Raw genomic sequence first — 262,755 nt, forward strand, 5'->3', positions numbered from 1 at the left:
CTCATTAAATATGCAAATCTTATCCAATCCTAGCCGTGGGCGTTTCCAGTGCAGCACGCCCACCAAAACCCAGCGTTTTGGAGAGAGCCTCAAAACCAGTGTAGAAAATAGCCTATTACTTATTAGTTATGATGTTTTTCAATGTAAAAACCATCATTAGTTGACCTCAGACAACAGTATATGTATATATTATATATATATATATTATGTATATATTGTGTGTGTGTATATTAAAAGCTGGTTCATGACACCTTTAGATCCCAGTGGATAAGCATATCCTTTTTGACTTTACTTATTTTTGGGGGGGCAAGTGTTTACACAATTTATTTATCTTCATTATATACATACATTTTCAGTTTGTTGCTGCACTGACAAAAGCTATGTTTAGCTACCAACACCATAGTCATCGTATAACCAGTCTCTGACTTTACTCAAAAGCATAAAATAACAGTTAGTTTCAGCACTGAGTCTTATGCATGCTGGAAACAAAAAATCCACCTATACAGCTAATACAACAAATATTATTAATGTAGCCCAAACACAAATGAATTAAATAAGCTTAAGGTTTACATATTCAAGTGAATTGAAATGAAAATAAAATATTTAGAAAATAAAATAAAATACAGTCCAAATTCAAAAGCAATACTAATGAGTAATGTGAACATTCATTTGAGTTCATGAAACAAAACAAAAAATATTTTTTATAAAATCTATTAGTGTTAAAAAAAAAATTGTTTTGTTTAATTTTTTGTTGTTGTTGTTGTTGTTGTTGTTGTTGTTGTTAACTGGTCCCGGTAGTACAGTTATCAACAATGAGACTGCCACTGGTCTGGAAAAGTTACTGCTCTTTGTATAAAGCAACATGCAGTGGAGTTTAGTTTTTTAGTTGTTGTTTTTTATCCATCCTTGACCTGCTGTAACCATGGGCTCTTCTCCTTAGATATGCCCCCGTTTTAAATCCCAACATAACTGCTTACAACACTTTTTTTTTTCCAACATGAACTAGAGATTTACTGTAACTCGTACAGTTTTGAGTTCTGTTTAACATGATCAGTTATTAAGTTCACTCAACTTAAGTGGAATAACCTTTTTATTTGTGTAAAATTAACTAGTTTCATTTAGTAGCTACATTTCACTGTTGGGTTTTACTGTGTTTCTTTACTGTGTTTCTATGGTGTGTTTGTTCTCAGTCATGACAATATTTTAATAAATGTCTTTTAAATCACACATTTTTACTGAAGCAAAAAATCGTCAAATGAAACATTTCCCATTCTTTGTGACAATAACAGTCATCACACAGACCTCAGACAAGAAAAAAGAAGAAAAAAACCTATTACATCTACAGAAAAGGATGTATGTGTGAGAGCACCTAATGTCTTTCTTGTGTCTGGATGACTTATTGTCATGCTTTCAGGTATAGCACTGATATAGGGCATGATTGTCTATAAGGCCATATATGTTTTGTCATTTTCTCCTTGCTTCTTCCCATTGCTGTTCCTCCTCTGTTTGTTTTCATCTGTCTTTCTCTCCAGAGAGCTTCACAATCAGCAGCGGATGATGGGATACGAGGCCCTGAAGCAACTAAAGCATTCCAAACACCTGCCACACACACACACACACACACACACACACAAACACACTGTCCAACTTCTTCCCCATTCTTCAGCACACTCTTGCAGAGGTAGCCCTGAATCCCCAATGCGCTTGTTTTGTATTTGTCAGCAGAAACAGGTCTGCCTCTGCCCTCTGTTCAGATCCAGCCGTACATGCTCAGCCTTTAAATATCTTATCCAAGGACCGAGGGTTGCTGCACACTTTGGATGCAAATTAACGAATTACAGTGACAGGATGGGATTGTGTAGGGCTGGCAACCTTGTGTCTCACCTTGTGGTGAGAGCAGGGACTGTATCTGTAACTGTCATCACCGCAGGACAGATCAATCTATATACCTCAGCATGTGCAGTTCTGGTGACAGGCCTGATGAACCCACGACCTTCCTTTAAGCAGAGAGGGGAGGAGGAGATGAATGAGAGGGTGGATGTGGGACTACATTGGAGGAGGGCTGTCTAGGCGTAAAGAGAAACGAATGCGACACCTGCTGTGAAATGTCATTTCCTGAGTTGTCAAAAACTGGAGTTTCAAAATTGCCCAAAAATACATTATCTCTCAATAGGATCTCAGTTCATCATTTAAGATTTGTCAGTTGGAACCCCCACCGGCAAAGACTGCCTTTTTTCTTCTGTCTAAAGTTGGCTCAAGCGCATAACTTCCAGTTGAGAAAGAAAGATCATTTATTTTGCTCTTATTTTCCACTCCAAATGATAGCTTCCTAAAAATAAAAGTTCTGTTTACTTGTGGTTCCAAACTTGACTTTTCAATTTCTTCTGTGAAACACATTTCAAAAATGATTTCAAAATATGTCTTAGTGTTATTTTGTCCATATCCGTACAAGGTCTGCGTGGTCCAGTGTTGCTTTGGACTTTCATTATATACTGCTTAAATGATGACAGAATTTTCATTTTTGGGTGAGCTGTCCCTTTAAATTCACAGAAGCTAAGGAGACTTGACAGCAGGTGTCAGTAAAAGCACTGTATGTTGACTTAAGATGCATTTGTGAATTTCGAGACACACAAAAAAACACCTTTTATCTTTTTAAATCAGTAAAATTAGTGACTGAACAAAATAGGGGTTTTGCCTGTGAAATTTTGAATGAAGTGTGACAGCATGATAATGTAGAACTGGAAATTTTGCATTCAAAATGTACTTTAAACTACATTTAACTGGGAGGTTTTGAAAACAAATATTACAACAAAGAATATGAAGGAAAGGGGGCAGCAAAATAGAAGCCTGAATGGTCTTGGACTTTATGATCTTTGCATAACACTGAAAACACCTGTAAAATGTTTGCTGCTTTGGGTTGCTGTCAGAGAATGTTCACAGACTGGACTGCATTTTCTGGAGATATCATTAATTCACACACTTGAACACTTTGTATATACTCTTATTATTCTGCAACACCTCCGTTCCACACACATCAACCATCTTACCCTTGTGAATTTACATCACTGTTGAAGGCAACTATTTCAATACTTGATTTTTCTCTTGCTGTCCAGTTGTCTCCCCATACTGTAGCCTTGTTAGTCCTCTATGACATTTGTCATAGACTGGTGTTATGAAAAGCTGAAATAACAAGCTAGTCATTCCTTTTTTTCTTTGACCTATTCAGTCCAGTGAATGTGCAGCTTCACTCCCAATAAGACTGTCAGTGTAGCTGTCAGCATACATTCTCTATAAGATTGTAAGATACAGTATATGCTGCTGTTTGACTATTTAATTCTGCAATGCAATTTCAATCAACCTTGGGGATACAAAGAGAAAGACAGTTAGTCAAACACAAGGCTGAGTAAATAAAAACATGCTAGTGATTTTATATTTATTATATTTAAATATATATTTATTTCATCAAGATGTGAGAATTTTTTTAGACCACATATGGGTGAAGTCACAAAAACTGCAGTATAGTTAGTCCGGTACATTTCTGCGTATGCAATTTCCAGTAATGGATTAATTTATAGCAATTTAATTAAATGAAAGATAATAAAATCTTTATTTGTAGATTTTTTATTTATTTATACATAATTTTAGATTCTGAAATGGTAAAATGCTGCACATTTAATATCAAAATACACTATATCAAAAAATTGCACAGCACATGGTCTCACTACAGACCTCCAAACTTTGTGTGGCCTTCAGATGAGCTCAAGAACAGTGTAGAGCTTCATGGATTGGGTTTCCATGGCCAAGCAGCTGCATCCAATAAGCCTTAAATCATCAAGTGCAGTGCAGTGTCGGATGCAGTGGTGTGAAGCACACTGCCACTGGACTTTACAACACTGGAGATGTGTTCTCTGGAGTGGCGAATAACGCTTCTCTGTCTGGAAAATCCGATGGACTAGTCTGGGTTTGGCAGTTGCCAGGAGAAGGGTGGATTGGGGGATTATGTGTGGGGTTGTTTTTCAGGGGTTGAGCTTGGCCCCTTATTTCCAGTGATATGAACTCTTAATGCTTCAGGATACCAAGAGATTTTGAATAATGTCATAATTCAAACTTTGTGAGAACAGTTCCAACATGACTGGGCACCAGTGCACAAAGCAAGGACATGGATGAGTGAGTTTGTGTGGAGAAACCTGACTGGCCTGCACAGAGTCCTGACCTCAACCCGATAGAACACTTTTGGGATGAATTAGAGCGGAGACTGTGAGCTAGAGCTTCACTTTCAACATCAGTTCCTGACCTCACAAATGCACTTCTAGGAGAATGGTCAAAAATTCCCATAAACACACTCCTAAACCTTGTGGAAAGCCTTCCCAGAAGAGTTAAAGTTGTTATAGCTGCAAAGGGCGGACCAACTATTAAACCCTACTGATTAAGAATGGGATGTCATTAAAGTTCATGTGCATGCAAATGCAGGCGTCCCGGGAACTTTTGACAATTTAAGTGCATGTACATTATTTTTAATTTATTGCATGGTGCATGGTGTGATCATGAAAAATATCACACAAAAATCTGCTAAATCCTTTCTAATTGAAATCTAACTCAATGTTCCAGACAACCTAATCAGTTCCCAAAAAGCAAAGAATAATTACGTTTGTGTCAGTCTCTTAAAAACTACTTTTTAGTCAGATTGTGTGTTGCACCTCTTATCAGGCCGTTTAGATAAAGAAATTCCTTTGGCCCATGTGTGCAGTTCAGATTTTCATTAAAGCTGCTTGACAGCGTTGTGTCAGAGATTAATAATAGAGCCAAAATTGTGACAGTTCTTAATTATTCAGACCTCATTTAGATGCAGGAAACAGACTAGCTGATAAATATAAATCACTGTTCTTCGAACTTTTAAAACGTTCTGGGAAATAAACAAAGGTTTGCTATATAATCTTAAAAGTAATGTGAAATCAGGCAGGAGGGCCTCTACAGCTCTCTCTGTCCTGAACCCCAACCCCAGATTATCCACATCTCTTAGAAAAGAGTAATGATCAACACTCTTAAATGGCTTCATTATTAGTTTCTGAAAGTGTTTAGTCTGGTATGGAGGGAAATAGTTTGCTTGAACCAACAATCAATCCACAATTCAAAAGCCATTCAGGTATATTGCAGTTATATTGATTACTTTAGAGCCCTTCAGTCTTCAGAGTAGAATTTGTTGTTTCAAAAGCTGAATTGCACTAATTGGCTGTATTGTGCCGAGAATATAAGTGTATCACCCCTTAATAGCTGTCATCAATATGTCAAGAAGAAGAACCTCTTGACATGAACTACCAAAACTCAGTTCTTTCTCAACTTTGGACTTATTGGGTCAGTAGTCTTCAAATCAATTTGTATATGCACTAATATGAATTTTTCAATACAATAGTGTATCAGCAGAGAAGTTTATCAAAGCAGTGTTTGCCACCCAGAAGTCTCAAAATACTTTTTGAATATTAGTAATCTGTGACCTGGTTTCACAGACAGATTAATCCAGAATTAGACTTTAGTTCAATTAGAACATTTAAAGGGATAGTTCACCCAAAAAATGAAAGTTACCCCATGATTTACTCACCCTCAAGCCATAGGTCTTCTTTCAGACGAATACAATCTGAGTTGTATTAAATAATGTCCTGGCTCTTTCAAGCTTTATAATAGCAGCCCAAAATCTGAAGCCCATAAAAGTATATCCATCCATTATAAAAGTGCTCCACATGGCTCCGGGGGTTACAGGGGGGTTCAATTAATCATGAAATAGCCCTGATATGTCACTAGACATTAAATCATGTTCATTTCAAATACTTATATCACTGACACCAGTAGTCCGGCCAGGATATTGTCATTTAAAAGTTGTTGTTGCAGCCCTTAACTGATGTTGATGTTGACATGATGTGTTTTGGCCAAGTGTCAGAATTAAAGACATATAGTGTTATTTGATGTGTGGAAAAGTACAGAAGGAGTGCAGAAATGCTGACCTTGGAAAGGGAATAAAAGGGAACTGAATTGTTTAGTCTGCAGGCCGGTACTCTGCAGGCATTGATGATGATGGATGTATGACTGTCTGGCTCTTCTTTTGCTAAAGAATAAACAATTTATTAAGATCACAAATATTTGTCTATTATTTAGTGATAATTTAAAATTTGCCATAACAATGGCTTGAGGGTGAGTAAATCGTGAGTAATTTTCATTAAACTGGTGAAGACAATGACAATGACATATTTTAAGGTTTGCCTGTGCAAGTTGTTTTCAGTCAAAACGGCTCAAACATGCAATTTATTCTGGGACTATTTTAAATCTGAAACGGGGATAATATTCTTTATTATAACTTTATTTATCCTTTTTATTTAAATAAATGTCACCTGGTTTGAAATTTTACTTTCTAATAAAGTGGCATTCATACAGTTTAATGTACAATACAATGGGATCATATTATATTCTGTATACAGGGAAGGTTGATGAACTGAAGAAAAAAAAAGTACCAAGTTAAGATGATTGTGATTGTCTCACATCAGTGTAATTCTTTAAGAAGCGATATTGTCACTCAGATATGAGCAGACCATCAATATACTTCATTTGGCCGTCAGTGCTGATGGCTGCAGACTGACGCAGTTGATGTGTGAGAAATGTACTTTTGCCTTTAACTCACAGTGATGAATTAGATTGTGTTTAATTGATTTTCTGGCTGGTCCAATTGCCTCTACAGTACATCACATTAGATGAAGAGTGAGACATTTTTTAAAATTACTGTACAGAAGCAATTTACTGAACATATGATACTTCATCCAATGTGTGTGTGTGTTTGTGTGTGTTTTATATAATCATTTATTTAAAATTAAATTAATTTTTTCTGCGCTATATGCAAAGCTGCTTTTAACCAAGCAATGTTCTCAAAGCTGACAGCATGTCAAATTATCAGTGTGCAAAGCTTTATATATATATATATATATATATATATATATATATATATATATATATATATATATATATATATATATATATATATATGATCTCATATAATCTCATATATATATGAAGAGTTCAGATGCAAAACCCTCTAAAAGCCACTTTGGTCAAAAATTAGATAATAATACTGAGTGAATGCTCTCCGCATATAGTATAAGTTCATAAAATACCTTCATTTCAAACCCACTAAATCCCAGCCGACCATTCAGAAGTACCAGTATTAGAATGGAAGCTTGAAAAAAAAAATGCTTATTTTAAAGAAAAACATCAGATGGACTCTTCATATATATATATATATAATATATATATGTATATATATATATATATATATATATATATATATATATATATATATATATATATATATATATATATATATATATAAAAAAATTTTTTTTAATGAAATAGTCTGATTAACCTCCCAAGTATTAAGACACCCCTAACTTGGTATTGATTGAATGTTTCATATATTTTATAAAAATGAAGGACGGAAAAAATGCATCGCATTTAGTGAGAAAAACACTTTAGGCCAAGTTTCAGTAAATGAGGACTAAAGGGAGACAAGCTGACAGGCCAATGGGTTTGGCACAAGCTCCTCTGTCAAGTGTCAAACCCCATGGCTGCTCTCTTTGTGGCCCGTGTCTTTTACAGATGAGTGATGGAGACTGATACTAACAGCACATCAGATCAGCTCACAGCAAACACACAGATGTCCTTATATACTTTGGCAAAACTTTGCAGAGTGTTAACTTATTTTAACAACTATATAACTATACTATGATCTTTTTTTCCCTTTTGTATTGTATTGTCTTCCAATTCAATACACTTATCAATATTCCATTTGCATTGCATTTCTTTCCATATAATTTTGTTTTCCTTTTTACTATTTTCCCTAATCACCTATGCTGTACATTAAATAAAAAAAGTAAAAAGACTTTTAATTTATTTTAATTTCCCCTTTTGCTGCCAAAACCGCCACGACCCGTTGAGGCATGTACTCCACTAGACCCCTGAAGGTGTGCTTTGGTATCTGGCACCAAGATGTTAGCAGCATATCCTTTATGTCCGTAAGTTGTGAGGTGGTGCCTCCGTGGATCAGACTTTTTAGTTCAGCACATCCCACAGATGCTCGATTGGATTGAGATCTGGGGAATTGGGAGGTCAAGTCAACACCTCAAGCTTCTTGTTGTGCTCCTCAAACCATTCCTGTACCATTTTGCTTTGTGGCAGAGGGCATTATCCTGCTGAAAGAGGCCACAGCCACCAGGGAATACCGTTTCCATGAAAGGGTTTACATCTGCAACAATGCTTAGGTAGGTGGTACGTGTCAAAGTAACATCCACATGGATGGCATGATCCAAGGTTTCCCTGCAGAACATTGCTCAAAGCATCACACTGCCTCTGCCATGTGTTCCCCAGGTAAGCAATGCACACGCAGCCGGCCATCCATGTGATTTAAAAGAAACCGTGATTCATCAGACCAGGCCACCTTCTTCCACTGCTCCATGGTCCAGTTCTGATGCTCACGTGCCCACTGTTGGCGCTTTCGGTGGTGGACAGGGGTCAGCATGGGCACCCTGACTGGTCTGCGGCTATGCAGCTCCATACGCAACACACTGTGATGCACTGTGTATTCTGACATCTTTCTATCAGAACCAGCATTAACTTATTGAGCAATTTGAGTTACAGTAGTTCATCTGTTTGATCAGACCACACGGGCCAACCTTCGCTCCCAACGTGCATCAATGAGCCTTGGTGCGGCTATGACCCTGTCACCGGTTTACTACTTTTGATAGATACAGACCACTGCAGACCGGGAACACCCTATACAAGCTGCAGTTTTAAAAATGCTCTGACACAGTCGTCTAGCCGTCCAACTTGCTCAAATCCTTACACTTGCCCATTTTTCCTGCTTCTAACACATCAATTTTGAAGACAAAATTTTCACTTGCTGCCTAATATATCCCACCTACTAACAGGTGCCATTATAAAGGGATAATCAGTGTTATTTGCTCCACCTGTCAGTGGTCATAATGTTGTGCTGACCGGTGTATATAACTGCATTGTAATAATATAAATCACCAATCAGAATAATCAAAACAAAAAACAAAACAAAAACTCTTTATCTGAACAATATACAATAAGCCATAACACACCAATAGAACAAACTTATTTTGTCCACCATAGATGTTTTAATGTTGAGCATCAGTCAGCATAACATTTATTTCAAAGTCAAAAAATGTATTTTGGGTCTCCTGTTTGCTGCACCCATAAATAAAGGCAAAAATTTCAGACACGCTCATTTCAGTTGTAAATTGTTTTAGTTGACATGCATGAAATTCAGCCATGAATATTCTTAGTAATATGACTGAAACGCATTTTCCATTATACAAACCTAATGCATTACAATCCTCAGCCGCTGGGCCGTCTGTGTGCGGGAATGCTTCATCAGCAACACATCAGTTCAAGTTTACCCCAATACATCTTCATTTCCTTTAAGGCAAAGAAGTCTTTCATCATCAACACATATTCAATTCTCTGCAAATACGGCCAAAAGCCTTGCATTCTCTATAGCACGCACAATCCTCCATTGTTGCTCTTTTTAGAAAGGAAAGACATTGAGAGTTTAGTCACAAGGGGAAATCTGTGCTCTCCTTGGCTCTGAAAGATTAACCATTAGAGGAATTTGAGAAAATGGGAAGTGGCTAGCAGAGAAGAAATGCCACAGGGTGCCATGGATCACTTTCCTTTTAATGGCCCAGCGCCGTTAAAAGCTTTTCTCCCCCTCCTGATCGTGACTCAAAACATAATTGACCTGTAAGGCCCTTAATGAACATCACATATCACAAGCCTCTGAAATTGTAGCATCGTATCAATGAGCCAAGCAGTCTGGCGGAACGAAATTAAGCTCAACAGATGCCTGTTTTGTTGAAGGTCATGTTCCACAAACCAAGCAAGCCCTCTTCATTTGATGCGTTGATGTCCTGTTGACGCAAACCATTAGGAATAACACGACTATTTGTACAGTACTTTTTATGTCTCAAGTACTCGGATAACGAAATGTGGAGACTGGTAAAGGACTTAATATAATTACTGCACTTTAAATAGTACACACAAAGATTTCTTTTCATTTTTATTATTGTATATGATGGCGCGGTTGAGAAAGGCTACACTGTTTTGACACACTGAGCTAAAACTGGAGCATGATAACCTTTCCACTTGCAGTTCTGCCAGGATTCTTACACTGGCGTGAACTGCGAGTTTGTATTGATTGAGTGTCCAGTGCGGCAGACATGGATGCCCTTTGTGCTCTAATTAGCAAAGCTGTGAAAAATGAGCACTGCTGCAGAGCTGATAAATGCATTTGTCAGGCTCGGACATGCACTGTGTTAACAGAGCTATTTCAGCACAAAATTCTTCCTAGTAGGGTGAGGTCATGATGCTACCTACAGGGGCCAGGAACAGGGTGAGAGGAAGCTAATAGGTAGCTTCCCGCTCTGCTGTTTGAGTGACAGGAGCTAATGCTGAATATGAGGTGTTTAAAAGAATTATTACACGGCTCTCTGGACTGCTTAATTCTGATCAATCACAGCATTTAGCAGACAGATTTCCTAATGTTTACTGTCCCCCATGCAACGCTGCATACACGTGTGTCTGTGTATCCCAGATTAAAAAAACATGTTAAAAACCCCTGTGGTGAATTGGTGGTCATTTAATATGCTGTTTAAGACAAACCATGTGCAAATTCATGTCAATGTGCGGATGGGCTTTAGCATATAACTAACTGCAATGAAGGAGGAGTCTCAAAAGCGCCAGGTTATCCTGGTATATTTTCCTGCTGATATGAAAAAAAAGACTCTAGGCTACATTTAGGTGAATTATGTATATGATGTATATTACAATGTTATGTTGAACTATATGCCTTTCTCCACTGATTTTCTGAGTTGTTTCTAAGGATACGGATTTTTAGAAGGCAGATGTCTGTGCTGTTTGATATCATAGTCAAGGCAAAAGGCTAACCATCTTATAAATTACTGTTATATGCCCGGCGTTGTAAGGAGCAATACATAAAGTGTATTATCATTCTGATACATAGATTTGTAGACGAGCCTGTATGAGAGAGTGAAGGCGGGGCTCATTTACATATTCATGAATCTGTGAGCAAGAGTGTTTAATAATTACATTCAAGCTGAGATGAATAAAAAAAATCACAGGAAAAAAAACTTTTAAATATATAATGTTGGTGATCAAACGTGTTTTAAAGGATAAAAGGATGGACTACAGAGGAAATTCGAAATAAAGTTTTGTTCAAGGTGCACTGTGTACATTTTAGAGGCATCTGTGAGGTTGTGAACTGCAACTGCTCACCCCTCCCTTTCGAAGCACAGATAAGTTACAGTGGCCGACACAGGACAAAGATGTCGTCTTCTGAGATGGCAAAGAGTGGCTACCGCTCTGTAGAGCAGTTTGTCCATTTAGGGCTACTGTTAGGGCTATGACGGCACAAAATGGCTATTTCACTGTAAGAGGACCTGCGGTGTGTACATAGAAATGGCTCATTCTAAGGTAATAAAAATATAAAGTCTTTATATACCACTAGGAACATATATAATATTGCACTTCTGTCAGTAGATAATCATAAATATTACACATTGTACCTTTAACGTTAGAACATAAAAAAAAATGTATCTTGGTTATGCGAATTTTAAAGGGTTAGTTCACCCCCCAAAAAAGTCACCCTAAAGTTGTTCCAAACCTGTATGAATTTCTTTGTTCTGCTGAACACAAAGGAAGATATTTGGAAGAATGTTTGTAACCAAGCAGATCCAAGCAACCATTGACTAACATGGAAAAAAAAATCAGTAATCAACGGTTGCTCAGATCTAGCCTAGAAATCTAGACGCACCCTAGTGGCAGCAAATCTAATCTGCCGCGAGAGTTGTCTAGCAACTCTCAATACACGTCTGAGCTGTAAACCCCAAACTCTGGTCGGGCCAACCACATCGTGTATAGAGTCGGTGGGCGGGGCTTAACATTATGACGGCCGAGTTGCGCTTGCGTGCTTCTAGTAAACACAGAAACTGGCGAACAGCGGTGTTTGGAATCAGCTTTGACTCTACTCTGGAAGACTTGGAGTTAAGCTTTTCTCTGAGAAAAGACCAAAGAACGGCACTGAAGTCATTCTTAGGAAGGGAAGATGTGTTCAGAGTTTTGCCGACCGGATACGGCGAATGTTTAAGGAGTTGTTGCTCTGATTGGTTGTAGCGCTATCCTATTGCTTGAAACAGGGCCGGCGTTTGCTATAGGCGAGCTAGGCGGTTGCCTAGGGCGACAATTGTGTTAGGGGCGCGAGCGCGCTCTAGTGCCGCCCATTACTTCCCATTAAGCATCGAATCGGAACAAGCGAAATACAACATAATGTTTATTAAACATGATCATCATATGGCGCCCCCTCAGCCACACGTTTAATTACTTATCAATCTGATTATTAGATTGAATTGATGGTGATTATTGATTATTAGTTCAGGCGTTAGGTCAGGCAAGTGTTTATCTTGCACGTTCATCAAAAATGAGGCGTCTAAACCCCGCGGATGCACAGGGACGGAAAAAGAGAAAAAAAAGAAAGGAAGAAAATCGAACTTATCTCAGCCAATAAGTTGACAAAATAAAATTACTTAGTAATATCAATCTTATCAACTAATATTTATTTTATAAATATTATTAATATTGTCACTAAGCTATCACTTGCTAGTTTTCTACATATTACCATACGTATTGCAAACATAACTTCACTGACAATAATCTACAATAACCTACATGGATGTCATTTACATATCAAAAGTCCAGTTCGTTATAAATATGGATAACGTATGCATGTTATTTATGAAAAGTAACCTACAAACGCTCTCTACGTGGGCGCGTCGGAAGGAAATAAATACGGCCTCTCGTTTTTTTTTTTTTTACTGGAGTAACGAAAGATGCCATATTATTTACATTAAACACAAATATGCTGTGTTCACCAAATTATTTACAGTGGCTGTGGTGTAGTGGTAGACGCATGGCATCAAGATTTGATGCAAATCGATCAGAGGTTCGATCCTGCCTTTTGCCACACTCGCTCTATTCCCTTTTCCCATCACAAAAACAAGGCATTTATTTTCAATAAAAAGTGAGAAAATGTTTGAAAAGTGGAAATAAAGCGTTGAACTTGTTTAATAATAAGTGCTTCTTGGGCACTTTAGGGGTAGGCCTAGGAAAACAGACATGTGCTGAATTATAGAGACGATAAAAGTGAGTGGGGTGGGGGGCGCAAAACTCCATCTCGCCTAGGGCAACCAAAGAGCTAGAGCCGGCCCTGGCTTGAAAGACAACCGTTTATCCCGTCCCTCGGATTGAGCCCCGTCAATGGTGAGTTTCCAGACCAAACATCTTGATGTGGGTCTGCGGCTTGTCAGGCTAGCTCAGATCTGCTTGGTTACAAACAATCTTCCAAATATCTTCCTTTATGTTCAGCAGAACAAAGAAATTTATACAGGTTTGGAACAACTTTAGGGTGATTAAATAATGACAGAATTTTTTTTTTGTTGTTGTTGGGTGAACTATCCCTTTAAGGAAACATTTCGCAAACATTATAAGGTTACTTTTGAATGCTTTCTAAACATTCTGAAACATTTTTTTTTATTAAAAAAGTTAGATTAAATTACAACGAAAAACGATGTATAACATTTTCGTGCTAATGTTTTGAGAACATTTAAAGACCAGATAACTTTTAACAAACATTCTGTTGATGTGGAGGAACATGTTCATAACCTTGAGAGAACCTATGGCCAAAGTTCTGAGAATGTTATCTGGGATCACCCCGGAAATTTAAGGGTGCCCTAGAATGAAAAATTGTATTAACCTTGCCTTGATGAAATAATAAGAGTTCAGTACATGGGCATCACATGCTGTGAGTCTCAAACATCATTGCCTCCTACTTCTTTTTTTTTTTATTTTTTTTTTATTTATTTTTTTTAATGCAAACAGACAAGTACAATATTTACAAAAGAGAAGTAAGATGCAAAATACAAATACAAGGGCCAACAAAACATAAACATGCCAGTACGATGTGTGCGTGTGTATGTATGTGTGTGTGTGTGTGTGTGTGTGTGTGTGTGTGTGTGTGTGTGTGTGTGTGTGTGTGTGTGTGTTTGTGCGTGTAACTGGTGTGGGAGTGTTAATGTATGAATAAAGAATCATGTAGGGAAGTACAACAGACATAACCAAAAAATATATGTGTATAAATAAGGTGACAACAGCAATAGTAATAGCAATATTAATAATAATAACAATAATAATGATAAATCCAATTAATTAGAAATGACAAATAGTATTAATAGTATTATCAGTAGTAGTAATGACAAACATATATACAAATATACTCTTTTCATCCGGAATGAGGGGAAGGTTAAAGGGGTCAGGAAGAGGACAAATAAAAACAATAGTAGTAATAGTAATAATAATATTAATAATGATAGATATTGATAAAGTCATTAATAGTGATAATAATAGTAGTGGTAACAATGATTTTAATAATAATAACAATAAAAATAATTATAATAATGGTAATATTGATCAGCTATTAATAACAAGGTATTATAAAGCTTTGATACCCCTCATGGCCATGGCATAGGATAGACCTCTGCCAGAGTTGTAATGCAATGGGCTATCAAGGTGAGGTGCTGCCAGGGTCCCGAGATCCATGCCCATCCCCCAGCTGTTCCATAGATGCCACGCTGACCCTATCTTTGTGTTTTTTGTTGTTTTTGTTGTCTGATGTGTTTGTCAACTAGTGTATAATGCATTAAAACAAACATGGCGTGTAGCATGGAACCTGCCCAGTGCAAAGCCCATGCAGGCCGCCATGTCCACGCCACATTTACCCTATATATGTGCCCTTTTTTTTTTTTTTTTTTTTTTTTTTTTTTTTTTTCCTGATTTAAACTAGTTTTATGCTCCAAATGAATGTGTGTGCACCTCACCTAATATGTAAAGCATTAAAACAGCGCGACAACTACCAGCTGGAGGGCGAAAGACCAAGGCCCCCGGCCCCACCTCACCCCCACCCACGACTAATCAGAACCGCACATGACAGGGATTAGTATGCCACAACCATCCAGGGTCCACAAGCGCAGAGAGAGATAGAGAGAGAGAGAGAGACAGAGAGAGAGAGAGAGAGATAGAGAGAGAATAGAAAGAGAGAGAATAGAAAGGGAGATAGAGATAGAGAGATAGAGAGAGAGAGATAGAGACAGAGAGAGATTCCAATATAATCTTATAAAATTGCCTCCTACTTCTAAACACCACGGAAAAATAAGTGCTTCTCAACATTAACCCAACCGTGATGCAAGCGTTGGGGATCATTTATATGAATGCCCCCAAAATTTGCATCTGTCCAAACATGTACATTGTCAGGCGGAACTGACGAATCATTGAGACTGCAGGTAAACAAACTTCTCTCAGGAACACATATTCCAGGCTGTGCAGGAGACTTTTCTACCCTTCCCACAGATAAAAAATGTCAACAGTCATGGTTGATGTTTATTATAATCGGATACCACAACAATTTAATTGTAGATGTTTGCTAGAAGGATCGAGTGAACCCTCGATCCTTCTAGCAAACTTCACATTTTCCACCACATAAGTTAAAACGATAGTCATTTGACAGCGCTATTCATTTTGTAAAAATATAAGTTATATATTTATATTTTTGAGAACTGAAGTAGGCCTATGATGTTTTTGCATGCTTTCAGAGTACATCACAGTCACTGCGTAACTTTAGCCTATTGTGACTATAGCGTTATATAAAAATGCAATGTCATTGACGGAAAAAAGATGAAAAAGTCTGAAATGTCGACTGGATGAAACTTTAAGCAGAACATCTCAAATGGAGATTGCTGAAATGCAGCTTACTTGTTTATTGGTGTTTTCAGATAGCACCATATCTTTAAAGGTGCTCTATAGCAAATAGATGCTATGTAGAACCCATAAGAGGTGCCATATCGCATTTTATTTCTTCCTCAATAATGGTGCTAAACGGCACCAAAAGTAGTTCTTTGGTGTGTAAAGAACCTTTAAAGGGGCTTGAAAGGTTCTTTGTTGGCAGTGGTGCTATATAGCACCTTTATCACCCCAAAGAACCACTGAAGAACCACTAAAGAACCATACAGGGGCTTAATAGGTTCTGTATATGGTACCGGTGCTATATAGCACTTCAGTCATCCCAAAGAACTGGTGAAGAACAGCTGAAGAACCACTGAATCACCAAGATTTGGTGCTATACAGCACTTAAAGTGGTTCCCCTTTGATTACAAGCCAAAGAACCACTTTTAGTACTATATAGCAGCTTTTTTTTTGTTTTTGTTTTTTAGAGTGTAGGGACAATTTATAGGATTGTAAATGGACCTGTAAAACTGTATCTGGACAAATTTTGCCCTTAAATAAGCCACATACCCTCTATGTAGGTATCAGAGAACAATTTAACATATTGTTTCAAATCATTCTAGGGCACCTTTAAACTCTTCTTTCAAATGCATGTTTAATATAATGTAATAGTATAATATTGCAGTGTTCTCTCAAATAATATATACCTAAACATTAGACAAAATGCCTTGGTATCACAATAGGTCACATAGAGCCCCTGGTGCAGGAAATGGGACCCTAGTCTAATCTTATGATACCAGAGGCAGAATCTGAACCAGACTTCATGTTACTTTGTAAAGATATCATGGCGTCAGGTTCTGAGGCTCAAATCATTTGGCACCACCCCAGCAAGTGTGGTTGACAGACTGAACTGCCAGATAAGAAGTGGACAATCATTTGTTAGTGCAGCTATCTGAATAAGAGCATGAGAAATGTGTTATACTCTCTCCCTCTCTCCTCGAACACCTAGGTCGCACTGTCCTCTCTGATAATGTGAAAATGATTCATGGAGGAACAAAATGTTTGTTTGTACATGCTGATTGTTTATTTATTATCTTTTATGAAGCAAGGGAAATAAAATGCCAGTAGTTCATATACTACGGCAAGTGTCAAAATGATTGATGGTGACCTTTGACCTACCACGCCCCCTTCGTTCCCCTCCCCCCACGGACCACCCAGGTTGTTCCCCTCCCCCACCGGCCACCCACGTTGTCGTCACCTTTGACCTTATGTATACTCTGGGGGTGCAATATGACCTTTGAGGTTAAATGTTTGAAATTCCGGTGATGACTTCTGACCTGTGATTGTTTTCGGTAGCGATCAAATGAAAGAATGGTGGTTTTGAACTTTGACTCTGCAATTTGAGCTGTGATTTCAGGGAGGTCCAGACCACGTGAGGTGCTTTTGCATTCCATGGCAAGTGACAATACGATTGTATCATTATAGGATGACAGGCTTTTCCTCTCTCTCTCTCTTCCTGACACACACACACACACACACACACACACACACACACACACACACACACACACACACACACACACACACACACACACACACACACACACACACACACACACGAAATTGGTTTTATAAAGGGAAATACATTTCTATTTTAAATGTAATGGAAACAAAATATATATTATTTATAATACCATTTATTTTACTAAAATATAAAACAACTTTCAGAGCGCGGACAAAAACTGGTCCTTTTACATTCATGTATATACATTAGATGTTTTACAAGAGAAAAACAAACATTATTTTACTAAAATGTGCTGAAACATTGTGAATCAAATATTGTTTCAGAGCGCAGACAAAAGTGGTACTTTTACATTCATGTACATTAAATGATTGTATTACAAAGAAAAAATACAGGTTGTACAGTTGAAAATCATTCTCTCCCTCTCACTGACCAAGACACCAACACTCACACCCAGGGAGGTGACACAGCCACAGCAGACGGGGGAGGTAGCATTCTATGGACAAGACAAAGTCTAAGACTTTTGCCAGAAAATGCTTGTTTCAGTCAAAGCATTCTATGGCCACAGTCTATGTAAGGCTTTAACTTTAAAATTCAACATATTTTCATAACAGTTTAAATATGTTCTTTTAAAATGAAACATTTTAAATAAATTCATATTTTTCATCTAACAGTTGTATTCATTTAGATGATTACATTCATTATGAATACAGACACCTGTATAAAGAAATACAACCCTTTATAAATGGTTTTATAAAGCTTAAACCTAAAGTCTATCGATTACACCGTTTGTTCCATTTTTACTTTAACATTTATACAAAACCTTCAAGCAAGATTTTAAATACATCTTTATATATGGTTTTAGATCAAATATCTTTGACAACAACATTGCTTTAGTCTAGGAAATCATCACACTCAATAACAATGATAAACCCATCACTAAAATTCACTGAAACATTGTGAATATTTATAAACATTACAAATATTGATTCTATATACATTTTGTGTACAAAAGTGGTCCTTTTACATACATGTATATTGAATGAATATATTACAAAGAAAAATACAGTTTAAAGTTGAAAATCATTCTCTCTCGTAGATGTAAAAACGCTGGTGAAATTGGAGCAAACTCTGGGGCACTTCCACATGTTTGGTTTCCTCCATGTTTTATGGAGGCTTTCCATGGACATGATGACTTTTGTACTGTAACTGTGCATCCCAGATCATCTAAACACTGGGCATTTTTGGCATTTTCAAAAATGTAATAATAAATGATTTCCTGTAATTTATAAGCTGTTTTGTACATGGGTCAAATTTTATTAGGGGAATACCTGAACCACACACACACGCACACACACGCACACACACACACACGGTAATTGGTTCTAAAAAAGGAACTTATCTCTATTTTAAATGAATTGTTTATAAATAAAATTAAATACACAATGAATAATAACAAATATGTTACTACAATTATTTGAACACTTTATAGTTCTAGTTTTAGCTAAATATAAAAATAAAAATACCTTACATTTTCAAAGAGTTGAAGAAGATAAAAAGCAAATAGTTTAAGTTGAAACCCCCTGAGATCCTCCAGGGTACTCCAGTATGAAATGAATGCTTCAGACCCTCTCTGGACGGGAGGGGTTACAGCTGAGACTCTGAGCATCATGTCGCAGCACATGTTAAGTTAGTCTGCCAATGCCTTTCCAGAGCCATTATTTTGTTCATACTCATTTTTTTTTTTCAAAGTATAATCTAAATAATCTAAATCAAATCTTAAAAGTTTGAATAAAGTCTTCTAAAGTAATCTTCTTAACCTTCCTATAAGACAACTGTGTAACATCTGATGCCACATTGTAGGGATGATTTCCTTACATTCCACCTAAAGTATATTCTTACTAAAATCGTCTGTTCTAAAACTTTAGCTCGTTTAAAATTTAAAATCTTAGATCTTATTTTTACAAATATTCAAGTATGTCTTGATTAATAACCATTAACAATGGATGAACCCGTGGAATGAAACATGTTTGTCACAAATCTGTTGTTTAAAGATAAAAATAAAGTAGAAATATGTCATTTGTTTTAAATAGATTCCTATTATGAAGGAATTTGAACGACACACAGTCATTAATGGCAGCTTCAGGCTGTAGGTGATGTGGTGATTTGAAGACCAGATGTTTCTCTTTGGTCAATGGAAACTTGAGTAAAGTCCGTCTTGAGTAAATATTTGACTCTAGTGCTTTTGGAGGGTGTTAAAGACTCTACAAGGTTTGTTTTGTTGTTGTTTTTTGTTTTCAACCAGAATGATTCAAAAAAATGTGAGGTCTTCAGAAGTCGTGACTTCCGGGGTCAATGGGTCTCCTGGGAATACTTATTTGACCTTAAAACCAAAGATTTAGCTGGTGGCTTCTGACACAGATATTCGGTACTTTTATAAATGTCATAGGTTCATGCTACTTTTATCAGCCTGATAAACCTGCAGTCAATACATTATGACTATCATGCTACCAAATACGTTTGACTCAATGATTTTAAGAAAAAGCGATGTTTTAAAAATACAACTAAACCAGATTATTTTCTCTTTCGACATTTTAGAAAATCAAGAATAAGATCTGTTAAGAAAAAAATATTTTCTCTGTGGTGTTGGAATAGGCCTAGGTATTTTTAACTATCATATCAGGCATGTTACAATCATGCAGTACAAGGATTCAGATGAAGCTTCTTATCAAACAAAGAAAAAAAATATTAATTTTTCACTTGTGAGTATGTTTCAACATGAGTTATACATTTGCACACTTGTCGTTTTAATAGTCTTTACTATAATTGCCTTATGCACCCCAATCCAGCTAAGTTATCAGTTGTTTCAGCTGTTTATCACCAATGTCTTTTTACTTAGTTTTCCTTTATTATTATCGTCTCAATTAAATAGATATCGATTAAAGCTCATTGGCATTGCTTCTTCCCTATACAGATACAATCCAAACATGTTCTTTGTAAGAATTATGTGGGCACACAACTCTGCGTAAATTCAAGGAAGAAAGCAGTGACATTGGATAAGAAAAAGTGTCCACTTTATTGTTATATGCATTTTCCTCCCATTGCCTATTCTTTGTAATATGATCAAGATTAATGTTTACATTTTATTCATCCGTCTGTATATTTTTTGAGGTAAAGAGTCCTATCTGGTTGTTGTCAGTGCATGTCTGTGCAAATCATTTTAAGCTTCTTTATTAAATGTAAGACCAAACTTATTCGATTTCTTTTGACAAACCTACATTTCAAACGATTCACCTCCAATGTTCCACAACCACAGGGAAAACACATTGTTTGTGTACTCATGAAGCCTAATCGTGGTGAATTTCTCTCACCTTGAAAACAAAACTTTGTGCTGCTGTTTTTCTACATTTTGACTATTTTTGTAAGTATCATGTAATTTTAAAGGATTTACTAAAATATAATACACAATGTTTGTAATTATGTTTTTACTACTCCAGATTGATCGTATTTAGTCCGATTTCAGATGACCATTCTGTTTGTTGGACTTTTGTTTGAGAACCATCAACATTATAGGAATAAATGAAACTTAAGAAATGACATGACAGTCTTTCTATTTGAGAGTGTTTGACTAAAGTAATATTTATTTTAGTGTCACTACAGTTTCGGTCTCATCTGCGATGAGGAATCACATGAACCATCAACATGAAAAGTAAGTCTTGCTGTTCTAGACTTACAAACACACTTGGGGACACTAAAATTATGATCCAAGTTATTTAACTAAATATACAAACAAAATTTATGAATTAGGGTATTCTTTAATTCTATAAACTATAATACTGATCTGCCAACATTGTCGCTATATAATAAATTAAAATAAGCTGATAACATCACTGTTTTCTCTAGAATGACTGTACAGCCAAATCTAATTTTGTTGCAATATTGTCCTGTTTGACACTGTGAAGCTGCTTTGACACAATCGTGATTGTAAAAGCGAAATAAATGAAGGTGATTGATTGATTGATTGATTGATTGATTGATTGATTGATTGATTGATTGATTGTTCTGCAGCTGAACCATATACGCTTGTTACTTTCATTAAAGTTTGCTCTTGTTAAACCAAGTTACACTCCTCTCATAAAGGTTATAAATACATTTTGAACATTAGCCTTATACTTAGCCTATTATCTAGGCAAAAAATCAAGAAGTACATTTACGAAAGTAGCATTTTATAATCAATTCAGGAAAAACATTCACAAGCAACTGTGAAAATATGTCAATTTTGGATTTGTAAATAATGATTTTTACTACTCCACTGGATAGTGAACAAATTTAGATGGTTTCAAATGTGTGACCAAACTCTTCTTTTGACAAACCAACATTTAACGAATCGTTTCTTTCAATACCCCACCTGACATTAAAGATTGCGACATGTTGTCAACTATCATCAATAACTGAGCCCGGCGTACCACACATCGGTTGTAATAAACAAGATGTGCTAAAAATTCTGTCCGATTTGTTAGTGGGATTGTACCACATCAACATAACCTGTTCCTTGTCTTAGGTTATAGGTACATTCAAGCATAATCTTTATGCAACAATTAGTACACGTGTACAAATTACAACAAATATTTACCACGGATAACATTTAGCTATAATGAAATCATAATACAGAAATCCTTTCTTCTGATCTATTGTAAAAGTTTGTAAAGTAGATTTTTTCCCTGCCAATAGATGACAGTTTTATATGTTGTTTCTTTGTACAGTTTTTAGATGAAGACTCTTTAGCACAGTCAAACAGAAATATGATGATCGCAAGACTCATAATGCGTCAACATGAAAAGCGAGTCTTGATGTTTTTCTGACATTTACACTTATTGCACTTAAATCATGTCCATCTATTACACTGTTACAACATGTTGTATTTGATAATGCGTCTCTAAATGCATTTCTGATAAAAAATAAACAATTTTAGTAGTTATTTTAAGTGAGTAGTTGGTTGATTCAGGCCGTTTTATTTTCCCCCGTGCCAGTCTTTTAGGCATCTGCCTTTTCGTTTGAATCCATGAAACAATGTGTCGTCATGTTTGTCTCAATAATTTGTTCTACATTTAGGAAACGGTTTTTGTCCTTCATCACCATCTCTTAATTTATGTTTTTTTTAACAATTTTAAATATTTGTTCAACTTAAATATTAGTCATTTACAAAGCTTTCAGGCAGGATATCTTATTATGATACTGGTACACGTCCTTGGTAGTCGGGTATCTGTAAAAACAGTAAATGAGCAACGTGATTAGATCGTTGTCTGTTAATAAAACATTTCATCGTCATTAGGACAAACTCAGTTTGTTTTCATACTGTCAAACAGACGTAGCCATGCAAAACTTTATGGTAATGAATAGGCTAAATAAACACAAATGATCATTCTAACTCTTTCAAACACCAGACTGATCCCAGGTTAGTAAACCTCAAATCGCACAATAGTTAACTTGACTTTAACGGCGCTACTGTTTTTGTTCTTGTGCACACATGCACCGCAAAAATTTCATCGCGGTAGACTGACCAAACCAATTTTATGCTTGATTTTGTTAAAAGTGTTTCACCATGGTTACAATTTTTTTTTTAAAACATCACCATTCTTTTTCGTCTGTAATTTTAATTATGTGCATGTTTGTTTTTCCTTTTGTTTTTCCACTTTGTCTGAACACCAAGGGAACGCTATGTGCTCACGACATCTCTTTGTTCGCATACAGCATTTGGTTGATTTAATAAAACAATGCATTATACCACATTATTCACTTGAATAATTTACAATGTATATTATCCTATTTTATACTACCATAATTATGTTTTTGGAGGGGGAAAGAATGCGCCTCAAGGTTATTTTAAACATTTTATTTTACACGTTTTACCATTAAGAATACTAAAAACTGTGACATGATTAATCTCATGTTTTTATGACTATTGAAGGCGTCACATTCAAGGGGGTAATCTAGCGCTCGGAAAGCGTTCCACCCCTAGGGGCGGCCATTGCTAACCAAGCCATCACCTGCTGTTAGCATCCCATTGACTCCCATTCATTTTTGAGTCACTTTGACAGTGAATAACTTTACATCTGAGACGTTTAAAGACTCCATTTGTCCATTGTTTATTTCTGAAGAAACACGACAATGCATAAAAGGCTCCGTTACCTTGTATCTTACACTATCGCCCCGCAGAAGCTGTTTTTGTAAAAATAGGCTAACGATTGCGTCATAACCAACGCGACTCTGTCGCACAGTTGAGAAATTACCGTATAGACAGGAGGAGACGCTCGCAGGCAATCTTTTACTGTCTATGAGACAGTCGGGGGGACGTGGAGACATAAAGTCTGATAAAGTCAAGGGGGAAGAATGGGGAGAAGCCCATAGTGAGCCAAAAGCAACGGGAGAAAATATTTAAACAACGTGATTCAGCTTTCACCTTCCACATCTACTAGAAGACCTACAGCTGTCAGACAGGAGGCTCACGTCACATCTACGTCCTCAAGCTCAGTCTGAGCCTGCGCAGTTCGCTCAGCCGTCAGGAAGTGAGTGCTCCTAGGTTGACTTCATTATTTCGCCGTTGACGTCAATGGGGTCGCTGTGTCCATTTCTTTTACTGTCTATGGTCACATTATCTTTAGTCACCTCAAAGCTACAGGCCCTACCTACTGAATTTGGTATTTAACCTTTTGCCGGTCACCCCAATTTTGGCAAGTTGGGCCCAAAAAATGCTGCTGCTCGCAAGTTATTCTGAATAGACGCATGTCCAAAATATTTCTAAAAAGCCATTAATGTGTTATAAACAACTTAAAAGCACAAATTTCAGAGCATGTCAAAGCTTATAAAGGGGCCCCAAAACAGCAGAGTTGAGTTTAATTAATTTTAAGTCGTGGTGATATGCCTCAATATGTTTTGAATAGGAACATAGCAAAAACTAACTCTATTTGCGTAATATCGTAATGAGCCCTTCTGTTTTCATCTTACTAGACATTATCATTATTTTGTTTAATACGAACTGCATCTGAAAACTAGAATCTGTATGTTACCGCCATTATTTTGATGGTAGAATATTGTTTGTATGTTTAGGAAAATCAGTATTAATGTGTTTTGTGCAATACATTGTGTTTTAATCATACATAAGATATTGACATCAACTTTATCTAAACATCTTAACATTATCTTAAGTATAGAAGTTACCTTTAAATCATTTTATTATCAAGAATTACAATAAAATAAAATCTACTCTCTATATATTATGGAACTTAAGAACAAATTCATTTCATTATGAACAATTCACCGGTATTTTTGTTTTTGATCTCGTAATCTTTAATGACAAAGTCATCAACTGGATTGAGTGATAATATATATTAAATAATAATAAATAATATGTATATAAAATAATAGTGTTGACATATGCAGACGTTTCCATGTAGCTTCTGGTTCATTGTGAGTATTAGTTATTTAGAGATTGGAAAAGGAGAGCAGTGTGCTTAACTTCATTCCACTTGTGAAGAGTGAGGCATAATTATTCTAAGGGTTAATGGTACAAGTCGTCGCTGACAGCATCGCAACGTGCTAAAGGCATGGGTAAAATGGTAGCAGACCGTGTAAAGAAGCGGACTCAAGAAAGAGGAAGCCCTGCAGGCATAGGTCATATCCCCTACAGGAGCCCGTCCTTGAACGTAAGGTCCAGGAGACATTGCGAACCTGCTCCACCTCAGATAGGGGTACCCTGACTTTAGAGAATCTACTATCATCATTTTATATATATATATATATATATATATATATATATATATATATATATATATATATATATATATATATATATATATATATTAATTCTTACACATGGTATTCTTATTTCTTATGCAGATGTTATTATTTTAATTGATTTCTATGTAAAGCACTTTGAATTAACATTGTGTATGAAATGTGCTATATAAATAAACTTGCTTTGCCTTGATTTTATTCCTTTCTGAAGAGTATCCCATACACCCACACAGCAGGGGGTGGGGGCGGTCCCCAATCGGTCGTCTTGATAAACTCTGTGCAGAGCTCAGTTATGGCAACAAACCTGGGTACCTAAACGAAGGGACCAAGAGCATCTCTCATATCAGGTTGGACGACTGTATCGGTGCGAGCGGTTGAGCTACTGCAATGTCAAAAGTTGAAGGAATACAATCTACTGACCTACAAAGTCAACGTTCCTGTTTGTCTGAGCCTGACGAATACTGTTCTTCTTCGATTTTACAGTTTGAGGAATCAGACCCAGAACCCAAACTTGAGAGCACTGAAGTGCAAGGCCTGGACAATTGTGGACAGAAGACTCAATCAGAGGAGATTCCAGGAACTATTAAAATCTTTCAGCATCAAATAGGGAACAAAGTTTATACCGTGCACAAAGTTGAATTCTGAAGAGGGCGTCTACAACACAGTGGATTTCTGAAATGGCTGCACAAAAGCTTTTGGACTGTAACCAAGACCCCAGTAATATGGGGACTGTATGCAGTCAAAAGAACTCCATTGATTCAATGTTTAAAGACCTTTACAGAGGCCAGATGGTCGGATTGATGCATAAGATTATCGAGGCCTTATGTGAACCGGATAATGACTGCTCAAGGTACACTAAACGTGTAAAAAAATCTCAAACATAAGAGACCTGACAAATTCATGGCCTGATATGACTCGTGTGTGTCATAATACTAAAGAGCCTCTCTGTGTATTCCTCAGAAAAGTTTTCGATGTGATGTTTGATTGTAGCGACGAGCTAGGAGTAACAGAAATACTCTGTATGTGTACATATGTATCAGATGTATGTATGTCACTGGTGTTAAAAAATGAGAAAACTGTCATTGATGAAATAGTTGAAATGATGGTCAACTACATACTAGACCAAAACATGATAGCATGCAGAGATTTTCTTTTCTGGTTGGACCACCTGTAATGGCATATTTATTGTTTTGCTTTATGGATGCTATGTCATTTTATCATTTTCTTCACTACTTCAATGTATATTTAACAACATATTGATGAAATAAAAGGCTGAATCACTTAACCTGATGTTGTTTTATTGTTGTGTCCGAGCTAGTTAAAAATAGTATTACTACCCAAAATAAAATGTTTAAAATAACCTTGAGGCGCATTCTTTCCCCCTCCAAAAACATAATTATGGTAGTATAAAATAGGATAATATAGATTGTAAATTATTCAAGTGAATAATGTGGTATAATGCATTGTTTTATTAAATCAACCAAATGCTGTATGCGAACAAAGAGATGTCGTGAGCACATAGCGTTCGCTTGGTGTTCAGACAAAGTGGAAAAACAAAAGGAAAAACAAACATGCACATAGTTAAAATTACAGACGAAAAAGAATGGCGATGTTTTAAAAAAAGAAAAATTTAACCATGGTGAAACACTTTTAACAAAATCAAGCATAAAATTGGTTTGGTCAGTCTACCGCGATGAAATTTTTGCGGTGCATGTGTGCACAAGAACAAAAACAGTAGCGCCGTTAAAGTCAAGTTAACTATTGTGCGATTTGAGGTTTACTAACCTGGGATCAGTCTGGTGTTTGAAAGAGTTAGAATGATCACTTGTGTTTATTTAGCCTATTCATTACCATAAAGTTTTGCATGGCTACGTCTGTTTGACAGTATGAAAACAAACTGAGTTTGTCCTAATGACGATGAAATGTTTTATTAACAGACAACGATCTAATCACGTTGCTCATTTACTGTTTTTACAGATACCCGACTACCAAGGACGTGTACCAGTATCATAATAAGATATCCTGCCTGAAAGCTTTGTAAATGACTAATATTTAAGTTGAACAAATATTTAAAATTGTTAAAAAAAACATAAATTAAGAGATGGTGATGAAGGACAAAAACCGTTTCCTAAATGTAGAACAAATTATTGAGACAAACATGACGACACATTGTTTCATGGATTCAAACGAAAAGGCAGATGCCTAAAAGACTGGCACGGGGGAAAATAAAACGGCCTGAATCAACCAACTACTCATTTAAAATAACTACTAAAATTGTTTATTTTTTATCAGAAATGCATTTAGAGACGCATTATCAAATACAACATGTTGTAACAGTGTAATAGATGGACATGATTTAAGTGCAATAAGTGTAAATGTCAGAAAAACATCAAGACTCGCTTTTCATGTTGACGCATTATGAGTCTTGCGATCATCATATTTCTGTTTGACTGTGCTAAAGAGTCTTCATCTAAAAACTGTACAAAGAAACAACATATAAAACTGTCATCTATTGGCAGGGAAAAAATCTACTTTACAAACTTTTACAATAGATCAGAAGAAAGGATTTCTGTATTATGATTTCATTATAGCTAAATGTTATCCGTGGTAAATATTTGTTGTAATTTGTACACGTGTACTAATTGTTGCATAAAGATTATGCTTGAATGTACCTATAACCTAAGACAAGGAACAGGTTATGTTGATGTGGTACAATCCCACTAACAAATCGGACAGAATTTTTAGCACATCTTGTTTATTACAACCGATGTGTGGTACGCCGGGCTCAGTTATTGATGATAGTTGACAACATGTCGCAATCTTTAATGTCAGGTGGGGTATTGAAAGAAACGATTCGTTAAATGTTGGTTTGTCAAAAGAAGAGTTTGGTCACACATTTGAAACCATCTAAATTTGTTCACTATCCAGTGGAGTAGTAAAAATCATTATTTACAAATCCAAAATTGACATATTTTCACAGTTGCTTGTGAATGTTTTTCCTGAATTGATTATAAAATGCTACTTTCGTAAATGTACTTCTTGATTTTTTGCCTAGATAATAGGCTAAGTATAAGGCTAATGTTCAAAATGTATTTATAACCTTTATGAGAGGAGTGTAACTTGGTTTAACAAGAGCAAACTTTAATGAAAGTAACAAGCGTATATGGTTCAGCTGCAGAACAATCAATCAATCAATCAATCAATCAATCAATCAATCAATCAATCAATCAATCACCTTCATTTATTTCGCTTTTACAATCACGATTGTGTCAAAGCAGCTTCACAGTGTCAAACAGGACAATATTGCAACAAAATTAGATTTGGCTGTACAGTCATTCTAGAGAAAACAGTGATGTTATCAGCTTATTTTAATTTATTATATAGCGACAATGTTGGCAGATCAGTATTATAGTTTATAGAATTAAAGAATACCCTAATTCATAAATTTTGTTTGTATATTTAGTTAAATAACTTGGATCATAATTTTAGTGTCCCCAAGTGTGTTTGTAAGTCTAGAACAGCAAGACTTACTTTTCATGTTGATGGTTCATGTGATTCCTCATCGCAGATGAGACCGAAACTGTAGTGACACTAAAATAAATATTACTTTAGTCAAACACTCTCAAATAGAAAGACTGTCATGTCATTTCTTAAGTTTCATTTATTCCTATAATGTTGATGGTTCTCAAACAAAAGTCCAACAAACAGAATGGTCATCTGAAATCGGACTAAATACGATCAATCTGGAGTAGTAAAAACATAATTACAAACATTGTGTATTATATTTTAGTAAATCCTTTAAAATTACATGATACTTACAAAAATAGTCAAAATGTAGAAAAACAGCAGCACAAAGTTTTGTTTTCAAGGTGAGAGAAATTCACCACGATTAGGCTTCATGAGTACACAAACAATGTGTTTTCCCTGTGGTTGTGGAACATTGGAGGTGAATCGTTTGAAATGTAGGTTTGTCAAAAGAAATCGAATAAGTTTGGTCTTACATTTAATAAAGAAGCTTAAAATGATTTGCACAGACATGCACTGACAACAACCAGATAGGACTCTTTACCTCAAAAAATATACAGACGGATGAATAAAATGTAAACATTAATCTTGATCATATTACAAAGAATAGGCAATGGGAGGAAAATGCATATAACAATAAAGTGGACACTTTTTCTTATCCAATGTCACTGCTTTCTTCCTTGAATTTACGCAGAGTTGTGTGCCCACATAATTCTTACAAAGAACATGTTTGGATTGTATCTGTATAGGGAAGAAGCAATGCCAATGAGCTTTAATCGATATCTATTTAATTGAGACGATAATAATAAAGGAAAACTAAGTAAAAAGACATTGGTGATAAACAGCTGAAACAACTGATAACTTAGCTGGATTGGGGTGCATAAGGCAATTATAGTAAAGACTATTAAAACGACAAGTGTGCAAATGTATAACTCATGTTGAAACATACTCACAAGTGAAAAATTAATATTTTTTTTCTTTGTTTGATAAGAAGCTTCATCTGAATCCTTGTACTGCATGATTGTAACATGCCTGATATGATAGTTAAAAATACCTAGGCCTATTCCAACACCACAGAGAAAATATTTTTTTCTTAACAGATCTTATTCTTGATTTTCTAAAATGTCGAAAGAGAAAATAATCTGGTTTAGTTGTATTTTTAAAACATCGCTTTTTCTTAAAATCATTGAGTCAAACGTATTTGGTAGCATGATAGTCATAATGTATTGACTGCAGGTTTATCAGGCTGATAAAAGTAGCATGAACCTATGACATTTATAAAAGTACCGAATATCTGTGTCAGAAGCCACCAGCTAAATCTTTGGTTTTAAGGTCAAATAAGTATTCCCAGGAGACCCATTGACCCCGGAAGTCACGACTTCTGAAGACCTCACATTTTTTTGAATCATTCTGGTTGAAAACAAAAAACAACAACAAAACAAACCTTGTAGAGTCTTTAACACCCTCCAAAAGCACTAGAGTCAAATATTTACTCAAGACGGACTTTACTCAAGTTTCCATTGACCAAAGAGAAACATCTGGTCTTCAAATCACCACATCACCTACAGCCTGAAGCTGCCATTAATGACTGTGTGTCGTTCAAATTCCTTCATAATAGGAATCTATTTAAAACAAATGACATATTTCTACTTTATTTTTATCTTTAAACAACAGATTTGTGACAAACATGTTTCATTCCACGGGTTCATCCATTGTTAATGGTTATTAATCAAGACATACTTGAATATTTGTAAAAATAAGATCTAAGATTTTAAATTTTAAACGAGCTAAAGTTTTAGAACAGACGATTTTAGTAAGAATATACTTTAGGTGGAATGTAAGGAAATCATCCCTACAATGTGGCATCAGATGTTACACAGTTGTCTTATAGGAAGGTTAAGAAGATTACTTTAGAAGACTTTATTCAAACTTTTAAGATTTGATTTAGATTATTTAGATTATACTTTGAAAAAAAAAAATGAGTATGAACAAAATAATGGCTCTGGAAAGGCATTGGCAGACTAACTTAACATGTGCTGCGACATGATGCTCAGAGTCTCAGCTGTAACCCCTCCCGTCCAGAGAGGGTCTGAAGCATTCATTTCATACTGGAGTACCCTGGAGGATCTCAGGGGGTTTCAACTTAAACTATTTGCTTTTTATCTTCTTCAACTCTTTGAAAATGTAAGGTATTTTTATTTTTATATTTAGCTAAAACTAGAACTATAAAGTGTTCAAATAATTGTAGTAACATATTTGTTATTATTCATTGTGTATTTAATTTTATTTATAAACAATTCATTTAAAATAGAGATAAGTTCCTTTTTTAGAACCAATTACCGTGTGTGTGTGTGTGCGTGTGTGTGCGTGTGTGTGTGGTTCAGGTATTCCCCTAATAAAATTTGACCCATGTACAAAACAGCTTATAAATTACAGGAAATCATTTATTATTACATTTTTGAAAATGCCAAAAATGCCCAGTGTTTAGATGATCTGGGATGCACAGTTACAGTACAAAAGTCATCATGTCCATGGAAAGCCTCCATAAAACATGGAGGAAACCAAACATGTGGAAGTGCCCCAGAGTTTGCTCCAATTTCACCAGCGTTTTTACATCTACGAGAGAGAATGATTTTCAACTTTAAACTGTATTTTTCTTTGTAATATATTCATTCAATATACATGTATGTAAAAGGACCACTTTTGTACACAAAATGTATATAGAATCAATATTTGTAATGTTTATAAATATTCACAATGTTTCAGTGAATTTTAGTGATGGGTTTATCATTGTTATTGAGTGTGATGATTTCCTAGACTAAAGCAATGTTGTTGTCAAAGATATTTGATCTAAAACCATATATAAAGATGTATTTAAAATCTTGCTTGAAGGTTTTGTATAAATGTTAAAGTAAAAATGGAACAAACGGTGTAATCGATAGACTTTAGGTTTAAGCTTTATAAAACCATTTATAAAGGGTTGTATTTCTTTATACAGGTGTCTGTATTCATAATGAATGTAATCATCTAAATGAATACAACTGTTAGATGAAAAATATGAATTTATTTAAAATGTTTCATTTTAAAAGAACATATTTAAACTGTTATGAAAATATGTTGAATTTTAAAGTTAAAGCCTTACATAGACTGTGGCCATAGAATGCTTTGACTGAAACAAGCATTTTCTGGCAAAAGTCTTAGACTTTGTCTTGTCCATAGAATGCTACCTCCCCCGTCTGCTGTGGCTGTGTCACCTCCCTGGGTGTGAGTGTTGGTGTCTTGGTCAGTGAGAGGGAGAGAATGATTTTCAACTGTACAACCTGTATTTTTTCTTTGTAATACAATCATTTAATGTACATGAATGTAAAAGTACCACTTTTGTCTGCGCTCTGAAACAATATTTGATTCACAATGTTTCAGCACATTTTAGTAAAATAATGTTTGTTTTTCTCTTGTAAAACATCTAATGTATATACATGAATGTAAAAGGACCAGTTTTTGTCCGCGCTCTGAAAGTTGTTTTATATTTTAGTAAAATAAATGGTATTATAAATAATATATATTTTGTTTCCATTACATTTAAAATAGAAATGTATTTCCCTTTATAAAACCAATTTCGTGTGTGTGTGTGTGTGTGTGTGTGTGTGTGTGTGTGTGTGTGTGTGTGTGTGTGTGTGTGTGTGTGTGTGTGTGTGTGTGTGTGTGTGTGTGTGTGTGTGTGTGTGTCAGGAAGAGAGAGAGAGAGGAAAAGCCTGTCATCCTATAATGATACAATCGTATTGTCACTTGCCATGGAATGCAAAAGCACCTCACGTGGTCTGGACCTCCCTGAAATCACAGCTCAAATTGCAGAGTCAAAGTTCAAAACCACCATTCTTTCATTTGATCGCTACCGAAAACAATCACAGGTCAGAAGTCATCACCGGAATTTCAAACATTTAACCTCAAAGGTCATATTGCACCCCCAGAGTATACATAAGGTCAAAGGTGACGACAACGTGGGTGGCCGGTGGGGGAGGGGAACAACCTGGGTGGTCCGTGGGGGGAGGGGAACGAAGGGGGCGTGGTAGGTCAAAGGTCACCATCAATCATTTTGACACTTGCCGTAGTATATGAACTACTAATGCCTCCATAAAAGCATTTCTTTAGATTTAGTTTAGATAGAGAATATACATTGCATAATTATGTGAAAATATGAAACAATGAAACACAGTGTGGTATTTTTTGTTTTGTTTTTTATTTACATATTATATGCTAGCAGTGTTTGCGTGCTCCAGGTAGACTCATTGCATTAGTATTGTGAGTTTATAGTCTATATTTTTGCAGGTTGCATCAATTCGCTAGGTGGCAACAAGTGAATGAATAAATTATGAGTAAGTCATTGATTAATTCACTCAACTAATATGTTCAACAAAATAGACTGATTCTTCTGGCACAATTAGGAGGGAGTCAGTGATTCATTTACTCAAATGATTCTTTCAAAAACACTGATTAATTCAATAACAAAACAAGTTATGATCATCGTGGATATGTTTGCTCAACTGATTCGTTTTAATACACTGATTAGTTCAGGAACAAAACAAATTACGTGTGAGTCATTGATTCATTCACTCAACCGATTCATTAAAATACACTGATTCAATCCAGAACGGCATTCTGCTCCGAGAAGCTTTGCTGTTGATTCTGCATTTGCTATATCCATCGGCAAACAGACAATAGATACTGCCAATATTAGGGCAAAATAGTGTGAGAGCGCAATTTTGACGGCGATATTTCAACAAATGCATATGCAATAAGGTCAGTCGCAAAAATAACTCCTGCCTGTCTTTAGTAAATCTTGACAGTCGTTTTTTAACGCCATAAGAGGCCCATTTAGTCTAAATTGTAAGTTACTCAATAGTAACTTCTTGTTTATTGAACTTTTGTATACAAGCAGTAATCCATATGCTGCTGGTATGAAAATCAGCACAGCTGTGATTCTGCCAGGTATCCAGGTAAAGTAGGGATTTTGAAACAACATTCATCTTACTTGCATGACAACCCAGTCCACCATCCACACTGATTTCAAATTAATTGTTAGTAGTCTGTTTGCTGGAAGAATCATTACAAATTGCTTCAGTGGGCAGTCTCAGAGGTTTGTGCCCACTCTCAATATTGTATTCCTATTTTCTATTTGACATTTTTTAGTTAAATCTAGTTTAGATGGCACTGTTTGTGCTTCTCGAGAAGACACAGTTGTTGGTTGTGGAGGTAAATAGTTTACCAATCAATAGGAAGGTCAATTAAGTACAAAAATAAGTGTAGTGAAGACTGGAATAGAAATATTGATTTCATTGCATATAGCTATGAGGCACGCTCAACTGTTATGTGGTGTGTCATGAAGTCAATTATGAGGCTCTTTTGCTTGGGTGTGGTGATATTGTCAATATCCTTCAGCATATTTCTGATCCAGTAAAATCACCTTCCTGTTCTCTAACCCATGGTGTTTCATTTCTCAGTGAAATGGTACAAAAACTTTCTCTTTCAAATGAAAAACACCAATAAGCAGCCAAACAACAATAAATGATTATTAAGGATTGGTTATCCTTAAGGGAACCTACTTAATTTGAATTGCTAACAGTTTGATAGACAACTCTGTGGTTTAGTGATTGCTTTGAGACAAATATCCCTCCCCAAATAAAACTTGAACTGAAACTGAATGACTCTCTCAGGAAATTTCAATAGTTGCAGAATGAGAGCTGATTAACTACAAGTTAGAAGTCTACACAATCTGATTTTAAAGTGGGGGTGAAATACTGTTTCATGCATACTGAGCTTTTTACACTGTTAAAGACTTGGATTCCCATCCTAAACATAGACAAAGTTTCAAAAACTAATGTTGGACGTTTGATAGGGTATTTCTGTGTCAAAAATACTGCTTCCGGTTTCTCACAAGTTTCGGAGAGTTTTTTTCGAGTATGGCTCGACTTGACGTGAACAGAACGGAAGGTCCTTGTATGGGCCGTACGGGCTCTTCTCCCGGTAGGGTGCGCACGCGCGTGACTAGAGCGAGAGAGGAAATGCACGCCCATAAACACTCCGTGCAGCGCTCCACTTTATTCCTATGGGTGACGTCGAGCGACTTCAACGCTTCAGCACAGCATTCTGGGAAGGCAGCGCTGCATTTGAACCGATTTGAACGCAGAAATGACGGGAAGCTTCACAACATCGCTTGAGTCGTTCCGCAAAGTGGATTTCCACAGTCACTGCTGTCAGGACTTGCTGTCAGGACACTGCTGACACCAAATCATACCAAAGAAGTGTGTTTTTGACGGAGCGGTCCCAGCGATAAAGGTTCGGTCCTGCTTTGGAAGCAGCCGGTGAGTAAAACGGCTTCAAATGTCTCTGCTGTTGGCTATCGTCGCGTGAGTAAACATCAGTAAACGCCACGATCGCGTGCTTCGTCATTCAAATGCGCTAACGGTTACTCCATTGTTGTTCTCTGTATAACGTTAGACTAGTCTGACGTGCAAAACCGTTTTGCTTGCTACTGCTAAGGTTTAGTCGCATACAATAGTCCATAAACCGAATCATGTCCTCATAAACTGCGAGTAAACACACACAAATGTTGACAGGCCCCTAAATACAGTACATACCACAGAGACAGACGTCCTGCTGTTGCTGTTTCTCCTGTTCAATTTATTTCAGATTTGATTCTGGATTATATATATCTATTAGCTGAGATCGATAGCGTTGGGCTTCTCCACGCTTGAGGACGTCACCGCTTTGTGCGATCGTCATTCTTTAGCTCCGCCCACACGATACGGCTCCAGGCGCTCGTTTTTTTTCCGGAAAGACTCGGTACAGCCTATATTTCTTTTATAAATATAATAAAACTAAAGACTTTTCGGAGATATGAAGGATGCAATACTACTCTATAGGTACTCAAGATTGACATGAGATTGACTGAAACTGAGTGTTTCACCCCCTCTTTAAGGCTTAAATTAGATCTGGGCTGTGATCATGCAATAACCTGCTTTGTGACATGCAGGTGTAACGGACAGTTGGGATGTAATATACATTTGTAATCATCAATTCTTTATAAAAAAATGGAAATATCCAGACAGATAATTGCTTCTGTACTGTATATATAATTTTGTACATTAATGTCGCATGAATCAATTAAGTTAAATATAATTTTTGTTCATGTAACTTCAACATCATGGATTATAAGTGACTCATGACTCATTTAAAGTGAATTTTATATGGCTCCCTGGCATGATTAAGGCATTTAATTTCATATATTCATACATTTCAATTTCGTATACTTTCATTTTACACAACTGAATTATAATACTGCACTAGCTGACAAACTTTTAGCTAGTAATAGCACACATTAGCATCTTAAATGCTAAGCATTAAAAGCTCCTTCAGCAAAGCCGCTATGACATTTTTTGTATTAGTCCACAGCCTAAGCAAATGCTCCACCCCACTGTAATTTATATTGCTCTAGTAATTCCAACATAATTGAATATTAAACACCATTAACACTAACCGCCACAAGGTAATGTTTACTCATGGCTGTTTTTTTTGTGTGTTTTTTTCCCAAATGTACATAACTGATTTTCAAATAAATATCTAAGACCCCCCAGTCATTGATTTTTACTAAAATAATGTTATTTACTGTGTATTGTTTGCTAGTTTGTTGCTATTTATTCAAGTCTGTCCGTTTCCTGAAAAAGAATATTTCTGAATAAAACAATTTTCATGATTACCACAAGTTTATTGTTTTTGTTCTCTTATTCAAATTAGGCTATAAATGATATAAATACAAAAATTATCAGATGAAACTTGAGTTTGTCGTTGTATCACATATGCAGTGCAGTGAACTATTATTGAACTATTATATTAACTATTACTATAATCTTTGTCCATTTAGGGTAATTTAATGACATGGGTTATCTTAATATGTGATTAATGACATTTTATTTAAATATTACACCAGCCAAATATGTATTTTTCTCGTCATTGGTCTTTGCAGGCTGATTTAGCCTATATTCACCAAAAAGTTATTAGTGTAGCAGCTTAAAATAGCATAAAACAACAGACAAAAACATAGTTGATGACTAAAAATAATAATATCATGACTCTAGACATTACTTTGTGAAGACAGTGGCATAATACAGTGACATATTACGTTTTTTAGCCGTATCAAAAAAAAAAAGTAATCATGTGCATGGGTAAATTTTACCCAATGGCGGTTTTAGGTACACCAACCCCTTCTATGTTAAACACAATCAAGTCTCCCTTTTCTCATCTTGCTCGAAAATACATAAAATAACACTTTTACATATAAAATAACAACATTTAGCCATATGCAAAGTATGCTGGGAACTAACAAGCCCCGCCCAGTTTCAGTTAATGCAACACAAATCGTTCATGTAATCTCAACACAAACAGATTAAGTAAACTTCAATTTGACTTATATTTAAATGGATTGAACACAATCAAATTAAGGGCCAAATGTATAGCAATTGTGTTGCTTTAGCTCATTTTAATTAAGTATTCTGAAAAAGCAGTACAAATCTTTTTTCCTTCAGTCTAATTTTTGGCCCATATGACAGATCATACAGGAGAAGAATGAGGAGGAGGAGAAGATCTTTCTGTCCAATCCAAACAATAAATAGAACAAGGCCAAAGAATGTTTTCTTTATGTGAGCTTCTTTAAAGACAAAGTCAAAGCGTCTATGAACTGAGAGCTCAGTGTATAATGGAGTGTGGGGAGGGTTGTATTGTAGAAGGAATATAATAAATACGTGACCTGAATGGGTCAGTGTTCTTTTGGTATTCTACAGGGAGGCTTGACATTTTCTTAGTGACTCTATGATAAAGTTGGTTTCAGAATAAAATTTACTCTGCAAAACAAGGTTGAACTATATCAGCACTTAACAAATGTGCTGAAACTGAGAACACAGGTGCCGAATGAAAAAATATATATCTAGGACATAACCCATTCTCCACCCCTGCTCAATATGGCCCACTTTAGCCACTGTTGATAAGAGGGACAAACAGACACATGACCAAAATACTAATGCATAATAGTATACACAATAACAACCAATTGTTTTCACATTTGGCTCCTGTGTCTAAAGTGACATTGATTCTGCTACTGCATGTCTGAATCTACATTTATGAAAACTCTCACAGATTCCCCACAAATGCAGGCAGAACTCAAAGTTTAGTGGGATCACAGTGGTTGAAAAGTACTGTTAAATGCCAGCCTGCCCCTTATTTTGACAGCCTGCCTCCACATTAATAATCTTATCAAAAAAACATAGTTTACAGCATAATAACCCTTAAAACCTGAGTCGAAGATTTGTTTAGTGCCTAACTGCAAAACCTTTCCCATCGATATTTTTCGAACCATTATTCCCCATTTGGACCATACCAATAGCTTGTTCTTCTTACAATACGCATCCACACAAAGCATTAGAAGCTATAAGAGATCGAATCAGCAGGCTTTAAACAGGCCGTTTTGGGCTGTCCACGAGTTATGATATGATAAACTGCTGAGGAGGCCTTCAGGTCTATCCAATTAAGAGGGGATACAGAATCATAACTTCAAGGACCAGAAGCAATTACAACTTCTGACAGTAGCCTATTTATTATTTGATCCACATCCATCCCCCTCAAGCTACTTTATCATATGTGATATATTTTATCTACCTTTATCTTTCTGTCGTAAGTTTGGAATTTATGCTGCTGTTTGGGGTCTGGTGGGTTTTGTTTCATGTTTTAGGCATCTTTGTTTTTGTATCATGTCTTCTTATTTTGAGGTCTAGTGTCAATTGTTCTTGTGATCACTTTGCCCTATTTCCCTTTTGCGTTTAGTCTTGTGCCTACAGTCCACATATCTTTATCTTTTTCCATATCAGCTGTTGGTGAGTAGTTCTCATGCTTTCTTTCAATTTGCTATCTGAGGGCTCATTACAGGGGGAAGTCGTGGCCTAATGGTTAGAGAGTCGGACTTGTAACCTAAAGGTTGCGGGTTTCATGTCCGGCAGGAATTGTCGGTGGGTCACCATACTTGACCACACGTCACTTCACATTTTTACTTTCATCATTGTAACTAATCACTGTTATATAGCTCAACACAGTTAGTCTTATTGATTAAATCCTGTTAACCATGAGTACCATGTTTTACCATGCCTATAATATTGATCTAGTCGGCATCAATCTTACTGCAGTGTGCAACAAATGTCTCATAGTAGCCACAGAGCGAACACACGCCTCATTCTGCTCCAATTGTTTTGATCCTCACCCTGCTTTATACAACAGTAACATTAATAAATCTTTAATACATTAGCTCTTCAATTAACATGATTTCTACCTGTGTCCCATCTGATTCTTTTCCACTGGCGGTAGAGGTGAAGACAAAATCTCCTATGATTCCACGAAAGTCAATGTGTCATCAAGCTATGCCATTGTTTTGAATAAGTGACATCTAGTGGAGTAATGTACACATATTGCGCCTTTATAATGTAAACCCAAGGCAAGGACAAAAAGGTAGTTTTCAGTTTTTGTTCTCTACATTAATCATGTTGTGTAGCCTATATGTATCTATGTATGTGTACATACATACAGACACAATATGTTTTACCTTACATTATTTTAACACTAAGAGCACGTCTTGAAAATGGTTGCATCTCTGTCCCTGTATAAAGGACATTATCTGTTTTATTTTGCAAATCTTATGCTTTGCACAATAATATGAATGTTCACAATATTGTAACAAATACGGATGAGAACATTTGATTGAATCTGTTGACAATATCCTTGCCTATGAATTGTGCCTCTTGAGAACCACCTTTTTGTTTTTCATTATAAACAGTCTGATGTATAAAGATGCATATCTTCTAAACCCCGTCCACAGGGATAATAATGGCATGTTTATTTCAAAAAGCACCAGGCAAAACAAAAAGAGACAAATCTCACAAAGGAGCCAGTGCCAGGCAGTATATCTTATACAAATCGCCTAGCTTCAAAGTCTATTCAAACACACAGAACGCTGATCAAAGAGATCATACTCCATGAAACTTCTTTTTTTGCATTCTTCTAATGTGCTGACATTCAGGGCTGTATAGAGGTGTATTTGAATACTGCTGGAAAGCCACATGTGGAATAAAGGGGGGCAAGTGCTACCCAGAGAACAGAGGGTATAAACAAATAAAGTCATAACCACATGAGTGACATTTAAGCTGGCCAGTATTGCTGAGATTCTCAATCTCTCGCTGTATCTCGATATGACAGTGCTTCCCACCATCTCTGCGGGAAATTTTATATTCAATTACATTCTGCATGTTTGAAAACCTTCCAGTAAATGTCAAAAAGTAAATAAGGTGAGATGCTGTGCACCGTGATTCCCTTGAAGATGGAGATTTGGAGTCACATGTACTTTGAAAGGAATATTGAAGCTTATGGTCTTAGCTCGCTTCCAGGTCACTGGAACATTGAGAATCAGGACAGAACAGCCCCACTGCCTCACCTTGAGCCTGAGCCTGAGCCTTTGTGGACACATCTGACTTTCATAGAGGTTAAAAAACATCTACAATGGTTAGCTTACTATCACAACAAGAAATTTTGCGTTTAAAGATATCTAATAGCCGTCCAAACACAGCTCTGACGTCTAGGCTAAAGCAAGACAAAATTTGGGCTGTCAGTGAAAATTTAATAGATGTCTAACCATAGCCCAAAAATAGATCTTTCATCTAAAACATGAAAACATGTCAAAGAAATGAAAACCAAACACCTAATCAATGTTGACTTTTATTACATGATGGAATATCATACATCTTGCAAGTTATTTTGGCAAAAATGACATGTAGCTTAACCAAAATTCAAGGTTATTTTGGCTAAAAGTGGGTTACTAGCCAGACTATATCGGGGCTATATTAACTGAGAGAATGAAATGACATCTATTGCTTGCTGTTGCGAGAGGTGTTATACTTTCTTCACCAGTTGAATACGGAAGGCAGTCTGGCAGAAGCCCAGATATTTTACTATATAAAGCTTTAAATATGTATATTTTCTTACATAATTAAGCACATCACTCCGCTCAGAGGGCCTTCATTAACCCACTGGAGCCGTGTGGAGCAATTTTATAATGGATGGATGCACCTTTTTGACTTCAAATTTTGGGCTGCCATTTTCTGCGGGAATATCATATACTCCCCTTGTGGAAAAAAAGTGCACTTTAGTGTACTTTTATAAAGTGTACTTATTACACAGATAATATACTTATACTAAATACACTTAATTATGAATTAAATGCAATGTTTTCGGAGTACTTAACACACATTATATGTAATTGATTTCAAATTTATCACATATTAAGTTGAAATAAAATACAATAAGTTGCAATTAAGAGTGATTTTTTGGAACAACTTAAGTGGTACTTAAATACAACTTTATATGTACTTTCATAATCACTTCTAGTGTATTAAAATTGTAATTAAAGTGCACTGCTCAATGTCCTAAAACGGCTTGAGGGTGAGTCATGGGTAATTTTCATTTTTGGGTGAACTATCCATTTAAAGCCGTTTTCTTATAGACACAAGACTGAACAAAAACTGTTGAACATTGCCATTATTGTCCACGAAAAAACTAAACAAAAAACAGAGAGAGATCAAGCAAAAAGTCACTTTCACATATTTTAAATCTCTTTCTTTCTCTCATAAGCGCAACAGATGTAGGTTATAGAACCACAATCCCTGTGACGTGCACGCCCATCAGGGTTTGGTGTTTCTACCTGGCCAGCCTGTCAGGACGAACAGGAAGTAGGAGATTAGCTACAGGTTACCTGAATAAGTGTTTTTAACTTAACAGCCAAAATGCACAGGGGAAAAATGTTGCAGAGCACTGTTAAATATAAAGTACTTGCAAGCGAAGTGCAAGATGAAAACTATAACGATTTTACCGACGAAGAAGGCGATGAAGAAATCACCATAGATTTCCATTCGTAAGTGACAAAATGAAAGTAAAATGCTTGATGTCTGTTGTCCTCGTTGATTTGAAAAGAACCTGCTTTATTGTGAAGTGCCTTTTCTCTTATGTCGTGGCTGCTTTCATTGATTTAAGTCCGACAACAGGTGCAACCCTGCTAAACACGACGCGACAGACGTCAACGCAGAACACCTGCAGTGTCTGTATCGGATCTTTCAAGGTTTGATCGCATCGTTATCAGAATGGTGTAGGCTACGAGTAAATGTTCTCAATATATGACGTGTATTGATATAATTTAACTTTAACTATTAATTTATTCAGTAATCATCTAAAATTCAAGATTTTTAAAATTTTTATAATTATATTTTTGTCTTTTTCCAAATTTGTCGATCATGCAGTGTCAATTTAAAAATCAACAACTACAAATGTCTTCAACCCGTTCACAAAATGGTCTTAAGATGCAAGTAATTTTTTGATCAAAATGCTAAATTTATGATAAATGTAGGCTATTGTAAATAAATAAAAGCAGCTCAGGCGTGCTATCACAAGCCTAAGTCATACAAATACTTAATGTGGAATTACTCAAATATGACCCACTGAAGTCGGATCATTTGCATCCACATTGAAACTGCAGCAATATGAACAACAAAAACATGACAGAATAAAGACAGATTTTTAATTTTCGTGTGAACTAGGCAGTGTCCAACTGTGCATTGTATTCCAGCTATCTATCAACCAGCATAGTTCAAAGTGATCAAAGTGATGGGCCATCAACTGACACTCTGATTCAGAGCAGCTTCACAAAAACGAAATCTGCTTTATATTTGTGATTTATGAATCCCTCCAGACTCCACATTTTTATTGTTCTTACACTCTACAGGCCCTTCATCAGTCAGCAAAGTGAGAGAAGGAAAAGAGACACCTGCATCAGGGTCATGGTGGCTGTGATTCTTCTGGCAATTGTTTTTGGATTTATGGTGTATGAATGGAATGGCTATTGGCCTGGAGCTGAAGAGCATCATGACCTGTCAGGTCATGAGTCCAACAGGACACACAAGACCTCTGAGGATGAAGACCACGAACACCACGATCACCACCATCAGCATGGAAACGACGATGATCACGACAATGACCACGACCACAAAGAAGATCATAATAATGGCAGTCACACTCATGAGCACAGTGAGCCACTGTACCACAACGCTGCTATCATCACAGACTCAGGCATGACTCCTTTCATTCACGATTATAATTGTGTCATGACAGAAAATTAATATGTATGTATCAAAGCATATCTAATGTATTCAGTGTGACTTTATGTTTATAGAAATCTGCTCCAGTATTGGTAAGAAGCTTCTTCAGGAGCAAGGAAATGTGGTAGATGCAGGGATTGCTGCTTTACTCTGCCTTGGAGTTGTTCATCCACACACTGCTGGAATAGGTCAGTACTGTGTGCTTATCACTTCACTTTTCTTCACAGATACTTCAGAACAAAAACTCAAATACTCATTTACATGGACCCTTATCCGATTTTAATCTGACTAGTAGCACGTTATCAGTTCAATCAAAAATGAATCGGACAGATCTGATTGAAATTCCATTCAGATTGTAAGGGCTTGTTTATGTCGGTTTTGTATCGAGGGGACATGTAAACTTTTTATCGGATAGAAAATGGAAGCTACGATTGTGCAATGACGTAGAAATAGCATGTTGAATAAAGTGTAATAAATGAGTGTCCTGTCATTCTGAAATTCTCTCTCAGCTTATCGTCTGTGAAGTGGAGCAGGACAATGTCCAACGAGTCCTTATTCCAGGACTCTCATCCACAAATGACTGATTTTGGTGCGGAAAGGGGCGTTTTTTTACTGCTTGATAAATACAAGCAGCATGGCACAATGGTTCATGTGCTCGTCGTCTCCTAATTCGACCCGTGGTCTATCTTCCCGAAATAGAAAAATATTAAGGCTACTTTTTAAAACAAAGAAAAGGAGGATGGTTAGTATGCAATAACAGCAGGAATCTTGTATAATTTTGCAGTGCGCGCATGTCAAAAGATCCGATCATAAGCTTGTGACATATAAATGTGCACTCGATCACTTTATTTAGCGTTCACGTGAACACTGTTCGGATTTATCAATCACAATGAAATTATTCACATTGGCTACATTTACATGAAACCAAATAATCAATAAGTAATCAGATTGGCAGCTCAATCGAAGCTGACTGAAAGGGGGGGTTTATTCCTTTTCTAATCCAATCGAGAGGACATGTAAACACTTGATCAGCTTGATGTACGACACTTAAATGAGCTGAGCTGTTCTTCTTGTTGAATAAAGTGTCTTAAATTATTGTCAAATCATTCTAAGTGAAATATTCAATTCTATTTACACAAAAAATAGCATATTTTCTTAGCGATAATTGCTATTTACACTAAGTGCAAATAACATATTTGCTTAGCGATATATGCTTTTTACACTAATACAAATAGCTGTAGATGCTATTTACTAAGTGAAATAGCATACCAAGTAAAAATAGTGATATATTCTATTTACACCATGTAAAAAGTGTTATTTGCAATATGTGTAAATAGTAATTAGATGTTATTTATACTTTATTTTGACAGATACATACTATTTGCACCTCAGTATTGTTGCACATTAACAGGATGCAATAACATCAAGTGTAAATGATTATATTAATTAAAATCATTAAATAGACGTTGTCTTAATGGGACAATAAAAGCCCTGCCTATCCCTAACCTAAAATACATTTTGATTGAAACAAAAGTTGTGCATGTAAACATAAATCAGTGTCCATGTAAATGTACCATAACCCATTAGTAATCAGATTTAGAGCTGAGAAGCCTTCGTGTAAACGCCTTAATCGATCTGACTGAGCTTGATCTGAATAAAATCTTAATCTGATATGGCCAATTCATTCCAAATGAGATGGTTACATGTGACCTTTTACAATCGGATTATTAAGGTCCATGTAAACGCAAGTCGAGACCAGCTCATTGGAGTTTGAGTACAGAAAAAGACCAATCTGAATCTGAATAAAAAATGAGTCAATCTGAATCTGAATAAAAAATGAGTCCATGTGATGCTCTTTTGGTTTCGGACTCAAATAAGAAAGTCTTGACCACTGCTCTGCATCATTGATTTTGAGATGTATGCGGGATTTTTCACTCTTTTCAAAGAGTGATGTAATTTCCTGAAATATGCAGTTTTAATGTTCAACTTCTAATATTTAGTGTAATTCTCAAAAAATACCATGAGCAAGTTTTGTTGAAATGTAATGCATTTCAAATGGTTTAAACAAGTAGTTTTAACTGTCTCTTTAGATATGAAATGTTTATGAAATGTTCTAGTAGAAATCAACACACACACACACATGAATATTTGAGCAGTTTAGACTCTCAAATGCACATTGTTGTTAATGTCTACAACTAATTACCACTGCATTTGCCTTTCACGAGGTTACTAAAAGCATAAACTCTTTTTTTGAGGCTGTTGAATGATTCATTTGTGCTTCCCTTTCCTTCCAGGTGGAGTGTTTTCGGCAATTTTGTACAATCACTCCACAAATTCATTTAAAGCAATACACAACACCTTTCAGAAGCTGCCTACATACAGGGCTCCCTCATTATTGCAGGGCCTTCGACTGCTGCACTCCAACTACGGGCATTTAGAATGGAGACGACTTTTCGAGGGCTCCACGAAACTCGCTAAAGATGGTTTCCTTATCGATGGAATCCTCTCCAAGGCTTTAGAAACCCACAAGGACAAAATACTCCAGCCAGGGCTGTCCGATCTGTTCTGTGATACGGCCGGCAGTGTGAAATCAGAGGGCGAGCGTGTTGCCAATGGGAATCTATCAGAACTTTTGCTGAGTGTCAGCCTAAATGGCTCCCATTTCCCAGAAAAGCTAGCCGTAAAATTGGCTCAAGACATTTCTGAAGCTGAGAGGCCCGCTTTCCTTGCTGCCGTTCAGGCCGGCAGCGGAGAAATCAATGAGCCCCTTATCGTGGAAAAGGAGAAATACAGGATTCTTTCACCCCCCTTAAAGCTCACAGGTGGAATGGTATCCAATATATTAGATAGAGTCCGAGAGCAAAACCTCACTTTTCCGAGCCACGGAGATCTCGGTAATGCCTCTGCCTCTTATAAAGCTCTCTTGAATTTGGTGAATGAATTCTTCAACACAAGTCAGAGAGAGATATACACATTAAATACCACAAGCAGTCATGTAGGTGCCCTTGATAGTCACGGCAATTTCATAGTAATCTCCACCTCGCTCAACAGCACATGGGGATCCGGGCAATATTTACCAAGCAGCGGAGTCATTCTCAATGACTTTACCTCAGACATCACTCAAGTGCCTTATTTTAGTTTCCCTCTAGTGCTCAAGATATATGAAAATGAAGAGGATCAAGACGACGAGACGGTGTTTGTTGCTGTGACCGGAGGGCTTTCTGCTCTGATTCATTCTGTGGTTATGCTGAGAAACCTGGTTGATGTTGGACTGTCTGTTCCTGAGACTGTGAGCAGTCCTCTGCTACATATAGAGGAGGGGGGTCCTGGGTCTCCGTCTGGCTGCATGTCTGTCGCCACAAACAACTCTGTTGTCTTCCGTATGCTTTCAGAGCGAGACGGGTGGGTACAGGAGGTGGGGGAATGTTCAGATGGCTTTCTGTCCATGCATCTGCAGCTGAAAGCAAATCATGTAGGAGCCTACGGAGCCACTAAGGTTTACACTGATGGATACTAAGGTGAAAAAAAACCTGGGCAGTAATGTAAAAATGATACGTTATGCACTTTAAGAGCACTGCACTCATACTCCCCAAGAGTTATGTTGTCCATCCTCACATTACTGGGAATGTTCTGTGTAAATATAATTTTTTGTTTACTGGTTTTTAAGAGACAAGAGACTTTCAGTGATTCTTTACAAAAAAAATTAATAGGTCCCCTGTTACATCCTAAATGTTCTCTCCTTTCAGCGTTTTCAAACGCCTCCCTGAGATATATATTGATTTTTGTTTTGTTTTTGTTTGATCATTTTGAATCATGCAGCGACTATGCAGTGCGCACAAACCCTGCCAGGTGAATCGATACGATGAACCTGATGAGTGAAGGACTGCTGCTTTCTGACATTGTTTTGATAAAGGTCAGTTACAGACAAACAGCTACAGATGTTTTTATGAAGTTTTATACCCTTTTTTTAGTGTTTGACTATAAGAGTAGGTGAAGTGAAGGTTATGTGCTTCTGGAGTTACTGATGTCAGAATTGTGTTTGTACAGATCGATTAATGCGAGATGTTTATGACAATATTTTAGTTCTGATACTCAATTGAGTTGTTGTTTTTTGTGTGTTCTTTTCTTAAGCAGATTGTAAAAAAAAGTATAAATGAGATTGTACAAATTCATATGAATTAGACACTAATTCAGTTATGAAATTCAAAATGGTTATGAATTGCCTTGAGAGAGTGTGTTCATTTTGATAGATTAAGTTTTGTACAGAGTAGGTTCACATTTTGTGCCAATGCAAAAAAAAAAGAAAAAAAAGAAAAGAAAAAAAGATGAAGATTATTTTGTGATTTTAAAAAAAAACGTGGTGGTCTATCTTCATTGTGCTGATTGGCTGCACTGTCAGTTTTGATTTTAGTTCTTTTGCTGTTCCTCTCATTGTCTTGGTTATGAAGCCAGGAATTATATGGACATATAAATCAAGACTATTCCATTTTTGTTTCAGTATCATTATTGCTTAAAGCTGAAGTGTGTAATTTTTGGATATTAAAATACTTTTTCCAAGAGGAGATTTTTATGCAGAGACAACTGTAAGACATTCATAAGTTGATCCCTGCCAAAAAAGTTTAAATGCTGACTTTGTGCTGCTTTTAAACTCTTTGTTTGAGCATCTAAACCAGCCCAACAACAGCAACACTGGCTTAACAAATGGCATGAGATCGGGGCAGGATCATCAGATTATTCAACCAATAGAAGACAAGGAGTGTTTTCAGGAAACCGATTGGAAACAATCATTATTTTTGCAATTCCGTTTGATGACAGTAGGGGAAATACAGGTATCAGATTTAAATGTCTTTAAATGTTCTTGAAGTCACACACGTGAAGATTTTAAGACCAATTTTGAGCAATTGGGGGACGTTGCCGATTCGAGGCTTGTTGCAAATGACTTCTTGTCCAAAAAAATCCTCAATTGTTTATTGTCATTGCGATTCATTTTGCTGCTCTTGATCGTGTCAGAGCCAACAAGATACATGTTTGATATTTACGACTCTTGATCGGGCTTCCTCTAACGGGATACCCTCGATACCCAAGGAGAGCAAGCAAGCTTCACCAACGGGATATTGCGTGCTTTCTCTTGTGGTCTGAACAAATCCTCTAGTGTGTGTATTCAAAGGATTGTGATGGTAAAAATTGGTTGAAATTGCCCTTATGTCTGTGATCTCCAACAGTTTTAAAATTGATTAAGATTTGAAAATCGTCTAATGTGTCCCAGGCCTAACACCACTACTTTCACTGCCTTTAATACTCAAATAACAACACAGGAACACACAAAAATATGACAGAAACTGCACGTTTTTATATTTTGTCTACATGCATTCTGTAAAATGCACTGATGCCACAGAACAAGACTTGAGAAACAATGTTTGCCTAATAAAATGTAAATTATGAATAAAAACATGATTTATTTAAACATGGAACATTGTATGCATGGCGAATGCTTAAAATGTCTTTGTTTCTGCTGCATATTAAAGCATAATGCAGATTTCCTGTTTTTCTGGAATGTTGGTCGTTTCCTGTTCAACCACTATAGTTCATAGTAGTAGGTGAGTAGGTGTCAGGCTTAAGTGTTGATCATTCTTTGGACTGTTATAATTAATGTGCTGTCACTCTGCTCTCAGTGGCTGCAAACGCATGCATATCTTAATTAAAACATGTTACGCCACTCCTCCCATTTGTGATGCTGCGGCCAAGCTGCTGTCAGTTCAGAGCTCAGACTCCTGCTGAGCCACTTCCTTTGCAATACAGATACCCAGACATTTACTAAAAGCGCATGGATTAAATCAAGATTATAACACCATGCCCTAATTACACTGCAAACTGAGGGACAGTAAAAGGACATTCTGTGTATTGAAAATGATTTAAATTAGTGAAATAAATGGCTTGCATTAGCCTAGAAGCCTACCTCGTTTACCTCACCATCTAGAAACCGGAGCCAATCTCACCGTGTCCCCAATCTCAGCGTGACACTTCTCATCCATTCCCATTTTGACTAGGAAAATTGCAAAAGATTGCTCAGACACATGACAGAGCCTTAGAGAATGTTGATTGAGGAGAAATGAGCGTAGTGCCTATAGATAAAAAGATGCATATCAGAAGTGCTACATCACAAGAAAATCTGGTTTAGGGAGGGATGGGTTTTTTTTTTAATGTGGGAGGACACGGTTCACCAAATTAAAAATCTTTTTGTATTATAAAATCACCAGTTGTACAGTTCAAAAGTTTGGGGTCAGTAAGATTTTTTTAATTAAATATGACAACGGGATTCACATTTTTCAATACATTTCTATTTATTGTCATTATTATAAAAGTAAAATTAATTTTTTACTTTCTACTAAATCATCATATTAGAATGATTTCTGAAGGATCATGTGACACTAAAGACTGGGGCAATGATGCTGAAAATTCAGCTTTGACATCACGGATATAAATTACATTTTAAGATAACATTTATTTTGATTTTTGTTATTATTTCACAATATTACCGTTTTATTGTATTTTTGATCAAATAAAGTCAGTCTTGTGAGAATAAGTCATCTTTTAAAAACATAAAAATATCTTAATAAAGACTTTTGATTGGTAGTGTACTTTCCCAAAACATTTATAGTTCTTGGTAGCAAGACCATGCCGTTAAATTCAACACTCATTCGTGGGACAGTTTGCAGCATTCTAAGGCTGACATTTTTACATATAAATGAAGATAAAATAGGCCTACTGAAATAAATTACTGGTAATAATAATAACATGGCATGATGTATGCCATAATGTTCATTCATATGCAGCGCAAGTAAAAATCATGCCTATGTTAATTATAAATAATAATAAATTGTTAAATTTAGTGCTTTTCTTGTTATTCAAAGCGCATTACATATAGAAGGGGGAATCTCCTCAACCAACACCAAAGTGCAGAATCCACCTGGATGATGCGATGGCAGCCATATTGCGCCAGAACGTCCACCACACACCAGCTGATTGGTGGAGAGGAGACCGAGTGATGAAGCCAATCAGGATATGGGGATTATTAGGAGGCCATGATGGACAGAGGCCAATGGGGAAATGTGGCCAGCAGGATGCTGGGGTTACACCCCTAAGAAAGACAACCTGGAATTTTTAATGACCACAAAGAGTCAGGATAATGTCTCATCTGAAGGACGCTGCGTGTTAAAGTACAGTGTCCCCATCACTATACTAGGGTGTTAGGGTGAGCGCCCCCTGCTGGCCTTACTAACACCCTTTCCAGCAGCAACCTAGTTTTCCTAGAATGGCTCAGCCCTGCTTAGCTTCAGTGGAAAACCAGTGTTGGGCTACAGGGTGATGTGGCTATTAAGACAATGATTGTGTTGCTTATAACAAAGTGGTTTCTTTTGTTTGGCAAGTTGCAGAAAGGTTCAGTTTGGAGTATGACGATAACAGTAACTAGCATTCCATATGATTCATCCCAAGTCAAAGGTAGTTATGGTAGGATATATTGTATCATTGTGTGACCTCAAGACCTGAAGCTCAGTGTAGTTTCAGATTGAAAGTGACATTGATGTGTGATATGAGAGCACAAAGGTAACTGTTCTCATAAGCATCATCCTAGCAACTGACTTACAGAGGATGATGTCATGATATGAATTTGGGAGGAAATTATTTATTTAAAAATGGGTTTTTGAATCCCAGAGGCCTCTGCTTGCTGTTTCTCATCTCTCTAGCATATTAGAGTTAGACGCCAATCTACGCACAGACATCAAAATACGGTGTGCCATTTTCAAGAAGTAACACATTACGCTTGCACAGGGCTAAATAAGAATCCGATTTGATACCGAAAAAATAAAACATTTATTTGTTTTATCATCTGCTTTTGCTTTAAAATGTCTCCCTCTGATCCTTACTAGGATAAATACAACAGGAAATTTGAGGTTATTTATCTGAGGTTTCGTATTAAAACCTGGTCTTGGCAATGGATACTTTCCTAAACCCACTATAAATCGACAATCAATTATGCTGCAAAGGCAATACAATGCAATCCAAAGTACAATCAGACATTCCACTGAAAACAACTATACTATACATGTACATGTACACATTGTGACTGGATCATAACTATACTTATATTTAAAAAATGTACAGTATCACATTTTTGTGTCTCAGTGCAAAAAGATGTTTAGAAAGAAAACTAAAAAAGCAGTGCCCTTGATACATCCACAAAATGTTCTTCCTTTGCATCATCTAAACACAATAAAACATTTGGTCATTTGAGTGCCAGAAAACAATGAATAAATTACATGACACATTTTTCAATTTTACAGTCACTGTCAAGTAGCAGCAGCAAAAATCAGCTCAGACGTTTTAAATAATGCACTAATAAAAGTGCATCGCTGTACTGACACGAACCATTCTTAGATACTCACAACGCAAACGATATTAACGATAATAGTAATCCAAATAACGATGACAAAAAACTTGTACGTGTATGCGCGTTTCTGTGTCTCGGTCAAAAGTTATTTACAGTGCATCAGTAAGTTCTCTGGCTTTGTTTTCCGTGTTTTTATATTCCAAAGGAAGGAGAGGAAAGGCAAATAAAAGTCCACGTTGCTAAACTGCATCAAACATCATCAGCTGGTGCATATGCTGTTGATGGTAATGATCGCTGGGTCCACCAGTCCCATCTCCTCGTGCTCGTTCACGCAGAGTTGGTAGCCGCAGCCTCGCCGCCGCTTCAGGGGAGTGACTTTCACGTCTGGTTTGGCACGAGGCGGCAGAAGGAAGCCAACGCTCCCGGCGATGAGCATGTGCCAGATGCTGTGGATGTAGAAGTAATTCTCCTCTGTCTCCACGAAGGCGTATAAGGCCACCGCTGATGTGGCAATGGTGGTGCCGGGGAACAGGAAAAAGACCCAGCGCTTCCAGGTCGGCGGGTAACAGCGGCGCCGGCGGATGGTGCGCACAGTCTGAAGAACACAGAGCAGGAGACACATTTTGTCATGAATAAATCAGCATGGTCTAAAACGCATGAATTAATAAGGCAGAAGGACCAACAAGGCAATGGGGCACCAGAGGTACCTCTATCATCAAGTTTACCAATTTTGCTCGTCTCGTAGACTGAGCTTAACCCTTTCCTTTCTTCCAGTACAGTTAACTCGTTGCAGCAGGAGCAACTCAGATTATAAAACAACGAACAAAAAACTATTCAAATAACTTGGATTACATGTAAAATTATTATTCCAGGCCAGTCACTGAACATAACTGTGGAAGTCCATTTCTGTCACTGCTTTGGTAAATCATAATTATGACCAACAAAAAGGTGTAAATTATCAGCTAAAAACTCACATTTGAAATTACATAACTCGAAATTGAAACAAATGAGACTAAATGCCAATATTTTTGTCATATCGGACTTCTCAATTTCAACTTGTCTTTTTTATATTAATTTAGTATCTCAATTTTGACAAGTATATTTCAGTTTCAACTATGTAATAAATTTGACCTTTTATTATGAGATATTAAGTGAAAAAGAAAAAATCAAAATGATTGAATATGAAGTCACAACTATGACATTATCTCATAATAATTTTAACTTGAGTATCTTTCAATTTTGACTTTTGTGAAAGTTGTGAACTAGGCTCTAAAATCTGAGCTGGGCCTAGTACATGTCCCGTCTGATTTAATGCTCATGATGCTTCTTCAGACCAATAAAGATCCGATGTCCTCGAGCAACTGCTATTAGTGTTGGATCCAAACGCACACACTTCTAAAGTTGGACATACAATTTACAGACTTCATTGAAATTCAATTCTCCAGCCTGTAGGGGTCCTGATATTTATGAACACCGTAAAGCAGGCTGTCCTCCCACACTGCGCACCACACACTCTTCACACCGCTCATGCTCCTACTAATGCAATTACATGGTCTTAATCTATCAGCCGAGCATAGAGAAACAGCTTAACAGATGTGTATAACATATGTAAACTCTACGGTTAGAACTGAAGAGGCACTTTTGGGCACCAAGCAGCATCTAGTCTTTGTCCATCAGACTTGTTCTACTATATATTTTTCTTAGTCATTATTGACCTCCCTTGCTGACAGTGCAGAGAGAATGAATTGCTGTCCTTTTCTCCCTGTCTGTCATGACATTTCAGTTATAATGTTGACAACATGTAGACTAGACTTTGCCCTAGGATACAATTTTATGGCCATGGCATGAATTTTAACTGTGAAAAACTGTCCTGTGCAGCTGAGAGAATATACAATGTGAGCTCTAGCACACACTCAAAGCTGAGGTTTAAGATCCTATGACAGTATAGCAAGGATTGAAAGCAAGGGGCTGAAATGGACGAGACACTTTAAATCTCATGATTCTACATTGTTACTGGTGTCAAGCATGTGCAGCAGTCAATCAAACACACACACACACACACACACACACACACACACACACACACACACACACACACACACACACACACACACACACACACACACACACACACACACACACACACACACACACACACACACACAGGTGACTGCTGACAACTCAATCACATTTGTGCTGCATGTACTCTAGGAAGGTGCAGGTCCTCTGACACATTTCATATTCCCTCTGATTACTGATTCAACTGCAGCATTCGTTGGCTTCCTGTGCCATTTCAAAACTGAAAAAGTTTGTGAAACTTTTTAACAGCTGAATAATTTATTTTCTTGTCCTCTGTCACATTACAGTCACATACCTCAAAAGAAGATCCTTATCTGAAAATGTACCGGAAAGGCTTCAAAACCATTATATTATGTACAGAAGCATACAATGAAAAGAATTCTCACCGAATCTTCTCTCACACAGATTGTGAAAGTTTATTAAATGAAGCAGCCTTGACGGTGGTTATTAAACATGCATTTCTCTGTCAATGCATTTTATGGATTGTTCTGATGTGATTCACCCAGTGTTTATGCCAATACCCATTTATTTTACTAAAGTTTTATCTTTAAAGACATTGAAGAGGTACAAACATTTTTCAGGTTCTCTACTTACCTGTGTTTTCCTTGAAATGAGAATATAATTTACCAGAATAAACATATAAACATATTTTTTTTAAAAGAAATTCAGATATATATTGCCAAAAGTATTACCAAAAGTAAATCCCTCTAAATCATTGATTTCAGGTACTCAAATCACTTCATGGCCAAATGTGTATAAAATCAAGCACTTAGCACTTATGTTGTAATCTTCTACAAACATTTGTGAAAGAATGGATCGCTCTCAGGAGTGAATTCAAGCGTTTTACCGTGATAGGTTGCTGCCTGTGCAATAATTCAATTCATGAAATGTCCTCACTACTAAGTATTCCTGTTAGTGGTATTATAACAAAGTGGAAGCAATTGGGAACAACAGCAACTCAGTCATGAAGTGGTAGGCCAAGTAAAATCCCAGAGCAGGGTCAGTGTATGTAGAAGTTGCCAGCTTTATGCACAGCCACTAGCTACAGAACTTCAAACTTCATGTAGCCTTCTGAACTTCATGTGTGTTCTGTGTTTCTTGAACAGAACAACCTCCTGGACAACAACCAATCCGGCTTTAAAAAAAAGCGGCCATTCGACTGAGACTGCCTTGCTCTCGGTAACTGAGGTACTGAGACTGGCAAAAGCAGCTTCCAAATCCTCAGTGCTCATCCTGCGGATCTGTCTGCTGCTTTTGACACAGTTAACCACCAGATCCTCCTGTCAACACTTAAGAGGACGGGGATCTCAGGAACTGCTCTCCAGTGGTTCAGGTCTTACCTCTCTGGTCTTCACCTCTACATGGTGTCATGGAGAGGTGAAGTGTCTAAGTCACATCATCTAGCTACTGGGGTTCCCCAGGGCTCAGTTCAGTTCAGACCACTTCTCTTCTCCATCTACATGTCATCATTAGGCTCTGTCATTCAGAAACATGGCTTCTCCTACCACTACTATGCTGATGACACTCAACTCTACTTCTCATTTCAACCAGATGATCCTACAGTCAGTGTTCGTATCGCTGCCAGTCTGACAGACATTTCTGACTGGATGAAGGATCATCACCTTCAACTCAATCTTGGAAAGACAGAATTACTTGTTGTTTCAACCAACCCAGCACTTCATCAAAACTTCTCCATTCAGCTTGGTTCATCAACCAAACTTCATCCAGGACAGCCAGGAACCTTGGAGTTGTGATTGATGACCAGTTAAACTTCACTGACCACATTACTGCAACAGCCCGGTCCTGCAGATTTGCTTTATACAACATTAGAAAGATTAGACCCTTCCTATCAGAACAGGCTGCACAACAACTGGTTCAAGCTCTTGTTCTCTCCAGACTGGACTATTGTAATGCTCTTCTGGCTGGGCTTCCAGCATGCATTATCAAACCCTTGCAGCTGACCCAGAATGCAGCGGCGAGAGTGGTCTTTAATGAGCCGAAGAGAGCGCATGTCACGCCTCTCTTCATCAGACTGCACTGGTTGCCAATGGCCGCTCGCATCAAATTCAAGGCACTAGTTCTCGCCTACAAAACAACCACTGGCTCTGCACCAATATATGTAAACTCGCTTGTTTAGACTTACACACCCTCCAGAAGCTTGCGTTCTGCGAGTGAGCGGTGCCTCGTGGTTCCATCCCAAAGAGGCATGAAATCGCTCTCACAGACATTTTCCTGGACCGTTCCCACCTGGTGGAATGACCTGCCGATCTCAATTCGGACTGCCAAGTCTGTTTTTAAAAAAACATCTTAAGACATATCTTTTCCAATTGCACCTGACCAATAAAGAATAGCACTTAACTATCCATTAATTTTTGTTTGTTTGTTTGTCTCAAAAAAAAACTGTACTGTGCTAATTAACTGAGACACTTCTTACAGCTCTTACAGGTTGTTGGCATTGTTTGTTTTGTTGCTTCTATTGCTCTCCCCTTTTTTGTAAGTCGCTTTAGATAAAAGCGTCTGCTAAATGATTAAATGTAAATGTAGCCTTCAGATTAGCAAAATAACAATGTGTAGAGAGCTTCATGGAATGGGTTTTCATGGCCGAGCAGCTGCATCCAAGCCTTACATCAACAAGTGCACTGCAAAGCATCAGATGCAGTGATGTAAAGCACGCCACCACTGGACTCTACAGCAGTGGAGACGTGTTCTCTTGAGTGATTAATCACGCTTCTCTATCTGGCAATCCAATGGATGAAGAGAACGGTACTCGTCTGAATGCATTGTGCTCTTAATGCTTCAGCATACAATACGTTTTAGACAATTTCATGTTCCCAGTTGTGGGAACAGTTTAGGGATGGCCACTTTCAGCTCCAACATGACTGCGCACCAGTGCACAAAGCAAGGTCCATAAAGACATGGATGAGCGAGTTTGTGTGGAGAAACCTGACTGGCCTGCACAGAGTCCTGACCTCAACCCGATAGAACACTTTTGGGATGAATTAGAGCGGAGACTGCGAGCTAGACCTTCACTTTCAACATCAGTTCCTGACCTCACATATGCGCTTCTAGGAGAATGATTAAAAATTCCCATAAACACACTCCTACACCTTGTGGAAAGCCTTCCCAGAAGAGTTAAAGCTGTTATAGCTGCAAAGGGTGGACCAACTCCATATTAAACCCTACTGATTAAGAATGGGATGTCATTAAAGTTTGTGTGCATATAAAAGCAGGCGTCCCAAAAGTTTTGGCAAAATAGTTAATGTTAGACATTTTTAGGTTAGATGACCTTTTTTTTTTTTACAGTGGACGTAAATTTCAGTATCATTTTGAGCTTATAATGAGTTCCCCAGTATAAACCATTATAGGAAAGAAACATCCTGCCCACTGTCAACAGTTCTTCACTCATTAATCACTCCGGCACATAACAGGTGCATGTTGCAAAAGGAGAGAAAGGAAAATGGACGAGCTTTAAATGTGACATTTAACCGATGGACCTAATCTGTACCAACCCAACCTAAACTATACCATTACAATGGAAAAAACACAACTTCATCACAGCAAACCACAGATGTCCATGCCTTCATGCCGTGCATATACGGTTTATAAATGCAGGATTACCCTCAAAATGTGCGTGACTACCATATGTTCTCTTTGACTTTCATTGAAATTGATTCTCATTTATATTTCACATTATAAGGCAGCTGTTTTGACAGAAGGGTTGGAATCCAACACCTACGATCCTGACCACATCCTCAAACACTACAGGCTGCTCCTGAGATGAATCACTCTATTTCGTCTAACCATCTCTGAGAGATATGCACTAAAATATTTCCAAGAATTCATCAGCCAAGCAGGATATGCCTTCAGATATTGATTGGCATGAATCAATGATGCCTGGACACAAGCGGAAACACGTATGCTTCACACCTCAAATCTAGTAACAAATCTGAGAGAAATGCTACAATTTATGAGTGCGAGATTAACTATTAGTCCACAAGCTACTCAACATAATTTTGTTTTTCAGCAGTTATTTATCATTCTGTCTTTGAGATGTTGCATCATGCACAAAACTCAGTGAATATATATTTACCTCACAATAGAAGCTTTGTTAAAGGGTTAGTTCACCCAAAAATTTAAATGATTTCATTAATTACTCACCCTCATGTCGTTCGACACCCGTAAAACCTTCATTCCTCTTCGGAACACAAATAAAGATATTTTTGTTGAAAGCTGATGGCTGAGAACGGCTCCAGAAAGGCCTCCATTGGCATTCAGTATATTTCCACTCACAAGACCTATAAAGGCACTAAACACATCAATACAAAGTCCATCTCACTACAGTAGCTGTATTATAATTTTACAATGCGACGAAAAAGAAAAAAAAAATCGAAATAACGACTCTATCCACCAAGTTATTGACGTGAACTCGACGCATGCGCGAGAATATGACTCAGATCCTCCGTTCAGATACATGACCCGGAAGAGGAGGAGGAGCGCCGCTATCGCTGAGTTCACGCCCGAGACCTCACGTCATCCCAAAGAAGCATGAAATCGCTCTCACGGACCTTTTCCTGGACCGTTCCCACCTGGTGGAATGAACTGCCGATCTCAATTCGTGCTGCTGAGTCTGTAGCCATTTTTAAGAAACATCTTAAGACATATCTTTTCTAATTGCACCTGACCAATAAAGAATAGCACTTAAATATCCATATATCAAAAAAAAAATGTTTGTGTACAGTGCTTGATTAACTGTGACTTCTTACAGCTCTTACAGGTTGTTGGCCTTGTTTGTTTCGTTGCTTCTATTGCTCTCCCCTTTTTTGTAAGTCGCTTTGGATAAAAGCGTCTGTTAAATGATTAAATGTAAATGTACACGGAAGACAATAACTTGGCGAATAAAGTCATTATTTAGATTTTTTTTGCACACAAAAACTATTCTCGTCGCTTCATCAAATTATTGTACTACTGTAGTGAGATGGACGTTGTATCGATGTGTTTAGTGCCTTTATAGGTCTTGTGAGTGGAAATATACTGAATGCCAATGGAGGCCTTTCTGGAGCCTTTCTCAGCCATCAGCTTTCAACAAAAATATCTTTATTTGTGTTCCGAAGATGAACGAAGGTCTTACGGGTGTCGAACGACATGAGGGTGAGTAATTAATGAAATCATTTTTGGGTGAACTAACCCTTTAAATAGAAATTGGTTAGCATGGCTCAGTTAGCCCCTGCTGGTAGATGCTATAATTACACCCTCTGGCCACAAAGAGTATGTTTCTCCAATGATGCCATTACAAATTTGCATGTATTCTGATGAAATACAATTTATACAATCAACAAATCACTGTTGATATTGTTAACTATATAATTAAACCTTTTATTTATTGTAATAAAGCTGAAATAAAATGAGTTGCCTTGTCAACTAACTGAAATGTAAGTAAATTAAAACTAAACAGTATAAAATATTAAACACTATAAAAGTATACAAATAGTACTACACAAAAATATTTAATATTTAAAAATAGATGTTTTACCGGTTTCTTTTTGAGGAATGTTTTTTTTTAAAGGATTAAATAGATTTAAAATATACCTTCATATCTGCTGCCTTTTACGTTCACGAGAAGTACTTAGTTTTCTCTCTGCAATTTTTTAAATAGTATTTGATACTTTAAATTTGATTTAAATTTACATCTTAGCATTCTGTTTAAAATTAGTTTTAAAAAAAATATAGAAATACTCAACAGAAATTCAATGAGTAAAATATATCATAGGATTCCAAACAGTATATATAGCATAGCATGTACTATTTCACAATATATGTCAGAGGAGCTATAAAGTAGAGTTGCTGAAGCTCAGAACAATAAACCACATGAGTCATGGATCACCGTTTATGGAACAGAGCCATACGAGCAAACCAGTGCTTTGGAAGCATTACTGCTGATGACCACAGAAAGTTTGCAAAGACCTCCTCCAAATTCCACAGCAACACTAAAACAATAAAATATTTTATATGTAAGGGGGGACATGTGAAGCATAGGAAAGTGGAATGAAATTAAATTGCTCAGCTTTACTGCATCAGGGCCTAATTGAATGTAAACCTGAACTAGTTGGCAAAAAAAAAAAAAAAAAAAAAAAAAAAAAATTATATATATATATATATATATATATATATATATATATATATATATATATATATATATATATATATATATATATATAAATATATATAAATATAAATATATATATATATATATATATGTGTGTGTGGAGGTAACCAGTTACATCAAAACGTTTAAGTTAAGAAATTCAAAGTTTAAGCAAAACTGGCAGATTTTTATTTTGTACTCATACATTTTGAAACTTGGCTAGCTTTAGCTAATTATGTAAATGGTAACTTGCTTATTGGTAACGCAATGCTTTGTTAGCATTAGCATAGCACAGCAATTGCTAAATGAGTACGGGAATATTGAACATTTAACATAAATCTGCTCCCAAACCACCCAAAACAATAAAACAATTCAGATGACCTAAAATGTGTTAGTTTTGTGAACTCAAAAGCAAAATTAATTTCTAAATACTCCTTAAGGTTAATTTGATTGGACTGATTTGTTTAATTAAAGTTTATCCTACTCAAACCAATTAATTTTGAGCGTTAAGGTCTTTGCACAAAGAGTCCGAACTTTTAGTATGCGTTTTAGTCATGCAATGGCTCTGAATGATCAAAACCCCTATCAAAATGCTTGCTATGGATGCGAAAAATGCAACAACAACAAAAAAAACCCGATCCAAATTTTTTTTATGACTGATAAAAGTTTTGGAGGCTGTCTGTAAACGTAATTGGTAGTTTTTTGGGGGTTTTTTACCTGTGAAAATTGTCTCGGGCTTTAGGGTTTATACATTCACACTGAAAGCCTTAATGCTCAATTGTACAAGGGAAACATTTTTCTTGCAATTTCTCAAGTTTTATTGCTAAAATACAATTATTTTATTTAAAAAAAAAAATGTTTCTTGTTACTTACTTTATTATGGCTTAGTTAAAATGTGGACCTCCAATAAACTGCTGTGCCATGATCTTAAGCAGGTCATTTTAGCAAGAACTATTTTAGCAATAACCAAAACCAGTCATATTATGAAGCGCTGTGAAGGACTGATCAGGCAAGACAATCACACTGACAATTCCAAAGGGTCCTCTCAAAACACTGTGTTTTAAACATCCGGTGCCTTTATTGGTTTGTAGGTGCTACTCAAGAATTATTCTACTGTTATGTAAAAATAATATGGGTATTCCTCTAGCAAGTGTAATTTGATTTAAAGTGTTAGAATTCAAATTGTGGTTGTTATTGGATATAAGAAATGAAACTCAAAACTTGCACGCTCAATGCACGCTCTAAGGGTGAGACTAGGAAATAATTATCTTTCTCGCTGTCTATGAATATTATTCTGGAAGAAAAAATCCCATTCCTTTTCCAAAGAAATTAATTTTAAGTAGCATAAACCTTTCAAAATGAATGGACTAACCATGAATTGTGATTTTTTTTTAATTATTTTTTTCCCCTTTTGATCTCCTTTTGAGATTTTATCTTTTTTTATCTTTAAAAATAATGAATAACTGATGAACAGCAAGTAAATAGTCTTTTTTTCTAATGCTATATGATATAATGTTGGTAGTTGGTGTAGTTCAGACTTCAAAACTCATCACTAAACATAAAAAAATATATAAAAAATTCAGGTCTAATCAACTGTGGTCATCACGACTGAACTAATTTGAGCTCATCTGTGTATATTCAGAATGCAGAGGCCAAAAACAAGAGGATCACTGAAGATAATAATAAACTGCACTAAAACAAATTATGTGGATGTAGAATATCACAAGCTTTATAAGTTATACCTTTTTTCTCAGTGAAAAAAAAGAAAAAAAAAAGAAACCAGTGGGACACTTTGTACTGTGTTTGCGTATGCTCGGGAGCATTGAAATGGAGGAGTCAATTGACATGTTTTAACTACAAAGAACAATTATGTGCCATGGAGATGACAGACGTGCGTATTTGACACTCATGTCACAATCAATGAATTTTAGACAGAATTAGAGTAATCTTTACACTGGTCTCTCAATCTTACATTCAGAAAGGCAAGAACATTTCAGACTATTCATGTGTTCCTAGCACGTAATGCTTAATGTTTAAAGTGTTTTTTATAGTGCTCTATTAATAATAAAGTTATTTAATTAATAAGATGGACTGAATTTTTTACACCATTCTTTTGCTGCCTTGCAAATCTAGTTATTCATGAATTTTTTAACCATCTTTTATGGTGAAATTTTGCAATTACTAATGGTTTAATTGTCAAAAAAGTGTTAACTTGTATCAAAAGCACAGGTTAATTCTGTCCCTATGTGTTTATTCTGTTCTTAGAAGCTTTATTAGTGCCTTCGGTGAGTTCAGAGTCGAAAGATTAAGTCATAGTTTTGTTGAACATTTGCTATTCTCTCTCATTATTTCTCTCTCACACAATATATCTTTGTAGCTGCAGAAGAAGTGAGGCTCCTCTTCGCTCTGCATGTACAGTATATCCACCAGCACATTCGACTCAAGGGAAGACGTGCTTCTCTCACTCAACTGTAAATTGCCAGAGGCTCTGGCAAAGATTTTTCCTTGTGCAACACCCTTTTTTTATCTTCTCACTTCAGAAAAAACAGTGCGGTCACTAGAGGAATTAGCATAAAGTACAAGCTGCCTGGTAATGGAACAGCGAGTGGGTCTCTAATACTGACAGAACAGAGAAAATTTGAATGCCACACCATGCTAATGCACAGATAAATGCAGCCCTGGGTAACTCCAAATGCCTTCATCAATTATAGATATTGAAAAGGTGCTTGTTGTCACTCAACATTCAAAGAAAAAAAAAGAAAAAACCTAGTGCTGGCATTTAACTGCAGGATCTGTTGAAAGACCATGGCTATTTTTGGACACACAGGCACATTGCCTTATAATATGATGTATTTAGTACAGTACATTTACAAATAAATATCCATTTAGAAAGCTGAAAATCTTTGTTTTCCCTGTTATTTATTCTGGTTAGCATTTTAGCTAAACAGACTGGAAGAACAGCTGGCTGTCCGGCTATCCCAGCTAAATAATAATTATTTAAAAAAATGTATAGCGGATTGCCAACACCCAAGGTCGCTTTGCAAATATAGTTTTAAAGAGCAGAACCAAAGAATCATCGATAACAAAGCACAATAAATTTACCAGGGGCTGAAAAGTAATATATAGAGGTTACAAAGTCAGGCCGGGAGATTAGCTGACCTGTTGAAGCTACACTGTGTGATATTTTCCCCCATCTAGCGGTGAAAAGGTATATGACCATCCAGTGAATAATAGTTTCTGTTCCTCTCAATTGTGATTTCGTTTTAACTCCTACGGAGGCCGATTTAGTCCAAGATTAACATGGCAATCCCCATCTTCACATTCGACACGGTGCCATCGAGTGTTAAAACGCGAAAGGCGAAGCTTGAATTTATGGGTATGTCCCTCTTTGGCTAATGTACTTTCAAGATGGAGGAGCAACATGGCGACCAGCATTCGAACCCCTCACCCGTATGTATTTTCAATGGCATATTATAAACTTACGAGAATACTTTATTACTTGAAAGAAGTAAATATACACTAATGAGCACATATATTTTTGAAAGAACTAAGTGTTTTTAGCTTAGAATAAACTAAAAAAGTTACACAGTGTAGCTTTAAAATCAGCTAAGACCAACTTAAAGGACAACTCCGGTGAGAAATGACCCTAGGGGTCATTAACAGATGGTTACCGAGTAGATCGTTCTCTGGGATGCGTTTTTATGAAAATCGAATGTAAAGAGTTTTATCTCTAAAAACAGATTAGCTTATAACGCCTGTATATGGGGCACAGGATAAGTGAAATTAGATCGCTAGTTAATACCACTAACAAGGCTAAAAATAGCCTCACACTAACACGGCAGCATAATGAGGGTCCCTACATGCAAACCGAAGCATTGAGAACTTTGTAAGTGTACAGACAGTTTAATAAGAAGATACTTTAGAACATTACGAGTTTACAAAAAGGAGTCATCTTGGAAAACTCGACCAGCCGAGCTACGAACGCTGTGCTAAGTGAGCTGGTCGATTGGAATTAAGTTTGTGAAATCTAATTACATGGAAATGCATCAATTATATCTGTTTATTAAAATTTATGGTTGACTAACTTTCTTCCGGAAACAACAGACCATATGAGGTTCCAAATCACAGTTCATCACTTAGCACAGCGTTCGTGGCTCGACTAGTCAAGACTGTTTTCCAAGATGGCGCCTGTCCGTGAACGTGTAATGCACTGTGTTTATAAAGTATCTTCTTATTAAACTGTCTGTACACTTACAAAGTTCTCAATGCTTCGGTTTGCATGTAGGGACCCTCATTATGCTGCCGTGTTAGTGTGAGGCTATTTTGAGCCTTGTTAGTGGTATTAACTAGCGATTTAATTTTATCCCATGCCCCATATACAGGCGTTATAGATAATCTGTTTTTAGAGATAAAACTCTTTACATTTGATTTTTATGAAAACGCATCCCAGAGAACGATCTAATTGGTTAACCATCTGTTACTATTACTCCTAGGTTCATTTTTCACCGGAGTTGTCCTTTAAACCGTACTTCTAAAGACCAGCTCATCACCATGTGCTGATTTAAGCAGGATGTTTCATCAGGTGGCATTTTATTAATTTATTACACATTTAACAGATGCTTTACAGTGAAACATGAAATCTATGAATGTGCACAACGCTACTTACCCAGGCGATGGCCATGATGCCTAAAGCGAAAAGGCTGGGCCCCAGCAGGTTCCACAGGCCATGACGGTCCAGCTGTAAGGCCATGGACAGAGCCATCGCCCCCAGCAAGTACAGCACCTGGTAGGAGAGCAGGAAAGAGGGAGAATGTTAGTTCAAACATCGACAACTCATCATGTCTAGAGGCGATAGTGAATCCCCAGTCTAATTAGGGCCAACTTGCTTTGGCCAGGCTTACTGCAAGTAAAGAGAGGTGCGGCTATAAATATCCTTCCCGTCGTCTTTCCTTCCTGCATGAAGTTCAGAACTGTTGTGACATTGGTGATTTGATTAGTGTCTGCAAACTGCAGCACTCAGCAAAACACATTCACAGGCGCGCACGCAATCACCTGTCATATACAAAAGCTATTTTAAAAGCTAAGGAGAGCTGCTTTTTCTTATTCTATCCATTAGATAGTCTCTTCACAAGAAGAAGCCCCCTCACTTCATGTCTTCATACATTCTAAGTAACTGAAACACACTGTTAATCACATTCTTACTATCTTTCCTTAAACCTTCCTCTTTCCCTCTGCAGTTGAGCAGCTGAGGAGTGAACTAAAGAGATTGTGCACATACATACACCTGAATGTGTCCACCTATATTTACTCTGTTCCACAGCGAAATGTCACCATCATTATGACAGCAGATGACAGACTGCTGACATTCGTTTATTTATACTCTGTGTAAGCTGTTTACTGAGGTGGACAAAATTTCTGCTCTCTTGCACATCTTGGAAAGCTCTTTTCTTGGCAATAAAGTCCATGAAAAACTACTGGCCTCTATGAATCACACGAAACGAATTTATAGAAATTGATGACACAAGAAATATCCTGCATTTCTGGGCCCCAGGGTCTTCATATGTAATTTTAACCATCAGATTGTGGTTATTATATACAGTGGCCGATTTTGAATACTTACACTATCTTTTAAAAGTTTGAAGTTGGTTAAAATTTGTATGTCTTTGAAAGGAGGCTCATCAAGGCTGCATTTATTTGATCACAATTACAGTACTATAGTGAAATATTATTACAATTTAAAATAACCGTTTCCTTTTTATATATATTTTAAAATGTCACATTCCTGTGATGTCAATGCTGAATTTTCAGTCTTCAGTGTCACGAGATGCTTCAGAAATCATTCTATGGTGATCTGCTGCTCAGCAATTTCTTGTTTTTATCAACGTTGAATAGAAAGTTTAAAAGAACAGCATTTATTTGAAATATAAATCTATTGTGATAGATAAAAAGTAATAATAAATGTATAATCTATTTAAAGCATCCTTGCAGAGGATGCAAAAGTATTAAACAAATTTATTAAAGAACAACTCTGGTGAGAAATTACCCTAGGGGTCATTAACAGATGGTTACTGAGTAGATCGTTCTCTGGGATGCGTTTTCATGAAAATCGAATGTAAAGAGTTTTATCTTTAAAAACAGATTATCTATAACGCCTGTATATGGGGCAATGGGTAAGTGAAATTAAATCGCTAGTTAATACCACTAACAAGGCTAAAATAGCCTCACACTAACACGGTAGCATAATGAGGGTCCCTACATGCAAACCGAAGCATTGAGAACTTTGTAAGTGTACAGACAGTTTAATAAGAAGATACTTTATAAACACAGTCCATTACACGTTTACGGACAGGCGCCATCTTGGAAAACTTGACGAGTCAAACCATGAACGCTGTGCTAAGTGATGAACTGGGACTTGGAATCTCATATGGTCCGTTGTTTCCGGAAGAAAGCACTGAACACAAAAGAGAAAATAAATAAATAAAAATAAAAATGCCCATGTTATGAGCCTTGTTAGTGGTATTAACTAACGATTTAATTTTATTTAATCTGTGCCTCATAGACTAGTGTTATAGATAATCTGTTTTTAGAGATAAAACTCTTTACATTCGATTTTCATGAAAACGCATCCCAGAGAATGATCTACTCTGTAACCATCTGTTAATTACCCCTAGGTTCATTTCTCACCGGAGTTGTCCTTTAAAAAATGCAGTATAGTCTTTTTAATAGTCTTTTTTTAAAATAAATTTGTTTAATACTTTTGCATCCTCTGCAAGGATGCTTTAAATAGATTATACATTTATTATTACTTTTTATCTATCACAATAGATTTATATTTCAAATAAATGCTGTTCTTTTAAACTTTCTATTCAACGTTGATAAAAACAAGAAATTGCTGAGCAGCAGATCACCATAGAATGATTTCTGAAGCATCTCGTGACACTGAAGACTGAAAATTCAGCATTGACATCACAGGAATGTAAAGAATTTTATCTTAAAAACAGATTATCTATAACGCTTATCTATGGGGCACAGATTAAATAAAATTAAATCGCTAGTTAATACCACTAACAAGGCTCAATCTAATAACATGGGCATTTTTATTTTTATTTTTATTTATTTGTTTTCTCTTTTGTGTTCAGTGCTTTCTTCCGAAAACAACGGACCATATGAGATTCCAAGTCCCAGTTCATCACTTAGCACAGCGTTCGTGGTTTGACTCGTCGAGACTGTTTTCCAAGATGGCGCCTGTCCGTAAACGTGTAATGGACTGTGTTTATAAAGTATCTTCTTATTAAACTGTTTGTACACTTACAAAGTTCTCAATGCTTCGGTTTGCATGTAGGGACCCTCATTATGCTACCGTGTTAGTGTGAAGCTATTTTTAGCCTTGTTAGTGGTATTAACTAGCGATTTAATTTCACTTACCCATTGCCCCATATACAGGCGTTATAGATAATCTGTTTTTACCCCTAGGTTCATTTCTCACCGGAGTTGTCCTTTAACAGTAGGTTACGCTAAATTTCAACATGGTTTATATATTTTTTTATTTAATGCAGTTACTGCACATACATAAATATTTGAGCTAATTGAATATAAGCAACAACTAAAAACTTTATGAGCACAGAGTGAAGAACTAAGGTTTATGGTAACTGAATGTGATTTGTACCTGTTTGATAATGGATTTGAGTCTGGCCATGGCGATGACAGTGACCCATACAGACATGAGTGAGCCGAGGAAGTCACAGAACTGCAGCACGTCGTACTCCATGATGCAGAAGACCACAATGCCTGGCTGGTCACAAGCATGATAAAACTGTTCAGGGGTGAAAGATGAAAACAAAAGAGGTCAGAGGAAGCATGAATAATATATGATACTCTGCCATGTCACTGGTTCTTAACTAAAATCTCCATACTTAAGCAGCCAATTATAAACCAAACGATTATTACATTATTTAGGCATGGTTTTCCAGAGCTGGAGAAAAACAGAATGCAAATCTAGCATAAAATATAAATTATGTAACAGTTAGTTCCAATTCTGTAATCTGACTGGTCTGTTATGTTCATTTTTAAGTTATAATGACTTCAACCGTTGGTCACCCAATCAGCATAAAGAATTGGGATTATTCCTTTTATAATCTCTTTGTTTATCTTGAAATGTTCTGCTGGGAAACCTTGGATCCTGCCATCCATGTGGATGTCACTTTGACACGAACACCTACCTAAGCATTGTTGCAGACCATGTATTACTCCCTTTCATGAAAACGGTATTCCCTGGTGGCTGATCGGTGTATATACTGTATGTCAACATGCAACTAGCAGTCGAAATGCCTAATTTTTGGCATGTTTTGATTGGTTAACCAGATCTACCTACAGTGGAAAAGAACATGGTGAAAATATAGACAGATGCTTCCAGCAGGTAATGACTGCGGATGGCGATGGTCACAGGTGGGACAAACATCAGGTTGCTGAGGCACAGAAGGAGAGTTGAGAGCAGCTGAAACCCATACGAGTAAGCCTCTGTGTTGTCCGTGCAACCCCAGCCATCCCAGCCTAGAGAAGAACACACGTGTTACAGACTACTCTAAGCTGGACTTAACATAGTTCTGCTTACTACAAGATACAGCAAAAAAAAGTTAAGCGTAAATCTTCAAAGCTTACGTCCCTGTTCACTGTAATTACATGGGCAAGAATGTGGAAACATTAATCTTTAAATAGTCTTTTATGTTCAGCAGAAAAAAAGTAAGTCAAAGTTTTTCCTTTGCATTATTCCTATGCATTATTCCTTTAAAACTAAGTATACTGTTCGAAAATTTTGGGTTTTGTTAAGACTTTTTTTAAAGAAAGGAAAAAAGTATACTTTTATTCAGCAAAGATTCATTAAATTGATCAAAAACTGTTATAAAAGATTTCAAATAAATGCTGTTCTTTCTATTCATCAAATAATCCAGGTAGAAAAATGTAATGCACTTCCACAAATATATTTAGAAGCACAACTGTTTTCAACATTAATAACAAAAAAAAATGTTCAGGAGATGATTTCTGAAGGATCATGTGACACTGAAGACTGAAGGAATTTATGCTAAAAATTCAGTTTCGCCATCACATACATTACATTTTAAAATATACTCAAAAAGAAAATAGTTATTTTCAGTGCAGCCTTGGTGAGCACAATAGACTTTTCTTTAAAAAAATGTTTAATTAACGTTTAAAAATTCATACAGACCCCACACTTTTGAACGGTAATGTGTGTAAATAATACTGTTGTCCATGTCCTCAAAGCAAACTAAGCTACAAATAATAAAATAAATAAATGACAAGCATAGGCATGTAAAAAATATATATATTTATATATATATAACAAAACACCTTATAAATACACATGTACTTTCTCCCAGGTTCGCACACACATTCTGCTCCTCATCTGTCAGCTGTTGTAAACAGCTTCATAAATATAGATTGGATTCAGGCAACCTACTGTTATATAAACACCATGAAGGAAATAGATGCGCTGTCCCTCTAACCTCTCATAGAAAATGCCAGAAAACATATCACAAATCTCTCTGATTAGGAAGCCTTAATTAGCCACACCAAAAACAAAAATCCTCAAAGGCATGTAGTGATTGAAGTCTCACTGAGTGTCGACAAAGACAGTCAATTGAGCTTTACCAGACACTCGAGAACAGAGAAGAGCTTTGCATGCATGCTGTATCTCAGCACTAAGCTGTTTGCTAGAAAACATTCATTAAAAGGGTAAATTTGTCTATGCTAATGACAAAAGAAACTATGGGTAGGAATCTAGAGGGAAAGGGGAAACGAGGCACCAGAGCTTCATAATGGCGCTGTAATTGAGAGGTTGTGATTAGCATATTTCTCAGGATCATCAAATGTCCTCTAATTAAAAACCACTTGATTTGCGATCTCATCGTTATAGAGCGACATGATTGGCACATGTGTAATTGAAACATTTAACATGCCAATTAACTTTGATTGGCATCTGACAGTAGAGGAGAAAAATATGAAATGGAATTATAAAATATTACAGTGGTTATCAACATATTAACCGCTAGAGTGATGTCTCCTTTGTTCACTTTGTTAAATGACACAGAAGTCCTGCTCCTTTATTTGACTAAAAAGAAGTGTCAAGGAGTTTTCAAGCACATGTGTCACAACCTAAAATTGCCCTGTATGCCACCTCTACAGATCACTGCGGGGATTTTGATGCCTCGTTTCATTTGTGACTTAATTCATATGTCTAGTTTTATCTTATTTTATTGCAGTTTACTACTACAATAAATAAATAAATGAAATGCTATATTTTTAAAGAACAATACAAGCCATACAATCAAGTCAAACTAAAAAGGTAAAACAATTTGTGGCATTAGGTAAATGTGCACTCAATTATTAACACTTATGTACATTAATAATATACAGTATCAGAAGTTTAAGGCCAGCAAGATTTTTGTTGTTTTTGATGATTTTATTCATCACGGACACATTAGACTGATTAAAAGTGACAGTAAACACACTTTCTACTTTATGTAACATTTGTGCATTAAAAAATGCTTATCTAATGCTGTTTAAACTCTCTATTCAACAAAAAAATCCTTAAAAAAAATGTTTCACTGTTTCCCCAAAAATGTATTAAACTTTTTGAACACCAAATCTGCATAGAATGATTTCTGAAGGATGATAAAGCTGAATTTTCAGCATTAATTGCCTTCAGTCACATGGACCGAAGGCAATTAATGCTGAAAATTCAGCTTTACCATTACAGGAATACATTAAAAAATATATTTTTATTATAATATTTCACTGTTTTACAGTAAGAGCATTTAGAGATTGTAAAAATCATTTAAAAAAATCCAAAACGACCCCAAACTTTTAAGAATTATTGTAAGTACTGTACATTGCATACAAAAGAGAACCGAATGAAAAGAAAATGCAATATATTGCCAGTTTTTTGCTGATTCCCAGCCATAAACATCTTCTTGTATATCTGAAACTGCAAATTTAGTACACGCAGCATCAAATTCGAAGACAATCCATTTTTTTCCTTCTCAAAGTTATGACTCATGTACCCCACTCATTTTCTATAAGAGAACACATGGGTTATGAAAGACTAAGGTTCAGTAGTCAGGGCACTGCTCAGGACATGATGGGCTGACTCTCTGATCAGTGCCCTGACAACTGAACTAGGAAGATGATTGAGATGCGCCCTAAGAGTTCTCACCTGCTTTACACTCGCATGCAGCATACAGGTAGTTGTTGGTGCGCAGGAGTTTGCACTGGCCATAGGTGCCGCAGTCATTGATGCAGGGGGTCAGGTAAGAGCGAAGGTAAACCTCAGCTGTTACATTCGAACACACCTCAAACCTACAGAAGAATGTGGAGATAATAAGAATCAAAGTAGAAGCTTTTAGAAATACTTGCAAGCAGGGGGGTATCAAGCCATCTTTTCAGAAGTGAGGGGGACAGAAATGTCATAATACCCTTTTTTTTTTTACCTATATAATTTATCGCAGACATGATCATACTAACTTTTACGCCATATCCAGTCGGCAAAACTCTGAACACATCTTCTCTTTTTAAGAATGACTTCAGTGCCGTTCTGTCTTCCAGAGTCGCAGCCAAAGCCGAATTGGAAGACCGTCGTTCACCAGCTTCTGACAGGCAGTACACAAGCGCAACTCTGCCGTCATTATGCTAAGCTCCGCCCACTGACTCTATACACGATGTGATTGGCCTGAATAGAGTTTGGTTTTTACAGCTCAGACGTGTATTGAGAGTTGATACTCGCGGCAGATACGATTTGCTGCCGCTAGGGTGCGTCAAGATTTCTAGGCTAAAAAATATATTTTTATTTTACAAAAGATAATAATTGATTTAATAAATGCAAATAAATGCTGTCCATTGAACTTACTATTCATCAAAGAATCCTGAAAAATAAAATTCATCATGGTTTCCACAACAACCGTTTTCAACACAGATAATAAACATAAATGTTTCTCGATTATAAAATATAAAATCCTCATATGAGAATGATTTGTGAAGGATCATGTGACACTGAAGACTGGAGTAATGATGATAAATTCAGCTTTGATCACAGGAATAAATTACACTTTACTATATATTCACATAGAAAAAAAAAGCTGTTTTAATTTTTAATAATATTTCACAATATTACTGTTTTAACTTAATTTTTGATTAAATAAATGTAGCCTTGATGATCAGAAGATAATAAATATTAAAAAACTTAGCACTGCGTTATTCATATGGTATAGCCTACTTTATTGTCCAAAAATAGCTTGAGATGGCTTGAAAAACACACATAAAGCATATATTGTCGCAGTCGTATGATTGTTAGCTTCACGTGACAGGGTAACATTATTAATTCTACGAATCCACTTTTGGACTTTCTGTGAGAGAGCGCCCTCCGGCTTTGAGTATGAGAGTTTTGCACGAGAGTGTTAGCGTTCTATAGTGTTTAGATCGCCTCATATTTAGATACAAATAAAATGACAGGTAAGCATGATTTTTTTGTCTCTGAATTTAAATCTAGATGTATTAACATTTGTTTCTATGTAAATACACTTGCCCGTGACCGTGACCTCAAGAGGCGCACTATCAACCGAAGTTTAGAGAAAGCTATCTCTAGCGTCCCTGCCCGCCCCCTGCGCAGGTAACGCCGATTCGAATCCTGCTTGGAGCGGGTCGACTAGGATCGGTGAGACCCCTTAAAAGTGCAGGGGGCGAAAGTACATTTTATTAAAAGTGATCTAGTAAAAGTACTCTACATCCATGCTTCCAAGAAATGAATATTGCCCAAAAAAATGAAGCGTCTGAATTTTCTTTGAACATGCTGTGAATACTGAAAAAGTTTTTTTTTTCATGCAATTACAATGAAAAGGATCGAGGCTTTTAAGGTTGCAGAGCTTTCACGCTTTCAAACCGAATTTAGAGATGTTACCCCTTGTGTTGTGTTTCTCACACACAGCTATAGTACGGCTTCAGAAGAGTCCAAGTTAGATCACTTGTAGCCTACAATATTTTTGTGGTGCATTTTGTGTCCTTTCAGTCCCATTCATTGTACTTCTTTAAAAAATAGAGAGAAGCGCAGCCTTGTAAATAACTTCTTTTGTGTTCCATGGATGGAAAAAAGTCACTCAGGCTTGGATGAAAAAAGGTGAGTAAATGATGACAGAACCTTCATTTTTAAGGGGAACTATCCCTGGGATCTATATGGAGGTTAAAACTAATTCAAAATGACCTCACATTCAAAAGTGAGCCGATATGCTATAATCTCCATGGTAGTGGGTACATATCGTAGCCTCTGTGTGCAATTTTAAATGAAGATGTCGAACTTTACCCGAACTCTCCCAGTCAGAGCTCATTTATTTTCATTTTAATGAGATAAAGTAAGGTTATAAGAAACTAGGTCAACATGAAAGTGAATTTATGAATTGCTTTACAAGTATTTCACAGTAGTGAATAGAATACACCCCTCAGTTAACATGCTTATACTGCACGTGCTAAATGTTGATAAAGGTAAATATATGGAGTGCTATGAATACTTTCCATCCTTTTATCAACTTTGAAATAAATGATGCTAAACTATGGTCTGATAATTCAGCGTAAAAACACAGATTCTAGATGCAAATGTCCTCACCCGTGTTCAGTGGCACACAGAGAGCGCAGGCTCAGATACCACGTGCCCGTCTGAGGGTAGGGAATCCTCAGTTTGGTGATATTTGTGGTGGTGTTAATGGAGAGATGAAATCCTGAAACTGATTCTGAAGAGGGAAGAGCACAAACAGGTCAAGACAAATGCCATCAAATGCCAACATTGGTTATTATTGTGAGAGTTCTTTGTGCTTAATTCGACATTATGGACCATAAAATTAAATTTGTGTGGTAGAGGCAAGATTACCACATCCCACCCGCAACTATGAGATGCAATTTTTTTTGTTGCATTTGCATATAAATGGCAACATCTTTCTTTGTTTCACCTGAATTGTTTCCTAAAAAGGCACTACATTATATTTAGTGCCATGATTTTGGATCAACGCCAACTGGAACTTCATGCAATGGTATAAATTCAGAGATGTCTTCATAAAAATAACAGCAAAGGGCATTGGCCCAAAGCAATTTATAACCAGAAATAAATTTAAATGCCCCCCCCCCCCCCCCCCCAAAAAAAAACACCCCAACAAAATCCAGTTAAATTCACAAAAATAATAATTTCATTCAATTAATCAATTAATTTAAAAAAATGATATAAAATTGTCAGCCTGTGGTTACCAAACGTTCACAGCAAAAAATAGAGCAACAGTTTTTTAGGCATTATGAGAGCATTTTGGTGCATGTATCATAACCATATATTCAATTCATATTCATTTAACTACCATATTGTTCAATTTTAAACTACTAAAATGCTTTTACCTTAAATCATGCAGACAACCACCATAATAATACTGTATAGGTGGTACAAAAGAAAGGACACATCAATTAGAGTAAATCAAAAATAAATATGTAAAGTGGACAGAATTAACCACACAATGACAAAATGCAAAGCTGGAAAAAGCATTAAATATAACATCAAACAGACTATGGAACTTAACTGATAACAAATATAAAAATAAACAAATCTTTTAATAAAATACAATCAATTGTACTGTTTTTCATTGTAAATGATTAAGTGAAATAGATGCAAGTAGATTTAAGTTAACATTATTAATACAAAGGTTATTAATAATCAGTGTTGGGAAGGTTACTTTGTAAATGTAATAGGTTACAGATTACAAGTTACCCTATTTTGAACGTAATAAGCAGTGTAACCATTTCAATTACTTTATTAAAGTAATGTAACTGATTACATTTGATTACTTTTTTAGATACTTTTGTATTTTCCAGCACTGGAACACATTTTTAGCACACGCCGTGCTGGCAACTCTCAGACAGGTTGTGACCTAAAGCTTTCAGCCAGCAATGTGGATTGATGTATTTGGCAGACATGGCGAGCTGCAAATTAAAACAAGAACCAATCAAAAGCATCAGAATAGAATCCCTTTACTAAACGACCTTTAATTGCCCCCCCAAAAAAATAATAATTCAGATGTAATCATTTGTAATCATTAACATTTTTCTTAAGTAACTGTATTTAATTAAAAAAAAAAATGTCCTCAGTAACTGTAACTGATTACACAGTTACATTTATTTTGTAATTAAATTACGCAATCTAGTCACTCCCCAACACTGTTGATAATATCTTTTTTTTTTTTTTTTTTTACAGTAAATCTGTCCAATACATTTGCTAACTGATACATTTTTGCACTGTATACTAAGGTTACGTACAGTTAACCATTTATTTTATCATAATATTTTTTTATTCATATTCCACATTTTTCACAGAATGGGAGGGTGAGGATTACCACACATAGCTTAAAGAGTTTTCTGATAAATCATAGACTGTCCTACCAGAGTCACACGAGACTGACGTGTTGTCGTGAAGAGTCAGCGGCATCCCATGATTCAGGCAGCCAAAGATCGTAATATTCTCTCCTCTTACTGAAGACTGTCGGGAAAAAAAGAGACAGAGTAATCCAGTTTGAATCCTGTTGAAGATAAGTGAACATCATAGTTAATTAACAAGCCGGTGACACAAAGCAGGTCAAAAGAGGGTTTGGCGGGCAAAGGAGAAGGCTGTGATATAACCGTTCGAGATGTGATAATTTCATAGGAATATCAAAGGAAAAGTGGTTCTTTGTAGCTGAGCGAAAGGCCAATCATCTCCCACCGCGAGCCCCCTATCCGCAAACGTCTGAAAATAAAGACGTTCGCCCTTGCCTTTCACCATGTTCATAAATAATACAGAGAGGCTTGATGAATAAGCGAATCCAGGACATGAGGCAAATTAGTGTTCTCTCTCATACACAAACTTTGGGGAGAGAGAGGAAAAATAACACTTTGAAGCAAAGTATCATGTTCTCTGACTAATCAGAGTTGTTCATTACATTTTACGACAGAAAGCAGTCAGACAGTCTAATATATTGTAATTCAATGCCATGTCTTATTCTTGGTGCCATTTCAACCGCAAAGAAGCCATATACTGTACAGGCTCCAAAATGTCAATCATCTGGACATCAAAAAATTATAGAGCTAAAGTGTCTAAAAGTGAATACAGTATATGATATAAATATAAATACAGTATATGTTTTGTTACATTTTATTTCTATTGGTTAACCCTTAAACACATACCTCAGGTCTTTAGTGGCCCGGGATGTCATTCACTACCCTCCTTCTCATTCATTGTTTTTAAAATGTAGACATCTACCTTCTTAGTATTCCTCAATCAATTCATTATATATATATATATATATATATATATATATATATATATATATATATATATATATATATATATATATATATATATATATATATATATATATATATATATATATATATATATATATATTATAAGGATGAAATGTACAGCCTATATATGAAATAAATAAATACAAACATTTTATAATACAAACCCGATTCCAAATCAGTTCCAAACCAGTTGTGACTGTACAAATTGTGAATGAAAAAGAAAGCAATAATTTACAAATCTCATGAATTTGTATTTTTCTTCACAATAGAATATAGATAACATATCAAATGTTGAAAAAAAAGACATTTTTAAATGTCATGCCAAATATTGGCTCATTTAGGATTTCATGAGAGTTACACATTCCAAAAAAGTTTGGACAGATAGCAATACGAGGGTGGAAAAGTTAAAGCTACACTGTGTGATATTTTCCCCCATCTAGCGGTGAATAGGTATATGACCATCCAGTGAATATTAGTTTCTGTTCCTCTCAATTCTGATTTCGTTTTAACTTTTACGGTGGCCGATGTAGTCCAAGATTAACATGGCAATCCCCCTCTTCACATTCGACACGGTGCCATCGAGTGTTAAAACGCGAAAGGCGAAGCTTGAATTTACGGGTATGTCCCTCTTTGGCTAATGTACTTTCAAGATGAAGGAGCAACATGGCGACCAGCATTCGAACCCCTCACCCGTATGTATTTTCAATGGCATATTATAAACTTACGAGAATACTTTATTACTTGAAAGAAGTAAATATACACTAATGAGCACATCGATTTTTGAAAGAACTAAGTGTTTTTAGCTAAGAATAAACTAAAAAAGTTACACAGTGTAGCTTTAAATGTACATATAAGGAACAGCTGAGTACCAATTTGCAACGTATTACTTCAATTGGCAACATGACTGGGTATAAAACAGAATAACAGAAGTCAAGATGGGCAGAGGATCACCAATTCCCGAAATACTGTGGCGTAAAATAGTGGAGATATGAGAAAGGAGTTTCTCAGAGAAAGATTGCAAAGAGTTTAAAGTTATCATCATCTACAGTGCATAATATCATCCAAAGATTCAGAAAATCTGAAACAATCTCTGTGCGTAAGGGTCAAGGCCAGAAAACCACACTACATGCCACTGTAATGGAAAATCACAACATGGGCTCAGGAATACTTCCAGAAAACATTGTCGGTGAACACAATCTACCGTGCCATTCGCCGTTGCCGGCTAAAACTCTATAAAGAGGCCATATCTTAATCCAGAAGCGCTCAGTTCAGAAGCCTACATCTTTGATGGTATGGGGTTGCATGAGTGCATGTGGCATGGTCAGCTTACACATCTGGAAAGGCACCATCAATGCTGAAAGGTATATAAAAGTTCTAGAACAACACATGCTCCCATCTAGATGTCATCTCTTTCAGGGAAGACCTTGCATTTTCCAACATGACAATGCCAGACCACATACTGAATCAATTACAACAACATGGCTGCGTAGAAAAAGGATCCGGGTACTGAAATGGCCAGCCTGTAGTCCAGATCTTTCACCCATAGAAAACATTTGGCGCATAATAAAGATGAAGATGTGACAAAGAAGACCTAAGACAGTTGAGCAACTAGAAGCCTGTATTAGACACAAATGGGACAACATTCCTATTCCTAAACTTGAGCAACGTGTCATCTCAGTCTCCAGATGTTTGCAGACTGTTATAAAAAGAAGAGTGGATGTAACACAGTGGTAAACATGGCTTTGTCCCAACTTATTTGAGATGTGTTGATGCAATGAGATTTAAAATCAACTTAGATAAAATGTCTCAGTTTAAACATTTAATGTCATCAATGTTGTATTCTGAATAAACTATTGAAATTTGAAACTTCCACATTGTTGCATTCTGTTTTTATTCACAATTGGTTCAGTGTCCCAACTATTTTGGAATTTGGTTTATATAAAAACATCCACACCCTAAGAAATTCTATTCTATTCACATTTGGAATATCCAATAAGCTTTAGTCATCCATCATTGCAAATCTATGGCATTGTCTCTTCCTGTATAAGGTCTGACAGCTTTACACAATAGACAATGAAAAACAAGAGCTGCTGTCTGTGACATTTGAATGTTTTCAACCATGTCATATAAATGAACCAACAGCATCTCAAACACATGTTTTTTAGCCGGTGTTTTTAGTAATCAGTACAACAGCAACTGAAATTTCCTGGCTTCTCGTTTGCTCGATATTTAGCGTGGAGTGCTTTAATGTCAATGCTATGCCAAGCACCTGTGTTAAGCTGGCCTCAGACCAGACCCCAATCAGAGATGTAAGTTTTTAACAATGACGGATGACCAGCTGGGTTCACTCAGGGCAGCTCTTGGCTGTCATTCAAGATGGTTTAAAAATGAACAGCCTACAAAAGTTTCCTTCAAGCATTTCAAAACTGTACTGACCACAAGATGGTTGACAGATCTGCTGTCAAATGTAAAAGCCACATCTACAGTAGTATTGGCAATCGTTAGACAGAGCAACACCTGATGAGTGGAAAGAATTGATTAAAACAGAAGGAGAAGCAATGATGAGCAGCATTTGCTGTTAAGAATGAATATTCCGCCAATAACTAGGATAAAATGGATTTTTTTTTTTCAGTATAATGTTTGTGGCCGTTTGGCAGAAGGAGCAATGTACGTTATGACATAATATGACTTTTTTTAATATATTTTTTTAATAACAACTAACTGCTAGATATAAAGACAGAACTATGAGAAAATTATATTATTCTATTCCCCCCCCCCCCCCCCCAGAATTGGACTTAACACGCGATTGCTAGTAAAAAAGTCAGAACTGCGATATATAAAGTCAGAAATCAGAATTGCAAGATATAAAGTCAGATTTGTGAGATATAAAGTTAGAATTGTGAGATATAAAGTCAGAACTGTAAGATATTAAGTCAAAATTGCGAGATATAAAGTCAGATTTGCGAAATGTAAACTAGAAATTGCAAAAGAAAAAGTCTGAATTGCGAATTTATATCACAATTCTGACAAGCCAGACCCACATCAAGATGTTTGGTCTGGAAACTCAGCATTGACAGGGCTCAATTCGAGGGGCGGGATAAACGGTTATCTTTCAAACTCCCTCTGCACGCGATAGGAAAGCGCTACACCAACCAGAGCAACGTGAAGAGGAGCTTGTTGATAGATTAAACTTTCGCCGTATCCGGTCAGCAAAACTCAAAACACAGCTTCCCTTTTTAGGAATGACTTCAGTGCCGTTCTTTGTTCTTTTCTAAGAGAAAAGCTTTACTTCAAGTCTACCAGAGTCGTGGCCAAAGCTGATTCGGAAGACTGCTGTTCACCAGCTTCTGTTTACTAGTAGCACGCAAGCGCAACTCTGCCGTCATTATGTTAAGCCCTGCCCACCGACTCTATACACGATGTGATTGGCCTGACCAGAGTTTGGTATTTACAGCTCAGACGTGTATTGAGAGTTAGGTGATACTCTCGGCAGATTAGATTTGCTGCTGTTAGGGTGCGTCTAGATTTCTAGGCTACAATTCTGACTTTATATATTGCAATTCTGACTTTATATCTCGCAATTCTGACTATATAGCTGTTTGTGAAAGTAAAAGTTCTGCAAAGCTGTAAAGTCGAAAGTGCACAATAAATAAAGATATTGTTTCCCAAAAGAAAGAATCAACACTGGAAAGCCCAAATGAGTTGTCAGGAATTTGAATCCCTATCAGTTACGGCTACACATCACTAGCTAACACATTTGCATAATGCCTGCCTAAGTTGTATGTTGTCTCATGAACAACATGACCCGCCCTTCAACGCGGGATTCGCAAAATGCTGCTCTTAAAAGATGGGTCAGTAACTGGTTTATGTGGACTAGCTTGCTCCTGAGAATCACAACCTGAAATTATTATTATAATTATTGATGTATACATTTTCTACCAGTTGTTCAAAATACATAGTTTTGGGTTCTATATCATGTATAGCTAACTGGCTAACTCACATTATCACACTTGTTAATACTGATGGTGAGGAATTAAAGTTGCAAAATCCTGCTCAAGTCATCCTTGCTATGGTGGTTTGGGTTGAATAACTAGTTCTTCCAAAGTTTTATTATCGGACTTGCATGGCTTGGATTGATATGGCAAAATTGCTGTACACACTGTCTTTACAGTGTATACAATCGCTGAGCTTTAGGAAGGACAGTTTAAAGAACAGTTATTATAATGGTCGTTCTGAACGATGTGGGACCAATCACAACAGACTGGGCTATCTGGCCAATCAGAGCAGAGTAGGCTTGTAGAAAGGAGGGATTTAGAGAGACTGATTTATCCATCAAGTTGTCTGAGAATCATTGAAAGATGTGGTGATGTGCATATATGTATATTACAAGAAAATGTAAGTGTTTTTTGACCTTTATGCATTTAAACACGTTGTTGGATACCTCCAAAACAAAATTAGGAGCCTTTAAAATAGCATAATGGGGGCACTTTAAACGTTAGCCAAACTGAAAGCATTATATGCCATCAGAGTAGAACTGCTGAATTGCATCTAATTAAGGGAAGCAAAGAGAGCTTAATAAGCTGAAGAACAAGCAAGGAAGAATGACACCCAGATGGGAGGAAAATCGAGGTAAATCAGATTTTAAAAAACACTCAGTGTCTCGGTTCTCCTCTAAAGCTAATGGGGTCCAGTTATTTAGATCCGTTTCAGATCTTTTCATGTGACAGTACTCAGAACTTTGTTCAACTTTTCATCTTCAGTCAATGGAGTATAAAAAGAAAAAAAAGTCCTTTAACTGCAAAGTCTTTCAACTGCAGTGCCATTAGAATCAGGCTGGGTTCCCAAAGCACTATAAGACATTAGTCGCACATAAGAACTTTAATCTTTACGGCAAGTATCCCAAAAGTGTTATTATCTGAGCAGTGAGTGAAAATTTTGGTAAATTAATAAGAGCCTCTGACCACTCGTGAACTATTACTTGGACTTGGAAATTTCACTTACTTTTGCACTTTATTGGGGAAAAAGGACAGAAACTACTAATGGAGCTTTATTATTGCAATGCCGCTATACTCTATATATTTAAAAATAAAAGTGTTGGTAAAAAAGAAGAAAACTACATGTGGCAAGATTAAGGGTTCAAATTTGCATGAAAAGACAACAGGGTATAATCTGATAAGCATAAGTAACCTATTCAAAATAGAGTAATAATAAATGATTTATAATAAAAAAAATCACAATATTAATATTAATGTTGTTGTTATTGCTATACAGGGAATATAAAAGCCTGCAACATTTCTTATGCATAAATAAATACTTTAAAGGAACACTCCACCGTTTTAAGAAATAGGGCATATTCAACTTCTTATTTAGATATGTGGGCAAATGCATTTTTGTCTCCGTGCATGCATTGCTTTAGTTTGGCAGGGTCGCCGCTAGCTTAGCTTAGAATAACAAATGGAATGGAACTGTCCCGAGTAAAAACCCACCTAATTACTTCTTGTGGCCTGCGTATTCACAATGGCCCTCATTTATCAATCTTGCGTAGAAACTGGTGTATATGTTGGCGTAAGATTATGCTTACACTCCTCTCATCGCGTGATTTATGAAGCTGTGCGTACCTCTGCAATCCAGGTGTACGCAATACTTGCCCTTAATAAATGTGGCGGCTGAAAACGATCGTGATTAGAATAACACGCCCCTATATATTCAAGTCTCTGCCTCTCCCACGCCCTCATTTTACGCCATGGTCAAACAGAAGACGGCAAAGAAGCGAAACTTCTTCGACGTGGAGATCGGGCGCGCTCAATCATCTCACTAGTCCACTAGTCAGGGCACTGATTAGGACATGAGTCAATGGGCTGACTCCCTGATCAGTGCCCTGACTACTGAACTATTGAGATGATTGAGATGCGCCCATCGAGATCACCAGGGAAGTGAAATAAAAACGAAATTGTTTCATTTGGGAGTTTAAAGAGTGGGATTAAAGGCACCTACAAAAACAAAATATGGACCCAAATTACGAGTATCTTAATAGTGTGGAGGTTGATAAGTGCACTCCAGCAGTTTAAATAGCTGTTTGGATGATAAATTACCATCACAATGCATTATTTTACAGCACGTTTTGAAACAATTAGCATTTAATTTCGTATCACAGCACATGTATTGGGGTGTACAATAGTGATGATGATGTGATGTGGAGTACTACCATTCATTCACATTAATAATTACATGACAATTTGTAAGATTCTTATTATTATTATGATTATTATTCTTAATGACGCTTGTTATTCAGAAGAAGAATGTCGTTTTTATTGATTTTATTATTATTTAAAAGAAGAAGGTAATTTTTTTATTTTGTCAGTCTGAATTATTTTAGTCCCAGTCCGTGCGCAGCTGCCGGGCCAGGCGGGCCTGAAACGTCAGATACAGCGCACAGGCTCGCGACTGGAGGAATACATATGCCTACAAATCAAACGCTTTGGTAAAGTCACACAAATTAAACATTGACGTTCATGTTGCACAAAAATAAACACTGAATGTTGTCGTTGTGGTTTTTTACAGTGGGTCATAATATAGCATATCTTTGTTTGTGCGTTTTGTGGTGTTAGGAATTGTTTTTCTGCGCATTTTCACACTAACTCAAACGTGCGTACACCACCTCCTGAGCTGGCGTAGGATTTGAGCGTGTCGTACGCCAACGTCCATATTGATAAATCTCAAAGTCACCGTGGGTTTGGGTGTACGCAAGGTGTACGCTGGAAATTTGGTGTACGCACTTTTGATAAATGAGGGCCAATGAGTACAAATAGCGATGCAGATTAAGACTAGATGATTTCCTAGGCAGATATTGACTATATTATGGGGAAGCAGAGGTGAAGCTGACCTCACGCAACACATTGCGATCGCTCAACAGACAGAGGATGTGAGGATGAGAGCTGTGACATCGCTGATTCACCTCTGCTTCCTCATAATCAATATCTGCCTAGGAAATCGCCTAGTCTTAATCTGCATCGCTATTTGTACTTCTTGTGAATACGGAGGCCACAAGAAGTAATTAAGTGGGGTTTTTTTCTTTTATGGATCACTTTTACTCGGGACATGCTAGCTGGCAACAAATGATTCCATTCATTATGCTAAGCTGAGCTAGCGGAGACCCTGCCAAACTAAAACAATGCATGCACCGAGACAAAAATACATTTGACCACATATCTAAATGTAGGAAAGAAGTTAAATAAGCCCTATTTCTTAAAACGGTGGAGTGTTCCTTTAAAGATTTGAGTGTCTCCTAAATATCCACACACACACACAGTAAACCTTCAAAAGATCAGTGCATACTGTGCGTAATTACATAATTTCCAATAACTTAACCTGTTTACACAAGCTAAAATAATCTTCTAAATTTGATTTGCAACATTATCTGTATCTCTACCAGCAATCAATATTTCCTATAGTGAATACTTACATTTTATCTAATTCTGTTTGCAATATTTTAACCCTGCCTCCTACAAATATGTTATTTTGTTTGTCCTCCTGAGGCTGAAATTTTTTGTCCCTCAACCGTTGTTTTTAAAATGTCTTCTGGGGGACCCGGTACATTCACTAGCTGCCTTCAGACTTGAAGGACGTAATTACCTCGGGAGCAACAATCACTTGGTTCCTGCAGAAATCACTTAAGACCTGACGGCAGGCCTGAGTCTGACTTGACCTCAAACTGTCCATGAGAGCCACTCAGAGCAGCCGGAGAGGGGAACAATTCAACACACACACACCTACACAGATACACAGTCTCACCTTCATGAAGGGTGGGCTTCCTCAACCACACACGCACACGCGCACACACACACACACACACACACGCGCGCACACACACACACACACACACACACACACACACACACACACACACACACACACACACACACACACACACACACACACACACACACACTTTTCTCATCCTCTGGCCTGTACTGCAGCTCATTAGCTCAACAGCCTGGCTCAACTCTCCCCTCTTGGCTTTCTGTCAGGCGTACATGTCTGCTTCAGGACAAACTCATGAGCTGAGGGAACTCTGTGTGCATGTGTATCTCAGAGAAGTTGCCAAAGCAGTGGGTTAAACCATTTACAATTAAGCAGGTCTAAAATTTAATTCTATTCCAAATGTATCAAGGTTTCCACAAAAATATTAAGCACAACTGCTGGTAATAATAATAACAAATATTTATTGAGCAGCAAATCAGTAGCCTGGATGCTAGCCGAACTCCGCCCCACCCACAACATTTAAGCTCGGGCAGTTTGGTCTGGACTTGATCCATAGAGGAGTAATTATGCCCGAACAGAAACTGTTTGGGCCAATGAAATCATCAGGGCGGACTTTAGACGATGACGGAGAGATGATAAACAGTAACGTAATCATCCACGTCATCAAAAGCGCCTGGCTGAATTTGTTTTAACTTGTTAGTATGCATTCACCTTCACCATTTCTCTTAGAAATGATGATCATGATGGTAAGTACTCTGTGTAGCCTTAAATTCATATATTTTTTTTTACAACACTGGCAAAGATTGTTTATTCCAGCCGGGGGTGGGGTGTTTCTCCGGGGGGGTCAAATGTGTGTTTTTTGGGCACAGTTGCCTCCTAAAATTCGCATTCCTGGGTCTATATATCACATAATTATAAGTTTATAAAATAGAAGTCCAATTGAAGTCAAACTTATTCCATTTGTTTAGAGATTACATGAATGATTTGTGTTGCATTAACTGAAACTGGAAGGGGCTTGTTAGTTCCCAGCATGCTTTGCATGTGGCTAAATCAAGAGAGAGTAAATGTTGTTATTTTATATGTAAAAGCCATATTTTATGTATTTTTGAGTAAGATGAGAAAGGAGATACTTGATTGTGTTTAATAGTGTTTAATATGCAATTATGTTGGAATTATTAGAACAATTTAAATTACAGTGGGTTACCATTCTGGAGAAGAGTGGAGCATTCGGTTAGGCTGTGGACTAAAACAACTAATGTCATAACTTGCTGAAGGAGTTTTTGATGCTTTGCATTTAAAATGCTAATGTGCTGCTAGTTAAAAGTTTGAAAGTTAACATTAAAAGTGAAGTTGATAAATAAATAAATATATGAAATTCAATTCCTGAATCATGTCAGGGAGCCATATAAAATTCAATTTGGACTACTTAATTGAGTAAGTTAAAATGTTTTCATTACATGATGTTGAAGATACATGAACAAATGATGCTTGTTTAACTAAATTGATTCATGTGGAACCGATGTACACAATTAAATCATGTAAATCCAACACACTTTTTTTCCAGTATTGGCTGAAAATTATAAATGGGGTATTGTTGGAATTCTCATAACCCAAAACACATAAAATGACTTTTGAAATAATTAACCCTGGGTTTCACACTGTAAATTCCTACCCCCCCCCCCCCCCCCTTCTAAATTTAAAGTAGAATTAAAAGCGGTTAAAAGTGCAGTTTAGTAGGCAGATAACTTGAGGTTAAGTGTCTTGTGAAAGCCCTAAAGAGACCAAAATAATGATTTTTAATTTAAAAAAAATATCGGAACCGTAAAAGCATATGCCATTTTGGGTTAAAACTGCACAATTCATAGCTGGCAATGTTTTAATTGCTTTAAGGGGTTCATTAAAATTATGAAAAGAGAAATAAGAAAAACTAGTAGTAATATTTACTATTTTAGTAAATTAAAAATAGTGATTTTTTTTAAGGGGAAGACCTTAAATTTGATCTGGAGATTATTTAGAACCACTCCAATGAGCCAAATATCACAACAGCTCTCCAAACAGTTGACAAACTAGTGGCTCCCATTGGGCAGAAGAACAATAATAAGAGTACTATATAGCGAATGCAATGAGTGCCATAGCAGCGTTGGTGCTCAACCCCTAATGATGAAGTAAAAGTCTGTCCTTATGTCAGGATCCACTCAGAGTAGCATTGAAGCAGCTTTGAAAAAATTCTCAAAAATAGGAATTGTCTTTTAATGAAATGTGAGTGACAATTACTCAGGGGACCAAAGGAAACTCCAGCAGCACAAGTTGCATTACAGGCTTGTTTGATAAAATGTCTCAATTTTAAAAAACTGATATAATAGCACTGATGCCCTGTACGGCCAAGATAATGATTTTAGATAAGATGTGCCTGAAGGCACTGCATGGAGATTTCCCTAGTCGCAGTGATAGTATAGAAAGCCTATAGCCAATAAAATGTTGAATATGGTCACTCAAATGCTATTTGAATCACATTCTACATTCAGACTTTAATTTCATGAATAGACATGAATTCTCACAACAGCAAGATCTGCTAGAACTCTTACATTTCCATATGATGAAATAAGACAGTGCTGTTATTAAGTGGTATTAAAAATGACTTAACAATTCTTAAAATTAACTTTTACAGAGTTCCTACGCTCCCTGTTCATAACGTAGTATAGTGGTTTACTTCTAGAAATTCTCACCACTATGACGGAATATAATGGAATATTTGTTTTGTATTTAAAACCATGCTGCCACAGAAACAGCTATACTGGGCTGTGCTGACTCAATGTGCTATGTCTCTTTGGGCAGTATGATGAGGTTGTTAAAGATCTGGGATGGAGGTCAGGAGGCTGTTAGTTCAAATCCCACATGTGGTGACTCATGAAGCATTCTTGTTTCGTTCTTTCAGTTATGTGTCGTGGTGAGCGCATGTTTTTCCTTAATGATGCAGTCGGGAGTGGAAACTCAGGAATCTGAAGGGCATCGAGGTGAATCACAAACTGATCGGATGGACCCTTTCTAACAAACCAAGAGAAATAATGCAAACCTTAGTACATTTACCCGTGGTGTGCCTTTCTGACAGTGCAGTCATTTCCCCCCTGCTGAGTTCTGTTTTAGAAGATTCTAGGAAAATTCAGCCAGGAACTATTCCTCCATAATATACTTTGTGCTAGAATCCACTTTCCCATTGTCTGCTCTGTCCAACTTCCTGAAGATTTGCCCCAGTGTTGAATTAACACCGGTCGGTGTTCATATGGGAACCACTAGCAGGGTGTTAAAGTAACACTGAAGCAGTGTTAGAGTTAATAAGATACTGAAGTGATTAATTGAGGGATGATTGTTTGATTATTAACGACACCTGATGATTATGAGCAGAATCACTGAAGGAAAGATGGCGCTGTTTTCTTGACATGTTTGGTCGCCATTATGGAGATCAGTGTTTCCTTTAGTTGGGCAGTTTGCCTCTTGACTTCTGAGGTAAATATGTGATTTAAGCAGAGTTGTGCTTTTAAATTTGTTGTAAAAGGAACAATATTGCTTTTATCATAAAGCTAATTTTTTCTTAACTTCTCATTTATTGAAACAGGTTTTTTGATGTTATCTGATAATATTCTCCAACAATGCTTTCCTGTAACTAATAAAAAAAGTCTATTTTAAAGAAATGGTTTTACTTATTTTAGATCCACACAAATCAAGAATCAGCGTATGAATCTCAACAATGGTGACAGACTTAAATGCTGCAATGCATGCTGGGAGCCATCATTTTTATACTGTAGTGGCTCCCAGAATGCATTGCAGCATGAAAGCGTGTCACCGTTGTTGAGATTCATTCGCTGATTCCTGATGTTTCTGTGTTTGGTTAAAGATTATTTTTCAGAATGTTTGATCTGTGGTGAGGAAGCACTGTTGAATATAATCTAGTAAGAGTTAACTAATTTGAGCCAGGGATGAATTGAATCAATTTTTTTTATGATGAACCAAGGTCTATCATCTGATGATCTTTGTTTAAAATTATTTTGTAACTAATTGTGTTTTGATGAACACTGTTACACAAACTAACATCAGAAGCCAAGAGTCAAACTGCCCAACTAAAGTAAACACTGATCTCCATAATGGCGACCAAACATGTCAAGAAAACAGCGCCATCTTTCCTTCAGATATTCTGCTCATTATCATCAGGTGTCGTTAATAATCAAACAATCATCCCTCAATTAATCACTTCAGTATCTTATTAACTCTAACACTGCTCCAGTGTTACTTTAACACCCTGCTGGTGGTTCCCATATGAACACCGACCGGTGTTAATTCAACACTGGAGAATTTACTGTGTGAGTCCTGGAGAGGCCAGGTGACTGCTGGTAAAAACAGGAATGACTCCTTATTAAGCCTGGTGCTCATAAACCTGAGTTACATCAATGGAGCAGACATCCATCATCTAGCCGTCTTATCAAGATATTTCCCTGATGGCAGCATATGGCTAGAAAACGGAAATAGTTCACTTTATGACCATTGGCACCCACTCATGGGGCTATAGTCTATCTTTGTAAAACCCTTCGAAACACCCCGGCCTGTCTGTATAAGACAAAAATACAATCTTCATCTCCCTTCCAAAGTGCTGATTGGAAAAATTGAATCTTCTCCTCCATAACCCAGATTATTTTGGTTGAAATGGTGGAGCAGAGAGAGAGTTCAGATAAACTTGATGAGCAGCTCACTACTTTTTATTTGATTTTATTTATTAATATTATTAACGGTTAACCGAACTTTAATAATTTGTTAAGTTCCTAACCTGAAATTTAAAGGATTATTCTGGATCTAAAAATGTATTATGCAAGCTTTATGTTACACCTCAAATGACTCAAATGAAAAAGGGAATTTATAGTAATTTATAGTATTAACATTAATTAGCGAGTCTACAGACTCAAATGGCTTTGGCATGCAGAGATTTTGCAACTTATTTGAAATGCATGCTCTGGTGTATATCCAATTTTACAACTTTGACATTGTGATGAGCAGGACGAGCGAGAGCCATGGGAGAGTGACATGAGGCTGTTGAGTAATTTGATAATGAGCGCCAAACCGGTCTCGGATCTCTCACGGAGGAGCAACGACAGTGAAGGAGCAGCCTGGAGTTTATGTTATGTTATGTTATGCTATGTGTATGCACGCCAGCCGTCCGTGAGGGGGTGCTTGCATTTTATTTTCAGTTTGTTTATTTATTTATTGAAGTTTTGTTCGCCGGTTTCCGCGTCCTTCTTCCCAAACTGAGTTACAGCCATCACACATGACAACGTACTGCCATGAGCCCTAGACCAACTCCAAAAATGATTTAAATGTAATTTAGTAAGTGCTTCTATAAAAAAAGACTCAAATGTCTCAAAAAAATTTAAATCCTCAAAAAAAAATTAATTGAGGTTATGAGAGGAACTAATAAACAAATATTTTTGTGGGCATGAAAACAAAATGCTTTCAATAGAGCTTCACTTGTATTGAACCCAAAATATTACTTTAAAACGGTAAAGATTTACAATATCATATTTGTTTAGCTGTTCGAGCTTAAATTTTTAACAATTCAAAGTCGTATTATGCTCTCAGAGATTAAATTTTTGATAAGAATCACCTATTCTGGGAAAGAAATGGGGCCATTATGTGATGACTCGTCACACCAATGCAGTCACAGGCATTTAAGCTGTCAAGAAACCTGTTACCAAGTTTCATCACCAGCTATCATCCCCTCCCTCCTCAGCAATACAGTCATAACCGCTCAGCCATCTCACAGCATTCACTCTCACTGCCAAACATCACACCTTTCAGCTACTGAAAGCCTCATATGGGCTTTTTAAAGTAACCTTTGCCAGTGAGAGCTCATTCTTCTCTCCTTTTCCTGTTCGGTGCCATTCAAGGAAACATCCATTAAATGCAGCAATAAAATCTGAGTGAGAGATGGAGGCTGTTGAGAGAGCTGTGGCCTTCAACACACTTTAATGTTTCACTGGAGGCATGACATATTAACTAATGAAGAGGTCCATGTTCATCTTCTGTTTGTTTAGAAGTGTGGACTTGTCATAGAAACTTATAAGGAGTTTTTGTAATACACAAATTAAGGCAAAAGCACATTATCAACAACTAGAAGCCAACGCTTTTCATCAAGCACCTGAGACGATAAAGCATGGAGACATTTGCAACCAACCCTCTTTTAGTTTTACACCTCTCATGCTGTGAGAACAGGCTGGCACTTGCTAACATTTGATATTAATCAGGCTACGGTGAAATGAGTCTCTGCCACCCACAAGAATTTAGCTGAAGAGCTTCTGAGTCGTAACCTTCAGATGGTCTCTGAGTTTCAGAAATAAATGTAAAGATCTGAATTATTCATAATCCTTCAAACACCTTAGAAGTGCCTGAGTAACTCCATCAAAGGTACTTGGGTACTAGAGTCCCAATGGGTATTTCACCAACCATCTGATCTTTATAGCAGATGGAAGAAAGTTGCATAAATATAGCTCAATTTAATAAAGCAATTTGAACAAACAGTAAAATTCATTTTAAATCATATATATATATATATATATATATATATATATATATATATATATATATATATATATACACACACACACACACACACACACACACACACACACACATATATATATATATATATATATATATATATATATATATATATATATATATATATATATATATATATATATATATATATATATATATATATATATATATACACACACATACATATATACATTATGTAAGTTTGGTCTAGGATTATAGGATTAATTCATTAATGATTACAATATAGACACAAGTCCTCTTCCAGGCAGATTTGTGACATCTTTATAGTTGACTGGACCATCTTAATTCTTGCCCTGTTAATGGAAATGGGAATTTTTAATGCTTTTTAATACTATTTTCTTACAGGAACTTTCTATTTTGCAAAGCTCAACAAAGCTGCACATCAGAACTACATTCTTTGATTTTCACAGCCTTCATTGATCATGGGGGGGGGGGGGGGGGGGAATTGCTTTCACAACTGAAGCAAACGTAGCTGTTTCATAAGAATTTTAGTAAAAATTGTATAAATTTATGCTAATGAAAAAGAAAGATTCAGGACAATAAATAATAAATAAAGCAAAAACTGCTATTCTGCCATTCTGAGTAAAGTTATCATGTTTTTTTTTTGGATAGATTTTAGGCTATGTGTAATACGCTTGCAGATTAAAGGGTATTACAGAATACAAATGCATTTGCTCTGCCAGGAATCAGTGGCTAGTACAAGGGAATCCGCTCTAACATGAAGTAAACATTTCAGAAGGTACAGTAATTATTATTATTATTATTATTATTATTATTATTATTATTATACTGCTCTTTGAGAGTTTATATCCAGTTAAAAAAATGAACAAAAGATGTAAAAGTGTAAGCACAGCATTCCTGTAGCTCAAAAGTTTATTGGTTTTATTCACAAAATTCAGGAAATGCATGTTTTTAATTACTAATTAAATGCAATGTTAGCAGCTTTGGATAAAATTATAATTGTAAAATACTAGCTACATCACAAGTGTAACACCACTTTGTGATTCCAGTTTTAAAGAATATCTAAATGTTAGATTTTACCATTAAAATGTGACATATTTACCTAAATAGAAATAATAAATAAATGTATTTTTTTTTTCATTGAAATGTTTGTACTAGATAGCAATAGCTCCTTTTTGAAAGATTTAAACAATTTCAACTCACCACATTGAGTTTGAGCTCCATGTTGAGGACACCTCCACTATCCAGCACTGGCATTAGGTTGATGGCAAATATCGCTGCCCGGTCTGGAGGGATGGAGATGTTGGGTCCAAAGAAGATGTAAAAATGAACTGAAAAGGTGTCCAGTTCATTTCGCAGCGTTGGTCGGATGGGCCAGCATTTATTTGTGTCAGCCGTGGGGGCTAAATAAGTGATGCTGTCTTCAGCGTTCAATAGAGTTCCTTGATCCGAACCGTTCTGGGGCATGTTAGGCAGGCTGGCAGCAGGCAGGGTCTCTGACAGAGAGAAACCCATCGCAGTGCCAAATGACTGGGGCATGTTCATAGCCGAGGAGCCTTTGGAGACACTGGGCTTGGAACAGTCTGCAGAGAAAAGATCAAAGGAGACGTTTAAAATTGGGACGACGCACGTTTTCCGCTGAAGAACTTGAAGGTGAAGCTAGTTACGAGAGATGTGAAATAAGAATGAAATAAAGATTTCTTGAACTCTGACGAATCACTTGACTGAAGCTGACAGCTCAAACTCTCCACTCAGGTTACTCGGAGGCTAAAAGCATCTTCCTGTCATTCCCGGCTCTTTGTGCTAGATCTGACTAGCATTTCAGCGGAGACACTTTTTTTTCCAGTTTCGTGCATATGCTTAGATGTCTGCTGCGATATGACAGGCCAAATGACTGCTGAAAGTGCCTATGTAGTATAAAATGATCTAAGTGGGGTGTATGTTGTGTTTTATGTAGGACTATGGAATGGCCAAGGGAATGGCCTGTTTCATCATATTTACTTTTATAGGTCTCTCAGCTCTGTGCAACTTTAAAGTCACACACATAAACCACTTCAAAACCCTCGCATTTGGAGTGTGAAGTCTTCATTCAAATGGTGGCACATTCTTTGCATCACAAAAACAGTGTCCCAAAACACATAAAAACAAGGTCATGATTGTTCTTAACATCTAACATTAATTGTGGGCTTTGTCGTAACATGGTACTTTGTGAATTAGACGGGATTACAGAACACATTTTGATTAAATGTAAATTTGCAAAGCAATGCTGCGGAATTGAGATAACTAATTGGCACTGATGAGGACAATAAGGAAATTCTCCACACATCTCATTGTTTCCTGATTGCCTCAGGGTGTGAATGTTCAGTTATGCTACTAAGGGCTCAGGAGTCTCACATTCATATTTCTCTTCACATCCACGATTATTGCAAAACGCAGTGAAACAGGTGCAATGGTTTCATTATTGAAATGCCAGGTCGTTTTCCTCCCTCAGCTCTGTTTGCTCGGTTATCGCTTGCGTCTCTTGCCCTCCCACTTCTCTTTTCGCCTAATTTTACATCCGATCTTTGAGCCAGTGATGAAAAATGTTTCCAATAGTTACGGCATAACTTTAAATTGAGGCTTTTTTTGTCACACATTCACAATCCAAAAACAGTGATAAGAAAGTTCCCCATGCTCTGAAGTTTATCATTACTGCAGGTGGAGAGGGTAATTAAATGTCAGGCATTGACGACCTCTACCTGGCTTGTGGTGACCCAAATATGAGACTTTACTGAATCTGAATCAACAGATTCAATAGTTTAATTACAATTTGCTGTTTATGTGCGTTCAAATGATGACAGTGTACACAACCAGGGGAAACCAGGGGCCATATTTCAGCTATCAGATTGGATAAAATCCTGTGCTTTGAAACGCACTGCATTATTCAATGTGTTCACGTGATTTCCCCTAAAACGGCTTCAGCTGTTAGCAGCTCCTCCCCTTTTTTTAAAACAGCCAATAGCGTTTCGTTAATATACAGTTTGACTAGAGCGCAAGAGCGGACCTTCTCTCTCTGTTTGGTAAAGCCAGTTTCCTCTAACACTGTTTACCATCATAATCTCCTCCATATCGCTTTGAAATGCAGCATTCTGTGCAGAATTCAAATGGGTCGATATGTTTGTTGTTTGCGCGGACTCGCTCATATGATCCACGCTGCGCTCTCGTGTCTGTAGTCTAAATTTAGACCAGAGCCGTTGGGGTGTGTGAAACTAACGTGAAAACAGATTTTATTCGCAATGAAAAGCATATTTACACTGAATCGTTTCCTATCACATATATAGTGTGCTATGTACCTTTCACCATAGAAATTAGTAAATGTGAGTTAACAGCTGACCGATTTCAGCTTCAGTAGTGTAGGGGGTGGGCTTTAGATTGTAGAGAGCATTCTGATTGGACAGAAGATTTGACGAGAAAGAGAAGTCTGCGATGATGTCAAAATCTGAGAAGTGGGAGACTGTACATTTGAATGTTTATATCTCCTAAATGCAAATTTTGTCATAGTTTTGTAACATACCAGCTTATTCATAACTTTAAGGCTAACACAGTCATACTAAAAGCTAAAAAACTTAAATTTTGATTTCAGTGGACCTTTAAAAAATTTGGGGGAAAAAAGAAAAATATTCTGAAATCAGATAAGATCACAAAATACCATCTTGTTTTTGATCAGGATCAAATCATCAGTTAGAGTTGTTTCAAAACTTTTTTTAATAAGATTGGGATCCCTTTGATCAAGTTATTTGCAAATTTCTCGGGTAATGCAAAGCTTTTCTAAGCAAAGCTTTTCTGAGAAAATGCAAAATATCCTGCCTCCCTCCATTATTATTATTTATTCATCACCATGTCTCTTTAGGGGCTCTGTAATCCAGATTTGGTCATTTGAAAAATTGTGCATTTGTATCCAAAATGGTAATCTGATCCAATTTTGCGTTGGAAAAAAAATGCACTAAAGTAAGATGGATTACCTGATCCTGGATAGCAAAACATGGGTTTTCCAAATCCAGATAATTCTGATCCAGATTAAACTTTTTGAACAACTGGCCCCAGATCAGCATATTAGTTCTACAGAATCTGAAGACTGCTGAAAATTCAGCTTTGTCATCACAGAAATAAGTTACATTTTAAAGTTACACTATGTCTTTTCCGTCTGCTAGAGGGTGCCTATTCAAAACAAAGGTGTCGTTTTGATAACGCCAAGTTTGAGCGCAGAATCTTGGGACATGTGGGCTTCACCTCACAGCCGGTGGAAAAGAGTCGGGATAGGACTCAGGCAGTAATCATGTTTATGAATGTGATTATTAACGTTCCTGTACTATGAAGCAGAGCAGGACCGTATGTTTAGGGAGCTGAGCAAGGCAGCTGAAGCAACTGAAGCACAACACACAGTTTTTGAGCAGTGGGACTTTTATTATGACGGTCGCCGGCGCCTTTTCCGGTCATGAGTATGAGGTAATGCAGCTCTGTTTATTATATTAGATACATTTAAGTGTGTTTAAAATTATATTATGACGTTGTCCTGTGCGTTCGCTTGGGGGCTGCTGTGACACTTATTACACACTGCTAAGAGTAAAGCACTTCTGCAGAATAAAACCGGAAACCGATGGTAACGCAGATATGACGCAATGGACAGGCGACTCTCTCACGCGTCCCGGCTCCTTGGTTAAAATAGCAATTTTCTCACAATTTACAAATAGTTGGAAACATTTTGGGGTAGTGTAAGAACTCAACTGAACAAAATATATAACACTGGCCTGGTGGTTTTTGGATATTTTACTGCAAAAATACTACACAGTGCACCTTTAAAATATATTGAAATAGAAAATAAATGTATTTTTATGTATTTTATGTATTTTGAACAAATAAATGTAGCCACAGTGAGCATATAAGAGACTTCTTTCAAAAACATTTCAAACAAAAGGTACACACCCCAAACTTTTGAACAGTTTTGTGTGTGTGTATAATTTCTTGTCCATAGAGGGCTAAAATGGGAGAAACATCACAACAAATCCTGGCATGCTCGAGACTTGATTAGTACGCAAAGCCTGCAGTGTTTAGAAACCTTCGCCATCTGATCAAATCAACCCTTTCTGGTCCTCTGTAATTACATCTATTTTGCCATGAAATGTCCTTATAATCCTTACTGACAATAGCAATGATGGACAAAAGATCACAATTAGCGAGCTGAGGACATCTTTGAGGGCGCACTTGAACTCTTCTGTCATCATGTGCTCTATTCAGCACCTGTTTGGCCCTGTAGCTAAAGATTCGCTAACGTACAGCTCAGACCATGAAAATGACACGCTAAAGCTGCATTTAAAATCCCTGACTCATTCACCAATGTACTTTTGCCTATATAGATATAGATGTGGAACAATATAAAGGGAAAGTGTCAGAGATTTCTTTGTCAAGAGATGGTTACCTAGCAACCAAACATCCAATCAGTGCAAAACATTGTCAGAGTTACTTTACTGGCAAGAGCTTCCCATGAAATATACAATACTTTGTATACTTTGTATTATTTGTACAGTATATTTCTGAAAATTACATTCCAGTGTTCCCTGGTGTTGTTTTAAGGAAAAGAAGTTTACAGCAGTTGCACACCAATTAAACTATTGATGATTTATGAGATGACAATGTCATGTGTTAACAACAATATGATGATCCAGTTGTTCAGAAATGAGAGGAAAAAAAGAGTTAAGATATGTTTTTAACATTTATGACGCTTTGATCAAAATACATTAAAATATTAATATTGTAAATTTTATTTTATAATTTAAAATTACTGTTTTCTATTTTAATTTATTTGACATGTATATTCCTGTAATGGCAAATCTAAATTTTTAGAATCCATTACTCTAGTCTTCTTAATTTGAAGAAGTGCTGCTTAATTTGGTGTCTCTCTCTCTCTCTCTCTCTCTCTCTCTCTCTCTCTCTCTCTCTCTCTCTCTCTCTCTCTCTCTCTCTCTCTCTCTCTCTCTCTCTCCTCCAAATTCACTGGTCAAAACATTCCATTATAACTCCCTTTTGAGCTTGATTTTGGTATTAATTATTATTAATATACCAAGTTCTGTCATGAAATTCTAGATTGCACAGGCTAATGACAACTTTGACCTTGTGTGATAAATAGTGGCTGCTTACGAAAACTGAAAAATGTTGCCTCTGGAGAACGCATCCCAAGATAGGCATCAAGGCACGTCTGAATCCAAAGTTAGCTTCACTTCCTATCTCCTGAGATACCTTTATGTGATCGATTTTTGAAGGCAGCATAGATATGTCCTTGACCTTCGCTGCCTTTGATATCCCACAATCCAGTGCGTTCCATTCTGTGACAGTTGAGCTAGAACAGTGGTCGGGAACCTATGGCTCACCAACCACAGCTTTTTGACAAATATCATGTGGCTTGCCAGGTATCTCACCAACAAAAAAAATTAGACACATCAACAGAGATTGCCTCTCTGCGATATGTCTTGGTTACAATTCCCTTATTGTACAGCCTACCAAAGTTATTGAAAAGCTTATGATAATAATAATAGTGCTGTTCATAGTTCAGTGCTGTTTGTGAGTGTCAAGAGTCACCACAGCAAACAAAGAGCCACTTATGTTTCTGTGATAAACCTACAGCTCCTGTACTCGGATTCAAACTACATAGTGTGTTTGAGATAACACACTCTAAAACATGCTAGGTTAAAAACAACCCAAGTTGGGTTGAAAATGGACAAACCCAGCAATTGGGTTGTTTTAAACCAGTGGTGGGTTAAATGTTTGCTTAAAACAACCCAATCGCTGGGTTAAAATTAAAACAACCCAATTGCTTGATTTGTCCATTTTCAACCCAACCTGGATTGTTTTCAACCCTGCATTTTTTAGAGTTCAGCAAAAAAACATTTTTAGAACAGTAGCGAAAATTGTAAAAGTAGGCTATATAATTTTTTATATATCCTTTTATTGAAACTTGTGGTTTGCTGTGCAAAGAAACATTTCGAAACGTTTTACCTTCTGCACTCTAAAAATGGCTGGGTTAAAAAGAACCCAATTGGCAACCCAGCGCTGGGTAAATATTGGACAGAATACATGCTGGGTTAAATTAACCCAGTGGCATTTTAACCCAGCAGGCTGGGCTGTTGCGAAAACCCAAAATGTAGTAAATTTTTTACCATTAATGGATTTGCTATTCTGGGTTATTCTTGCTGGGTTGTTCTTAAAAAAATCTCCTGTGCATTAGCCTACTGTAAAACTAGACAATCATAAAAGAACAAATGAAGAATGTGAAACAAACAATTATTGCTTGACAAATAGTACAATACAAAAATCTGTTAAAATTGGCAACAATGACAACTACAACCCTAATCTTTTCTGTCAATTTATTCACGTTTAAATCAAACTTTTATTTAGACGGGTTGCCGTGACTTTTGAGTCTCTGTGTTCATGATATGACCATAGACTGTAAAAAAATAGGATATGACACGCCCCCGTCATTCACATAGAGACGCAAAACATGGAAGAGTAAAATTTAAATAGTATGTAATATACACAGACACTTGTATATTTTCGGCTACAGTCTGGAGCCCTGCATGACGCGACTGAACGCAGCTTGCAGGACCGAATATAGTCTACTTGTGAGTCAATGCTATACAGTCACATTTTTAACATTTCAGTATGTACTTGGTACCGAAGTACCGGTACTTGTGACATCCCTACATACAACCATGTTTAATTTTCATAAGGGGATCATGGTTCTGTGTAATCACAAACTATTAATCTATCGTCTCACATGCCTACCTAAACTAACACGAGTCGATACATTGCATCGGATTCTGAGGTAAAACTTTTGTTGTCTTAACGTCATGATGGGGCGGCAGTGGCTCAGTGGTTCATGTAGGTTGTCTACAAACCAGAAGGTTGGGGGTTCAATCCTCGGTTCCACCTGACCAAGTGTCGAGGTGTCCATGAGCAAGACACCTAACCCCAGCTGCTCCCGACGAGCTGGATGGCGCCTTACATGGCTGACATCGCCGTCGGTGTATGAATGGGTGAATGCGAGGCAAAACGTAAAGTGCTTTGGATGGCCATAGGGTCTGTTGAAAGCGCTATATAAATGCAGTCCATTTACCATGATGTAAGCTTAAGAATTGTTGCCGCGAAGAAGAAAAAAAACTATAATTATGCTAATTAAAATGATTATTAATGAAAATATATGAACTTATCTTAAAACATCTGCAACCAGTAGCTTTGCCTTTTGCATTGTCCTTTCAAAATGACAGTTTGGGAGCGAATTTAAACTAATCAAGGCGGGAAGCACGTGAAACAACCAAGCGCTGGGTAGAATCAACCAAGCATTGTGACCCAGCAGGTTTAACCCAACGACTGGAAATTTGACATTACCCAGTGGTGTTTAAAATGTGATCAAATAAACCAACAAAAATTACCCAACAGTCTTAACCCAGCATTATTTAGAGTGTGGTACTTTCGCTTTTGCAACAGAGAACTTTTATGTCTTCTGAATGTGTGGTATTCATGAAAACTCACAGATTTCAGTTGACGATATTGATTAAAGAGATTAATAATGAAACGTGAATGAGTTGAGTTGACATAATGAAACATGAGTTTTCATGAATGAATGAGAAACAAAAGAGCGGAATGTGCTTTATAATGAAAATTTTGCGATAAGTCGCAAAAGAGAACTGACAGGATGCTGTGCGCGCTCTCCGAGCACAATAGCCTTCGCTTTCGGTTGCGCGTCTAAATTGCCAAATAAACACAGAAATATATTAAGTCGGAAAAAAGTTGTGTACATAAACACAGTAGATGTATGCACTGTGTGTGTTCACTCACACCCAAACACACACAAAAAGCATGCTTTTTAATAATTATATACTGTAATTACAATTGTGTAGCAATTATAATAAATATTATATGATTGTTTACTGTGGATCTTTTGGAAAAATGCATTAATCAAAAATTTAAAAAAGGTCCCTGACCCCTGAGCTAAACCAATAAAAATGGAATCTGAAAGTTGGAATTGCTGGTCATTTTGTGTGTAAATGTATACTTTTGACCAATAATAATAATAATAATATTTTTTTCGATTTATATAGCGCTTTTTAATGCACTCAAAGCACTTAACATTGAAGGGGGGAATCTCGTCAAACCACCACCAATGTGCAGCACCCAACTGGATGATGCGACGGCAGCCATATTGCGCCAGAACCAGCTGATTGGTGGAGAGGAGACCGAGTGATGAAGCCAATCAGGAGAGGGGGATGCTTAGGAGACCATGATGGACAGGGGCCAATGGGCAAATTTGGCCAGGATGGCAGGGTTACACCCCTACTCTTTATCGAAGGACATCCTGGGATTTTTAACGACCACAGAGAGTCAGGACCTCGGTTTAACGTCTCAACCAAAGGACGGTGCTTATTGACAGTATAGTGTCCTCATCACTATACTGGGGTGTACTATAGGACCCACACAGACCACAGGGTGAGCGCCCCCTGCTGGCCTCACTAACACCTCTAACAGCAGCTACCTGGTTTTCCCAGTTTGTCTCCCATCCAGGTACTGACCAGGCTCAGGCCTGCTTAGCTTCAGTGGGAAACCAGTCTTGGGCTACAGGGTGATATGGCTGCTGGCAATGTTTTCCATTTCAAATGTAATTTCTAGAGAAATTACTGTTGCAGAAATTAAATATAATAAAAATTATATATTTATTTTGCTGTAGATCATTAAACTGTTATGCTGCTTCAGAAGTCTGTCCGAAATCAATTTAGTGAGGTACCATCAAGCACAAACGCTACCTGCAAAGTCATTGAGCATGTCTGCATGTACACCAGTAAGCTGATAACTCACAAATTTCAGCTTATTGAAATAACCAGTGTTCCCCGTTTACATGCAAACCAGTAAACTGACAACACAAGTAAACCACTAGTAATGTGTCGTTCATGAACGATTCGTTCATTTTGAACGAATCTTTAATATGACTCGGGACTACCGAGTTGTCTCAGAGTTGTCTCATTCGTTAATTTTGTGTTGACCGCGCATGCGCATTACGCAACATATGAGTCTTTAGTTTTCCTGTCAGTCCCATATAGTCTATGCTGTCAGTAACGGAAACAGAAAAGATTAGTTCTTTTGAGTCTCGGGATTAAGTCTTTTGTTCTTATATATATCCTCCATATTTTTGCATATCATGCATATTTTGAATGACACAAAAATATGCATAAATCCAAAATACATAACAGTTCATTTAAAAAAAAAAAAAACTGTTAATTAATAAAACAAGGACAACATATAACAATTATATAACAATTCAATAGAGAAAAATAAAATACAGTTGATTCAAAATGAGTAATAGTCTAATTGAATTTGTGATGTACGGTGACAAGTCACGTGACATAAGAACGAACGACTCACACCCGAAAGACTCGTAAGAACTAATCTTTTTTTGTTTCCGGACCTGTGTCATACGGTTTGGGCGGCCCAGCCCCAGATCTGATCAAAGTCAGACACAGACGAGTCGACAACTAACGTTTCGAGGAGTTCGAAGACACGAGAGGTGGAAAACAAACGTGATAAATATGAAGTTGCAAAAGAAAGAATGTCTTAGATCAGTAGATGAACTAACAGAGTTAGACTGCAATAGCCTGACCCAACAACGAATCAATTAATTAAACATTTCAGTTTCTTATCATTTGGCTTTGGTTGCAGTACCCTATAGTTTATTTTTATTTAGTTTTACAAATGTAATCAACATTTTCATAAGTGCTAGATGTGATGGGCTATTTAACATGTCATTTTAATTATATTTTGCTGAAATGAACGAAATGACTCGAAATGACTCAAAAAAGATTCGTTCATTTTGCTGAACGAGACTCAAAGATCTGAGTCAGTAAAATGATCCGAACTTCCCACTAATATAAACCACGTTTACATGACTTTATCAATAAACCGGGTTATTTCCATGTAGTGAGGTCAAAAATAATAATATTCCGTATTTGAGTATTCCAGATGTTATTTCAGTTGTGATGTTAAATAAACCGTGTCAGCAGGAGATTTATGGCTCATATTATTCCTTATGCAGTTACAGATGCAGCGTTTTGACTGAACCTCTTCTACTTCTGCTGCAGGAGATGAGAATAAAATCTTTACAATTTTCTGGGTCTTAAAAGCGTCTGCGTTTGTATGTCCTTATTTCATGCAAAACGCTAGCTCGCTCTGTCTGTGGATGCATTTAAGTCTGCTCTGAGTTTGTGGGGGTTTTTTTGTCACCTATCACACATGCACTTCAATAAGCCGACAGAAAGCAGGTTAATGTGTTTAAATCGGGGTAAGAGGCAAAAAAACTACCTGTACTGACTGGTATATGTTTATGCCATTTATGACCTTACTCCGATAAAAGAAAAAGGGTTACCGCGTTTACATGACCATGTTCATGGCTATTAGGCATAATCGGCTTAAGAACGTGCATGTAAACGCACTCATTGCCTATATGCCAGTGGGTAAGAAGACAGCTCCCTATACACTCCATGGAACTAGCTGATTGGTCCCTGTTGTCCCTGCAGCCAATTAGCTTGCTGCTGTTTGCTATAGCCATTTGCTGTGCACGTTCAGAGTTCCTCTGAAACCCTCCGCCTCTCTGCTATGGGTCATTTTTATATAGGCTAGGTCAGAGGTCTTCAACCCTGCTCCTGGGGACCCACTGTCCTGGCTGCAAAGTTTATTTCCAACTTGCTTCAGCACACCTGCCTGTGTATTTTCAAGAAGTGATCCTAAATTGCTTGATTAGCTTTATCTGTCTGTAATTAGGGTAGGAGCTAAACTCTGCAGGACAGTGGGTCCCCAGGAGCAGGGTTGAAGATCTCTGGGCTAGGCTATTTGTGCAGCAGCAGTCTGTTTTAAATGCTCACAGCATTAATTATTTACTCATTGTGTTTGTTTTTTCCCCATTTCCTGAGAAGTAGATTTTTCTGGGGTTACAAGATTTTCAAGATAATGCATCCTTGCGGAATAAAACTATGGATTAATTACAACAGCACTAACTATAAAAATTACTAACATGCTAACCCCACATTTTTGAATGCTAGTGTATATAAAGTTAAATATATAAAAATAAGCAATACTTCATAATTAGGTAACCTTAAACTGAAACTGAAATATCTGGCATACAAGGCTAGATGGGTATAAGTCAACATTGGTAGTTTTCATGAATATTTGCCAAATGCGCTGCAAAATAAGTCTGAAGCAATGAACAATGAAACAAAACAGAACTGTGAGGTAAAAAGGCATTTTTTTCATACTGTATCAATATGCTCAGACCAAAATGGAAGGTGTGTTTTTATAGGGTCAAATGTGGTCCACGTCAGCCACAGTCATGCTAGCCAAAACCCACATAGCCTACATATATCTATGCTGTTATGTAAAGGCTGCTTTTATCTACAGCTCTGCGAACACCTAAAAGATTCAAAAGCCGTGTGATGTGTTTGTCAGGGGATGCTACATTCCGTGCTGCTTTTCACAGGTACCTTTAAACACCATGGGAGAAAAGTTCCTCACCTCCCACTGGATATTCAACTTGAGATTAAGCTGAACTCATCTGCAGTAACACATCTCTCTTGAGGGTCTCACAACATCTCAGAATAGTTGAAATGGTTTTGATACCGACAGACTGAAATGATGTCAGCATAGGAAAATAAATTCTCAGAAAAATAGCAACCAGTATATGTATCCAGGTATATATTTTTCATGAAATCCACTCCTGGAGACCATAAACCCTTGACACTGAGGCCAGCATAGACCTTTTGCAAAAACAGACTGCCATCAGATTGCTGCAAACAAACTTCACCATGTTATTCACTTGTGGTTGTCAGAGAGGGTTTGTTCATTTTTCACTCAATGTCAAAATCGCAACCGAACACAAAACAATGAAGTGGCATCTAGAATGCGCTTCCTTGAGGCGTTATCTTTGGATCACCTAGTATTACACTTGCAGGCTTTGGAAACAAACTTCAGCTCGCAAGTTCAAAACAAGAGCGACTTCTGACCGTTTGGTGAACCCAGCCTCCGGTAATGTAAATGCATGCAAATCTGCCTTCTAGGGCCTGAGACTGCCTCTCTGAGACCAACTCAGATCAAAGTTTCACTTCTTAAATAGTGCTCATGGCTAAAGCAGCCTCAGTTTAGCTAAGTACCATTTTAATGGTACTTCTAATATGTATGATCAAATGTTGCCCAAATTAGGGGCGATGTGTGAGACCGAGAGCCCGAGAGAGTAAGCTTGTACTGTTATGTAACTTTGAATTCATTACACCTCTGCTAATAAATGTGTTTGTTTCATGTGGTGATTACAGACAGAGATAGATAGACAGACAGACAGACAGACAGACAGACAGACAGACAGACAGACAGACAGACAGACAGACAGACAGATAGATAGATAGATAGATAGATAGATAGATAGATAGATAGATAGATAGATAGATAGATAGATAGATAGATAGATAGATAGATAGATAGATAGATAGATAGATAGATAGATAGATAGATAGATGTTCAATGAATTATATATGTGATATCATATATAATTCATTCTAGCATAAATGATTTAGTTCGTCCTTCATGTGGTGATGCAATAAAAGGCCATTGTAAAAGCATTCACAAAGTCTGTGTAGCAATGATGGAAAAAAACAACAACAACAACAACAAAAAGCAAACACAGAAAACATCATGCTGTACATAGAGTGCAACCTGGCACTCATGCTGAGTTACTGAAATGACCCCATTATCTGCATGTTTCTGATGGAGAGAATAGTGATTTCTTCCATGGCTGTTTGTCCACCATGTTATTGTTCCTCTTTTTCTTCCCTCTACAACCAATAAAGCCTGTTGTGCATCCACTGATTTCTAATGAAAATGTGCTGGCCTCAATATTGATTCAAATGCAATGTGAAAAGAGTGAATAATGTCACTGAGATTAACAAGTCTATGTTTGTTACTGAGGAAACAGATTGCTAGGCTGTTCATTTCTTTCTTTCTTTCTTTCTTTCTTTCTTTCTTTCTTTCTTTCTTTCTTTCTTTCTTTCTTTCTTTCTTTCTTTCTTTCTTTCTTTCTTTCTTCATCCATCCATATAAGGTGGTAGATTTTGGGGAACAACCTCCTTCCCTCAGTTAGAGCATTGAAGATGGGCTGAGGCTGGGTCTTCCAACATGACAATGACCCGAAGCACACAGCCAGGATAACCAAGGAGTGGCTCATCAAGGTTCTGCCGTGGCCTAGCCAGTATCTAGACCTAAACCCGATAGAGAATCTTTGGAGGGAGCTCAAACTGCGTGTTTCTCAGCGACAGGCCAGAAACCTGACTAATCTAGAGAAGATCTGTGTGGAGGAGTGGGCCAAAATCCCTCCTGCAGCGTGTGCAAAGCTGGTGAAAAACTACAGGAAACATTTGACCTCTGTAATTGCAAACAAAGGCTACTTTACCAAATATTAACATTGATTTTCTCAGGTGTTCAAATACTTATTTGCAGCTGTATCATACAAATAAATAGTTTTAAAAAAATCATATATTGTGATTTCTGGATTATTTATTTTTTATGTCTCTCACAGTGGACAGGCACCTACGATGACAATTTCAGACCCCTCCATGATTTCTATCTATCTATCTATCCATCCATCCATCCATCCATCCATCCATCCATCCATCCATCCATCCATCCACCCACCCACCCATCCATCTGCCCTTCCATAATTTTGTCTATCCATCTATATATTCATCCATCCATCAGTCTGTCCTTTTGTCTCTGACTGAATGCTGAACCCACTGTGTATAATTAATGTGAAAATCACAAGCACAGCATAATATAAGCTTCAGAACTATGCTGATTCTGAAATAATGGGAAAGGTCAGATCTTACAGTTGAGCACAAGCTGAGACTTTCATTAAACTCCCACAGTGGTGTGGGGAGATGAATGAGAGGAGTAGACAGATGAGATGTGGGTGGTTGGTACACGTTCCTCAAGTAGATTCCACCCCCAGACTCCTGCCAGTGCGAGTCACACCCCCAGTCAGGAGGCTATGATACACAAGACTGTATGCATGGTCTCTCTTCAGAATCAGAGGCGGTCTAGGTCCTCTTCTGAGATGGCCTCTGGTGGAGGTCAAGTAAAACAGAGAGGAGAGGATATAACTCCTGCTGTATTGCTATGGTAACTGTTCTGTGAGAAGGGAAGGGTTTAAGAGAGCATATTGAACAGGAGACTTGCACAAATGCCTCTCTCTTCTGCAGATAATTAAAAGGTGCTACTTTTTTCTTGAGTGCTGTTCATTGCTTAACACTGATACAGTAAGGACACAGTGTACTTCAAAACACAAGGACTCAAACTTTTCTATTTAAAACTTACTGAGGTTTCAATAAATAGCACAGAGTATGAGGCAAAAAGACAAAATATTGTGTAATGATGCAGTGAATAAAATACACTCTGGCTGATGTATTTCCAATGTTTTAAAAAGTTTTTAAAAAAATGAACAGATAAATGAACACCATTAATGGTAGCCTTCATTGGTAGAAAACATTTTTTTAATACTGATGAAATGGCTGGTTTCAGAGATAGCAGATGTTCTTATCTTTATTCCTAATTCCATCATCATGATCTATCACATTATATTGTAATTACGACAATTTATCATTACAAGACAAGATTTCTCAGGCTCAAGGTGTTTTAGAAGAGCACACATCCGATGTTGCACACATACGCTAAAAATTATCTGACATTGTCACAAATGGAGGACATTTTACTTTGATGATGAGGAAAATAGCACAATCGTATAGAGGAAAGATCCATAAAAAGACAGAACTGTTCTTGTTTGACACTGTACAGATTTGGCAGGCACATCAGGCACAAAACAGTGTGAAAGAAAGAAGGAAGGGAAACTAGTTAATGGGGACTTTTAAAGATTTTACAATGCAGTATGCCACAAGCAACACTGATAATCTGCCAAACATTCCCTGATAATTCATTATTCAAATAATTCCTCAGGCTTAACACCCAGGAAACGGGCAAAACCATCTCTGAACCTTAATATACTGTGCATACAAATCCTGCATATGCACACACAATAAATTAACATGTTTATCAAGCATGAATGAAAAAACTCAAAGTATACAAAAGTTATGACTTGTACAAAATAAGTGGGGGGGGAAAATGAACAAGAACAACTGTTTTCAACAGTGATAATAACAAGCACCAAATCATCATATCAGAATGATTAAAGGATCATGTGACAGTGACAGAATTATCTTTTTTTTACTATCACTGCTATGGAAAGGCTAATTTAAAATGTAAAAAACATGTATGATGCATAAGAAGCTGACTTTCAACGACTTTTCCATATTTTTTTTAAAAGTAAAGAATATAAAAAGCCCTTGCCCCAGGGTTGCATTAGGAATCTTTTTGAGGAAGCCCAGCATACCTTTCCAGTTGTACAACAGGCTCCGGTCTTCTCTTGAGAAAGACAACAATACTTCCCTTATTCCGCTGATAGAACCTATTGTACAACATCAGACACTTGCACTTCAAAGGATACTTCACAATTTAAAGATGTCTGAGCTACCAGGTGTATTAGGGAAGGACGTGTCTGATACCTCAAGCCATTTTACAAGTATAACAAATAGAAAAAAAAGGTTCTCCTTTTATTTCCAAATTAAAATATGATCCACTGATGAAAGCAAGTCAGTAACAAACAGAACATGACAATCGAGATCAAAAGACGAGGAAGCACAGCCCATCGCCACGCGATCAATCTTGAAGAACACAACCGTGAGGAACCGAGCAACCGTCTAATGAAATTTAACCTGAGCTCCATGCAGCCACATGCTAAAAGCTTTAGTTTTCATGCAACGGCAGTGTGGACGTGTTCTGCCCGCCACAAACTCTTCTGTATGTAACAGCGAGGTCTTGAGCTCACAGATGCTCTTGTCCTCTGTGGGACACACATCAGACCCACTGTGATCTCTAATGTTCATTCTATTCACACTCGCTAAAAGCAAAAAGTGGTTAAAATGCAACCGGTGAATAAAAAACACAAGTGTTTGCTTTTTGCAAAACCTTTGCTTTTTGTGTCGTGAGTGGGAGTTTTGATAAAAACATACCCTTTGTGTAGCCAACTTGATTTAAAAATTCATTGAAATCTCAGCACAAATGATGCACTAACCTAAAGCGCCTTAGAGTTCACAAACTCCTCAGTAAGATTATAAGGGTGCTAAATACCGCTGTCAAACAGGTAACAGGTTCTTCTTATTTAATGCTGTGTTTCTGCACCACAAACGGAATAGCTGTTTTCAAATAGGATATCACCCATTCCCTATAATCCTGCTGCACTATTGGTTGTGCCAAAACTGCCGTTTCAGATTAGCTGTAATGTTTAAATTAACAGATTCATGTTTTGATAGTGCTACCGAACCAGTAGTATCAGCCTCAGACGTAACGGTCTGTTGGCTGAATGTGGCAAACAAAACTGGTAGTGGTCCATAGTGGTCAAAAACCATAGCGGTCATTATCGAGCGCACATTGCATGGCAATAACAAGTGTACAGCCGATGTACACTCAACAGCTGCCTGAATTAAATTTCATTCACTCATTCGAGTGAACTGTATTAGTGAACTAACTTAGGGAATAGATTGAGGTTTTAGGGGGTGATCTTGGATTCAGCCCAAAAGTTTCAAACTAAAATTAGACTAAATTCTACAAGACTTACAGGAGAAGTGTGGGTCGCGTTCTATAACGGTCCCCCTGGAAACAAAGGTGCGGTGACATCAAACCCCTCTCTTGGAAGAAGTAATCCATCGCATTACAAATATGACGCTTATCAGGATCAATTAAGCATTGGACTTTGGAGGTAACACTTTAGAATAATGGTCTTTAGTTAACAACATTGTTAACATGAACTAATGATACACTGCACTTATAAGCATTTATTTATCTTTGTCAATGTTAATTTCAACATTCAGTTCATTAATACATTATAAAAATCTTGTTAACATCAGTTAATGCAACGTGAACTAACATGAACAAACCATGAACAGCTTTATTTTCATTAACTAACGTTAACAAAGATTAACTAATACAGTAGCACATGTACTGCTCATGGTTAATTCATGTTAGTTAATACATTAACTAATGTTAACTAATGACCATTATTCTAAAGTGTTACCGTGTTGGATTTAAAACACATCCGAAGGTTACACACAGGTGTGTTATTGCAGGGACATCAACATTACATTTTCAAGCTCCTAAACACGACACGGAACAAAACAAACGGTGACTGGTTGATTTACATGTCAGTCAGATGCCCTCTGGGCAGCCCTTGGCCATTGAAAGCTGCTATGGAGTGCAAACCCTCTGCCGTTAGTTTTGAAGGTCTGGCTATGTGAGACAACCGAACAAGTGTTTACACTTTCAGGGGAATACACATTTAGATGACAAACAGTCTCTGTAAATTGTCAGTAAATAACTGTAAAGAAAGTATTATAAAGTATAACATAAAGACAGAGATTAAAGTTGTGTTCACAGTGCATCACAAAGATTCTGTATTTTCATCCATTATATAAAATACTACCTTTAGACATTTTAAAGACAATTTGACCATTAAACCGAAGGGGGGGGGGGAAAGCTGCAATAAAGAGAGAGCAGATGTTTTATCCAGCAAGAACTTGAAGAATCTGTCACTGTCAGCAACACACTTTGAAAATGACAAACTACTTCAGCACTGGCACAGATATTGACATAAACATCAAGTTCTACCACCAAGCTTTTGTTATACTACAGAATAATTCCTGATTTCTTATATACGTTTCCACAAACATCTTTATAGTTTTTGCCCTTCTGAAGCTCACATTGATTCCCACACTGTAAAAAGATTATTAAAAAATAAGTTACCTGGTAGCCTTATAATTTTGAGTTAACTGAAATTAATCTTTCTTTATTAATTTTCAAAAAAAAAAAAAAAATGGAGAATTGACAACCTTTATTCAAATATTATGAAAAGATTTTGTAAGCATATTGGGTTATTTGTTATTGGTGTTTCTTTGTGATGACGCATTGAAACTTTTCATGATTTATCACATTTTTATGTGGTTCAGATACAATAATATTTTCTATTTATTAAACCAATTTCCTTCATTGTATCAACTAAAACATTTTTTCCAATAAACTCAAAATGTTAAGGCAACCATGTACTTACTTTTTTACATTAAACCAACAAATTAATTTTTTTACATTAACATTTATGCATTTAGCAGATGCTTTTATCCAAAGCAACGTACAACTGAGGAGTACAGGAAGCAATCTGTCATGAAGAGAAGAAACGCAAAAAGCGCCATAAATACAAAGTTTTGGATATTACTCCGAGTAGCTATAGGGAGGGAAAAGAGGAAAAGAGGCTTTTCCCTCCCTAAAAGCTATAGGGAGGGAAAAGAGAAAAAAAAGAGGAGGAAGAAGGAGGAAGAAGGAAGAATTCCTTGCACTTTTACAGTGCAGGGAATGCATGGACTAATAAAATGCATGTGATCACTTTAAATAAAAAAAAAAACTCAAATGTATCCAAATTCATGAATGTACTGTAAATGTATATTCCAAATGCCAAAAATGTGAAGTATAATTTACAGAAAATACAATCTTGATGAAAAATGATGCATTTCTACCATGATACAAGAGACATTAGAGTAGTGGCAGTATGTTGGCATGGACAATGGTGACAAATACTGTTTGGGTGGTCATTTAACTGCCAGGAGCTTTCCAGAGAGCTGTGTAATAAATGAAAATTGTGCAAACTCCAATCCTCAAGGGACATAGTTAAAGGCAGAGCAATGTAAAGGTTGAGAAAACACGCTTTCAAGCTTTCTAGGAGAGACGCTGCGTATATCCACAGAGACATTGCTGCTTTCCCTATCTCCTGACACCCAGAGTATTAGCAAATGCACTGATGTGATCCACCAAGACACCAGAGGCGAAGGCAGGTCCTCTGTCCTTCTGTAGCCGACACAATTCCTCTCGCTGTAGACATCTTCCTGACAACGGTACTTACAGGGATTCCTGTGCCGTACCGAAAAATGCAATCATCTCTGTCCAGGCTTTATTGTCTGAGGGGATGAAAAGCTCTTCCCAACATCTGACCGTTATCTCAGAACGACGTTGAACAAGGTCATCTTCTATCTCGTAAGATGGATGGGGTTATTATTAAATATCTTTGCAGGCTAATGCAGGATGCCTGTCTGCACAGAGTGGCATTAAAGTTTAATGCATGAGGTGTTCAGACACAAAGAGGTAAAAAGATAAAAGTAAACCAAGAATATTTTGGGAAGATGAATCACCATCATCTGCTATTTGACACAAGATCACTCATGGAATATTTACAACGAAACTCAACTATTTTTGTTTTGTTTGTTTTGTTAGCTAGGAAGTCTCCTGGCAATCTGCATCAGGTCTCCCCGTCTGCTCAGTACAACACACACCATTTTTTATGCTGTTCACTAACATAAGTGGAAAATGAAGCACACACTAAATCCTTTTTAATTGGTTCTTTGATTCCACTGAGTCCTGATAACGACGGGTCAACAGGCACAGGGACGTTTTTCACCCCCCCAGCTGAGACGCTGTTGTTTCAGGTTCGACTTCTTTTCTTTTCCTTCTTTTAGCCATTATAATTTCTTTCTTTTCTGTTTTTAATTCTCACCCTTGCACAGCCATAACAATAAATGGCAGGAGGGCCAGTGTCAAACCGAAGCTTATCAGTCTAAAACACATTTCTTTTATCATCAACTTTTCTGCTCTCCTCAAATTGGAATGCCCTTATTTTTTATGTCCATGGCACGTGTAATTTTATTTTTCAGCACCCCGGCCAATGAATATTTAATTAAGGGGCGAGCGGCCCTTGTTCTAACTGATTTGTATGTGTTTGCTGTTCTGCCGGTCAAGCCAGACTAATCTACATTGCCATTACTTCAAATGCAGAAGTTAATTTAATTATTTGATTTGAAAGAAAGGAAAAGGAAAGAAAGGAAAAGGGACATTAATTAAGAGTTTATGGTTTTAAGAATAGTTTAAAGTCTTAAAGTCTGTGATAAGCAATTTCTTTATTAATTGCAGATGCTTTATTCTGGTCTACAGTTAACTGGGCCCGTACCAAGGAACAATGAAAAATAGGTATGGGCAAAAAAATGTATGGTGGTCATGATTTCCTTTCTTCTTTTTTGCATGCATTCATGTATGTTGGTTCTATAAATTACCAGGCTGTTTAAAGATGAGTTCAGCATTCTGCAAACATAAAATGCCATTTAAAGTGAACAAACATACATGCTGAACTTTTACATTAGCATGGCATGAAATAAAATGGCCTTATTTCTGTTCAATGTAAGTTGTTTGAAAAAAAAACAAGGCATGAATTCCCATTTTCTTGTAATCGAGACACCACTGTGTCACAGTGAAATTCATTTAAGTTTTCTTTTGTGGAAACAAGAAAGCACATTCCGACAAGACGTTCTGTGCAAATTTGAACAAAGTGACACTTGACGGCTATATCGTGACCAATCATGAAAATCTGGGAATTTCTGTTCCAGTCACACTGTCTATGACATACTTCATTTCTGAATTTACAAGAAAAAGAGAGACAGGAGGGAAAACATCAGACCTTCTTTATGGAAGTTATATTCCCCACACAGCAGATCATGGTGCTTTCAAGCGCTTCTTATAACATTTCAAACGTTTCTATAAAACTACCATTGAATCACCAATGAAACTATCAACAGCACAGATGTTTTCATCAGTGATAATGAGAAATGTTTCTTGAGCAGCAGATCAGCATATTAGAATAATTTCTAAAGGACTATGTGACACTGAAGACTGGAGTAATGATGCTGAAAATTCAGCTTTGCCATCACATGCAGGAATAAATTACATTTCAAAATATATCCAAAATGAAGTTATTTTAAATTGTATTAATATTTCACAGTTTTTACTGTAATTTTAATCAAATAAACGCAGCCTTGGCGAGCAAAAGAGACTTCTTTCTAAAACACAGACGTATACAGAAGAAGGGGGAGGGTGTCACTGTGTCAAGATGATGGGGTAAAATCTATAACTTATCCACATGTACTAATGTATAATTTCATGTTGACAGACTACAGAATAGCAAAGCAAACCTTGGATGTCAAAGCACATAATGCATTTCTGAATGTTTAAAAAGAAAATAATATATAAACAAAACATAAAACTGATAAGTACAAATTGCACCAATGCCACTTTTTATTGCAAGACATGGTAATAGCATTAAAATAAATTTGCTATCTAATTCTTTTTAAGAGGCACATCATGTTTAATGTTGCTTTTTAGCCCTGATCAGGTGGCCTGTTTATGGTTATGCTTTTAATAAGATAAAAGAAAAAATGAGAGTAATAACTATAAGAGCAAACCAAGTCTAAAATAAGCAGGAACAGTCATAAAATTGAGACATCCCCATCAATACAATTGATTTTATAGAAAAAGCTCCGTGTTTATTGTGGCCTCCCCCCACCCGCGCATTACGTTCGGTAATATCCACTGAGGGATTTGTAGCTCGTTTTCCCCACAGTGTTGAGCATAGAGCAGGTAATTAGTTTACTGAAACTAATGTCTTGTGTTACTGCACCAAAGTCCTGCTTCACTTCACTAACTGACTGAGTAATTAAAACAGTAATCTAAAGTCATATCAACATATCGGACAGCTGACCAAGTGCCTTTTGCTTTCTTAACATAAGGATAAAGATAATTACTCTTTCAAACTCGTCTATTGTTATTTTTAAAGGTGCAGTCAGTAATGTTTAGATCAAATTTTATTTTTCCCAATGTTTCATACCAGTGGCGGAACTACACCATACCTGTCAAGTATCCCGTTTTTGGCCGGGAAAGTCCCGTATTGTACCCTTTTTTTCCGTCGTCTTCCCGTATTAGTATTTTCCTGTATATATCCCGTATTTTAACCTGCATTATTAAAAAATAATAATACCGCAATAATATCTGCAGTAGCCTACAGTAATGTAGGTTGCCGTTGTCGCGAGGTTAGTGTGTGAGGTCAGATGACGAGTGACAACGCGGGGAAAAAACAAAAACAAAACAGACGGCTGATGGACGGATGGCACTCCTGCCAAAAAACCATAACCCTTGTGTAAATACCGTGATCAATTGGACAGCGAATTTAATTTTCTGAAGAGGAGCAGGGTGGGGGACAGTCACGCGTTTGGTAAGTTTTGTAACTGCGACTTCAGCGTCTCATATTCATATCATGTGCGACAGCGGAAGATCTTTTAAAGTGACAGTAACCACTTAAAATGACAATGTAAAGAACAAAAGTAATTGCTCAATAAATATGCTCTGCTCTTGACTAAATAACTTCAGTACCTTTAATACGGATTAATCTATATATAATTCATAACGTATGCAGTGCAAACTGATAACAATGTATATTTCCTACTTGTTAAGTTGTTATATAAGTAGGAAGAGCACAGGTACAAATTAAAAGTATTATTATTACGGGTCTATGTGAGGATTTTTGCCACCCCCGACCCCGGCCATAATCGCTCCCGGATTTTGATACCTAAATGTTGACAGGTATGAACTACACTTTTATACATGCGGTGGCTAAAGTTACTTTAGGGGGTCCATATACCACTGTGAAAGAATATAATGTGCAATACTCATTCATTTTAATTGTTTTGACTGATGTAACATTGTATTCTAACAAATAAGCAACCAAAATTGTAAATACCAGTGAAATTTCACAATTCTCTATTCCAACTGATATTCCACAGCAAAAACTACAAGCCTAATAATACAGTTTAAAATTTAAAACATTATTGAACAGTGAACAGACAGGAATAAATTAAGAACAGGGCTAAGAAATACATTTCAGGTCTAACAGTATCCAAATTGTATAATCTTCACTGTATTAATTTAATATATATTAATGCATGATAAAACTAGCAACAAAAGTTATTCAGGAAAGATCAGAGGGTGATTTTTTTGTTGTTGTTATTTACTTAACTTTAAAGGATTAGTTCACTTCATAATTGAAATGTCCTGATAAATAACTCACCCCGCATCTCATCCAAGATGTTCATGTCTTTCTTTCTTCAGTCAAAAAGAAATTAAGTTATTTTTAAAGCATTTTTCTCCACATAATAGATTTGAATGGTAACCAATGGTTGAAGGTTCAAATCAATGCAGTTTAAAGGGGCTTCAGAGGCTCTGCATGATCCCAGGTGAGGAAAAGGTTCTGATCTAGCAAAACCATTAGTCATTTTTTTAATGAACATTTATATGTTTAACCTCAATATCGTTTTTGTTCTTCTTCACAAGTTATGGCACCATAGCCGCATCTCACGAAAATGCGTATAAATAGTACGAGTGTGCAATGTTGTGGAATTTATACGCCAAAACTCATTTTGGCGTGTCTATGCCACGCTGTTTTTCGCCTGCATATGATACACCTTTTATGGCATAATATACATATGAACCCCCCACCCCACCACCCTAAACCTACCCAAAGAGCGTTTCATATACACGCCATAAAGTGCGTATCATATGCACGCGAAAAACTGCGTATCATATGCACGCCAAAATGAGTATACCTTCCACGACATTGCACACTCATACTATTTGCACGCATTTACATGTGATCGGGTTAGGCACCATCACGTTGGAAAGGTCACGGCCATGACGTACGCAGAAGTACCGACCCAGTGCCGAAAAACTCCATCTCATGTGCTCCTCCAACTTTGAAATGGTCCGACATCACTGTTTTACCTGTATTTTTTTCCAATAAAGATTTAATCTTAGCCGGTTTGTTTAAACACTGCGATGGTACTTCTACGTATGTCATGTGCGCAACTTTTTTTTTTTTTTTAAAGACAGACAGTTTGGCTAAATAAGACCCTATTCCTCGTAGGGATCGTGCAGAGTCTCTGAAGCCCTGGAAACTGCCTTGATTTGGACCTTCAATCCATTGTTTGCCATTGAAATTCATTATTTGGAGAAAAATACTTATAAAAAACGTAATTTCTTTTCGACTGAAGAAAGAAAGATTGGATCAGATGGGGGTCAGAATATTATCAGGACATTTTCGTTTTGAAGTGAACTAATTCTTTATTGACAGATGGAAGTAGGTGAACTATAGGCTGCGGTCACTTTAAGACCAAATGCACAATATTGAAACTAATATATAGACACAAATCCAATGAAGGTTAAGACAGCCAACTGTGTTTAATATTATACTTGCCAATACAGCTAGTTTTGTATCTATATACTTTTATGTGTATTTTTCCATTCAAGCGCAAGGTATGCTCTCTCTGTGCCGCACAACAGACACGTTGTGTTCGCGTTCTTATGTTCAAGGTGGCAATGCAAAACAGTGAATCTAATCACCATACAGGCAAAAAGTTAAAATTAAAAAAGTAGCTTTGATATGTTTTGCAGTAGGAATTGCACAACAGAAACAGAAAGTGCAATCTATATTAGCCTTTCCATAAAGCACAGGCTTCACACTGAAAGAAAAATACGGTACTGCAAAATGCACACTAATGCACACTCTATGCACACTCTTCCAGGCTAGGGTAAAGTCATTATACATTATAACTACGTTTTGAGACTAATTGTGTCATTTAATGGATTTTGGATTTTTAACAGCTCTTGTTACAACACTTATGCACAGCACGACCGCCTTTGTTCTTAATCGCCTGTTTGACAACTAACGTTTATATTCTTTTAATAATCAACGTTAATACATGTACAGTGTGCTGCACCTCGCACGTCAAAATAAGTGCTGCTTTCAATAGGAGGTCAAATGGAAGTAGCAATCTAAATTTTGGGGAGGTACACAGGGTGGCCAGTCAGATGTCAGGGGTGTGTCACCTTATACACCCCTCTGGCTCCACCACTGTTTTATACTCACATACCATGGATTCATTTAGCTTATTCACTGACACATCATTAAGTAGTTTATATCTTTTTTTGTTCTTTTTTTTGTCACCCTCCACCAATATAAGTTTCATCATGCATATTTAAATGCATATGCGTGGCTTCGTTTGTTAAAACTTTGGTTATTCACTTGTCACATTGGCTTTCCTTCTCTTAAATGAAGCGTGGCAGTCCAGTGATGTGAAAATAAGGACCTCTTAGGTATTAACAAATCTAACTGTGCTGATGAAGAGGAATACGCTTTTTAGCCATTATTTTAATGTAATAATCATAATTACACTTTTCAATTATTCAATGGCATGTCATCTAATTATGATTTTAAAGAATCCACATGAATGGCTTGAAGAAATTATGATTGCAGGCTTTTGGTTAGTGTGTCTGTGAGAAAATAAACAATAAAATGTTAAATCACAAAGGCATTGATGGCCTTTTATACACATCATCGTGCAATGGTACTGTGAAATATAGAAAACAAACCACAGTTATTAGAACAATAATAACATTAAACTATCAAAAAAAATAGAGTGGCAAAATTAACATATGAATAAGATAATGCTTACATATAGTTTTGTATGTTTTTCTCATGGTCAAACAAAATTAGTATCATATAAATTGTTTTGGATAGACAATAATATACTCATGTGCCCTAATGACAAACAATGACACTTGACACTGATTTTTCGGTTCCATCAGCATTACTGTATCTTAGCTGTGATTAAGATTCCCCAAATTTCCTACAGAAACCCTATGGGACTCCACTGACAAAACAACAAACACTAAAAAGACATCAGCAGTAATCCAGAAGGACATCAACTGAAATTAAACAACAAAACATAATTTCTGTATTTCACATTCAACTGTGAATATTTACCATGGTGCACGAGCCATCATGAACGCAATGCAAGTAGTTGCTTTCAGGTTGACAAGTCTAGACAATGAGAGTATTGCTTCGAAAAAGCAATTTCTCAAAATCTCCAGCTCTAAGGTTTAAGGTAATCCAGATGACTCGTGTTGGTCTATGCTAAATGCCCTGATATTCTCATTCTCGTTCTTCGCTTAGGTGTAAAAAGAAGATTGAAATACGCGAGCAGTGGTATACTGTTAGCAAACTTCCCGATGGTGCTTACATTTAGATGAATATGTAAATATTAGGGATGTTAACTGAAGACCGTTTGACTGATGGTTGACCGTATCAACGCCAACCGATCAAAGTTAATAAAAAAGCTAAAGCATAATTTGCTTAGTCTAATGATAATTTGAATATCAATTATTTAATTTAAATTGTATTTAATATCTAAATTCTTCCACAATAACTAATTTGTAGACAGTATACACACATTCATATGTATACATATTGCTAGATATTATATTTATAATATATGTACAGTATATATTCAGTGACAGGATTAATATTTATTGGTTTCTGAAATGCAAAAAAATATCTTCACTAATTTAATGCTATTCTCTGTCACAGGGTCAGCATGAATCTCTTAAAAATTCTCTCAACTTTTAATTCAGTCCATTTAGCCTCGCCGCTGTTGATCACAGCAGAGGTCTGAGGGAAAGTGTCCATAAAAGCTCACATATTATTAGCAGCAGTGCACTTTAAACATGTCTCCCCTCATTATCTCCTGCCATTATCTCCCATCAGTGTGTCAACAAGAAGGACAAGCAGCTCTTTGTCTCTATCCACAGGTGTTGAATCTTGCAGTATACTTATGCTTATTCTCGCCCACTGTCTCCATGAGAGCTGTCCCCAAACGCTGTTAACCAAGTTGACACCTGTCGTTTGGTACAGATGCTGATAGCTCACAGACTTTTGTGTCCTGCTTTGGCCCTCGAACCCATTTCGACATTAAAGGGGGGGTGAAACACTCAGTTTCAGTCAGTGTCATGTCAATCTTGAGTACCTATAGAGTAGCATTGCATCCTGCATATCTCCGAAAAGTTTTTATTTTTTTAATAATTATATAAGAAAGATGCGCTGTTCCGAGTCTTTCCGAAAAAAGCCGAGCGGGTGGGGGCGTGTCGTGTGAGCGGAGCTAAATAATGACGTGTGCAGCAGCGCGCTGTGTGTTGAGTCGAGCGTCATCCCTAACAGCGGAAAAAAACTTTATTCAAAATAAAAATATGGCTTTTAATCAGATACAGCCATACATCTATGATCCGGAATCAGACCCAGAGGCTGCAGTTGAACAGGAGCAGCAGCAAAAGCGACTAGAGCAGGACGTCTGTATGTGGTAAGTTACAAGTTATACACTAACTATATAATATGCTTAGCGGCTTGTGTTATTTACATATTTATACTTGAATTATATCGTCGTATTTTTGTCTTTGAAGGTGTACATGTGGGAAGTGCAGTTGTGCACGTGTGTTTGTGTGTTTACGCGTGGTTTGTGTAGACAGTAAGCGGACTAAAAGCAGTCTCACTCACCCTTCTAACGTTGGGACTGCTCCATCCTTCAGCATTAGGCGATTGGGAAAATTCGGCGTCGAGCTGGGCCTTGTTTATGAAACAGTCGGCACCGAAATGCAGCGAACAGATATAAACATTCGCGCAACTCAGTTGCTGATCCGGAAAAGCAAATTACATCCACTGTTGCCTTAACGCGGGGTTTTTGGCGAATCTGTGCAGGACTGTCTTGGTCTGGCAACCAAAAACCCACTTTTTTGGTGACATTGTTATGTGCTATGTGTAATTGTCACCTGTCCAGCATCCTACAAGCCCCGCTTTGATGGGCGTAGGCTGTTGCTTTCGCTCTCTCCCTCGCTCTCTCTCACGCGCTTCCGGTAGAATTGTCCGTAAGGCCCATACAAGGAAATTCCGCCCCCACTAACGTCAATGGGGACGCATGATCTCAAAAAACTTGCCGAAACTTATGACTAACCGGAAGTAGTATTTTTGACAAAGAAATACTCCCATCAAACGTCCACCTTAACTTTTGAAACTTTGTCTATGTTTAGTATGGGATTCCAAGTCTTTAACAGTGTAAAAAGATCAGTATGCATGAAACAGCATTTCACCCCCCCTTTAACGGCAGATCCAACTTAACCCTTTAACCCATGAATTTGGAACATTTTGCTTTTCATGCCAGTTGCAGAAAATATAAAAGTCAATAAAAATGCAATTCGCTGTGTGAAATTGGTTTATGGCCCCATGAAGGTTGGACATTGTGTAGTCATGGCTACCGGTGGGCAAATTACACTATAGTTTGCATTTTAGGATGCTGTGTTAAAAGGTCACAATATTCTCAAAGTAAAGAAGGCTTTTCAATATTGGCTATACTCATGCAATTGTATTCTTCATTTAGAAAATGTATCTACATCATTGCACACTTGCGCTCGAAGGTCTATAGCCCAAGGTTTTATTTTTTATACAAAACATTTTCTACCTTAAAGGGTGTTAAACCATATCCAAAGTTAAACTCAAAAGAAAATACCAGATATTCATGAGACCAGCTAAACAATCAATAGCAATAACAATGGGGCTCTTCGAAAACACAATTATGTTTAACTGCATTATTTGTTCTCCATTTTATGTTACGGTTCCCAATCACATTTGTGCTGATGCCATTACTGAAGAGAAATATGCCTCTGTAGAGAATGTAGTTATTTCATTCAGTGTTGAATTAGCTCATTTCAGTCCTTGGAGCTCTGGAGGGTCTAGATCTATTAACGTCATATCACCATGTTAAGACACTGAAACTCATTATTAACGGTGATAAGAACACATCAGTCTAAATTAAGCCTCCTTTTATTGTGTTTTAACCTCCTCGTCTTTTTGAAGATTAAATGCAGTCCACTGAGCAACGGAAAAAGCAAGCAAAATTTCAAATCTCACATTTGCATTGTGGCTCTCCGAGTTCCGTATCTTCAACATATGTGGTGTAAGCTTCAAACCCTTTCTTTTGACACTTCAATTACAGCTGTGTGATGAAGTGCAGTTCGGGGGCAAAAATTTGTAGCTCATTGTTTTGAAGCTGCTTTTGAAATCCCACGACCGGGATCCGTTTCCATTTGGCTCTGTGGATGTCTCTCAAACAAAGAGGTCTCTCTGAAGCCTGGAGCTCATGAGTGATTAGCACAATTAATGATACTATCAATATGGCCATTTGGTGTTACCAATGGCAACATGGGATGTAAAATTAGGAAAAAATTATGAGGGAAAAAAAATCTGGCTCAAACTGCAGTGCCATGAGCTGCACTACAACAGAAAATCATGCTTTACTGCCAGCTAAAATTGTACTAGGGTACAACAGCTGCATCAACAGTGTAGAAGACTGACACAGACGTAAAGACATGTTTGAATAAAGTCTTTTTTTTTTTTTTGCATACTAAAAGTTTTCTCGACGCTTCATACATTTAAGTTTTAACCATTGGAGTCACATGGACTATTTCAACAATGTCTTCTATTATCACTGAGCTCATGGACACGGTATGTGTCCTGGTTAAAATGGCTTATTTCTCTGGATTTAAACATTATTGGAAAAATTGGGGTTATGTAAGTTAACAAAATATATTACATTGTTCTAGTGATTTTTGGTTGTCTGGCTATTACCAGACCAAGCTCAATATAAGATTGAACATTGGTCGGGGAGTCTGCTCTGTATTTTATACTGCACAAGAGGCGTGATAAACGAGCATTATTCAAATGACTCTGTACGCAATTGGATAGTCCTTCAACCAATCAGACCACAAGAGGCGTGTGGTGCAACGACCCAACAGGCAACGACCCATTGCTTCTCTATCCGTCATCGTGTTAAACCCACCAATAGCTTGCCAGGTGGATAAGCCAGTCTGCGATTGGTTCCCACAAAAGTGTAACAGAAGCAGTAGAAATAAATGAACAGGTTTCCAGACTGAGTTCCAGGGCAAAATCAAATCGCCGGCAGATCTGCGCGGGGTTACCCTTGGATATAAGAATCCAAAAATCTTACATATTGTGCCTTTAAGCAGGTTGGTGTATAAAGTCCCGGGGCAAGTTGCATAAACACAGCCAATACGTTAAGATTGTCTGGGTCTTAAAAAAAGTCTTACCATCTAGCATTTAGACGAGGGGTAATCAGTCTTACTTATCATCAGATTCAAATTAGATCATGATCTAAGTTTTTATCTAACTGACTTCAACAATTTATTACTAGTCTTAAAGAAAATGTTTGAAAAATCGTTTGGAAAAAAAGACTGTTGTAAGCCTCAGAACTTTGTGTAAAATAAAAAGGAGCGCATGGAATTTACTAAATCTATTGAACAAGAATGAATTCTATTATGGAAACGAGTGAATGGGAATGTATTAGCATCATTTATTCCACTCGTTTGACTCCCACACGTATTGACATCCCTGATCTAAGAGATCAACTGAACGCCATTAACATCTCTTTATTTAGCAACAATATCTAAAAAATAATGGAAAAAAAAAAGAGGAAGACTGGAGATTCACTGTCTAACCTCTGTCTATTTTTGTTTGGTCTACTTGTGTTTGTTTCATTCATGATTCACTCAGATGATGACAGATTCACTGAGATGACCTCACCATATTTTGATATTTCAGTCATGATAAGAATAATATTCATGCCTACTGAAAAAAATCCATTGTCCAATTTCACATGACTATAATAGTGTCTGAAACTTTGCAAGCGTTTTTTGAAACATCTACGGACAATTTCATCATATTTTTGTTTAGTTCATCAGAGCATCATATAAAATCTGAGATTTAATCTTAGGTTTTATGTGAGCTTCACATTTGTTTCACCCAGCAAGTCTGTTGTGGAAATAGCTGAGAGGAAATGGATTCTATCCACACAGCAACGACGGTTCTTGTTAAACTTATAAATGGTCTGTTCTCTCCATTAAGAACATAAAGAGAACTGAATGGTGTAGAGAGACCGCAAAGGAAGGACATGAAGAGTCAGGCCAGCTTGGAAGATGGGAGAGAGATGGCAGCCGGCCAGTATCTGCTGTTCAGTGAAATTGATCAAGGTAAGGGGAGCTGGGTTCAGAATAATTGAATTAAGCCGAACAGAAGCGCTGACCAAAATCTTCAGACACAGGTGATACTACAAGGTCATATGATACAGGGTATGGACCATCACAAATGGTGAAAAATAGAACAGAGGGGAAATGAATGACAGTGATAGATTATATCTACTAGTTACCTTGATTGCAGTGCTCTCGGGTCACTGGATTAGCCACAATTATATAATAAGTGTTACTAATAATAGGTGAACAAAGGTATAGTGAGACACTTAAGCTTAAACACCCATCATAACGTGTGTATGCTTCCATAAAACTGCATTAACTTCAACTGAAATTAGTATGCATGACATTGATGCTTCCATTTGAATGTTTTAAAAACAAAGCCAGGGACAAATTATCAGAAAGTCGTTTTACTTTTAACAAACACATTCATCTGCAGTCTTTGCATTAAAAAAAAGTAATCATCAACAACAAACATGAAATATCACCTAGGAGCAAAAACACTGTTAATGCAAAAACCTCCCAAGGACTGCTGTAGGCAAGTAATGCAATCTCTGGCACTTATTAAGTTGATCTATTCCATGAAAAGAGGACTGAATGCATCAAAAAGGAATGAGAGAATGTGCGATCACTTACTAAATAATCAGCAAAGCTAAAATCCTGGTATTTTTAATCTATTGTAATGTTGTAATCTTTTGACGGCCCAAATTCACTGAGCAAAAAAAAAAAAGACTTTGCTCCTCCTTTATAAATGCAGCAAATAGCGACAACAGTGACAACAATTGACTCTCAGCCTTGAATGTGACAGAACGTCACTGCAATAACTCCTTGCTAGACAGGATTTTCTTTTTTCCGCTCCTCACACACAGATAATGCTCTCCGCAGGTACACCGTCTCATCATGGCCAATTGTTTCCCCCTGTGAGTGCTTTATCTAAGCTGGTCTGAGACTGTTCAGCCTCATTGAACATCAATGGCCCTCCCCTTCATCCCCTCTTACCGAGCCATCAGCGCCAACATCCCTTGGCATCAAGGCTGTAACAAAGGCAGGGATTCTGCTGCACCGCAGGATGTGGAGGAAAAACCTCAGACAAAATGAGAGAACAAGGTATGTGGGTGGGGTTTGCTAAATGTGTCACTTCTGTGAAGGGGGACATTATATTGTTTTAATAGAGACATTCTGCAGGATAGAAATATTTAAAAACTAATATCCAATCAGATATTCTGTCCAAAAGCAGGTGATATGAACATACATGGATGAGCCATATAACATTATGCCTAATATGTTGTTAGTCCTCCGCATGCTGCCAAAACAGTGCCAACCCACTGAGGCATGGACTCTGTACAAGACCCTGAAGGTGTCCCGGTATCTGGCATCCGCAGATCCTTCAAGTCCTGTAGGTTGCAAGGTGGAGCCACTGAGGATTACACTGGTCCAGCACATCCCACAAATGCTCAATTTAGATTGAAATCTGGGTAATTTAGAAGCCAGGGCAACACCTTGAACTCTTCATCACGATCCAAAAAACATTCCTAAACAATGTGTGCATTGTGGGAGGGTGCGTTATCCTGCTGATAGAGGCCACTTAGAAAACGAAGGTGGCATGTGTCAAATTTACATTAACATGAATGGCTGGACCAGGGTTTCCTAGCAGAGCATGGCCCAGAGCATCACACTCCCTCCACCGGCTTGTCGTTGTCCCGCAGTGCATAACTTCTTCAGGTAAAAGGGACACACAAACGTGGACAACCTATGTGTCATAAAAGAAAATGGGTCTCTTCAGACCAGACAACCTTCTTCCATTTTTCCAAGGTAAATTCCGATGCTCGCATGCCAATTTTAGGCACTATTGACAGGGTCATCATAGGCCCTCTGATTAATCTGTGGCTACGCAGCAGAGTGTTATGTACTGTGTGTTGTAACACATTTCTCCCATGCAGGTTTACAATTTTGTGAGACTTGTGCCACAGTAGACCTGTTGGCTTGGACCAGACGGGGCAGCCTTCATCTTCACGCATCGATGAGCCTTGGGCGCTCAACATCCTATCACCAGTTTGTGGTTTATCCCTCCATAGACCATTGTTGTTAAATTCTTCATCTCTTTATTCCTGTCCATTTCTCCTGCATCCAACAGATTGATTACAATAACCGATTGCTTTCTTGCCTTCTAAATTACCCAGACCTTAATATGTGGCCTTGTTAGGAGAGTAACATTGATATTCGCTTCACCCATGACTGGTCATAATGCTTTGCCTCATCAGTATACCATAAAGACAACTGTGCAATTCGAAACATAATGTACTGATTTTAAGCAGAAAGAGTCAATTTGACTCAAAGCAAGTCTTTTAAGGTGAGTGTGCATCTTCCCGATGCTGCAATGATACGGTCCAAGTGACTAAATTGAGTCTCCCATTTATTTCACACTTTGCGAGCAGCCCAATTGCCATATTTATCACGACGACTCAAGACACGGAAAAGTACGGAATTCATCAACACTTCATTGTAACATCAGGCAGAAAAAAGGCAGAGGTTCCAAAACATGACAGGGTCCTCACCTGAGTCCAATGAAGTTCTAATTTGTCACCGAGATAGATAACAAAGCCTGTCTATCTAAACACACTTTAATTTTCCAACTCCACCTGGGGCACCTGTCTTTGTACAAACCCTTCTAGCAGTGAAGTCTGAATACATTCCAGATATGCTCAGATGCAATTCATCGCAATGCTGAAACCAAACAATGACTTGGAGCCATATGCCTGTAACATTTGTACCGATGAATCCCAATAAAGTATTAACGAAGCCTGGTTTAAACCAGCAAGCTGTTGTCCTCTCATTTGTGACTAAATATTACCACCAGAATCTTCTGGGATTGTTGCAACCGAAAGCACTACAGGCCACCACCAAATCAGAGAATTTATTGGCAATGGCATCCAGTAATGTGCCCCCGAACACTTCCTACAAAATATGGTACCAGGTGCACTTATTCATTTAGTGTGATTTCCTGTTACCGGTGGAAAGCCTATTGTTAATGATATGTCAGAATCCAGAATATTGATTATACTGCATTGTGTGTTCATTACACAATAAACAATAAGGATTCATATCCCTAAATTCTCCCAGTTTCAGGCAATAAGATGCTGGTAATTTAATCTAATATAGTAAAAAAAATATAAAAAAATTATAATAATAACCTCCAGTGAAACAGAGAGAAACTCCACACATCCAAAATTCAACACCCTTTGGCACAGAAGTCATTTAAAAAAAGAAAAGAGAAGCTGCAAAATGCACACAAAAAAATCATAATTTGTTTGCAGCATTGTTTGATAGTTGTTTTCTATGTAATTTAGACAAGGATTCTGTGTCTAAAAAACTTTTTGGAGCCATTGTATGTTCACACAGAGCTAAAGGCTTTGCAAAGTCCTAGACCGCGACAAAGAATGAGAAACAGAGAAGATACACCGTGATTCTTGTGGAGGATGGAACAATTAGACAGTATGATCGCTCAATTATGTCATTTTAATTTGTGGTTCTAGTCATAATTATTCCAATTAAAACTTCAAAGTTTAAAAAGGACCTTTTATGCTTTTTTAATGTTTTTTTTTTTTTGATTTTCAATTTTCTGTACTATATAATGTTCCTGTCTGAGCATGAAAAAGGTCTGGAAAGCTACAAAGCACAAAGTCACACATCTGGATTATTCTCTATATTATATATAAATGATATATTATGTTATATTATATTATATATCTATATCTATGTTATTCTCTATATTAGTAAGCACTGTTCTGAAACACCTTGATTGTAGTCTTGAGTTCTCGTCTAAAATCATTTAGTTATAATATTTCTTATTTAAATAATTTCAGTATGGAGGACCAAAATGAAATAATTCAATAAAAAAGAATTCAATAAAACAACAATTTAAATGTACCAGTTTATTCTAAAATAATTAATTAATTAAATAAATATTAATTAAATAAATAAATGTATCTATTTATTTAGTAAAATTACATGAAAACACAACATTTATTGTTTAATATATTTCCCAATTACCTCTTCCACACACACATTTTTCATTATTAAAAGTGCTTTTTCAAAAAGCCGTTTTACATAATAATATGCTGCATTTATGATATTATGGAGGACCAAATTACTCAAAAAGAAATAATTCAATAAATAATGATTTCAATAAAACAAAAATTAAATGTACCAGTTTATTCTGGAATAATTAAATAATTAATTAAATAAGTAATTTATTAATGTAATCATTTATTTAATTAAATATTAAATAAATAAATAAATAAATGTATTAATTTATTTAGTAAAATTACATGCACTTTGCACAACAGGGGTGTGTTTCCAGTTCAACAATGTAACTTGCTGCATAACTACCATATTACGGTGCCTCATTACAAAAATCAACTAGCTAGTCATTACTTTTTTCCGGAACGGTCACACATTTTGTTGCTCAACCAAGTTGGTTAATGATTTCATGCAGGTGGTGGAGTAATAAATGCTTTTGATAAATCCTTTTAAAATCGAATTAATGCTAGACTTTTGCTATAAATTACAGACATTGGGATCTAAGGAGTAAATCAAATCATCAGCTCGTTCTTGCATACTAGAGCATGTACGCACATGAGCACTCTTCAAAAATGTTGCTTTAAATCTCGACCAAACTAAAAGACATTACATTTGTTTATATTCTAAATAAAACAATAAAACATAAAACAATTGTACAATAATTTTATGACGCGACGAGAAAAGTTTTTGTGCGCAAAAAAACGAAATAACGACTTATATAGTGATGGCCCGAATTCAAAACAAAGTTTCGAACCGTTATGAATCAGCGGATTGATTCATGATTCGGATCGCGTGTCAAACTGCTGAAATCATGTGACATTGGTGATCCGAATCATTAATCAATATGCTGATTTATAACATTCGAAACTTTGTTTTGAATTCGGGCCATCACTATGTAAGTCTTATTTATTTATTTATTTTTTGCCCACAAAAACTATTCTCGTTGCTTCATAAAATGATTGTACAATCACTGTATAGTGAGATAACGACGTCTTTAGTGCCTTTTACTGGAGTTCCTTTAGAGAGAGGAAATGACATTGGTGTCGGTAGCTACGTTTACATGCACACTTTTTTGTCATTCCGATTCAAATAATTCCGATTGAAATATTCAGTGGACTGTTGACACGAGACGTTATCTAAACCGATCTGGGGTTTACATGTGCTGACTTCAATCGCAATCATCACAGAGCAGTTTGTCTGCCGCATCAGAAATGTCGACACTGTCCTCTCCAGCAGCTGAATGTGTTCACGGATGCCATAGCAACTCTTAACGGCATACAGTACGTAGACGGTTTTATATAAGCTATTTATTTATTGTAAAGTGTAATCATCTCAAAAAAATGTATTCATCTGTCAGGCGCAGTGGAAGAGAAAAAGTGCCTGGGACAAACGCTGTCAAGATGAGAGGATGTAGCCAGGCTATGTCTGTATCATTATGCCAACATTATCTTCATAACTTCTAACACAATAAAAAGTTTACCCCTCAGAAAAATGAACTTTCCTCTCAACATTACAGCCCTCAGTGGTGAAGGCACCCGCTGTGTATCACGTCATATAAGGACGCACACTGAAAAGTAATCAGGTCAGGTCGTTTACATGGTTATATTTTTCATTTGATCAGTTCATGAAAAGGTTTATCCCACCCTTCTCAAACCGATTACAATTTCATTTGGTTTGGGCATTTTTATTCCGATTTAGGTGTTTATATGAAGCAATTTCATTCAGATTGGACTTTTAGACCGATTACAGTGCTCCATGTAAAAGCACCTAATGAAGGCCTTTCTGAGCCGGTCTGAGCCATCGGATTTCAACACAAATATCTTAATTTGTGTTCTGAAGATGAACGTAGGTCTTACGGTTGTCGAACGACATTAGGTTAAGTAATTAACAAGAAAATTTTCATTTTTGGGTGAACTAACCCTTTAAGTCCACATCATGCAAAGAAACTACGCTTCTAACCACAGTTTGAGAGCTGTCATTCCAACCACTCTGTTTGTGATACTGTTTGTGAATGTTTGTTGGAACTATGGGAAATACTTGTTGAACTCTATTGATAACGGCGGAAATTGCGACCATAGTTGGCTAACGATGCTTTCGGGAAACACATCCCAGAGCGATACTGACAGACTGGGGAAAGAGGTGCTGCAACAATGTTAAATATGTGAAAAATAATCCCATTGTGGTTTGGCCATTCAAGCATGAAAACCTAATCTACAGCAGTAGACCCCAAAAACAAAATCAAGAAAGGGCCTCTTTAAAACAAGTGCTTACCTTTAACCTGAACTCCAATACGAAAGTAGACATCTGAGCTACTGAGGTAACGCTCCACCAAAATATAGTACCACTGCTCCCAGGATGGCAGTGGGACCTCTAGCTCACAGGGCACGTTTTCTCTGCAGTCCATAGCGCTGGAGTTATGCACCGGCGGGGCCCTCGAGCGGATCTTCAGCAGAACCGGACAGCTTTCCCCGCTCCTGTTCTTTATATTGCAGTCCACAAGCTGTACCTTCAGCCGAGAGATGTAGTTTGGGATGAACACTCTGCCAGGTACAAGGAAGAGAAATGTAGAGGACATCTGCTTGAAAGCTACACTGACTGCAGCAGTCTCATGAGATGCAAAGAACAAAATTAGTACGCTTATTGAAATGCCAAGGTAACATTTGAATGCGAGTGTGCTTTTGTACTCTCAGGAGAACTTTCAGCTTCAGCACATTTCAGCAAATTTGTTGCAAATGCATTAAACAGTGAAGTGATATCACTTGGTCTTAATTTTCTACATCAATAAAAACTAATCAGGAAGCTAATGCAAGTTGCCCTTTTTAATTGAACAGAGATGGAGAACAACTGTGAAATTAGAATAAATAATTAATAACTACATTTTTTTTGGCCATGACGCAATTCTGTCTGTTGGTCTTTGATAATTAACAATACGAACAGCACACCAACTGCTCGATCAAACAGAACTCAATTTGTTTACAGATCCGCTATATTACTTTGGGGAGAAAAAGTGCCTTGCTTTGAGGAAAAACTTGATCTTTGAAATTTGCCTTGAAATTAAAACCTTAAAAAATGATTGCATGGTTAATTTATCCCTTCTTCCAATTTTATGCAGCATTGTTTTGCATTTCACAACTGATTACATAGTATGTCCTAGTTTGAATAATACAACTTCTTATAAAAACTTAATTTAATCTTTGTCAGTCTCAATAACAAGAGCTATGTTTTATGTCCATATTAAGCATAGTCCACTGGATTTTATTACATTTAAGAAGATTCCTATTTCTTCATACACATTAAGTTATTTCATGAGGCAGACATCCTATATACTAGAAGTGTATACTAATATCCATACATCCATTAAACAGCTAATGTTCAAATCTTACAATATGCAATTTATTGGGCTTCTGAAATGTTCTGAGAAAACCACACTTTTAATGACACCAAAAAAGCCTATCTTCATAATGTCCAGCGCTCAAGGTCTTTTCTGCCTGTTGTTTATGGATGCATTTCATCACCTCTCCCTCCTCCATTTTCCTCTTTTTCATTTAGAAAGACTTTATTTGCTAATTGAGAGGAGAGCTTTAATATCTGAACCTAATGAGAGTAGAAGCCTGAAATGGAGGGTAGCTTGAGAGAAGGATGTGTGTGGAATGGTAAAGTGTTGAAAGCACAAAGAGGAGAGAGAGAAGGTGAGAGAACTGCACGGTGTGTGCGTTTGTGTATCTGATAAGGAAAGATGTGTGGAAGTCTGCAAGAAGGCACCAATAGAGTAGAAATGTTCACATTTAAAAAAAAAAAAACACAACAAAAGATTTGATTTATTCATAGGTTTGGAATAGCATGGTAGTTATTACACCATTTTTTCAAGAGTTTGGGGTCAGTAAGATGTTTAATGCTTTAAAATAAAATAAAAATTGACAAATAAGATATTTTGCTCAGCAAGGCTGCATTTATTTATATCAAAATTACAGTAAAACTGTGAAATATTATTTTAATCAAAAATAAGTGTTTACTTTTTGAATATATATTTTAAAATGTAATGGAAAAGCTCAATTTTCAGCATCATTACACCATTCTTCAGTGTCACGATCCTTCTTGATGTGATGGTTTGCTTCTCAAGAAACATTTCATATTATTATCAATGTAAGCATTAATATATTTGTGGATAAACTTAAAAATAACAACATTTACTTGAAATAGTATTTTATATATAATATTTTATAACATTATCAATGTCTTTTCTGTCACTTTTGATCTATTTAATGCACCCTTGATAATTAAAAGTATTCTTTTCTTTGTATGTGTTTGTGGATCCTGGTAAAACTTTATTACAGGGACAAAATGTCCCCACAATAATGGCAATATCTGAAATCCGTGTCCGTATGGGGGCAATTTTTGGACCCCTTGAGGAAAAAAAGCTTAAAAATAATACTAAGTGATGTTTTTGTAAAATGTAAAAATGCCAAAAGTTTTGTGTAATGGGTAGGTTTAGTGTAAGCAAATAGAGTTTGTACAGTATAAAAAACATTACGTCTATGGAGAGACCCCGCAAAGATAGTAAACCACAGTGTGTGTGTGTGTGTGTGTGTGTGTGTGTGTGTGTGTGTGTGTGTGTATGTGTGTGTGTGTGTATGTGTGTGTGTGTGTATGTGTGTGTGTGTGTGTGTGTGTTTGTGTTTTTGTGTCATATGAGGACACAAATGTGTATAATGACATGGGTTTGACATAGGTATTACAGGGAGAGGGTGAAATATGAGGACATTGGCCATGTCCCCACTTTTCAAAATGCTTATAAATCATACAGGATGAATTTTTTTTAGAAAGTAAAAATGCAGAATGTTTCCTGTGATGAGTAGGTTTAGGGGCAGGAACAGTGTAAGGAGATAGAAAATACGGTTTGTACAATATAAAAACCATTACCCCTATAAGGAATGTCCCCATATGTCACAAAAACAAACGCGTGTGTGTGTGTGTGTGTGTGTGTGTGTGTGTGTGTGTGTGTGTGTGTGTGTGTGTGTGTGTGTGTGTGTGTGTGTGTGTGTGTGTGTGTGTGTGTGTGTGTGTGTGTGTGTGTGTTTCCTTAAAATTAGTCACTCACTTGTAAAGTACAGATCTATTGTGAAGAGGAATCATTTGGTCAATGAAGTAACCAGGATACAGCACCGATATCCCAATGAGCCTCTGAACAATGAGCTGAGGCTGAAAGAGGTACTGACATTCCTCATGAAGACCCTGCACAAACATAGTGAAACAAACAGGAAATGGATTAGTTGCAGGCTAAATCCTCTCAGTATCCTTCTTCAAATGAAGTGAAGTGAGCCATGAAATACAGTATCACAACAAAACACATATATATATTGCATGAACATCATGATATGGAAATGCTTGTGGAAGAAGGGCAACTCCCACTGAGAGAGCCTCATGATCACTTCAAATGGAGGGAAACTGTCATTGTATTTGCATCACTTCTGATGAATTGCTGTGATATTTCTCATGCCCAACTGCACAACAACTCCCACCTCAGACTTCACAAAGATCAAACACTATTGTAATTTCTCCACTTGGTGAATAATTCAGATAAAATATTTTGAGCTGTCTGCCATTTTTACAAACAAGTATCCAACCAATGGCCTGCATGTATGAATTATCCTTTACATTCTCCTTTACATTTTCCTTATATAGCAGACACTTTTATGCAAATTGACTTAAAAAGGAGGAATACAACATATTAAGTGATTCATTTTAAATGGGCAGGAACACTTTCTCTTTTTTGAGAATATAAAGAAGAGTGTTGGGAATTAAGTCATGAATAACAAAAATAATAATATAGAGCACATGGAAATTTTAGGCACTTATTTTGCTGAATCTGATTATGCCAGACATAAAACGATTTGTCAAAAAATGTTGCTGATATTTGGTCGCTTGAAAATGGTTGCTTGTTGAAAGTGTAAGGTGTTGTGTCTTAAATCCAGCACCCGTGTAAATAATATAACAAACATTACCATTAAAAATAAAATAAAAATTCCCCTCTTTCAAATATTTTTTTTTATTTTTAATAAATGAATACATTTATTTAGCATTGAGACATTACATTAATCAAAGAGACAGTAAAGACATTTCTATTTCACATCTGTTCTTTAGAATTTTTTTCCAATTGTCAAAGAGTCCTGAAAAAAATATTTAACAGGTTTCCAAAAAAAAAATGTATCTAATAAATCTAATAATAATAAATAATAATATTCTTGGCACAAAATCAGCTTATTACAATGATTTCTGTAGGATCATGTGACACTGAAAACTATAATGATACTTCAGCTTTGCATCATTTAAAACAAATATTAATACATAATATTAAAGTTATAATAATATTTTACAATATTACTGTGTTTACTGTATTTCTAATCAAAATAACGCTGCTTTGGTGAGCATAAGAGACTTGGGGGAAAATACATAATCTTACCGACCCCAAACATTTGAACAGTAGTGTAAATTAAATGTCACTGATATCTACAGTTTATTTACAGTTTTGTTTTCACCTTTACAGGATCCCAGTTGGTAGTACTATCAAGAAATTCGTAGCTGTGAAAACCGCAGTGATTTTAGCATATGACAGATGTTGTGGCATTCGCTCTAATTAAAGATCTGATGAGTTGTATAGATTCACAGACATTTTTCACAGTGCAATTGCATGTAGACTTGGGGTGTGGAAAGGGGATGTGGAGGGATAAAAGACAGAGAGGAGGTGGGAGAATCCAAGAGCTTTTATTTATTATGGCACACACTGGCAAATTACAATGCAGCATTTCATCATGGAAACCTCAGCTTCTCTCACGCAGGTACTCCTGCCCTAAACACATTCATCATTGTCGAATGCCGTATTACAACTCCTCCTCTCCACTCAGCCAACCTCTTTTCTTACCATCTTCACACAGAGAAACCCAATCTTGGCATACATACAAGTATTAAATATCTATGATTCATTCAAAATAAAAAATACATTATCTTTCCAGAGAGCACATTCCTCTTTTTCTATCATTTGTACTGGACAACAGCCAGATATGTGGGGTCATTTTCACTGGCTTTTTCTACCCACAGCGCTGTCGAATGTCAACCGCATATCACTGCTGGCTTCCTGTTGAGGTCAGTCAGCCATGTTATTACTTCATAAGGTAGGCAGGGAGAGAGAGTCTGCTGCCGCATCTGTCAGTTCAATGCAGTTGAACAATAACCAAGACAGTTGTCAGTGGTGATGGCTACTTCCAATACTGAAGACAGGGGGCAGGGCAACGGAAAGAGCTAATTGGCTTGCAGTGTTGTGTGAATAATTATGATGTGGGTTTGGTGTCATTCTATAATTAGATAGACCTTCATTTACAAAGACACGCACACACAAAAAAACGTAATTTTTCAATCTCCATAATTCTTCATCCACTAAACACTGGGACATTGATGGCACGATTATGACACTGAGCGGTAAAACATATCTGGTACACCACTGTGTAGAGTAGCTGTTGAAAACTGCAGTAAAATAAGCATTCATAAGCATTTTTAGTTAAGCAAAATAGATGTAAGTACACTACCGTTTGTAGTCAGCAAGATTTATATATACTTTTGATTCAGCAAGGATGCATTAATTTGATCAAAAAAATGAAGGTAAAGACTTTCACATAAATAAAAAAATGTTACATTTATAAAAAACTTGGTTATATTTATCAAAGAATCCAGAAAAAAAAGTATAATGGTCCCCAAATATCACTGTTTTCAACATTGATCACTTTATTATATATTGATAATCCTATTTTTATTCTTTGCACTTATACTATTGTCTGTATTTAATGTCCTTTTTTACTGTTGTCGTTTAGTTCTTGTGACTTGCTGTAGGAACTGTTCAATTGTTTTTATCCAATGCCATGTGATGTGTTAAAATAACAAATAAGTTGACTGATAATGATAAGAAATGTTTCTTGAGCACCAAATCAGTGCATTAGAATGATTTGTAAAGGATCATGTGACACTTACTAATTTTACTAACTCTATCTCACAACCAATTCGTACATATTTGTACAAAGTGGCTAATTCGTACGAACGACCTTAGCTTCATATGATTTGTCTAAACCGCAGTGATTGGTAGGTTTAGGATTTGCTTAAGGGTGGGTCATTCGTACGAAATCATACGAATTGGGCAACTCATCAAATAGTGTGAATTAGCCACCTCGTAAAAAATACATACAAACTGCCGTGAGATTTTTCATCAAAGAAAATCAACCTTGGTGAGACTCTTTCAAAAACATTATCGATATAACAAAACATTCATGTAAGTATATTTAACGGAATTTAGACCTTAAAGGACAACTCCGGTGAGAAATGAACCTAGGGGTAATTAACAGATGGTTACAGAGTAGATCGTTCTCTGGGATGCGTTTTCATGAAAATCGAATGTAAAGAGTTTTATCTCTAAAAACAGATTAGCTCATAACACTAGTCTATGGTGCACAGAGTAGTGAAATTAAATCGCTAGTTAATACCACTAACAAGGCTAAAATAGCCTCACACTAACACGGCAGCATAATGAGGGTCCCTGCATGCAAACCGAAGCATTGAGAACTTTGTAAGTGTACAAACAGTTTAATAAGAAGATACTTTATAAACATAGTGCCTTACGTGTTCACGGACAGGCGCCATCTTGGAAAACAGTCTTGACTCATCGAAACACGAACGCTGTGCTAAGTGACGAACTGTGACTTGGAATCTCATATGGTCCGTTTTTCCGGAAGAAAGCACTGAACGTAACAGAGAAAATAAATAAATAAAAATAAAAATGCCCATGTTATTACATTTTACAAACTTAATTCCTATCGACCAGCTCACTTAGAACAGCGCTCGTGGATCGATTCGTCGAGACTTTTTTCCCAGATGGTGCCTGTCCGTGAACACGTAAGGCACTATGTTTATAAAGTATCTTCTTATTAAACTGTTTGTACACTTACAAAGTTCGCAATGCTTCGGTTTGCATGTAGGGACCCTCATTATGCTGCCGTGTTAGTGTGAGGCTATTTTGAGCCTTGTTAGTGGTATTAACTAGTGATTTAATTTTACCACCCTGTGTCTACTCTGTGCCCCATAGACAAGCATTATAAGCTAATCTGTTTTTGAAGATAAAACTCTTTACATTCGATTTTCATGAAAACGCATCCCAGAGAATGATCTACTCTGTAACATCTGCTAACTACCCCTAGGTTCATTTCTCACTGGAGTTGTCCTTTAAAGGGTTAGTTCACCCAAAAATGGTCTTTCATTAATCTTTCATTAATGACTCACCGTAATGTCGTTCCACACCCGTAAGACCTCCGTTCATCTTACCAACATAGTTTAAGATATTTATATTTAGTCCAAGAGCGTATGGAAGTAAATGCACACTATACTGTCAATGTCCAGAAAGGGAATAAAAACATCATCAAAGTAGTCCATATGTGACAATCAATATGCTGATTTACAACCATTTGAATCTTTATTTGAGAATTTAAAACCAAACTGGAAGAGAAGACAATGCTGAATAAAGTCGTAGTTTTTGTTATTTTTGGACCAAAATGTATTTCAGATGCTTCAAGAGATTCTAATTAACTAACTGATGTCACATATGGACTACTTTGATAATGTTTTTATTCCCTTTCTGGACATGGACAGTATAGTGTGAATTCACTTAGATACGCTGTCAGACTAAATATAAAATATCTTAAACTGTGTTCCAAAGATGATCGGAGGTCTTAAGAGTGTCTAAATTAGGGTCATTAATGAAATAAATTTCATTTTTGGGTGAACTAACCCTTTAAACACATGCACAGTAGTGGCCAAAAGTGATATCCGGAGGGGGATATTTATTTTTAAAGACCCTAAGGTCGAAAAAACTATCAAAACATGATTTCTTTGTATGACAGTCTGGCCAAAAATGATGTCTGCACAATTTGTCGTGTTCCATTGCTTACCAGACATTTCTTGTAAGCGAATATAATGAGCAGCCGAAGCATTTTGGCAATTTTCAAGGGATTGTAAGTTTCAATGCACTCAAGCAATTTTGACAACGGGACACCTTAGAAGCAGCTGACTCCCTGGCCAGAGTACTGACGACATCCCATTAAAAATGTAAGCAAATCATCCACCATTTATTCTTTGTAGCGTTCATCTTGGCAGTAAACATCAGAAGCAGCAGCTAATCAAAACCACAAATTTTTCATCATTTGCTCTAAATGTTTATGTCTCAAAGCCTTTGGTTCATAAGTAGCCTTGACACACTAGAGGTATTTGTGGAAAATGGTGGCAGAACACATTCTCATTTCATTAAGGTCTATTTGGAGGATTTGCACCACTGGGCAGGTGTCATTTCATAGACAGCTTTCTGAGTCATGTGTCACTCATTATCTCTGGTGTATTATCAAGGTCTAATTTGCTCTCAGCTTGATTAGAAGACTCATTCATTTCAGCATGAACCGTTCTGTAAATCACTTTTGCAGCCATACACCAGCACTAAGATAGTCTCAATGTCTCCTAGGTAATAAGGGAGAGATTTACATGGACAGGCAAAGAGCGATGCAATGATAGCTTCAATAATCCTTTAGTTTTCCATATTACAAAAACAAAAGATTTTTCATAAACTGCAGTATGTTTAGCATGCTGGCACACTACTCCTACTGTATACAGTTATACTGTATACATAACATGCACATTTTCTGATATTTAAGCTACCCAGATGACTATAACACCTAGAATATAATACCAGCATTTTTTTTTTTTTGCACAAAACTCAATTAAAATGTACTTCAAAAGAATAGCATTCATTTAAAATAGAAAACATTTCTGACATTATACATGTCTTTACTGTCACTTTTGATCAATTTGATGCATCGTTCCTGAATAAAATTATTATTTTCTTTAAAAGAAAATCATCCTCACTCCAAACTAGTGTAAATATGAAAAATACAATTCGAAATAATTGACTGAATAGATTGCCTGAGGGAGAAAATTGTTCTTAAAATGTACAATGGCTATCAAAGGGAAGTAGTAAACAGTAAGCGAGTATTTCAGTCAGTAAATATTAGGTTTATTAAGTATTAGTGTCCTTCTGCCACGGATTCGTTTGACCTAAAACGTAATGTTGCTACTACACAGTCGGCATGCAAGTAAATGGAAACATCAGTTCTTAGCTAAAAATGGCAGATTGGAATTGTAGGTGGGATAATACGGATGGAAAAGCAAAACAGCGACCATTAAACAACAAACTGAAGAAGGAGCCCCATCTGTTGTTTGTCCATGGCTGCATACATAAAGCAGGCACAGCTGGTGCTGGTGGAGGCAGACACGGCCTTGCTTCTGTGCGCCCGCCCTGCACCCTTCCATCCGCCCCGTGATTTTTGCATTGTGTCTGACATGCGAGATTTGTCAACTCGTGACGCCTCTGCCTCCTTACAATTCTTCATTGATCTGATTTGATTAGGGGGGATGTTTGCAACTCATGCGCCAGCGCAGACACACCGCGCAGACAAAAGGAAGAGAGGGAGAAAAGGATGCAAATAATTGCTTCCCTTTTCACAGCACAAATTTGGCAACTTTGAGCAACTAGTGAAATAATTAGAGCCCTCTGTGCGAGCGTGCAGAGCACCAAACAGTACACAGAATTGATAGCGGACTGTTGTAGGCATTTTGCATGTCTAATGTGGGCTCCAGCTGTGCGAGGGATAATATCTCTGCTGCTCACATGGAACGAGGAGGAGGAGTCCATATGGACAATGAGAAAAGGATTTCTTTATTATTTATGAAGGATCAATGTTGACTCCAAACATGTGTCTGCCTGTTAATGCAACTGTCACCTAGTCAAAAATAAATAAATCTATATATCATAAATAGCTTCTCTCTGTATTGCACTTGAAAAAGTACTTGTGCATGAACCCAGAGCATATAAGGCACTTAGTTGAGAGCTTTTTGCCCTGGTATGAAAAACATTTATCATTTGTCAAGGAACAGAACTGCAGGGATCCACAGTCTCATTACTGGTAAAGTCTGGTTTTCCCCCACACATCTCTCACAATTCTCCTCTTCTGTTCTGCGCTTTAGCTCTCAAGTCCAGAAATAAATCAGTGATGACAGAAAGTTCTGCTTTCCTACTTTTATCAACAGATGGGTGGTTGTAGCAATCCCCTTTCGCTTTTTATTAGACGTGTTACAATACCACCGGTATTGACGATAGCCATGATATTTCAAATAAAATGTAATATGTTAATACAAATATCATATTGTAAATATACAAAAATAATCTAGTACCAGTAATCTGGTTGACACTTCAACACCTTCATAGATATGACACATTTAAATTCTGTTCACTTTACTTAAACATCCAATTTTGTCAACTTAATTTAATTGTGTTCAATCAACCTATATTTTAAAGAGAAGTTTGCTTAAAGGGTTAGTTCACCCAAAAATAAAATGTCTGTCCTTAATGACTCACCCTCATGTCGTTCCCCACCCGTAAGACCAGTTCAAGATATTTTATATTTAGCCCCGAGAGCTTTCTGTCCCTCCATTAAAAATGTCCGGTATACTTTCCATGTAAGAAAGGTAATACAAATATCATCAAAGTAGTCCATATGTGACATCAGTTACTTAGAATTTTTTGAAGCATCAAAAAAAACATTCCAAAAATGGTCCAAAAATAACAATTCAGTACAATAACTTAAATAACTAACATTAACTTAAAAGAATCTGCGCGGATTCGAGGGACAGAAAGCTCTCGAACTAAATATAAAATATCTTAAACCGTGTTCCGAAGATGAACAGAGGTCTTACAGATGTGGAACGATAAGAGAGTAAGGCATTAATGACAGAATTTTCATTTTTGGGTGAACTAACCCTTTAATTAATTTGTCTTAAAGCTACATGAATAATTTTTTGTTGACAACTAACTGGGCAGTGGATCTGTAGTTCTCAGGATGCTTTGCAAGGGACTACATTATGAGAGTAAATTTAGGGGTTAAAGTGTTATTTTATGTGTTTTTCTGTAAAGGGAAAGGTGTTGCTGTTATGTTGGTGTTTCTGTAATGTTTTTGAACTTTGTGGTTACCATTATGCTGAAGAGTGTCACCTGTGCTTTGGCTGTGGGCACATATTGATCTGTCTGGAGTGACCCCAGTTTTTTCTTATATTTACATTAAATACATTGTGTATAATGAAGAATGAAACTGCTTATAATTTATAATTATAAAATTTTCAAATTAAATTTTTTAATTTAAGTTTAACAAGCATATAAATAAAATTATTATTATTATTATTAATATCATTTATATATAAATATCATTTAAACTGTACTTGATCAAATTGAATTCTACCACATCAATTGCATTGTCTCAAATTGAGATGGACCAACTCAATTATATTTAGTTTCACAGTGAGTTGGGGCTACACAATTATTTATTGAATGGAAAACCTGCCCTCAATTAAATTCAGTTTTTCCAACAAGTTGTTTGTTTGAGTGAACTTAGTAATGTAGGTGGCACATTGAACCTTTTCATTGGTTGCCACTCGTCATCAAACATAGCTGCTACTACTGCTGCTCAAATCAGGCTGGAGAAGATGTCAGGAGATGAAAGCAAGACACTACTCCCACACAAATAAAGTTAGCTTATTCATGTGGGTGTTTTTTGGGGGGATTCTGTAAAAAGAAGAAAAAGAAAACACCCCTGTTCTAATCAACAGTAATTTCCACTTTTGTACAATTGCGGTTACAAACTCTCTTTCGCCACCTTTCTACACTTTATTGAGTTTATTTATTGAGTCATTGGCTAAAAGAAAGAGAAAAAAATAAATAACCAAAGCGATAATATTTCTATAGATATTGCAATAATTCATTATTTACTCACCCTCATGTTGTTCCAAACCTGTATGACCTTCTTTTGGAACACAAAAGAAGATATTTTAATGAATTTATCAACTGTTACAATTAAAGTCAAATGTCAACACAACATTGGATAACACTGGTTATGTATAAAAAAAATAATTCTGGTTTAGAACAACATAAGGATGATTAAATGATGAGTGTGAACGGTCCCTTAAAAGGTGAAGTATGCCATTTTTTTCACCACTGTTCTCATAGAATCAAATATCAAAACGAATTACTGTTCTCAAACAGATTTGTAACATCAAACACATTTCAAACATTGGTCATGCCATTGGTTGAGACAACAATATTTTGATAGATCAAATTTCTAGCATAACTGTATTTCATAATTTATGAGCTTTACAAAGTTATTAAACAGAACTGAATCAACACTAAATTGAATTGAGGTACTGAATAGTGGCACCATTTTCTTCTGTGGAGCTGCTTTAAAGTAGAATTTGAGTCTTATATCCAGGGTTTGACATTAACTTTTTTGCCCACAAGCTACTGTGGCTAGAGGTTTTCAAAGTTACTAGCCACTCAGCATTTTCACTGGCCACAATTTTGCTGTTTGGAAAGTACATTTTATGCTTAAATTACTTGATTTTGAGTCATTTTACTTAATTTAGAAGATTTAAAACCCTTTTAAACTTTCAAATGCAGAATGACCACCCAAATCAAGACTTTGTATATCAGCTGGGCAAGGGGTGGAAAACATGAGCATAGGCTAATATGAGAAATTTAATATGACAAGAGTTAATTTTATTAGGCAATATAAAAGAACAAAGAAGCAGATTACAAAACAATAGTACATTTAAAAACAAATCTTTTTCAGATACAAAAGGTTTATTTAATATGTATACATTTATTCAACATCTGTAGTTGTTTGATTAACATTAATGACAGACAGGTATATATGGGCTGCTGAATGCATGGACGTATTATTCGGACACATATCCAGTTATTACCCACCTGATTACGTAACCTTAAGCCATAACCGACCCTTACTCACTCTCACTCTCTCTCACTCTCACTCTCACTCTCACTCTCACTCTCACTCTCACTCTCACTCTCACTCTCACTCTCTCTCTCTCTCTCTCTCTCTCTCTCTCTCTCTCTCTCTCTCTCTCTCTCTCTCTCTCTCTCTCTCTCTCTCTCTCTCTCTCTCTCTCTCTCGTTTCTGTTGTGTGTCATTCAGTGAGATTCCGCCTGTCCCACCTTCACTAACTGCAAGTTAATCAATAAAGAAAAAGAGTTGTAATTGAATTGATATGACGGTCTTGACATTTAATTTGGCAGTAAACTGAAATTATATTGAACCCGCCAAAGTGGCTACACTGTAAAGAAATCCAACTTATGTTTTGGATGACAAGTTCAGCTTTTAAAGTTTGTTTAACTACTTAAAATGAAAACATGCAGTTAACTCAAGATAAAAAGATAACTTAAACAAAGTTTGTACAACTATTAACACTAAGTTGAGAAAACTCAAAAATGCTCTGCAGTTGGGTGCTTTAAACCTTAAAGTAAAAAAAAAAAAAAAAAAAAAAAAAAAAATTATTATATATATATATATATATATATATATATATATATATATATATATATATATATATATATATATATATTCCTGTTTATTAGTGTGAAACTTCTTTCAAACAATCAGTATTGTAAAAGGAGCATAGAAATAAAGGTGAATTTCCATTGGAATCAACCAATAGATGGCTTAAAGTCTGAATGTATGAAACAAGCAAACTGAGGATTTTAACATTTAGAGGGAAAAAATGTACACATCACCCATAACCACTGAATACTGATAATGAATTATTATCTAACTAAAATGGCTGACCTTCTCCTCCTCCCAGACAATCACAATCTACAAAAGACCCTATAGAACGGTTGGGAATTATATCATTTCATTAAACATGAATATTGGCATCAACTGATCAGACGCACATAAAATATAGTATATGTTTTGATTTGTTCACTATCACAAAAAAAAAAAAAAATCAATACAGAGATAAGCAGACACAAAACTGAGAGCCTCCCTCCCCACTTGTGTAGACCTTACCCCAAAACAACAAAGATGCACTGAACGATAACATATCTCCAAGTGCTGACAGATTCCAATTAGTTTATTGATTTACTCGAAGAGTTTAGTTAGGCAAACTGTCAGGATGCTCCGCTTCTGGTAGCTGCTTATCCACTGTGGCAGCTTCATCCAACAGAGACGGCCGGCTGATCTTTACTGCGTGCTTGACTCTTACTCCCCCCCCCCCCCCCCCTTCCTTCCTTCCTTCATTCCTTCCTTCCTTCCTTTCCTCCCTTTCTCTCTCTCTGTCTCTCACTCTCTCTCTCTCTCTCTCTGTCTCTCTGTCTCTCTCTCCAATTGGCCATCTGCTTCTGTGACTGCGCCTGTAGAGCAGGGTCCGGCTGCTCCCTGATTAGCCTCACAGACACTGTGGAGCTCATCAGCTGAGAGAACAGACTTGCACTTTGCTGAGGGCCGCTGCAGCTTTGCTCTGCTGGGATTCACCTCTGTGCACCATGTGTCCACGGAGCTGCGATCCTGCAAGCTGTTACTTGACAATCAGTTACAGGCTTGTACGGGTCGTAGCGGTTTACTAAGTGCAACTACCACTTTGACACTTCAAAAAGTTCACAAAGAGACCATAAAACAAATCCATATGAATTGAGTGGCTTAGTCCAAATTTTCTGAAGAGACATGGTCACTTTGATGAACAGATTTAATTTAGGCTTTTGTTCACATATAAATGTTACTCAACGGAAGCTCAAGCATGTTCCAGTGAAGTGTGCATGTTACACAGCACATTTGAGTTCAGCTAGAACCAATGAGGTTCATTCTCATGTTAAACAGCACGTTTGAGCTTCCACAAGAACCAATGAGGTTCATTCTCATGTTACGCAGCACGTTTGAGCTTTCACAAGAACCAATGAGGTTCATTCTCATGTTAAACAGCACGTTTGAGCTTCCACAAGAACCAATGAGGTTAATTCTCATGTTACGCAGCACGTTTGAGCTTTCACAAGAACCAATGAGGTTCATTCTCATGTTAAACAGCACGTTTGAGTTTCCACAAGAACCAATGAGGTTCATTCTCATGTTACGCAGCACGTTTGAGCTTTCACAAGAACCAATGAGGTTCATTCTCATGTTAAACAGCACGTTTGAGCTTCCACAAGAACCAATGAGGTTCATTATCATGTTACGCAGCACATTTGAGCTTCCAGAAGAACCAATGAGGTTCATTCTCATGTTACGCAGCACATTTGAGCTTCCACAAGAAGACGTTGTTCTTGCACGTCAAGCAGGTTCAGTTGAGCTTCTGTTTATGTTCGCCTAAATCTGTTTATCATAAACCGATCGAGTCTCTTACATATATATATATATATATTTTGACTAAACCACTCAATTGATATGGAATAGTTTTACGATCTCTTTATGAATATTTTGAAGTGTCAAGTGGTAGTTTTGTAGCTATAATTAAGTAACAGAAATCGCTCATAATTCATTAAAAATATCCTCATTAATTTCAGAACAAAAGTCAGTTGTATTTCTGTGATTGATGTTTTTGATTATCATTATTATTGCCAACTGCCCTTAAATAGGGTTTTGTTTACTCTAAAATGCCAGCCTGAAAAAAACAGTTTTATTGTGATTTCAGCAAATAGATTTAAATGATGGAGAAAAACTAAAATTGGCTAAACGATTTAAGTAAATAGGAGCTTATTGAATACGGCATACAGAAAATGAGGTGAGCGTGAACATTACCAAGATGGCCAGAGTAAATTTGTGATAGTTCAGAGTCTCACAGTCCTTTCAGCTGCACAGAAATCCTATGTAGCATAACCCCCATTAAACTACAAGGACTAATAAATAAAAAATGTATTCCTCAGGGAAACCATGGTCTCGCTTTCCACACTTCCTCCAATTACTCCATCTCAGTAGGTTCGGCCATGAGCTTTTCTGCTCCACAGGTTCTGTCATTCCCCACACCAACAGAAAGGAGAAAGCCTTCGTCGTTTTAAGCTTTGTCTCTGTCTAATTGGCTGGCAGTATGACCCTGTGGGCTCAGAGGAAAATTGTGCCCTTACAGCGGAGTACACAGAGTAGAATTATTGCTCTTAATCCAGGAGAATGGCCTCCACCACCACCAAACCTGCTGCAGTTAATTAAAGAGAAAGGCGTAAGTGCAGGGCTGGTGGCTCTGAGATAAGTGAGAGCAGGGAAGGACAAATCTCAGCAGAGGGAGAGTTTTTAAGATTGTGGATGGAGATTGAGGTAATGCTATTGTGAATGTGAGAATTCCAATTAACGTAAGGAGTTTACTCCAATGTGAGATTCATTTATATGCGATGCACTGTAAAGATGTTGTTTTAAAAAGATCTTATTTTACCAGGGAGGACACTTAAAAATGATTAGTTCACCCGACTCACTCTTGTTTCATTCCAAACCAACATGACTTTCTTCCGCTGAACATAAAAAGAGAGGTTTCATTTCATGCACTCGATCTTAAAGCAATTATGGGGACTAAACCTTTAAAGCTTAAAAAATGATGCAAAAGAACCATAAAATATCAAATATAATTATTTTGATGTCACATACTAGCTTAGTGCAAGAAATAGAATTTGAGTTCCTCTCTAGTTAGTGTTAACCGAATCGCTGAATCACCAAGAACCAGATCAGTCTGATCTGTGAACGAATCATTCAAACTGGGTTTGTAAACTAATATGATTCCTTGCAAAGAAACCAATTCAAAACAGTTAACTGTTCAAAAATTGGACATTTCTCATGAACCTTCAACTTGTTTTCCAAAGAAAAAGAAAGTCATAAGCATTTGCGTGAAGGTGATTCAATTTATGGCAATTTTAATTTATGGCTGAACTATTCCTTTAAAAACTAAATTTAATTTATATGTTTTACCTGCACAGTTTGAAGATGTACACGCTAGAGGCCAAAAACACACTTTGGCTTTTGTTGTTTTCTAATACAATTAAAAGCAAGCATATAATCATATTTCAGGCCTATTTTCCAGACTGTAATAGCACTTTTATTCCATTTTACAGAACTGTCAGATATAGGCTAAATTATGCATGGCAGCACAATTAAAGCAGATGTGAGTCTCAATGAAACAGAGAAAACTAGTTATCCATATCTACATGCAAATATAAACTAGTGGAATGTATCCAGTTATAACTCTGTTAGGCAGACATAAAATGAATTTTGGCATATCCAATTTTATTCCAGGAACAGAAGATTGTGGGTCCTGTAATATACACTGGGGGCAAAATTATTTGGACGGCATCCTTTAAAAATAATGATACAAACATGTAAAAAATAACATCTTCAACTGGTCTTGTTCTTTTCTGTAGAATAAAAATTATTGGAACTATTATATCTTTCATTGTATCTCTCATTTAATTCGTTCAATGCATTACTTCTAAAAAGAAAATAGAGTCCACTATATTTGTAAGAAGAACCAGAACATGCGTAAAACGTAAAAAAAATTATAAAATAAAAATAAAAGCTTTTTCCCACATGACATTGTTGAGCCAACCATTTCATATATTTATGAAACGGTCCTGTCCATCGAATGCACTTTCTTTTAAAGAATTTACAATCCATATATGTAAGCATTAAGTGAATTCAGTCGCCACTGTGAAGCATGAGTGCTTTAAACACTTTTTCTTCTGGCTGATTTTCCCCCATTCAAATGTTCCCTCTGGGCAGTAATGCCACTAATAAGAATACTACAGCCTGCAGTACATTTGTGTTTACTGGTATAAAGCATTATTAGGCTGTAATTTAGCCACTGCTGACATGCTATTATTTACACATTTCTTACGATGCAAAATAGACCCCTTGTTTTTTTATATTAATTGCTTTTTTTATTATATAAAATGCATTTTAAACAACAGCAGCTCTCTGAACTTTGAACTTTTGCCTATTTATGAAAATGGCTTTGGTGTCCTGAAGCAAGGCGGTCCGAATAAAAGAAAATTGCCTAACTGACACTTTATATATTCCATTTGTAACTTCTCAAGTCATAATGTAGTTTTACACATCACAATGTGACTTTACCTCACATTATGACTTTCTAATTCTACAATTTACCACACAATTACGCTTTTAATACTTTACTCAGAGGCGGAAATATGATTCCATACTGCAGAGACATACATCAAACTTGGACAAGTGTGGTTTTGTGAACAATACGAAAACTTACCATTTTAAAAAAACAATGCACTCCTAGCATAATGTCATCTATATAATAGAATATTCAGGAAATTCTACCAAAAAAAAGAAAAAAAAGCCATTGTCTGAGATTACAACCCATGCAAAATAACGAGCACTCTGACAGGAAACGCATATATAATCACATTTTAAAAAGAAGTTCATGACAAGTTCTGAAATCACAGTGCTCACTTTTAAATTACTACCCATAAAGGCCACCCACTGACTGAGAGGAAGTGAGCAGCTTCAATTATAAATGCATAAGTGCCGAGAGGAACGTACATGCACAACCATGAGCATAAGGCACTTTTCATCATCAACAAGCTTAGCCCATGTAAAAAGCGGAAATGATTCCCTAATTTTTGGGCCTGTGATCACTGACTGCTTTATCCCTGATGTTTATACTCACTTTGACAGAGATCTTCCCCTCATCCTTTGGTAAGTGTGCAGCCAGGAACCAGTCTCCAGGGAGGGGGCTGGTGACATTGAAAACTCCTGTGGTGCGGTTTGGCAGCGTCCATGTCAAAGTGACAGCGAAGGAGCCTGGTACGATGGTGTCCTTTGGAAAAATTGTCTGGAGGGGGTTGATTACAGGTGGCGCTCCTGACCTGAAGTACCTGCAAACCAAAGAGAAGGTTACATTTCAAAACGAGCTGTGGACCGTTTATTTGGATGAGACTAAATACAACGGAGACGGTCATTGTTTTTGTTCCAGTGTGATGCAAATGAGGCTTGAATTTCCTATTAGAGCTGGCATAAAACAGAACTACAAAAATAATGAGTTTTTAAACACCCTGACATTAGTATGTCAAACAGGTAATCCGCATTTCACGCCATTGGATGAGATTGTGTTCAGTGCATGTGGGGTGCTTAAAAAACTAACTGCTGTTCCATTTGGTGCCACTGGTGGGGCAGAAATGACACAATTTTCCTTAAAGCCGCATGACACGAAAGTTGCCGTTGTTTTTTTTTCCCCCTATTGTGACGTATATCTGGGGATTTCATCCTTTTGGAATTGATTGGATTGTTGGAAGTTAGACGTTGCTAACAAAATAAAGGCAAAAAACAAAACAATAGCAATAGCCCCAACCTCGCGCCATATAGCACATGACAGGAAGAGATGTCGTTTCAAGGGAGAGGGAAGGTTAATGTATTTGACTGAAGATTATGAGGACAAAAAATAATAATAATGAAGTGCACAGATAAATGCTTTGTAGTAGTGTTTGTAGTGATTGTAGTAGTGTAATACACAAATGTAGTGTTTATTTATAATAAACACTACAATATAACATAAAAAAATAAGAATGGTCAATTTTAATTTAATGGCGACTTTAATGATTTCATAAACAGAATGAAATATTGATGGGACCCCATTGACTTCCATATTATTATTATTTTTCCCATACTATGGAAGCCAATGGTTCAAAAAATTGGTTACTGACCAAATTAATAAATGATGGCAATTTTCACTTTTGGGTGAACTATCCCTTTAAAGGGTTACTTCAGCGATTAGCATATGGCTTTGTATCAGTAGAAACCCTGGAGAATATTCAAATTATTGTGCTTTCCCCCCTCATATCCCCCTGAGACAAGAGATTTATGCATTTTATTTCTGGAAAAATTCCTCCTATGATGCAAAATGACGATTTTTGCATCATAGGAGGAATGTTTGCCCAGAGGCTAAAGACTACAGCCAGCAGAGGGAGCTATTTCCGCATTGAATCTGCGCATGGGGGATGGGAGATTACACTCAGCTGGCAGGGAGAGCTCAGCTTGCAGACAGGATAATTTAAACGGAGCTATCGTGAGCAATGTAAGTCTTTTAACTTCTCAAATTCATTTCTATGAAAGTTAAGCTTGCAAAGGCATGAACTGAAACGCGTGCCAGACTGAACTCCTGTGTGAATGTATGCCGCGAATGTAGTCGCGATTACCTCAGCTCTCATCACTCGTGCAGTTAGTGCTCAGGGCTGTGACACTCATTATATTGAACAGACACGTTCAGTTTTTAATTGTAGTGTCTTCTCTAACTCAGTCACAGTAATGAAGTTGGTGGTGTTGGGAATGGCCTCACAGGGCAGCGAAGCATTCTGGGAATTGTAGTCTTTCATCCCCATGGGACAAAAATACATTTTCTGTCTTTTCTCAGTCTAGAAGACACCAAATTCAAAAATAATTTCACATTTCTACTGCATTGATGACCCAGTTTAAATACAGATTCATCTTCCCAGCGCTGAAGTACCCCTTTAAGTGAGCTAATATAATAAAGGGATAGTTCACCCAAAAATGAAAATTAGATTTTTATCTGCTTATTCCCAGGACATCCAAGATTTAGGTGTGTTTGTTTCTTCAGTAGAAAACAAATTAAGATTTTTAACTCTAACCTTTGCTGTGCAAATCATATAATGCATGTCAATGGGGTAAAAAAAACAACAACAAAAAACATCACAAACAACTTTCAATTAAACCCTGCGGCTCGTGACAACACGTTAATGTCTTTTTTTGTTTTTGTTTTTATTCTTCTAGAAAAACAATACATACAGGTATATACAATCCACAAAAATAGAGTATAAATATATGTATTATATATATATATATATATATGATGTCTTAAAGACACGAAAAGATCTGTTTGTGTGAGAGACCGAACATTATTTATATAATTTTTTACCTCAAATACAACACTATGTCCAACATGCCGTGAGTGCGCCATCACTTCTGCTGGGTGAGGTCAAATGAACATGATATGGTGTACAGTACGTGCAAGACATCACTTCCATCGCTTGTATCCCATTGAGATATGCCATATTGTGTTCATTTGAACTCACCCAGCGGAAGTGATGGCACGCTCGCGGCTGTTGGACATGTTGCATTTGAGGTAAAAAATGACATAAATACTGTTCGATTTCTCACACAAACTGATCGTTCAGTGTCTTAAGACATCAACGTGTTGTCACGAGCCGCTGGGTTTAATTTGAAGTTGTTTTTGCATGTTTTTTTTTTTTTTTACCCCATTGACATGCATTATACCACTGGCACAGTGCAACATTTGGAGTTAAAAATCTTCATTTGTGTTCTACTGAAGAAACAAACACACCTTCATCTTGGATGCCCTAGGGGTAAGCAGATAAACATCACATTTTCATTTTTGGGTGAACTATCCCTTTAATAAGAAAAGAGAAACACAGGGCCAGGAAAAGCACACTATAGTCACTGTGAATCAATTAGAATGCAGAAGATGTAAAAATGTCTCATTCACTCACAAGAAAGGAAACGAAGCATTGTGATTAACACTAAATTATGCATGAAGTGAATCGTAAACAAATATTCCAACATTTAACTCTGCCGTTAATGTTTTGAGCACTGCTTACAAATTTGGGAGGCACTGATTTGGAACAACGCCCTGACTAGGCTGCAATTACAACTAAAGGAGAGACGAAGAATGAAAGAGACAAAAATCATTCACTCACATCAGACTCATTTTCAACACAAAACCACACAGCACTTTTCTTCATTCCAACATGGGAGCACAGAGCCATGAAAGTAAAAAGTCTTCCCACAGTCTCTAGCCTGTCAGTCAAGAAACAGACACAGCCAGACACTAGAAGCCTGCAACAAATCATGGCATGACACTTTTTCTAAAAGGCTTCACTATCTGCAATTATTTTAGCTCGATGCATTGTTTTGTGTCTCCTGTAGTTTGTCAGTCACAACCCTGACAATATTTGGGGGGGAAGCCCCTGTGTGAAAGGTTTCACAACAAAGACTATCAATTACTCTTTTATTCTTTGTTTCTTTCCATTTCAGAGAAATGGCTCTGTGGATATACATCGCTATCTAACACATTTTAGTGTTCCAAAAAAAAAAAAAAAAACTCTGCGAGTGTTACTAGCATTACTAGTCATCCTACTGGCAGTTGCTCAGCTGGTGCAACAGCCTACGGAAAAACATGATTTGAAATCTGGGTCAATGACAAGATGTACATTTTTGTCCTATTAATCCATACCAAACAAGCACAACAATTGCACACAATGGGCCTTAAGAAACACGAGCAGAACGAATGTGTGTAAATCGTTTGTAAAGCTGTTCTGACGTAAATTTTTATATTCATGAAAATGTTTGTATTTTCAAAATATTAACGTTAGTTGGTACGAAAGAACGAATGTGTGTGTAAATCGTTTGTAAAGTCGCTCTGAGGTAAATTTTCGTATTCATGAAAATGTTCGTATTTTCAAAATATTAACGTTAGTTGGTACGAAATAAATGTACACCTGCTCCCTACCACGTGTAAATGCTGCGTAAAACATTGCATTTTTGATGGCAAATTATTATGGCCTACCATATATATATATTTTTTTTTTTTTTTTTTTTTTTTTTTTACTGTTATGTTTAACTAATAGGCAACATTCGTCACTGTCACTTTTTACCAGGCCGTCTAATCACTGGGGCATTAAAAAAACTACACAGATTATCCCACTTGTACTAGACATAGTTAATACATTGTATTTATTATGTCTGTGTGTACACCAACTGAACAACAATGGATAGGTTAAAGGATTACTTCAGCGATTATATGGCTTTGTATCAGTAGAAACCCCAGTAGAAAGTATATTCAAGTGATTGTGCTTTCCCCCCTCTTATCCCCCTGAGACAACAGATTTACGCATTTATTTCTGGAAAAATTCCTCCTATGACACAAATTGACAATATTTGCATCATAGGAGGCATGTCTGACCAAAGGCTAAAGGCTTGTTTATACTTTCGCCTTGCTCCGCTGCATGAGCCTCCGCTGACTGCGCACGCTGCTCCCCGAACGGTCGAGTCATTTATACTTGACGAGCTTGCCGTTGTGCTATTCTTTGAAACGACAGAGGGCTGCTCGGAGTAATTGTTCTATAAACCAACAGGAAAAAGCGTCGAGAAGAAGTGGGCTAATGTACATAGCTGATGATATTAATTTTAGTACATTTCACCAAAAACCAAAAGAATCGTGTACAAACTCAGTGTAACGAATCTTAGATGGGAAGGAAGGAGACGGGAACCGGTGAACGTTTCACAACTTTAATTCAACATAAATAAACAAAACAAAAGTAAAACCAATACCCACAAAATAAAACGTGGGCAGCCCCTCACGGACGACTGCCCACAAACACATAATAACATGTAAACTAAACTCAACATAAATTCCAGGCCTGGTCCTCTCTCGTCTTCCGCAGGCCTTGCTCCTCCTTTTATGCTCCCGTCACATGGCCGTGAGACGAGACCGGTGTGCCACGCAGCTGGCACTCGTGAACATTAATCACCGGCCCGCTCTCGCGGTCTCTCGCCCCGCTGCCTGTCACACCACACTCAGTAAACCTTTGCTTGATATTTTTACTTGTGACATGAGAACAAAATATGCACTAAATTAACAATCTCTTAAATATTTCCTAATTTCACTAAACTTTAGTGCCGTGATTTATTTATTTATTTGGTTAAATGTGGATCTTTATTTAAAAATGGCTTATTTCTGGTAAAGGTAAATGAATGGTAAAGATCCATTTTACACGCAAATTACTTAAAATTTGCTCATATATTACTAAAGTTCCATGTATAAGGTCCAATTATGTAAAATACACCTCTTCTAACATGAGTTATTTATGTATTTCAATTAAAATGTATTTAAAAAAAACAATTTTAGGGACATAAAGTAAGAGTTCAGGGTGATGTCCTGATATTATAAAGAAAAGGCTGCATTAGAATTTCTTAAAAATCCTGTGGTCCAACATGCAGAAAAATACAAAGCATGAAATTATATCATAGAAAAAACCCTTACATGTAAAATAATGATGATGATGATGATGATGATGATGATGATGATGATGATGATGATGATGATGATGATGATGATGATGATGATCTTTCAATTATATGAAAGAAATATGGCTTTCAAAATTAACGTTAACGCATGTAAAAAAAAAAAAAAATCAGTTTAACGTTTTAAAAATATTTTATGTAATTAAAGAAGGATCAGTTTTTTTTTTCTGTCTTCCTTTGGCTGCGTTACAGTGTATGATCACACATTCATTCACTCAAGTGCTAATAAACCATCCAAACGCGATAAGACGCAAAAAACAAAAAAAAACAAAAAACAAAGATCTGTACTGGTGTGCTGTCTGAATCTTCTGTCTGTGTGACAAACACACAACTGATCAGAAAGCCGCTTCAGTCAGCGGGAGGCCATTTCACACTTGAACGGACAAAAACACAAAAAATATGTCAAAATGTCTGCTTTGTCGAGGATCCTCGTAAGCAAAGGATCTCTGGGGAATTTTTACAGTTAATCTTGATCATTATACCTTTGTGAGTACCTTTGTAACTCACTCCTCGCTCCTCTCAACCAGACTATTAACCATTTTCCGGCTACAACTGAGTTCCCACGGGACTTCAGCACGAGACTACAGCTAGCCGTCTAAAACATTATTTAGGTGAATTTAAACAATGGCAAAGTTGTTAAATGCATCTCGTTGCAATGTAAAGGCCTTGGTCATGTTGGACACACATTTTAATAGCATTTTGTGTCTGTTAAGAGGCACAAAGACGAACTTTACATTTATGCCCTCATAATTGCCGTTTTAGCTGAGTGGGAGCTCTGGGCATTACCTGTAACAGATCAATCCGCAAGCACCAATCCGGTTCTTTTTTTTTATTTTATTTTTTATAGACAGTACTCACAAAGGCAAAACAATCAAGATTCATTTAAAAGGTGTTAAATTCATGCAAAGAGTTTTGAGGACATCAGATGCGTGTCAGATGTAATGTCTGTCATTAATGTAAATCAAAGTACAAAAGACAAATAAAAAATAACTCACTGCTCTTGACTGGACTTTTCTATAGCTTTAATAAGAATATATTTATATTAAATTGATCATTTATGCTGTGAAGACTGAAATTTCATATCTGCAATTTCTGTATAAATATTTAAAATATACATTAATTTGTAGATTAAATGTGAACATTTTTGAGCCAGCCAGAGTGAGTGGTAAAAAGACTGAGCGACAGCATTGTTTTTAGTGTGAATGCCGCAAAAAACAAACAAACACACAAAACAGCTAAAACAGGAAAGAGCTTTGAGATTGACTGTATAACTAGATTTGACAAGAATATGAGGTACATTTTACAGACTGCCAAAAGCTACAGAAAAGAGAAGCAAATGGACAGCTGAAATTCACAGAAACAACTGGACTCCAGGCAGCCACACGTGGATTTGAGTTATCATTTTGTCAAAATGCTGGATTTTGGGGTAAAATCATACCCTATTTATTGTATTGTTATATACTGTATTGACAACTCATCAGTGAAATATGTCATTGTGCATATTCTGCATAATTGGAGGTTTTTAAATAAACTGACAAAAAATATACAAGTTTTAGGGCTGGACGATATCATAATACAGGGGCTGGTCATATAATTATAATATCATCAAAAAGTTGATTTATTTAACTAATTCCATTCAGAAAGACAAACTTGTATATTATATTAATTCAGTATACACAGACTGATATATTTCATATTTTTATTTCTTTTAATTTTTATGATTATAACTGACAACTAAGGAAAATCCCAAATTCAGTATCTCAGAAAACTAGAATATAATTGAGACCAATACAAAGAAAGGATTTTCCCAAATCTTGGCCAAATGAAAAGTATGAACATGTACAGCCCTCAATACTTAGTTAGGGCTCCTTTTGCCTGAATTACTGCAGCAATGTGGCGTGGCATGAAGTCGATCAGTCTGTGGCACTGCTCTAGTGTTATGAGAGCCCAAGTTGCTCTGATAGTGGCCTTTAGGTCTTCTGCATTGTTGGGTCTGGCATATCGCATTCTTCCTCTAAACAATACCCCATAGACTTTCTACGGGGTTAAGGTCAGGCGAGTTTAGTGGACAATTAAGAACAGGGATACCATTGTCCTTAAACCAGGTACTGGTTGCTTTGGCACTGTGTGCAGGTGCCAAGTTCAGTTAAAAAATGAAATCTGCATCTCCATAAAGTTGGTCAGCAGCAGGAAATATGAAGTGCTCTAAAACTTCCTGGTATACAGCTACGTTGAAAACACAGTGGACCAACACCAGCAGATAACATGGCAACCAAAACCATCACTGACTGTAAACTTTACATTGGACCTCAAGCAATGTGGATTTTGTGCCTCTCCTCTCTTCCTACAGACTCTTAGACCCTGATTTCCAAAGGAAATGCAAAATGTACTTTAATTAGAGAACATAACTTTGGACCACTCCGCAGCAGTCCTTTTTGTCTTTAGCCCAGGTGAGACACTTCTGATGCTGTCTGTTGTTCAAGAGTGGCTTGACACAAGGAATGCACAAGGAATGAAACCCATGTCTTGCATATGTCTGTGCGCAGTGGTTCTTAAATCACTGACTCCAGCTGCAAACCACTCTTTGTGAATCCCCCCCACATTTTTGAATGGGTTTGGTTTCACTATCCTCTCCAGTGTGCGGTTATCCCTACTGCTTCTACACCTTTTTTCTACCACATATTTTACTTCCCTTCGCCTCTATTAATGTGCTTGGACACAGAGCTCTGTGAACAGCCAGCCTCTTTTGCAATGATCTTTTGTGTCTTGCCCTCCTTGTGCAAAGTGTCAATGGTCGTCTTTTGGACAACTGTCAAGTTAGCAGTCTTCCCCATGTTTGTGTAGCCTAGAACTAGACTGAGAGATCATTTAAAGGCCTTTGCAGTTTTTTGTTTTTTTTTAGTTAATTAGCTGATTAGAGTGTGGTACCAGGTGTCTTCAATATTGAACCTTTTTACAATATTCAAATTTTCTGAGATACTGATATACTTTCTGAGATACTGAACTTTCACTTTATATAGTGAATAACTGACTGCTTTGAGACTGTGTTTGCACATACACTGTGCGATTTCTATGCGATTTCAGCAAGGTTACCTACTCACACTGCACAAGTAGATTGCATGCGATGTAAAGCCAAAGCTCACGACTTGTCTGCTCACACTGTATGGGTGAAAAATGTGCAATAAAACCCCCATGCCTTGTTGCAACAATAGACCATGGTGTATAGAGATAGACTATCAAATCCACCAATCAATATCAAGAGGATTTAGAATTTATGTATACAAATTATTATTAAAGTAGGCCTACTTATATTATTAAATTGATATTACATAAATTTGCACCCCAAACTATTTCATAATGCAAAATCGACACACTGCATAATAAAATAATAGATAGATTTCTCCTCACTATTTAAAAATATTTAGCCCGATTAAACAAGGAATTAGGCATATAATTAAAAAATGATCAGTCTATGTCAGAACACTGCAATAATATCAGTCTCAATGAGAAGTAAAAGCATCTTTATCTAAAAAAAACTTGTTTAACATGAAATGGGCCTACTTCTCTTCTGTTTTTTCTCTCAATATGTACCAAAAGAGAAATATTAAGAAAATAAATTAAGACAGTTATAGGCTATGTTTTCAGCATGTTGTAATAGATCTCTCGTTGTTTCTGAGAATATGTGCCGAAAGCTTGTCTGATTTTACTTTCACTTTATATAGTGAATAACTGACTGGTTTGAGACTGTGTTTGCACATTTTGCACATTGTGTGATATCCACTTGCGTTCATGAATAAAACTGAAAAAAATAAAAAAAAATAGGGCAACATTAGACATTGGGCCCTATTTTAACGATCTGAAACGCAAGTGTCAAAGCGCAAAGCGCAAGTAACTTTGTGGACGGGTCTCGGCGCTGTTGCTATTTTCCCGGCGGGATAAATGGCTCTTGCGCCCGGAGCAAATCTAAAATGGGTTGGTCTGAAGTAGCTTCATTATTCATAGGTGTGGTTTGGGCGTAACGTAAATAAACCAATCAGAGCGGCATCCAACATTCCCTTTAAAAGCAGGTGCGCAAGTTCCATTATGGATTGCTATTATTATGGCGTATTTACCAGGCGCACACCAGGAGCGGTTCACAGCCGAGGAGACTGATGTTCTTGTAAGAGCAGTGAAAGAAAGGGAAGTTGTGTTGTATGGGGATGGGAGAAACCCACCCAAAGTAGCGTCAATTAAACAGTTTTTTCATTTTTTCAGTTCTTGACGGACAAACTAATTTGTCAGATGTCCTTATATACATATAAGTCTTGCCACTATTGGGCAAACAGGTCTGATCCTTAATTACTACAATTAGCCTGAATAATTTGTAAGCTAGATTTATGCACACCACAATGATCTCGTGTGTTAAAAAATTTTTTGTGTAACAATTTATGATTTGCAAAAATAACTGTTGCATCTGTGTAGATTACATGAGCAAAGTGTATGCCCGTTGTGCACGCTATACATTATGGTCAAGCATGCACCCTTTAAATAGCATAATGAACAACGCGCAACGCGCCACTGACTTTAGACCAGTTTTTTTCTGGTCAGTGGCGCAACTGTTTAATGGAACAGCAAAATAGCACCAGGGATTGTTTGTGCCGGAACACGGCACCCTTTTTGTGCTGAACCACCCAGGGAGCGCAAGTTCATTCACTAGTTTAGCGACGTGCTTCTGTGGAGGGAAAAGCGCGCTTTGCGCGGGTGCAAAATAGGAATGACACATGCATCAGTGTACAAAGTCAATTGCGCTGGGTGCAAGATAGGGCCCATTGTGTCAAATGATGGACAAGGTAGGTAGGCTAAATATTATTTAAAAGTAAATAAATAAATAAATAAAGTGTGAAAGTAAAACAAGTAGGCATAGCCCTAAATTAATGATCAACTAGCTAAATTAATAAGAGGCACTGGATATGGTGGATATGCTATAGCCTACACAGTGGTTTAGAATAATTAACCATTTTACAACACAAACTGGAGGTACAACAGTTTACTTAATTTCTGCTATTTGATAGCTGCCTACATAACTTAAAGATCTTCCTCTTTTTCATTTTCTTTCTTGCTGCTTTTAAAAATGAAATGGTTAAACGTCTGCTTTCGCGCAGGCGCGGTGAGGGAAAATAGGGCAATCTGTTCGTGGCTCTGCATCAGCTGTGCAATAACCTCACGAGGGGCGACCAAAATTTCGGACATGCCAGAAATTCATCTGATTCCCGATCGGGAGAGGTTTGTCGCCTCTCGTTTCCCCCTGTGCACTGCACGAACACCTCACGAAAACAACGCACGATAAACCTGAAAATAGGTGCGACCCAAAGAAAGTTGCGAACTAGTTAGAATTCGTCTCGAAATCAGACAAAAATCGCACAGCGTATGCCCAGGTTTAGTTGTCAGTTATAATCATCAAAGTTACAAGAAATAAACATTTGAAATATAACAGTATAATAATAATAATAGATTTTATTTATAACACTTTTTATTCCAAAGAATCACAAAGTGCAACAATGGAAAAGGGAGAAAAAATAATCAAAAAATAAATAAAAAAGGATTAACAAGTAAAAATATAGAATAATACAAACAATCAACCAACACATAACAGTTAAAATCTTTTCTGAGTCCACTCCATGTTTTACATTTCTCCCAGCACTAGAGGCTCCTGATGACGTTGGCATGACAGCTGAAGACCAGATGGAGGGGATCGCTGCAGCACCATACAGGAGGCAAACTAAGTTTTCCGGGCACTTTTTTGGACACACCGGGGTTGGTGCAGAAGTCCAAGCCGTTCCACGGCTGCAATGCAAGACGGAACAGCATCGCAGCCGAGACGCAGAACATCTCAACATTATGCCAGACGCTGATGATGCTGGGCCGGTGCAAACGCCGCCAATCAACCGCCAACCTCAGCCACCATGCAGTTCAAGCCTGAGGGAGACCACCAGTGAGCAGCCGACACCCAGAAAAAAGAGCAGAGCAGCCGCAGCAAGCAACATCAAATGTCCTTCAAACCAGAAGCAACCGCAACAATTCAAACAAAAACATCAGAGAAGCGGTGAAAAAAACGGCGAACGACGAACAATGTCCTCTCAGTGGCTGCCAGCAATCAGCAACAGTCCCAATTGTAGCTCTGACTGTTAGACTAGTCACAGTCATGAGAAAAAAGAAGAAAAAAAAATCGAAATCTTACTGTACAGTTAACATGATTTTTGGGTGGAGAAGCGGCAAACAGACAACACCAGCGTCCTCTCCCCCAAGTATGTGTAATTAATTAATATAATATAAAAGTTTCACTTTTTGAACGTACTTTGTGAAATAAATCAACTTTTTGATGATATTCTAATTTTATGACCAGGACATGTATAATAGAAATCAAGATTCCTGGCTGCATGTCAATATCCATTGGTCACTGCATCTTTGGTAAATTGTAAGAAGGAATATATATATATTCCTTGTTACAATTTACCAAAGATGCATATATACTGCTCACCTGTAGACTGTCATGCTAAAAATGTCGCATATCGGATTATATCAGACAATCCGGCCAGCCAAACTTTGACTTCTTATAAATAAAAGTCTTATTAAGGAGGCCATCTTGGTAATTTCCACGGCCTGCTATTACATAAGTTCAGCTCCTAAACTAGAATGAATGAAGACTGTTTGTGAAAAACATTTCAGCTTATTTCAGTAGCCTTATAACAAGGGCGTAGGTTTGGTCTCCGCGTTGGTGGGGACATCCCACCAGGTTTGCCCAGATTATATAGTCTATTATTTATTACTGCGTATGGAATTGCACCATAGTTTGGGAATGAATACGATTATTAATTTATGAGGCTTTTCAGTCCAATCCAGTACCATAATAATAATAAAAAACAAAATACTCTTTAATTGTCAAGTTCATAAATGATTTTCAAAACTGATTTGGAAAAAAAACCAACATGCACACAAAATTACTTATTTTCAATATAAAAAATGATTGTGGACTGGATTTTTTTTTTTTTTTTACCTCTTATCACATTATTGAGCATGTCAAAGATTAATAACAACTTTAGATTTGATGCATTGTTAGTTTTTGTACAGGATCAGTTTTTGTTTCTCCCTCATTTACTGTTCGTGGCTGTTTTTGCCCCATTGACTTCCATTATAACCACAATTTTTTATTTTAAAGCCATAATGTATATAATCATGCACAATCACTTTTTATATTGAAAATAAGTTATTTTGTGTGTATGTTTTTTTTTTCAAAATCAGTTTTGAATCAGTTTTTGAAAATCATTTATGAACTTGGCATTTAAAGAGTGATAGTAATGATAAGAGTGACAATTAAACAAGGACAACAGCTCAACAATAAACATGGAATCAAGTAGGCCGATGCAAGCTTGCAACAGAACACATTTTATATTATTTTACATTTGATTATTTTATTTATTTCTAAAGAACTCTTTAATAGCCTATATTGGTGCACTTTAAAGGGATGGCTCACCCAAAAATAAAAATCCTGTTATCATTTTCTCGCCCTCATGATGTTCCAAACCTGTACGAGTTTCTCTGTTCTGCTGAACACAAAAGAAGATATTTTGAAGTAAGTTTGTAACCGGGCTACTTTGGGAGCACCATTTCCTTCCATGGTAGGAATTCAACATAACAAAAATGTATACAGGTTTAAAAAGGAAATTGACAGATTTTTACTTTTTTGGGGTGCACTGTCTCTTTAAGCAGTCAATTTGAACCAGTAACCACTTTACTGAAAAAATGTTCTGAAATTCAAAAATTTAATTAAATTTTCTATATTAATTTACTATTATATTATTATGCAATTATTTGTCCCATTTTTATCTAAATATTTTTTAAATGTCAAACTTTATATGACAGGATTATTTATTATTAATATAGCCTATAGCTAAATGATGAATTAATAACATTAATTAGGCTATAATCTATTAATAAACCGGTCTAATGTCTAGAAAAATAAGTCTGCCAAGCTTTGATAATGTATGGAATATTATATTAATATATTATCCATTAAAAAAACAATAGGCCTACCTAGAAGCACGGATGTGTCCGTCATCGCTGCTGCTTTCAGTCAGACAGTCTGAGACACTGAAATGCTTCTCTGCAAAGGGTGCAGTTTGTCTTTGGTTCATCGTAAGTTACTGGACAGACTCACTGATACATTTTTTTCTATTCAGCCCTATATCTGGAAATCCTCTTGCGTTTAAACGGTGGACGCGAGATTGACACGTTTTTAAAAAACAGGGTATATGCAGGAATCCTGAAGTTAATTTCAAGACCTTTTTAAGACTTTTTAAAGACCTTCTCAAAATATTTTAAGACCTCATCGCACCAAGTTCTAATCGGCAACAAACCTTTAATAAACAGTTGTAGTCGAATGTAGACTTAAAATCTCTATCGTAGGCCAGTTTTGTATTGTTTATATTGCATATCTGTTTCGCAACGTAAGGAGGACGACACATCCCCTAACTGCGCATTTCGCAAAATACATGACGTCACCCGTGCACAGCGCTCGCCAGGGATGGAAATTAACTTTTTTCAAAGTCTACCACTCAATGTTTTTACCAGCCACTTTTTGGTTTTTAACTGACAATGTGTAATTGCATGTGAAAATTAATACTACAAGCTCTACAATACTTAAGCAGTTTATTTAATCTCAAGTCTCAATGAAATACTGACATTTTCACGATGATTTGTGGTCTTTTATGGCTTCCAGTTTTATGGTTTTTAGTCCCAACAATGAAACTATTCGTTCTGGCATCTTTGAAGCGTGTTGACAACATACTGAGCAGAACATTGTCAGTAGGGATGCACCGTAATCAAAATTCTTGGCTGAAACCAAAAAAGAAGAAACCAAAGCCGAAAACCAAAAAAAATAAAAATAAATTCAAACTAAAATGTTTAACTCGACCTCACTCATGTGTACATTAAAAAATAATGTTCATGCCTACTGGCCTGCAGAAAGAATTGAATAAAATAATCAAATGTAAAATAACTGCATATTTAACTGTTTAAATGAAAGATTAATCCTTACTAAACTTACAAAAGCTATTCAATCAAGAGCATTGTTTAATGTCAAACTAAATATAAGGACATCACTCAGGCAGCAGTAAAGGCTACTGCGCCTTTAAGACCTGATGCAGGGATATGCTCGTCTTTCTCGACTTTGCACACTATACAGTTCACTTAAGGCATATTCAGACTATGTCTGCTAGGATACTCATCAAGATCGACATGTTGACATACTTCTTGTGTGAGTTTGTCCGTTTAAGCGCAAGACTTGAAAGAGAACTTAATATTTGAAGACGCGCTGTGAGACTCGCGCGCGCTGAGACATCTGACGCTGTGCATCATCCGAGAGAGCGCGCGAGTCTCACAGCGCGTCTTCACGCGAGTGATGACGGAGAAAACGACTGGTCATATGCGCACATACGGCAGCACTTGCATGCATTGAACAAAGTTTACAAAGAGGTGAAACAGCTCGGTAGGTGAAGCGAGTTTACCCGCCACAACTCAAAATCAGCCGCATTTGGCAGGTGGCGGTGCTAATGTCCATCCCTGGCGCGCGCGCTCCGAGCCGATCTCAGACTGAGCGCCCCGTTGTTTTTTAATACTTATGGGGATGAAAATAAATATATTCATAAATACTTTTTGGAGTCAAACTCTTTTGACAAAGCTTGAACAAAATACTTTCAAAATTTAAGACTTTATAAAGCCGTGATAAGACTTTTTAATACTTTATAAGGGTCTTAATTTTCCCAAAATTGATTTATCACCTTTTAAGACTTTTCAAGACCCCGCGGATACCCTGAAAAAGCGTGCAAGTTTACAGCGCATGTTCTCGAGACTCCGTCGCTATGGCAGCAGCAAAGCGCCGCTAAAACGCAAACTTGTGCATCGCATCCCGTTATTGGTTTGATACGGCGGGACGCGTCATTTTGCTTGTAAATATGGAACGATAAGGAATCGATCCATATAGCAGCACGAAGGAGTTTGCTAAAATATTGGTGGGGACAATTTTGCCATCTTAAAATATTGATTGGGACTAGTACCTAGCGTCCCCCCCTAAACCTACGCCCATGCCTTATAATGTCTTTGGCTGTACACAAGTTTTTTTGTGCATTTCTCCTTCCTGAAAAAGACATCTTCAGAGGTGGGCATGCTAACCTGGTCCTGGATCCTTGACAGATTATAACTCAAAATACGGCTGCGGGAGCTCTGCAGGGTTATTAGATAAGTCATTTCTGCCCTTCTTATACTCTGAGCTAGTGCACCTAAAAAATGTCCCATCATATGGGGTCTCACTCTAAGACGGATACCCCATACTGCTCACAACACGAATGTACCAACACTGGCCAGTCTATTGTTGTTAAAGCACAAGCTTGTGTTCAGCACTGTCAGGCAGATTTTTTTCAATGATTGTATCTGGGTTGTGTGTGTTTTGCTCTGAGCTGTGAACCTTTTCCTTTGAGACTGGAAGTGGCAGCTCTAGATTTTTACTAAGGCGTACTATTTCATAACGCATAAATCATTCATACATTAAGTAAATCGTTTTTTAATTATATATCTTGAAATAAAAAATAGAAAAATAATAATAATAATAATAAATAAAATTATATATATATATTAGCAGTTTGTTATTTCTAATACATTAATTGATATTAAAGAACTAAACCGCTTGCACCACTATTGGTGCTGAAAAAAACAATCAACATTGTCAACGTTGATGTCTATTTTTCGAAATGAAATCCCCGCATAAATAGAAATTGGATAAATGCACATGGTGAAGCTACCATGCATCCTTAAAGCTACACTGTGTGATATTTTCCCCCATATATGACCATCCAGTGAATATTAGTTTCTGTTCCTCTCAATTCTGATTTCGTTTTAACTCCTACGGTGGCCGATGTAGTCCAAGATTAACATGGCAATCCCCCTCTTCACATTCGACACGGAGCCATCGAGTGTTAAAACGCGAAAGGCGAAGCTTGAATTTACGGGTATGTCCCTCTTTGGCTAATGTACTTTCAAGATGAAGGAGCAACATGGCGACCAGCGTTCGAACCCCTCACCCGTATGTATTTTCAATGGCCTATTATAAACTTACGAGAATACTTTATTACTAGAAAGAAGTAAATATACATTAATGAGCACATAGCACATTTTTTAGGGCTGGGCACGTGTTATTATTGCGTTAACGCATTAATTAATTAACGCCGACAATTATTTTATCGCGCATTAACGTAGTCATTTATTATTATATTGAAAGCCCTTTGCTCACTGCCTCTGAATATACACAGACAAACCATTGATCACAGGAGAATACAGTGCTGTCTGTAGCCTAAGCCAAGGGCTTGACATTCTTTGTATGGGACAAATATAATATATTAAAATAACCAGAAACGTGAGAATTATTCAGATTTTTTTTGTTGTTTTTATTATATTCAATGTAAACAGCGATTGATGAGTGTATCTCTGCCTCTGGTACGTTAACAAGTCGCGTTGAGGCTTGCGCTGCCTGTCTCTTTGTGAGAGACATTCGTGGAGAAATCAAAACAAGTGAGCAGCAATATAAACTCAAAGAAGAAACTTACTGGGATAAAACTGAGCTTTTTGTAGTTGTTGATATTTATGATTTATGATATTGTTAATAACACAAGTCGACTTTGCAATCGTGAATTGTGTAGCATGAGTGGTGTAGCCTATAGTTCAATAAACAAGTAGCCTTATTAATATAAAGTTACTTACATTTTAGATCCAAACCTTTTTTGTTCCATTTCGCCCATGATTTCACGACAAAAATAGTTCCAAAAGAAAGCAACACTCAGAGCGGTGTTTTGTTACTAAATGATTCAGTGTTTTGAATGAATCATTTAATAAACGACTCAATGACTCACTTATTAAGACGATCACTTGCTGCCCCCTAATGGCGGTTATGTTTAAAAGTATGATTGCATGTTTTATTTAGAACATGAATCTTATAACATTATTTATTGCAGCTGTATTTTTTGCAGTTTAAATTATTTAATTTGATTGGTAACAGCCTTGTCTTTAGTATTATAACTGAATTTATTAAACAAATGGAAGAATTTAACATGAAAGATGATGCATACATTTAATAAGATTTTTTTTTTAAATGGCCTTTATAAAATTCAATAACGCCCTGGGGTGAATATCACAAATATGCAGATTTAAGTAGGCCTATGTAAAAGCTGACAGAACACTGATGAGAATATTACTACAGAATCAATATATGTATACCACCAATTTAATTTGATTTAATTTGATTAAACTAATGTTTAAGTTGATATTTACAAGAAATATTGTAATTGTTACTAACTTTTAACTGCTGTAAGCACCTTATTTATTTAAAGTGTTTTCAAACCATATGTTATTGCACTTTTGTATTCATTATTGAATTTTGCACATACTGTGATTAATCACGGTTAATCACAACATTTAATAAACAATAATAAACATTTTAATCGTTGTCCAGCACTAATATTTTTGAAAGAACTAAGTGTTTTTAGCTCAGAATAAACTAAAAAAGTGACAGTGTAAATTTAAAGCTCTTATTCGGTATATACATAGTTGAAATACTGAAGCTCACACAAGGTTAAAAAAGTACATGCCATGTAAATTATGACATGCCATATAGTATGTATTTTGTTGCTCCAAAGGCCTGGCTTCATTATCCTTTGCAGAGCACACAATCCTAGCATATTACTGCCAGGCTCATCAAAGCGATACAAATCTGACCTATGATCAGAGTCCAAGCTGCATGTAAAATGGACCTTTAACAAACAGATCATCATAATCAGATCAACATGCTCTGTAGTCAGTGCATTTCCTCCCACCATTTAGGGTCACACTCTATGAATCCCTAGTTGTCAATTAGAATGATGAGAGTTTGCAACAAGGTGAAAACGAGGTTTTGTAATTAACTTGAGGCAAGTTGCCGGCAAAAAAAATAAAAAATCAAAGAAGAAATGAGCCCTCACAAAAGCTGTGAGATAAAGATAGGAATGACATTAATTGTTACAAGGGTGGTCAATCTATTATAAATTAATTACATGATATGCTAATAAACATTCATAGCAAAAAATAACATAAATCAATATTTTCTGAGCTCCTAATTGAAGGTTATTCAAAGGTAAGTAGACATGTGCTGGTATTCAGTAATACCCTATATTTGGTAGTTAATGTCCACAGTAATGTTATCGTAGGCACTAGGCATTTCAAAATACTGTGAATAAGTCAATGTATCTTATTATCAGAATTGTGCGTACATTAACGTGTTGTCAGTTAACTGGTTACAACCATAGACCATAAAAAATACAACACTACATACTGTATATGCCGCGCAATGAGCTGAATGAAAATGCTAATAAATTATATAGAAAAGGAGTAATAATCCGTTTACCACAGTACACAAAGTTTGTCGGTTTCTGACACTTCCTTGTCACAGAGGGGAAAAAAGGAAGTCAAACAACCATTCAGTTTTTTTTATTCACGGCAGTGTATCAAACAACACTAAATGCTTAAAGACTTTATATTAATTTTCAAATGTTTACTTACACTTTTGGAATTAAATATGCCAGCACAAATATCTAGATATTGACTGAAAATGTTCAGATTCTTTATTATTGTTCTTTATAGCTGTTCTTTTGCACTTTCATCTGTTTAAACATTGGTTTCCCCTTAATGATAAAAACTACCTAAATGTATTCAAAACATATATTAAAGTATACAAAAAATCCATTAACATATTTATTGACATATCACTTAAAACTTGATTGATATAAAACATTTAATTAAACTTTATTTGAAGTACTTCTTTACTGCACAATGCACATTTCTTAATATTAAAGTGGGCATGAAATGTAGTTTCATGCATACTGAGCTTTTTACACTGTTAAATACTTGGATTCACATCCTAAACATAGACAAAGTTTCAAAAACTAATGTTGGATGTTTGATGGAGTATTTCAGTGTCAAAAATACTCCTTCCGGTTTCTCACAAGTTTCGGAGAGTTTTTTTTTCGAGTATGGGTCTACTTGTCGGGAACAGAGCGGAAGGTTCTTGTATGGGCCGTACGGGCTCTTCTCCCAGTAGGGTGCGCGCGCGCGTGACTGGAGCGAGAGAGGAAATGCACGCCCATACTTGCTCAGCTGCAGATCCACTCGTCCGTGAACACTTATGTCGCGCGCCGCGCTCCACTTTATTCCTATGGGTGACATCAAGCGACTTCAAAGTGAAAGGGTATCATGCAACATTGCTTAGGTACGTGGTACGTGTTAAAGAAACATCCACATGGATGGCAGGACCCAAGGTTTCCCAGCAGAACATTGCTCAAAGCATCACACTGGCTCCGTCAGCTTGCCTTCTTCCCATAGTGCATCCTGGTGCCATGTGTTCCCCAGGTAAGCGATGCACACGCAGCCGGCCATCCATGTGATTTAAAAGAAACCGTGATTCATCAGACCAGGCCACCTTCTTCCACTGCTCCATGGTCCAGTTCTGATGCTCACGTGCCCACTGTTGGCGCTTTCGGTGGTGGACAGGGGTCAGCATGGGCACCCTGACTGGTCTGCGGCTATGCAGCTCCATACGCAACAAACTGTGATGCACTGTGTATTCTGACATCTTTCTATCAGAACAAACCAAACCAAACAAAAAAGTATAAAAGGGCTGTTTGATCTTTTTTCTTTATTCCATTACAAATAGGAAATGAAATGATCAGATGGTGCTCCGTTGGATTTTTCTGACATCCTTTACTCTTCCCTGATGACCTCTGGCCTACATTCTGTATGATCTGAATTTCCACGAATTTTAGAATATTGAATTTGATGATCTGAATTTCAGAATATTGAATTTGATGATCTGAATTTCTGCAGTTTGAATTTTAGAATATTGAATTTGATTATCTGAATTTCAGAATATTGAATTTGATGATCTAATTTTCAGAATATTGAATTTGATGATCTGAATTTCTGCAGTTTGAATTTTAGAATATTGAATTTGATGATCTGAATTTTAGAATATTGAATTTGATGATCTGAATTTCTGCAGTTTGAATTTTAGAATATTGAATTTGATGATCTGAATTTCAGAATATTGAATTTGATGATCTAATTTTCAGAATATTGAATTTGATGATCTGAATTTCTGCGGTTTGAATTTTAGAATATTGAATTTGATGATCTGAATTTCCGCGAATTTTAGAATATTGAATTTGATGATCTGAATTTCAGAATATTGAATTTGATGATCTGAATTTCTGCGGTTTGAATTTTAGAATATTGAATTTGATGATCTGAATTTCTGCAGTTTGAATTTTAGAATATTGAATTTGATGATCTGAATTTTAGAATATTGAATTTGATTATCTGAATTTTAGAATATTGAATTTGATGATCTGAATTTCTGCGGTTTGAATTTTAGAATATTGAATTTGATGATGAATCTTGAATCTGTATTTTCAAAAACTGAATATTTACAGTCTATTCATTCAGAACAAAATATCTGCTTTTTGAAAATACATGTCTATACAATTTCGACATAAAAACATTTCAGATGTGTTCAATTTCAAATGTTCTATATTCAACATTTTAAAAAAATTAAAATTCAGTACTACGTAAAATGCAACATAATATTCAATTTTGTTAGATTAAACTTGTCGATTATTCAGATTTATATTTCTAGCTCCATATTTAACCAGACCACACAGGCCAGCCTTCGCTCCCCACGTGCATCAATGAGCCTTGACCCTATAGCCGGTTAACCACTGTTCCTTACTTGGATATCTTTCTCTTTCTTTCTCTTTTCTTTCTTTCTTTCTTTCTTTCTTTCTTTCTTTCTTTCTTTCTTTCTTTCTTTCTTTCTTTCTTTCTTTCTTTCTTCTGTATGTCTTACTTGGCAAAATCACACTGACCCTTTGAATTCATGACAAGTCTATGTCAAAGCCTGTAAAACTAGTTCTTTAAAAAACAAATATACAACTTTCTTCAAAGTTAACCCCCCGAAAAAATCACACAAAAGAACATTTCAGATACCCTTTTCACAAGAACTGCACAATATTCAGAGTAATCACCATAGTCATCTCCACTCTTTGTTTTCAGCAGCATGGACAGAAGAACAGCGAGACAAATGAGGCACATGATAACATTTAGTTACCGAGATCTGCTGGGAGGCGGCGGTTCTAAAACGTTGACATTAATATACCCCAGATATCACATCAGATATATTACTTCAGTGTTGCTGCTGGCGTGGAGCTGGAGCCCTTTACATTTAAAGGTAGTACATCTTGCCAAGATAATGAGCTGAAAGTGGACTTTGTTCTTTATGTAACCTGTGCTAAATTTTGAGGTTCAAATTAAAAAAATTGGCATGCAGCCTTTGTGTTCTTGTCACCCATCTCCTAGTTTATGTCTTGATTAGGTCTGTCGACAATCTCATCCCCTAGATCCTGTATTATGCAAATGAACGGCATAAATCTTGCTGTTCTTGTATTCGTCTAAACAAACAAAGCATTAAATGCAGATTGAGTGCTGGAGTCTAATTGAGGTGAGGTGATTTCCATCATTGTTTTGCTGTCTTGCATTACCATGCCTCATGCATCGAGTACCCGGTCCCTATGTGAGCATGTGAGAAGAATTAGAGCTTAAGATCATTAATGTGCATGACATTCGCTGTCTTATTATTGATGAGGGAGAGATAAAGCTAAGTCTTCAGGCTTCAGCCAAGAGGTCAGAGACAGACTGGAGAATCGCAACTGTGACCTTAATTATAATGTGAATGTGAACATTACATTGCTTATCCTTAAAAACCTATGCTGAACATTGATTATCTGATGTGGCGTGTCAGTTTCGCATTACAAGGCTTCCCAAAGGCTTTAGCTTGATGTTTGAAGGATGATCCAGTGAAAAGGGGTGGCTGGGAAGACCTCGGGAGCTCTGTTTCTGCCTAGGCCTACTGTTTTGTATGGGCCACAATTAGAGTTGTCATGGTCTGTCCGGCAGCATGATATTGATCTACGGGCTGTAGCGTAAGGCTGTTATCCACTAGACCCAGTCGTCCCGCTTTCTCCCATTTCTTTATCTTATCCTCCCGTTTTATCTCTCCCCCGGCACTGAGTACAGCCTGTTTTAATTACCATTTCTCTATGGCACCCCCTGCCTACTATCTGACAGCTGAATCGACAGAATGGAGCCCTGCCTTGTTCATTATGAAGAAGAAAAAAACAGCGAGAAGACCCGGGGCCTCATGACAAAACTTTGTGCAGTGAATGGTTATGTACGCACAAACTGTGCAATCTACGGTGACAAAAGGATTTATAAAATCATTCTGTGTGGTTTGCTTTTAGAATTTGTGATACATAATAATTTATCTACCCATCTATCCAGCCATCAATCCATCTATATCTATATCCATCAATCTATATCCCTATCTACAGTGCCTTGCGAAAGTATTCGGCCCCCTTGAACTTTGCGACCTTTTGCCACATTTCAGGCTTCAAACATAAAGATATAAAACTGTTTTTTTTGTGTGAAGAATCTACAAAGTGTGTTCAGGGTGATGAGCTGTGTTAAAACATAACGTTTTGCATTGTTGCCAAAAAGTTCAATTTTGGATTCATCTGACCAGAGGACCTTCTTCCACATGTTTGGTGTGTCTCCCAGGTGGCTTGTGGCAAACTTTAAAACAACACTTTTTATGGATATCTTTAAGAAATGGCTTTCTTCTTGCCACTCTTCCAGAAAGGCCAGATTTGTGCAGTATACGACTGATTGTTGTCCTATGGACAGAGTCTCCCACCTCAGCTGTAGATCTCTGCAGTTCATCCAGAGTGATCATGGGCCTCTTGGCTGCATCTCTGATCAGTCTTCTCCTTGTATCAGCTGAAAGTTTAGAGGGACGGCCAGGTCTTGGTAGATTTGCAGTGGTCTGATACTCCTTCCATTTCAATATTATCGCTTGCACAGTGCTCCTTGGGACGTTTAAAGCGTGGGAAATTTTTTGTATCCAAATCCGGCTTTAAACTTCTCCACAACAGTATCTCGGACCTGCCTGGTGTGTTCCTTGTTCTTCATGATGCTCTCTGCGCTTTAAACGGTCCTCTGAGACAATCACAGTGCAGGTGCATTTATACGGAGACTTGATTACACACAGGTGGATTCTATTTATCATCATTAGTCATTTAGGTCAACATTGGATCATTCAGAGATCCTCACTGAACTTCTGGAGAGTTTGCTGCACTGAAAGTAAAGTGGCCGAATAATTTTGCACGCCCAATTTTTCAGTTTTTGATTTGTTAAAAAAGTTTGAAATATCCAATACATTTCGTTCCACTTCATGATTGTGTCCCACTTGTTGTTGATTCGTCACAAAAAAATTCAGTTATATATCTTTATGTTTGAAGCCTGAAATGTGGCAAAAGTCCGCAAAGTTCAAGGGGGCCGAATACTTTCGCAAGGCACTGTATATTTCTATATCTATTCATCCATCATCTGTCAATCCATATATCCTAGTCTAATCATCTATCTGTCATCTCTCATTTCTTATATTTATTCCTTTCTTTATAGACATCTTTCATCATTCTTATATATATATATATATATATATATATATATATAAAAATGAAAGATATCTCCATTCATCAACTCTCATACCCATATTGATATTAACTTATCCATCTATATATCTTTCTTTCTATCTATCCAACTTTCCATCCATCCATCTCTCTCTCTCTCTCTCTCTCTCTCTCTCTCTCTCTCTCTCTCTCTCTATATATATATATATATATATATATATATATATATATCATTTTAAAAAGTTGATTAAGACACATTTGTTTAAAACTGTTTTTCTTTAATCATTTGTTGTATGCTATAGTTGTATTTTATTTTTGGTTGTATTATTGTTATTTTACTGTAGCGCTTTGGGATTAAGAAAAGTATTATATATCTACCCATCCTTTTACCCATCTGTTTCTATATCTATATCTACATTCGTCCATAAATCAATTCTATTTTTATATCTAGCCTATAAAAGCTAGGTTTAAAAAAAAAATAAAATTCTAGGTTACTTGGCAATCCAGCGCTGGGTAAATACTGCACAGAACACATCTTTTATTTTGACCCAGCTTGTTGGGGTTTATACATTAATTTGCTGGGTTGTTTTTTTAGTGCTGGGTCAAGTCAACATTATCATGAGATAATGATAATGAGATGTATCTACACCACTATTTTACAAGACAGAACACAATTCTGTCAAAAGAAAGAAAAAATATTTATCACAGGCGGGCCATTTATATTACTTGATAGGCCCCGAAGACACATATTTCATTATCACTAAAACTGGAACATGGGCGTACTTACTGTAATTATAAAAGGCAATATGTTCCCCTGGAGTTACGACTAAAATTATGAGTTTAAAATATGTCCTTCCAAAAGTTAACACAGAGATCACTGTTTATGCCGCATCTTTCTTTTGTAGCTTTCCCTCGAGGCCACCAGAAAAGTTTATTCACAATGTTATATATAAAAGCCTGGAGACATAAAACAGGAGGCATGAGCGGGATCTTCTATATGTGCAGTCTGAAAGAAATCTCCCCTCAAAGAAATAAAATAGCCAAAGAGCATACATGGAGGGGGTGCCTTTAAACATCAGCTTAATGCTACAGTTAATGTTACTTTTAATGCTAATTTGAGGTCAAAGAAGTAGCAGTGGCAAACAAATAAAACAGACACTAATGTTCTAATTTTAATACATGCTGAATGCATAAACAGCAAACCTCTGTGATATGGCTATTTATCAGAAGAAACCAGGACTGGAAGATTGACTCAAGGACGATCTCTCCTCCTCTTTATAATGTCACACATTAAAGAGAGCCAGGAGTTTCTTCCTCACCACTTATGATGTACATTCAGTGACAGGCAATAACAAGGTCAGTGTTTTGATGGAACTTTAATGACAGCCAGTGTACTGGGATTTGAAGACCTGAGTATTCATTGAATAATGTTCTCCATTTTCATTACCCAAGGGCCAAGACTAACTTTAACAACAGCTCTTGTGCTATAGCACACCGTGTGCTGGCTATGAAAGTGCACTGGGATCATTCAAGGATGACTTGAAAGAATTGGACAGAGAAAAATAAAGGCTAAAAGTACACCTTTGAAGTACCAGAGAGTTCAGTAACAGTACCAGAGGTAGATGTAAAAGAGTGTTTTCACACTTCATTTCTGGCCTCATCTGTGTCTAGGAAGCGTGGAAATGGGGCAATAGTTTTTTGTAACATTTAAAATTTGCCAGGGTTTCAATGGATATTCCGGTTTCAATACAAGATCAATCGACAGCATAATGTTCAACTTGTCCCTCATTTTCTTAAAGCTACACTGTGTAACTTTTTTAGTTTATTCTTAGCTAAAAACACTTAGTTCTTTCAAAAATATATGTGCTCATTAATGTATATTTACTTCTTTCAAGTAATAAAGTATTCTCGTAAGTTTATAATATGCCATTGAAAATACATACGGGTGAGGGGTTCGGATGCTGATCGCCATGTTGCTCCTCCATCTTGAAAGTACATTAGCCAAAGAGGGACATACCCGTAAATTCAACCTTCGCCTTTCGCGTTTTAACACTCGATGGCACCGCGTCGAATGTGAAGAGGGGGATTGCCATGTTAATCTTGGACTACATCGGCCACCGTAGGAGTTAAAACGAAATCAGAATTGAGAGGAACAGAAACTAATATTCACTGGATGGTCATATACCTATTTACCGCTAGATGGGGGAAAATATCACACAGTGTAGCTTTAAAAAAATCTGGGTCCGTATTCACAAAACATCTTAAGGCTAAAAGTAGCTCCTAACTTGCCGATTTAGGAGAAACTCTTAAAAATAATGGCCATGTCAGTCCTAATTTTAGGACTTCTAAATTTTTGCTCAAAGAGTATTTCACAAAGCATTTTAGCACTAAAACTAGCTCCTAAATCCATGAAACACTAGGAGTAGTCAAGAGGACTCCTAAGTCACTATAAGAACAAATCACAAACAGTCCTAATGGCTGTTGCCACAATCCGCCCAAAGATACTATACAACATTGAGGCAATAGTGATAATAAATGTATCTTTAATAAAAATATAATGTCAGATTACCTGTGGTAGTTGTTTTTATGAGTTCACACTTACTAGTGACACTTAGCCTACTTTTTAAAATCTTTATTTTAATATGGGAACATTCTTATTTTAAACATTTTATTTGAATATGGCAACATGAGCCCCTGTCACACTGCACGTCGGACCTGCAATATTCCCGGAACATTGCCGGGTCGCCTTCTGTGTGAAAGCAACCACGTCCCGGAATTGATTACCGAATTTGACCCGGGTCGGGGACCTAGTAATATTGCGGTATTCGACCCGGGACGAGCGCTGTGTGAACAAAAGCCGAAACTAATGCCGCAACGTGTACGTAGTTATCAACTCCTAGAGCTTGTTTTTTCAATAATACAACCCTGCAGTGCCAGAAGAGCTAGTCTGTGTTTTAAACGCAGAGAGTGTTCGTATACAAAAGAAACTAAAATTAAACAAGCAGAAATGTGCGCAAACTGGACACAAATCGAGACCACGGAGCTCCTTACTATCCGTGCTGAAGCTGAGATCGCTCGCCATTACACGTCACATCAGGATGTCACGTGTCAACTCGACCCGGGACCGTTAAGCGTTGTGTGTGAAAGCGCACATATTACGGTATTTCGCTGGCAGTGTGAATGGACCAAATCTAGCGGCCCGGGAACAAATGCCAGGTCGCATGATCCGTGTATTTGCCGGAATCGCAGTGTGAAAGGGGCTATGAAAGCTCATTCAACAAAATATTTCTATAATTAAAACACTGACAGAGATCCCTCCCCTATCAGCCAATCACTGTGGTCATAGTTACTAAGCATGATGACATCATCCATAGCAACAAGATCAATCCAGCCCTTGCTCTCAGTTTAAGACTTCTCTGCTCCTTAGTAAAAATTGCTCTCAGCTGCTTTGTGAATAGATTTTAGGAAAAAACTCGAAACTAAGAACTTTTACTGCCATTTAGGAGAACTCTTAGTGGTAAGACTAAATGTTTTGTGAATACAGTGAGGCACTTACAATGGAAGTCAATCTAGCAAATTAGTAGACATTAAAATACTCACTTTTTCAATAGACACAAGAAAAACAATTTTAATGTGAAAATCACTTACTAACCTTTTCTGTGTAAAGTTAGGCCCTATATCTAATTTAGAAACGTTGTTGCCCGATAACATAACCCCTAAAGCCTAAAATAACAGTAAAAATGACAACAATTCTTTACAGCTCATACTATACAGAAGTGTTCAAATAATTAACTTGAATGTATTCATAAAATTACACAGCGTCACAGTCAAAGATTTTTTCACAGTTTGTGCAACAAATTTTGTGGACTGAGATTAAAGGGATAGTTCACCCAAATATGAACATTCTGTCATGAATTCCTCACCCTCATGTCGTTCCAAATCCTTAAGACCTTCGTTCACCTTCAGAACACAAATAAAGATGTTTTTGATTAAATCTGAGAGCTCTCTGACCCCTCCATAGACAGCTATTTAATTAACACTTTCAAGGTCCAGATAGCTTGTAAAGACATAGTTTAAATCGTCTATGTGATTCCAGTGGTTCAACCTTAATGTTATGAAGTGGCAAGAATACTTTTTGTGTGCTAAAACAAACAAAAATAACAACTTTATTCAACAAGTTTCCATTGTAAATAGTGCAGCACTCAAACCTATGGCAGTCAATGCTGTTCACATGAGCACCGCGACGCATGTGTGGGAGCTGCACTGTATTGTAAACAGCGTAGGAGTATGGCACAGGCCACGATGAAATTGTTCAATAAACTCATTAGTTTTGTTTGTATTTCCACACGAAAAAAGGATTCTCGCCGCTTCATTAAATTAATGTTGAACCACTGGAGTCACATGGACTTTTGTAACAATGATTCTACTAAATTAAATTAAAGTTAATTAAATAGCTGTCTATGTACTGGGTACTGAGAGCTCTTGAATGATAATAAAAAATATATCTTAATTTGTGTTCTGAAGATGAACGAAAGTCTTATGGGTTTGGAATGACATGAGGGTCAGCGATTATTGACAGAATTTTAGTTTTTGGGTGAGCTAAACCTTTAACTTTAACCCAGAATATTCTTTTTTTAAATTAGCTTAAATCTTTTTTTTTATCCCATATTATCATAAAACCAACATTTTTTTGTTTCTTAACCTTGAACTGAGAACCAAAGGACTCAGTGTCTTTTATGACGAATAAAATAGGGCCATCCTAATTTTAGAGGCCATTTAATAAGGATTAGAACTCTTAAAGCAATTCTACTGAATGTGACCCTGTGAAAATTAGTAAGAATGTCAGGATTCGGATTTTAAATCTTATCTGTGTCACTTGGTATTTAATGCTTATGGATCTCCAGTGTGTAGTTACGATGTGAAATCTGTCTGCCCCGCACTTGATAAATGCCTTTTTTTATGGAGAGCATAGAAAATGATCAGCATCTGGGAAATGATTCTTGGACTTGGATTAAAAGCCATTGCATCAGGGCAAACAGTGAGCGCTCTTCAGCGGTAGCACCAGAAAGGTCATTATAATCATGCATGTGGCATTTGGCTTTTACATATCCCTTTGTCTTGTCTGAAAAGCTGATTGGACATATCTGACCTCATCATGCTGTTGTCCTTGTCTGCCCCCGCCCCCAGTGGATGTAACCTGGAAGTTTAGCCAACTCACACTGTCACGTTGCGGTCTGGGCAGCTGTCTCCGAAGGTGCCCCCTTGCTCCTTGAAGGTGATGAGGTTCCAAACTGCCACCACGGTGTCTTCAGGCACGTTGAAGTGGAACAGCTCCACGCTGGCAAAAGAGCGGTAGGCATTGAGCTTGCGAGGCGTCCGGGTGAAATAGTCAGTTACAAACAGGCAATCTAGGGAATGGAACAAGGAGAGAGTTATTAGATGAAAGATTGCAATCAGCTGGATGAGGGAGAAGCTGGGTGGGAAGAGGCTTGGATGAATCAGTCTTAATGCGGTTTGGTTGACCTTCCTTCTGAAAGCCCCACCAGTGATTTAATCACACTTGCCATGGGTCATGCGTGCTTTGGCTTTGATTCAAAAACCTAGACTCTATGCAAAATTAATTTCATTGCAATCCTTCAATACAAGGCCAGGGAGGAAGCAGCAAAATGACATTTGCAATCTGCCTTAATGAGCCGTGGTTTCCTATGGCTCCATCATCAGAGAGCCTAATGGGTTTGTAGATCTCTCACAAATACTGATAAAAATAGTGATTTCAAGCATAGGTAGGCTGAAACACTTTATATGTCAGTCGATCTATATATATATAGATCAGCCAATATAAACCTAGAAAAATGCTATTTTATCATTCTTTATTACATTTAAAAATGCTATGTATGAACTTGCTAGCATAGGCAAACATTAATACAGTCTTCCAAGTAGAAGCCTGTTCAGTGTCAAATTAGTTGCAAATGTCATGTGAAAACAGGGAATCAGATTAAGATGTTGTACAGTTTCAATTTTTTTAATTATAATTTTTTAATAATTGTAGACTGTCTCCCCACTGTCATATCGAGGGGGGAAAAAATAAGTTACACTTTAAGTCACACTTAATATTAGGTGTCTTGAACTACTATGTACTCACATCACTTTTTTTTATAATTTTTATATTACTTGTTCATGTTGTTTTGCTGCTATTAAGGTGGAATCCGGGTACAGTTGGGACACATTTGGTGGTATGAGTTTTAATGGGTGGGTTAAGGGATTAATGGGTAAGGAAAGTTTAATTATTGATTTCATTACAGAAATGAATTACATATATAATATGCAGGCTTTTTAAAATACAAGTACAATGTAAAACAGGTATATGTACACAATACGTGCATTGTCTCAGATGATTAATTTAAATGTTAGTACATGGTAGTGAAAGAACTGAAAAATTATCCAGCTGCAAGAAAAGCATATCTTGCAAAAAGAAAAAAGAGGTGATGAATCTTGTTTATCTGTTATTATGTAGTGTTCCATTAAAGTTACTATGCATTTAATGTTTTCAACAATTATTTTTACATTACATTCATTCTTGATATTTAAATTATAATTTTCTCAACTGACTTAAGCTGATGATTCTTTTAGTATCATTATACGTAAAACATGACTTGTTATTCATCACAATCGATTACTGTGTATGGCCCCACTTTATATTAGGTGGCCTTAAGTACTATGTACTTACATCAGAAAATAAGTACAATGTACTTACTGTGTTCAAATTTTATTGCAAAGCCTTTTTGCTGATACTGAGGTGTATACGGGTAGAGTTAGAGACAGGTGTGTTGATATGGGTGAGTTTAAGGGTAGGGTTAGGTAAGGGAAATGCCAGCTGTGTAATTACAAATGTAAATTAATTACAGACGTAATTACATGCAAGTATTTTGAAAATGTAAGTACAATGTAAAAACATGTATCTACACAATAAGTGCATTGTATCATATTAACAATTACAATGTTAGTACATAGTAGTTAAGGACACCTAATATAAAGTGGGTCCCAGTGTATTTACCCACTGTAACTTAATGTGATGTCATGCAATTTATTTTGTTTATGATTAGTTTACTACTTTTACTTCAGTAGAGACTGTCGACTAGAACACTTTTGTATTTGTATTTTGTTTGTATATGTAATTGAAATAGGAAGGAATCCAGTATTCAGCATATTCGCTGCCATTATTAATGTTGTCAGATGGCACAACTGATATTTATGAGGTGGTTCAACCTTGTAAATCTTCATTTAAACTAACAAACAATAGTTCAAATTGAACAAATGACTCAAAACTAGATTGTGAATAGTTTTTGTATTTTTTTTTGTTTTTGTAAATAGTATTTAATGCATTTACTGGTACATGTATGATTATTTTTTTGTCTTTAAAAGTATAATCGGACTATAAAGATACTAAATACCAATGCAAAAATGATAAATTCACTGATTCTTGAGATGACCCAAAACATGTCCCAAATAAGCCCATTTTTATTAAGTAAAAAATAAAAAAAACAATTAAAAAAAATATGCCAACACATAATTATTATTTTTTTTACAAAGTTACATCACAGGTTAATTTGTATCCATTGCTTATTCTTTTAAATAAGTTATTTACTATAATTTTAAAAGCACACTCTATACTTGAAATGCCCCAAAAAAATGTTTAAAACTGCAACAAATTAAAAAAATACACAGTTACATTAAAAGGCAGAGATCTTTAATATATCAAACGATAAAACAAGTAAATATTGAATTATATTTTCCATAAAAAATGGCTATAAAATGTGTGTAATGACTTTGCATCAACTCCATCAGGGTTTTTTTTTATAATCCTGAATAAATCATGTGGTGTCATGGGCAGCTTTAACTATGACGAGCACGATTTCCTGTTCAGTGTGGATCTCACAGTAGGGCGCATAGTGCTGGAAGTTATACATTTTTAAATATTTTAAACAAACAATATTGAAGTCTCTGCAGTCACAGCCTTAACATGTCAACTCTGTCATCGCAGTGTAATAGTTTAAAAAAACAGCGTAAATTGCTCCACTGTACAACACCTGGTTGAGGTGGATTTTTTTTTGTATTAGTTAGACATCAACTCTGTCTGGTTTTATTGTCTAATGTTTGACAAGTGCTCTCAAAAAGTCTGTATAATGTGATTTAATATGTTTTTTGCACATGGTGAATACTTCTAATGTTGCTTCATGATTATATACTGTATATTTGGACTTTAAATATGTTTAATATTTAAAGTAGGGAGGATAATTAAGGAATTTAGAAACTGGGTTGTTCAAAATAGCGTGAAAAAACCCAACAGAGAATGTATTTTATGATTTAGATCCTTTACCACTAGTATTACACAACTGAATATTTTACAGATCGTTTTTAGATGGATTAAATTAAATTAGCAGTTTATTGAAAAAAATGCATTTTAGAAAAAAATATTTAGAAATATGCCTGTTCCCTTACTTATATGGTTCATTATCTGAGAACTTTGTCTATACCAATTTTTAATAATGTAGTTAGTTTTTCTTTTTTTCTAAAACATGTTTTGTCCCTTATCTCAAAAATCAGTGAATTAATATGAATAAAATACACAACTAAAAAATAATAATGTATTAGGCACTGAAAACACTTTAGTGTTTGTAAAAATTATTTAAATGATAAACTAACACAAAGACATTTGTGTATATGGTCCTTCTTCCGCAAATTTGTAAACACTGACTTGGTACCTCAGCCTACGTCAAGCATGACCTTTTCAACGTAACTGCTGATTACGTGATGCCACAAACGCGTCACAAACTAGAGAAAGGCGAGCATTTGTGTGTATAACATTTTTTTTTTTTTTTATGACCGATCATTTCACTAGATAAGACCCTTATTCATCGTCAGGTATTGTTTAAAGCCCTTTGAAGCTGCACTGAAACTGTACTTTGGACCTTGAATCGTTCGGTGCCCATCGAAGTCCAATACATGGAGAAAAATCCTGGAATGTTTTCATCGAAAACCTTATTTTCTTTTCGACTGAAGAAAGAAAGACATGGACATCTTGGATGTTATTAAATTATCAATTAGGGTGCTATCACACTTGGTTCGATTGCCTGGACCGAACCCGAGTTTGATTGCTCCCCCTCCCACTGCCCCCGCTGGACTGTGTTCATATTATATTATTTGGGTCCGAACCGGGGTTCATTTGCGTCATCAAAGCAGCAGCTGTTTACCCGGTTGCTTAGTAACAACAGCGAGCGTGAAGGTACTGCAAATGCTCTAAAGAACGCCGAAGACGAGCAGAAATGAGATGTACAGCTCTCTGCTTGCAGTATCTCAGTCACATGTGAAACACACACAAAACACACATTTTTACCAACTCAAATGTCATTAATAGCAGTTCACTTCCGCGATTTAGTACGATTGCATTCACATCAGCAGCGAACCGTGTCACCGAGTTCACACGAAACGAACCCCAGACCACCTCTTTAAGCACCAAAAGCCCCCTAAAAGTTTAAGTGAACTAAGGTATTTTTTAAAATTATAAGTAGCATTTTAAAATAGATTTTCCACCACTGTCAGACACATTCAGAAAAATAATGTAGGGAATTAAAAATAAATGCTGCTGTCACTTTTAATAGATTGTTCAGATTAATTCTGGCAACACACACAGCCCAACCTAAAGCTTCCTGACTGAGGAGATCTGCAATGCCCATCTTCAAAGCTCAGGAGCAGCACTGCAGTGTACATATCTCTGGAGATTTGAGTTTGTGTGTGACATACAAAGAAAATGAGAAGAAATGTATAAGGCAGGCAAGCTGGATGAGTGAAGACAAATGACAGCGCCTGCATGTCAGTTCTAGCCGTCTGTTTAATCTCTTTCCCGTCAAACCCTTGCTTCTGTTATTAACAGACATAACAAATCAACCACCTTGACACTTTTATTAAGCTGATGGACTCTCAGAGGTATGACGCCAATATGGCCTCTTCATCTGTTAGCTAAGACAGCAGAGCACATCCCACTGATGGGCTTCACGCGCAATCACTTACAGTGCGAATAAAATTACTGAGTGAAATATGGTGGATAGACCCACACCATTTGGTACCATATGAACTGCAACAATGTCCACCCTGGGCTAAAACGTAGCATTTATAACAACCGCCTCGGTAGCTTAAATATATTAATGCATCTAGGGTGCAACATTTTTGATGACTGTACAGTAAAAACACTGGAAAGTTAGAAAAGAGTGATTTACTTTCTCAAACAAGCATTTCTGTCAGATAGAAACTCTACCAGTGGTCCAGTCAGAAGTGGACAGGTTGATTACCCCTCATGTCAATCAGAAGCAGAGGCAATGTCATGTTGTTTGACTGTTACATGGGTTGATGCAGTGCAGGTGTGTCAAAATATACATCCTCTCATCTTGACAAACCAAGCCAAGGATATCCTTGTGCTTTGAAATCAGCAGGATACTAGGGTTCAGACATTAAACACATCTTGAATTTAACCAACCGCAAACAGCTTAAACCAGTAAAACAAGGCTTGTATATTTATCTCCAACCAGTGTCATTCTATTCAACAAACATTCCTTCTTAAAGTCTCCATCATATCAAAATGGACAATTCTTATTTTTATGGAATATTGCTGTATTTATAAATGATTAATGATATGTACCCATCCATAATTTTTAACTCATAATAATTATTGATCTTTAATCAAAATAACTCCCCTTCCTCTTGCAGTGACATCACTTCTCTGATGATGCGTCACAAGGGCAGGATCAACCTGTCACTCACATGAGAACAAAGCAAAAGCCCACCACAATGATCTAACGATCAAATCAATTCCCAATGGCCAAAATCACTTTGATACACATCACCAAGAAATAACTAACACACTTTCGTTAAAGGGATAGTTCACTTTGAAACTAAATTTTGAAATGTTTTAGCTTACCTTATGGGCATCTGAGATGTAGGATCCTTTCCACGCTTGCACAGACTAAAGCCAGAACGCGCGAATGTCACAAGAGGAAACAAGCACGCGCGCCCTCGGATCAGTTGGACGTAGTGGTGTACAAGAGGTAAAAACGATATAAATACTGTTCGTTTTCTCACACAAACCACTCGTTTCTTGTCTTGCTCATTTATTGGCCATCAGTGTGTACTTACGATGGGGGATTGTTTAATTTGGACTTCTCTGTGTATGCTCTTTGAGGTGGTGACCATAGACCTGCATTATGTGAGGCACAGACAAGGTCACGGTTTGACCTAAAATGATCAAAATTGAAACTACTGGGGAAACAAATACTCCTACATCTCGGATGCCCATGAGGTGAGCTAAAACATATCAAAATTTTATTTCAAAGTGAACTATCCCTTTAATGCTGACTTAAAGACTGTACCTTATTCAAAAAAAATTACGCCTCACTGGACTGCGTAAACCCAGCCTGATCTGCCCGCGATTTGATTTCGCCCTGCAGCTCAGGTTGGAAACCTGTATATTTATTTATCTTGCTTCTGTCACACTTTTACAGGAACCAATCGCAGACTGGCTTATCCACTTGGTGAGCTATTGGTGGGTTTAACACAATGCCGGATAGAGAAGTGATGGATCCATGCCTGTTGATCACGCCTCTTGTTATCTGATTGGTTGAAGGACTATCCAATTGTGTACAGAGTCATTTGAATTATGCTCGTTTATCACGCCTCTTGCGATCTGATTTTTTCGAAGGACTATTCAGTTGTGTGTAGAGTCATTTGAACTATGCCCATTGATTACACCTCTTGTGAAAATACAGAGCTGACGCCCCAGACCAATGTTCAGCCCAACGGAACTTCTGCCAATTCCACCAAGTGGTTGAAACGTATAATGTTATAACGTATAATTTTATAACATATAACAACGTTGAAACATATAATTTTTTTTTAAGAATACAACAAAGCTGTGGAATATTAATATGTCTGTTTTTAAATGTTAAAAGTAATTTTCATATAAATTATGTGTTTCAACTGCATGGTGGAATTGGCAGACGTTCCCTTGTGCATCAAGCGCCATGACAGCGTGTAAAAGCATTCACGAATATACATATGCAGCTATAATGCATGCAGGTGATTTTGAATTGATATTTCATGTCAATATACAATGGTTACACACTTAAATATGATCGTATTGTTTATTTCTTTGCAAAACTGACCAGTCTATAGACCAAAGGCAAGGAAAACTAACTTCATTGCACTCCGAGAGCCCCCTCGTGGTCGGGAGCATTTTCGTTGTGTTGTGGTGATACCGTTGTGTTCTGGCTATTTGGTGGTGTTGTGTTGTGCCTCGTTTCCATTGTGTTGTGGTTTAATTTAGTACGGCTGCACTACTGAGCCACTGTATGCTTCACCTTTTCAAATTAATTCCTATAGAAGTTAAGCTTCCAAAGGCATGGCTTTGGGAGTGGTCTCGTAGGGCAGCAAAGCAATGCATTCTGGGAATTGTTATATTTCATCCCCATGAGACAAAAAAATACATTTTCTGTCTTTTCTCAGTCTAGAAGGCATCAAATTCATCATCAATACATTCATGAACCAGTTTAAATGCAAAGCTTACTGCTAAATCACTGAAGTATCCCTTTAAATTGAGCTTGTTCTAGTGACAGCCAGACAAATGCATCACGGTAACCAGTAACAAGAATCCAAAAAATGAACACATTGTTCCAAGCCTGTAAGATTTTCTTAAAAAGTGATTGTTTGGGCAAATTTTCATTTTTTTCTTCTTTTTGTTTTGGTCAGTACAAATGGAAGTCAATGATAACCAAAAACATTCTTCAAAATATCTTCTGCTTCTTGCCACACAAGAAAGAAAGTAATACAGGTTTGGAATGAGTTAGTTAATTATGACAACCAAACCAATGCAGATATCATGTCCAAATAAACAATGCTATCAGCAGGATTAATTAATTTTTAGTGAATTTTCCTCTCAGTATGCACTAAAACTGCCCTCCACTAGGGACAACAATATTTATCCATTGCAAATTGTCTCAGCGCTAAAGGATTCAGCTTGAGATTAGCATAGCTATTGCATCCATTTTAAGGAGGGGTGCTTTTGTTTTTTTTATGAAACAAAATACAGTGTTTAATGTTTTCATTCATAATACAATTTTCACAGAATGCATGTTTATATCAACAGAAAGGCCTTAAGCTTTTAATGCATGTGGAGTGGCTAGCATGTGGATGAAAATATTTGTGATTCTAATTGTAATGTCCTTCTAGAGTACATCCCGTTCTTGCTGTTCTCACAGAACACATATCCTGCTTTAACACCTGTCATTACTGGCATCTGACTGTTTCTAATCAGTATTTAAATAACCATCAGGACTCCTTGAAGTACAACAGTTAAAAACAGGCATTAATTAAAAGGAAACAAGAGAAAAGCAAGTGTTTTCGGAGAATGCAGAGACTGTTCATGTCTCTGTGTGTCGTCTACACTTTTGCCACTGCACAGGCCACAAAAGATGATTTGCAATGGACCAGACAAGTAATAAATCACAAACCCTTTTATTACATTTCATGTCAATATTCCCCACACAACAAACTTTACTCCCGCTCAATACAGGTTCCCGTCTTTCAATCTAAGCTTCAGATTGAGGAGAATTAAAATTAATATAGCCTTTTTTCTTGCAGTCACGTTACCTCTCCAGCAGTCACGGGAATCAATAATTAATGACGTCTCTCTCTCACATATGTAGAGCCCTCATATTCCCCACTGTCATTGTTTCCGCACATAAGGTGCAGAGATATTGAGGTCAGATTGCTTTTACAGTGTGTTTGCTCCAACACACATGCACGCATTCATAAAAAAATTCTGTAGTCTGAAGAGTTTGCTTTGTCTAAGGCCTTTCAGCAAATATCTTTTTACCTTTGTGTCAGAACCTTTAAAGGTCCTGTTCTTCGCGATTTCATCTTTCAAACTTTAGTTAGTGTGTAATGTTGCTGTTAGAGCATAAATAATACCTGTAAAATTATAAAGCTCAAAGTTCAATGCCAAGCGAGATATTTTATTTAACAGAAGTTCGCTTTCAAAGCCTACAGCGAACGGCCGGTTTGGACTACAGCAGGAAGTGCAGGGATGTAATGACGTCACTAGAACCGTTTTAGCGCTTGCATCTCCCCGTTATGGTAAGAGCGGGACCTTTCCGGGCTAAGCTGCTGACCAATCACAACACGTGAAGCGCTGGCCCAATCAGAACTCATTACGCGTTTCTGAAGGTGGGACTTCATAGAACAAGGAAATCATCAGGCCGTTTTTAGGATAGAGAAAACAGCGCTGTACAGATAAGTCAATTATGTGAAAAATACTGTTTTTTTACACATGAAACATGAACTCATGTTATATTGCACACTGAAAACATAATCAAAACTTCGAAAACACGCGAAGAACGGGACCTTTAAGTATCTGTAGATACCCCAACTGTTCGTATGAAGCGCCATACATGAGCTGTCCCCCATATTGAACAAAGCTGGTCCATGAACATTTCAAAATATTAAAAGGCCCACTGAATTGCTTTGAAACACACTGCATTATTGAATATGTTGACGTAATTTCCACTGATACAGGAAGACAGGGCGGAACGTACACGTACCTTGTCCTTTTAAAGGTACTGCCACAGTGGCAAGCTGTTATCCCCCTAAAGGTACAATTTTGACACCCTTTTTCTCTGTGTATCAAACAACGCTTTTTAAAAAAAATAGCCAATAGCTTATCATATATATCATAGTTCAGCCAAAGCCATTAAACTTGATAAAGCCGCTTTTCCCTCCTAAACTCTAACTGTTTCTCCTGCTAATCTCTGGCATATCTCCTGCATATCCCTTTTTTTTTAAAATAGCCAATAGCGTATCATTTATATCACAGTCCAGCTAAAACCATTGAGTTCGATAAAGCCTTATTTTGAATAATTCCCTATACACTATATTCGCAATGAAGAAAATAGTAAAATGTGTGAACAAGTGACATGATTTTAGCCACAGCTACAGCATCTTTTTAAAATTTAGGGGGCGGATGCTTTAGATTCTAGAAAGCATTTGATTGAACAGAAAATCTAATGAGAAGCTGAAGTGCAGAGTGATGTCATCAAAATCATTGATCCAATAAAAGCCAAAAAAACGTTTAAAAAAGGGTCTTTACACGTGAATATGATTCAGTATCCCTGAAGATAAGCTTATCATACATTTACTTTTCAACTACATTATTTTTTTATTGTATTTTACATAAATGTTACTATAAAATATACAAATATTATTAATTAAATAATGTGTTAAATATATGTAAAAAAAACAAGGTTCATGGTCATTCTCGGTCACACCTGGTCTCTCCCTCGCAAAACTGAAGAGTAATTTAAGCAATTTACCACACCATTCAACTCCTGGCACATATGCCTACAACCATTACCGTTTCTCCAAAAAGCTTCACTACATCAGTCGAGGGGGTCTCTACAGACATGAGGGTGGATTTGTGCTATCAGGGTAGAATGGCGGGAGTGTGTCTTTGCAGCTTGGGAGTTTTATGTAAAGCTTGTGGAGTTCTCAAAAAAAATCCTCAAATGCCTGCTTAGGACAAGCACACTGGGAACGAATCCAGAAGAAACCGAGCTGTTAGCAGGCGCACACATTCACACACCGCTCGCACATAGACAAGCTACTATATATGTGCATCTACGTCATTCTTCTCCCAAAGGTTATACGGTTTTGGTGCGTTCATTTCCTTCAGCTCTTGAGTAGCATATCAAGGCAGAAGCTCTTCCGTCAGGTTTCATCATGTGGAATGCTGTGATGAAGAGATGACTTGTGACATGTGCATCATAAAATTACCATCAGATCATATCTCCAGAGGGAAAGTGATCCAAACCCTGAATCCGCAGCACTGCCTATGTTGCTTTTAGCAAGAGTACAGAGACTAAATGGGGAAGAAGTCTTTTAAGGGAACATATGGCATAGACATATATACACTATGCATGTGTAATGGAGGAAAGGAGTAGAAAAAACAGAGATACAGAAAGAGAAATATGACTTATTTATGCAAAGAGAATTATGACTTATGCAAAGAGAATTATGTAAAGATGTCCTAAGTGCAATTGACACAATAAAAGGTGGCACATGCCCCTTTTTAGGTACAGTCACATAAGTCAGAGCTATTTTACGGCAGAGTGGATGAATGAATACATGTTTATTTACTGTGGTAAATTGAGAAAACCCTTAATTTGGAATTCTGTTCTCAATTTGTTTCAATGCTGCCGACCACATATTTGTGCAGGGAAAAAGTACGATATTGTATTTTTATAATCTTTCAAGGTATTATAAAAGAACCATGACATCATGATTTCCTATCTACATTAAAAGCAAAAATGATATATTTTATTTGATAAGGCTGCTGTTTAAATCAGAAAGAGTTTATCAATATAGTTACCATAATACACTGTAGGAATTGCCTTACAAGAACCAATTTAACATTCAGCTCATGAAGATAAATGAAGACCTCAATGGTTCTAGAACAAATACAGAAAGTTTTAACAGAAGCCACAAACACTCCAACTCCCTTTGCCGAAAAATAACACCAGCCCGCCCTCGTGCTTTTTTGTGATTTTTTTTATTTTTATAAAGTGCTCTCAAAACTGCTCTTTTTGCTTCAGCTTAAGGCAATCAGGTTTATAAATTGCATCAAACAAATATGCACATTTGTGGGTAGCAAGCTGGCACTCTTTCTCCAAGTGATGTCGGCATCTCTCAGACTAAGCTCTCAAGGCAGGTTGACCTGGTAGATGCTCTTCTCGGAGTTCGATTTACGTTCTCTCCGTTCATCTCCCACATCCGTGCCCAAATCCACGGATTACAACCTTCAAAGAGATGCTCACAGAGACACTCCAAGCAAAGCCTGGTGTAATCTGCTCTGGCAACATCATTACCTAGGCCGCTAGTATTTCAGCACGTCCTGGAGGGAGGGGGGGGTTAATAAAATACAGCAAGCTGAGGCCTCAGAAATCTGCCTGTGTGAAATCGCTATACTTGAAATGTTTTAATTGCTGTGAATTAGCACCCGCATACATCATGATGACACACTGTGGCTATTTTAGCCCGTGGTTGGACAGAAAGGAAATATTTCAAGACGAAGATCAAAAGGAGATGGCCACAGGCCACCAATGTGAGAGATCAATTTTAAGAGCAAGTTCTTGAACTGAGAGAAACAGGGAGACTCACTAAAAACATCATACACTTGCTCTGCTCCAAAGCTGCCCACAAAGGACTATATTTTAAGACATCAGAGCTCACAATGTTTTATCCACATTCTAAAGAATTTGTGCATAATGCTATCTCAGAATTCACTGTGAGAAGATCAGTAGAAACTATCCAATGTGGCGGACGGGAAAAAAAAGAAATGCTGATTGCATATATATTATATATATATATATAAGTATATATACACACTTACAATTCATTTGATACTGGAAAGTATTTACAAGAACTGATATGAACATTTTGGACTATATGTGACCCTGAACCACAAAACAAGTCATGAGTTGCACAGGTATATTGGTGCAATTGCCAACAATACATTGTATGGGTATTATCGATTGGGTATTATCAAAATTATCGATTTTTCTTTTATGCCAAACATCATTAGGATATTAAGTAAGTAATATATTTTGTACATTTCCTACCATAAATATATATAAAAAAAATATTAGTAGTAGTAATATCTATTGCTAATGACATTTGGACAACTTTAAAGGCGATTTTATTAATATTTTGTTAAGAATATGCACCCCCAGATCCAGATTTTCAAATAGTTGTAGTAGTATCTTGGCCAAAATTTGTCCTATACCAACAAACCATACATCAATGGAAAACTTATTTATTCAAGGTCATAAAATTGAACCACATGGCTAGTTTTTTTAACCACGGTCACAAATGATAACCAATAAATATTTATATTTTTAAGCTAGAAATCTGTATATTGGCCAATATTAGATATCTACTTTTTGAGACCGATCATCAGAAAAACTATCTATGTGTATCAAATGGAAATAAGCATCCCAAACAGCGGAAAACTAATTTTAAATTCATTAAAAATAATCTTGCAGGTTTTGAGTAAATTTGTGTGTGTGTTTGTTTGTGGTAGCGTGTGTACTTGTTTTTTATTTGCAATGTCCCTACAATGTAATATAAACCTGAAATCACTTACATTGTGGGGTCCAGCCAGCGGTGTGTAACATTGAGGCCAATTAGAAATAATGTGTGGTCCCTTAATAATAAACATTTACTGCCAACACCATAATGACTCCCAATATATTGTTCACCCCTACTTATAATCATATAAACAACCCTCATATTAAATTGCGTGTGTGATGTTAATTTATGTGCCATTCTTGCATAGCACAAAATCAACTGTCATGTCAACATTAAGTGCTACTCAATGTTGCGTGGAGCCCTGCCTATGTAGAGCGATCCAAATTATGATCCATGATCGTTAGGATTCTGCGTTAAAGGACACGATTCTGGAACCGAGCTGATTTTTCCAGTCAACACGGGATGAGAAAGAAAAAAGCCTGCTGGGATATAAAGGGTGTTTCTCTCTGGAAAAATTACTACAATTTTCTAGGGTCAGACTCAGGTGACCTACGTGATCAAAGATAAAAAGGCAGCAGATGTCAAACAGGAGGCTATCGTGTTGAAGACCGGCATGCACTTTCAAAAGTGCACAGGCTCCCGTTAAAGGCCAAATGAGAGAATGTGCCAGAGAGAGCACAAGGTGAGACAGAGCAATGAAAGCCATCCCATAAGCATCAGTCACATTGCCCTTGGTGAACCCTGATCATGCAGTCCTGATACTTTGCACCTCGACAGCAATTTTCAACTCGCTGTATAACCTCCTCGTTAAAGTCAATGGAAAGTGCTTTTTTATAAAATCTTGGGAATTGCCAGTGCTGCCCAGGGTTTCGGTAATGTGCCGCCCCGAGACTGACAACTCATTCTACCAGCATAAAACACAGTCTGTCTGTGCACACCATCGCTGTCTGCTCCATAATTAATGGCAGCGAGCAGAGTGCAGTTCTTTTCTCCTTTCACGCTTATGTTTCTGGGTCTCTATCCCTGATAAAAGCGCAGACTGCTGCCTTGGAGCTCTTTACCACGGCTCTGTCACTTGCCCTTTACATTCAGCCTGACATAACAACATTCAACCGAGGTTCCACATGCAGCGATGACTGATCCAGACTGACATGAAAGGATGTGTTCCCAGCCCGGAGCTTGAATACTGGAGCCTCGTCAAGATGGTTGAAAGCCATGAGGTATTGCAGCAGCGTTTGCAAGATAATGCAATACGCATCCTGAGTTTTAATTGACTTTCATACAGGATTACTTTTGCCAACTGTTAGTCAGGAGAAGTTGTTGTTAGAGATTCATTTTGCACAAAGGCTTAAAAAAGCATTAAGATTAGCAGTCAAATGAAACAATGCACAACCTATAGTTTAAAGTTTGGGGTTTGTTTGTTGGTTTGTTTATCGTTTAACGGCACGCCAGCTGCCCCGGCTATATTCATGGCGAGAAAGAGATTAAAAAGAACAAAGAGAGGAACTTCATTAAAAATCTATAAATAAGAGTCAATTGTAAAATAAAGAATTCTAGCAGAATTAAATCTATCACAGTCCATCAAAATATGCTTTAGTAGTAATGGATTCTGGCACGAGGGGCAAAAAGGAGGATCTTCACCCAGAAAAAGAAACATATGAATTAGTCTGAGTCAGTGTTGGGTGTAACTAGTTACTTAGTAATTAGTTACTGTCATTTAATTACTTTTCCCTTGTAACAGTAAAGTAAAGCCGGGTGCACACTGTGCGATTTTGCCCTCGATTTGGCTGTCTGCAACAAACTGTGCAAATCCTAAAAGATTCCTCTGATCCTAGGCTAAAATCGGACGTCTCTGATTGTTAGTTTGACATGTTCACCGGCAGCCGATAAATGAACACTGCGATCAAATTTGACCTCAGACGAAAATCTGGCAGAGTCAGAAGATTTGCCGCATAATCCTGCAGTGTGACTTCTATGACGACTGGCACGTATCTCAGTTTTTCAAGACAAACTATGACCGAAACGAGAGCTAGAGATTTCTTTGTAGCCACCATTTCAGTTCTGCGTGTAATGCAGCTCACTGTTACCAAACACGTCATTCACTGATGATCTAAAACTCCCTGTACAGTCTCGTACAGTCGTACAGTCTGACATTAATGACAACTGAGATCTTACAGTGTGACATGGCTTTCATCGAGGATCATGCACTGTAAAAAATTATTTAGAAAAAAAGTTACCTGGTTGCCTTAACATTTTGACTTCATTGAAATTAAAATTTTGAGTTAATACAATGAACATTTTTTGAGATTCGACAACCTTTATTAAAAGATTATTAAAAGATTTTGTATATTGGGTAATGTGTGTGTTTTATTTCTGATGACGCAGTGAAACATCCCAAATAGTGCTATTTTCATGATTTACCAAATTTTTTATGTGGTTCAGATACAAAAATATTTTGAGTTTCTATTTATTAAACAAATTTCATTCATTATACCAACTCAATTTTTTTATTTCAATAAACTTCAAATAAAGGCAACCAGGTTACTTACTTTTTTAAGTTAAACCAACAAAACCAACATTTTTTTTTTACAGTGTTCGTACAGTCTGACAAGCAACATTCGTAAAGGATTTTGAAAAATCGCACAGTGTGCAGGACCCATAAGGGATTACTCTTATTTTTTCTGCAATTTAATTACAGTTACTTTTAATGTAATTGAACTAAATACTGTGTAGAACTTCTTCTTTTTCTTTCGGCAGTTAACTTCAGGGGTCGTCACACCGAATCATCTGCCTCCATCTATTCCTCTGTGTTTGGTACTTCTAACTTGATCTCTGATTGGTTCCATAGTGAATGAACTGGGCTTAGTGGGCTAAGCTAAATTCTATCAGAATGTCACCGCGCGTCAGAGAGATTAAGTGCACGCACTGAGACGAGAGAGGTTTGTATCAACTCATCTTAGTTAAAGGAATAGGTGAAGTATCCTTTTAAATGAATGAAAAGAGCCATTTCATGTCTATCCTTGAATTTATATAGGATTTAGAAAGTAATTAGTAATTAAATACTTTTTGGAGGGGGAAATTTGTACAGTAACCTAATTACACTATTGAAGATGTAATTAATAACTAGTAATTCATTACTTTTTAGAGTAACTTACACAACACTGGTCTCTGTTAGTAGGTCTAAAGTTTGGGGTAGGTACGATTTTTAAAAATCGATAAAGAAATCATCTCCGTACGTCGAGCGTGACCTTCTGAAAGAGAACTCTTATGCTCACCAAAGCTGTATTTATTTATATACATTAACATTGTGAAATATCATTTCACTTTCAAATAACTGTTTGCTATAATTATTAATGTAATTTATTCCTGTGATGGCAAAGCTGAATTTTCAGCATCATTACTCAAGTCTTCAGCATCCCATGATCTTATCCTATGAATAATAGGTCTCAAGAAATATTTATGTTCAAAACAGTAGTGCTTCTTAATATTTTTGTGAAAAGCATGATACATTTCTATCACAATTAAAAGAAATTTCTTTACTGTAACTGTTGATCAATTTAATGCATCCTTGCTAAATAAAATATCAATTTCTTTATATAAATTTATTTAATCTTTCAAAGACGTTCAAATCATAGCGATAGTCATTATTTGCTAATAATTTGTGTGCATGTATTATACACACAAACTATTAGCAAATCATGACTATTGCTATGATTAACAGAAACAACAATTTAGTGAATTTAAAATCCCCTTGTCTTTAAAGACATTGAGTGAAACAACATCCGCAACCCATTTCACCTCTGTATAAATGTGACAAGGATTTCCAAATTAAACCGTATATTCAAAAGAGCGTGAGAGCGTTCACACATTTTGATGAAAGATTACCAAAATATCTTCTTCAGAATAACAAGCATTGGTGAATTATGCACAGCAACAAGTGCTAAACAAATAGGGTGAATGTTGATTTCATGTTGATTTTAAGGACTACTTTAAGAAGCATTGATTAAACACAAGATTCTACTAACACAGTTCAGCTGCCACACAATATGTACTGACAAAATACTTAAATCCTTCACTCAACAGGGTCTAATTTCTCTGCTTTTGACCCATGTTGTATTTCTATCAATCACCAGCCTCAGCTGTCACCGGCCAATGGAGCACAGAAGTGGATAAATGCAATCAGGGCTAATGAGTCTCATATCGCTCATCTATGCAGTGCTGTGGAGTGGATCAGCAGTGGCTGTAAACACCAGGCTTGGCTCGGGCAAGGGCAAACAAACAGGCCTGCCAAACTCTCTCTGTCTCCGTCTCCATCTTTGTCTCTGCATCTGTCTGTCTCTCTCCCTCTCTCCCTCAATACTTATCTTAGCACTCATCAATCTAACATCTCAGAAAGGAAAAACAAAGCCTACTATCAACATCATACAATGGAGATGAAAATGGACAGTGCTAATAGAATAGTGAGTAAAATGTGTAGATAGTAAAAAAACTAACATGTGAGTAAAATGTGTTTTTATATGTAATAGTAATGCATTGTTATAGAATGTTTTGCCTATGTGCACGTGTCTAACAGAGCATACCTTTAGGACGCTGGACTCAGAAACGTAAGGGCAAGGGCTCGCAAAGCCCGGCAGGCCGATGCCGAAAATAGTTATGATGTTTTTGAATGTAAAAAACACACGAACATCCTTACTTGACCTCAGATCACAGTATAAAAAAATAAAAAATGCCAGTTCATGACTGAACTCAAATCAATAAAAGATGTATTATGCACTAATACATCAATACATATGAAGTCAATCAATGTCATCATACCACAAAAGCCTGTAAGGCTGAAAAAACTAGTAGGGGCCGAAATGTCTAAAGCCCCGTTTCCACCAAAATTACCCGGAACATTTTGTACCAGGAACTTTTTTACAGGAACTTTTTTACAGGAACTTTTCTCCCCCCCAGACGTGCAACTGTCTGCGTTTCCACCGCTAAATAAAGTTCAGTGAAGATTAGGCAAATTAGTCCGGTGATGTAGGACTGCTCCTCCAAGTCAGTGACGGACAGTAATTTTTGTGTATACCGATTGAAAGATTTAGTGGACTGTTTACATGAGACGTTATCTAAACCGATCTGGTGTTTACATGTGATGACTTTCAATCGCAATCATTTTGTCACATGCAGTTTGTCTGCCGCATCAAAAATGTCAACGCTGTTTTCTCCAGCAGCTGGAATGTGTTAACTGTAGCCATAGCAACTCTTAACGGCCACCAGGACTAATACAGTATTATAAGCTATTTATTTGTTGTAAAGTGTAATAATCAATATTTACCCGGAACTTCATTTATGAAAAAAACTCATGTTTCCATTTGAAAGCGTTTGTGCATTTGTTTCTGGGTATTTAAGGGAAAGTTGCAAAGAGCTCAGGGCTTGACACTTTAAACAGGTCAGCCCGTAATGCTGGATGTGTCAAGATAGCCAGCATTATGTAATTTTCAAAGTCAGGTATACATATAATTCTTTATTTCAGAGTAATATGGATTGAGCTACCATTGAATTGATTATGTAATTGGCATTATACATTTACCTGACTGTTAATAAATTGTTACACTTTGATTGATTCTGACTTGCTCTGGAATTATTCAGGTTGGGTAGGCTATAATTTAAACAAAGGGTTAAACGGAATAATTAAATGTGTAGTTAAACTATTAAATATAAATGACCAAATAACCAATTGGCATTCTAACCTAAATTCTAAATTATGATGAAATGGAGTCAGATAAAGAGAAGTTTGAATAAAATCCCTTTGCCCCGCTGAAAAGACGAACGCGCATCGACCTTGACCCGCCGATCGTTAGCCTCCATTGGGACGCCTTACAAGCCAATAATGTGATTAATTAAAGGCAATAAAAAAAAATTAAAATCTGATGCTAGTTGATATACTTATTGCCTTTAATTTACAAATACAACATTTGTAATCTATGTAACCTCACTGTGCAACTGAACATATTATAATATGCTTTTACATGCCAAAATAATGTAATGTAACATATGTGACTGTTCACGGGGGGTGTTGTATGCAAGGTATAGAGACCTTAAAGGGACAGTTCACCCAAAAATGAAAATTTGATGTGTATCTGCTTACCCCCAAGGGCATCCAAGATGTAGGTGTGTTTGTTTCTTCAGTAGAACACAAATTAAGATTTTTAACTCCAACCGTTGCTCGTATAATGCATGCCAATGGGGTGCCTTCTATGAGAGCCACTATGAGAGTAAAAAACACACAGATACACAAAGACACTAAACGATCGCTTTCTGTGAGAAACCAATCAGTATGTTTTTTGTTTTTTTGACCTTATATCAAACAAATCTCATCTAGTATTCCCAATTCCAGCCATTACTTCCATCGAAGAAGGTCAAAAACCCGGCACGATCATATATCATATATAGATTCCCCATTAGTGCCTGCGCGGATCGTTCGAATGAGGAATCTATGTAATCTATATATCTATGATTGCGCCAGGTTTTTGACCTTACTTGACAGAAATAATTGCATTGGGAATACTAGAAGAGATTTGTCTGATATGAGGTAAAAAAAACAAAAACAAAAAAACAAATAAGTGTTTGGTTTCTTAAGATCATTTCGTGTCTTAAGAAATCAGTGTGTCGCCACGAGCCCTAGGGTTTAATATGGATTTGTATGTCTGTGTGTCATTTACTCTCATAGTGGCTCTCATTAAAACACCCCATTGGCATGCATTATACAAGCAACGGTTGAAGTAAAAAAAATCTTCATTTGTGTTCTACTGAATAAACAAAAACACCTACAACTTGGATGCTCTTGGGGGTATGCAGATAAACATCAAATTTTCATTTTTAGGTGAATTATCCCTTTAAAAGTTGTTTTAACTTGAGTACCCTACCACATTTTAAGAATGGTGTGTGAAGCATTAGACGCTGTTAATACATGTCCAGTGCATGTTAGAAAAACAGTCGGAAATAATTTTAAATGTTTGTTAATTGCCATTACATTTATTTACACATACATTTTTCTATTTAATTAAAGGACATTCTGATATTATAAAACGGCCTTAAACACACACACGCTTACAAACAAAAACCTTTATAAAATACACGCCATGATTTAGTTTGCTCAAGATTAGACTGTGAAGTCTAATTCCATCCCCTGAGACTGGTTTCCCTGTAAACTTTCATCACAAGGTCATCCTCTTAAAACAAAAGAGACTCTTAATTACATTTCTATGCTCTCTGAATTGATTAATCACCTAAAACTAGCTTCCTCGAATCTGGGTGAAGGTGATATAACTAACCGCTGTTAACAACTCTTCAGACATTATTTCCTTAATCTATCCATGACTCCTCTGGTTTAATATGTGCAGTGGTTTCATTGATATAACCTGAACAATGTGTGCTCATATAAAAAACAAAAAAATAAACGTTTGATACATTTGAGAGATTAGAATGATTTTAAGAAGTATTATCATCCATTTCACATCCTTTCAGAGACAAATGAATTGGAAAAAGAAAAATGAGAGGGGTAAAAAAAAAAAAAAAAACAAGCCAGTAGTTGAAGTTAATTTCATGGTCGCAGAAAATATCAGAGATAATGTTGTGTGAATAGCAGATTGTTTAATTATTAATTATTATGTATTCTTTTAAGGTTAATGCAAATGAAAGAAACCAAGGATGGTTATCGAGACCCTGAACTGAAGACTGCACTTTTTCTTGCATTAGCCTTGCGCACTCTCTCTCTCTCGCTCTCGCTCTTTCTCTCTCTCTAATGTGTTTCCACAGTCTGCCCTCAATAAAGCCAGACACTTGCCTGAGCAAATGTGACATGCCCAGCTTCACACACTAACCTTGAAAAGGCAACTGGTCCCTGTAACTTGGGATTACCATAACCTCTCAGTCTGTATGTTCCTGTGCAGAAACCAAGGGGGATGAGTGAATACAATAGGGACGGAGCCTGACTGTTGCAGTTTGTTTGTATCCTACAGAATGGCAGAAGGGGGTCAGCAGGATATGAAGATCGTCTAGAAGGTAAAAATGGCACAATTCCAAAGGGCATCACCACGTGTCAAAATGACAAATGTCACACGTTGAATAAGGGAGCAACCCTGGTGGGCTAACACTCTTGCACGCACACTTAGACGCACACAACATTCGGTCTTAAAGGGCATGGCAGGTCTAATAGAGGAGAACCATGTGTTGTACTCTGAAAGGAATAACACATCATGAGCCCTATTTTAATAATCTGAGCGCATGGTCTGAAGTGCATGCCGCTTAGGTACACTTAGATCCGAAAACCACTTTTGCTAGCTTAACGATGGAAAAAAAATATTTTTTGGTGTGCCAGACGCATTGGTCCAAGTTGTACCTAACCAGTTGTACCTAACCTATCCTCTTAATGAGTCCTGGGTGTGTTTTGGGCATAAAATGCAGTAAACTAATCAGAGTCTCATCTTCCATTCCCTTTAAAAGCCAGTTGCGCTTACACCATGGCAGATTCGCTATACATTCAGTCTATAAAAGACTGAACGCTTCTCCAGAGAGGAATTATTTTATTTTTAATATTTAAAAAATGTTGTGTGCTGCTGCATGTCCCTGTGTGTGTAACAAGCACAGTGTGTGTGCTGTGCACCCGCCTATAGCATAGACTGTAAACAAATATGGATGTAGTGTCTGTGACATCACATATAAGATTCTGAAGAGCCGTTCTGACGTGTAAAGTAGAGACGAGCTGGCCTTTGACATCTTGCCAACGTGTTATTGTGTGTCACTCCGCATAAGAGAACATGGGCAAAGAGTGGGCGGAGATGTGGGCGGAGTTTAGACAGCGGATAAATGGCAATCCACCTGTCACTCAAAGTGACCACGCCCTTAATTATGCAGAACATTAAGGATTAATATAATATAAATAAATGAGTTATAAAAAAAATCTCCCCCTCACAGTTGTCATGAAGTGCAAAATTAGCCGTAGAGACCAAAACCACAATTTGTACAAGGCTGTAAACATGTTTTTTTTTTTCTGCTGTAAGGCTGGGAATTTTAACATGGGGCTCAATGAGATTCTGCTCCCTTCTGAAGCCTGTCCCTAGTGGCCAGTCGGTGAATTGCAGTTTAAGTTACTTCCGTATTGGCTTCAACAGAAACTGGAAGAGGTTGTCGCTTGGCCTATAGGCGCATATTACTAACACGTCCTTTAAATAACACAATGACATTAGACAATGGCGCAGTTGTTTTCAGTTGCCTCAAAGTAGTTGCCTTTTATTGACTATTTGCTAATTAAACAGTTTGGTGCTGGACATGAAAATGAAAACCGTGTCAGGCTCAAACAAGCTGAAAAAACACTTGCGCCGTGTATGCTGTCACATTGCGCCAGGTTTACGATAGGGCCCCATCGCCCATGTCTTGTATTTCTGTTGAAAGAGTTAAACTTTTCTGTTAAATCCGATCAGATTATATAGCTGTAATCAGATTATATAGCTGTAATTTAATGGTATTTTAAAATGTATTTCTAGGTACAATGCTGTTTAAAGGTTTAGTGTCAGATTTTATTACGAAAGTATGCATTAAACTAATCAAAAGTGACAGCAAAGTAAAAAAATATTATTTTTTAAATAAATGCTATTCTTTTGAACTTTCTATTCAACAAAGAATCCTGATTTTAAAAAAAAAATATCATGGTTTTCACAAAAATATTAAGCCGCACAACTGTCTTCAACATTTAAATATTTATTGAGCGCCAGATCTGCATATTAGAATGAACATGATAATAAAAAGCAATTTTGAACAGTAGAGTACTTCAAAAAATACAATGGTATTGCCAGGGCAGCATGTATAATACGAAGGTACCTTTAATCACAGTTATTCCTATAAAATGTATTTCAACAGCAGTATTTTTCATAAGTTGATACATTTTGTTGTATATGAGCCTCTATTAGTCATATTTTCGGCCTCAACGTCATATGCTACAGCACAATAAAAATACCTGCTCTGTACATTCCTGTCTTCACACTGAACACAGAGCAGCAACATTTAAAAACGACTTGACATTACAGCTACGTGCTAACGACTATTAGCGCAGTAACGTTTGCTTGTCTGGTAGTCAATGGATCATTACTAATGTGCTACTTATTAGCTCACCCCAAAAATAGTGCAGCGCTCACTCAGAGCGTATAATTATGGCGCAGCAGTGTTATAGGATAGATTGATATTTGTGGAGGCAGCTAATGTTTAGCCTTCTGACTGAGCACCCATCTGCTAAACCTAAATGAATGTGGCCTCAAAGTACAAGTGCAATTCTTTTCATTTTAAAAACTTGCAACTTGTTTTACGTCTTACAGTTTTTGACATTTTAAGAATGCTATAACTTCCCTTTTTTGTTATTTGGTTTTAGATAATACACTTTATACTGTATGTACTTCTGATGAAATCACATTTTACATTTCAACTGCAGAAATCAAGTCTCAAGCCCGGCATTAAAAAAAACAGGATACGATTTTCAGAACTGACCCTGTAGGAAATGTAGTGCATCAGTGAAACATGACTCAAACTTGGCCATTCAGAGCATCTGAATCGGCAAAAGAACTCAATGCACATATAGTGCTCACACGGACGGCATTCACCCACACGTATTCAAAAAACACCTCAGTCTAAGTGAATGGGGGCATGTGTATGTAAGTTTGTGTCGGCTTGCTGAGTGTGAATTGTGTGACTTGTACCACATGAGATAACATATAATAATTAATCACAATTGTTCCGCCAACTTATCCAGCCATAACCATCCGCAAACAGCATTTACTTCCAGGTCGCAAAACATGCACCATTGTATTACGTTTGAAATGCCAATATGGCTTTGTGTAAATGAGAATATAACGAGTGACCCTATTTGATTTGTGTCCGTACATGTTCTTGAATTAAACTGGTAAGTCTCGGGTATTGATGATGCTTCCTGCATGAGGGCTCTTCTCATCTCCTGCTATTGATTTATGTGATCATGCATTTTTAACAGTCTCCTATTGATTTGTGGAGATGGGTACTGTACACCTGTTTAATCTTCAAATGGGTTTAGACTTAAATTAACCTGTCAATATACAGCATACATACCTAGAAAAAAAGCAATTAGAAGAAGTGAGACAATGGAATATCTTTCTTGATTTATGACAGAATTTAAAAAAATTATTCGTATATTTTGTGAAAAGGTTAGACATACATATTAATGTTACCTTCTTTATTTTTAATAACATACCTTCTTTATTTTTTAATATTTTCCACTTCTTTGAAATAATATAGTCATAAAATCTATGAAAGTTAGTAACAAAATGTAAAAAAAAACTAAGCTAATCTATATTTCAGCTTCTTCATATTTGCTACTGTACTACTCGTTAAAATAGGTGCTTTCCTTCCTATCCAATCCGCAAAAGTAAATAATAAATAATATGAAAGTAATAAAAATAGCTGCGTTTCCACCACAGGAACTTTGGGGTATTCTGTGTATAGCAGCATATGGACCAGGCCTTCCAGGTAAAAAAAAAAATTAAAAATCCCGCTCAGAAACTCGTAAGGTAATACTTTTTCGAAGATCAGAAATTTTTGAGGGTGGGACTTGGGCGCTGAACATGCTGATTGGTTAAATCACGCGACATGTTGATTGGTTGACTCCAAGGCAGCATTTTATTTCAACCACCATTTTTAAAAGTCTCTTGCGGTGCGTGCAGTAAGAGTTGTTTGCTATTCGAATCCACAATGATTTGAATGTTTAAAAATACGACAGATGAACCAATGACGTTGTTCAGGCTTTATTACGTTATTTGCGGCTGGACAAATCCCAAGGGGGTAATCTAGCGCTCGGAAAGCGTTCCACCCCTAGGGGCTGCCATTGCTAACCAAGCCATCACCTGCTGTTAGCATCCCATTGACTCCCATTCATTTTTGCGTCACTTTGACAGTGAATAACTTTACATCTGAGACGTTTAAAGACTCCATTTGTCCATTGTTTATTTCTAAAGAAACACGACAATGTATAAAAGGCTCCATTACCTTGTATCTTACACTATCGCACCGCAGAAGCTGTTTTTGTAAAAATAGGCTAACGATTGCGTCATAACCAACGCGACCCTGTCGCACAGTAGAGAAATTACCGTATAGACAGGAGGAGACGCTCGCAGGCAATCTTTTACTGTCTATGAGACAGTCGGGGGGACGTGGAGACATGTCCTGGAGACTAGTCTGATAAAGTCACGGGGGAAGAATGGGGAGAAGCCCATAGTGAGCCAAAAGCAACGGGAGAAAATATTTAAACAACGTGATTCAGCTTTCGCTTTCCACATCTACTAGAAGACTCACAGCTGTCAGACAGGAGGCTCACGTCACATCTACGTCGTCAAGCTCAGTCTGAGCCTGCGCAGTTCGCTCAGCCATCAGGAAGTGAGCGCCCCTAGGTTGACTTCATTCTTTCGCCGTTGACGTCAATGGGAACGCTCGGTCCATTTCTTTTACTGTCTATGACAAATCCAGCAGTAACTGGAAAGTCGCACGCAGTCCTACGTCACCGGACTAATTTGTCTGATCTTCACGGTACTTTAGGCTGCCTTCACGGGCTATGGAAATTTCATAAGTTCCACTTCAGAAGTCATGATTACGTGCTTGTTACATTCAAGTGCTTTGCTGTTGGAATTACCAAGAAGTATTATCATAAAGACCTGAAGATCATGAATAAATCTGATACTTATTCTTGCAAATTTATATGGAAATCTTATTACAAACCAAAATGATATATATACATAAAATTTTGTTTTTTAATAAGATTTCCTAATAAATTTGTAAGAATGTCACATGCAGCGACAACCATATAAACATGTATGATGCTATCCAGATATGTAATTACAGTCAAATACAGGTTATTTTTTGACGTGTATAAAACATACAATATGCTTTAATGATCACTCATATGCACTCATATGCAAATATGCACTACAAGACCAAACAAGACAATCTAACTGTTTAAGGGGGGAAAAACTAATAAATCATATACCTGTCACAGCAGTAGTTCACCCTGCCACCATTTTAAACATTATGGTACGCCCATCTCAGGAATTTGGGTATTAAAATTATTTCCGAATTTCCCAGTGGTAAACACGACCTCAGTTCATGTGCAATTTTTTACCTAGGAAATTTGTATTTACGATACAATTTTTATTTTGTCCATAAAAATCATTCAACACATTTAAGTAATTAGATAAAATTAAAGTAAAAAAAAAAACTGTTCAGACTTGGTAGTTGTTGTCTATTGACCTGTGACTCCATTATAACACACATCACAAAATAAGATAGTAATGTCTCGTTGCTGGGACTCTTTCCTGGAATATGTTGCTATGGTTTAATATATCCTCATCATGCAACACAGACATATCTGCTTTCATGGACAAGAAACCAAACAGACCGTCCTTCTCTATATGGTTACTTAGTGGTGAGTGCTTCCTCCATTTGGTGGGGAAATAGTCCATGGCCATTCAATTATCAACAAATATCCTGAAATGGATGGTGGAATTGACTTCTTTAAAAAAGCAATTGATTTTTTTTTTTTGCACCACTGCGAAACACCCTGAATTGGAAACTTTCAAGACGAATTGCTTGACCCAAATAAAACGTAGTATACTATATTAAACCAAAACAGACCAGATGTTGTATAGACTCTAATGTTGTTGGTAAATGCATTCTTATTTAATATAAAATCCACTGTCCAGTCAGATGCTAGACTGACCAAGACGAAAACCAAAACATAGACTATAAATATAAATGGTAATTAGTGAAATCATACAAATTGTCGTTTCTACCTGATCCAATTTGTTTTAAAATAGATTTTTGTTATTATTTAACAAAAACTATTAACATGAAACATTTGATTCTTTTAGTTTATGAAATGTGTTAATTCCCCATGACATTGAGGGAGTTGTGCTATATTTATTGCCATTAAAGGACATGTCTAAAGTGTGCATATGAGATAACATCCATCGATTGCTTGGCTGTGCTGTTCTAAGAACTCCTATTCAAATGAGACTATAAGTGCACGTGACTGTTGCTGAGAGCTGGAGGTCAGGAAAGAGGCTCAGGAAAGAGTGAATGAAACTCTGCCTTTATGAGACTGGCCAAGGTGATAAACAGGCCATGATATGATGGGGGAGGGTGGTTTGATAAACTGGACCATTCGTGTTATTGCAGTGCTTGCAGAGCCCAGCCAAGGGCTTTGACCTAAGAACGACCATCAGTCTCACTCCATCTCTCCTTCAAATCGATATTCACCTTCATGAGGATTTACGACTGTGGTTGCGGCTTACTATAATAACAGTCAAACATGAAGACACACCAAGCCAGTATGGTGTGTTGCGGTTTTGCTATTGATGAGCAAAATGTCTTAGAATAAAGATATTGCATGTAGCAGACCTTATCTGGCATCACTTCATTAAAGGTAAGCATCATGTCCTGTTTCTGCGTCATAATTATTTATTAATGTATTTTAAATTAATGTATATTTAATATATTAATCATATTTTGTAATTACATTCTGAATATTATTGTCTACTTTGCTCGAACATCGTACAAAGTTTAAACGAATTCTGTGTTTTTGAACAAATTGGTTGAATCAATGATTCAATGGCATAGACAATAGTGGCCAGATCTACTAGCAGCTTGTGCCAGCGCAAACCCTCTTTTGGCATTAAAATATGAATTTCAGGATTTACTAAAGACACGCAACAATAAATTAGCGCTGAAAAGGCATGGACGTATGCATTTGTAAGAGTATCCTTTTCAGATGCAAAATTTATGGGAGGATATTGTTTAAATGAATCATACAAGGTGATTTACTAAGGTTTGCGCTCGTCAATTTATTGATGTTTGCTTCATTATTCACCGCCTCTTAAACCAGACGCTAACAGGTAGATTGCGTTAGTCATTATGTAAAATGATCCGGCTGCGTCTGTTTTCATTAATTTGCATGTCCTCAGTAGATCACTTGAGAACTTTCCACTCCCATCTGCGCTTTTATGAAATTGCGCTCTTACACTAATTTGCCATTTATTAAATCTGGCCCAAGGTGTGTGACATCAAAATATCACAAGAGTGATTAGAGACTGCTCTGTATGCTTGGATTTCATACACCGATCAGTTTGCACAGTGCCAGGTAAAGTCTTTGTTCCTATATGAATCAGTGTTTGAATGAATCAGTTGAGTAAATGATTCAATGACTCTTACATAAAGACAGTTAAACATAAAATGTTTTTTAACAAATCAGTTCAATGAACAGTTCAATTATTTATTCACAAAGGCAGCCAATTGTTTTGTTCCTAAATGAAAGAATGTGTTTGAACGAATCTGATGAATGATTTAATAATGCATAGACCCATAATCTGTCAGTATTGTTCAGTATAACTATTAAATAAAGTTGTTTTTCATTATCTCCTTGAACATATCCTGTTCATCACATCAAAGGAACCGTTTACCCAAAATGTTAAATTGTCATCCTCCTGAATTCATATTTGAATAATGCATATTGAAATTACACTAATGAGATTATAGACTTTTGTTTAGTTTTTTTGTTTTGTTTTGGGAGCTCGACAGTGCATTAATTTGTGTTCAATGAAAGAAAAGTAAGAATTTATACAGGTTTGGCACAATGGTTGGTAAAAAATGACACTTGGGGGGGGGGGGGGGGGGTTCTTTGAAATCATGACAGTAATGCAGCAGGCCAAGACTTTGAATAATGTGCAATAAACTCTCGATTTGAGGTTATATTTCTACAAAGAAGTATAAAGAAAGTCTGTTCCCATTTAAACTCATCGATCATGCAGATATCGCCTCCACACTGCGATATCTTCCGCTTAGTGCACTTACTGGAATGTATAACTAAGCTCCTTCAAACAGAGTCAAACCTGAATAAGTTTATATGGCATATTAATTCTCATGGAGATTTTTGCATGCCACAGGCATAATTGTGAATGTATTTAATCTTACCATAAAATGTTTTTTCAGGTAACCTAAAAACGCGTCTCATGGGAACATCTAATTTAAGTGGTTTTAGTCGTACTGAATATACTTTAAAATAATAAGGCCCCACTTTATATTAGGTGGACTTCACATCAAAAAATAAGTACAATGTACTTACTGTGTTCAAATTGTATTGCAAAGCACTTTTGCTGATATTGAGGTGGATATGGGTAGAGTTAGAGACAGGTGTGGTGATGTGGGTGAGTTTAAGGGTAGAGTTAGGCACAGGTGTGGTGATATGGGTCAGTTTAAGGGTAGAGTTAGGCACAGGTGTGGTGGTATAGGTCAGTTTAAGGGTAGAGTTAGGCACAGGTGTGGTGATATGGGTCAGTTTAAGGGTAGAGTTAGGCACAGGTGTGGTGGTATAGGTCAGTTTAAGGGTAGAGTTAAGGACAGGTGTGGTGATATGGGTGAGTTTAAGGGTAGAGTTAGGCACAGGTGTGGTGATATGGGTCAGTTTAAGGGTAGAGTTAGGCACAGGTGTGGTGGTATAGGTCAGTTTAAGGGTAGAGTTAAGGACAGGTGTGGTGATATGGGTGAGTTTAAGGGTAGAGTTAGGCACAGGTGTGGTGATATGGGTCAGTTTAAGGGTAGAGTTAAGGACAGGTGTGGTGATATGGGTCAGTTTAAGGGTAGAGTTAAGGACAGGTGTGGTGATATGGGTGAGTTTAAGGGTAGAGTTAGGCACAGGTGTGGTGATATGGGTCAGTTTAAGGGTAGAGTTAGGCACAGGTGTGGTGGTATAGGTCAGTTTAAGGGTAGAGTTAAGGACAGGTGTGGTGATATGGGTGAGTTTAAGGGTAGAGTTAGGCACAGGTGTGGTGATGTGGGTGAGTTTAAGGGTAGAGTTAGGCACAGGTGTGGTGGTATAGGTCAGTTTAAGGGTAGAGTTAAGGACAGGTGTGGTGATATGGGTGAGTTTAAGGGTAGAGTTAGGCACAGGTGTGGTGATGTGGGTGAGTTTAAGGGTAGAGTTAGGCACAGGTGTGGTGGTATAGGTCAGTTTAAGGGTAGAGTTAGGCACAGGTGTGGTGATATGGGTGAGTTTAAGGGTAGAGTTAGGCACAGGTGTGGTGATGTGGGTGAGTTTAAGGGTAGAGTTAGGCACAGGTGTGGTGGTATAGGTCAGTTTAAGGGTAGAGTTAGGCACAGGTGTGGTGATATGGGTCAGTTTAAGGGTAGAGTTAGGCACAGGTGTGGTGGTATAGGTCAGTTTAAGGGTAGAGTTAGGCACAGGTGTGGTGATATGGGTGAGTTTAAGGGTAGAGTTAGGCACAGGTGTGGTGGTATAGGTCAGTTTAAGGGTAGAGTTAGGCACAGGTGTGGTGGTATAGGTGAGTTTAAGGGTAGAGTTAGGCACAGGTGTGGTGGTATAGGTCAGTTTAAGGGTAGAGTTAGGCACAGGTGTGGTGGTATAGGTCAGTTTAAGGGTAGAGTTAGGCACAGGTGTGGTGGTATAGGTCAGTTTAAGGGTAGAGTTAAGGACAGGTGTGGTGATATGGGTGAGTTTAAGGGTAGGGTAAGGTGTAAGGGAAGTGCCAACTGTGTAGTTACAAATGTAACTACAGAAATTAATTACAGACGTAATTACATGTAGGTATTTTTTTTTAATCTAAGTACAATGTAAAAACTTGTATGTACACAATAAGTGCATTGTATCAAATGATTAATTACAATGTTAGTACATAGTAGTTAAGGACACCTAATATAAAGTGGGTCCAATAATTGTGTATAACCGAAACAAGACATTATTATGTTATACCAATAATATGAAAGATAAGGTAGAAAATGTTTTCTTAAATAACAGCTTATTTTCACTTTTTTTCAATGTGTAAAAGAAGGGAAGCGACATTTCTTCAAATAATTTCATCAGATAATTATTTCTCACTGCTTCTAAAAAAAAAAAAAGTTCTCTTTTTGAGGATAAACAAACCACAAAGCAAGTAGAGCTCACACTGAGTGCAGGGATGAATCAAGTCGAGTTAAGAGTTTCAAACTAGGTCAGAGAGCACACACGGATTTAGAAAAACTAGAAGAAAGAACAGTAGGGGGAACTGTGGGACCTGGATGAAAGTCCACGTGCCATCCCTGGTCAGGCTTTGCGAATGCTCCTGTTATGCAGAGAAGCCAGAATAGCTACTTTACATCATTTCCACCCAGGCACGGGCTTGTCTCGTATTCCAGGCATGCCCCAGTGTTTTCCCTGAGAAACAATGACCTTGCCAACACGTCGTATAGCAGTCCTTGTCCTTTGGCAAAATCTTGTTTCCCCAGAAACACTCGCACTTGGGGAAGATACAGCGTTGTCCCACTGCAGAATTCTGATTGGACAACTCGAGGCCACCACCTGGCTCTCCGTAATGATAGAAACTCTGCCGGGTAAGCATGTTTCGGTGTACACATTGTGTAAAGGCCCATAAATCAGTGCTACCTTCATATGCCAATTGAATTATTCAGACTGTTCTATTAAATGTGAAGGCATCAACAGTATTTGCGCTCATTATAAAATGACAACAAAAACTGACAAAAACTGACTCTCTCTGGGACTGTGTCCTAGAGAAAACTAACTCAAATAAATAAATAATCTAAATAAATAAATAAGCATAAATTGAGGGGAAAAAAATAACTTTGTAAAACGATAGAACAAAGAGTTGTTTGAGTCTGCCAGGAGAATTTCCATTGCATATGCAAATTCATAAGACGCTGCATATAAAAGTAATCATTAATAATGATCGGGATGAACAGTTGAGAGTTACTAGCTGCAAGTGACAAGTGAAGTTTTAAAGTAGTTGAGACGATACGCTTGCAGCATCTGAATTCTTTATCATGTTTTAGAGACGACTTGTTTAGAAAGAGTTTTTTAATAATTTTTTTTCAAAAGCACATCCTGGCAGCCAGCACAAACTCACTTTGTTTTTGTTCAGCAACTATTCTATTTTTGGTTCAGACTTTATCCTTATTTAAAGATGATCTTTGAAGTTTAAAGCTGTATCCTTATCTATCTTTTGAGCCAGAAGCTTCACTAAAATGCAACTTCAGCTTGCCAATTAAAAGGCGTATCATTAAAACATAAGAACATGACATATTACAGTTAAAGTACACTACAACAGTAAATATTTTTCTTTTACTTGTAGCAGGGGAAGTAGTCAAATTTCTTGCAACAAAAAAAATATATCAAAATGGTCATTTACATTTATAATCAGATATTTAAATGTATCATTTCAAATCTTAAATGTATAATTTTTACATTCATTATTTATTTATTTTTATACATTTACATACGAAAAATACGACTTTATTCAGCATTGTCTTCTCTTCCGTGTTTGTTTTCAAACCTCAAATAAAGATTCAAACGGTCACGAATCAGCAGATTGATTTGTGATTCGTATTGCCAGTGTGTGACGTGATTTCAACAGTTTGCCAGTTTGACACGCGATCTGAATCATGATTCATGACCGTTTGATTCTTTATTTGAGGAACACGGAAGAGAAGACACTGCTGAATAAAGTCGTATTTTTTGCTATTTTTGGACGAAAATGTATTTCTGATGCTTCAAAAGAGTCTAACTAACTGACTGATGTCCCATATAGACTACTTTGATGATGTTTTCATTACCTTCTGGACGTGGACAGCAAGTGGGCATACACTTACATTCAAAGGACAGAAAGCCCTCAGGACTAAATCTAAAATATCTTAAACTGTGTTCCGAGGATGAACGGAGGTCTTACGGGTGTGGAACAACATTGGGGTGAGTCATTAATGAAAGAAATTTCATTTTTGGGTGAACTAACCCTTTAAGTAAAGAGCCAAATAATAAAATTATGATGGCATAACAAATTACTGATTGGTTTGCAACGTTTTTGTGGTTAGTGTTATTTTCTTACCATTTTAGTATAATCTCATCCAGCTAGATTTTACTTCAAAAGTTTAAAAAGTTGACAAGGAGAAAATCACAACAACAAATGTTGTGTATTTCAGTTTAGAAATGCTTATCTTTAAGAGGTCTCTGTAGCTTCTTTGTACAACGCATAATCATTTATGTAATGTAAAACAAAGCGGATTGCACTGTAAAGTCAGTGTAGTAAGAAAGCATATGCCAAGAAAAGAAAAACACTGAGGCGATGCTTGGCACCCACGCATATGTTTGTGACTTCATCTGTGTTCCGTTAGCAGGCCTTACAGAAAAAACATTTATATCAGAGTAGCTTGAATTCTCTGCATTTCAACTTCAGTGCCCATTTCTCAAATCTATACACATAGAGGAATTATCCGTGCCTTTGTGTTGCATGGCAACCTGCGTGGAATTGATGTAGTGATATACGGCCAGGGTTAAATAAGAGAAAGAAAGTGACTGAGCGAAAGGCGAAGATAAGGGCACAGGAAAACATGGAGTCTTCGACAAGATGGAAAAGTGCTTTTTCTAGATCTAAATCTAGATAAGATTTCAAGACAGCAAGAGTCAGTGCGAGAAAAATAGTCACGATTTTAAAGGGTTCGGATTCATCAGTCTTTTTTACCTGTAATGGTTGACAGAGGAAGCTATAGCTTTTTTAAATATACTAGCAAGCCAATAGCAGTTAAAGTATATGAGCAATTCAATGAAAGACATCATCTTTTTAACTGACTTTAAAGCAGTTCTCTTGTTTTAAGAAAATAAATACTTAACCCAAGCCAGCTGTTTGTAAGTAACCAAAACTAGATGGAAATAAAATGTAAAGGTTATGGCCATATTGTTATGTTTAGTGTGTTTTTCTTAGATATGTAACACACACAGGGATAGAATACACAGTTTAAGTCTGAAGGTGAGGACACATTGATTTGTACTTGATGGCAGGACATCTTTTAAGACCGTAAATGCACAGATCAGCACAGGATGGTATTTTATGCTTAATGGCAGAGTGATTCATTAAGACACACCTTTGCAAAGGGGAGGCAGAGAGCACATGTCGATAAGTACTCTCGAAGCTGGTGTAAAACCAAGGGTAAATTTGATTTGCCATTTATGACGGCGTTAACCCAGTGCTCTGTAAATAAACTTTATGGCACAATTTATTTTCATACTCCAGCTGTGCATCTAAAAACGTGGACTGCAATCATCAGAAAGTGGCAGAAAGGAGGCTTGTGTTTGACTTTTCAGACTGGCCAATGACTGAAAAGTGCTTTTGGTAGAGTGGCAACTGTAAAAGCCAACTCCCTGAACCTACTCATTTGAGTTTTATTGTGGGAACGTACGTCACAATAAAAATGAGGCGAGGTCTGGTTGAGTTTGTCGCCATGTCCAAGAGATGCTGTTTTTTTTCCCCTCGAATCTAAACCCAGCACAAACTTATAGGAAACAGTGGTTAAAATGTGTTTTTAACCACAACCTTTTGTTGAGTTCTCACCATTTTTCTAATGACTGCTGAAACATGCATTTCAATGCCAATCCGATGTTATAAAATGACACCGTTATAACATCAAATCTGAAATGTAAGAGAGGTATAAAATAAAGAATTACCACTGTGAAACATCCTGCTTAAGTTGTGCTTGTGAATGAGGTTCAGGATGATCAGCTTGTTCTTCTGAATGATCCGGCTAAATTATCCGGCATAGTTAGAATATAGTTACAGCGCCTCAGGAAGCCTCTGGAGCTGATACTCATTGGTAATGTTAATAAGACTCTAAGCGGAAAACCAAACAGCGACTACTGCACTTTTTGGCCACCGAAAGCCACAGAAAGTTTAAAAGAAAAAAACAGCGCTTTTAGACTGACAGTGACAGACAGTGGGTGAAAATATGCATAGAAGGGGACCTTTAAAACAGTTTCTAATATATACACTGATCAGGCATAACATTATGACACTCATTATCTTTTCATTGCGGCACCTGTTAGTGGGTGGGATATATTAGACAGCAAGTGAAAAAAATGTCCTCAAAGTTGATGTGTTAGAAGCAGGAAAAATGGGCAAGCGTAAGGATTTGAGCGGGTTTGAAAAGTGCCAAATTGAGATGGCTAGATGACTGGGTCAGAGCATCTCCAAAACCGCCGCTCTTGTGGGGTGTTCCTGGTCTACAGTGATCGGTATCTGCCAAAAGTTGCCCAAGGAAGGAACAGTGGTGAACAGGGTCATGGGCAGCCAAGGCTCATTGATGCACGTGAGGAACAAAGGTCATAATGCTATGCCTGATCGGTGTATGTAACTTATTCCTGTGATGGTAAAGCTGAATTTTCAACAGCCATTTTTTCCAGTCCCTATTATCTTCAAAATCTTACTGACCTCAAACTTTTAAACTTTTTTATTGTATGGTAGTGTGCATAGACAGGTGGCACCATTATGTTCTGTTTGTTATAGATTTCATAGACCTTCTGTTTGTTTTCATTAGCCGCATGTGTTCCCTGTTCTAATTTGCCACCACTCATCGGTCACCATGGACACTAACCATAATCATCACAGCCGTTCGTCGTTTAGTTAATCAGCTCTGTGTATTTTAGTTCCTGTTTGTTTTCAATTCAGTGTCCGGTACTGTTCATGTCTAAACACTGCCTCGCATATCACATGTCTATTTGGTTATTCTATTGAACAGTGTGATCTTCATCTTTTTCTTCATCTTCCTTGATCCTGAGCGTTACAACAGATTTGTATAGAATCTGAAATTTGCTTTATTAATGTTTTGACAGCTTTTAAAACATAAGCATTTTTATTTACAAACAACTTCAGAGACATTTCCTTTCCTAATTGAATGTTAAATTAATGAAATTAATAGGTTAATGGTTTTAATCAGTGACATTAATTATATATGTTCAATGCCATAATGTTTTGTCTAAAATCTAATAAGATTTATGGTGACATATTACAAAAATGTTCATAAAGTAGTAAAATGTAACTATACAAATAGATTAATAAGATCTAATATAAATAATACATATTATAATATTTATATAATAGAGAAGCCATAACGATTTTTACATTTCTAAAGCTGTGCATATACAAATACATTTTAGATTCTGTGAAAATGTTGATAATGTGTGTTTCAGTGTATATCCAAATGTTTTGTACAAATAATAAGATCTGTCTGTTTTTTAGCACTATTCTGATGTAGAGCTATGCAAATTAAATTGCCAATAACCAGCAAAAAAAGATATATATATATATATCTCTTCTCTTGAAATAAAATGCAGTAGCAGAGTAAAATATAAGGTGTGAGATAATCAAGGAGAAGGGTTTTCCACAGAAATGAGAAGCAGATGATGGGGTAAAAAGTAATCCAATTAAGAAGCTCCCAGGGGGGAGGTCAGCACAGGACTTTATTGGGGTTCAGAGCAGGTCATTAAGCATTTATAACATTTCGGAAATGCAATTAGATGACTACGAGGGACGCTACTTTTGGTTATTATCCAGTGGCTTTCAACTGAATGACTCGAGAAGCCCATCAGTCTCTGTGGCTCAGATCTGTCAGAGGTGTTATGACGGCTTTTCTAATGCGATCTCAAGCTGCTGGGGCAGAAAGACACTCACAGATTTGCTGCAGAGCCCAATGAAATGCTGTCTGCAGATTAGTAGCCCAGGGGTCACACTGATCTCCAGCAGCATGAGGAAGATCTCGGTCCATGTTGTGGGGCTTATTGCTATTACAGAGTTGCTGTAGCCTGATATATAACTGGAGTAAATCATTCTGTGGTGAAGTAAATACTACAGAAAAAAATAATGTAAATTCTACAAGAAAGATTTGGTTCAGGCAAGAATTAACCTATATTAGTACTCAAATCAAGCTTGTAGAAATTAAAGCGTAAATCACATAAAACTTATAAGGTTGATTTTTCACTGTTAGCAGCTGCAGTTTTATCATTGCTTTTGTTGTTGGGTTTAGTAACTTGGCATTTTGTGACATCTGGAGTACTCAAAATGACACTCAATCCTGGGTTTTAGGTACCATGAAAGTAGATTGGCTATTAGCTGTGTTCATCATAATAGTAACTTAAACTCCACAGCTACGCTGTTCCAGAGCAGGTTATGTTCGGGATAAAAGATCTCAAACTGAATTTGAAACAATTAGCTAAGAGCAATGTGACATGTCTGATGCAATAAAGTCACTCACCCAGTTTCTCTTGCTCCAAATTAAAGGTCACTATATGATAAAAAATATTGTCTGGTGTTAATGATGATTGCTTAAAGGTCCCGTTCTTCGCAATTCCATCTTTCAAACTTTAGTTAGTGTGTAATGTTGCTGTTAGAGCATAAATAATACCTGTAAAATTATAAAGCTCAAAGTTCAATGCCAAGCGAGATATTTTATTTAACAGAAGTTCCCTTTCAAAGCGTTTACAGCGAACGGCCGGTTTGGACTACACCCCTGCACTTCCTTCAGGAATGACATCACTAGAACCGTTTGTTGACTAACCCTCCGCCCACAAAAACACGCAAAATAGGGGCCGTGGTCTTGTTTCTCTCCCACGTGGAGAAGAGCGCGCATTCAGCTCTTGCATCTCCCCGTTATGGTAAGAGGCGGGACCTTTCTGGGCAAAGTGCGCTAAGCTGCTGTCCAATCACAACACGGGAAGCGCTGGCCCAATCAGAACTCGTTACGTATTTCTGAAGGAGGGACTTCATAGAACAAGGAAATCATCAGGCCGTTTTTAGGACAGAGGAAACAGTGTCAATTGTGTGAAAAATACTGTGTTTTTTTACACGCGAAACATGAACTCATGTTATATTGCACACTGTAAACATAATCAAAGCTTCGAAAACACGCGAAGAACGGGACCTTTAAAATATATTCAAATAGAAAACCGTTATTTTACATTTTATAATATTTCACATTATAGTTTTTCATTATAGTTTTATATTTATTTTTAATAAATAAAGAATTACAAAAATCGTATCATTGTTAAACTTTTAACCGGTCTATATAAACACACGCGCACGCACGCACGCACGCACGCACGCACACACACAGACAGACAGATAGATAGAATCAACTATACTGATTTTACAACTTTCACTTTATTTTATTTATTTCTAATTTTATTTATTTATCCTCTTTCATGGAAAAGCATTTCCTCCGTGTGTGTAAATGTATTTAAATAGATTCTGTACTTCAATCTCTTAATCTTCAGCAAAAAAGTTTTGAATTATTTTGGCTCTCTCTGAGAAATGACTCACACTTTCTTTGAAAGGCATGTGATTGGCTGCTCACTGCTGATGTCACATTTTCATAACTCAGGATCAAAGTCTGAGTTAACAGAGAAAGCTGATGATCAGCATCTAACAAATTTTGTTGGTACTACCAACAAAGCTGAATTGGATTGGTTTGGTTTTGTCAACTCGAAACTAATCCTGTAACCCTGAGTTTGTTCAGCTACCATAATGGTACTGGTGCTGCGTTTAAATTACTTCTATTATGTACATATGGTGTCTACACAATTGTATGGTTCACTTAGATGTGTCTAAGTAAAACATACACTTTAAAAGCATGGTTTAATGCAGTATTATACTGTTTGAGTATAAAGTAACTTCAACTAAGTAGAAATAACTGCCTTTTACTTAACTTACTTAACTTAAAGGTGCAGTGTGTGAATTTGAGCAGAATCTAGTGGTAAGGTTGTGAATTGCAATTACCCACCGCTCTCTCCTCCCCTTTCGAGGCATATATAACCCTTATCCACCAGAATGTACCGGATGCTAGTTCAAAGCCAGTGCTAGTGTCAGTTCTATGTTGGTTCGACTGACAAGCCTTTAAGAACCGCTTTGGCTTTCCACAGGCTAGACAGCCAGCACAGAGCCAGGTCTTATGTCACTGTATACGTCTCATCTTTCTCAGCAACGCTAGCGCGGAAGCGGAAAACACAAACACACCAGGCTTGTTCGAGATGCATCGGCACTGCGTGGACCGATCAGCGTATGATATCAAAATACAGTGTGAGCGATTCAAAAGCATAAGGAGTGGTTTGCATCTCGCTGTAACGTTAATTTGATGTCATACGCCGATCGGTCTGCACAGCGCGCCGATGCATCTCGAACAAGCCTTCCATCAACAATAGCTCATGGCTTTACGATCCTACATCGGCATCAAAACACCGCAAATCCAACGCATTCGAGCAGCCGACCATGATTTGTATAGGCGGAGATTACAATCGAGCAGCTGTTAGCTTGATTAGCTGCTATTTAAAAAATGGAGGTCAGGAGGTGGTTACAGTAACTCCGCCTCCAGCCGCTGACGCAAGCGGTTCTTATAGCCCAGCAATGTTTTTTTGCTACTTTAGAACCACTTTTTTCTGGCTCGGAGTTTGGCTGTGGAAAGACAAAGAACCAATTTGAAACTATAGGCTCTGGCTCCGAACTAGCACCAGCACTGCCTTGGTGGAAAAGGGGTAATAGAGTAGCTACAGGCATATTTCAGCTTGAAAAACATGCAAAAGGGGATTTTTATCTTACGAATGGCTGGCCTAAACAACTGTGATCTGTTAAAGAACAAATATATTACATGAAAAGGCCACCAGCGTGAAAATGGCACAGCATCAATCCAAAATAGCACACTGGTACTCAGCAGCACACTTACTCTCAGCTGAGGTATGCTAATTTCCGTCTTAACAAGCATTGTAGCATTGTTTCGAGTGCTAGCTCACAGGTGAAAATAAAAAATAAACAAAAGCTTTAATGCTCACTCGTCAAACCTATAAAAAGACCAGGCCTGCCAGGCCCATTTACTGCTGCCAAAAATGAAGCCTTGTCTCTGGCGTTTGGCATATTGCACCTGACAGGACCTAGGGCAAAGACCGACAGCCAATTTCAGCTTCTTGGCAGGGCTGCATTGAAAGTTCAGTGTGGCCTTGCTGAAAGGTGAAAGATTGTAATAAAGAAGATGTGAGGTTTTAATATTAATGTTATCAAGGGTGAAAATGGAGACGTATGATCTGGTATGCACAATTGAAAGGGCACTCAGAGAGGCCTAGAGATTGGAGAACTGTTTGCCTGCTGGGTCGTGCGGCTGTGTTCAGTGCAGCTCATATTGACTGATTGAAGATTGTGGGACTAGCAAAGTATGCAAAAATACCCATGCACTTCAATCAATCAATATTTAAATCCTATGAAAAATGTGTTTTAAATTGAACGTGTAAAAGTGTATTTCAGGTTCAGAACAAGCATTTGTGACAATGCTGACTAAGACGAAATAAAAATTGTTTTTTTTCAAGGCAAAAACTGAGATCTCCATTTGTGTGCCATTTACAATTAAAGTGAATGGTGAAATGATAAGCGCATCATTTTACAAAAGCAGTTACGGTAATTCTTCAAATAAAACTTTCGTCAAACAAAAAATAATTTTTGTATAGTTGGTTTTTGTTTCACACTAAATTCATGTTATGGAACAAAATAAAAAAATAAAAATTTGGAGAAGGCAAGAATCCCCAGTTTAAATGATTGTTCAGATTTAGTTTCTAAAGTACAATCTATGGCGATGACAACATATGAAATTAAGAGCAAAAGTATACATTCTGAAAAGATATGGACACCTCCAAATCAAAAAAATTATATAAATAAAACAATTATTTAACACTCCCTCCTTCTTATTTATTTATTATTGTATTTTCTACTTATTATTATTATCTGATGTTTAAATAATGTTTAATTTTAAATTTGTTTTATTAATATTATTTCGCTTATTAGGAATTGTGTCATTATAAGAATTTGATATAAATGTGTAAATGTAAATGTATATTATTCATTTTTGTTTTCATTTGTCATATATAAAATTATTTAAGTATGTATTTATTTGTTATTGTTCTCATTAATGTTTTATGTGTGTTGGTGTGGTGGGTAGTATCACAAAAGAAACTAAAGAAAGTAAAAGTAGTATAATGGAAAATAATGAATAATTATTGGGGGGAAATATTATGTCTCTAATGTAAAATGCTTTTGAATAAAACACAATTTAAAGTATAAAAAAAAATCATGTTTACACACATTCACATCTTGGCTATAATTTTGAAGCAGTATTTTAACACTCAACAATTCACAAGTGCTCCCGAGTCTCTGAGCTTATTTTGTACTGAATCTAGAATATTTCTTAAAATAAAATGATCAGACTATAGTGATTCTGAGTCACTCTCTGATGCAGCCTACTTACCCTTACAGCCCTTACGCTCAGAGTTTGAAGAAATCTTCCCCTATTGATTTCCTCTTTTGCCTTCCTTTGACACAGGCAGACATCCTAAGGGGAGTTTCCTCATGCCCAGATGCCCCCAGTAGCTTACTTTAGGTCATGAATCATTCAAAGCATCTTCTGCTGAATAAAGACCCACAGCAGCAGAGCAAACAGACAGCACAGGTGCAGGAGTGTGGCTGGCTCTGCTTTTCGGCACACAGAAGAAGGAAATACAAATGTAAAAAAATATATATATATTGGAGAATAAGACTTTTGATCTTGTACCCGAGACCCGTTTTTAAAGGGAATACCTGTACTGTGCCTCCTATCAGAAAGAGATTTACAAAAAACAAAAATGCTTTAAGCAAAAGTCAATCATCCTAAGGTTGCTCTCTACCTGACTAAACTGGCGTTAAGTCTATAGATGGTTTCCCAGCATGTCAAAGCTGGTTTAACCGGCTGGTCTTCTATATGGACAGATTAAAGGTGTCTGAAACCCCTCTAAAACCATTAAAACTGAAAATCCTAACCAGCTTATCCATGCCAAGAGAGCAGCTAAGCACTATAAGCTCTTTTTTGTTAGCAGGGAATGTGAAATAACTATATTTCCAAAAGCTTCCTAAAATGGAGATATATGCATATATCTAATCTGTAATCATTATGACTGATGCTATATTACAGCAATAAAATGCATTTATATTGCAGGTCTGCATGTACCAATCTCCTTTTAATGAACTACAAATCTCAATTTAATTGGCCGTGAATTATTATTATTATTTTTTACGCACTGAAACTTATGCAATCACTGCACTAAAACAACTTATTACTGAAATATTACTTTTTAATACATGCTTCAAAAGTTTGGAGTTAGCATGATTATTATTTTTTCAGCAAGAATGTATTAAATTAATCAAAAGTGACTTTTTGTCTTGAACTGGAAAAAAAATCATCATGGTTTCCGCAAAACTATTAAGCATTAAAAAAAAATCAACATTGACTGTAATAAGAAGTGATTCTTGAGCATCAAATATTTATATTTGAATGATTTAGAATGATTTCTAAAAGATCATGTGACACTGAAGATTGGAGTAATGGCTGCTGTAAATTGAGCTTCGCCAACACAGGAATAAATTGCTATTTAATATTTCACAACATTACTGTTTTACATTATTTTGATCAAATAAATGCAGCCTTGATGAGTAAAAAAAAAAAAAAACTGGGGGGAAAAACAGACCCCAAACTTTTAAACAGCAATGTCCATGGACATGATATGTTGGCAATTAATTGGAACTGATAACCATGAATACAATATAAATATTATTACAATAATATATTTAAATATTTAAAAGGGTAAAACAAAAGAAGCAAAACCTGTAAAATGGCTGGAAATTTGCCCTAATAGACAGATCTGTAATCATGACAATGGCAGCAATAAAATCTATATTTATATTGCATGTCTGCCCATATTAACTCATGGCCAATTCAGGAGGCCCTTGTTGGGCCATTTCAGCCATTATGACTTGCCCTTTTAAAAGGGAGCAGCAGAAAATCCCTGTGACACTTGGGCATTGCATAAGCAATCAAAAAGAAAAAGCTGAAAATACCACACTCAGAGATGTCACTGCCCAGACTGTTGGAAATAAGCTCAACACCCTTGGCAGACACAAAAAAGACGCTTGCTCGCCCACACAGAGAGACACACAGACAGGCTGCAGCAGCTCCGTGAATGTGCAGGAATCCCCTCTCTGCGTCTCCGAGCTTGATGTAAATGGGCCTCTGGTGCGTTGATAATAATTAATGATAATAAGAGGAATGATGGATGAAGTTGTTACTGCGCTAGCAGACACAGCAGAAAAGTTCTCTGCTTTTTCATTCTCTCTGTGACTCGTTCCCCTCCTCTCAGCATCCAGACTATCCGTCCGCAATTTTATCTGTCAGGCCTCGGTTGCGCAAACAGGCTCCTCAGCACACCAGCCGCTCTGGATGGCCACAGGCAAAGCAGCTGTCAGCCTCACGCTCTCGCTTTCGTCTCTCTCCGTTTCTGTCTCCTGTCCTTGTCACTTTCTCAGCATTCATATTTACGCTGCCTCTTGCTTCCTCTCTCGCTATTTCTGAGAAAATATAAAGTATGGTCCATAGACATCCTAATGGAAAAAGTGACAGGACCTGGTTTTAACCTTGGCTCATTGGAAAAACTCAAAAAAATAATTCACGGCAGTTTCCAACAACAACTTCCATTCCTTTTTACACAAAAATTATAATTACAGGGGCAAGTGATTGATTGATTAATAAAGACTTAATTTCACGTGGCTCCTCGCCTAATATTATGACCCAATTTTTACCATTTACACATTTGGATTACATAACCAGCTCCAAATATATTATTTTGTTCAGAAAATTAATTTTGATCAATGGCTCACTGGTAAAATATGATAATGAGAAAAGCGGTCAAAGCAAGTTAAAAAGGAATGGTTGCTTTGTTAATCTCACGGTTTAGAGTTAGTGAAGGTGGGTCATTATTTTCTGACATGATAAAACATTAGCGCTACTATTGTCGTTTTCGTTCAAAATATATTATTTTGTGTTTCTCATACAAAAAACTCATACAATTTTGGAACGGCATGAGGGTGAGCAAATGAGGACAGTTTTTTTGTGTTTTTTTGGGGGGTGGCTACAGTATCCCTTAAAGTTCACCCACACACTCTGTCACCATGCCCTTCACTCTTTTATAGACCAAAAGCAGGTGCTTCTTCCCCACCAAGAGTAGCACAATATCCCAGAGGAAACTTTAGTTAGGCTGGAGCTGGATTACATGTGGATTAGTGCTCCTAATGGCCCTGATCTCTCCTAATTCCCATCAATCCTTCTCATCTGAAACATGAAAAACGGAAAGAGGAATCAAAAAACGGGCTTACGCAAATCGTAATTTTCGGTCCGCACTGAATTTTCTGTACAACAGAAAGGCAAAAGCAGATAGGGGTGTAAACCTACAATGGTCTCAGTTCGGTTCGATTACCATGTCATCTTCAATTCGATACCATGATTGACGGTTCACTACATCCTCATGTATACAATTTTGTCAGTCAGTTATGAACTAAACCTTTAATTTTAGCTGTTCAAAGAAAACACGCTACCTGAATGTATCAAACAAAACTCAAGTCTGGGCACAGAAGACAACAGGAGCATTCATAACAAATACACAAAATACTCAGGAGGTGGTCTGGGTCTCTTTACAGTCAAAACTAAATGGTTGCTGAAACCACATATGTAAATTTTACTCATCCCAACAATGCTAAAAAAATAAACGTATGAAAGCGTGCTATAGGCTATGCTATGTCATGTTATAGCCCGATATGACACAAATGCAGCACGCATCGCCACAGACTTAGAGTTATCTCTTCATCAAGCCAATGCACAAACTACCGCAGCTTAACACAAAATCATCTTCATTTAAAGTAAAGAAACTGAATGATCTTACCTCGCTCATATCACGGTCTTTGAATTTGAGTTTATCTGATGATCAATAAAATGCTGCTTATACCTGTTGTTTTGACGTCACGTGAACTCATCTGCATACAGTGCAGGAATTGAAGATCAGATTTATATCCATTTGGTGGACCCTAAGTGTAAATGAAATCGTTTTGATAAATCATAGCTTTGATTTACACGCAGCTCCTGCTTACCAGTTTGTTTATTAAAGGCCCACTGAAATCAAAATTTTAGTTTTTTAGTTTTAAGTATGACAATTTCAGCCTTAAAGTTATGAATAAGCTGGTGTGTTCGAAAACCATGACAAAATTCGCATTTAGGAGATATAAGCATTCAAAACTTAGTCTTTCACTTCCGTTAAAATGAATTACAGATTTTGATGACATCATCACAGGCTTCATCTTCTCATCAAATCTTCTGTCCAATCAAAATGCTCTCTAGAATCTACAGCTCGCCCCCTACACTGCTGAAGACATTGCTGTTGAAATCGGTCAGTTGTTCACACATTTACTAATTTCTACATGTGAACAGCACATAGTACACTATAATATAGTGTACTATGTGCTGTTCACATAGTACTATATATGTGATAGCAAACGATTCGGTGTAAATGCTTTCAGTTGAGGCGCATGAAGTCAGTTTTCACGTTAGTTTCACGCACCGCAGCAGCACACACACATAGTCTAGACCAGAGCTGTAGATTAGAGACACAAGAGCGCAGCGCGGATCATATGCGCGAGTCAGCGCAGACAACAAACACATCACATACCCATTTGAATTCTGCACAGAATGCTGCATTTCATAGCGATATGGAGGAGATTGTGATGATAAACGGTTAGAGATAACTGGCTTTACCAAACAGAAACGCTCTAGTCAAACTGTGATATTATTAACGAAACGCTATTGGAGCCGTTTCAGGGGAAATCACGTCAACACATTGAATAATGCAGCGCGTTTCAAGGCACTTCAGCGGGCCTTTAAAGGTGTCATGAACTAGCTTTTTTTATATACTGTTGTCTGAGGTCAACTAATGATGTTCGTTTGGTTTTTACATTCAAAAACATCATAACTAATAAGTAATAGGCTATTTTCTACACTGGTTTTGAGGCTCTCTCCAAAACGCTGGGTTTTGGTGGGCGTGCCGCACTAGAGACTTGGAAGTAAACGCCCACGGCTAGGATTAGGACTGGAACGGTTACCGTTTTACTGCAATACCGCGGTCACGTGATGCCTACCGGCCGAGGTTGTCACTGCCATCACCGCAAAAAAAAAAAAAAAAAAAGGTTTACATTCCAGCCTTCATATTTTTTGCTAGAAAAACTACCATGTTCACTTTATCGTTTTTTTGTTTGTTTGTTTTTTTGTATAAAAATATATAATTTACTATAGGCTACTCTGTATTTTATCTCTTTACATAAATATATATTTCTACTTAAACTACATTTTGTTATTTTACTAACCCGAATAAGGACTCATCCGCGCTACTTTGCACGTGAGGGGAAAAATTTGCTTGCTTCCACTTAGGAGGAGTTGTGCACTTTTTATTTTAATGTCGACCTAATATTGACCCAGTGTTTTTTTATGTGAACGCTGTTTTACGTGATTTTTACCATAGGGGTGAAGCACAAAGCTTTTACAAGGGAAATCAATTTGCAAATGTTACATCGCAGCCATGAAAACAGGCTATGGATTCATGCCAAATGAGAGAGGGAGGCTGAGCCCAATTTAAGATTTGCCAGCTTTTTAATTCTGTTTTGCAATCTGGTCATCCGATATTTCGATTTCCATGAATTTTAACAATAGGCCTAACATTTTACCCCACGGGACATCTCGTTTCTTTTCCCAAATCTTCAATCGCGGCACACTCATTTTTGCAGGGAACTTTTTTGTCTATTACACCCGTTCACATCTTTTACTGTGGTAAAGTAGAAAAACACTGTAGGATGAAATATTATTTAACACAGTTTGTGCTTGTTATTAGACTTGATGTGCGTCAAGTTTATTTGAATAGCACAGGTCACACCCAGCGGTTTTACTTTCGTTTTCTCTAGCAGTGAATAATCAAACATAGCCTAAATTTCTTTGAACCTGTGGAAGATAAAATTCACACACCAATTCGCACGCGCCGGCCTTCAAATGTCAAGTCGGGACTCGAGAGACAACAGCACAGATCAAGAATGGAATATTACGCGAAATTATCTGCCTGTGTTCTTCCACAACCAGGAATAGCGTAATATCTTGCTATCTTCCTCGGCATGTTTATTGTTGTTGGCTAGCTAGCATGAGCCCTCCATGAGTCGGTGGGCGGGGCTACTGGATTAGACACACTGTAGTGTTTTCATGCGGCGTGTTTCGTAGCGCTATGACATAAGAATGAAGCACAAGACCGTTTTCTATAAAAGCTTTTCTTTGACAAACAAGGAAGTTTTCAGCTCTGAAACTTAGAGATATTCTTATATTGCCCTCACCTTTTATATATCAAAAGCTCAAGGGAAAGTTGATTTCTCAATTCATAAACCCTTTAAAGCCGAAAAACAGCTTATAAAGTAGTTGGAGCATTTTGAATTACTCACACTCGTGTCTCTCATCTCCCTTTGCCATTGTATGCTACCGCGACAAAGCACGCATGCGAAAAACAACATTACAAGTGACGTCAGTAACATTATAATCGGTTATTATGGTCTAATACTGAACAAATACCGACTCGTCCTCGAAATTATTAATTTCGACACCCCTAGACGTTCATATTTTGAAGAGATGCATATCTTGAAAAATAATTTTCTATTTTGAAAAAAAATAGTTATTATATAATGTTCCATTTAAGTTGCTATGCATTTAATGTTTTCAACATTTTGATGAATTGATTTTTTATATTTCAATTTAAAATTATCAACTAACTTAAGCTACTGATTCTTTTTGTATCATTATAAAACATGACTTGTTAATTATCACAATCGAACAGTGTATTTAACCAACTCTTATGATTGTGATGTCATGTGATTTATTTCGTTTATGATTAGTTTACTACTTTTACTTCAATAGAGACATTTATTTATATTAGACACTGTAGACACTAAAACGGTTAAGATTTCACAATAAAAGTAATACTGAACAATGAAACTGAAACACTGGCCAAAATAGTGTTAGAGGTTTCACACCTATACATGCCTGGTGACCAATCTTCATTTACTTTCCATCAGAAAGAGTGTGAAGGTTAAATTAGCAGACTGCACATAAAATATTGCAATCCAAATCCACACAATATAATGGGAGACATATCAGAATTAAAAATTAAAAATAAAAATTCTTGGTGTGAATATCTCATCTGTGAATATGGCTCATCTGTGTCCACAAGGCGTGTCAAGAGCTAAGGTATCCAGGGTAATGTCAGAATACCACCATGTAGGGCAAAGTAACTGTCGACACACATGGAAAGCTTTCTTAAAAGGGATGTCCAGGTACTAACCTGGATTGTTTCCAATAAATAAATAAATAAATAAATAAATAAATAAATAAATAAATAAATAAATAAATAAATAAATAAAATAAAATAAAATAAAATAAAATAAAAAAATAAAACCAGAGTTGCCCAACTTAATTCAGAAACTCTCCTGTTTTCACCAATACTGTTAATGGGGAGCTATTCATATTAATGGTTAGGCTGTTATTGCTAAACCTTTGGTCACCCCTGCCAATGCCAAATGTCTGTTTCAATGGTGTATACAGTGCAAATCTTGGGTTGTGGACAATGTGAAACATGTATTGTTTTCACATTCACTGTCTTTCCCACATCAAAGAGGCTTAACACCTGGACTGTTGCGTGCCCAGAGTGAAGCGCAAGGGTGGATCAGTGATGGTTTGGCATTCCCTACTGTGCTTGATGGGCGCATCACTGCCAAGGACTATCAAACCATTCTGTAGGACCATACAATTTTTGTCATTGACCCACTCGTTAACTTTTTTGTTTTCTCTGAGCCATTAAACTCAACATATTCTGTAATCAAGAACACAGTATTTCATATTTGAAACGAGAACTTTCCTCTTCAGGCGGTTCCGCTAATTAATGTTTGCTTGAGGATGAGAGAAATGTTTCGCGGTAACCTTTCACAGCAAGCCGCCTGAATTAGAGGATAGTGTCATGCGGAGCAAGAGTGTGACTGAAAAAAAAGAAGGCAAAAGAGATCCTGATGAGGGATAGAGAGCTCTTTTCCCCTGGTAGCAGTTGGTGACTCAGTAAGGGAACGGATGTGCAGAGCCGAGTGCAATTAGCAAAGTGGCCTTAATGCCAAAATCACACTGAGAGAAGCAGAGGATGACAGACCAGCCCTCTGGAGTAGAACACAAGCCCCGGCGTAGTGTGCGTCGCACCGTACATCCCCTCGTTCCAGCTACAGCGAGAAGAGTATTCCTGGTGTAAATTGAATAAAGCCGCTGGATCAGAAGGTGACACTCAAAACAAATTCAATCTGATAATGCCATCCTCCTCTCTACTCAATACGTTTTATGTTGGTGTTATACTCAAAAGCGTTTAGAATCACTTCAGCTGTCACTCGCACAAGTGCCGTCAGTGTCAGTTAATAGACGGCTTTATAATATATTTTGGTTTTGACTGTTTTTGTGATCCTTAAAGTGATTCATGGTAAAGATAGCTTGGCAGTAATAAATTACAAACAGGGCGTCTGATGCAGATATAATAAAGTCAAGGTCGTAAAACTGTCATCTTCACGAATAAGCTAAAACAAGAACATCTTTGGCTTCATCAATAATCCGCTGTTTCTTTCTTCTCTGCATATATATATATATATATATATATATATATATATATATATATATATATATATATATATATATATATATATATATATATATATATATATATATATACACACATTAGGAGTGTAACAATATATTGTCACAATACAATAATGCAACAATATGTATCGTAGATCGTGACAATCCAAATCTGTATTAGTTCAACAAAAATGAACATTACTGTAAGCAAAAAAAAATTACGTTTAGAGAGCTGAGTGTCAGTAATAGATTAAACTACTATAGATAATGCTGAATATAATGTATAATAATGTAATGGGGGAATATTTGTGGGTCCTGATAATGCCATGCCTTATGTTACCTTATGTTATATATGTAATATATATTCAGTGAGAGTGCAAGTATTTGTGCAAGTAATGAATGATTACATTTTTATTTATTTAATTTAATTTAAAAAATATATATTTTATAGACTGTGTAAACCCAGCCTAATCTGCCGGTGATTTGATTTCGCCCCCTGCAACTCAATCTGGAAACCTGTGCATTCATTTCTACTGCTTCTGTTACACTTTTGTGGGAACCAATCACAGACTGGTTTATCCACCTGGCTCGCTATTGGTGGGTTTAACATGATGACGGATAGAGAAGATTTGCCAATTGCGAAAAAAAGAATCCAACCTGAAGAATCCAATTGCGTACAGAGTCATTTGAATTATGCACGTTTATCACTCCTCTTGTGCAGTAAAAAATACAGAGCAGACTCCCCGAACAATGTTCAATCTTAAATTGAGCTTGGTCTGGTGATAGGCAGACAATGTATTTTCAGCTTCAGAATAAAGAAAAAAAAAAATTTCTGGTGACAATTTTCCTGCGCATTGGGTTACCAGCACAACGTCCAAAACTATTCATGTCAACCCCTATGGCAATACCAAATTTAGCATTTTAATCAACAATACATTTTTGCTAACCTTTTACCACATCACAATACCCTCATGTCACAATTTGATACACATCACGTTACTGAACCCACAATGCGATTGTTGCGATATTATAATTAGCACACACACACACACACACACACACACACACACACACACACACATATATATACATGTGTGTGTGTGTGTATGCTAATTATAGTATCGCATTGTAAGTACACTAAGTTATTAAGTTAAGTAACCTAAGTTATTTAGGTTTTTCATGCAAATGCTTTTATGCCATTTAAGCGCGACAAGAACAAAGTAACAGAGAAAATTGTAGCTTTAATAAGGATTAATCTAAATTGTATTTATAATTTATGCAGTTATGAAAGGTGTCTGATAACGTTATTCATAACTAACAAGTATGAAGGCCACAGGTAAATATGACATTTATGTCTATGTGAATAATGGGTCTATGTGAAGACTGTTTTCAATTAAATTAAAATTTATTATAATGCCTTTTTTATTATTGAAAGCTTTCAAATATACTGTAATGTTGAAAGTCTATCATTATGGTTTTAAAAACAGATATATTTAATAGAGACATATATTCAATAGGGAAGTCTGTGGGAAGGAAAAAGTGTGGCAAAAAAACGCTGCACAACGAGAAGAGGTGATCGGACCCTGAGGAAGATTGTGGAGAAGGACCGATTCCAGACCTTGGGGGACCTGCGGAAGCAGTGGACTGAGTCTGGAGTAGAAACATCCAGAGCCACCGTCCACAGGCGTGTGCAGGAAATACAGGTGCCGCATTCCCTAGGTCAAGCCACTTTTGGGCTACAGAGGAGCAGCACTTTTTTCGGATGAAAGCAAATTTTGCATGTCATTCGGAAATTAAGGTGCCAGAGTCTGGAGGAAGACTGGGGAGAAGGAAAAGCCAAAATGCCTGAAGTCCAGTGTCAAGTACCCACAGTCAGTGATGGTCAGTGGTGCCATGTCAGCTGCTGGTGTTGGTCCACTGCGTTTTATCAAGGGCAGGGTCAATGCAGCTATCTATCAGGAGTTTGAAGAGCTGCTGAAAAGCTTTATGGAGATGAAGATTTGGTTTTTCAGCACGACCTGGCACCTGCTCACAGTGCCAAAACCACTGGTAAATGGTTTACTGACCATGGTATTACTGTGCTCAATTGGCCTGCCAACTCTCCTGACCTGAACCCCATAGAGAATCTGTGGGATATTGTGAAGAGAAAGTTGAGAGACGCAAGACCCAACACTCTGGATGAGCTTAAGGCCGCTATCGAAGCATCCTGGGCCTCCAGAACACCTCAGCAGTGCCACAGGCTGATCGCCTCCATGCCACGCCGCATTGAAGCAGTCATTTCTGCAAAAGGATTCCCGACCAAGTATTGAGTGCATAACTGAACATAACTATTTGAAGGTTGACTTTTTTTGTATTAAAAACACTTTTCTTTTATTGGTCAGCTGAAATATGCTAATTTTTTGAGATAGGAATTTGGGGATTTCATGAGCTGTATGCCAAAATCATCAGTATTAAAACAATAAAAGACCTGAAATATTTCAGTTGGTGTGCAATGAATCTAAAATATATGAAAGTTTAATTTGTATCATTACATTATGGAAAATAATGAACTTTTATCACATATACTAATTTTTTGAGAAGGACCTGTATAAGTGTGTCAATAGCTGCATTACTAAGATAAGATAAGATCCCAAAATAAATTTGGGAATCACGGTCACATAGACTGATGCACCGATTGCAATTTTCTTGGCCGATTACGATTTCTGATTTTTTTGTTTTGTTAGTTAGATCAGCCGATACCGATTTTTGCCGGTTTTCTTTCTAAGAACTATAATTGACAGCATATACAAACAAAAATACACTTTTTCTTCAAAGCAAATTTTTTTAAAATTATAAAATAAATTAGTAAACATTACAATAGGATCTTCTCTCACTTAAACAACTCTAAAAAAATAAGTGTTCTGTGCCAGGAAAAAATAATTGAAAATCTGTTGCTTTATAAAACAAAACATTATAAATGGACCTTTTTTTCTTTTTTACTTGTCTTAAAAAAGTCAAAAGATCCTATGAATGAACAAAACTGAAGTGCAAATACTCCTCTAAATAATAGTTCTAAAAGTTCTAATAGCACTAAAAAAACATACCGCTATAAAACATAATTTCACCCACTTGGTGAATGGTATTGTTGTTGTTGTTATTTTTTAATAATGTTTTGTGCACTATTTTCGAAACTGCTGAACATTATTTCCACAGTCAGACTGAACTTTAGGGCTGTCAGCTCTTTCAAAGGTTTCTAAAACAAACTGGGAAAAGGGAAAAAAAAAATGTGTCCTGAAAAATCCCAGCATGATGATTCATTCATAATGACTTTGCTAAGTAAGTAGTATTGGAAAGTGAATTTTTGATTCTGCGATCTAGTGACCCTGGAAAATGTTTTAGTATGAGGTTTTGTTCGGCACCTTATTGGCACGCAGCTAGCACTTAGTGCTCTGTGACTGATTATGAGCAACAACAACAAAAAAGCAGAATGTTAAATGAATCTACATTGAGTCACATGAATGCAGTAAAATTGCGTATTGTTGTTTATTATACTTTTTGTGATGGGTGAACTAATGGGAAAAAAAATGTTTTGGCATTATCAGTTGCCAATTAGCAAATACAGAAAAACACATCTAAAAATAACCAGCCTAATGTATTTTATGTATAAAATTGTTTTGTTAAAAACCTAAACATATTAGTTATTACTGCAGTTTTTAAGAATACACAAATAATTCAGGATGTAAGAAAGAGTGATATCACTCATCGTGTGTGACCATTTTCATATTCATTAATTTTTCTAAGACATTTTATTATATAATATGATTTTAGATCTTGTTTTGTTGTTTGTTGGTTTATTTTCTTGATATGTTTGTGACCTTATATTGCAAAGCAAGAAGAATTTGACAAGCATTCGTTATATAAAAGGTAACAGACCTAAGGCCATTATGAATTATTATTCTCAATAAAGGAAGAAGCCACAAGGATGCCCCAAACATAAGATCTTGTGGAACAGATCTAAGAAGCTAGAAGGTTTCCATCTGCAAAAACTTTTTTTATCCAGGGCTCTATATATTATTTATAAATACTTTATTTCTATATCACTGTAAGATTTTCCCACAGTTTCGGATGCACATACGACTCAACTATGTGAAGAACTTTTTGACAGTGCACAACAATTTAGACATCTCAAAAGCAGACTTCCATTAGTTACCGGAGACTTTGAGATTAGCAGCTCGGTGCGGTGCATATTGAATTATGCGATGGCGTCGCATCAATCAGAGAGCAGTGACGCGCATTCAGCGGACTGAGCAAAGTAATGAAGCCCTAAATCTCCCTGCGGGTTTGCTGTGGCGCCGTTCATCTTGCAGCGTTTTAATTGATTTCGGACTTGCTCGCAAGTAAAGGTGATATGCGTTGCTGCACGTGGACAGCTAATGAAACCGAGGTTTACGCTGCATCATACAGTGTAACTAAAGCGAACATGTGGAGACTGTGGAATATTATGTCACATTCATAGATAATAATGTACAGACTCATACAAAAGCACAGAAGAGATGTTGGGTAACTGACAAGTATAGTATAGCATAATACAGTGCAGTTCACTATAGTATAGTACAGTACATTACACTATAGTATAGTACAGTACATTACACTATAGTACAGTACAGTACAGTACAGTATAGTATAGTATAGTATAGTATAGTATAGTATAGTATAGTATAGTATAGTATAGTATAGTAGTAAAATAGTAATGGATTCCCTCAGGAATATATTGGTTTGCAGGGAAGATACATAAAAGACAAAATTCTAACCACTTGTGAATTTGGATTTTATTTTATTGTCATTCACTTTTCAATACTATTTAGCCATTGATGATAATATAAATGGCTAAGTACTATTGAAAAGTGAATTCTTGATTCTGTACTCTAAGTCTTTTACTGACCCTGGAAAATGTCTTGGTTTTAGAAAAAGGTTTTGTTCCGCATCTTATTGGCACGCAGCTGCACTCACTGTTATTATGGCTACAAGCCCTACAAACAAAAAATTCTGCTGGTTTTGAATATTAAACAGAAAAAATATATTTGCTTATTGTAGCTTATAGCATATGATTATACTGTAGATGGCGAATTAATTAAATGGGTTAGGCATTATCACTTGGCAATTAGCAAACATACACTGGAAGACATTTTAAAATGAACCACCCTATAATGTATTTCATATAGTAACTTGTTTGTTTAAAGACCTAAACATATATAGTTATCACTGCAGTAGTCAAGAATACACAAATAATTTCAGGATGTAAGAAAGAGTTAAATCACTCATCATGTGTGACCATTTACATAAATCTTTTTAAGGCATTTTTTATGTTTTTTTTTTTTCATATTTGCATCAATCAAAATATTAGCTATTTTCATGGCAAATCAAAAGATTTTTAAAGCAACAAACAGACGTATAGCAGCATTGCAAAATAGAAACTTAAATGATAAAAATGATAAAAGGTTTACAGTTTGATATTGTTGTGTTTAAAAATACAAGTTACTAGCAAATTGCTGCATAGCGAACAATGTCACATACCGGTACATAAATTTACATCCTTGTTTCAGTTACAGTTTTTGTTTAACAACTTACATTTAAAACACCAGCAGCTTCATAATTCCGGTATGCAAAACACAAAACTCTCTTTGAATAATGTTAACCATATAGACTTTTTTTCCTTTATATTTTACTCTATTTTACTCATTTTACAAATTATATATCAACCAATCTAAAACTGATAGGAAATTCCCAGTCCAGTCCAAATTTGCCAGTTTGACCAACAAACTGACACCACAATTAAGCTACTGGTTTCACAAACAGGAATACATCTTCATTGGTCAGTCAACATCTACAACTGTTGGTACAGATGAGACAACAACAGCTGTCATCCTCATATGTTTAACTGAGTTCAGCTCAATAATAACACACCACCTACTTACACAGTAAATGTAAGTGTTAAGTAATGTACAACCACTTCCCTTCCCGGCTCTCAGGATAATGGGCTCTCACACGCATACACCGTTTAAACATAAAAGTCACTATCACGCACAAAATTCTATAAGGTTTGTCACAAAGAAACACACTGTTGATAGATAGATAGATAGATAGATAGATAGATAGATAGATAGATAGATAGATAGATAGATAGATAGATAGATAGATAGATAGATAGATAGATAGATAGATAGATAGATAGATAGATAGATAGATAGATAGATAGATAGATAGATAGATAGATAGATAGATTTTCCAGTTTATCTATTTTTTTCCCCAGCAAAATCCATCTTGACTGCAACAGATAAAAATAAAACAGAGGGTCAGACTGAACTAAGTGAAAACATTAAGAGGTGTGAGCGATTCGAACCAAACAACTTAAGAGGCACATTGGGTAAGCTGAAAGTCTCTTCTCTCACTCACTGAGTCACAGCTCTGCTCTTTGTCTACGTCTGTCACATTGAACTGTTTTCTTTGGTCTGCTCTGAATTGTTCTCCCATGAGACGGGATGGCTCATTGGTCTTGCTCCTTTGTGCTAGCCTCAGAGCATCACTCCGTTCCTGCGGCTTGTCAATACTGTGATCAATGCGAGCGCACAGCTGAGTCCTGTGATGGCGGATCTCCTTGCAGTGCGTTTTGTGCCCTGTTAATCAAGTGATGTTTATGAATTGCTCATGCATTATGAATCTCGTCTGCAGTAACGCAGACAAAAAAACATTTTTCGCCGGAAATGGAAAACATTTGCTCCAGCAGAGAATACTCCTCGTTGTATTGCTCAGTGCAGTTTTGTACTAAATAAAAAGTGCAAAATCAAGATTCAAGAATTTCCACTTGAGAAATCGCCACTTCACAATAATGATTCTCACGGTAAAACAAAAACAGAAAACAAACAAAACAAAAAATATATATTATATTATATATATATATATATATATATATATATATATATATATATATATATATATATATATAAAATCAACAACTTAAGGTTAATTGCTTAAACTTGTTAGCAAAAATCCAAGTGGTGTTCTAATATTTATTAATCATTTTAATTAGGCTACTAATAAAAAATTACGGAATTACAGATTACAGATTCTGTAAATGGATGAATACAAAAAAAAGAGTATTGTTAAAATAATAATAATATTAATAATATTTTTTTTTAAACATTTTACAGTGCGTATACATGTAAATGCAAGCTATATTCAAAACATACTCCAACAACTGCACGCTAATCTCGGGTTTCCATAATGAACCAGCAAATATCTAATAGTAGTATACTACTTTGGTTTGCGATGCGTGCTACTGTTCGCAATCATACAATCGCCCGTGTATAATGGAATGGAGTGAAAAGTACGAGAAGACAAACGAGACCACGGTGCCTGAAATTCGAAGTCCGTGTCGGAGCTCAAGTACAGCTGACACTAAAGCAGCACAGCATCCATCAGACGCGCTCTCGGGCACGGCAGCGCAGGTATTGTCTTGCTCTGGCAGCCAGATTAACTTCCTTATCGATGCGATCTACAAATGCATCTCGAGATAAACAAGAAACAACTCGGCGCTCGTCTAAGCGCTATCAAGCGTTTGATGACTAGAGGTAAGTCTCGAGACTTGCACGCTGACATTAAAAAGCAATAATTGGATAATTGGCCTACATATTTCCCGAAGGCAAGTGATGCTGATACTGTGGGAATCACGCTAAACTAAAACTGCTTATTGTCTACAAGAGAATAAAACAATATTTAGAGTAGAAACAATATAGCCCAGCACACACTAGGGATTTAAGGCAATAAAGTGTGTTAAGATAGTGAACATAATACATAATTACTTTGCAACTCAGTTTAGCCCGAGATTATAATACGATATAAGTCTTGCTAGACATAAAGAAGCATCCACTTCTCGCGCGAAGCTCCTCAAGAATGTAGCACACGCTGTAGTCTCGGGGATGTGCCTAGGACAGCATTAAAACATAAATAAGACACCAGCGCAAAGAAGAAACGCATTCCACCTGCTGTGTGGCCAAAGTGCACTAGCATTGAATGTGATATAAGCTACGGCCAAGCCATTCAGTGCTGAAGTACTTCAGCACCAGCACAAAGGACAGCTCCACTGCATCAAGATAGAGATCTCACTTCAACACTCAGTGAACGACTCACCTCCGAGAGAGCAGAGCAAGGTGTAAACAAGCAACAGGATCTCCAGGCGGCCCATCCCAGACCTAAACCCTTCCAGCCACCACATCGTGATAAACTGACTGTTTACGCCCCGACGGCACGGACGCGATTTTTATATCGCTACGCTTGTCCACATTTTCAGCTCTTGCAACGGACCAGCTGTTCGCGCATGACGTAATAGCGAAGAGGCTATTCCGAGAAAGCCCCGCCCCATCTCTGCTGTGATTGGAGGTTCGCCACACATCCATTCAATTGATTGGCGGATGAGAGCGTCAGTCAAAGAGACTGGCGTCTCGCTCTGTCCTGGTAGGAGACATGAGCGGTTTGTCCGACAAATGAGCAGCATTTTTAAGTTTACTTCCTCAAGAACCAAGTTACAGCGATGCTGTTCCATGCCTTTAATTTCCAAGAAACGTTTTTTATGACTGTCATCAATTTAATTTACAAACATCAACTTGTTGAAATAGGCCAAATTTATATGCGGAAAATGAGTTGAACCCATATATTTTTACTATAGCATTATTCATTGTATTACATCGAAGGTAAACAATAAGGTCAAATTCTTTTGCAGTAATGAAATTTGGTTACATTTAAGATAATGTCCATTAGATTTCGTAGAACCGATCAACCTGTCGAAGACGGAGGGTAATACTGCCATCTATTGGACGTTGTCTTAAACAAATATCTCAATCTGAAAACTTTCATCCAGGAATATAAGGCCCAATAAAGCACGTACAAAAATTAAAGCTTTACTTACAAACATTTTAACAATGGGATAGCCATGTTGAGACGGTGCCGAAACAACCAAAAATCCAACGTATGCTAGGCTAATTTTTTTGTTTTTTGGCTGCTCAAAAATACTGGTTCAGAAACGAGATTGAACAAAAATGTCCGAAACACAAATATCAGCTGCCTGAATCCATGTTGAATAGTGTACTATAAAAAGTTATTGTAAAAATCGTAAACGCGGTTTTATGAGTGATTGGCCGTTTGCATCGGAAACCGCTGATAAAACTCCGTGTATGGCAACAAACAAACTTACCGTAAGTTACCAACATTTCGTCAAGGAATCGCTTTTCTACTAAGTTACTAGCCTATATGACAACAACGTTTACAACAACATATACAAAATTTAAAAAACAAGGCCACACAAGGCCCGACGATATACATTTGTGAAAGTGAACCAAATTTCACTTACCTGTTAGCTAACGTTAGGCTGAATTCTTTCTGATAACTTTGGGCATCTTCTTGGGACAGTTTCCACTGAGATTTTAATTATTATTAAATAAATTATTCGAATGTTAACCTTGACTTATGAATGACGATAAAACATCTCAACCGTTGCTAGTCAGGTGCACTGAAGTTCATACGCTATTTCTCTCGTTTAGCCTTCACGCTTTCACCGCGAGGTGTCGCTCCTTCCACATCTCTGAACAGTAGTGCAAGATGCACGGTTGTCCTCCATTCTCTGTAATGATGAAACGATTAAACATTTGACCATTTCCATTCTTGTAATTATTATCTTCTTTGTTATTGTAATTTAATTTATAAATGCTCATCATATGCTCCAAAAACAGTAAAGAATTAAAATAAAGTAAATAATTAAATCCCCCACTGTTTCTCATATTCCATTCAACAACTTTGTATGCGCCTAATGACTGACTGATGTGTGTACAATATTTGAGAACATTTAAGAATGACACTATTTATGATCGTCTGATGATGTTAGTTTTCACCCTGAATATAAACAACATTTGACTAAATATGTAAATATATAAGGAAAATAACCACTCTTGAGGTACAAATGTAGCAAAATCATGGAAATCTGGAAAGCCAGTGAATTTTCCTTAAATCAGTGCAATACATTGCATTTTCTAAACTGCTAATTCATTGTCACCTAATAAAATATAAGAGGGAAAAACAAAATGATGTATTTGTTGAAAATGCATAGAATAATGAATTAGTCTCTCTTAGTCAAACACCATCACTATTTTTGACCAGTCTTAATAGTTCCCAGATGCCTCTCTGTAGGCCTGAGGACCCATCATGTTGTTTTACTTTGGCCAGCTGGCCCCCCCACAGCTGCTTGAAGCTCACGTGCTCGCAATTACTGTTGTCAGACCTGCATGAATGTCCCCACAAAGAAAACCCAGTGTGTGTGTGTGTGTGTGTGTGTGTGTGTGTGTGTGTGTGTGTGTGTGTGTGTGTGTGTGTGTGTGTGTGTGTGTGTGTGTGTGTGTGTGTGTGTGTGTGTGTGTGTGTGTGTGTGTGTCTGAGAAAGAGAGTAGGGTTTGTGGAGGACCACCCACATTATCCACATGCTTAGTCAGCACTTGTGATCTTTCTCATCTTGTCCTCTGTGCTGCTCAGACTAAACTAATAATGACTCCCCACAAGCAACCGTAACAATGTGTACACTACCATTCAAATGTTTGGGGTTAATGATATATAGCATATTATATATATAATATATATACTATATATATAATATATATATATATAATATATATATAATATATATATATATATGATAATTAGAGAGAGGAGAGAGAGAGAGAGTGAGAGAAGAGAGAGAGAGAGAGAGAGAGAGGAGAGAGAGAGAGATGAGAGAGAGAGAGAGAGAGAGAGAGGAGAGAGATGAGAGTGAGAGAGAGAGAGAGAGTTATAGTTATAAATATTCTTTTATTAAACACAGTTTTGCTCAAAAGTAGCCTACATAGGCATAGAGAAAAGTCCAGTATAGTGGAGAGCGGGGCACAACTAGCGCTTCTTTTTTCCACACAATTTCACACGTCTGTTACAAATTTGTTGTCTTGTTTAATTAAGTGTATACTTCTTTCATTATTTATGGCAATAGAAATGAAGTGAAATGTAACAATAGGTGGGGGCATGTTGTAACATGATGTGAGGTGAAAGTTTTGACCATATGACATTTGATCTAATCAAAAAATTATCCAAGACAATCTAAAATATTTGGTCAATAAAATACTATTGTTATTGTTTTTCATACAAAATAATAGCACTTTTTACAAATTCAAAATAAAATATTTTTGAAGTATGAAAATGAACACAATGCAAAACACAGCTAGCATAGGTCGAAACAATGCAGACAAACAGATGAATAAATGCATTCAGACCAGGGATGGAAATTAGCACCCGCCACCAGCCAAATGCGGGTGATTTTGAGTTGTGGCGGGTAAACTCGCTTCACCTACCGGCCACCGTGGCGGGTAAATAAAAATAGCATACTGTTTCCCCTCTTTATAAACTGTGTTCAGTGCATGCGAGTGCGGCGTATGTCCGAATATGACCAGTCGTTTTCGCCGTCATTACCCGGATGTAGTGCCAGAAGACGCGAATAATAACCATAATAACTCGCGCGCACTGAGAGAAGATCCGTCACTGTCATCCGGAAGCGCGCACCCGTCTCACAGCGCGCAAATATTGAGTTATCTTTCGAGTCTTGTGCTTAAACAGACAAACTCACACAAAAAGTATGCCAACATGTTCATCTTGATGAGTATTCTAGCAGACATAGTCTGAATATGCCTTAAGTGAACTTTATACAGTCGTGAAAGATGACGCATATCCCTCTATTAGGTCTTAAAGGGGAAGTCGCCTTTACTCTGTTTAATGTCAAACAAAAGGACATCACGCACTGCTCTTGATTGAATAGCTTTTGTAAGTTTATTAAGGATTAATCTTTCATTTAAACAGTTAAATATGCAGTTATTTTACATTTGATTACTTTATTCAATTTCTGTACATTTCTGCAGGCCAGTAGACCTGTACATTATTATTTAATGTACACGTGTGAGGTCAAGTTAAACATTTTAGTTTGAATTTAATTTTATACTGTGGGTTGTTGCAATGTGCTAAATAAATATTTGCATAATTTGTAATTGTAACTTTACTAAAAATCAAGGCATTGCAATTGCATTAATTAATATTAAAGTTTCAAATAATAAATCACAGTCATAGCATTAGCCATAAATGCAATGGATAATTGGCTAAATTTCTTTTAGTGCTTCGGTTTCAGCCAAGAATTTTTATTTCTGTGCATCCCTACTGACAATGTTCTGCTCGGTGTGTCGTCAACACGCTTCAGGAGATGCCAAAACTAATAGTTTCATTGTTGGTACTAAAAACCTAAAACTGGAAGCCATAAAAGATCACAAATCATCCAAATGCCACATCCAGGTTAAAAAAAAAAAAAAAAAAAAAGAGCACACAGAGCCCTACTCATTTAATGAAATGTATATCAGTTCATGGTTTGTGTGTGTATTAGAGTGAAAGAAAAAAAAATCAGTATTTCATTGAGATTTGAGATTAAATAAACAGCTTAAGTATTGTAGAGCTTGTAGTATTAATTTTCACGTGCAGTTACACATTGTCGGTTATAAACAAGAAAGTGGCTGGTTAAAACATTGAGTGGCTGGTAGATTTTGAAATCCACCAGCCACTGTGGCCGGTGGACAAAAAAGTTAATTTCCATCCCTGATTCAGACATTCAGAAAAGCTGAACACAACACTCCACTCCTCCTTCCACACACAGCATCCCACAACAGGAGACAAATAGGCAAGCCAGTATGAATGCTTTACATTTCTTGAAATAATAATTTCTGAATATACAGATTTCCCTTTATTTGTCGTGGTTTCTCAATAGAAATTCATAAAAGATAATTATGCCAGTTGCATTGGTAACTGTATAGAATTGCATAATGGGGGGGGGCATGTTTTAACGCACTGTACGTTCCTCATCTGAACAACTGCAGATAGTGCAGATAACTTCTGCTAGTTAGTGAAGTTTTAAAGAACTGTTAAATAACAGATATCAGATTTGTCGCATTTAAAAAATACAAATAAAAAACAAGCAAAAAACAGATAAAAAATGTACTTAAGTATAAGAAATTGACTTTTGCTATGGTTAAATAAATGGTCAGTGATATATACCAAAGATTTCAGAATTTTGGCAATTTATCCAAACATGTGCATTGTCAGGCGGAACTGACGAAGCCAAATTATCAAAACATGGACACACTTCATGTTCCAGGCTGTTCAGGAGACCTGTACCATGATGGTAGTTTAACAAACTCAGGGTTAAAGGATTAGTTTCGAGTTGACAAAACCAAACCATTGTATTAAGGCTTTGTTGATCCCATGATGCTGATCATCAGCTTTCTTTGTCAACTCAGGCTTTGATCCTGAGTTCAGGAGTTTAGCTGTGACATCAGTAGTGAACAGCCAATCACATTTTGAGCTGTATTCCTCAAAATCTGGACGGCCCAATCACAACATATATAGAGTTGGCGGGCGGGGCCATAATGACAACGGCCGAGTTGCGTTTGCGTGCTTCTAGTAAACACAGGAACTGGCGAACGGCGGCGGTCTTTCGAATCAGCTTTGACCGTGCCTCCGTAAGACTTGGAGTTAAGCTTTTCTCTGAGAAAAGAACAAAGAGCGGCACTGAAGTCATTCTTAAAAAGGGAAGATGTGTTCGGAGTTTAGCCGACCGGATACGGCGAATGTTTAATCAGTCAGCGAGCTCTGCTTCACCTTCGTTGCTCTGGTTGGTGTAGCGCTATCCTATCGCGTGCAGAGGGAGTTTGAAAGACAACCGTTTATCCCGCCCCTCGGACTGAGCCCGGTCAATGGTGAGTTTCCAGACCAAACATCTTGATGTGGGTCTGGCTTGTCAGGCTAGCTCAGAAGGGTATTGAGAGTTCCTAGACGACACTTGCGGGCAAATTAAATTTGCATGCCGCTAGGGTGCATCTAGATTTCTAGGCTAATGACTTTATGCAAGTGATGTTATTTATATGACTTGTGTATTAATTTTAACAAAGTGCCTATTAATGATTGATTAACTAAAAAGATAAATATGTAATTGATTAAAGGTATAATAATTACATAAATTATATCTAAATCATTTTTTATAAATAAGCATTGTTAAAAGCCAGACGCTTTAGTCTTTAAAAACCATTTGCTATGCAGTGACCTTTAATTTGGAGTAGAAACAGGGGGAGTGACTTTATTGCATCAGAGGTGTCACTTTACTCACAGCTGATTGGTCCAATTTCAGATTGAGATCTCTAATCCAGAACATAACCTGCCCCAGAGCAGGTTAGCTGTGGAGCATAAATTACAATGGTGATGAACACAGCTAAAAGCCAAACCACTTTAATGGTACCTAAAACCCAGGATTGGCACAAACTAAGCTTAAACAAATCTGGCTAGCCAGCTAAACCAGCTTCATGGTACAGGCCCCTCAGGACTTTACATATCCTTTCCACAGATAAAAAAAATGTCAACAGTCATGGTTGATGTTTATAATCCGATACCACAACAATTTAATTCAAGATCGTTCGTTTGTTCAGCCCATTTTAAGCAAGCTTCGCTCAGCGTCTTAAACTGAAGAAAGTGGCAACTGTCTTCCTGCAAGCAGTAAGTAGCAATGTATCTACTTATTTCCTGTTGAAACAATTTCTGATTCAATTGAACGTTTAGAGAGACAGCATTGTCTAGATAGATGCTAGTACAGTAACAATAGGAAACTCCAAGTAGCCTACCATACCAAACTAAATAGTGTGTGTGTGTGTGTGTGTGTGTGTGTGTGTGTATGCGCGCGCGCGTGTGTGTGTGTGTGTGCGTGTCTAATGACAAAGGGTAATATTATGTTGTATTACAAAATACAAGCGTAGATACTTTGCTTAGATCGTTCACTCGATCCTTCTAGCAAACGTCAGCTTTTCCACCATATAAGTTAAAACGATAGTCACTGATTTGACAAGGATATTCATTTTGTAAATATATTTATATTTTTGAGAACTGAAGTATGGCGTTTCCTATGATGTTTTTGCCTAATTGTATTTCAGATTAAGGCTATATCACAGTCACTGCGTAACGTTAGCCTACATTGTTACTGACAAACGTTAATATAAACATGCAATATCCTAATAATGTTTTAGAGCTCGCGTGCTTATGGTTGCCAGATTGGACATGTTTAGATAAAAACCGGAGTGTACGGGTTTCTTTTCACAGAAAAGCTCAGTTCGGGGGATTTAATTACTAAAATCTGGCACACGAACGCGATCTCTTTCTCGCGGGCGAATGATCTGAAAACACCAAATAAACAAGTAAACTGCATTTTATCAATCTCCATTTGAGATGTTTTGCTTAGTGTCGTCATTTAGTCGGTCTGTGTTGTGTCAGGACGGTCAGGACTCACGAGCGGCTTCACTGAACTTTTGTAAGCTGCTGAAATAAGCCAATCAGAGCAGAGCTCAACATTAATATTCATGACTCTTCCAAATAAGGCAAAACAGAGAGACAATTTATAGGGTTGTAAATGGACCTGTAAAACTGTATCTGGACATTTTTTTCCCTTAAATAAAGAACAATTTAACATATTGTTTCAAATCCTTCTAGGGCACCTTTAAAACAAGTGTGTTACAACTAGTTCCCGCGTGAGGGTCCTGCTCACCCATACACTTTGAGCATTATACTGATGTTATTTGTCTAATGTGTAGGCAGACACAAGAAATCCATAAGAGATGTAAATGCAGGCTTACTTTAATTATATAAATGAAGAAGATAACCAAGTAACAATGAAACACGGAAACATGACATCCATGGAAGGACAACAACCAACAATGAACAGAGGAAAAACAGGTATATAACATGCTAACAGAAAACACCTGGGATCAGTCGAGACTAATCAACAGAGAAAACTACAACAAACTACAATCAATGCATTCGGGACATGAAGTATCAGTAACAGTCCAAAGACAGAACAGTTTGGGACCTATAGCTATAGGCTACTTCAAGTCAGTATTGAAAGACAAATACACATAATTTTTTTCAGTTCAATCAAAACAACAATCTTTGACAGGGATTACACTGTCTGGTATGTTAATGCTGCATCTGCTCCAACTGTACAGGCATATTTGAAGCTTTTTAGGTTTTATGGGAGATATCCTGTGTCATGTTCTGAAAGGGTTAGTTCACCCAAAAAATAAAAATTATCCCATGATTTACTCACCCTCAAGTCATATGACATTCTTCAGACTAATACAGTCAGAGTTATATATATTTTTTAAATAGCCACGTTTTATAATGGCAGTGAATGGCTGTTTCTGTTTTGAAGTATACATAAAAGTGCATCTATCCATCAAATTAGTAATCCACACGACTCCAGGGTGTTAATAAAGGCCTTCTGTAGCAAAGTGATGCAGTTAAGAAATATATTTAAAACTTAACAAACCGTAATCTCTAACTTCTATTACATGATACGCTGGAACGCCCGTATCTCATGAAAGCATGTACGACAGTTTGTTGAAGTTACATTTACATTTACATTTAATCATTTAGCAGACGCTTTTATCCAAAGCGACTTACAAAAAAGGGGAGAGTAATAGAAGCAACGAAACAGACAAGGCCAACAACCTGTAAGAGCTGTAAGAAATCTCAATTAATTAGCACAGTACACAATTTTTTTTTTTTTTTTTTTTTAAATAGACATCTACAACAAAAACTCACGTAAATTAGAGATTACAGTTTGTTAAGTTTTAAATACGGATAATTTTCTTACACAAATGCATCATTTCGCTTCAGAAGGCCTTTATTAACCCCCCAGAGCTGTGTGGATTATGATGCATGGATGTGCTTTTACGGACTTCAAAACAGAAACTGCCATTCACTGCCATTATAAAGATAGGACTTTTTTTAAAAATTAATCTGAAAGAAGAAAGTCATATACAGCTTGAGGGTGAACTATCCCTTTAAGTTTAGTGGGGTTCATGTGGTTTTGTCAGACAGGCAGTAAGCTTAACATGAGCTGTGCAAGGAAACTATAACAGGTGCATCCTGAATAAATGTTTTCCCGTTCACCAGCATCTTCCAGCTTTTACGAAACATTTACCAGGTCATACATTCTATGTGAGTCACTACACAAAACTAAATAAATGCATGGAATCAGAAAAAAAAGAGCTGAATAGACAAAAAAAAAATGGTGGCATTTCATCAGAAGTCAGTAACGTGATTTCGTGTTCTGGAGACATGCATCCGTTGTTCCCGAAAGTGACTATGTGACTAAGTGACTCAAAAGCAAAGAATGAGGGAAAAAACAATGTATGCTGTTTTAGACAAAATCATATACTGTGTAAGACAGAATTATGGAGAAAGGGAGTGTCATAAACATAGATAAAACATAAAGACAAGGAGTGTCATAAATCTTGGAGTAGTTAAAACTATAATTATGTGACCACCAAGAGTAAAGGATAAAGAAATGCACTTTCTTTTCACACTATGAATTAGTGCTGTTTTTCCCTAACCTGAGAATTATCCTTCTGAAAACAGCACAGTAACACTATAAGTGGGGGGTTTGATGAAGATTTCTGCTTTGAATGCGCTTTGGCCACTTATGGTGTTGGAGGAGCCCTATTGTCAATGCACTGTTTAATGTCACTCTAAGTCTACCCACAAACAACACAGGCAGTCTTTGAATAGCTGAAGTGTTCCAGGGCAGAAAGCCACTTTACACCATAGTCAAATGCAGCATTTGTTCTTCATGATTCCCATGAAGCATTTCTTTCATCTCTTCAGAATGAAAAGAAAAAACAGATATATATGGCCTACAGTATGGACTAGTAAGAGTTTTTGCAAGAGTTCACTCTGAAGTCTCTTCTCAATATAATATAACAATTTCCGTTTTAATCAATATTGTATGATTTTGTACGATAAGTTGCCTATATGGAAATCAGCTGATCTTTATCGCAAAACAAACCTATCAGGGTTCATTTGTGATAATGACCGGCTGACTGTTTGTACATTGTAAACCCTAATAAATTGAATTTGAGACTACTAGATTGATTTGAGGAAACACATTGCCTCGATTTAACTGAGTAATGGTGCCTAACAAAGCTTGCCATTAAATTAGCTTATCTAAGTATAGATAACTTAAGAATACCTAACTCAAATTCGTTGCTTCACATCAAAAGCTTTATTAAGGTTTGATAGCCATTGCTGAACTTCAATAAATGGTGATTTAACAGCATATGAATGAACAAAATACAGTTTATAAGCATTTGAAGAGTTAAAGTACACTGTAAACCTGAATAAGTTGAAAAAACTCAAAAATTTGAGGCAAAGATAGGGTCTAGGAACACACCACTGGTGGGCTCAATTCATTATTTTGAGTGTTAGGATTTAGTCATTAGTAACCATATCATACAATAACTAGTGACTACGTATTGTCTGAACTTTTTAAAACCTTTAAAATCATATGCTGTAAGATAAAAGGTCTTCTTTATTAGCCTAGAAATCTAGACGCACCCTAGTGGCAGCAAATCTAATCTGCCGCGAGTGTCGTCTAGCAACTCTCAATACCCTTCTGAGCTGTAAACGCCAAACTCTTGTCGGGCCAATCACATCGTGTATAGAGTCGGTGGGCGGGGCCATAATGATGCGACAGCCAAGTTGTGTTTGCGTGCTTCTAGTAAACACAGAAACTGGCGAACGGCGGTCTTTCGAATTAGCTTTGACCGCGACTCAGGAAGACTTAGAGTTAAGCTTTTCTCTGAGAAAAGAACAAAGAACGGCACTGAAGTCATTCTTAAAAAGGGAAGATGTGTTCGGAGTTTAGCCGACCAGATACGGCGAATGTTTAATCTATCAACGGACTCTGCTTCACCTTCGTTGCTCTGTCAATGGTGAGTTTCCAGACCAAACATCTTGATGCGGGTCTGGCTTGTCAGGCTACTTCTTTATAATAATTCTTGTATTATAACCCCCTCTTGTCTCATGTTTACAAAGCCTGTCTGCAAAAAAGCCGCTGTGTAAAGAAAACACAGCTTTTAAATATTGAAAATACCTTGCAAATAACAAAGTGTATACATATTTTAATGTCTGTCTACCAATTTAACATTCTCAGGGTAGCCTGTCACATGCCTGTCCTGTTGTGTTTTGTTATTTTGGGCACTTGTTCGTGTCTCTGTCAGATACCGCCATTGTTATCTGATTAGTGTTTGATTTCTCCCACCTGTTCCCTCTTGATTTCTTCCGTCTATAAGCTCCTTGTGTTTGTTAGTCTTTGTCGGATCATTGTATTGCCTACGTTTCCTGGTTCCCTGTGATCCCAGTTGGTATATGTTTAAGTTGTATTGGTAATTTCTAGTTTATGTTGCCCCCCTCGTGGGTTTTGTTTTGTATTTGTTTTATTTTGTAATAAATTATTATTATGATTATTTTTTTTATTATTTATTATTATTTATTTGCACTCATTTATCAGTCCTCACACCAGTTTTCCTTTGTAGCGAATGTGACAAGCCTATATCTTATATGATGAGTTTGTCAGAGCTGCTGCGTGTGTAACGGAAATACTTGAAATAGCTATTTTAATATTTCTAATGTCAAAACGCAGCACAGTGAATTTTAAGTAATGGTAGTTTGTTAGTGATAACTTTCTCTATTAGTGACAACATTGCGCTTTACATATTCCGCTTACAATTCAAGATTAGAAAATCTAATATATGGGGAGTTTTAGAGAAACTAGCTTATCTGGGATTTAATGTGAGAACAGACTATAAATGTAGTAAAGTGTTTTAAATGATGATGCAGGCTTTGCTGTAAAACTGGTTGTAGTGGATGTTGTGGATGTGGTAAATCTGTCTCAAAGAGCTCAACGACTCTCTGGGTGGCTCTTCTATCTTGAACAGCTTCTTGGCCAAATCAGATGGTAATGCTGGCACTGAAAATGCTCTCAGTGGTGCTACAGAGAAAGCATTGCAAATCTATTGCCATATTTCCTCAAACACTTGAAAACAAGATGCCACTCATGTTCAGATTTACCATTTGTGTGAGTACTTTCACAGAGATGGTGTATTCTTTTTTTTTTTAGTTTAACCCACAAAATTTTAGCCACCTTATGGCTGCCTTAAATCTGCACTGCACATTCTGGCTTTTCTGACCATCTGTGGCTGAAACATAACATTGCCTTTTGAAAATGTGTAGGCCCTACAGTAAAGTATATCTATGGCTGACTGATCATATCAGGAAAGTTTTTGCTTTTGGGATAGTTCACCCAAAAATGAAATTTCTGTCATTTATTCACCTCATGTCATTGAGGTGTAACAAGGAATATATTTCGAAAAATATTGATAACCAATCGTTTTGGGTTCCCATAGACTTCCATTGTATTTTTCGTCAAATGCAAGTCAAGAACCAAAACAGTTTGGAACGACATGATAGTGAGTACATGATGAGAGAATTTCTCAAGAGAACTCAAGAGCATATGGAAAGTGTTTAGTGAACCACTTTTAAACAGAGCGTAATCTCAACAAAACAAAAAAAGTAACAAGAAAACCTCTGTATAGTGTACATTGATTGAATTATTATTATTTATTTTTTTGATTGTTCACTGTTTTAGTGTTGCTTGGAGAGTCAGTATAACTCTATATTCTTTTAAAGTTAGCAATGTACGTGATTGTTAAAACAAAATTATGAAATCACTTTTGCACCGCATGTACACTTTGTCCAACTACCATCTCCAGGTTTTTAATATCTCTCTGTGGACTGGTGCCCTATAGTTCCACAATAGCATTTCTCTTGATTTTAGTTTTCTCTTAACTCACTAATAAGTTCCATATGTGGGACTGTAAGAATTTTTTTCTCCATCAAGCACAGAAATGTTTTACTGGACAAGAAGGAGAGGGCTATGGCACACTGTTGTACATTTTATTCAGCATTCGACAAGGCAGCCTCTGTTTTACCTCGGGCAGCAAGCCAGACTCCCCAACCTAATACGCTAATACAGCCACTAGTTGGTGTAAAAAGGTACTTTGCTCATGTTTGGGCAGCATTGTCTCTTCTAGATTTGAACACACTCTCACCCACAAAAACACATAAATGCTTAAAGTCTTTTGTGCTCAATGTGTAAGACCGCAGGAGCCCGGGCCAGGATTCGCAGACCGACTGGCCTCTCACTTCAAAGTAGAAAGCCCACTAGCTTCCTCCTCTGACAGGGAAATGAAAACACTAAGTGACTCTAAGAACATTCAAAGACACTTGTAGAAATGGGGAGCCTCTCTTAGGCTGGAAAGAACTGTTCTGCTTGTGTTTGTGAAAGGAAATTGTAATGTAAAGTCTGTCACCCACTGAGGCATTCCTCACCAGTTTGGCACGAGCTGTGGGGTCGTTCAATGTCCACTTGTGAGGTGACTTTTTAGAAAGACTATGGTAAACAAACACGAGAACACTGACATACTCACATGCAAGCACAGCAATGACAGAAATGTGTTGCAAAACAACACATGGTTTACTGGAAATATTGTTTTCTGTTCTGTTGTACCGTAAAAACTTTGAATTTGAAAACATTTCTACAAAAAAAAGCTGAATTTTGGGAAAGGATGTACCTCCTACATTCCGGGAATGCTCTCTCTGTCATTCTCTCTCTCTCTTTTCTCTACTTTTCCTGCTGTGAATGGGTTTTAATACATTCCAGACTGTCATTGTAAAAATCATGAGCATTGTGGGGGAAATACATCTGGTGTCCATTTATAGATGATAGCCTGTGCTTGCTTACGCCACTCACATTGGAAGTGGTACGGAAAAAAACTACGAAGAAAGAAGACCAAAATTGCTCATCATAATTTTCTGTTTGTTTATTGTTCCTTGATTTACCATTTTCATGCCAGACTTAGAAACCGAAAACTTTCATGATCTTTGACATGCAGGGATTGCGGTCTTGGGACGTTTTCAAATATTGTTCTGATTTGAATGGCAGTTTTCTGTCATATTCAAGTGTTTAGATGTAATTCTCTCTTCATGATGAGCTGCCGCCCTCCCACACAGACTGTGACAGTGTAAATTTGGCACATGTCTGTGTCTCACCGGCTCTTGGAATGTAGCATTCTGGGAAAAGCAAAATACTCAGTGAGAAGAACACATTGCTGCATCTCCAATGGACTAAATTCGAGGACAATTCCTTTTTATCTGATTCTTAAAGAGCACCACTGCAAAGGCATTTATTATAAATATATCCCTATATATATATGTATATATATATATATATATATATATATAGGGATATATTTATAATAAATGCCTTTGCAGTGGTGCTCTTTAAGAATCAGATAAATCCAATACAAACTCATTTGAACTATATATATATATATATATATATATATATATATATATATATATATATATATATATATATATATATATATATATATATATATATATATATATATATATATATATATATATATATATATATATAATTTATTTGTTTTGGAGGTCTCCTACAAACGGTTTACATGCAGCAAAGGTAAAAAAAAACACTTTCTTATCATTTTTTTGTTCTTATCTGTATTTTGTTCATTTATATCATTTTCTTATAATATGGCCCCATTATCATATGACTATCACCAGACCAAGCCCAATTCTTTTAAGATTGAACATTGGTCTGGGGAGCCTGCTCTGTATGTTCTACTACAAAAGAGGCGTGATCAACGGGCATAGTTCAAATGAGTTTGTATTGGATAGTCCTTCAACCAATCAGATCAAAAGAGGCGTGATCAACGGGCATAGTTCAAATGAGTTTGTATTGGATAGTCCTTCAACCAATCAGATCAAAAGAGGCGTGATCAACGGGCATAGTTCAAATGAGTTTGTATTGGATAGTCCTTCAACCAATCAGATCAAAAGAGGCGTGATCAATGGGCATAGTTCAAATGAGTTAATACACAATTAGATAGTCCTTCAACCAACCAATGATCCATCGCTTTGTATCCATCATTGTGATAAACCCACCAGTTGGATAAGACGGTTTGTGACTGGTCCCTGCAAATTTGTAACAGAAGCAGGATAGAGCAATGCACAAGTTTCCAGCCTGAGCTGCTGGGCGAAACCAAATCGCTGGCAGATCGGGTTGGCTACATTGCACTAGCCTAGAAATCTAGACGCACCTAGGCATGTGCCGATATACATTTTTCATGTTGCGATTAATTGCTGAAGCTTTTATCATATGAATTTACAATATTATCACGATATTGAAATAAGTTGCGAAATAATTTGCAAAAAAAGTGTTGTCGTAGCATAACAGCTTTAAGAACTATTTTTGAAATAACTAAAATAACTGAATGTTTAAATGCAATAATACAATGCACCAAAAATATATACAGCTCTGGAAAAAAAAGAGAACACTTAACATTGAGAAATCAATGTTAAGTGGTCTCTTAATTTTTTCCAGAGCTGTAAAAGTACAAATTTCAAACAGATTAAAGTAAAGAATTAAAGTAAATAATTAGGCTATAAATAACAACATTACAATAAGGTCTCATTATTTAATTAATTAAGATTGAGCAATAGCTACATTTGTTATAGAAAGTATAATGTTTTTGGTAATGTTAGTTAAGAAATACTGATCATTGTTAGTTTTATCTTAGGTCCATTAAAAAAGTTATTTTGATTTTTATTTTAATGTTATTAAACAGTAACTAATAAATTAACATTACTTAGAATAATTAATCCTTTATAAGTATTTTTCATTGTCAGTTTGGTAAAAATGAATTAACATGTTAACTAATGAAGACATATGTCTCAAAGTTTAACTGAAAAATAACATGGAGTCCAGATTAAAACATAAAATGTTTAAGTTTGAAAATAAATAGCCTAATAAGTCTTTATGTATTAAGTATTTGGTGCTGTGATGAACAACACTGAGATTACAAAAAATGAATGGCTTGGTTTTAAACATAGATATCCATAATAAAGGCTAGATGTCTCGTGCGCGCTGTTGGCCAATGGAGGTCGCCGTCCGCAACTGGCGGCCATCTTGTCACAGGCAGCTCGCTCACTCGTAACAGTGTGTTTTAATGGTGCATGTACTTTTAAATAACCATAACTTGCAAAATGTTCAGCCGATTTTCAAATTGTTTCATTTGTTATAAACGTCAGAGAAACGTCAGAGGACTTCAATATAAAAGTAACATTGAACAGAACGGATAGGTGCAATGAATATACACACACACAAGGTATTTATGTTAAATCAATATATAGACTACTAAAACTGTGTACCGAATGGCAACATGAGAAATTATATATATATATATATATATATATATATATATATATATATATATATATACACACACTTTTATAATAAGAGTATCGCTGTTTTAATAAAATAATTAGTATTTAAAAAACAAAACAAAAACCAAAAAAACATGCATACTAAGTTTATTTAAACTAGACAAAAGATTGGTTGTCATAAAATCGTTATTGGTGTCAATAAAACCTATATAATTGAACAGCTCTATTGTGGTCTCAGCCTTGATAAAGTGCACGTAAGTTAGCCGTGATACACAACCTGCATGATTAAGTCGTTTATCGAAACGAAAAGCTGCAATTTCAACGTGTTAAAGCATCCAGATTTGTAGCCATGTTAATAACGTTTGTAAAAACCAAACCATTTGTAAATCCGTCAAGATTTCAGTGAGATAAGAGTATTTATGTTCGTACAGATCACTCACCTTACATCAGGTTCCACAGAGCCCGACAGAAAGCTTGCCTGTGACAAGATGGCCACCGGTGATGACGGTGGTGATTCTGCCGTAAGACTTCTAGCCTTTATTATAGGTGTTTCTCAATGTCAAGGATGCTTCCTTGGAAGGACTAATCCTTCCAAGTCACTTCCTTCAGAGGCTAGGCGAGGATCCTCTTTAGCATTCGAAGAACACGTAAATGGAACAGGCTAGCAAGTGCACATCATTGCGTCATTACGTCAGTGAAAAGGTCCGTTGGCCATCAATAACATTATGTGTAACGTTATTTGTATATATTTTTATATCAATACAGTAGTAATTTGTACCGGTATTTAAACGTTAAACTTTACGTATATTTACTACGGTTATAACAAATGTTTGGTAACGTAAATAAAAGCATTGTGGCAATCAGCCAGGTGAGGGACCGTGAGAGCGGGGGTGGAGTGATAATGAGCGGCAGCTGATCGCCACCACACCGGTCTCGGCTCGCGGCAAAGTGATTGGAGTATAAATGTTGGAGCGTGGAAGACGAGAGAGGACTAGGCCTGGAGTTTATGTTATGGTTTGTTTATGGTTTATTATGTGTGTGTGGGCAGTCGCCCGTGAGGGTTTTCCCCGCGTTACTTTCGTTTTGTTTATTATTTATAATAAAGTTGTTGAACGTTCACCGGTTCCTGCCTCCTTCCTTCCCATCTCCAAACTCCGAAATAAGCATATTTGCACCGTTCACGCTCCGACTCCGGGAGCATCAGAAGATAGCGAAGCTGCGCGCATAGGATTGTGGGTGATTTGAGAATGCAGAGTGCGCGAAGGCTACTCATATGCATCCTTTCCTGTATATGACATTTTTCGAACAAAGGACTCAGTCCTTGGTTGAAATTCGAGGATGCTCCACATTGGAACAGTCCTTCGTCGGATGTCGATGACATGGCATTCTTGGAATTCTGGCTTCCCAGGATCCTTCCTTGACATTGAGAAACGCCTTCTGTATATCTATGGTTTTAAAAACTTCTTCACTAGCGTGGTTGCATTTGTTTGCGGGGTTTCCAGGGTAAACGCTGCATTCTGCAGTTCATCAGCGCCCTCTGCTGTCACTGAGCGGCACTTCATTAGCGTGTCTCCTTCACTCGTTCATGTGCTTCTCATTTACATCTGAGCGCGTGTCCCTTTGATGCAGAATACAGCGGTGTTGAGCATTTATATGGTTGATTGGCAAAGTATTCTTGAGTGCATTATAATTTATTTATTTTTTTATAATTGTTAACAATATCGTGCATATTCATTATCGTGATATATCGCATTACCGAAAATTGGCACATGTCTATACGCACCCTAGCGGTAGCAAATCTAATCTGCCGCGAGTGTCGTCTAGCAATTCTCAATACAATTCTGAGCTGTAAACGCCAAACTCTGGTTGGGCCAATCACATCTTGTATAGAGTCGGTGGGCAGGCTTAACATAATGATGGGCGAGTTGCGCTTGCGTGTTTCTAGTAAACACAGAAGCTGACGAATGGCGGTCTTTTGAAACAGCTTTGGCCGCAACAAAGAACGGCACTGAAGTCATTCTTAAAAAGGCATGACGCCTTTGGAGTTTTGCCGACCGGATACGGGGAAAGTTTAATCTTTCAACTAGCTCTGTTTCACCTTCGTTGCTCTGGTTGGTGGTAGCACTATCCTATCGCGTGCAGAGGGAGTTTGAAAGACATCCGTTTATCCCGCCTCTCGGATTGAGCCCTGTCTATGGTGAGTTTCCAGACCAAACATCTTGATGTGGGTCTGGCTTGTCAGGCTAATATTGCACATCATTTTTCAATGATTCTCAAACGGTTTGATAGAATAATCAGTCTCTTTCAATTAATTCCTTCCTACTCTGCTCTGATTGGCCAGATGGCCCAGGCTGCTGTGATTGGTCTACCACAGCGCGTGTTTTGGAGGCTGAACCCCCCTTACCATAACATAAACTTCCTCAGTGACTGTATACACAGTAAAGACAGTAACAATGATGTCGATTATTTCAATCCAAGATAATGAAACCCAGTTAAACTAGTTATTTAACTCAATCCTCCATCACAAAGACCACTTGAGCTGGATATTTCTCAGTCAGTGATACGCTACTCAATTTGAAGTGCATATGAGATGCTGCAACTGTAATTCCTCACCAAACCGATGTGTATATTTCCCATTTATTGCGGTGCACATGCACCGCAATAAATGGAATTTATAAAATAAATTAATAGTTCCACTTTATTTCGCAATAAATTAATAGTTCCACTTTATTTAAGGAACTATTAATTATGGTGCATACATTAGGCCAGCACTAGTATTAATTTCATTATCTATTTATTTTTATTTAGTGTGTCTTAGTCTGAACACTCGGTAGAAAGTATACATCAATAATTATTCATACTTAGACCTACAGGTTTTGATTCTGAGGAGCAAGCTGGTCCAAATAAACTGGTTACTGACCCATCTTACTGGTTACTGGCTGCAGTGTATTCAGAACAGTGCTGCTAGAATCCTCATGAGTGTGAACAAAATCAATGAGCAAAACAATCTATATGAGAAATTTCAGTCTGGTTTCCACTCAGGACACAGCACAGAAACAGCTTTGGTCAGGGTCACAAACGATCTATTGAAGGCAGCAGATGCTGGTTCCCCATCCCTTCTCATCCTCCTGGACTTAACTGCAGCTTCACCGTTTACATTCCACCATCGGTCTCTCTGACTCGGTCCACAACTGGTTTTCTTCTTATCTCACTGGGAGAACTGAATGCGGTGTCCCTCGTGGCTCACTGCTCGGGCCCACCCTGTTCATCCTCTACATGCTCCCCCTTGGCCGTCTCATCAGCCGGCATGGGATTTCTTTTCACTGCTATGCTGATGACACTCAACTTTACATTAGGACAAGTTCATATCCCTCTTCTGACCTCACACTATCCACTTTGATCACTTGCCTGGATGAGATAAAGGCGTGGATGAAGCAAAACTTTCTGCAGCCAAACAGCTCCAAGACTGAAGCTATCCAAGTCGGCACTCCACTTCAGGTCCAGAAGTCCGTTATCACCAGCATTGCTTTCTCTGATCAGGTCATTCCACTTTCCACTTCAGTCCCCAATCTGGCGGTAAGAATGGAATCGCAGCTTACTTTTGAAGCTCACATCAATCACCTGTGTAAGACCTCCTTCTTCCACCTCAGAAACATTGCCAAACTTCGTACCATTCTAACACTGGCAGATGCGGAGAAGCTTGTCCACGCCTTTATCTCCTCCAGGCTGGACTACTGCAATGCGCTCCTTATCGGCATCCCTAGCAAAAATCTCCAGAGGCTGCAGTGTATTCAGAACAGCGCTGCTAGGATCCTCATGAGGGTGCGCAAATACAACAACATCACCCCCATTCTAAAATCACTCCACTGGCTTCCTGTGTCGTTCAGGATCGAGTACAAGATCTCTCTCCTTACGCACCAGTGCATCCATGGTGATGCTCCCTCCTATCTTAAGGAACTCCTCACCACACAAACAGCCACTCGTAACCTCCGCTCTGTTTCTCTGTTTCGTCTTAAAACTCCCACAACCAATCTCTGTACTATGGGAGATCGGGCCTTCTGCTCTGCAGCCCCCCGCCTGTGGAATGCTCTCCCTGACCATCTGCGGACCCCACAGACTGTAAATGCTTTTAAGCGTGGTCTTAAAACCCACCTTTTAGCAGAGCTTTTAATTGACTTGTTACTTCTTTATTTTTTCAGTTTTATTTATTTTATTTTATTCATGTATTTATTTATTGTTGTTGATTGTTTTTAATTCTGTAGCACTTTGAGATTTTGTTTAATATAAAGTGCATTATAAATACAATTGATTATTATTATTATTATTATTATTATTATTATTATTATTATTATTATCTTTCAAGAGCAGTGTTTTGTTAATCCTGTGTTGAACTTAAAATTTGAGAAGCAGTCACAGTAAAATGACTTTGAGGGCTGGTCAAGTTGTTTGCAGGCAGACAACATAGACAGACATTATGCAAATATATTTCTAGTGACAGTCACGCAGTGATTTTCGAAAATACAAACAACTCATATAGGCGGTTCAGAGTTGATTCTTTCTTTTTGGAGACAATAACGTTATTTATCATACACTTTCGACTTTATAACTTTGCAGAACCTTTACATTCACAAACAGCTTTATTACTGCATGAAAGGGAATATGCGTAACATAAAAACAAATTGAACACACTCAAAAAAAGGATTGCATGATGCTGTTCACTTTATTTAAGTAACTCATGCTTTGCAAAGGGGCTGAATTCGGAGAGTAACTGTTTAAATACAGTGCTATTTTATGCATTTTTAACAAGATGAGAAAACTGAGAGACTTTTTAATGTTCAATGTTGGTAAAAGTTTGTGTTATGCTAGTGTTTTTCGAGGTTACCACTGCGGTGGAGTGTAGAGCATGTGCTCAGGGTGAGGACCTGCTAATAACAATAGTTGTTTTAATAATAAAAAACAACTATTTTGGGCATACCATGGATGTAATAAAACCATCTTCTGGCAAATAAGATTGTGTACAATGTTTTCTTGTTTGTAAATTTGTAATTATGCTGGATTACTTGTTATGGTTTTTGTTTGATATTCATTTTAGAACAATTTAACTTTTTGGACAAAATTAAGAATGTTAACCTGATTCAACTAAAGGCATTGAATTAACCTTACATAAAAAAATTAAGTTTACTGAAATAAACAATATTAATTAAATTCAGCTGTGGCAAGGGGGGCGTGGTTCAGCGAGGTCTGCAGCGGGAGAGAGAGCCGCGGGACGAGCGGTAAGTGAGTGGGTTGGACGCAGATTAATAACACCTGTCTCTTGTTCCAGTAATGAGCGCGGAGACGGGATAAAACACCAGCGGAACCAGAGACCAGGGAGAGAGAGAGTCGGACTGTTGATGCGACCCACAAAGAGACTGAACCTGACCCGGAAGCCGGAAGTGCTGTGAACCGGAAGTGTTTATTGTTCATGAGTTTTGACTGCCAACACACGCCTGAGTGTGATTTAAGTTACTATAATAAAAGAGCATCAACAGTCCTGCCGACTCCCGTGTCCTCTTCCTTCCTTCTATACGAACTTTGCTACACTGGTGCCGAAACCCGGGAAGGAAGTAGGACCGAGCCGCCGCCATGCAGACGCCCTCCGCCATGCCATTTGCGGATATCATCAACTCCCTCGCGGTCCTCCACCAAGAACAACACCAGGCGATGCTGGACCTTCGGACGGAACAGGAGCGCCGCTTCGAGGCGATAGTCTAAGGCCAGCAAGAGGACTGCGAGCGGTTCCGGAGCTGGATGGATCGGGAGGTTCGCGCCGAGGCCGCCGGGCTGGCCAGCGCACCGGTCCACGTGCCCCTCCATAAAATGGGGCCGGAAGACGACCCGGAGGCCTTCATAGATCTGTTTCAGAAGGCCGCGGAGGCCTGCGGGTGGCCCCGGGCACAGTGGCCGGTGCGCCTCATCCCGCTACTATCAGGAGAAGCCCAGGCGGCCGCGCAACAACTACCGGTCGCGAACCTCCTGAAATACGACGATCTGAAGAGGGCCATCCTTAAGCGGGTCGGCCGGACCCCGGAACAACACAGACAGCGGTTCCGATCTATGGAGTGGGGTGAGTCCGGCCGACCCTTCGCAAAGGCCCAACAGCTCCGGGACGAGTGCCGCAGATGGCTTCTGGCCGGCGGAAGCGACGTGGACGGGGGCGGCGGGTAGGCCTGGGCTGGCCTGCTGGCGGTGCGGTGATCCGGACCATTTTGTGGATCGATGTCCGATGATGGACATCGGAACAATGATCCGGATCCCGAACGTCCAGCGGACCACCCCCGATCAGGCAGGAGAGTACCAAATTCCTGTGAATATCAAGGGGGGTACATATCAGGCCTTGGTGGATTCAGGATGTAACCAAACCTCGATCCATCAAAGCCTGATGCAGCCTGGGGCATTGGATACAAGCCGCATGGTTAAGGTGCGGTGTGTGCACGGGGATGTGGTGGAATATCCGGTTGTCCCGGTCACGATACAGTTTCGGGGGAAAAAGCATAGTATAGAGGTGGCGGTTAGTCCACACCTCCGGCATCCGCTAATTCTGGGGACAAATTGGCCCGCCTTTCCGGCTTTATTGGGGTCGTTATGCGCGGATGCCGCTTGGGAGAAAAAGGCGAGGAGGGGGGCGGCGCGAGTGCAGCTTGGGGAGACTGAGACGGGACCCTTGGGGACAGCTTCAGAGGAACCGAGCGGGATCGAGAGACTGATTCTCTCGGACCGCGATGACTTTCCTCTGGAGCAGTCACAAGATGAGACCCTCAAAAATGCCTTCCAGCAGGTCCGATCGATTGACGGTCAGTCTCTCCAACCTGCCTTGCCTGTCTCGTATCCATATTTTGCCATAATCAAGGATCGGTTGTATCGAGTGACCCAAGACACTCAGACAAAGGTAGATACAACCCAATTGTTAGTACCAAAGAGCCGCCGGGAAATGCTTTTCCAGGCGGCTCACTCTAACCCGATGGCGGGCCACCTGGGACAGGCGGCCACGCTGAATCGTTTAATGACCCGATTTTTTTGGCCAGGCATTCATGACAATGTGCGCAGGTGGTGCGCGTCTTGTCCTGAATGTCAGTTGGTGAATCCACTGGCCGCCCCAAAAGCGGCATTGCGCCCCCTTCCATTAATGCAGGTCCCCTTCGAGAGAATTGCGATGGACCTCATCGGGCCATTAGAGCGATCCGCACGCGGGCATCGTTTTGCGCTAGTTATCGTGGACTACGCAACACGATATCCGGAAGCAGTGGCTCTCCGCAACATCTCTGCGAAGAGTGTTGCGGACGCACTGTTTCGTTTAATCTCCCGAGTGGGGATTCCGAAGGAAATCCTCACTGATCAAGGCACGGCGTTTATGTCACGCACGTTAAGCGAATTGTACGGATTATTGGGCATTAAATCCATTCGAACAAGCGTCTATCACCCACAAACAGACGGCTTGGTCGAACGATTTAATCGCACTCTTAAATCCATGATCCGTAAATTCGTACAGGAAGACGCCAAAAATTGGGATCGGTGGTTAGAACCCCTCTTATTTGCTGTGCGGGAGGTCCCGCAAGCCTCCACGGGGTTTTCCCCCTTCGAGCTTCTCTACGGACGGCAGCCCCGGGGGGTGCTGGACGTCCTACGAGAAACTTGGGAGGAGGGGCCTTCTTTGGCTAAGAACGAAATTCAGTATGTGCTGGACTTGCGAACAAAACTCCACACCTTGGGGCGGCTATCGAGGGAGAATTTGTTGCAAGCCCAGGACCGCCAGAGCCGGTCATATAACAGGGGTACAAAACTACGCAAATTCACACCGGGAGAGAAAGTGCTCGTTCTACTCCCTACGTCAAGCTCAAAATTAATGTCAAAGTGGCAGGGGCCGTTTGAGGTCGCACGACAGGTAGGAGAGCTCGATTATGAAGTGATACGATCCGATAGGAACGGGGCACGTCAAATATACCACCTCAACCTGCTAAAAAAATGGAATGAGGTGGAATCAGTGTTGTTGGCAACGGTGATCGGGGGAGAGGATGATCTCGGGCCAGAGGCGAACATTAAAGCGCAATCAGTCGCACTGGCCCCTGGGGGAGATCACCTCTCACCGTTACAACTCACTGATTTATCAAAATTGCAGGCGGAGTTCGCTGACGTGTTCTCGCCCCTACCGGGACGTACCGACTTGATTCAGCACCATATCGAGACCGAGCCGGGCGTGGTAGTTCGCAGCCGGCCGTATCGCTTGCCTGAACACAAGAAAAAAGTAGTTCAGGAAGAATTAGGCGCAATGCTCGACATGGGAGTAATCGAGGAGTCCAACAGTGACTGGGCGAGCCCGATAGTTTTGGTTCCCAAAACAGACGGCTCGGTCAGGTTCTGTGTGGACTACTGCAAGGTGAACGCTGTGTCGAAATTCGACGCGTATCCAATGCCGCGGGTTGACGAGTTGCTTGATCGGTTAGGCACGGCTCGATTTTATTCAACACTGGACTTAACAAAGGGCTATTGGCAGATCCCCTTGTCTCCATTGTCCAAAGAAAAGACAGCTTTCACCACGCCGTTTGGATTACACCAATTCGTCACGCTTCCTTTCGGCTTGTTCGGGGCGCCCGCAACCTTCCAGCGACTCATGGATAGGATTTTGCGCCCCCATGCTGCATATGCTGCTGCGCACCTGGATGACATAGTGATTTATAGTCACGATTGGCAGCGGCATATGCAGCATGTGAGGGCGGTCCTGAGGTCGCTGAGGGGAGCGGGGCTCACGGCCAACCCAAAGAAGTGTGCGATTGGGCGGGTGGAAGTAAGGTATCTGGGCTTCCACTTGGGTCATGGTCAGGTGCGTCCCCAAATTGATAAGACTGCCGCAATTGCAACCTGTCCGAGGCCCAAGACCAAAAAGGAGGTAAGACAGTTTTTGGGGCTGGCGGGATATTATAGACGGTTTATACCAAATTATTCGGACCTCACCAGCCCTTTGACTGATCTTACTAGAAAGGGGCTACCAGATACGGTCCAGTGGACGGAGCCGTGTCAACAGGCTTTTACCCAAGTGAAGGCTGCTCTATGTGGCGGGCCGCTTTTACACTCCCCTGACTTTTCTCTCCCTTTCTTGTTGCAGACTGACGCGTCGGACAGGGGGCTGGGCGCAGTCCTGGCCCAGGAGGTGGAGGGGGGAGAGCGGCCGGTGCTGTACATTAGCCGCAAGCTCTCCAAGAGGGAAGCTAAGTACAGCACCATAGAGAAGGAGTGTTTGGCCATCAGATGGGCCGTTCTCACCCTCCGCTATTACCTCCTGGGGCGGGAGTTCACCCTCTGTTCGGACCACGCTCCTCTCCAATGGCTCCACCGCATGAAGGATACCAACGCGCGGATCACCCGTTGGTATCTAGCTCTTCAGCCGTTTAAATTCAAGGTGGTCCACAGGCCGGGTGCTCAGATGGCTGTGGCCGATTTCCTCTCCAGAAATGGGGGGGGGGGGGGGGGGGGGCGGTGGGGGTATGTGGCAAGGGGGGCGTGGTTCAGCGAGGTCTGCAGCGGGAGAGAGAGCCGCGGGACGAGCGGTAAGTGAGTGGGTTGGACGCAGATTAATAACACCTGTCTCTTGTTCCAGTAATGAGCGCGGAGACGGGATAAAACACCAGCGGAACCAGAGACCAGGGAGAGAGAGAGTCGGACTGTTGCTGTTGATGCGACCAACAAAGAGACTGAACCTGACCCGGAAGCCGGAAGTGCTGTGAACCGGAAGTGTTTATTCATGAGTTTTGACTGCCAACACACGCCTGAGTGTGATTTAAGTTACTATAATAAAAGAGCATCAACAGTCCTGCCGACCCCCGTGTCCTCTTCCTTCCTTCTATACGAACTTTGCTACATCAGCATAACCCAGTTACGTGGAACCAGTTGACATAAAAAAGTTAAGTAAATCCAACATATAATTTTTTAACTTTATTTTACTGTACTTTTCTGGATTTCTACATCTGCTCTGTCCTGCTCTATAGCTTACTCTTAAAACCATTGACATTGCAGTACTGTGAGCTTGTGGAAGAAAAGAAAAAGTTGGATGATAAAAAAAGGATGTTGCTTTTTGTAGGTCGCTTTGCACACTGTAGGAGCATCTGCTAAATGACTCAAAGAATTAGACATGTATCCTGTCATATTTCTTCTGATGACAGCAGAGACATGGAATAACTTCATAAGAAGAATGACTCACACAAAAAAACTTAGGTTTGGAACATTATTGTGGATAAACATTAACAGACTTGTGTTCAGTGATAAGAGATTAATAAATCGATTGGGATATGGCAGAACTGGGAATTCTATGTGAAGGAAATATCTTTGATGTTTTACTTAATTCATAACCACCCAAACATTTGGTGTAAAACAGTTCAGCAACAAAGGCATGCCAGTGTGGGACCATTCGATGCATACAATTGACTGGATTCTTCCTCTCATAAATGCAAGAGCCTCAGACTCAGTGAATGTGGCCTTTATTTGGCAAAGCCCAACACACTGAAGGGGTTCCTGTAAAATATGAGGTAACGTCATTTGACCACTGAACTCAGGGAGCCTTGGATGAATAGCTTGCAGTGGCCTTAGAGTTGTCGAGGCACATTTCATGGTGGAAGATCTACACCCCCTACTTTCCTATAAAGAATTTTCCATCCCTCCTTCATTTATCCGTCCACACTTCCTTTCTGAATCTATTTTTCAGGCATACTATTCAGAGATAAACACCTTCATATGTCTGGCATTATTTGAAAAGTCAAATAGTAAAACAAGCTCTGGGCATTCAGCCCTGTTATGGACCCATCACTATGGTAACTAAGCTTCATATTGGTCCAAATAAAGACTGACGTAAGCAGGGGTTTAGAAGATGTTTAGCTTTAGAGTTTGCAGACACGCCTGTTGTGGATTAAACCTGCTTTGTTTACAAGAGCTATGTTTTTGCTATGAATTTGCTATGTTTATTTTAACACTAATAGAATGGCACGATATATCTCAGACTGGTGTCGTCTTTTCTCAACACAACACTGCTAATCAGACTATTGATTGACAGCTTAGTCTGAGAATGATTTGTCTAGACCTTTGCCTTATTTTGGCTCTGAGCAGAAATGCAGAGTTTTGTGCTCAACAATAATTGTGGAGAAAAAAATGTTTTCAAATGACTCTCTTTCAATGCCTCTTTTGCAAAGATTTTATGAATGTGACTCTTTTTCACATGTATGATGAGTCGGCAGAAAAAAAGGGAAGTGAGAGGGACAGAAGGAGGGACTGTCTGTCATTTCGAGGACAATGAGACAACTACTCATATCCTTTCCACCTTTTTGTTTCTTTCCTGTCAGTTTATCTGTTGGCAAATGTGTAGTGGGAATGTGCAATAATGAGCAGTTTTATGTATGTGCTATATTCAATTCTGTAGTACCAAGGTCTGATAAATATTTCTAGCCATAGTATATAATGTATTTTATTAGAGTCAGGGTTTACAAAAATAATTATTTCCTCTTTTGACTTACTCAGGAACACGAGCATTACTTTTCAGTGTAGTACAGTACATGTTGTCCATTCATACACTGACGTCAGAGAAGAAAAAACATTGGCTTCAGCAAGAGCAGTGCTCTCCTAGGGCCACATCTTAACAGTTTCCTGGCCTGAGGTTCTTCATGAAACATTTGAAAAGGGAGTAAAAAAATAACATGAAACTAAAACACTGTTAAACAATTTACAGAATGAACCAATCGACATATAGATTGGATGAATCTACATTTTCAACAGGATCCTATTTTAAACCAAGGGCAATGTTCTCTCAAACAATGCAAAACCTGCTCTAAAAATACTGTCCATTTAACTGTCAATCAACTGGAGCACTGAGAAAACAACCCCCTTGCTTTCCTTCTCTCTCCCTCACTATCGCTCAGTTTCTGTCTCAGCCTCCTCTGTTAAAGATACACTGTAATTTGCTCTACAGTTTGGCTTTGGCATCCCCCAACTAACCATCATAGATTAAACAAGGGTGAAAATCCCATAAACTTTAATTGAAGGAGGGAATAGAGTGATATCCTGTGCTATTGCAATACCCATGTTTTCTAGTGCTACATCTCAACCTGCTGTGCAATTAATCTATATGATCAATAATATATTCATTTATATGACAAATGTAATAATAAGAATTATTATCATTTTCTAATAAAAAAAAAATATATATATATATTAGTTATACAGTAGGGTGCGCTATTACGCATCTTCTACTACAGAAAGAATCTCCGGTTCAAAATGCAGGTGAAGAAGAAGAAGCAGAAATAAGCGAAAGAAGATTGATTGCTTGCGCAAATGTAAAACAACGTGATCATCAAACTTTAAACTACATATTTCAAACTGCCTAATGGTGAATGTGGAACCCATGAAGAGGAAACAACTGTGAAACTTAGGGGTTGATGGACTTGAACTAATGTTACTCCATCTGTGTTTTGATCCTATTCGGGTGTAGTCTTTGACAAAAATGCAAATTTCTCAGCCTTTTGTATTAAAGTTAATGTTTTTTGTTTTTATGAGAAATGTAGTTGTCAACTTGTACGTTAAAGTTTACACATAGAGTTTACTAGGCTTACGGTTGCACTTATAGGCCTACACTTAAACGTATAGGCCTACTTTTATATACTAAAAGTGGGCCAATTTAGTCCCAAGCAGTATTGAAATATAGGCCTACACTTACAAGTTTACTACATTGATATTAGTATACATAAAGTATTCTTAAAATATACTTGAACTTTACTTAAAGGTGCCCTAGATAGAATGAAAATTTGAATTAATGGTGCCCTAGAATGA

At 37.2% G+C, this 262,755-nt stretch overlaps 2 protein-coding genes across 4 annotated transcripts; one reads left to right on the forward strand and one right to left on the reverse strand.

Annotated features, from left to right (window-relative positions):
* Nucleotides 1-41,562: 41,562 nt before the first annotated feature.
* On the forward strand, nucleotides 41,563-47,103 carry si:ch73-337l15.2 (glutathione hydrolase 6). 2 transcript variants are annotated; one of them, XM_067440077.1, is made up of 4 exons: nucleotides 41,563-41,744; nucleotides 42,609-42,952; nucleotides 43,056-43,169; nucleotides 45,276-47,103. In XM_067440077.1, the coding sequence occupies exons 1-4, from the start codon at nucleotides 41,617-41,619 to the stop codon at nucleotides 46,496-46,498; spliced, it is 1,809 nt and encodes a 602-aa protein (XP_067296178.1). In that variant the 5' UTR covers nucleotides 41,563-41,616; the 3' UTR covers nucleotides 46,499-47,103. The 2 variants fall into 2 exon arrangements, with proteins under 2 accessions (XP_067296178.1, XP_067296179.1); XM_067440078.1 differs by lacking the exon at nucleotides 41,563-41,744 and adding an exon at nucleotides 41,909-41,948.
* Nucleotides 47,104-50,645: 3,542 nt separating this feature from the next.
* On the reverse strand, nucleotides 50,646-234,001 carry tmem8b (transmembrane protein 8B). Of its 2 annotated transcripts, XM_067438293.1 has the most exons (13): nucleotides 233,803-234,001; nucleotides 176,273-176,462; nucleotides 146,976-147,183; nucleotides 131,491-131,624; nucleotides 128,664-128,932; nucleotides 91,512-91,891; nucleotides 75,066-75,162; nucleotides 73,258-73,381; nucleotides 70,822-70,964; nucleotides 67,963-68,141; nucleotides 67,258-67,404; nucleotides 64,258-64,374; nucleotides 50,646-51,965 (listed from the first exon to the last, which is right to left on the reverse strand). In XM_067438293.1, the coding sequence occupies exons 1-13, from the start codon at nucleotides 233,885-233,887 to the stop codon at nucleotides 51,630-51,632; spliced, it is 2,409 nt and encodes an 802-aa protein (XP_067294394.1). In that variant the 5' UTR covers nucleotides 233,888-234,001; the 3' UTR covers nucleotides 50,646-51,629. The 2 variants fall into 2 exon arrangements, with proteins under 2 accessions (XP_067294394.1, XP_067294396.1); XM_067438295.1 differs by lacking the exons at nucleotides 128,664-128,932; nucleotides 131,491-131,624; nucleotides 146,976-147,183; nucleotides 176,273-176,462; nucleotides 233,803-234,001 and adding an exon at nucleotides 123,312-123,586.
* Between the last annotated feature and the right edge of the window lie 28,754 nt (nucleotides 234,002-262,755).

This window comes from Pseudorasbora parva, chromosome 3 (assembly GCF_024679245.1).
Source record: "Pseudorasbora parva isolate DD20220531a chromosome 3, ASM2467924v1, whole genome shotgun sequence".
Taxonomy (NCBI): domain Eukaryota; kingdom Metazoa; phylum Chordata; class Actinopteri; order Cypriniformes; family Gobionidae; genus Pseudorasbora; species Pseudorasbora parva.

Coding starts and splice junctions, on each gene's coding strand:
- tmem8b (XM_067438293.1), bottom strand. CDS start 233,887: ATGTGGTGGCTGGAAGGGTTTAGGTCTGGGATGGGCCGCCTGGAGATC. Junction 75,163..91,511: donor TGGAGCTCAAACTCAATGTG/GTGAGTTGAAAT, acceptor TTTTCCCGACAG/TCTTCAGTAAGAGGAGAGAA. Junction 51,966..64,257: donor GCATCATGGCCATCGCCTGG/GTAAGTAGCGTT, acceptor TGTGTTCTTCAG/ACTGTGCGCACCATCCGCCG.
- si:ch73-337l15.2 (XM_067440077.1), top strand. CDS start 41,617: ATGCACAGGGGAAAAATGTTGCAGAGCACTGTTAAATATAAAGTACTT. Junction 41,745..42,608: donor ATCACCATAGATTTCCATTC/GTAAGTGACAAA, acceptor TACACTCTACAG/GCCCTTCATCAGTCAGCAAA. Junction 42,953..43,055: donor TGCTATCATCACAGACTCAG/GCATGACTCCTT, acceptor TTATGTTTATAG/AAATCTGCTCCAGTATTGGT.